This window comes from Prionailurus bengalensis, chromosome A3, assembly GCF_016509475.1.
Source record: "Prionailurus bengalensis isolate Pbe53 chromosome A3, Fcat_Pben_1.1_paternal_pri, whole genome shotgun sequence".
NCBI lineage: Eukaryota > Metazoa > Chordata > Mammalia > Carnivora > Felidae > Prionailurus > Prionailurus bengalensis.
In genome coordinates, this window is record NC_057354.1 from 110,910,260 (window position 1) to 111,198,617 (window position 288,358).

The window sequence follows — 288,358 nt, forward strand, 5'->3', positions numbered from 1 at the left end:
AGTTTATCTCATCCAAATGTGACCCAAGCTTCCTGGGAGTTCTCTCTCTCTCTCTCTCTCTCTCTCTCTCTCTCTTTTCAAACTCTCCTGAATTGTTTATGTCTATTTCTTTCTACAAACTGGTGGAGTCTCTTGAGGCCACCTGGTCTCCTGAATGCACCCTGTCAGTCTTCCATAGAGTCACCTTCTGATCATGTGTCATTGTGCTCAACAGAACTTTCTTAGTGTTATTATTATTATTATTATTATTTACTAATTTTTCTCCCAACTCATTAGGAAGTGGACTTTGTGTTGTGGAAGGTTGGCATCTTTTTCTCTTTTCTTCATCTTTTTTCCTGCATAGGCCAGAGAGATTTTCTGCCTCCACTGAATTTCTTCTCCTCCGAATGAGGCCCTCAGATTTACATCTTCAAATACCAGTCTATTTTATTAATCTTGCATTACTTGCTAGTGAATTTATATAATTATAGTATAAAATATAGCTTCCATCAAACAGTAAAGTAAAAGAGATAATCAACAAGTTAGCAATTTATCAATAATTACTATATACAGTAAATGAACTAATTTTAAATGTCTGATTTGGATCCACTTTTAAGCAGATCAGATGTTAAGTAAACAAGGCACATCTGTATAGGGCAGTTCTAACAAGGAATTTAATAGAGCCACACCTTTTTAGAAAAAAAATCGTGGTTAAATATATATAACATGAACATTACCATTTTAAGAAATTTTAAATGTGCTGTGGCATTAAGTACATTCATGTGTGACTATCACTACCATCCATCTCCAGAATTTTTTATCATCCCCAAAGGAAACTCTGTACCCATGAAACACTAACTCCCCATTTCTCTCCCTACCCCCAGCCCCTGGCAACTCCATGCTACTTTCTTGTCTCTATGATTTTGACCACTTAGGTACCTCATACAAGAGGAATCATACAGCATTTGTCTTTTTGTGTGTGACTTCACTTAGCATAATGTCTATAAGGTTCGCAACCCTTGGTTTGCAACCCTCTTTGGAGCTTCCCAGGTGTAATCTGAAATCAGCCTCCTAGGTAGAGGGCAGGGAAAGACCAAAGAAAGCAGCAGGCCACTCCAGGATGGTAGGTTTCAGTTTTAATAAGCAAAAGGAACTTACACAGGAGGCTTGCCTTTGGTGACAGCAAGACAAATAATCCCCACACCCACCTGCCAAATCTTCAAAAGTTTATTAAGAGGCCTAACTGGGTTCAGTCATGGTATACCCCGCAGGTGTTCTCAACACCACATACTATCTGAAGGCTCTGTCCTTGGAGCACTTCTGGGAGCAGGAAAGGCAAGTGGAACCCACATTCCAAGGACAGGGGAGGGTGTGAGACTTCCAGTGCCTGGGTCCAACTCACGGGTCAAGTGGCGGTCATGTCTTTTCAGTTACCTTCCCCAACACTGTTCCAAGTGCTTTGCAAATATTAATTCACATAATTATTCATCTTTGTATGTTCCCCAGGGTCTAGAAAGTGCTTTGCGTGTGTTAGACATGAAATATTTGTGGAATGAATTTTGGTAGGGCTTAAGCATTTCCAAGTGACTCTGCCTGCTCTTCTGGTTGGAAAGTTAACAAAAGGAGCCGGTTTCTTCTGGGTCATAATCTGACACTAGGTCGCGAGTTTAAAGAAGCCCTTTATTTTAGCCACCACATTTAGGCTAGTTTCCCACTAGGGAAAGGTTAAGAGGGTAGTCATTCCTGAGTGATAGAAACTGTAGGAAGAGACTCAACGTTAACTAAAGGTTTCCTTTCTACGGGGACAGCGATCCCCTCGGGGAAGCCTCAGGAAAAGGGAAGACCCCGAGGCCAGTTGGCTCTGACAGGTACCCCGGTGGCCGGACGGAGGAGGCGGGGCCCGAGGGGGGGCGGGACCTGCTGGGTGGGGCGGGGCCTCGGGCGGGGCCTGTGGGGCGAGGCCTGTGGGGCGGGGCGCGCGACTGCGCCGGGCGGCGATGGCGGCGGACGGGGACTGGCAGGATTTCTATGAGTTCCAGGAGCCGGCCCGGAGCCTCCAGGACCAAGAGAACTGTAACGCGAGCCCCGAGGCCGGGGCAGGGCCGGGCGGGGGAGGTGACGGCTTCCCGGCGCTGGCCTGCAGCTTGGAGGAGAAGCTGAGCCTGTGTTTCCGCCCCTCGGGTCCCGGCGCCGAGCCCCCGAGGGCGGCCGTGCGGCCCATCACCGAGCGCAGCCTCCTGCAGGGGGACGAGTGAGTGCGGGCCCGGCCGGGAGCGGGCGGGAGCCCCCCCCTGCCCCTCGAGCTGCCCTCGTCCAGCTCTCGTCCAGCCCTCGTCCTGCCCTCCGGCCCTCGGTCCGCAGCCTCGGCGGGACTCCGGCCACAGGCTCCTCCCCGCGCCCTCCTTCCGCCTCCACAGACTGGCGAGTCCCCGCCCTCCCCGCGCCCCCGCTGGGCTCCCTGGGGCTTTTGGCCTCCGGGCGCTCAGCTATTTAAATCCCCGCTTCTCGGCCCTCCACGCTACTCTCTCTCCGCTACTGCCCTCCTGCTCCCTAGAAACCGACCCGGGTCTGTTTGGTTCGGAGAGGAACCTGCTTGCCCGGAGCCAGTAGTTAGAGACAGCACCTCTTCGGGCACGTGTGTAGCCACTCATTCATTCAACTAGCATTAATTTAAGCTCTCAGTGCCAGAGGCTGCTTCGCCCTGGGGATACCAAGGTGACTGAACATACCCCTGTCACATAGGGCACAATTTAGGCCGGGGGGTGGACTTGCAGACAAATATTTGTATGGGTGTGACATATTCTCCTGGACGTAAGTGCAAAGTATAGGAGATTTTTTATATAGGACATGTGGGAGAGGCAGGAAAGGCTTCACGGGGAAAGAAATGTGAAAACTGGATCCTGATTGGGTGAGTGGGAGTTTGCCTGGCAGATGAAGAAAGGTCTAGCCATACAGCTCGCCGATATGGCACGTGCAAAAGTACCAGCGTTAAAGCAGCATTTGTGCCACAGAATTTATTGGCTCCATCTGAGAGCCCAGGTGGAGTGCACATCACCACAGAGGCAAAAACGAAAGGAACGCACTGGTTACTAACGACAGGGATCTCTTAGTCTGGTGGGTAAACACGTACATTAACAGGTCATTAGGATGGAACCGTCTAAGAGCCATGATAGGAAATTCATAGGGATTTGTGAGAGCTGGTTAAGGGGGAGGCAGAGTTCCTGGGGGGCACTTCATTTAACTACGAGCCTAGCCTTAACTAGCCACTTAAAATTTGGCTAAGGGTTGTCGTTAGGTACCAGGGTTTCACCCCAAAAGACAGTAAAAGGGGTGGTGAGGGTGAGGGAGCTGAGCATATGGTATAGGTGGCTGGGGAGGAGCCCTGGAGAGGCTGAGGGTTCAAGTAGTGCAATAAACAGTGTGGACATGGGTGGGGTGGGTTTTTAGAGCCCTGATGGAGTGGAGAGATTAGAGGTTAGGGAAGGATTCTTGAGAGATGGAGAAGGATCCACAGGCACTGAAAGGGCCTTCCAGCCTGATTCCTCTGTGAATAAGGTAGGAAGCTTGAGAAGGATTTAGGAATGGGGGCCTTTAAACACTGCCTTGGCAGTGGTTCGGGCCCAGCTATGCTGGGGACCACATAATTTCATTGACCTGCCCGGTGTGGAGGGAAGAGTTGATGACGAATTTATACACGCATGTACATAGCTTGTAGCAAAAGATGACATTTTTGAAAGTCTGTTCCCAGAGAAGATAGTTTTATATATGTGTAGATTTATATATTCTGAATCACAAGGACTCAGGACATATTCTGGATTAAAAAAATGATATTTTGGGTTTTGGGTTTGTCAAGAGTGACTTCTCAAAACAGATGAGTGGTTTGTACACAAATAGTTAAGGCTTCCTATTCTTGCTTCACCTGTACTGTCTAGAAAGTAGTTTATTTTAGGGGCACCTGCGTGGCTCAGTCAGTTAAGCGTCCCACTCTTGATTTCGGCTCAGGTCATGATTTCATGAACTGAGTTTGAGCCCTGCATTGGGCTTTGCACTGACAGCCTGGAGCCTATTTGGGATTCTCTGTCTGCCTCTCTCTCTGCCCCTCCCTGGCTCATGCTCCATCTCTCTCTCTCTCAAAACAAACAAACTTAAAAAAAAAAAAACACTAGGGGCGCCTGGTAGCTCAGTTGATTAAGCCTCCGACTTTGGCTCAGGTCATGATCTCATGGTCCGTGAGTTCGAGCCCCGCGTCGGACTCTGGGCTGATGGCTCAGAGCCTGGAGCCTGCTTCCGATTCTGTGTCTCCCTCTCTCTCTGCCCCTCCCCTGTTCATGCTCTGTCTCTCTCTGTCTCAAAAATAAATAAACATTAAAAAAAATAATAAAAAAAAAACAACACGAAAGTAGTTTATTTTAGTCTTTGCTTAAATCTTAGGTTGATGTAAAACTTAAAAATTTTTGTTACTCTTGATGATGGTTTTTAGTAGATGATATGTTGGTAGTAATGCATGATGCTTGATTTGGGAATGCATAACAAACCTCTTTCTCTCTTTTCAGGGGCTGGGGCTGGTCATCACTCACTCACCCCTTTCTGTTGCATAAATTTCTCCATTTATGGAATCCAAAATGTCCATCCCTGCTCCTCAAACTAGAGAGAGTTGAGAATTCTTTCACTTAGATATTGCCTTGGCTTAGGGCACTTCGTTTAACTTCTCTGAGCCCCACCTTTATTTTTGGCTACATATGGATTGTACTTACCTGCTAAGATTTTCCTTTAGGAAGGGTATCATGTAGGATTCAGTGTCACAGGATTTTGACCTCCTTTGACTTTGTCCTACTGGTTGTTTATGACGGGTTGTAATACTTTATGATAAGGATGAAGGCAATTCATGTCTTGACTGGAGAATTCTAGAAATCTTCCACTTAAGTCAGCCCTGTGTCCTTCCAACTACAACTGTTGTGACCTTGGTGGAGAGAGAGTACTGTTAATTGTCCTTCACTTTCTTGGAAGATCAAATTCACCCACAGTCTCTCTTAGTGGGTGAAGTATTGCACTCCACTTGCCCTCTTACTCCAGCCTCATTTAAAAAGAAGCAAACAAGCAGTCCCCAAAACTCTGGACTGTCTTCACCTACGAGAATATCCTACTTGAGTTCCTAACCAGCGTTAGGTATATAGTCAGTTATTTGGTATCTGAAGTGCTTTTACCTAGGAAGGTGTGGGTCAAAAACTCAGCACGTTTAACAGTCCGCAACTGTTGCCTCTGATTTGAGCACTTTGGCATTGGAGAAGGTTATGATTCGAACAGAGAGGAGAATAGGAATGAACTATGCATTTGGGAGATGTGCAGGGTAAACAGGCCAGTTTCCTAGAGCTTTTGGGTTCATGTTTTCATTGAAGCTGATGTGCATTCCAAAGCCAGACATCATTTTGGGATTTTATGTTTTTTTGGCAGTTACCATCCCATTGCTTCTTCTGTTTAGCACCAAATCCCAAATTCATTAAATCAAGTATGTTCCTTCTTTATTTTTAAGCTTGCATTCTTATTTTTATGCCTCCAGTGGTCTTGTTTTTTGTCTCTTTAGTGGCTTACACATTTGGGAAAAAAAACCCACTCAATTGTTTAATGGCTTATTCATGATTAGATATCTGCCATATATTTTAGTTTTTTTTCCCTTATGACATCTGTGTATCTCTGCCCACTAAGTCACTTATATATGTAATGTTTAACTTACCCAATTAAATTTCATCTCATTTATATCTCTAAAGTCATTCATATTTTTCATACAATGTCATGTTTGATTATGCTGATATTAGTTTGGTACTGAAATCTGAATTTTGATCATGAAATTGGAGTTTGCTGTCCTTGTCTGGTGTGGCTTGGGACTTTCCTCAGCACGACTCATGTGAAATAATGCTTGGAGTAATAGAACTGGAAGGAATATCTGGTATTCTTGTCCAAGCTTCTCATTTTATAGAAGGGTTGCTCATACCTAGAGAGGTTAAGGGACATAGCCAAAGACTCATTGTTTGAGAAAGAATGGAAACAAGAGTCTATGTTTTCTGAATTTTAGTCAAGCACCCTTTCATTTTACTGTTGCTTCCCCCAAATGCTGTCTGACAATAAGGAAGGGTAATTGCATTGGATGTAACCTTTGTGCATTTTATTGTGAATTCCTGTTTCTTCCCCCTTCATTTATCTTAGTCCTTAGCCTGTTATATTACAAAATAGATATTAAACCCTACCCTCACACTGAGACTGAATCCTTTCTCTAAAAAGGATAAAAAATTTTGGTTAGAGAAAGATGACTCACCCTATGAAATGACCAGTATATTAGGAAGTTATTGAAGAAAAATAAATGTAAAACATAGTGTGTGTACTACTTGTGTGGCTCTGTAAACATTACATAAGCTGCCTGTGTTTTAGTTTCCTCATCTGCAAAATGGGGATAATTATGATTCTTCATAATATAGTTTGTGAGGATTAGATGAGTTCATATATGTAAATTGCTTAGGACTGTGCCTGGCACCTAGAACAGTGGGAATGTTAGCTGTCAACTTTGAAAGAGTTTTTAATCACTTGATCTTGTCAGCCTGATTAGCTGATTTTCATTTAGTGCTATTTAGGAGGCCCTTCTTTTTGGTGTTTTTCTGGAAAACAGGCCTTCTGTTGTTTTGCTTTGTTATTTTTTGTTGCATCTTTCACTATAGTATTGCATGTTTATTTAATAAAAGATAGGTAGGATGTTAACCTTCATTGATTGTGGTTTTCTTCTTTTTAAGGATTTGGAATGCCCTGACCGATAATTACGGGAACGTCATGCCTGTAGACTGGAAGTCATCCCATACTAGGACCTTGCATTTGCTTACACTGAACCTCTCAGAAAAAGGGGTAAGTTAAGAATTGAGCTGATAGTTTCTGACTAGCTGATCCTGAGGATGGAACTAAAAAGTAGCCTTTCTGTTTCACGCATGTTCATTGGGTTGCCTCTTATTTCCAAGTTTCTAGCAATTGGAGTGGCCCACTGTTGCCATCTTGGCTCCACTACTGTCAGCTTGCTAGCACTTTCCTCCAGTTCTTCCCCTGCACACACTCACTTTTGTATGTTTAGCCAAATCTTCATTACCTGTGTATGAACACCAGTGATGAGCATTTTTCTCCTGAGCTTAACTAGCATAACTTTAGTATGCTGAGAAAACTCAGTTATACATTGAGGGTACTGGAATATCAACATAGAGTTAACTTTCTGATGAATTTAAGGACTTGTTGGACATGACATGTTTTCGGAAGATTCTGTTTCTGTGAGTATTGGGGAACCTAAAAGACATTACAGTTCAGGGCACCTGAGTGGCTCAGTCAGTTAAGTGTCTGACTTTGGCTGTGGTCATAATCTCACAGTTCCTGGGTTTGAGCCCCATGTCGGGCTCTGTGCTGACAGCTCAGAGCCTGGAGCCTGCTTCAGATTCTGTGTGTGTGTGTGTGTGTGTGTGTCTCTCTCTGTTGCACCCTGCTCACACTTTGTCTCAAAAAATAAATATACATTAAAAAAAAAAGACATTACTGTTCTTGGCTAACTGAGGCTGCTTAGGATTCCTTGGTATTGTAATGTGAAGATGTCTTAAGTGTGATCACAATTGATAGGCCATCTGGGGTGGGAGTGTAGAAAAGGGAAGATAATTTAATGTTTATTTATTTATTTTTGAGAGAGAGAGAGAGAGAACACGCAAGTGTGGAGGGGCAGAGAGAGGGAGACATAGAATCCGAAGCAGGCTTCAGGCTCTGAGCTGTCAGCACAGAGCCCGATGAGGGGCTCGAATTCACCAACCACGAGATCATGACCTGAGCTGAAGTTGGAAGCTTAACTGATTGAGCCACCCATGTGCCCCTAATTTTTTTTTTAATGCAGAGATTTTATTTTCTCTTTTCCTCTCCTCCCCTCCCCTCCCCTCCCCTCTCCTCTCCTCTCCTCAAGTTTATTTATTTTGAGAGAGAGAGAGAGTGCAAACAGGAGAGAGTGGCAGAGGGAGACAGAGAATCTCAAGCAGGCTCCATGCTCGGCGTGGAGCCCGTTGCGGGGCTCTGTTTCACGAACTGTGAGATCATGACCTAAGTGGAAATCAAGAATCAGATACTCAACTGACTGAGCCACCGAGGTGCCCCAGGAAGATAGTTGTTTTAAGTGGAAAATCACATTGTTGGTTTATCTAAAGGTGATGAGACATGTAGCCAAATTATGTTAAGTTTCCGGGCCTGACTGTTTGAAGTTCCTTATCATGTAACAGTGTAAACTCATGCCAGATTTTTTGGCACGCTCTGTATTTCATGAAGTATAGTTGTGTAATTGAGAGTATAATGCAGTGGGGCTGTCATTATTTTAAATAGTATTGCTAATGTTTTATGAAAACAGTTTTCTTAAATATATGATTCAGGAAAGCCTGCTGCTATTATTTTCTCGTAAAATACAGAATTTTGCTTCTATTTCCTAGTATTCTAGTAGATACAGAAATCTTACTGTATGTTCCAGTTATTAACCCCACAAAGCTATTTTGTTGACCAACCTGGCATATGTTTAGTGAAAAGGAATAAAACAGCATACCTTATGCTCTATCTTCTGTTTATTTAGACCCTAGCTATCATTTTGGGCTTAGTTCAAGTTTCCCTTCCTCTCTGAAGCTTCCTATTACTGTTTTAGCCTTTGCTGATCTCATGGAATTATACAATTTTAGAGTTGGAAGCGACTTTAAAGGACACTTAATCCATCCTCTCACTTGGGGGGAATCCCCATCTACAGCATCTCTGACAGATGGTCATTTAGCCATGGCCTAAATCCCTGTGCGGGAGGAAAATGCACCTCTCTCTGTGGGAATCGGTTACACTGGTGGGGTTGTGAAAATCTTCAAGGACTTATCTGTCCCACAGAGGTTAGCCCCGTTGTCTCCTGGGTACTAATCCTGACAGCACATTGTTCATGTTTCTAACCATTACTTTGTTCTCTTATTAATCATATGTTTCAGGGTCTGTCATTAGATTGTGACTTGCTGGCAGGTGTCTTTGTAATTGTGTTTTTAGTAGCTATCACTGTGCCTGGCACATAGTGAGTACTAGGACAAGTTATGTTGAGTGAACGAATGTATGATCTCGTCAATGAGACCATAAGGTCAGAGACCATGATGGAAAGTTCTTTTTTAAAAAGTAGCTATTTTTATATTATTTAACATAGTGCTAAATCCATGATAGCCAATTAATGAGTAATTTTTTGTTTGGCATAATAAAATATAGCATAGAAGAGAGCCTTTCATAGTTTCAAATGGAAGTACATTGCAGGATGAATGGGACACTCTAATTTAGTTTCATTGAATAAAATGTATGTCTTGTATAGTTCTTAGATTGCACTTTAGGAAGTCACTCCCTTTTTCTGCCTTTTGGTTGTTGTTTTTAATTCCAGAATAATGGTATGGCTGAGGGTAGTTGATTAGTAACCACTTGGAGTTTAGTACTAGTAACTAATCTTAATTATAAAAACCTTATCTGGAAACCTCATCAGATTAAAGTGGACAAGCGATTATCCATCTGTCATCTATCTGTCTGATGAATAGAACTGACATTAGAAATTAGAACTCTGTTTCTCAGGAAGGAGTGGCACACGTTAAGTTCCTTAAGAACAAGTGGGCAACGCGGAACTGTATAAGAAGCAACCATCTCATTCCATTAGATAGCATATCATTACATCTTTTTTTTTTTTTTAATTTTTTTTCAACGTTTATTTATTTTTTGGGGGACAGAGAGAGACAGAGCATGAATGGGGGAGGGGCAGAGAGAGAGGGAGACACAGAATCGGAAACAGGCTCCAGGCTCTGAGCCATCAGCCCAGAGCCTGACGCGGGGCTCGAACTCCCGGACCGCGAGATCGTGACCTGGCTGAAGTCGGACGCTTAACCGACTGCGCCACCCAGGCGCCCCTCATTACATCTTTTTTAACCTGAGTTATCTTGTTTAGCATTGCCACCTGTGCTCGATCCTTCCCGTGACTGAATTGTGTTAAATTTGCCTTTTGGAAGCATTCTTTAGTTTATTCCAATTGTAAAACAAGATCTATAGGAATTTTTTTTTTCCTTGACGAAGGGAGAAGACATTTCTTTTGCATTAGGCTGAGGAAAACCTTTAGGAAAACCACCATTTGCCAGATTTCAGCTTTTGATTTTTCTTTCATTGAGGTTTAAGATGTTTAAGACGGCATACTTCTGAATTGGATGAGTCTTTTCTGGAGTAAGGCAACTAGTACGTTCCAAATTCTTACATGGGCACATTTTTTCCATCCGAAGCAGCTTCAGTTTCATACAGGGCAGTAGAACCACCGGCTGTGTGTCTAACCTGGCACAGGAAGGAGTGATGGGAACGCTTGGCAGAGAGAAGACACACTGATGCCGAATGGGAGAGTGAATAATGACACCCATGACAGCCAAGGTTAGCTTTCAAAGCCCGAAAGGGGTTCCAGCCCTTAACATATGCCATCTCTGTGGGGAATGGACTTGGCTCAGTCCCGGGAAAGATGATCTGGGATCATTATTTCTGTTGTTATGGAAATCTATTCTAATGGGTTACTGGTATCACTTGTGTATCTTGGCAATAGCTATGAAAACGATTTCTAAATCCAGTGCCGGTTTTGAACATGCTTAGATGATAGAAGGCTTCGGAATCACATTGCTTTAGGAACCTCTCCTGTGCCATCTTCCTCCTCCTGCCATGAGCATTTTTTCAGGGACAGGGAACGTTGTTGTATGCACCTTTTCATCTTCAAGAGTAGAAGCAGGAAGAAGATGATCCTATCTTCCTTAGGGGTCACTTCAAAATTAAAACTTTGTGAGGGGAAAAATAAATCTGTGGTCCTCAGATTATAATGAAGATTGATTTTGGGAAGTGTTAAAATTTAAGGACCTGTGGAGATAATTGTTAGGTCTCCTCTCCATCATCCCGTACATCCTTACGACTACCGAGGCACATGTCATCTCCACGTCTATAATTTTGAAGTCAAACATTCTCCCATTTTAGTTGCTTTTTTTGTTTCTTTCCAACTTTAGACTTTATCCATTTACTTTACATCCAGAGGATGAGGGTTTGGGTCTTTCTCAGTCCTCTCTCCAACCCCCATCACCAAAACTTTCCCTTCCCTTGTCTTTCCAATATAGTTATATTAAGATATTTGGTTAAGTTAATTTTAATCATTTACATTGACTGTTTAAATGTTCACAGTTGACCCATTTCCGTATATCATGAGAAATTTCCTCTTGTAATTTTTTTTCTTAGGGTAATAATAATTGCCTTGTGTTTTATTTAAGTTACCATTAGCTCACAGATTCAGCTTCAACAGAGCCCTGAAACTCACTTTAGTAAGTGACATACACCAGATAATCTGTTAGTGTCTGTCTTTCTTCCTCTTGTGCTTTTCTTAACGTCCTGTGCAATAACCATTCTCATCTGACCTGGTCACTCTCTCGTTGAGCATCACAGCCAACATTCTGGGATCTTTACTTCACTTTCATTACGAGAATGCCCTCACCTCTTTCTTGTATTAGATCCCGTGTCTGCTTCCTTTCTGGCTTTCCTCCTGGTTTTAATGCAGCATATTTTGCAGTAGCTGTCTGAGAAAGGGTGTATGAGGTCAAATACTTTGAGAACTTGAATACTTGAAAATGTCTTTATTCCAAGCTCCCATCTAATTGTTTAGCTGGAGATAGGATTCTAGGGTGGAATGTATTGAAACATGGAAATAATAGTAATCGTTTTCTGGCTTCTTTGGTTGCTGTTGAGAGTTCAAATGACATTTTTGATTCTTGATCCTTTTAATGTGGTTTTTTTTTACCTCTCTCTGGAAGCTTTTAGATTCTTTTTTTCATACACAGTCTGAAATTTCACAATGGTACGCTGAAGGCCACGTGCAGGCCTTTCCTAGGCCGATGGTCCGGGAAGAATAGAATGGGGAGCCATGTCATCACTGTGGTGCAGCATGGAATTGCAGTGTGTGGGGGGAGAGACCCTGGAGCACTGGCGTTGCTCCTCTCCCTGCCTGATGTTCTGAAAGGCAGCCCACCAGCGGTTCCTTGCACTTCTCACTGTGGGTTTCCTACTGGGTGGGTTGGATTCACCCTTACACTTCGGATGCTTCTGTATGAGGAACTAGGGAGGCAGTAGGGACTGCCCTGAAGTCAAGGGCGTGCTTTGATTTAGGCCATAAACTTCAGCCTCCTGAGGCCCAGAGCAGAGTGGAAAATGGCAGTGAAGCAAACAGAAACTTCCAGCACAGTTAGGTTGAAAGATCTTCTTGGAACCTAGAGAGATTTTATTTTTGGAAAGAGAGATGTTCCACTGTAACGCAAAGTATGACCCCCGTGGACAGTGCCAGGGAGTGATTCTTGATATTTTACCCCGAATATTAGAAGTTAGTTTGCAAGTAATTAACTTTATGTCATCTGTGTAATTTTAACATCTACTACTTTTACTATTAGATTGTTAACTAAATAACATTCGCTGCTAAACCCGCCTGTTGCCTCCTTTGGGTGTCTCTATCATTCCCTACAACTTCCTAACAAATACTGTGTAAAACATTCTTCTCCATGGAAAAAGCAGCTACGTGTGTGTCTGTATTGGGCAGTAGGGGTGCAGGCAGCATTCATGCAGGCAATTTCATGTTTCCATTCCCCTCATTTGTGTTTGAGGTGAATACATAAAGCACTTCGTACACTGTCTAGCGCACAGTGATTGGAGTCATTTCTCCCTTTCGAGGGAAGACTCTTTACCCAGACACTGTGACTTTGTTGTGATCAGAATTTCCTGCTTTTAACAGTGGGTTATTTTGCTTTTAGATAAGTGACAGTTTGCTCTTTGATACATCAGACGATGAGGAGCTGAGAGAACAGCTGGATATGCATTCAATCATTGTCTCCTGCGTTAATGAAGAGCCCCTCTTCACTGCAGACCAGGTATTGTGGAGAAATTCATCGAGGAAAGGAAAAGAGAACCTCGAGCTGAAGGACAATTTCTAACTGTGGCAATAAGTGACAGGTTGTTGGAATCTACTGATTTTTCCCGCATTTTCTGTTTATGTAGGCTTATCAGTTAACTCCTCCACTGAGAAAAGAAGAAAGTATATGTAATCCGAAGCAGATGGGATTATGCTAGTTGGGAAGATTCTTCAAGATAGGCAGTTTTCCAGTATAGACCTTGTTAAATCAGTGCAGCGAGTTATTACTAAGGGAGGGTTATTGCTTAACCTGAAATGACAAAAAATATTGTGAGTTTGGTACTTTTTTTAGGGTTGGCAAGACATGGCCAACTCTGATGTATCTGTGTAGAAATTGCCCAGTTCCTCTAAAAGCCTGTGTAAAAATCATTAGTACTTATTAGAAGTGCGTACTGTGAACCCGGAAAGAAGTGAGCTTTATTCCTGTGGCGTGCTCTCATAATGTCAACTCTGTGTTCATGTAAACCGCTTGAATCAGCTTTCTCATTGTCTGAATACTCTGCCCACTGCTGTTGTGTTGTCAAAATGTGGTGTAAGAACTCCTTCCTGAAATAACATGCTTGTGGCTGCTCTGACTGTGAATGCTACCACATTACATTTTTAGGCTGGAAAGATGAGGTCGGGAAAGAGATATGTTATGGCAAGGATGGGAGGAGTCCATTAAAATGTGCCATTTTGATGCTCCTTAGTCATATTTGTGGTTAGATTATTGTAGGCCTGGGAAGAGTGTGGTGCTTAAAATGCCAGATAATAGGTTAGAGGGCTGTGGGAGGTTGATCATGATATCTCAGGGAAATACGTGACCCTGTGAGTTCACAGTCTCCTCAGTAATCTATCTGCCTGAATGCCGTAAACTGTTCCTGCTTCTGAGACTTGGAGAAATAGATTCTGCAGCCTCCTCTGGCATTTCATTGTACTGTTTTATAATGCCTATTTGAGAAAATCTTCTTACTAATTACCATAATCCCCACCTCCTTCAGATTTACTTTTCTTTGCCCTTAAGCTTACTGATTCATCCTGAATGTTTTCTTAATAGTTTCTTTTTTCCTTTTTTTTTTTTTTTAACTCTTAGACCTATTTTTTCTAACTGTTGAGTAATTTTTGTGGTTTTACATTCTCACTGACTTCTGTATCCTTCTCAACTTTTAAAAAGTGGAGCAGGACAAGGTACTGTTGGAAGATTCGAGCAGCGTTGCACATGACAGTAGATCATTGTCTGAAAGATGGTTCTGAAATTTTCGTGTTTTTGTGCAGCTTCTTTTTTTCCCTTTAAGCTTCTACATGTCACGTCATTTTTGAATATCTCTTAATCTTTCACGGAATTAATATATGAAATTCCTTTTCTGCCATTAAAGGGAAATTTTACTGCTATAAAGGTAATTTCTTGCTTTATTTTTTATACTGTTGTATTTCAAAAATTTTATGTCAGTTTGATTAAATGGCTTTCGATTGATTACTTGCATGTGTCATATGGTGAATTTTCTGTCATTTGCTTTCTTTTGACTGTAACGATGATCTGGTTCTAGCATGTGTAAGGTAAATTGTACCTGTGTTTTGCACCATTTCTCAGACCTTCAAGATCTGATAGATCTACTGAATCATGATGGGCATATTAAATATTATTCTGTTTAATTTTGTGTTCAGCATATTGTAAATTTTATTCCCTTGATAAACCATGTTCACTCTTAACAGTCAAAATTGTGATTATTCAGAACACCAACTCCTGCACAGTGTTGGTTAGTGGATATTTCAGTGCCCTTCTTTTCCGGTTGCCTCATGAGCGCCATGTTGCAGAGAGATTGTTTTTCCCAAGTATATCTGATTAACAGTGGTGTGTGTATTTTGGAAGGTTATTGAAGAAATTGAAGAAATGATGCAGGAATCTCCAGACCCAGAAGATGACGAGACACCCACGCAGTCAGATCGGCTGTCGATGCTGTCCCAGGAAATCCAGACTCTTAAGAGGTCCAGTACTAGCAGTTATGAAGAGAGTAAGACACCCTCCTTCAATCCATGCTCTTTAGACTTCCTGTGCATCTCAAACCATCTCCAGAAAGCTTTCACTCCAAAGGCTAAGTTATGCACCCTTCTTCAGCCCTCTAGTAATACTCGGGCATATCTTTATCATTGCTTAGGGACTTTGTCACATTCACCTTTGAATCCTGTACTAGTCGGCTTGGGCTGTGTAACGAAGTACCACATGCCGGGGGCTTAAGCAACGGGAATTTATCCTCTCAGAGGTCTGGAGGCTAGAGGTTCAAGATGAAGGTGTTGGCAGGTTTGGTTTCTTCTGGGGTCTCTCTCCTTGGCTTGTAGATGTCTTCTCTCTGTCCTCCCGTGGTCTTCTCTTTGCATGTATCTCTGTCCTAATCTTGTCATTTTATAAGGACACCACTCACACTGGATTAGAGCCCACCCTAACAACCTCATTTTAACTTAATTATCTTTGTAAAGACCCCATCTCCAAATACAGTCACACTCTGAGGTCCTGGGTGTTGGGACTTTAGTGACATCATAGCCTCACATGAGGAGAAGTGCTGAGAAAAATCTGAAGTGGGCTTTAGGGAGTAGGCCTTCCTTCTTTCTTCCCAGTCTTCAAAAAAATTCACACATTGGGCCATATGTGATTAAATATGTATTTAGTTTAATTGTTTCAAATCGACTTCTGTCTTTTGAAGTGTGCTAGAACCCTGCTAAGTTGCTTGCAGTTTCTTGTCAGCAGGTAGTTTGGGTACTCTCCCTCAGCTTTTGTGTTTGTTCTGTTTCTTGTTCAAGCTTTTTTTAGTCTTGACTGGAGTGCTGTTGGTGGGATGATTGAGTTAGACAAGTAAAGAATGTTGTTACACTTCTCAGCCTCTTGAGAAGTAACTTTGCTGCCTACCCCTGCTCAGTCCTGCCCACCAGAAGTTTGAGGATTATGAGAAGATTGTGAACAGTTTCATTGCTTAGAGTATGGTGTCTGCTCTTTTGGCATGAAACCCCCTGTTGTGCTCGTCTCCCGAAACATTTTTGTCTTAGTATCTGCTGTGCTTTGCTTCTGGCCGCAGGAGTAAAAAGGCTCTCGGTATCTGAATTAAATGAGCTACTGGAAGAAATTGAGACTGCCATCAAGGAATACTCCGAGGAGCTGGTGCAGCAGCTGGCCCTGCGAGATGAACTGGAGTTCGAAAAGGAAGTGAAAAACAGCTTCATTTCTGTTCTCATTGAAGTGCAGAACAAACAGAAAGAGCACAAAGAAACAGCCAAAAAGAAAAAGAAACTCAAGAACGGCAGCTCTCAGAATGGGAAGAACGAGAGAAGTCATATGCCCGGCACAGTAAGTGGTGTTTTGCAGGAGTCCTTGAGCACTTGGAAGCTGCTTCCGTGGTGGTCCCAGCGCTCCAGGCCCCAGGCAGGCAGGCGGTGCCTACGCATGCGAGTGCTTCTCACCGCGGTACCCACAGGTTCTGGTGGAGAATGCCACTGTGCTCAGCAGTTTCAGAAAGGGGTTCTCTGGGTGAGGACACAGTGGTTTTCTGGGTATGGTCAGGGGAGAAGTAAGTGGAAGGAAGAGGAGGAAGAAAGAAGGAGGGTGTCTTAAAGGTATCAAAGCATTAACGGTGATTATTTATGTTTGGCTGGTGGGCGTATGAATGGTATTATTTTCTTATTTTTGCTCATCTTGCAGGAGTTGTATAATAAACAATTAAAAGGGGGTGCCTCTAAGGGTTGCTGAACTGTGCTGAGCCTGAAAGCACAGACTGATTCACAGTCAGATTCCTCCTGATTTATCAGCGAAGTTGGAACATGAAGGCATTGGAGGCAGTTATGTGACATCAGCCATTTGCTTGAGTGTTTGGCAGATTAGAATATTTCTGACCGGGGACAAAAAAGTTGAGAATATGTGCATCTTTGACTCTTCATGTAAAATTTCTTGTTTTCTGCTTTTTCAGTTTTCTTAAGTGGTCCTCTTAATTTCACGTGATTAAAATCCATCATAAACATTAATTTTATGAGATGTGTTTCTTTATTGGTCTTAGGGCCATTTCATTTTTTTTTGATCATTTGAGGCCTTATATGTTGCCACCTTCGTATTATTTGTGTGTGAAGAAATGTCAGTTTTGTTTTTTTGGACTATAATGGTTGTCCAGAGGGATCCAGTTTTCTAAGACGAATGTCCCTTTTTCATTCTTGATACTGATAACCTGGTAATACGAATTATCACAAACTAGCTATTATGGTTTGTAATAATGTAAGTTCTGCCTTTAAGTCTTGATTTGTTTTTTTCTAAAGAATACTTATATCAGAGAAGTAGTTCTCACTAACCAGCCTCTCATGGAATCCAGGAAAGAGAATGCAGTTCTGGGTTGCTGGGTCACCAATGAGCAGTTGATACAAACAAAGAGATCTCGCCGTTTAGCCCATTCATTGTCTGCTTGGGCCTGTGAGTAAATACATGGTCTTAGTGTGATGTCCACTTGTGTATAGAAAGGACATAGCTTCAAAACATTTGTTTGAATATACAGTTCTGGAAAGTGTGCTTTAAATTTCTGGAGCAAAATTTGGATGTCATATTTTTAAAAACATTGCACCTTTAACTTGCCCTATTATACAAGTGTGATTAAATGAAATGCTTAGTCAAAAAGTCATAGCGTGGTTGGTAATTTCTGTCTGTCTGCTTTTAGGAATTACATGTAAACCCTCCATTTATTGGTGTTAACACTTGGCTGAGGAAAACAAATTTGTCCCTAGAGGGGTTTAAAGGCTTCTTTTTGTAACTCCTGTATAAAAAGGGTTAGAGTGGATTCACTGTGTAATTGTACATGGCATTTATATTGAGAAATGGATTTGGCAAGGCAAGATTTAGCTCTTACTCGAACCTTTATGAGTCATGAAATAGATTCATAGTAAAAGTCCATTTTTTTCACAGTATTTGGACCTGGGAAGTTGCTTCTCGAGTCCTGATCTACTATTTGTAACAAAACCTTTAATCAGGTTACTGATGGCCTTGCTGAGCTCGTGGTACTGGTTCCCTCTAAGCTGGAGAAAGACCATCCCATCTGTGACTCAAGGAGCCTGAAACCTATGATTCTGAAAATAGTGGTGGGTGGCTCAAAAGAACCTTAAAGTGAAGTGGCCAATTGGATAAACAGATTGCAAAGGATAGTACCTTGTTAGACACTTTATAGAACACGTGGTTTGGGCAGAGCCTGACCTCTAAGAGTTATCAGTGACACAAATTTCTAAAAATTGGTGACCTTCTTACAGATACCATGTATTACCTGCTTTCTAACAACATTGGTCGCGTTTTTCTTTTTGCCATAGATATTTTTGTTTTATTAGCAGGACGTGGTTTTCTTTCCTTAAGCATGGAGTAGCCTTCCTTCCATTTTTCCTTAAACATGTTTCACTGAAACAAAACATCAGTTTGTAGTTGGTATAACCCTCTATCCATGTTTGCTAGCTGTTTGTTTTGGTCCAAAGATACTGTAATGAAATATCTGGGTGGGACTAGAGCAGAGTTAAACTATTTAGGTGTTAATTTTGGAGACATTTTGTTTCAAACATTTTCTGTAGGGAAAAAAAAATTGGGGGCTGAGGGATGCTATTTAGATTGAGCACTAGACAGTTTTGGGGAGACAATTGGGGAGGGGCGTAGAAATACTATTAAATATAAAGTATTGAGTATCTTATACAAGTGAAATCTTATCTGGCTTTGTTTTAATTTTTAAAATCTGCATGTTGGATAAGACAAAGAAATATCCGTTCAGCAAATGAATGACTAGGAGTGTAAGAAAGAAAGACTAGAGAGTGTAATTTCTGGTAGTAATAAATGCCACCAAGACAATAAAAGGCTGGGTAAGGCGGTCGGTAGCAAAGCTGCCGGAGAGCTGTTTTCTGTAGGGTGGTCACTATGTCACTGCTCCTCCTGATGGGCAAGGTCGGTTGTCCTGTCCTTTTCCAGGTCTCTGTTTGGAGAGGAGGTTAGAGGATGGTTCTTCTCTTTAGGAAATGAGACTTAAGAGAGCAGAAAACTGTATCTCCTATGTCCTGTTGTTCAGCATCAGGAGAAAGAGAGCGGTGGGAGTGGAGATTGGAATGGTTGATGGGTACTGTCTGTTAATCACTATGATGACCTGTGTGCATTTCTTTGAACTGACTGTGCTCTTTGGGCCTTGGTGCTTTTATACGTGCCCTTTCCTTTTCTGGAGAGCCCCGCTTTTCCTGTTTCCCCCAGTCCACTTGGAGGACTTTTTTTTTTTTTTAAGTCGACCTTCAAGCATTGTCTTCCTTTCTTAGAGCCTTCCTCGGTGACTCTTCCTCCAATGCAGAATTGACTAGTCTCTCCTTTTGGGGTTAGTATTATTCCTCGTGACTGTTTCTTTTGTCACGGTCACACAGGACTGCAGGTTTTTTTGTTTTCATGTCTGTCTCTGTCAGGTTCCCTAAGGATAGGAAATGTAACTTTATCTTCTTTTATATCCTTAAGTGTAACATTAAGTACTCATTTTTCTGCTGAATAAATGTGTGAAAGAAAGATAAACTTGCAAATCTGTATTTCTACCTTGGAATTTTCTGTCAGGTGTCAAACCCGTGGAGGCTGAGTAGCCTATTGATTAAGAACTTTGGGGGAAGAGCTGTGTTTGAATCCTGCTCCTGTCACTGAGTACATCTATCTCCCTTTGAGTTTTGGGAGGACTAAATGAAATAATGTGTGTTAAGACTAGCATATATCCTGAGTAAATGCTAGTTATTATATGTCCAACTGCCTACTAGCTAGTTGTCTCTGGAATTTATCAAACTAGAGTTACCATTTTCCTAAGGTTGAATGTAGTTCTTATATATTTTTCTTTTGGTTAGTGGAACAGTCTACTCATTCACTGATATCCATGGAATTTCTGAGTCAAAGGATATACAGTTTTGGAGCGTTTTCCACAACCAACTTTTCAAATTGTTCTACAGAAATGAACCTAGTAATAGTGTGAGTGAGCGACCATTTCCCCACACTTCCAGCCAACAATGGATATTATTAGCCTTTCGATCTTTTGTTGATCTGAAAGGCAAATAATGGTTTGATCCGTTGACTTCTGTATTCTCTTGTGAGTTGCCTATTAAGTCACGTAAGAGATGTTTTTCATATTTATGAGGTACACATACTTTTAATCTCATAGTGTCATAATTTATCATCATCAGCCTTCCCAAAGGCTCATTCACATTGTTTCATTGTTCAGCATCTCACCTAATTTTTGCTACTTTGCACATCACGTAATGCCTGTTTGTTGAATTGAAACTTCACTATAAAGGAGATACAATCCCAGAGGATTTGGAGTTGTCATATTTGAATTATTGTTCTATCAGGTGGTCTTTTAAATTTTATTTTTTTTGCCAATCTTCTGTTTGTATTGAATAGAGTCACAGATTATTGAATTTCAGTGGCAGTTCCCATGAGTACAAGAACAAGTCCAAGTATACCAGTTACATTTTGTTTTTTAAATTTTATTTTTAAAAAGTATTTATTTATTTTGAGAGAGAGAGTGGGTGGGGGAGAGAGACCGAGAGAGAGGGAGAGCGAGCGAACCCCAAGCAGGCTCCACACTGTCAGTGCAGAGCCTGATGTGGGGCTTGAACTCATGAACTGTGAGATCATGACCGAACTGAAATCAAGAGTCAGACACTCAACTGGCTGAGCCACCCAGGCGTCCCACTAGGTATGTTTTAATTTAGCAGTGGTTGTCACCTAGAGTTACCTGAAGTTGTAAAGATATTAATGGGTACTCGCTTGACATCATACCTCGGCATATGGATGAAATGGCCATATTTCCTCCTTTAGAATCCAGTAATGTTTTTAAATTAAAAGTCACATATAAGGTTATGTATTCTAAGTCTAGGGTTGCGAAGATAGGAATGAATAGTTTTCTGTTTGCCATAATCACATTGAACTTTCAAGAGCGAGTTCTCATGTGTTGGACTTAGCACCAGCAAAAATGTATAATTGCTTCAGTATAACCCGAAGAAGTTTATTTTGAAAACTCATGGGGTATTAGGAATCAGTAACTCTGTTGTGAAAAGAATCATATTGCCCTGGTCTATTGCTTTTGGGGGTCGGGGAGATAACTGCTTCAAGATGGGGGACAGCTAGGGCTTGGATGATAGATACTCTTTCTTATATCTTTCTTTCACAGATGCATTGCTCTGTATTTATGAGTCATTTAGCTCAGATTATGATGAATAGTCAAATCTATTTTGTTTCTCTTTTGCATGCAAAAATGCACCAGTAATAGTTTTCATTTAATCTTCACCAAAGCTGACTTTAAGGTAAGAGAAATTTATTTTCATTTAGATAGCTCCTATTAGATTGTTCTGAAGTTATTCCAAATTGTGCTAGCTCTTAGCTTAGAAGGATCTGTTCTGATACCCTACTTGAATTTGGGGCTTTTGTTTATAATAAGGTACAACTAGCATTTTTTCTTCCCTTTTTCCTTCTTTCTAATTTGGAATTTTTAAATTTCACATTTGCTAAGATGATACAGACTGAGGATTGACAAGGCAAACTACTGCCGGAAGGCCAAATTGGCCCTCTACCTGTTTTGTAAATAAAGTTTTATTGGAATACAGCCATGTCCATTCATTTCCATATGGTCTATGGCTGCTTTGGTGTTACAAGGACAGAACGGGATAGTTGTGACAGACACTGTGTGGGCTGTAAACTTAAAATATTAACTCTCTGGCCCTTTATAGGAAAAGTTGGCCAACTCCTGATTTAGACTAAAATTGAGTAAAATTAAAACTTTGAAGAAAAAAAGATGCAAACTCCATTTAAGTGAGTTTGTATAAAAAGATCACTATACTATGACTAAAATTTATTATAAAATGTAACCTTATTTTATCTGTGTGTGTTGAGTTCTCCTTTCCTCAGAGCCCCATCCAGCAGCCTGAGTTGTGCCTACATGTGGTGATGCCTTGACCAGTCCATCTCCAAGCCACATGCCTAAGGCAACCTGCCTAGCAATAGACCTTTGTGTCAGATTCCCAGTAGCTAAGTGAAGAGAGCCAGCGGGTAGACCAGTTGTCTTCTAGATTTGGGGCCAAATGAAAAACTTAAAAATGTTGGCAGTCCTTTGGGTACATTGTATTTATAGACAGCAATAAATAGTAGTTTAAAGAAGATAGAATAGAAATGGAAAAAAGGACTGATTCCCTTCCCCCACTTTTTCTAAGTAGTGGTACTTGAGAAGATAAAGTCTACCCTATATATGTGAATGTAAATATTAATATATTTTTGGCAGTAATTTGTTGGTTATATTTGATAGCATTTCTCTGCAAATTTCTTGTTTCTTTTTTAAAGTATAGTTGACACAAGGTTACATTAGTGGCAGGTGTATAGCATAGTGATTTGGCAACTCTATACATTATGCTATGCTCGTCACAAGTGTAGCTCCCATCTGTCACCATACAATGCTATTACAAGAACACTGATTATATTCCTTATGATGTACCTTTCATCCCCGTAGCTTACTCATTCCCTAACTGGAGACCTGTACCTCCCACTCACCTTCATCCATTTGCACCCCCATTCCCCTGGCAACTACCAATTTGTTCTCTGTATTTATGGGTCTGTTTCTGGTGTTTGTTTATTGTTCATTTTTTTTTTTTTAGATTCCATATAGAAGTGAAATAATATGGTATTCGTAGGACTTACTCATGTAGCATAATACACTCTAGGGCCATCCATGCTGTTGCAAAGGGTAAGAACTCTCTTTTTATGACTGAGTAATATTCCATCGCGTGTGTATTGATGGACATATCTTGACTATTGTAAATAATTCTGCAGTAAATATAGGTGGTGCATATATCTTTATGAATTGGTTTTTTTGTTTTCCTTGGGATCCAGTCAGTAGTGGATCATATGGTATTACTATTTTTAATTTTTTAAGGAGTCTCCATATTTTTTTTCATGGTGGTTGCACCAATTTACATTCCCATTAACAGTGCATGAGGGTTCTCTTTCCTCCACATTCTCGCCAACACTTGTTATTTCTTGACTTTTTTGATACCAGCCATTCTGACAGGCATGAGGTGATATCTCATTATGGTTTTGATTTGTATTTTCTTGATGGTTAGTGATGTTTGAGCATCTTTTCATGTTTCTGTTGGCCTTCTATATGTCTTCTTTGGAAAAGTGTCTACTTAGGTCCTCTGCCCATTAAAAATTTTTTTTTTGTGTATGTTTGAGACAGAGAGCATGAGTGGGGGAGGGGCAGAGAGAGAGGGAGACACAGAATCCAAAGCGGGCTTCAGGCTCTGAGCTGTCAGCACAGAGCCCGACACAGGGCTTGAACTCACAAACCCACAAGATCATGACCTGACCTGAAGTCAGATGCTTAACTGACTGAGCCACCCAGGTGCCCCTATTTATGGGCTTTCTAACTAGTTCTGTTGATCTGTATAACCATTTTTGTGCCAGTACCATACTATTTGATTATTAGTTTTGTAGTATATCTTGATATCTGGGATTGTGATACCTCCAGCTTTGTTCTTTTTCAAGATTGCTTTGACTATTCGGGTCTTTTGTGGTTCCGTACACATTTTAGGATTATTTGTTCTAGTTATGTAAAAAATATTACTGGTATTTGGATAGGGATTGTGCTGAATCTGTAGATTGTTTTGGGTATTGTGGACATTTTAACAGTATTGATTCATCCAATCCATGAGCATCTTTCTCATGGTATATCTTTCCATTTGTTTGTGTTGTCTTTAATTTCTTTCGTCAGTGTTTTATATAAGTTCTCAGTACAGGTCTTTCATCTTCTTGGTTAAATTTATTCCTAGGTAATATATTCTTTTTGATGCAGTTGAAAATTGGATTGTTTTCTTTATTTCTCTTCTGCTACTTTGTATTAGTGTATAAAAACACAACAGATTTCTGTGTATTAATTTTATATCCTGAAACTTTACCGAACCCATTTATTCTAGTATTCTGGTAGTCTTAAGAGTTTTGTAGATATACTAACATGCATTTGCAAATAGAGTTTAACTTCTTCCTTACCTATTTGGATGCCTTTTATGTCTTGTCTGATTGCTGTGGCTAGTGTTTCCAGTATTGTGTTGAATAAAAGTGGCAAGAGAGGACCTTGTCATGTTCCTAAAGCTTTTCCTTAAGAGTATTGTGTTAGCTGTGGGTTTGTCATCTATTGCCTTTATTAGGTTGAGGTACATTCCTTCTTAAACCCACTCTATTGAGAGTTTTTATCATAAACACCTGTTGAGTTTTGTCAGATGCTTTTTCCTGCATCTGTTGAGATGATCATATGGTTTTTATCTTTCATGTTGTTAATGTGATACATCACTTTGATTGATTTGTGAATATTGAACCATCCTTGCATCCCTGCAATGAATCCCACTTAATTAAGGTGAGTGATTCTTTTAATGTATTGTGGAATCTGGTTTGCTAATATTGTGTTGGGGATTTTTGCATAAATGCTCATTAGGAATATTGGCTTGTAGTTTTCTTTTTTTTGGAGTGTCTTTGGTTTTGGGGTAATGCTGGCCTCATAGAATGAATTTGGAAGCGTTCCCTCTTTTTTTTTTTTTTTTTTTTTTAATAGTTTGAGGAGGATAGGTATCAACTCTAAATGTTTGGTAAGATTCACCTGTGAATCCATCTGGTTCTGGACTTTTTGTTTGTTGAGAGTTTCTGATTACTGATTAAGTTTTGTTATTAGTAATCGGCCTGTTCACATTTTCTATTCCTTCCTGATTTAGTTTTGGAAGATTGTATGTTTTTAGGGATTTATCCATCTCTTCTAAGTTGTCCAGTTTGTTAGCATATAATTTTTGATAGTTTCTTATAGTCTTTTGTATTTTTCCTTATTATAATAAGTATTCCTAAAAAATTAGCATTAGGGCCATAAAATGGAAGGTCAGTGTAGGATGGAGAGAAACTTGGATGTGTATTATTTATTGTTTTAATACTGCACACCTATGAATTATTAGTTTAGATGTAGAACACATTTATTTTATGAGAAATAGTTCTGCCTAGACAAATGTATGTCACTACCAGTTTTTGTTAATCATTATCTACTATTGATTTTTTGCAACTGTCTTTTGGTGACTGGTAATAGTGAGCTTTCATGACACAGCAGTTAACTTAGTAAAAATCAGGAGTCTATTCTTGACTCCTTATGCCTTGGAGAGGTTTGCTAATTGTTAATATAACAGAAATTCACATAAAGCCTTGATATGGTAGGAAATTGTATTCTTTCTTTTTTCTTCCAAGATTTTGTTTAATTCCAGTTAGTTAACATATAGTGTAGTATTAGTTTCAGGAGAATTTAGTGATTCATCACTTACATATAACACCCAATGCTCATCACAAGTGCCTTCCTTAATGCCCATCACCCATTTAGTCCATTCCCCTACCAACCTCCCGTCCACCAACTGTCAGTTTGTTCTCTATAGTTAAGAGTCTCTTGGGGATCCTGGGTGACTCAGTCGGTTAAGCATCCAGCTCTCGATTTAGGCTCAGGTCATGATCTGACCGTTTGTGAGATTGAGCCCTGCATCGGTCTCTGTGCTGACAGTGCAGAGCTTGCTTGGGATTCTCTCTCTCTGTCTCTCTCTGACCCTCCTGCCTGTGGTCATGCCCTCTCTCTCTCTCTCTCTCTCTCTCTCTCTCTCAAAATAAATAAACTTAAAAAAAGTCTCTTATGGTTTGCCTTCCCTCTCTGTTTTTATCTTATTTTACTTTTCCTTCCCTTCTCCTATGTTTATCTGTTTTGTTTCTGAAATTCCACATGAGTAAATCATATGGTATTTGTCTTTCTCTGAGTTATCTTGCTTAGCATAATACACTAGTTCTGTCTATGTCATTGCAAATGGCAAGATTTCATTCTTTTTGATCTCTGAGTAATATTCCATTGTGTATGTATATATACACACCACATTTTCTTTATTCATTCATCAGTCAGTGGACATTTGGCCTCTTTCCATGATTTGGCTATTGTTGACAGTGCTGCTAGAAACATTGGGGTGCATGTGCCCCTTCGAATCAGTATTTTTATATCCTTTGGGTAAATACCTAGCAGTGCAGTTAATTCGACACCCAAAAAATTAATATTCCAGCTAAGAAATGGGCAGAATATATGAACAGATATTTCCCCCAAGAAGACATACAAATGGCTGACAGACACATGAAAAAATGCTCAGCATCACTCATCATCAGGGAGATACAAATCAAAACCACAATGAGATACCACCTCATACCTGTCAGAATGGCTAACATTAACAACGCAGGAAACCATAGATGTTGATGTGGATTCAGAGAAAGGGGAACCCTCCCACACTGTTGGTAGGAGTGCAAACTGATGCAGCCACTCTGAAAACAGTGTGGAGGTTTTTCAGAAAGTTAAAGATAGAGCTACCCTATGACCCTGCAGTTGCACTACTAGTTATTTACCTTATTATATACTTAGGGTATTCGTAAGTATCAGGAAATAATGTATAAAATTAGCAGGGTTAATTATTTTACCCTAGTTTCAGTAGCTTTGAAAATTTTTGCCAACACTTAATTACCATATTAATATTAAATTACTTAAAAATTTAAAAAGATCTTCAAACAGAAAAAATTAAATTGATACTGTTCCATTTAACTCCTAACTTAGAAAATCTTCATACCATACCTTTCTGTTCTGAGAGTGAAATTCCAAAATAATAGTGTAATATTCAAGACATTTTCAAGTATTTATCTACTTTGGTTTAGTTCATATTTTCTAATTTACTTGGATCTGCTTTTTCTCTACAGAAAGTTTTTCACTCTAATTTGCATTTATAACTGCTTTGTAATTCACATGAAAACTATTTGATTTGAGGGGCACCTGGGTGGCTCAGTCAGTTGAGTCTACACCTCTTGATTTCTGCTCAGGTCATTATCCTGGGGTTGTGGCATCGAGCCCTGTGTCAGGCTCTGCGCTGGGCATGGAGTCTGCGTGGGATTCTCTCTCTCCCTCTGCCCCTCTCCCCTGCTTGCACGCTTACTCTCTCTCAAAAAAAAGATTAAAATATTTGATTTGAAGAAGTGTGAACACAAGCAGACTAAATTTTTACACCTTAGGTAATACCTTAATTATTTGAATATCTGTGCTTTCTAATTTTTTTTTGCATGTAACTATTGCTTTCAATTCTGTTTTTCTTTCTTTTTTTTTTTTTTGAGACTTTATTTTTTTAAATTTACATCCAAATTAGTTAGCATCTAGTGCAACAATGATTTCAGGAGTAGATTCCTTAGTGCCCCTTACCCCTTTAGCCCAACAGAGTCTCTTCTGTTTTGTCCCCCTCCCTGTTTTTATATTATTTTTGTTTCCCTTCCCTTATGTTCATCTGTTTTATCTCTTAAAGTCATCATATGAATGAAGTCATATGATTTTTGTCTTTCTCTGACTAATTTCACTTAGCATAATACCCTCCAGTTCCAGCATGTAGTTGCAAATGGCAAGATTTCATTCTTTTTAATTGCCGAATAATACTCCATTGTGTGTGTGTGTGTGTGTGTGTGTGTGTGTGTGTGTGTGTATACACACACATATATATACCACATCTTCTTTGTCCATTCATCCATCGATGGACATTTGGGCTCTTTCCATACTTTGGCTATTGTTGATAGTTCTGCTATAAACATGGGGGTGCATGTGTCCCTTCGAAACAGCACACCTGTATCCTTTGGATGAATGCCTAATAGCGCAATTGCTGGGTCACAGGGTAGTTCTATTTTTAGTTTTTTGAGGAACCTCCATACTGATTTCCAGAGTGGCTGCACCAGCTTGCATTCCCATCAATTCTGTTTTTCTTATGTTTTGTGTTTTGATTATTTTAAGAATGTGAAATTAAAACTATTGTTCTAGAAGTTAATATTTGAAAATTTTGTCATTTAAACTATTGCAAATGATGTGATTTATAAGGAACAATAATTATGTTTGAATTTCACTTCCTTTTGAACCTCCTGAGTAAAAAGAATATTAATGAAGTCAGAGCATAAGTTAGGATATGAGTCCGAAATAGATGAAAAGCATTTCTTAATTGCTTTTTCTAACCTTTTTTTCTGACACTGAGCTTTGAATTTGGGATTTTTAAAGATTTCCTGCTAGTTAGAGATCTGTGCCAGTGGGTGTCAGATGAGGCTTAGAGAAAAGTCTGATAGCAGGAATTAGTTTGAATTTCCTGGCCTCCTGGTTAGTTTCGCTCTTCCCTGTCTTGGATCCTGCTTTCTGTGAAATTAGTTAAACTGGTGAATGTGTGAAGAGAATGATTTGATATATTTAGGACTCCAGAGAAGGATTAACAGACCACATCGCTGTATCCGATTCTTGTTGCTTGTTGGTTTCCATAGTGTTTTCTAGCTCTTTACTTTTTTATTGTTCAGAAAGATCTTGAGTTACCCGCAAGTGTAACTTGTTTTCTGTTTAAGCTTTTTGGATGATTTGTATATTTAGTCATAGACAGTAGTGTGTTTTCTTTGTGTTGTCTTAAGTCCTTTAAGCTAGAGACTATAATCAGGAGTGTTTTATTTCACAGTGGCCATTTTATTTACTTAAGGAGAACTTAGACTGCTCATTACTTGTTCTGGAGAAAAGTAGAAAGGTGTGGTTACTTCTTTTTGGGAGCTGTGTCCCAAATGTTATTCTAGCCTTTTTAGAGGAATGTTTTGAATATTTTTGGATATCTATATTTGCTGAACGCTTTGCTAAGTGATTCCCATGGACTCCTCACAACGACCCTATAGATTTTGTTCATATTTCTTTTGCTCACAGAACCCATGTGCCCTGGCGCGATGATGTGCAGTTATGCAGAGACGCGTGCAAGGGACCCTTGGCCCTGCGTTGCTGCTTCTGAGCTGTGCAGACATGCTGTCTGCGGGCTTGGGAATCTTGGCTCCTTTCTTCTTTCAGATTTTTATAATTTTTGTTTTTAATCTCCTCTATCTTGTTTATACTTTGTTGCTCCTGGTTTTGTATGGGAAAAGATTCCAGAGAATGACTGATTTTGAGACTTAATACATACTCATGCCAGGGAAGGAAATGGTCATGAGGCAGTTGTGAGTGTTCTCATTGTAAATCATGTGAGTGGAGCCCCGTATTGAGTAAACTTCTTCCCCCGTCCTTACCAGGTTGCTTTGGCACTTTGTCAGCAGTGAGGGAAACAATAAAGTAAATACTGTAATGCTTAATCATTTTCCTGCTTATAAATGGGCTCATATAAAAAATTCCATTCTGAGAAGCACATTTTACAGAGCTATTAACTCCTTTGTAAAAAATACGGTGGAAACAGATGGATAGATTGCAAAATAACTTGAGACTCCCAGTATCTTCCTTAGCTCTTCACTTTGAATTTGAACACTTGGATCCTTCAAATTTGGAAATGGTAGATTAAGTGGAAATAGGATTGAGCTTTCTGACATAACTTAATATTGCAGTTGTTTATTTCAATTAAACAAAAGTAAGAAGTCTTTAATGTCCTTTATGTCATTGAGCATTCCTAACCTTGAGGCTTCAGAAAGTGCTTTGACATGTCGGTAGTACTTTTGCCATGAGAAATGTTCAACAAAGCAATGCTTCTCTCCTCTTCTTCCTCCCCCCACCCCCAATAAAATTTCAGCGTCAACAAAATCTTCCCTCTGGCCCAGTTTAGTACCAGAAGCACCTAATCACACCATGTCTGCTCTCAAGGTCATGCATGTAGTGCTTCTAAATGAGGTGATGTTTACTAAAAAAGTAAATTTAATCTGTCTCTGAGGTTTTATCTTTTTAAAATTCATTTTGCCTTCCAGAAGAGTGTATTGTTTGGAATTTATAGGGCAATTGTAAAACCATCTATCGTGTGCTCTGTGGAGCTCGTTTCCTGTTTCTTCCTTGTCCCCTTGCCTGCTCTTTCTGTTCCTTGATCCTTCTAGTTCACTGATCTTCTCCTGGCTGCTCTTTTGTTATCCTAGGGGCTTTGTATTTCTTAGTCACCCCATTGTTTTACAAACCTTGTCAACAAGATTATTTATCTTACTTTATTAATCTCACGTTGACTTCCTAGACCAGGTTCTTCAGTGGACTTTTTCAGGGCTCCGTTGTTGACTTCTTTGGCAGAAAACTTTCTATCTTGTCACGTCATCTTTCTTCTGTTCACCTTCAGATTATTTTTGCCTCTTAGCTCTTCAAAAAAATTTTTTTTCTCCTGCAAAAAGTCAAGAGAACAAATTTGTCTCCTCATGCTGTGGTTGTCACAGGCTCTAAGCTTCTTGGGCTGTGGTCTTAGAAGTGTTAAACTCTGGCTTAGCACACATCTATAAATGCCACTGCAGTAGATAACTCTGAATGTATCATCTGGGTGTGCATTTCTGCCATTCTAGAGCACTTATAGCCTTATGTGACCTGTCAGTCCTGTGCTGTTGTGTGTTTATGTGTGTTTTTGATTTTTGTGTGCCCTCTTAAAGAAACCATGTGGCAACTTGGTTGAGATAATTCATAGATTCATACAATTTACGGGTAAGAGTGCTTTAAAATGATATCATTTCATCACCTATTTTACTGGTGAGGAAACAGACCTCAGTGAGTTCAGGGACCGCCCTCACGTCAGACGTTAGTGGGAAGCCTGGGAGAGAATACCCATCTCTGCTTTCTAGTCCAGCATTTTTCGATCCAAGTTGACTCTTGAAAAATTTTCTCATTTCAAATACTTTTGATTAAGGTGTGATTCCTAGTTTCATCCCCATGTCTGGAAGTACGTCACTGGCATAGGTAATCATTGCTAAAGAATTCTGTAATTTATGCCAGTGACTATCGATCAAGTGCCTCCTGCATGATGAGGATGCGTTTGTGCTTTGTTGGCATACAAAAGAAGTATCTGAGGTTATTTCTTCCCTCGACAATTTTGAGAACGTAGTTGAATTTACTAAAAATTAACCCAAACTTTCTTTTTTCTTTTTCTGCTGTTTCTTTATATCTTGTGCTTCACCCCCACCTTAAAACATATCTTGAATATCTACTCTTACTGCTGTGAGACAAACATACATTGATCTCTAATTGTGTGTCAGGCATGAGTGTTTAGGATGCAGAGTTAATCCCAGCGTCCAGGGACATGCTGCCTGTGGGCTGGGGATCCAGCTCACAAACCATGCAGTGCGCTTTATGCAGTGATTCTCAACCAGGCCAATTTTGCCTCCCTGTAAGGCATTAGGCAGTGTCCGAAAACGTTTGTCCTTGTCACACTGGATGGGGTGGGGGCAGTGCTACTAGCGTTCTGAGTAGAGGCCAGTGATGCTCTTCAACATCCCACAGTGCATCAGACTGCCCCCCCCCCCGCCTCCACCCAACCAACAACTACCTGACTCCAAATGTCAGTACTGTCAAGGTTGAGAAACCTAGGTATAGAGTGATCATTGCTATATCCAAAACAGCTACCATGTTCTTGATGTGTTTAGTGCCTGGCACTGTCTCATGATACAGGTGTGGATACGTTACTAGTGCCCCTGGGTTGGTTTGGGTGTCTGGGAAGGCTGAGTTGAATCTGGAGGACAAGAAGAAAGGACAGGAAAGGTAAGCAGAGGGAGTGGCGTGGGCAGCCATCTAGAGGTAACAGGGCCATCTGGGGCCCTGCAGGTTGTTCATTATGGCTAGACGTTGAGAGAGAATGCTGAAAGCTAGAGAGAGAGGGAAGAGAGAGGGAGAGAGAGAGAGGGGGAGAGAGAGGGAGAGAGAGAGGGAACGAACCTCAAGAAGAGGGTGAGGAGGTAGCAAAGGAGAGCCTGGAAGTGGTAGCCTTGTATGTCATGCTAAGGCATTTGGGTCTTTATGTAAAGGCTGTAGGAAACCAAAAAGAGGTTTTAAGTGGATCATCACATGTTCAGATTTGTCTTTTCGAAGGGCAGCTTCAGTGTTTCAAGGAGAACTAATTGGAAGGGAGCAACTAGAGATAAGAAATTGACTCAGAGACTGTTGCACTCATTCAGGTAGGAAATGAGCCTAGACGTTACAGTGGGGGTGGGAAAATGGTTGAATTTCAGAGATACAAGAGAGGTTGAATCTATTGATTGGGTACCAGGGAAGAGAGGATCAAGCGCCGGGTCACTGATCCCTGACTTGGGCAAGCGTAGCTAGAACACACGTACCCCTTCCTCAAAGGGAGATGTACAGGTCTGTCAACAGCAACCGCATCGGGCTTCAAGCCTGGCATCTTTGGGGAACGCCTGCCCTTCCTTTTGGCGCTGGATGTAACCCCTGTGATGCAGAGGTGAATCTGCCGTGTTAGCACATCCACCCACAACGATGGAGTGAGAACAGGGCCGCTGCGATAAAAACTTATGCGAAGGTGGGGAGAGAAATGCTCAGTAGCTACTATTTCACATTCTGTTGCAGAAGCATAACAGGACCCCTGCGCACTGGCTGCAGAGCCAACTCTTTGGTCGGCCAGTTGGGCTGCTTTTGGTTTTGTTCTCAGAGAGGAACTCTTTTGTCCATTGCCCTTTGTGGCTCATCTGGGAGGGTGTATAATTCATGTTTCAGCTCAGATGTCACCTCCTCAGCTTTTATTTGACCTCCCGATATAAAATAGGCAGCCAGTTTTTAATTGCCGCGTTGTAGCTATCAGCTGGACACACATTATCAGCAATGATCTAGTTCATTTACTTGTTTTACTTTTTGTACCCCTTTTCTACTGGAATATCAGGTCTTGAACGGAGGAGGGGATTTGGTGGATGTGTTCATTTTGAGTCATTAATACCTGCAGTGTCTGGCTCACCATGTTTTTTGAAAGGATGGACAAATGAATGAGAAAGATACAGAATGCCAAAAAAGGAACAGGACTTAAAGAGTGGTGTGTGTGTGTGTGTCTGTGTGTGTGTGTGTGTGTGTGTGTGTTTTACTTTTGGTGAGAGAGAGGAAGAGGAGTTCAGTTTGGATGTAATGGGTTTTAGCAGTATTCAGGTAGAGATGTCCAGGAGGCTGCTGAACACACAAGTGACGCTCAGGAAGGAAGTTGTAGTATAAAACTGGCTAATGTTTACTGAACCCCTTCCTCAGTGCCAGGCGCTGTTCTCAGCCCTTTCCTGATCTTAGGAAAGTGGAGCTGTGTGTACATTTGTGGAAGCAGAAGTCTAAAACGGTGGAATGGGAACATTCGGAGAGTGTGCATGAGAAAAACAATAGGGACAGAATCCCAGGGGACACGGGGCATATGAGAGCCGAGCAGAGAAAGAGGCACCTCTCCGAAGGAACCACCAGAGGGGCAGGGGGAGCTTAGGGAGAGGATGGCATGTAGGAATCCAGGGGAGGGGGTGCAGGGTGGAGAGCTCCCCGTCTGTCTCACAGGGATCTGAAAAGTGTCCGTAGACCTCAGGATCAGAGAAGTAACCTGGGGAGAGCTGTTTGAGGAAACCCTGGGGGAAGCAAATAGGTTGAGGGAGAATTTAGTACATGTGCTGCTGAAGTGAGCCCAAGGGTTGGAGAACTTAAAGTTGCCCTTGAGAATAAGCTGGTAGGAGGAAGAGTTTGAAAATGCAGCATGGGGAGGAGATGGCGACTGTGTGATTCTGAGGGTTCGTTGGCGGGGTGAGAATTGATGGCAGCCAGAGCAGTGGTGGAGGAATGTTCTCAGATATATCTTTTAGCTGCTTTCTTTGTATTTCCTGTGAACCTTTTGATTTTCCTGTTCTGTCATTTTCCCAGCAGAACGGGAGGCAGTAGAAGCTTACCAGCTGCCACACTGCTTCCCTGTTTAGGGTGCGGTGGCAACTGGCCACAGCTTCCATCAGCCCAGGAGCACGGGTTCTAGGGAGAGTCCCTGTATTTCTTTTGCTGGGATCAGCCGTTAGTTTTGTGGTTTTCCTGGTTACTGTGGCTTCACATGATTACGCTTCCACTTATTTCTACCAGGCCTGAATTCTGGTTGCATGAAAGCTATCTTTCAGAAGCCATCAGGCTACCAGTAGTTAAAATGGCTCAGCAAAGTCCACAGCGGCACACTTAGTAAGGAAACCTGAATTACATATGTAACTTGGGAATTTAAGAATGTACATCAATCTTTTTTTTTTTTTTAATTTTTGCAGTGACAGCCATTAGGTTTCCAACTGAGGAAGTAAAGCTAGTGTTTTTAGAATATGCTGTTCAAATATAAAATATACCTTAGTTTCTTGATGCATGGATGCTAAAACTGTTCACCTTGCTTGATAATTTCTGAATCTATATTGAGATATAGATAATGGAGTCAGGGTATATAGAAAATTATTTTCTAAAATAGTATTTTAGAATAAATACTATTTATTTAAATTTAAAAATTTAATTTAGAATAGAAAAGTATTTTCCTCTTTGTCGCCTTTGAGAGAAAATACATTTGACAGAATTAAAAAAAAAATGGCTCCAGACTCTGGAGCCTAAGAAGTTCGTCTCTTTTGAGAATCTGCTTAAAAATGTGAACAAATCACATGAGAGCATGTGAAAAATCTACAAATACAAAAATCTACAAAGTAGTTCCTTGTAGGTTTTCTTTTAAAACTAGCCTGCTCCATCAAGGGTAATAGTTATGCTGTCAGCAGAGTGAACTGTGTTCCATCAGGGTGTCTGGACCAGATGTTTGATTCTTGCCAGAACAAAATGGCCTCCGATCTGGGAAGGACCAGGTGGGGAAGGACCATTCAGGAGGAGAGGGTAGTTGTGCATGTTCTTCAGAGATGGTAAAATTTGGTACTCAGTTTTCAGTAGTACCATTGAGTACATGACGGATAAAGAGGCACTTCACTCCCTCAAAGAATAAACCTCTTGGTGTTACTCAGGTTTTTGTTGTTAGGGCTTCTTCATAATCTTAAAATTCTTTGAAGACCTCAAAGAGCTTTTTGTTTATATAGGCTATATTGATTGATATTTGCTAGATTAGATAGTAGATTGATGTAGATTTTGATATTACATTGATATTTACTACATTGGTAAATGCACAAAATTTACCAATTCGTCTAAAAATACCAATAAGAAATTCATTAATGCTTACACAACTAGCATGTTTTTATGAAAATAACTATAGTTTTAAAAATTTAGTGAGAAAAAATGGCATTGCTATGCATTTTTGTCAATCTTGTTATAATATCTCAACCGAAGAGAGATTCTTAAATCTGCTTCTGCATTCAGCCTATCATTTGGGATATTTCACTATAAGTCATGAAAGAATGAACGTGAAGAAGGCAAATCATGTCTTAGTATTTCTGAGAAAGTAATGTTCAGCTCATGGACCCTAGAAGTGTTTCATGGACCCCCTGGGGGATCCCTGGGCCACGCTTTGAGAACCACTCAGGTAAACAATATGTTCTTGAAAGCAAAGACCATTGCCTTGGTTTCCTCTTCTATTCCTCGGGGTCTGGTAAATATTTGTTGTATTGACTCCTCAAATGTGTTTACTGTTTCCACTCTCCTCTGTAAAAATCCAGAGGAAGGACCCAGCTGGTGAATCAGGATGCCTTCCTCCTTAATTACTCACAGCATAAGAATCCATCTCAGGCCTTTGACTCAGCAGCCAGAGAGGTGCCACTGGACTCTGTTCCCTGTGTCTGATGACATTGCAGGCTGGTTACAAATCAAGATAAGTAGTTTAGGGAAAAAATATTCCCTTTATAGTACAGTGGGTTCTAGGAAGTCTTGGAGGTTGCTGGGGGAAAGAAGCTAGAGTTGTTTCCTAGGAACAGTGGGAAAGTCTCTGCGGAAGTGTTAGGGGCCTGCTGGCGCATGGGATCCACTCTGCTCTCCAGAAAGCATATGTATGTACTCTTCCAGTTTGTAATTTCTGCACCAAGGCAATGGCAGGTGGCCTGAAGAGCGAGTGGGAAGCAGTAATCAGCTCTCCAAGTAACAGCATTCTCATTTGCCAAATGTTATGTTAATGTTTCTCCAAACTTGTGGTAGAAATATGCAAACTTAGACTGAAAATATGCATACTGTTAGTATTAAGTTTTCAGACTTTTGATAAAATGTAGGTAAACAATATCAAAAGGTATCTTAAAAATTATGTAGTAAATTTTGCATAAAACAAATATGTGTACCACTTAGGATATTTACATTGGAGCCAATTTATTTATCAGCTACGTGAGGGAAAATCTTTATGAATATGGTAGCATAAAAGCAGTAGTTTTTGCATTTGACTTGCAAGAAATGGAAGCAGAAACATTTTAAAAACAGCATGATTTTGTTTGCTTTATGTGAATGAGCAGTGGCATTTTCTAACTGCTTGCCTCTTGGGCACATAAATCATCATGGTGCGTTCTTACTAATAGTCTTTGAACTTCTTTCTCTGTCCTTTTCCTCTGGGCCGTATATTGCTGCCTTTAGCGCTTCAGCATGGAGGGGATCTCAAATGTCATTCAGAATGGCCTCCGCCACACCTTTGGAAATTCAGGTGGAGAGAAACAGGTGCTCGGTTATCCTTATTTTCCTCATTCTCTGCTTTTTCATTCCCTGTGTAAGTGAAGATCCTGAAAGCTGGCACTTGTACTAATTTACTAAGACTGTTGCTTAAAAGGGAGAAGTGAAAGTTCATCATATCTCTAGTCCTGATAATACATAGGATTTCCCTTTAGGAAACAGCACTTTTCAAATTGGGCAACAGACTAAATGCATTCTTAGTACATGTTTTAGAGCTCCATTTTCCACTGCTGTTAAAGAAATTGCATTGACCTCATGAGCTGCATGTCTAGAATATATAACTAAACCAGAATATGCTACTGTAATTCTAAAAGGCTGAGAAACAAGATGTCATTTTAGGGGGAAGAAAGCTGATCTCGGTATCTTTCTGATTAGAGTTCTAGGTCAAACAGGTTGATAAGAGTATATCCTACCTCCTTTTCAATGAAATTCAGGTGCTTCTAAGGTGTATTGTGTAGCAGCCAACTCAGTTGTCTGCCGAGTGAGGCACGAGACGTGATTTATACAGAATTCTACATGGCTGTAAATACACCCTCAGTCAGATGTGTGGCTGTTTTGTATAATGACTTAGGGAGGATCATGAACACAGGAAACACATCTACATTAATGAGTGTGCTTAAAATTACTTTTCACAATTTGAAATTTTCACTTCAAAAAGGAAACCTCTCACATTAGCTCAAGCTAATTTGAGCCTAGGATTTTTACTAAAAGATAATTTCTGTATTGCTCAAGAAGGGAAACAGTCGATATCAAATAATCCTTCACACTGACATTTACAGCTCTAGTGAGGGATGGTCGAAATTCCATTTTTCTTCTGGCCCCTCTCACCTGTCTCAGATGCCCAGGACGGCAAAGTAACTTCCAAAGTGACCCACACGTGGGAAGCCCGAGAGCGTGGTCAGAGAGCGTGCTCGAGGGGGCGCAGCTCCCTGATGCTGTCAGAGTCCCGCTTCCCTGACGCGCGCTGTTCGTGGAGCCCAATGGGGGCTGGCTTCCTGCTTTCTGTGTATTCACGAGGAAACATTCAGTTCCACAACGGGGTATCAGCTTGGAGAAGTCTACAACGAAAAGTTGGTGGGAATTGTTTCCTAAACATGGAATAATTCACTTTCCTACTTCCCTGTACGTAGGGAGCCAGTTCTTACTAAACCATTTTACCTTGTTTTTTGATTATAAGATCACTCAGGGGTGAAATCACTCAAGGAGGGTTAGGACTAGAGCTGAGATTTAGGACAAGAACTAAATAATGGGTGGGTCTGAAAAGATTCTAAGTGAGAACAGTGGCTCTCCAGATGAACACAGGCAGACCACACTGAGGTAGATAGTTTTGGTAGAGTGGCCAGAATAGGGACATCTGGACAGTAAATTTTAGATTGTGCTTCCATGGGATGTAGCTACAGGCCATAACTGGTACTTGTGAGCCTTCACGGGAGTGAATGAGGCACTTTGTCTATGTATCAGACGTGAATTTTCATTATTCACCAGGCCATTCTCTCCTTTCACTTTTCTCTTTTCCTTTAATGCCTTTAAACTTTGAAACTACTTACAAGTAATTTGAAATAATAATAATAATACACCTCTAAAATCATTTGGGTACGTGTGTCTATGTCAGCTTCTGGAAGAAGCTGGTGTGTGTTTTTAAGTTGTCAAGTTATCCACGTGACCATTTTGTTCAACCAGAAAAAAATGGTCTGAAACAGAATTATTTGGCTGTTGGGAATTATTTGGTCATGCAGAACTGTTGCAACTATGTCTTCAGTTTTAAATTACTCTTTTCCAAGTATGTTGGAAATAATGCAAGGAGATTGTTAGATAAGGCTTCACTTTAAAGATGAACAAATTGTAAAGATCACCCTCAGGCCTACTTTTGTGAAATTTTCAATACTTGAAAGGTAAAAATATGTTTATGTTAATGTTGGGTTTGTGTGAAGCAGATGGAGGTAGGCAAAAAATACAGAGACAGCCGAGATAGTAAGATACCTGTGTTCCATACTAAAGAAGCTCATGTTTCATGTTACAAAATAGACCTGTAGTAACTGTATCGAAGTTTTACAGATAAGGTCATTCTGATTTAAGTGACATTTTTTTTTTTTTAACTTGGCAGTACTTGACGACAGTCATTCCTTACGAGAAAAAAAATGGACCACCATCTGTTGAAGATCTTCAGATATTAACAAAAAGTGAGCAGAGCCAAAATGAAACTGTTACTTTATTTACTTTTGCTGATTCCGAATACTGATTTTGGTTGGTTGATTGTTGCTATGTTTTGTTTTGTCAATTGGGGATAGTAAATGACAGATGTCGTCATTTATTGAGAATGAGACCATAAATGCCTGTACCATCAAATGTGACATTGAATTCCGAGTTGATTTGTACTTTTTGTACTTTTTCTTACCTTTTGAAATACTTACAAGCTGAACTTTTGAGGAAAAAAGTGTAACTTGATTCTCCATCATCCCTTGTATGTTTAAGAACATATCATTTATCAATAGATAAGGTGCTTCATGGATCTTATGTAAATACGACTGTCAGTAAGTCAATAGGAAAGATTTAGAAAGTGGCCGAAAATATTCTCCTTTCTTAGGAACGTAGAACCCAAAGTAATAGTCATAAGCAGAATATAAATCGATAGTAATATTTTAAGAATATTCATTCAGCAAATATTAAAAAAGGCCTATTCTGTGCCAGGCTGTGTTCTGGGCATTGAGATACTTTAGTGAACAAAGCAGACAAAAATACTCCACCTTCAAGAGGCTCGCATTTTAAAACAATTTGTGAGACCTAAATATACATTCTACTGATTCTTTCTTACGATAGCCATAAATGAGCAATGAATTCTGGTTCTATCCTTGTCATTTACAGTAACGTCCTTGGATGTTACTTATCCCTCTCTTGGTCACAATGAAAAACAAAGGTAAACATATTTGCTGTGTTTCCCTCATAGTAAATAAATTAACATATGTGTGATTTGGGATAAGTCAATTACTGAGCTTTGTTTTCCTTGAAGGGACTGGATTTGCTGCTCTGTTAACTGTTGATTAAAGAAGGAACCAAAAAGAGGGAATCACAGGAATGCCTCTTGTGACCATACCTATTTTGGAATTTAGGGATATGGAGGCGTGGTTGTCATGAGCACAAGCTGCCTGCCTGTCTCCTTCTACCTGAAGTTGTTACTCTTTCCTTTGGTGAACGATACTTTCAAAACATTTTATACTAAGATACAGGTAAATCAAGTGATGCCAGCCAGTCTGAAATAGAAAATGAAGAAATTAACTGGGTGGCCTGCCCTCTGATTTTCCAGACCAACCCATGAAGTTATGAGTGTCCAAGATCACACAGGGGAATGCTTAATTACAGGGCTGGGTATTTTAATTCCCAGTCCACTGTACTTTTTAAGAATGTTAGCCTATGGCACGTGATTTTATATAGAACTGAAAACCAATCTAAAACACGATGGGAAGCAGGAATACTGAACACAGTTGCCCTCTGAGAAGGGAACATAAATATTGCCTGGACGCCAGGAATTACTGAAAGACCTTGGATTCTCAGAGCATGGACAGACTTGGCCAAACGAAAGACATCATAATTCCCACATCAGAATGTCTTCAGGCTGATCCTTAGATGATACCTTTGTAGATGGCACAATTTGGAATCTCTGAGTAGACATGTAGGGGGTGTGAAGGAATGCCCAAGTTAGTGTGAGTTTCCCTTTGAAGTAAAAGCAGTTAGCTCCTCAAAACTTGGGGGAGAACCGGAGCCTCTACCACTGCCGCCCGTCGATGTTCACGGCGGAAGCCCGGGGAGACGGTTGCAGCGTTTATGGTTGTTCAGCCTTCCTCATGAAAGCTCCTGGAAGTACAGTAGCAACAGTAATAAGAATCAGAATACCGTTAGTTGTGTTAATAATAATGGCTAATGCTTACACAGCATATATTCTGTGTTGGGCACTATTCTCAGTCCTTCACGTCTGCATTAGTAACTTGATAATCACAACCAGCCTTGGGGACTGGTCTGATGACTATGCTCATGTTACAGATGAGGAACTTGGTGCACCGACTGGTTAGGTAACTTGCTCAGAGCGCCCACAGCGGGGAAGTGGTAGAGCCAGGGTGTAAGCCCAAGCAGACGCCATGTTGTTCCGTCGTATGTCTGGGGAAGCAGGGCAGCCTTCTCCCCCGGGTGCTCCGGGGACAGTTTGAGGTGGCAGCCTGTGAAAGTGTAGCATTTGTTCATGTGTTTCTGTACCTGCGTGGTCGAGATTTTTAAGCCCCCCAGCAGCTGATCTTGCTATTTGGCTTTGCTTGGAGATAAAATTGTCCAAGATGCCCCTTGAGGATGAGGTCGATCCACCGGGCTTCCTCTGTAGTACAGGGGCAGGCAGCGTGGCTGGGTGCTGCTTCAGTGAAGTGTGCTCTTTATTTTGGCCTTTGAAAGTTTCCAAGAAGGCTGACAGACATACTCCTTGGAGAAGGTGGCTCACTAGTCATTTGAGAGTTTCTCCCGCTTGTGAGATGTGCAGACTGAGGGTCTCCTGCTCCCCAGAGCTCACGGAAGTGCTCATGGTGGTACCTCGCTTTCCAGTATTTATTACGACAGACTTGAGGCTCTGGGTAAATAGCCCAATTCTTCTTTGCTGGTTCCACTGTCTGGATGTTTTATACCCGGGAGAAGTCTCCGGTAACAGCAATGTTCTCACTTGGATAAGGGCTTACTCAACGACAGTACATTCTTGAGCATTTGCAGTTGTTGTTTAGCGTGCAGAAAGTAATCACTAATTTGTATGAATTGATTATGCCTGATAATTAATGAAGGCTACAGTGTAAATGAGATTTGCTCTCTGAGTTTGAAATTGTTGCCTTGTCTTTCTCTCCTTCATTTTCCAGTTCTTCGTGCCATGAAAGAGGACAGTGACAAGGTTCCGAGCTTGTTAACTGATTATATACTGAAAGGTGAGTTTTATAATGGTGTATGTGCGATGGTTGGGAAGTTCTGATTAGTCGATAAATGCATCATCGTCTTGTTAATAGATAAGAAAGTAACTTCCAAATGCACTTTTATCATTCTCATTTGTGCCGAGTGAGGATAGATGCCTGGCTTACTTATGCTACTCACATTATGAATTATGGTTATATAGAATGCAACTTTTATTTGGGATCTTGAGCTGGAAGTAATTTCCACAGCTCAGCTTTAGTAAGCACGGAGACAGGCAATGGAGGAAATATGGAGACGTTCCCACAATTATGTGTCTCAGGTATTGACTGACACAGGGTGGGGTTCAGTAGGGTGGTGTCTGCCATCGTGGGGACAGTAGAGAAGGACAGATCATGAGGATGGATGAAAGAGGGGACAGTGAAGTCAGAGAACAGTCCCTCAGGGATTTGTTGTAAGGGAAAGGAATGGGAGGGAGAGAAAGAATGGATTTTCATCAACTAGGACAGTGAAAAATGAACCATAAATTTTAGTGAGATCAAGATCACAGGTTGGGAACAGTGATGAGGCAAAGGAAGGTCATTCGAGAAGTTAATGAGGTTACTAACTTTGCTGAGGAAGGAGCAAAATTTGGATAATAAAGAGGGAACTGAGGAGCTTATTTAATTACAGGCAAAATTAACACTTTTCAGTGAAATTATTTTTTATAAAGCAGTAGTTATTCAGGTGACATTTTCTAAGCATCATGAAATGCATCCTATAGTATATGATCCAATATTGAGAGCAGTCCTCTTCTGGGAACATTTTTCTTTGGGTTCTCTCCGTCAGTGTTTCTGGCTGAACATAGGAAGGTTGGGATTTCTGAGATGTTAGGTAACTCAGATGGCACATTTCTTCAACCACAGCTTCATAAAGAGGGAACCTCAGTAGAATATACTGGGAGCTCAGAGTGAGTGACACATTAAGTGTCACCTGTGATTGAAGTGGAGCCAGTTATTAGTAGGTTAGGGGTGTGGGGGAGGGGTTGAAAGAAGAGATTGAAATGTTTTAATAAGCCATGTTCTTCTGATGGAGGGCTTTTACTTCCTATTACATTACAGTTTCTTTCTTTTTCTTTTTCTTTTTAATACCTGACATCTTTGTTTGCTTTTATGTTGTGCTAGCACTGGTATGAAAGCTGGATTGTTCTGAGGTTTGTTCTTGTAGATGTGACACAGGAATGAGATGAACATAAAGAACATGTCTCAGGTTTTAATTATAGCGGGTCCCTGGGGCACTGCCGTGGGTGCCAAAGATAGAACGAGCTTCGGAAGCATTCTCTAGCTATTTTATCATTTGACCGGCATGGAAGAATTTTATGACCCAGAGAACAGAGTCGTCTGGGGGCAAATGATGTTTAAGTGCTTCCTCTGAAAACCCAGGCCTGTAACTGTGAACCTATACCGCGTGTCTTAGGGAAGCAGCACTTACCTAATTCTGTTCCTCAGGCTCAGGCCACAGGCTCCAGCCTGTGAGCCCAGCCCGTCTAGACTGTACCTGTTCTCCGGAGCTGCTTGTGTGCATGTGTTGTGGCTTTGCCTCGGCTCTACGAGGACTGGGTGGAAAAGAAGCGAGGGTGCAGGCCACAGTGGTGACTCCGCACCCCGGACAAGTGAATGGGTGTGTGTAAGCTCAGAGGTGTTCAGTCGCGTGGGAAGGTGTGGATGGGGGGTGATGGAAAATGCTCTCTTCCACCCATCCTGGAAGTCCACAGCCGGTTAGCAATTGCTCTACCCCGAGCGCCACTAGAACACTGGCCTGGCAGTGGTTTCTGCTCAAGGGAGAACTTTCCTTCTGCTTCCTTGGTGGGACTTCCTCATAGTTGTTTTTACACTGAAGACTGTGGCTTGGCTGCTGAATATACCAGCTTAATTTAAACGCAAAGGTCTGAAACGAAAGAAGGTGCAAAAGTGGCCTCATTTGGCCTAAGAAGGATGGGAGGGATGCTGTGTGGGCTCCCGAGGCTTTTCCTCACACGTGCTTCTTTACCCTGCCCTCCAGGCTCTGCCTGAGGCTGCATTGTGGGCGTGGTTGCGCATGCGGAGGCTTGAGCCCTTCTTTCACTTACGGGGGAGCCTCTGCTATGGTACAAGCCGGACGGTATAGGGCGAATGTTATGGGCTCTTCGCTCTACGTGATATCCTGAGAGACATGGCCTTTTGGTATCTCATTTCTGGGCAGTTTTAATACATGTGTCATGAGAGAACTCTTCTCTGTTGGGTGTAGCCTTCTAAAAAAAAAAGTTGCTACTGTAGATCCTTGCATTAATATTGACTTCTCATTATTTGTGTATTTTTATATACATATAAGATGTATATAAAACATGTATGCATCTTGTGTAAATGTATGCAAAACCTACATTTCTGTTTACAAGTTCTTCTTCTTCCTCTAGTTCTGTGTCCTACATAAGGCGTCAGGCCAGGAGCGGCTTTCCCTTTCGTGGACCACAGGCTAGATTTCCTATGGCATTGTTCCGAAAGCTGGCTACCATCCCCTTCCTGCTGTTGGAGACTCCACACACGCGAACTTGGGTTTGTGACTCAGTGTTACTTACTAGATCACGCTTTCACTAATTCTTTATATCACGAACCAAGAGAAGTATGGCACGGTTTTGAATTCTAAGGGTGTTTTTTTTTTGTTAAATGCTAACGGTTAGGAGCTCTTCTCTCCTCCGACTTTGTAGAGGAAGGGGGAGCAGTATCTGCGCAGGTGCAGTCATATTTTTCCTGAACTGACTGTAGGCCCAGCTGAGTTTTGCGGCTTTCTAGATCTGAACTGCACCGAAGAACTTGTTGAAAGCATGGAGAGAGTCCTACTGTGGCCGTTCTTCAGTGATGGCAAGAATCCACACTGATCTTTCTGAGGGAACTGTGAGGATCAATCTTACCTACTAGTATTGTCCAGGGAGACGGACGCTGAAGCGTGGGCTGTTCTGGGAAGATGCTGTGGCGAGCGTCGCTGGGCCCTGCTGGGGAGGACGGAGGCAGCCGCGCTTCACCACTGTCCCAGCTGTAACCATTAAGTGGCCATTCGCTTTCAGAATTTTGTGTTAAAGATACAAGATGCGTAAATGTTTTGCTTCATGTGTCTGTGAAGAAGTGTCCTTTCAAAGGAGGTTGTGTCCTTTAAGGTGCTTACCTGTGTGCTGCAGCCTCGCCCCGCTCCCACTCCGGTTGTGTTTCACTCACGCCTGCTTGTCTTCCTGAAGTCCCAGTTCTGGAAGCAGCGCCTCACCCGTACATCACTGGTCACGAAACACTTTGGCCAGTTCCCACCAAGTCATTGCCATTTAATAAATGTTGGGAAAAAGGGTGATACGTGCTTGAGAGACAGTTTTTATTGTATTTCTTACAAGTCTTCTTCCCTTGCAGGGCTAGATTCTTCCCTTTACCGTTCTACATATTGTCACTACAGTGTGTGAGCTGGCGAGACCCTGATTAGCTTCATGATGGTGAGGAGGGTTGAGGGCGACTTTTCCAGATTGTCCCAGGCTGCTGTGGAAGGACAGAAGTTCTGCTCATTTCCTGGGTCTGTGAGGCATTCCCAGCAGCTAAGGTAGCTTCCTTCCTTAGGCAACACGAGTGTAGGAAGAGTTAGAGAGGCCCTGTCAGGGGTCTTTAGAATTCCACTTACACGTCTGTGAGCATATGGGCCCATCCATATTCCTCAGTCCATCCGGTAACTGAGACACCAGAGCTGCAAAGGCGGTAGCTCAGTTAGGACTTGGATGCCAGCTCGGCATCTCAGCTGTTACCTAGGAATGTGCAGAACTCAACCTGGTTCCTTTTTTTTTTTAAGGTTTTAAGTAATCTCTACGACCAATGTGGGGCTCGAACCTGGAAATTGAATCACATGCTCTACTGACTGAGCCAGCCAGGTGCCCCGAAATGGTCCCTTGTTTTATTAATGCTTTGATAGTGAATATGTGAGACTTACTAGCTCCTTGCCCTTGAATTGATGAATTGCATACTTATATACAGTAATAACCTAAATTGATCCAAATTTGTAAAAACTTTACCTGTACTTAGGAAATACCACTTTAGAGGGCATACTACAGAGTCAGAAGTCCTTGAGGATGTGTTTTTTGGGAAGAGATTCAACAATTGTCTTTTTATAGTTCATTCTTAAGCTGATCCTTCTGAAGTGTATGAAAAGATATTTTTTCAGCTCACAGTCCCCTTGTAAGAAGATTTCTCTGATTTTGCTTGATAAACTCTTTCTTCTTCAGTGGTAGACTCCCAATGTTTCCCACCTCGACCCTTCTCACACCCATGATGAGATGATACCAGTGAGGAGATGAACACATTTCTGATTTGTGACTGGCGACAGGTAGGTTTCTAAGTCTCCCTCAGAGCAAGTGTCGTGGGCCATAAACCCCAAGGTGGGATTTCTTACAAAGATTCCCAGGGCAAGGCCGCCCTCTGAGGGCAGGCCGGCAGCTGCTTGGGATGCTGGAGAGTCAGCCGACTGACTGACTACCTTACCACAAAAGGACGATTTGTCCTTTGGGTGATTTAGATTCAGAGTGTTTACTGTTGCCAAGAACCAAGTCGCAAATAATTCCCTCACAGCTTTGGTTTTTGAAGAAAAAAGAAACTGTAGAACCACAGTGCACTCCAAGTGCCATAGATCTATTTTATTTTTCAGGAAATTAGATTTGTTTTTCTTTTACAAGAGCACAACAGGAACCAAAGTAAAAGAGTAATAGATACAGCACTCAGGATAAATCATATCTTTAAAATAATAATAAAAAAATTTACACCTTGTCCTATATCCTGTTAGTATTTTCATAATATGGCCATGATTGAAAAAACAAAAAGCAAGCATTTACAATTTTTTTTGATAGAGATTTTTATGCCAGGAATGGATTAAAACTTTATACTAATCAGGCTGATGTAAATCTATTTTGGTAACATCGTATCATTAACAAATTTATTTTGGAAATAGATAAAAATATTGCCCCTTGATAATAAATCTTTTTTTTTCCTTTGATGCAAACAGCTAGAACACCTTTTTCTTTTCCTTTTGATATTCTAAGACAAAAAAAAATGGTTAATCTTCAGATTAATAAATTAGGTCATTATAATAATAAATTAATTTTTTTTTAAAGTTCAGCAACCTCTGTCCAAGTATTTACAACAATACTTGAAAGTTCCTTTACAAAACAGAACACATTTTCTTTTCACATTAAGCATACTGGGTATCTGTGTCTTTCTCAACAAGCATTTTAAAAAGAAAAATCAATGCACAAATGGGTAATTAGTATAAAAGTGCTGAGAGCTGTTTGAAAAGTTAACACTATAGGATACAGTCAGTTATATTTGAGGCAAACTACAACAGACTTCCAGCTTATTATGGACAATATTCCAGTAGTTGTTTCAAACAGTTGTTTGAAGAAAAAAAAAAAAATCCAGGAGCTGATTAGTGATGCAGATAACCTGCCGTCGATGTTTCTGGCCAGTGAGCAAATTGAAAACCAACGGAAAGCAGATCCAAATGAGGAAGAAGATTTTAATAAAGGAATACCTTCTCCATTGCAGGTGTGATGCTGACTGCACAAGGCATGTGCACACTCACTCACACACACTCAACACACACATCTTTCTTCCCAGTTAAACTGCAGGTAGAATAAAATTTTGTGTTATTAAAAATTTGTAAGTGATCAAAAGCATTGATATGGAATGCCTGTTTGTCTTTGTTCTGGTTAAAATCTCATAAAAATACATTCAACAGGAAAACATAAATTGTATGTGTATAAATATATATGCATATATATATTATATACACACGCACACAAATACTTTTGTTTTTTTTTGAAGCATAAGATAGTTACATAAATATTCCTATAATTGCTAAAGTTTAAGGAGGCATATTTTTTTTCTGAGCTTCAACAAAGGTGCTTGAATAATATACAATTAAAATGAAGTAGTTTCTATTTTGTAGAATCAGTATAATAATAAGGAAAAAAAAATCCCCAAACAGTCCTTTTTAAAAGTTTCTTCTTAAGCTAGAGCTTCAACAAAAACTATGAACAACCAACAACAGAACAAAGCAACAACAGACAGTGAAGTACAGCCCCTGCTGGAAAGACCTGGCGCCTTCGCCCTCACCCTCCTTCCCGCCACGCCGTGGTGAGGGGCTCCAGTGCTCGCGTCAAGAAACCGCTTCCGTTGTGTTCACTCGCTGACTCTGCTAGGAACTGGCTGATTGGCTTGGAAGAAAACAAAAGCAGCAAAAAGTCTAACTGTATCTATCCTTAATAACCCGCGTCAGAGAAATGCCACGACACATTTCTCTCGCCTCCTCCCCGCCTACCGTGGCTGTGACTGTATAGAAAAGAAACTCGTGGCTTTAGACCAGGGATGGCTATCAAAAGGTTCTGGTGTGCTGTCTGGCAGTCCTAAGGTGGCTACGGCAGCTGGATCACAAGGCCTTTGTCTCCCGCTCATTCGGGCCTGGGCTTTGCCGCAACCCGTGGCAGTCTTCGGAGCGAGACTTCGGAGCAAGCATCCTCTGGGCCGCTCAGCTGCTTTTATTACACTGGGTTTCTCCCCGAGCCAAGCTGACCAATTTGCCTTCCCAACACCACCCTCCCATCTCCCCAACCAAACTCGCTGTCCCCCGCCCCCAAACACCTCTACAGCTAGATTACAAGCAAATACATCTTAGCAACTTGAAAAACTTTGGTTCTAAGAAAACACTTGGTCAGTGATCTTGAGGAGAGTGGGAATGTTTGTTCTGCACACTGCTGAAGACAGAGCCCGTCCCGGTAAGTTCTTAGCGCTGTATGTCAAGTCACAATCCAAAATGATCCACTAAGCAAGTGCACAAATTCTAGTTTACTTTTCAAAGCAGATTTAGTCGTCGTCTGTCTTTCAAAACCTCATCCGCATTGCCTTTCTTCACACTGTCTGGTAGAAATTATCTGCCTGGAGGTGGTTCTGTTTCTGCATGCTGTAGAAGCCGCTGAATCTTGCATCTGGTTCGGCAATCCTTAGCATTCTCTGGGAACTGTCCGCTGGGACTCTGCTTCCTTTCTTGCAGTCCACAGACACCAGCTGATTATTTAAGGAGGAAGGCTAGTTGATGAGAGGAGAGGAAAAAAAAACCCACAAAGAATTAGCTATTTCACAGATCTTCCATTAATAAATTTCGTACCCGATTCAAGGGAGGTAACAGCTTCGCGGGACGCTGACGGGCCCGCTGGCTGTGGGGTTTATGCCCTGTTCTAGTACCAATGGTAGTTTCGTGACGGATACTGACAGACTGTGTTTAAAAGTGAAATAGTCAATAAATTACGTCAGGCTTGCGTCACAGGAACTGAGAAGAGAGTCTGGTGAAGCGACGTAACTATTTTCAAATCTGTAAAGCGCAGACTCATGCTTAAAAGGGTTGAAGAAGTCGTCACTGGCCAGGCAGATTTTAAGATAAACACATGATTTTAAATCACTTGCTGGGTAAAAGCATCATCACAGGCTGGGCCAGCCCCATTCTGCATCCAGCGGCTCTACGCACATTATGAGCTAGTCTCTCTTCCCAGCTTTGTACATTGGGGACAGTATCCTGACCCCGCGTGTGCCCAGCAAAGGCTGTGCCCAACATGTACATGTTGAAAGAAAGGGGCAGAAGCATCTGATGGGAATTTCACATGGACGAGTTCTCTAGATGATTAACTGGATTAAAATAATTATTCAAGGGGCGCCTGGGTGGCGCAGTCGGTTAAGCGTCCGGCTTCAGCCAGGTCACGATCTCGCGGTCCGGGAATTCGAGCCCCGCGTCGGGCTCTGGGCTGATGGCTCAGAGCCTGGAGCCTGTTTCCGATTCTGTGTCTCCCTCTCTCTCTGCCCCTCCCCCGTTCATGCTCTGTCTCTCTTCTGTCCCCAAAATAAATAAACGTTGAAAAAAAAAAATTTTTTTTAAATAATTATTCAAGCTGTTTTTTCAATTCGTAAGGGTGTAGGAATTTTTTTTTCTTCTCTTTGGAAAAAAACAATGCAAAAAGTAGACTTAGGGTTGGAAAGAGTCCTTATTCTTCCTTTAATGAAAATGAATTTTCTCAGTCTTTGAGATAGGCTAATTTGACAATAAATATTCTTTCTCCCTCAATATGAAATGTGTCTCTCTCTGCCTGGTCTGGTTAGTAGTAGTTACAGTCTCTTCAGGATCTTCTGCTACCTTTCCCCTCTGCGCTTGCCCTGGACATGTCTCCCTGTCCTTTGGAGTTCTGTGTGCCCTCATGACACTCTAGTTTCCCTGTCGCCCATGCCTGAGAGCTGTCACCCTCTCACCAGGACTTCTTTCCCAATTCTAAGTGGATAGACCACTGAGAAGAAACTCAAATTTTAATTTCTAATACAACAATGACTTAGGAATCAACCTAGAAGTGTTTCTTTTTTAAAACACTTTAAATCCAGGAAACTGGATGTGTGGAAGGTCAGGATCCATTAACCAGTGGTTGATGGGTAATTCATCCAGTGACTGCTCCAGCCCGAGGCAAGTACTATGGCCACGGCTTACTGTGTGTTTGAGGCTACGAAGACCAGACCAAAACTTTCGCTGGCTAATACAAAAGACATCAAGCAATTTAAGCAAATGTGAGCATGCAAGCTTTCCCAGTTCGGTCACTTAAGACAGACTTTTTCAGGACAGTACCTTAGTTGGTGTTCGATACCAGCAAAGCAGTGGTATCCACTGTTTCTTCTGGTTGAAGAAAAGGAATGCTATTATAATAGAGAGGCCAATTACTATGGGAACCACAACTGAGGCGATGGAGTCCAGTGAAGAATCTTCGCCTGGATGCGGCCTGTTGTTATCTCTGTAATCTACCTGAAGGTGACCCATGTCTAGAAGGGGAAAAAAAAATTACAAGCATTTATTACCTAAACCAGAATTTTTAAGTATTCTAATAGTTCCACTGCAAACAGATCAACAACTTGGTTTCATTGCTTCCCAGTACTTTCAGGCTAAAACATGACTCAAGTCTAATGATCTGAAGAGCTCTGATGAGACAGCAGAGCTCTCAGGGATGATGTGAGACAGGAAATATTAGGGTGAAGAGGTTAATAACTGGGCAGGAGGAAGCTGGTTCTAGCTAGCCAAGAAAACAAAATTGTTATGTAGACGTTACAAAAGTGATTAAAACTAGATTACTAAAAATATTTTGATTAACCTGTATGGTCTAAGATTTTGAAGCAGAAACATTAGTTTAGCTCCCTCTTTACCAGCAAATAGGAGACTAGGACAAAGTATTTTTGACTTACTAGAGTAACAGTTAAGACTAATTGCTAGTGGAATAGTAAAAACTAAAGCCAGAATCAAAGAGTTTGGTCTTTTGGTTTACTGAGCTCTAAGCAAAAATGCCTCCCTTGTCATAAACTTGTTGAAAACTCACTAGGCCTACTAGATCATTTTCCTGCCTTCGTTTTAATATACTGTATAGGAGACATTTAACTTTGTTCGTTTGAATGAAGGTCTTTCTATTACTTTAAATCATCATGCTTGCCATGAATATTGCAGAGATAACAAGGTTAGTAACTATATACCAATCAGGAGAACTCCTTGGAAGTTTCTTTACTTTTATTTTCTTTCAAATAAACCACTGTGGGGGCGCCTGGGTGGTTCAGTCGGTTAAGCGTCCGACTTCAGCTCAGGTCACGATCTCGCGGTTCGTGAGTTCGAGCCCCGTGTCGGGTTCTGTGTTGACAGCTTAGAGCCTGGAGCCTGTTTCGGATTCTGTGTCTCCCTCTCTCTCTGACCCTCCCCTGTTCATGCTCTGTCTCTCTCTTGTCTCAAAAATAAATAAACGTTAAAAAAACCAAACCACTGTGGTCGGCCTGTCCAAATGCATCAAAGACCAGGCTAGTGAAAGATGCAGGGGTTACACATTCAAAAGGAGTTGCTCTTAAATGATTCTGGAAACCCGTCTCATAGCAGTACAGTTCTGTGATATTAAGACAGTTTATGGTTTAAAAGATCAGATTTTTGTTAATATGCTGCTGCTTTTGTGTGTGGGAAGAAGAGAACCTTCCTAGTCATTCTATCCAGTATACATACAACTTTATAGGAAGGTGGAAAAAATCCTACATTTATCAGCATCAACAAAAATGCCAAAGGTAAAAATAACATCTTACTGATGAATTCAGGTTTTAATGAATGAAGGAATGGATTTTTGCCTTATCATATTCCAAATGATATGGCAGATGGTTTTAGGAATATATGTCATACAAGGAAATTGAAAAGTTAATTAAGGAAAATCTTAATGAAAGGAAAATAAAGCTTCAGTTGAGATCTGTTTATAAAATTCAGTCCTTAAGTTCCATTTTGATGCAAAAATCAGGCCACAAAGTTTAGCTTTGGGCTTCTTAGCAGCCAAAGCAAAAATGGAAACAGGTATCATCAATAAGATTCACAATGTCTTCAAGATTAAAAATAATCAATTGCTTAGGAGAAGTGTAAATTTTCCTGCTATTGACACAGGAAATTTCTTCTCAGGTACTTTGTTTTTTTTTTTTTTAATTTTTTTTAAATTTTTTTTAACGTTTTTTATTTATTTTTGAGACAGGGAGAGACAGAGCATGAACAGGGGAGGGTCAGAGAGAGGGAGACACAGAATCTGAAACAGGCTCCAGGCTCTGAGCTGTCAGCACAAAGCCCGACACGGGGCTCGAACTCACGGACCGCGAGATCATGACCTGAGCCGAAGTCGGCCGCTTAACCGACTGAGCCACCCAGGCGCCCCTCAGGTACTTTGTAACAGAGATACTGTGTAATGCATAGGTCTTCAATATACTACAGCAAGTAAGGCTGTCGATATGGCCAAAGTCCACCATCTAGAACAGTGCGTGGCACAGAGTAGGCACCAGTATTTATTGATCGAATGCAAACGTAATGATAAAGCACAATTCAGTCACAGCAATTACACAAGGAGCCAAAACACTGGAGCCAGGAATTTGGCTCTCTGGTCAACCGGCTTGATCTAAATAAGCATAATACTCAGAACATCTAGGGTAACAACAGACCATTAATCTCTCAAGCAATGAATATTGCTTCCCCCAAAAGAAATAATATAAAAATTGTATAGCAGTGATTTTGAGAATGTCCTTGGAGTAGACGGGAGACAGTCCTGAGTCATGGCTAAGCACAGGTTTATACTCTTAATCGAGACATCTACTTTTATAGAGAAGGCAATACTGACAGGAACTCTGCCTGGCTTTATCTCTTAACTACTGAGAGAGGGAATAATAGGTCTATTATACACAACTGGAAGGACAGAGCTAGGGGAAAAACAAAACGAAACAAAAAACATGGAATATACCCGATGAGTGGAAAAGTCAGCACATGTAATAAATTGAACGCTCATGGAGTGAAAACAGCCTGGAAGCAGAGGGTAACCTAATGCATAAATGCTTAGTCCAGAATCCACAGGGACTGAATAATTTATTATTATTCCACTTACATATGTACAAATATGAGTCCTGGCTTAGAAATTGCAGATACCGAGCTATTAGGACAAGGAACATATTTCTTTCCATCATCATGAAGTCTCTGAGCACATGAGGCCAGAAGGAGGCATGTTATCCAGTTACCTGCAGACTTATTTTTATCATTCTGGTTTAAATATGTTATAGTCAACAGGTCTCCCCTGGAGTAGTTATTTGAACTTACTTACCTGCCATTTAAAAAGGTACTCGAAGTTAAAATTAAAAAAAAAAAATTAAAAATTAAAAAAAAAATTAAAAATTAAAAAAAAATTTTAAAAAGGCAGACCATATATGTGAAGTCTACAGAAATCTCAGTCAACTTTGCACTTACCTCTGGGGAGATGGATAATGTCATTTTCACTGGGTGTGGGCCACAAGGGAACCTCCAGATCAATCTCTCCACGATGGTTTGTTTTCTCAATGGGTATATTGGTTGGTTCTGGCACATACATTTCTAAAAGAAAGGGATATTTCTCATAAGAGATGATGGAGGGGCTGCTTACTGCTGACTTTGGTCTCTTCAATCCCAATGGATGGTGCATTCAATTCGGTACAATACTGTCCTGGGGCACGAAAGGTCCAGTTTCTGCAATTGCATCATTACTACTAGACAGTCACTGGCTTTGCAAGGGTGGGAGGCGTGTCATATAACCATATTCCCCCTCAACCCCCCCCCATGTAAAAGTAGTGGGGGAGAGTTTTCTCCACCAGGGTCAGAGGCTCTGCTTTTTCATGTCAGATGGTGTTGGCCCTGTAGTTCTGTGCAAACTGACAGGGACTGGCTGAAATGGAAGGATTTCTTTTATTTTCCATCAGCTAAATACTATATACCTTAATAAGCTGCTTCTCTTTAACCCATGAATGTTGAATCACTTCTATAAAATAGGTCCTAGGAAGTGAAAAAGCTAAAGCATCTTTCACTCTTATTTCTTTGTCAATTCCCCTAAATGGGAATAGACTGTAAGCAGACCTCCTGAGGTCCGGCCTGGCTTAAGCATCACATGTCTGTTTTATCACCAGTGGAACCATGTGGATTGGTAGATGATTTTCAGTAAATATGTTTCCATGATCTAACTTGATCATTTGGGCACTTGGATCAGTAAGATACTATAAATGAAACAAAACTAAGAAGAATAATATTCTTTATCCCAAATTTCTTTTTCTTTTTTAATATTTCTTTTTTGTTTATTTTTAGAGAGAATGAGAGAGAGAGAGAGAGGGAGAGAGAGAGAGAGAGAGAGAGGAAACACAAGTGGGGGAGGGGCAGAGAGAGGGAGACAGAATCCGAAGCAGGCTCCAGGCTCTGAGCTGTCAGCACAGAGCCCAACATGGGGCCTGAACTCACGAACCATGAGATCAGGACCTGAGCCAAAGTCGGACGCTTAATCGACTGAGCCACCCAGGTGCCCCTTTTTTTCCCCCGCGTTTTAAAGCTAAATTCTACAAGGGACCCGTGAAAACAGTTGAAAGTTTTTCTTGGCTACTACAAATATATTTATATATCCTTTCTTCATCTGGCTAACCAGCCCAACATTTTTTTTTTTAAGTTACTATTCTTTATTTCAATAAAATTCCGTATAAAAGGTACAATCAAACGTTTTCTATGTCACTTTATAACTGTTGGAAATGCTATACTTTTGAACTTTCCTGGGTTGTATATATAGACAGCTGAAAGCTCTAAGTCAGTATGTTTCAGACAAACACACTGGACTATATACCCAGACACCTTTTAAATAGATGAGGCAACAGTAAGGATGTCTCAACATGCTCTAAAGAAGTAATTCTTGAGAACCCGTATTCTCAAAAGGCAACACAAAAATCTGCATCAACTATATGTCTCCTTTTGGCCAGATCCTGCCGTATTATTAACCAATTTTTATAAGGTTACTCAACATTGGTCATACTAAATATTCACTAATAGCCTAATTTAGTCCAAAATAAGATACATAAAATGCAAGGTATAGAAGTTAAAATAGAACTAATATCCTCCCTGCTTACAGTGATTGGTGTCTACCCCATAGTCTCCTGGCTTTCAAGATGAATTATAGAGAGAAGAAAAGTGACAGGGAAGAGAGTATTTGCTCTGCTCATAACACCGTGTATTAACGGAGTACCCTGCAGGGAGGTAAAGTCAGGTTAAGTCAGTTACCCAAGATGACGCATCCAGGAACTGGCAGAGCTGGGATTCAAATCTGTTCTGTGATGCCATGGCCCAGGTCTTCCTGGTTGGTGCCCCCCAAGAATAAAGTTATTTTGGCTTTTTGTCCCTCAGTCTTGTGCTTTCTTACTTAAATACAGGTGACCCTTGAACAACAGGGGTTTGAACTGTGCAGGTCTACTTATACATGGATTTTTATCAGTACAGTGCTGTAACTGTATTTTCCTTATGGTTTTCTTAATATTCTCTTTTTTCTAGCTTCCTCTGTTGTAAGAATATAGCATGTAATATGTATAAAATACAAATACATGTTAATTGACTGTTTATGTTATCTGTAAGGCTTCTGGTTGACAGCAGGGTATTAGTATTTAGGTTTTTGGGGAGTCCAAAGTTGTAGGGGGATCTTCGAGTGCATGGGGACTGGTACCTCAGACATGACCAGAGCTAGACACGTGAATACCTGAAGACTCGAATTAAAAAGAGAATTTACTGAAAATACTATTGAATTAAAAGGAGAATTTACTGAAAATACTATTTACAGAAGCAGGGGCCTGAGTACAACCAATGACTCAAACTTTTCTGTCCTATCTGAATCACCTGAAGAGCTTATAAAATGTGCTGCATCTCAGGGGTCTGATTCGGCAAGTCCGCAGTGGGTGATTCTGGGATGGGTGTGTCAGACATGGGGTCTCATTTGCCCACTGACAAACCCTGATTGTGTGATATCAATTTCCTGGAGGAGTTTGAAAAGAAAAGTGACCTTGACATTTATGTGACATCTTTCTATGCCACAGCATGTCTGAGGGCCTCCCCTGTGGGTCTAGCACACAGCACTGAACCTTCCCATCATGCAGGGGCCACTCTACCGCTGGCACCTGAGACCTCAGTAGAGAAGGCCACTGTGGGCTCTATTCCCCCAAACCTGGGAATGTCAACGGCTAAGTAGCCAAACCGCCCCTCCCCCCCCCCCCCACCAGAGGTCCCCAGAGAGGGGATTGGTTCAGTTTCACGTCAGGGTTTTCTGGGGGAGAGCACCAGGAAACAGTTTTGAAATCCTTGTGCCTTCTAGCTGCATATGCGTAGATTTCAAGTGAACCCCCCCCCCCCCACCAGACAGTTCAAACCCTCCTCCCACAGATGCTTCGGAAGGCTCTACTTGGCATCAGCGGGAAAGGGAGAAGGGTGTGCCCTGGATGAGGGAGAATGTCTTACAGAGTGATTAATTCTATTACCACTGTCCACAAATACTTCCTGAGCACTTCAGTGGTCAAAGTTCTGGGAGACAGCCACGAGCAAGACCAGTCCTGCCCTCATGGGCGTCTCATGACAATGGGTGTTTCTCACTGTTGGGCAGCTCACAGCCCGCCTTCCGTATGGGTTTGCTCCCTGAAACTCAGTACGGCTAGGATGAAAATCTACCTACACCTCCTTCCATCGTCACCAAATACTCAGCGCTCTAGTTCAGAGCCCTCATGTCCATGGGGAGAGGGTCATTTCCCTTTAACGTGAACTTACAAGGGAAGCAGTCTCTGAGCAGTTTTGCCAAAAAGGATAAATCTTTCAGCAAAAACCTACTTGGACAAACAGAAGTGTGGGAATTACTGCATTTCCATGCCTAGAGCCAGGCCTTCCACGGCCAAGACCTGTGACTGACCCCAATTCTCACATACAGCCCTTCTGGCATTTACTAGAAGAGCCCTTGACAGCTGCTTGCACTGCAGACACAGAACTACAAAAGGCTAGGCCACGTGGATCATGGGCACGTGGTCACAGTTAAGAATTACTCCCGTGGTCATATCTGATCTGAACTTCAGAGGAACTCAAGACCACTTACTGTGGATATATTTTACTTTCAGAGGCACCTGGCCAGTTGTAAGACCCACGGTTCCATAAAATGTCCTTTTCTGGAGTATGGGGACAGGATGCCAGAAGCTCACAAGCTGATGCACCATTTTTTTTTTTTTGGGGGGAGATGGAACCTACAAGTCAATTGGGATCAGAACTCCCAGGTCAGCCAACTAGCTGCAGGACTGTGGATAATTCACTTAAGTTTCCTGAGGCTCAGTTTCTTCTGTAAAATGGGACAAGTCCTAAGCAGCTACCCAGCCCATGGGTTTTGTACTCATAAGATGGCAGAGGGGGACCATGCTTTGTAAAGGGTGAGGCTATCCAGAATGGGAGTCGGTATGGGCAGAGGGCAAAGCATGGTATCAGGAGTTATCTAGATGATAAATGGAAGCCTGGAACTTTAGTGAGGATTCCTGACCAAGATCACACAGTGAGCCAATGAGCGAACAGGACAGGAATCCAGCCTTAATCAAATGTAAAGTGGCAAAGCTCGGCTGATTGCCATTTGCTTAGAAGATGGAGAAATGATCCATCAATAATACATCAGACGCAGAAAGAAGAGTTACAGAAATTTCCATCCAACAGTAAATCCTGAGAAGTCACTGGAGAAATCTTTCATAATGAACAAGGATGTTATTGGCAATATATGCACTCTCTCCTTAAACTCACAAGCCAAGGAGAGTACCTCTTTTACTCTGTTCCTACCACCATCACCTGGATTTGGGGCCTTGCTGTCACCACCCGGGACGTCTGCAATGTGAGTTACAGCTGTCCTGGCCTCTGGTCTCCCCTCGTTTTAGTCCCTCCTGCACCCCACCCTGTTAATCCTCCCAAAGCACCTATGTGACCATGTCATTCACCTGCTCAAAAATGAGGCTCCCATTCCCTACAGAGGATGGTATCTACATTCTAAATTTGACAAGTGAGGCCCTGAACATCCGGGCCAAAGCTATCTTTTTTGTCCTTACCTCCTGCTACTAGAACACTCTATTCTGGGGACACTGGGCCTTGACCTTTCCATCTCAGGGTCTTTGGTCAGATTACCCTCTTCCCTCCAACAGAGAGGGCCCACCTGTCCTGCAAGGCCACTCTACCTCACAGCAGAGTCTCACTTGTGGACCCTACAGCAGGGCTGATAACCAGTATCGCCAGTCACCCTCCCCTTCTCTTTTGAGCCCCCCTCTAATTAGACTTAGCCTCCACCGCTGTACCAAAATGGCTGTGGTCAAGATGATTAGTTAGGATCGTGCTAAACGCACAAGGATTAGTTTCCCCGTCTCTTCTGACTTGACCTAACGGCACACCTGCCCCTTCTCCATTTGTCTTCTGGGTCATGGCTCTTGGTTTCCTCCCGTGTGGCTGTGGCTCCTCCTCTGTTTCCTTTGCCAGTCCCCCTTGCCCTGCCCGGTCTCCCAAAGTTGGAGGGTCTCTGGGCTCCGTCCTGGCGCCTCTTCTCTATCACGCCCACTCCCTGGGGGATCTCCTCCAGTCCCAAGGCTTAAAAAGAGACTCTTAAAAACTGAGAATAAACTGAGGGTTGATTGGAGCGGGGGGGGTGGGAGGGCAGGGAGAGTGGGTGATGGGCATTGAGGAGGGCACCTGTTGGGATGAGCACTGGGTGTTGTATGGAAACCAATTTGACAGTAAGTTTCATATTAAAACAAATAAAGTGAAAACAAAACAAAACAAAAAACCACCTTGGTTTTTAAGCCGACAACTTTCAAATGTACAGACCCATTTCCGGTGTCTCCTGAACTGCAGATTACATGCTCACTGTTCACTCGCTCCACTTGGACGAACAGTGAAGATTTCAAAGAAAAACTGCCGCCAACCAAACTGCCTTTACCCCGTGGCTGCAAATTCGTGTTGTCATCTAAACACATGAGAGTCACTCACGGCTTCTCTTCCTCTCTTCTCACAAGCGCTGTCTTCAAATCCTACCGATTCTCCCTCACAAAGAATCCGAGCCCGACCCCCTCTCCTGCCTCCAGAGCCACTGCCCCGGGTCAGGCCACCCCTGGGCTCTGGCCTGCATTGTTGGGAAAGCCTCCAGACTGTCTCTGCTTCCACTCGTCCTCTCCACATCCCCCAGTCTACGCCTCAACTCGGCACCAGGGACGTGTTGTGAAAGGGAAGGTCACCCAGCTTCCCTCCTTTGCTTAAGACCCTCTGAAGCCTCTTCCCCGCCCAACGAAGACCCGCAATGATGCGGAGATTGCAGCTTCCGGCTCACGACAGCCTCTGTGCTCGCCTCAGCCTCCTGCTCACCGGGCCTATCCACCAAGGCCTCCTGGCTGTCCTTGAACATGCACAGCGTGTTTCCACCGCAGGGCTGTGCCCTGCCTGTACCCAGAGCGTTCTGCCTCCCCCCCCCCCCCCCAAGTCCTCAATTCTTCTGGATCTCATTATAAATGTCACCTTATCAAAGTGACAGATCATCCTGCGTGAAACAACCCAGCCTGTCCCTTCTTCCCCTTTGCCCCCTGTCTGGCTTTGCTCTTCTCCACAGTCCTTAGCTTCACCCTGGGTGCGGTCTCTTTATCGCTTACTTGTTTCCTGCCTGTCCCTCCCACCGAAAATGTAAGCTCCCCGAGGACTGGGGGTGGGGGTGGGGCTTTGTTTGATTCACTGCTGTCCCCCAAGGGCCTAGAAACAGCGCAGGTGCATGGCAGGCACTGAGTGAGTCTCTGTTGAAGGAAGAAGGTCAAGTCTCACCATTTTGATCTCAGGAGCGTGTTACTGGGGAGATGGATGTGGAGCTCGTGAGGCACAGGTGGTGTGGAGCAGACAGACTGCCTCCCGGGGGAAACCCGCGGCTCCCCTTGTTCTCTGCATGGCCCGCAAGGACTTCATGTCCCCCGTGTGCAGATGGTGATAAGACGGCAGAGGGGACCTCTCACTCCCCATGTGCACCTCACACAAGGCCCGTGCGGCTAAGCTGGGAAGGGTACCCAACGGTAGGCTCTGAATAGGGTTCAGCCTCCTGACCTGGCGGGACGTCCCATCCATCACGTGGGATGAATGGACAGTTGTAGAAGTGCTCAATCAGGGCTCCGCTGCTGAACAGCTAAACAGACAACGAAACTGGGTGCTGACCATCCCATCTCACGACCACACAGTACAGATGCACGGCCGGCAGGACTCCCAGCTCACCGTACTGCACGGCCAAGGTTCTCTGACATAACGCAGCAAGGAGACACGAGAGTCAAGGTGAAGGTGGAAAGGATCCTGACTCCTCCCCGGAGTGCGTGTTCTCTGCGGTATAGACCGTCTGAGGGGTCTGTTTAGGGCTGGAGGTCCGGAATGCTCCCCGGAGGCTGTCCTGCTGGGGGCTCAGGCCCTGCGTTTCTGGGACGAGGGACAGAGGACGAGGGCACAAGACACAGACGTGGAAAGTAGGAGGTGGCCTGGGGGAGGATCTGGGCAGCTGTGGGGGACGGAGGCTTGCGACTCGGAGGTGGGTTTCCGAGCTGACACAGAGGGTGGGTGTGGGGAGAGGCGTGGGCGGGGGGCGCCACAGCAGCCAGCTGGGGCCTCCGCGGGAAGACACCAAGTTGGGCACACGGCTTGGGAGCAGGCCGCAGGGACAACACGGGTGCTGCTGGGACTCGGGAACTGAACACAGACTGAAATGCATTCTTTAACCATAACTCCTCCATTCCGGTTCTGATATATATTCACGTTGCAATGGCTGTGAAGCGATCCCCTAGCGGGTCCCCTGGGCCCTCTTCACCAGGCCGGTCCAACGCCACACCAACACTGCGCGACCGGCCAGGGCACGCGGCACTAAGAGCCTGTTCCACCCGTCAGGCCGTGCCGCCACGAACACTTAGAGCACGCAGATGAGAAGAACCAGAGCGAGTCTAGCATGGGACCCAAATCAGGCCCTCACCCTGATGGCAGTCTCTCCAGCCTCCCCCCACCCCCAGCCCCATCTTTGCGGCGGAAGACCTGGGCTGGGCCCACGGCCCGCCCGGGCCCCGTGTACCAGCGGCCCGTTTCCCCCGCAATCACTGTGACGGCTCGGGAACCCTGGCTCAGATACCTGGACACATCGGGCAGCAACTTCCTTCCACGTTGATGGGCTCCACGCAGGGCAGTGGGGGGCAGCTGACGGTGGAGCAGAGGGTCTGGCCCTGCAGGCAGTAGCAGTGCGTGCAGCTGTCGATGTCCCAGCGCTCCTCGTCGGCGTAGGCCTTCCCGCTGAAGTGGCACACCGCCTTCTTCGGAATTGCGTCCTCTAGCGAAAAGAACAGCACAGGGTGGAGTCGCTGGATGTGACAAAGCACCGCATCTTAAGACACCGGACATGTAAAAGGGCAACAGCCCTGTACGGTCACCACGTCCTTCCCACGGTGACTTTCCAGCATGTGGCGAAGCTTCCGCCTCCCTAGTTCCCTGCTGCCATTTTCCTTGGCACAGGAGAAGCTTCAGAGCACTTGTCTTGGGGCCTGAACCTGACCAAGGGCCACGGAGGCCAACACAGGCTACTAACTGCTACGGCCAGGTAGGAATGACACCCGCTGGGTAAGTGTCCCTGGATCGTCACTGAAGAAAATACAGATTTAAGCACATTGGGTGGCTACTGAACGTACTACATGAAGAAAAAAAAACCAAATTCAGACACAAATAGGTAGGATGCATTCAGAGGTTTTATGTGGGAAGAGATAAAGTCCAGCCGAATACATTTATAGAGCCATTCACGAAACTCCTAATTTCAGTTAATCCTGCTGTAAGTGACACAGGGGAGGGGTCAGGAAGGATGGCGGTGCGTCCCGGGGAACCCACGGCTCTCCTGTGCAGGCATCCGTGCTGACAGAACCACTTCCCTCATTCTTCGGCGATGCTGGGGGGGGGGGGGGGCTTCCCTGTCATCAACAAAGGCATTCCTGCTTTCAAACCCACCTCATTTCATTTCAATCCATTTTTTTCCAGCAAACTATGGTTTTTGATAATCATGTATTTTTAAGAGTTATTTTACGTGTAAGAATTTACAGCTGTTCTCTTTCCTCCAGTCTCCCCTGCCATCCTCATTTCCTTCCTCCCCCGACTTTTTCCTAAAAAGTCCCTTTCTCTTGGGACTCATCGCCTCCTCCTGGTTCACCTGAACTCATTTACAAGTGGGCACATTTCAAAGCCAGTCTGTCTCCCGAGAGCTCAAGAACGGTGGCTCAGAGTGAGGTCCCAGTGACCAGCAGAGACAGGGCAGGTCAATGGGGACACGGGGGGGGGGGGCAGCACTTCCTTGTCACTGGACAGGCCAATAACTGGGTGACTCCTACTAAGCTGGGGAGATTTTATGGTCAGATTCTAAAGGTGCCTCCACTTACCACTGGTCACTGATAACTGAAAAACTAAAGGAATCTGGTAGGAAAGCAGTGACGTCAGGGGCTCAGGGTTCTTCCTGGAAGACATCTGGGAAGCTCCAACAGAGGCCCCGACACAGAGGATGGAACCAAGAATGCCCGAGGGAGCGATGAGAAATGTGTAGGCAACAGCAGCCATATTCCTTGAGCAACTCCCAAGGCAGCTTCTAGCTGCTCTCTGTGTAGACCCAGCACAAGGCTTCCTGTCGGGCTTCTCTGGAGGAGGCTCACACAATCGGTGTCCACATTCTCTTCTTGCCTAGACTAGGATGTGTTGTATGTCCATAGCTAGATCTCAGGCCATGGCAGAGGTGTATGAGAGAGCACAGGAAGGAGTCTGTGTCAAGTGCAAGAATGCACAATCTCCGTTTCTCAACATGTGTTCACAGCTTCTCTCACTATTTCTGCCTAAGGCTCAACAAGGGATGCGGAGGAATCACGGAAAGCTTAGTTGTAAACAGAAAGGTTTTCTCACTCTCTAATAAAATGTATTTCATTGTATTTGTGAACGTTCCATAGAAAGTTTTCTGGTGTGCTGACTGTTAAGCTTAAAACCTTGTCTGGAGGCTTTCAAACCAAACCCACGACAGAAGTTTTTGCTAGTCTAGAATCCTTAGGGGAGGCGACTTTATTAAGACATCTCAAATGCACATGTCAAATGGCTGAGTGGAATCATTTAATGAACCTGATTCGAGTTATATTCTGACCTCCAGCCAACTTTTCATTGAGGACATTAGATTTGCCATCAAATCTAGAGTCTATTATGCAGAGAACTCTTTATGAAAGGAAGCACCTCTTCACGAAGCAATACTGCTGATTCTATTTTACACAGACCTTATAACAGCTCATCGGATGGACCAGTATCACTGCATAAAATGTGAATAATGAATTATTGTGCTAGGAGCTTCGGAAAGAGAAGGTCAAGCTCCTTGCCCACCTCATCTAGCACATTCTCTGTGCTTTACCTCCTAAAGGCATCTTTGCCAGTTCCTCTCAGAGAAAAGGAGGGAATGAACTCAGGAAGGACTTTGTAAAAAAGAGATTCGAATCAAAGCCAAGCACAGGTTTGTTATTTTCTCAAGATCTAAGCAAAGGCACTTTTTAAGATATTTAATTAATGCTACAAAGCTAAAATGGTCTGTTAAAAAATTACATTGAGGACGCCTGGGTGGCTTAGTTGGTTAAGCATCTGACTTTGGCTAAGGTCATGATCTTGTGGTTCGTGAGTTCGATCCCTGCATTGGGCTCTGTGCTGACAGCTCGGAGGGCACTTTCTGTCCCCCTTTCTTTCTGCCCTCCCTGGCTCATGCTATCTCTCTCTCTCTCTCTCTCTCTCTCTCTCTCTCTCAAAAAATAAACATTTAAAAAATAATAAAATAAAAATGACACTGACATTAAAAAACATTACATAGTAAACATTATAAAGACATTCACTCACTGATTCTACACACTTTTCTCATCTGTGGGAAAGAAGGCATGACCACGATGACCCTGACCCGGAGGACGGGAGAGAAGTAGTCGGACAGGCCTGGGGATGGGACTCCTCCCCACAGCACAGCAGCTGCTGCCTCCGTGAATTTAACACGGAGCTGCACACCATGGAGGGCGAAGCGACTACCTGCCGGGGAACCGGGGAAGGCATCGCTCGGGACTTGCGGTTCGTGTTTTACTTGGAGGGAACAGCAGAAGGTGAAGAAGGTGAAGGAAGGGCACTGCGAGTGGCGGATGGCGTGTCCAACAGTGAGGGTGTCAGGCTGTACAGAGTGCGCGTGTGTATTGGGGGGGGGGGTGGAGAGTGTGCATGGGTGCCCGCACCGTGGCTGGAGATGAAGGTGTAACAAGAGACCCACTGAGATTCCTTCCCGGAGAGGAGGGGAGGGGCCGTACCAGCTGTGCTGGGAGGACGACTCTGCAAAAGGGCCGTATGGAGGGCTGGATGGGGAACTGGATGGGGCAGGAGGACACTGCTCACAGAGATGTGACGTGGGCCAGGTTAAGGCGGCACGGATGGACGCGGACAGACAGGCGAGGCTACACTGGAGGTTTCTGAGAAACTGTCAGGATTTGGATGCTGGGGAGGAGGAGGGATGAAGGGCTGCCCGGACTGCATGGGGGGCCAGGCAGAGGTAACTGCAGTACGGGAATCATTTCCCTGCTGTAACAAACAAACAGCTGGGGAGTTGGTCAGGGACCCAGTCAGGCCTTATCAGATCGCCCAGATACTCCAGGGGGCCAGTCAGGGCTGCAGGGATCGCTCCTCAAACGCTTAAGCCTCTCTGCGTGATCATGACCATGAAGCTGCCGCCAGGACAGAGCCAATCTGGGGTGCAACAAGGTAAAAGAGGACAAATTTCGGTCACTGGGAGCTTCAGGTAGGAAAGCACCCTCGCAGTGTGTGGGGTAACAGGCAAAACAGGCAGTACCCTTCATGGGACTTTACAGAGTTTATACCCCTTTGAGCCATTAATTCTTCCAAGTAATCCATCCCAAGGAAATAAGCAGAAAACGCCTAAAGTAAGTGTTTTCTGGTGGATGTTCATCACAGTATTATTTATAACAGCAAGAAGTCAGGGGAAAAACCTGTGTCTGATGATAAGAGAATGTTTAAATGACTCATGATGCAATCGTGAGAGACAGTACCGTGCAGCTATCAAAAAGCACCATTTGGGTTTAAGCTCAATCTGTAAGGAGGAAAATTAAAAACTGTCTAGAAAGAAATGAAAATGTTAATAGTAATTGGTACAATCGGGTGAATTTTTCTCTTCACTTTTTTTTTTTTTTTTACAATGAACATCAGTTACTTTTGATAAAGAGACAGCAATATATGAAATGGAAACCTCAAACACACAGACACATAAGCATGCGTTATGCACGTGACCCCCCCCCCCCCCCCCCCCCAAGACACACCCGAGAATACTGAGGGGGAAGAGCTGAATCTGAGCCTGGTTCTAAAGAACCTGGCCACGCGGTATGGTGCTTCCTGGATGCTACTGGCCCACACTCTGGAGAATTTCAGCAGACTGTAGGAAAACCAAGCCATGGAGGAAATGCCAAAGATCAAATCCTGAGCTACAACATCAGGCAGGACAATGAAGGCGATCGTTGTCCAAAAGAAAATTTATAAAACGGTATGAGAGCAGCTACTCTGAACGCCTTGGAGGTGATGGGTTGAACCAAGAACTCTGACTACATAGTGGGTGAAACTGAAGTTCTTTGATTTTGTAACAACAATGTATCTTTTCCTAAATTCAATGAAGATTTAGAACTCAAAGTAGCAGTGTGATGACAGGGCAGGCAGTGAAATGCATCACACCTTCTGGCTCAGAGAAGGGTTCAGATGGGTCCAGCGTCTCCGGGCTTCAGCGGTCACAGCAAAGCGGTTCCCTTCAGGGAGGGGGCTGACTGCCATGGACTGAATTTTCAGGTACTTTCACCATTTTCCCTCTATTCCACTTAAGCTCTGCTCATCACAGATTACCTCAGAAGTATCTCGCTTTCGAGGTCATTTTCACCTAAATTAATTCCAATTTGAGATTACGAAGCTATTTTGCTAAGTCTACAGGGCACCTGGGTGGTTCAGTCGGTTAAGCGTCAGATTTTGGCTCAGGTCATGATCTCCTGGTTCCTGAGTTTGAGCCCCACGTTCGGCTCTGTGCTGACAGCTTGGAGCCTGGAGCCTGCTTCGGATTCTGTGTCTCCTTCTCTCTCTGCCCCTCCCCCACTCGTGCTCTGTCTGTCTCTCTCTCTCAAAAATAAACGTTAAAATAATTTTTTTAAAAGTAAGCTATCTGGGGCGCCTGGGTGGCGCAGTCGGTTAAGCGTCCGACTTCAGCCAGGTCACGATCTCGCGGTCCGTGAGTTCGAGCCCCGCGTCAGGCTCTGGGCTGATGGCTCAGAGCCTGGAGCCTGTTTCCGATTCTGTGTCTCCCTCTCTCTCTGCCCCTCCCCCGTTCATGCTCTGTCTCTCTCTGTCCCAAAAATAAATAAACGTAAAAAAAAAAATTAAAAAAAAAAAAAAAAAAGTAAGCTATCTTCGTAGGTCTAAAAAACTGGGGGTGCCATGTTCATGGCAGCATTATTTACAATAGCTAAGACCTGGAAACAACCCATTCATCGATGGATGAATGGACAAAGAAGTTGTGTTTTATACACACACACACACACACACACACACACACACACACACACACACAGGAATATTATGCAGCCATAAAAAGTGAAAAAAATCCTGCCACTTGTGACAACATGGATGGACCCTGAAGGTCTTATGCTAAGTGAAATAGACAAACACTACATGAACTCACTGAACTGTGGAATCTAAACTAACAAATGAAACACAAATTCACAGAAGAGATCAGACTTGTGGTTACCAGAGGTGGGGGGTGGGGGCAGGGGGAAGTGGAGAAAGTGGTCAAAAGATACAAACTTCTGTTATAAGATGAATATGTGCCAGGGTTGTGACGTACGACACGACGACTACAGCTAACTAGACTGCTGTGTGGGAGACGGCAAAGTTGTTAAGAAATAAATTCTAAGAGTCCTCATCATGAGGAGAAAAAAATTTTTTTAACTGCATCCATGAGATGTTAACTAAATCTGTAGTGGTAATCATTTCGCAATATACGTAACTCAAGCCATCATGCTGTATGCCTTAAACTTACACAGTGATCTACGTCAATTCTTTCTCAATAAAACTGGGAAAAAACCTGGGGGGGGGGTGGTGGGTAGGATGGAGAGATAGATGCCAGTAGACTGGTAGCTGGTAGCCCCGCCTCAAAGAAGGAGTCTCTCCTTGGGGGTGGCAGAGAGTTAAAAGGGGCCCAGTGCCTCAAAAAAGACCCTGGAAGGGACTTGGCCGCAGGACTGAGGGACCTCAAAGTCTGCTCAGAAGTCCAAGAGATCTAAGAACCGAGCGACCAGCACTCTCAGAGCTGACCTTCTTAAAGACTGAAGGTCAGAAGAGGCAGATGGCAGAGATAAAGAGAAACACCGGATGGTTCTGAAAGAAGGATCTAGAAGCCAAATACTGAAGGACCCAAGAGCACCTGCCGAGCATCCATGGTGCTGAAGGGCTTCACGCCATCTGGGCTCGCGGAAACCCCGAGAGGTAGGGCAGTCTAGTCTACTCTTGGGGAAACACAGATTTAGAGGGCGGAAGGGACCTGATGTAACCAAACCAGTAAGTGGTGGAGCCCACATACACCCTGACTCCATCTGACTGCAAGGCTCGAGTTCTTTACGAGGTCTACTTAATGGTTGGATCCTTTCCTTCTATTCCAGAAACACACAGAACCTTCTTCATGTGGTCTCCAATGTGCCCGGTCCTCTCTGGAAAGAAGACAATGCCTTCAGGGAAAGGCCATGCTGGTTCCAACGTGCTGCCTCGGGGTAAGCCACGGTTAGCTGTGCGTGCATCTTGCCAGGAGTGGCAAGCTTGAGGACAGGCACTTCAAGCCACGATTAGAGACCCATTTCAGAGACAGGAACGGGGAGACACTTCCCCTCCACTGCTTGCAAGGAGTGGTTTTCTACGGTATCTCCACAACTGACCAGTTTGAACACAAAATCGATACATTTCGTCTGTTTCTTCAAACACATTTTAAAGCGAAGTCACCTTTAAGACTCTACTGAATTTTCGGGTGAAATAAATGAAGGATTCTTGGTTTAGGAGGGCCCTGATTAATCGTTTCCAGGGTGGCTGCTACGTGGCCCAGATTAATCAACTAGAGTTTGGTTAATGAGGCTTTATACAAATATTTCTGCTTTTGACTACATGTCACCTGAAAGACAAAGATCTAAACAGAGGCCTGAGAGCATGGAGTCATTTGTGCTGGCTGACGGATTCTGGAGCCTCCTGTTTCTTACAGGCCCTTTCTTTTCCGGGTTACTGGTTGTAACACCTCCTTCCACGGCACATTTGGGTGAATCTGAGAATGGCCAGAGAGTTTTAGAAATGAGTCGGTTTACAGGAAGACGTGGTGGCCGTTCTATGTAATTTGAGGTTCTAACTCATAAAGTCGCCATAGTCTTTTAGGGGAAAGAGCACAGTCTAGTTGGAAGTACATACAAAAGCATTTTAAGCACTTTGGCTGAAGAAGGATGTAGAAACGGAGACATGGGAACCTTCAACTAAAAGTGGTCTACACAGTTTATATTTGGCTATTGAGTGGGCCATGCCATTTGACTGTTCTATTTATCACTCCCACTGGTTTGTTTACACTGACAATGACATGATTTTTATTCTTTGATATCCAATAATAGTAATCCATTTGCTGAATGCCTACTATGTATGGGCCACTGTGCTGATTTATATGAGCCAGTTCCGTTTTGATCTCCACAGCCCAAGGGGACAGGATATTACCCCCATTTCTCAGAGAAGTGAGGCAAGGGGAAGTTACATGACTTGCCCAAGACACATGGCAAGGAGGTGGCAAGGCCAGGACGGGAACATTGTAGGTGCGGCTGCATAGTCCCCACACCTTCTGCCCACCATGTACCCAGTAGGATAACCTCAGGGAGGATACCTCCTTGTGTCAGACACATGAACGTGGTTATGACTTACTACCTAGCAAATGGGCACTTTTCCTACCCCTTACATTTGTTGGGGCTTAAGGTTTTTGTCTTCAAAGGTAATCTACCTTTTAACTGACTGCCTCACGTATCTGGCACAGTCCTACAGAGGAACAGAGATAACGAAGTGGTTACTGAGGACCCATGGCCTTTCTCAGGCACATCTCTATTTAACATCTCTCTCGGAAGAAGAGGATTAGAGGAGAACGTTCCAAGAAAAACATGAGATATGACACTAATATAATCAGGTTATTTTTAGGACAAACACATCAGGAGTTATATATCCAAACAAATGTGCTCCTCTTCTAAGCAGTCACTGCAGAGGGCTATAAACGTATCCCAGCAATACTGCCCTTGCCTCACACAGCTCTGGAATTTTCCTTTGGCAGAGACGTCCACGGCCAGGTTTTGACCCATGCAATGAAGACAGTTACTATTTTATGGCCACTCCTTGGTTTAGAGCAGCTCTGGTATTTTGTTTCCTCGGCTCTGGCCTCTCTCATCCGTGAGACCAGGCTTGGAAGGACTTTGGGCCTCCTTCAGAAACAAAGTCTCTACTGTAGGAAGGAGACCTGGTGCTGGAGTCCTCACCAACGCCGCATCAGGCACCCGGAGAACTCGTGCACAGCAGCTCCTTCTGTGGGGTCGTGTGACTCAGCGCACAGACACGGGTCTTGTCTCTTTTGGACTCAAATATAAGCAACATTATATTGCATCACGGATGACTACGATAAAAGTATGCCATGTCTTTCCGTGGGGGCAGTTTGGAGAACTCTGCATTTTTGTTTTTCTTTCCAGTTTCCCTGATTCTGGTTCCTACAAAAGGGGAGGAAGAAGCAGCAAAGGCCTTGAAATGTTAACTCCTTTCAAGCTGACTTCTCCCACTGTTTAAACTTCACCATCTCACTTCTTTTAAAGATAAGAAGTCTTAACAGGCTGTTAAAGTTGGGACTTTGCTTTTGCTCTCAAGCTATCTTCCCATTACACCATAAAGCTAATTAACAGGTGGGGGAAACCCCAGAATGCACAGCTGTGTTGTTTGCTTCCTCTATAAAGGTCCATTCAGTGTTTCAGAAGCCCCCGATATGGGAGCTCAGGCCTTGCTCTGCCTCTGACCCTGACCATGATGAGGGATATACATTGGCCTCTGAAAAGGAAGCATCTCCTGGTTGTTTCCCCCACTTGCCTCTGTGGACGGATCTGAAAAGTAAGATGCCCTTGAAACTACACTCTACTCGACTCTTCAACTGCTGTCAGGAGACAACTTTCCTGTGTAGACACTGGAGGTTCTAAATGCGGGTGTGGCAGTCCTGAAGGCAGAGTGTCAGTGTGGGAGTCACTTCCTGGGAGGAAAGCAGGTGGGTTTACCAAAGGCATCAGCTCTCTCCAATCTCCAGGGTACTGTTTAGAGTCCTGAAAAGTAATTTGCTCTGGGATCCCAGGCCAAGAAACTAAATGCAGTTCTGACTCTCGGATTAAATACTACTGCAAAGTAATCCCTGGCAGTAGTGGAGAGGGGTGCTTTGTCCTTTTGCCACACTGCTGTGCACAGCACGGCCCTGAACGCTGGCACGCTGGAGACGCAGCGGTGCACAAGGCAGATGAGGTCTCCACCCTTGACGAGAGGCTCCTGGATCTGGTGGATCTCATCAGCTTCCCAGGTTCCCAGGTCCAGACCCACAGGCCAACTGCAGGCCATGCTAACAATGTTATACTGCTATCTGGTATCCTAAGTTTGCCACCCAGGGACTTATAGAGAGCGTTAGTGTGATCATTTCGGCAGGTGTGAGAAGCCACAGGGCACCCTACGGGGAACAGGGGATTCAGACAAGGGAGTGGAAGAGGCAGTCAAGAACCACCAGGGACGCAGCTGACCTGAGGAAGTGCCCGGGAGGTACTTTCAAACATTTTAGCTTATAAATTTAACGTGGCACTGCAGCGACCTTTCTCTAACTGCCGCAGAGGAAGAGAACGCTACTATTATATTTTATCTTCTTTTAGCCAGTAAAATACCCAAATCCCCTGCTTGTGATATCCCCTTCATTTCCATATCCCAAAGGTGGGCACATGCTGGGCATGAACTCTCCCTTTGGAGAAGAGATCGATTGTGTGTGCCTCCTGTTTGAGAAACCAGCTTTACTTTTGTTTACGTAAAGAGGAAACAAACCACAACGCTGAAGGAATCCGAGCAAATAATTCACAGGTCACTAAGCGACTCACGGAGGCTGGTGGGCACAGATGAGGGTGGAGTTTGAACGTGCTGGCCCGCTGGGCCTTACTTGACTGGAAAAAGAATGGAAAAGCAGAATGCAACTGATGTCTTGCTAAAATCAGATGCAGGTGGTCTAGATAATTTCAGAGAGGCAGAGATCTAATACATTGTAATCCTATCAGCACATGATTAAATGTTTTTGGCTAAAAAATGCAAAAAATATTTATTGATTTGACTCAAAACCTGAGTACCTTATAACATTTGGCTTCTAGTAAATAAAACATCTGCTCTTAACTCATTTTTGTAAAAAAAAAACAAAGACCAAAAAACCAAAACAAACAGAAACCAAAACCTGAGACAAATATTGCCATGTAGGCAAACACTTACCTCTCTGTATGTCTTAAAATACTTTGAAAGCAGACCTGACAACCATTTTAAGACCCTTCTTGGAAGTCCATTTGTGTTTTATTTTATTCTGTTTCTTGGGGTGGGAGTCTAGGTGCATTTATAAAAGCCAAAGAGGCCTTTCAGGTTTATTCAACATACTAGAGAAAATAGGAAATAAAGTTACTGGAAAAATTATAAATTTTCCTGAGTTCTACGAACAGAAACCTCCTCAAACTGGTAAACACGAGGACGTGTGGCTGATTCCCACAGCATGCAGAGGACAGAATTTTTCAGTAATGGGACTTAATCCATGCATTAAGTGTCTGCTGTGGGTCGATTAAGCACTTCATGGATGGAAGCTCAAGGAAATATTCCATTTTCAACTTGAACTGAGGTCCCATCTCTTACAAGGCCTACAATCCTTCATGGAGATTATATACAGAAACCATTTTGAAAACACATAATGTAGTGTAAAAGGCAGAAACAATGAAAAATGAAGATAAGGAAAACATAATACTTGCTTTATGACCTAAGGGAAGCTTTCCATGTAAAAGAGTACAGAATTCTGTTACGCAAACCTTGAGGAGGAAGCCACTGGACTACCCAGAGCGGGTCCTGCCGTCACAGCCCAACGTCTGAACACCCCGCCAGCAGCCTCCAGAGGGTCTGCTGAGTGACTTCAGGTCTGAATACATTTCCTTATCAGAAATAACCTTCCATATTGGGGGAAGGGGGGGGGGGTCTTTCCCCCAACCACTCGAGAGTCCAAAATCAGGGTTGGTCTCCTGGACAGAAACAAGAGGCGAAGACACCAGTGCCAGGCTCCCTTCTGTGCAACAGACCTCTTGAAAATAAGACTGTGCTGGTGCCCAGATAAGGACAATGCCACTTGGAGGTTTACCCAGCTGGAACCACTGGAATTTCTGTTTACACAGCTAAGGCCTAGGACACTGAGGTGCAAAGAGAAAGCTGCATATGGCATGAGTAGGATGAGGTGCTTCCCAGGGTGCAGGGTAGACCAGCTGAAACCAATCACTCTTTACTTCTGCTGCGGCAACTTGAGACCCATTCCAAAGTCAGTACAGCACGTGACAACCAGAACGTCTGCAGCCGTTCACCCTCTAAACAGCACGCAGAAAAGCATCCGGCTCCCCTTCCCTTCTGTTTAATCACATCGGCACCTTCTGGGACCACCTGGGTTGCCGTGTTGGGACCTCAGGAGCCCAGAGCTCTGAAGGGTGTGCGGGAAGCAGACGGGGCTCTTCCTGACGGTGATGTGCCCTGATGACAGATGCCATGGGCTCTGTTTCTGGACTCGCGGTGGATTGTGCACCGCAAGTTCACGGACTCCTCAAATGGGCCTGGCCTCTCAAAGTAAACAAAAACCAAAAGAGCTGCATTTTCTCTCCCCTGGCGACACCCGGAAGCATGAAAGGGACTGGGAAGCTCTGAGGTGTGTGGGTGCCACACTGCCCCAAGCAGCTGTGCTACGGGGCCTTAGAAAGTACGCTGTCTCCACACGGACCACAAATGGTGATGAAGCAGTGGTGGGCGATTAAGGTAAGAGTGCAGGACAAGGTACACCACCTCTTGCAGAAAGGCAGGTGCCATCTTTCAAGGGAGCGATCAAATCGATTTGGCATGTGGCCCAGATCAGCTGCACTCTGTTAGAAGAGCTATAACTGTACTGACCCAAGTGAGCGCTCACGCCGTGTCGACTTAAGTACCCTCACCAGTGTGTGTGTGTGTGTGTGTGACTTAACTTATGTCTTAGAGATGAGGAATTAAGTATTTGCTATGTTTGATTCCTGGGCGGAGTTAAATACACAACGATCAACAGATGTTCCAAAGAGATACTATTGATATTTGTAATCTCTAAGGAGAGATAGCTAAACAAGTTAACATTATCATAAACAGAAAACTAAACAAAATGAATGCTGTATAATAGACTGACTTGATAAAAACTATAGATAGCGCCTCTATTAAGGAGAAACATTATTCATCATCTTCTAATTGAAGATCACAATAGAGAGGAAATAGAATGATAACCATCGCAACCAGTGAGTGTGCCAAGCCACCTTGATTCCACATAAAAGCTCTACCTCAAATATTTATATATAATAAATATAAAAATAGCTAATCTCTAATCAGTCTGCAGGAAAATCATTTTCACAGACTCTTAAAGATACAGGATACTTAGCAACACTTAGAAGATACTAGACTTAAAGATATATAATCGGGGTATCTTAACTTTGTTCACATCACACGTACACATTTTATAACTTGTATGTACACTTTCATAACATACAAATACACAATTTCATACCTCTCGTATACAAATACACGCAATACACAAACACACAAATACACAAATACACTCAAGCGACTAACCTTTGACAAAAACTTCTCAAGTGAAAAAGATGCACAGACTCACAGATTTCCAGCCAGCAAACAGGACTTTAAATATCTGACCTCAAATATTTTCTAAAGTAACACATGGTTACAAAGAAATAAATACATAGCTGCCAAATCCTGAGTTTCGAGACGATATTGTACGCACTAAGTAATAACAGGACTGGGCCAACACAGGGGCTGCCTACCCGAGAATGGTCCCGTTCAGACTGGCTCGATCGAGGGGCACACCTGTGCATCTTAATGTCCAAAGTCAAGAGCAGGCATGATGCTGCAACAATATAGGCTTGGAGACCCCATGAGCTGAATTCAGAAAAATCTTCATGATGAATGTAGCGCTCTTTATAGTATTTGCCCGGGAATGACTAAACCCCTGCACGTGGTTGAGGGTCCACTGGAATGCTGATGGTGCCCCGCACAGAAGCTGTCTGGCTCTCGGCAAAAGCATCACCAACACGAACATCAGAGCAGAGCGAGGGGGATGCATGGGGTCAGGGCATCACCCTCAGGGCAGGCATCCCCACAGGCACTGACTGTGTGAGGGCTGGATTGTTAACTGTCATGGAGAAGAGATGGAATAAAAACCTCACTGGAATTCTTTTTGCTCTAGGAAGGGTCCGGAATGGCATGTGGGATACAGTCAGTGATAAGGCCACGTGTGCGTGGTGAAGTGTGTCACGGTGAGGGCATCTGCTGTTTATGAGAAACCACGTATCAAATCTGCCATCACACATTACAATTCCCACCACACCTTTTATCTTCACCTGATTTATGCGCTCAGCTCATCTTTTGATTCTTGCTCCCCCCATCCTGTAAGCCATCGTAACAGTCAAAAAGCCTCTGAAAATAAAATCTAAATTCGTGTGTATTTGCGTAGGAAACTGGAATATAAAAAAATTAGGGAATCAGAAAATGTTTCACTAAAATGATTGGGTAATTACTACTTAGTTTCTTTCTAGTACGAGGATGAATTCCCAAATGATGGGTATTATCGTAATGAGACAAAGCTGTTCACTTCTCAAAATTAATCATCAATCCTATTAATTATGTCTGTATTACACATTCTATTAAATTAGCACACATAATATGAGGCCTTCACACATCAAAAGAGAAGCATTATCATTGCGCATTAGTGACTTGATAATTTAGCTGAAAAGAACACAAATATTCGTAATTATAGTACTTTTCGTAGGATCACCACTTTTCAATTCTCTTACGGTAAGAGAAAAGGATACTTTGCAAGGTGAAGGAAGCATGCTTTTGGTTAGGGGTTTTATCACTACAAAAAAAGGTCAGATTAAAAGCAGGTTTGAGGTTTTTGGAAATCTGTATTTGAGAGATCTAATTAGTACACTCAGGGACCCATGGCCATGGTGAGGTCAGCACTGCAGGCTGGGTGGGGTGAGGCACACGTGGCCCCGGGAACAGATTATCTACGTTAAGAAGAGCTGGTTTCAAACAGAGAGAGCCCAAAGCAGGAGACTGTGCAAGCACTGGTCCTCTGCACCTCCTGGACAAATAACGTGGTGCTTTAGGACATGCAAAATGATGGCCTGTCTTTTTCTTTGGTAGTGATCTCTGGATGGTGATGCAAGCTTTGCCACTGAGGCACAGCCGGTAACTGCCTGCGGGGTGCTAGTGCTGCCGGGCTTGGAGCCCTTACAAGGGACCAGGCTGACGGGAAGCTGATAAGAGAACAAGCCTGAAGAGGCCAAGGGAGCTAACTGGAGAGTCAGATAGGGAATCTCCATATCACAGTCAGGGACTGAACTTGACTTTGTAGGCTTGGACGTAAGGGGGAGAAAGGATGAAGACTAATCCAATAAGGCTACTTGCAAAATATGTATGATGTATACAGAAGGGGCTCAGTGACTATTTTAATAATAGAACAACATGTATGAAGCATTAAGATGAATGAATAAAAGTATACAGTATTACTCATCAAATCTTCAGTCTCCCCAATTTGTTCTCCTGAAGATAAGCCTTAGATTTATATATAATACAATTACACCTGCCACTGAAACACAATTTCACTTTATTATTATGAGCTTGTATGAACAAAAATGTAGTGAAAGTGCTTGCAAACTAACTTAAAATCAAAGTAAAAAATGTGGACCAAAGTGGCATTTAACTGTCCACACTAAAGAAGAATGTACAGTTTAAATCATGCAAGAATTGGAAGAGGAAATATGAAGGCCAAAGAAACAACCAAACAAACCAATCAAAAACAAAAGCAAACCCCAAAGCCCCACAAATAACAAAAAACCAAAAACCAAAAAACAAAACCGAGAAAGACATAGACTACTCTTGCTTCTAGGTTTCTTTTCATGAGTTTAAATTTGTCACATTGGCTTTGAAAAAGAAGTGATTTCCTATTTATTATATGCAAACAAATGTACTAGTTCAGTAATTTACTAATTACAAATTTACCGGTTAAGCAGCAAAACACAAGAACTTTTTTTATCTAAACAAAATAATCTGAGAAGTTTCAACACACAAGAGACTCACTGTCAGATCTTTCCTCTGAAGGTAACATGGAATTCTCAGCCTCCTGGGCCCTGGTTTCTTTTCTAAGTATGATCCAAGTGCCCCTGGTGGATTCATAAAACCCCTGTACTGGAGTTTTGATATTTAAATATGGTAGTGGCAGTTGTAGTGGTTGTACATTTCTCCTTTCTGCTAATCCCCTAGCCTGAAATGGTGGCCTAGTTACGCCTTTTATTTATATCTCACCAAAGGCAGTGCCATTTTTTTTTTTGTCTAAATTCCGGTCAGCTCTTTGAAAAAATAAGCAGCACTAAGTTGGATGTATGACTTGACACATTGTTTTTGGCTCCACTTGGGGGCTAGGAAGCTTATGGGTATTACAGAAGAACCCAATGTGTTGGTCACTAAAAGGTAGGGCAACCGTAGGTCCTGATCTGCTTCAGATACTCCTGGTCTAGAGCTGTTGTCCCATCATAATTAACAGCCCCTGTTTCTCTCTCAAAAGCATCATGGTTTGAAGAATAAATTACATAAGTGGTCACTCTATTAAAAAAAAGGAGGGGCGCCTGGGTGGCGCAGTCGGTTAAGCGTCCGACTTCAGCCAGGTCACGATCTCGCGGTCCGTGAGTTCGAGCCCCGCATCGGGCTCTGGGTTGATGGCTCAGAGCCTGGAGCCCGTTTCCAATTCTGTGTCTCCCTCTCTCTCTGCCCCTCCCCCGTTCATGCTCTGTCTCTCTCTGTCCCAAAAATAAACGTTGAAAAAAAAAATTAAAAAAAAAAAAAAAAAAAGGGAGTCCAGCTTTCAAACATACATTTTAATACTCTATGGCCATTATACTGAGAAAAATCTAGCTGTAAAATTCCTGAGGGAAGAAATTGTGTTTTTAGAATCTCTGCATCTCTTATATACCAACACACAAAATAAGACTCGGAGGAAGTGGCCTCCTGTTGTGGCCAGAGGTCACACAGTCAAGGAGAGGGAGCTGTCCTGATAAGCTTGAGTTGTGGCCAACAGGTACCTGAGTGCCATTCATCGGTTCTCCTTTGGAAACTGGTACAAAGCACTGTGGCTAGATCATCTCCTATTCCTCAAGTATCATCCCAAATATACAGAATTACTTGTATCTGGAAAGCATGCAAGACTCTCCAACAGTAAATGCACAGTACATGCAATTAATACGGCTTGCCTAATTTTTCACCTGCTACTCTGATTACACGTTCATTACTGGCTTGAGAAGCATACATTGTCTTTCACTTGACTTCATGAGCTCTACTCAATACAAAAGCAATGAAAGAGAGTGAGAGCCTTGGGAGTGGGGACTGTGCTTTTATTAGAGTTGCCAGCTGTCTGAGCCTTGCCTTCTGGACTCCAGAACAGCATCTGGCTTATATCCATAGGACTGATTTCAGTATAGACGTCAGGGGCAAACATACATATGTCTCCTGCTGAAAAGCTGTATCCCCATGGGTCATAAGGAGAGGATTCTGTCAGTTTCTCAGGCCTCACTTTGTGTCCCGAAAGCCCTCAACATGGACAACTGCTTGGTTTAAATGGAATCAACTAAGTGTCAGCAGACAGAGGAATACCAGGGACACTAAATCAGTATTTGGTATTCAGTTGATGTCAAGGCAGCAGCGAGCTCTATGTGCTAAGTGTACCTTAATATGGGACATGGTGTTTCTCTGTGAACAGAAAGACCGCTGTAAATAACAGGGTGGAGAAAGGGAGCTGAATATTGAAAATCCTGGAACAGCAAAGGAGCCCAATAGAACATGACAGTGCTATCACATCATGGCATTCTGAGAGAGCATTTCTTTATTCTTAATATGTTTTACCTTGCGAACACGTCTTCCCCATCACCCTTCTGAAACTAGCGCTTTGGCTCTGTGTGACATGTCAGAAACATTAACTGATCTAGGCAAATGGCTGTCAATGTAGATTTAGTGGCCAATGGTAGAAACCCAAGATTTTTTTTCGTGGTCTTACCTATGCAGTAGGGACAACACTGGCCTTTCCTCAAAACAGGTCTTTCACAGGATACTGAAGGGCAAGACTCAGAGTAACAGCTAATTACGCTATCCATGCATACACAGCTGGTACAAACGTCAGGCTTCCAGGACTCAGCTGCCAGGAATATATCCCCTTCATCATTTTTGCAGTAACTAGGCACGCTCTCATTATGGGATGAGGAAGGCTGAAGAGGTTCATCTGGAAAAACGAACATAAGGTCAGCAGAGAAAAGGAGATGCTATAGGCCACCTGTGCAACATAGCGAATTTCACCGTGTCTCATAAAAAGCACACTCAGTCACTGTGGTTTGGTGTGCCTCCTATAAAAGTGACTCAGGAATGAAATGGCAAGTCTGACTTGGGCAGGGTCTTGAATTTGGAACGCAAGACAATAAGGACCACAAAAGACCTGTTACCAAGATTCTGTTAGTTGTCTGTACAACATCCTCTCTACTCTTCCTCTGTAGTTTACCCAAATCCTGGTTTTGGGGGGTGGGGTGGGTGGTGGAGGGTTTGGATCACAACAGGTGTAAGTCAAACAAGACGATCCTGCTCCCTGCTTTTCCAGTCTCCCCTGCAACTAAGGGTGGCCCTGTCACCTGGTTGTGGCTAATGGGACTTAATGGCTAATGGAGGGATTTCTGGGAAAGCTTCCGCTTTCCTAATAAAGCGCAGATGTGGTGCAACTCTCACATTCCTCCCGCCTGGAATATGAGTGTGTTGTCTGTAGCTGTAATATCCTTATCGTACCTGTAGAAGATGGACCTCTACGTATCTAAGACAATGATCAATGCCGATAAACACCTGCCTCCTCACTTCTTGTAATGTATGTAAAAGAAACTTCTATCTGTCTAAAAAATGTACCTGGGTTTCTCCTCTTACATGCAGCTATGTGCAGTCTTAACCAATCGATATCCAAACAGACCTTCACTGCACCTTCAAAACACCCATTTGTAACATCCCAATGTTCAGGCATTCACGTTAATGGCTAAGAGATAATGGGAAATCTAAATTACTCAATAAGGAGGCACCCACATCATCTGCAAGTCGTCTGTGCCTTTGTTAAAGACTTTGACCAGAGGGTTCTCAGGTCAAACTTGAAACAGAAAAGAATGTTACCAGAAAACCCAGTTATCTCTTTGGGTCTTGGCATCCATTGAAATCACAAGAAAAGCTGTAACCTCAAGCAGAAACCTGACTGGGGTAGAACAAAGAAAAACAGGATAGTGAGGTTCCTAGTTCAGAAATGTGACAATGCTGCTAAGAGAAAGCACTTGCAACCACCTTCACCAGTTAAGAGCTTGGAAAAAGCCATGATGTCCTACCTGGCAAACCTCTACATTTTCTCAGTGGCCACATGGTCAAAAGAATGATCATATCCTCCTCTTGGAATCAGTCTCACGAAGTCTGCTATTTTCAGTCACAAAACAGAACTAAGATAGGCAGTTATCACAGTGGTGTAGAAGCTCTAAATGTCACATTCTCCTTCCATCCATCTCAAGAATACGTCCTACAGCCAACACATTCTCCTTCCATCCACCTCACGAATACGTCCTACAGTCAACAAGTTTGATTTGACAAGAGCCTCTCTGAGGAGCAAGGCAGTTGCTTTGTTTTGGGCAACAAAACAAAACCAAACAAAACAAAACAAAAAATGGAATGGGTGCCATGCCCTCTCCTGGAAGTGATGGAACCATATCTCCTACTGCCAGTCCCAAAGGTATTCCCAAGTGAAAAAGAGACATTGGTTCCACTGCTCCAAATGTGCTCTCGGTCCAACTTTAGGGCTGGTTCCATAGATGAATTCCATATGGGTTAAAAATGGGGGGTTTGGGATTCCCTTCTCAGTGACCTTTTCAGGGTCATCCATTTCCAGGGATAATTTTGCCCTGAGGGTCCTCTGGGTTATGACAGCTTAGCTCTTGCAAGCAGTATCCACCCTCATGTCTAAAAATTTAGAAGAGGACAGGGACAGCAGTGATGGAGCTAAGAAGTACCGAGTGAAATGAATACTCTAGAGTCTGGAGGCCTCTTGTTGAGGCCTAGAGAAGACCCTGGGGGACACTGGTAGCTGCTGTCAGTGCTGGAACAGGAGCCAGGGCGGAGATGCAGATTCTGGGGGCTCCTTCCCCCGGGCAGGAGACCCCTAACCAAACCCTAGCTGACCAGGTCATCTGGGAATCTTGCCCATGGTATCTTCCTTCTTTGGGCCTCTCTTCCTATTTTCCTCCCGCTCCAGAGACCCCATCTTTATACTTTTGATTACAAATACTGACTCCTAAACTTCGTTTTTACCAATTCCTTGGTTGGCGCTCATCCATTCCTTTTATTTCTATTCTACCTCCCTCTCTCTTCTGTGCTATGCTTCTTTCAAACTCTAAACAGTAAAGGATGAAAGAGAATTTAATAAACCTTTAAAAAGAAAGAAGTGTTATTCCATTCTCTTTCTTACTTTGGCGAAGAATTGCCACCTGCAAGGATGCTCGATCTTGGTGAACCCATTTGTTTCCAGACCTTGCTCTAAACCCAGGCTAGAGGAGGGGGAAAGTGGAAGGACAGAAGGCATAACAGGGCACCCTGGGGGAAACAATCATCAGGAGGGACACAACTCTTCTAATTGTACATATGTCTCCTTTCTGGACTACGTTAGGAGGCAAACATCCTAAGATTAGGGATGGTCTTTTTCCAGATGTGAAATACACCCTTTATCAACACTACTGTTAAAATTCACTGTGAAGAAAATGATGTTTTGCATTTTAAGAGTCTTTAAAATTGCTGCAACATAACAATGAATGGAAAGTTCAGGAAGATCAATTATGGGTCAGGTGACTTATTTTAAAATAATAGTATTCCAGAAATGCTCTTATTCAAATATAAGAGGAATGTTTGGAATACTGATATATAAAGCAATAAATCCTAATGTTTAAGAGGAAAGCTATCACTGAACTCTCTCTCAGGTTGTATGTTAAGAAAAGACAAGCCACCCAGGTGTAAGTTAATAAACGCAAAGCCAGTGCGCAGGGGTGTCTATTCCCCTTAGGAACTGAACCGAAAAACATTATAAGGGTTTGAACGTGAATAAAATAGTGATTAAAAAACAAAAAAGTAATGAGGGGTGCCTGAGTGGCTCAGTCGGGTAAGTGTCCGACTTTGGCTCAAGTCATGGTCTCATGGTTTGTGAGTTCGAGTCCCACATCAGCCTCTGTGCTGGCAGCTCGGAGCCTGGAGCCTGCTTCGGATTCTGTGTCTCCCTCTCTCTCTGCCCCTCCCCCGCTTGTGCATGCGTGCTCTCTTTCCAAAATGAATAGACATTAAAAAAAAAATGAAAAAAGAAAGTAATGAAACACATGGGTTTATGTTTTACTGAGTAAAACTACTCTTAAGAATGTACATTTAGAAGGCAAATGGTTATTGATTTAAATGGAAGAGACCAAAAGCTAAGCAACAACAAAATGAAAGTAGCTGTGCTGTCCACTTTGCGATGTTATATATACAAATTACCTTCTGGGAAAAAGGAATATACTCTGGTGTTAACTACGAGTGCTACTTTAGTCATAAAACCAGTAACTTACGTTTAAAATCTTGACAAAATTTCATCACGTTTGTATCTTTGAATCATGACCATGAATTTACAAGCAAAGGCAGGTTACCTGAGCAGTAAAAACACTACTCTCTGTGCACGTGCAGTGCTAGTCAAGTTAATACTTTTGGATCGTAATTTATTTGTCACTGCAGATTTGAGGGGGTGAACATGATGCATATTTTATCAATTCTCTGTTTAACATTCCACAAGTATCTCCACCACCCTTCCGTACAAAGAATTTTATTTACATTATTTACCAATAACTGCTCTTCACATTTGTTAAGGACAAAGATGACTTTCCACATTAGCAAAATCAGCTGGAATAATTTGTTGCAGCAGGGCTGTCTCCCGAGTCTGAGATGTAGGGTTAAGAGACAAGAATGGCAGAAAGAAACAGTCTCTTTTCCCCCCTCAAAGTCACCTCAAATGCAAGGCATATTAATTACATAAATATACGTGGCTGATAGAGGGGAATGAATTTAGGAAGCAGGCTGCCAGCTGCTCCGGCCTGGGTGACTGGCTCCCGGGCTTGGCATGCTGCCACGTGGGGCTCAGCCCGGCCTGCTGGCTCTGCGGAGTGACAGAGCCCAAGCTGCAGGCTTCCCCAGCGAGCACGTCCCAAGGCACGGCGCAGTTACCTGTGCACTGCGGGCAGCAGGAGTCCTGGGTGCGCGAGGGGTTCTGGCAGAGCAGCGGTGGGCACACCTCTGTCTCACACAGCACCCGCCCGCTGTGGCAGGTGCACTGCGTACAGGAGTCGATGTTCCAGGTTTCTCCTTCCACAAAGTACTCTCCTCCGGGGGCGTGGCAAATGGAGGGGGTGCTGAGCTCTGGCTTTTGCACCACAAAGTCATCTGGGAAATGACAAAAAAAAATCAAGACACAAGAATTTACTCAACTGCGGTCTTGCCAACCCTTGGAGAAGCTGGTGTTATCTGCTCGAAGGGACAGAGAAATGGTGGTAGAGTATCTCACTCTGTTCTCAGCGAGACGACGGTGAAGAAATATTCCATGCACAGGAATAGAAGGGGACGGTGAAAGAGCTGGTTTCCAGAAGAGAGGTTCAAGTGGTTCCAGTGTGTCAACAGTAATGACAGAATTCAGTAAGGGAATTAAATTACCTCAAGAGGGACTCTTCCTGTCAAGAAGAGAACAGGGCCTCTTAAGGGATCTCTGAATGTATAGGAAGTGTCTAGAATAACAATCTCTCATTTACTGAAAGCTTACTGTGGCCCAATTTCCATGCTGTTTTATGTGTGTTGGTTCATTTATTCCTCCCACCAACCTTGTGAAGTAGGTACTGGGATCCTATGTTACATATGAGGAGCAGAGGACTCAAGGTATTCAGGGCAGACAGGGAATTTGCACCCCAACTATGTTTGTTTGGATCATGGATATGCCTCCAGATTAAACACAACTTCCAACCCGGTCTGTGCCCCATCCACTTCATTATCTCTATGATCCGATCCTGCTGTCGAGCAGGCCACACCCCTAGACTAGCTGGCAGCAAACGGAGCAGGAATGCTCTTTCAGAATCAACAGTCTGGAAACCCTCACCTGAGACTAAACATTTGCTTGGCAATGTCATCATCAAGAGAGGTAAATGCCCAGAAACTGATGATAACTATGATTTCTTGCCCCAGAAGAGAGGCGATTTTGGTGTCTTGGTGAGATGATAATGACAGAGAGGGAACTCAATGTTGAAAAGGTCTGCAGCGGTACTGGGAGTTGCCCTGAAGTTGTGCTGAGGGAGACGAGAAGTATGAAGACATTAACCAAACTTGTGTCATCCAAATGCAACAAGGGTTTCAAGAAGGTGTTGACAGTGGTGAACCCTGCCGAGAAGCAGTCTGGAGACACCACGGCTAGCTCATGCTTGGAGCTCAGTGGAAACTGGGCCCCAGGACAGCTCCCCTGTCTGTGCAGAGATGCTCAGAGCTGGAATCTCTGAAGAGCTCCCATGCTGTTACTTTCAAAGTGATGGTCAGCGTGAGAGTCCACAACTCTGATGAGATACAGTGCTGTGGGTGGATTCCCAGCTAAGATCGTAACTACGAACACAGCTTTGTCTCAGGGGCACTAGGAAAGACTGGAGCTTTGCCCGAGTGGACCGATTAGGGAGAAATGACACACTAGCCAATGCTTACATTCATAAGCCACCAGACCAAACTCTCCAGTGATGAGACAAGTGGAGAGGATAGTAACTAGAACGCAAGTGAGGGGGGACGAGATGGTTTCCAGAGGAGACAAAAACTTTTCCAAAGAGTGGCAATAAGCTAATGCTGGAAAAGCATGACTGCCTTTCCCTTACTGCCTTTTCCTTTCCAAAATGACATAGAGAGGCTTGCCAATCACTGCCCTTCTCAACGCTGATGCAGAAGGAAGTGGTTGGAAGAAAGCAAGGCACGTTTGCAGATGTCTTGCCAGCTTCTCTGCCGTACTCCGTGCCTCAAGGAGAACATTGTGAGTGGCAGCAGAGATGGGGACAAGAGACAAATGGAGAGGCAGAGGGAGAGGAGGAGAAAAAAACCTGAGAAACAGTATCGTCTGGTGAATCTTCTAGCAGGACAGTTTAGGAGCTACCCCCGAAAGGAAAACAGCTGATCCTTGAATGGGAGAAAATATTTAAAATAGGGGTTCCCGAATGCAATACTCCTGGGGTCTCTCATCAGGAGAGTCCAGAAGTGGTAGCCCACTTAAGATATTTGGAGAAAAATATACCTACATACCCACATACACGCATGTTTTTATGCATGTATATCTAGACATTTGCAACCCACAATGATACGTCAATTACTCTGTGTGTGTTTATAGAAGAGTTTTCGCTATCTCTGTAACAGAGAAAATTCATTTTAGTCCCACTGACTTTCAGTTCTTAAATCAATGGTCTATTCTTACTAATGTCTTCGCATTTGAAGCCCTCTGGCTCACTTCTTCACGGAGTACAAGTGGGGCAAAGACGCAGGTGTGTGGTCCATATTCCATACACTGATGCCTAAAATTAAGGCACGGCGGGGGTGGGGGGGATGTGGGGAGCCTGGGTGGCTCAGTCTGTTAAGCGTCCGACTTTGGCTCCGGTCTGATCTCACTGTTAGTGAGTTCGAGCCCCGTATCGGGCTCTGTGCTGACAGCTCAGAGCCTGGAGCCCGCTTCAGATTCTGTGTGTCTCTCTCTCTCTCTGACCCTCTCCCACTCACACTCTGTGTGTGTCTCTCTCAAAAATAAATAAACATTAAAAAAATAAATAAATAAAATTAAGGCACTGGGTCTTCATTGGAACAAATGATTTTTTTCTTCCCCAAAGGGTCAACAGAGTTGTCTCATTACACTGCACATTGACCTTCTGTTTGAGTGGACACTGGTGGTTTTTCATATTTAACTAGCAAAACACATGAAAAAGGAAACTTTCGATATAGAACACCTAAGACTCATATGAGGACAAGACAATCTGGTTCTCTACAAGGGTGTGGAGCTGTCTGTCACTCTGATACCTTAGTTACCGAGGGGCCTAGAAGCTCAGAGCTAATAGGGACTCCCCTGCCATGGAAGGCGAAGCTGCCACCCCTCCCCCTGCCCCCGCCCCCCACCTCAGGCTGTGCCTGTCCTGCTGGAGAAAGACAGGTCTCCGGTTCCTGACTCCTGACTGCATCCACGGCATAGGTGGGTCCATCCACAGGGAGGGATGGGATGGACCGGACGAGAAGGTATCCCGACTCTGAAATCTGACAGGACACACATTCCAACATTAAATGAAATCAGATGCAAGAATCGGGAGACTTCATTTCTCCGTGGCCTTCTGACACTCTATTTTACTTCGGGTAAGAGAGTTAGTATTTCTGCGTCTGTTTTTCAAATGAAAAACTGCTTGAGTGCATTTTCCCCTAACTCAAAGTGGCCTGTACTGAGAAAGAAATAATAAATATAAAACTACGTTGAACTCTTTGGATGAAAGGCACTAGATGCGCTATTATGGTAATAATTACCGTTATTGACAGCCATAATTCAGACGCCCATGAGTTATATAATCTGGTCTGTTCTTCTAGCAACTTCTCTTGATTACCAGCATTATGATTTTAAATGTTTTGGATGTGTGGTCACTCTAAATATCTCCATTTGGCAAGAATACCACATAGCCATTAATTTAGAAAAGGGCAATAGCCACAGACTTCGCTAATCCTCTCCCTCTCAAATAGTCCTTTATAAATAATATGCTTTAATGGAATGAAGTTAACATCAATCCCCTCCAATTAACTAAAGCACTCAGCCTCAATACACTATCCATAAAATGGAGAGCTGGACTTTAAAGGACATCAGGTCTGCAAACCTTTTAAAAAAAAATACAGTTCAAAGACCAATGTAATTGAGTAAACCATTAAAAAAGGAGGACAGTAGTTTTAGGGCTTTTGCTTTTTCTCTGGTCTCTGGCTAATCATTGCTAACACCTGGCTGATTTTGTGGCTGTTGTTGACAAAAGCCACAGAGAGCTGAAAAGTGCTCTGGGGGGTCATCCCCGGCAAGACCCCCCACACTCAAAGATGCAATGAGGCCCTGCAAGGCAGAAGTCATTTTGCTGAGGGAGCGCACAAGATGGCAGCCAGCGTTTACCTGAACATGACGGGCAGCACTGTCCCGGATGAATGGTGGGGTTGCCACAGGCAGGCACCGGGCAGGTGATCAGAGCACACATTTCCCGTCCATTGTGACAGTAGCATTCCCGGCACCCGTCATGCCAGCTTTCCTCATTTTTATGATGATGGCCATCCATGGACAGACATGTGCCTGACAGGACAGGTGGCCCGGCTGAAGCAGGGACCTCTGGACAGACAGAAGGCAGCCTGGTCAAGCAGCAGCTACGGCACAGGAGAAACAGCCTGCAGTGTCCTCCCAGGTAATGCTACCCAGCCACCAAAAGTCACGTGTACAAAGGACAGCTCACGACACGGGAAAGGCTCACGAAAAGAATGTAAGTCAATATGCTCTCAATTTGGAAAAAAAAGAAAAACAGGAAAAAAAACCTGGCAAATATGTTTCTCTATTGGCGGGATTACAGTTATTTTTACTCCTTTCATTCCTACTTCCTCATGTTTTATGCAGTAAACGAGCACTGATTTCACAGAAAATGGTATATTATATTCCATACATGCCGAATAGCCTCTCTAGAAGTCACCCAATGGGGAAATCCTGGGCCTCTTGAAACTAACAGATTTTTGTTCAATGGAACAATCGAAGCAGTGACTAGATTTCTGTTTACTCTGATCCCTTAAGAACACTGTTAAGGTGGTAACTGTCTAACTTTGAAAAAAAAACACACAACAAACTTAGGGATCTTTTACTGCTGAGTATGTGGATCACGCAGACAACTAAAACATACCGGAGTGGGTGCTGGGCTATGGGCAAAAGCGGCGGTCAGCGTGCATGTTCACGTGGCTTCAGGGACATCCCGGGAATGGGAAGTCTCAGGCAAAAGGTATGCCCAGGCTTCATGCCTATCTAGAGGTGTAGGCTGGCATGTGCTTATTCAGCACGAGTTTAAACTGTCATCGCAAACCGTGTTACCAGAAAACACACAAGCAGGCTGCTTAGCCACACCCACCCGCATGGGCTCTGAAAAGGGCTCTTTGCTGCATCAATTCTATCAAGCCACTGCTGGACAGAGGCAGCCTCTATGGAGGTCAAGACAAAGGTGCTTTAGGCTAACGTTCCTAAGATGAGTGAAACTGAAGAGCTGAGAAGTCACTAATTTGGTGCAATATGCTTGGCTATTAGATGTTTATTTTAAATTCTATTCTGAGCTCTTATTCCAATGAGACATGAGGAAAAGGGATAGTCCCATGGACAAGTGACATTTGTATCTGAGTAGACCATCATCACTGAAACTGTTCCATTTACATCATGTCCTCCTGTTCTTTGTTTCTGAGTCCTGTCTGCTCGGGGGGGGGGGTGGGGGTGGGGGTGGGGATGGGGGGGTGGGGAGGGAAGGAGGGTCATGCGATCGCACTTACCTCTGCACTTGCAGATAAGACAGCCATGACTATCCTGCTGGAAACCCAAGGGGCAGATTTTACTGCATGGGAGCTCGGGGCATTTCTTACAGCGACAGATATCACAGCCGTGCTTATTCTTCCTGGGTAATTAAAATTTTGTCAGAGGTCAGAAAATCCAAAAGTCTCAAATGATGCCCAAATGCTCCGATCAAGGGTCACTGAAATGATACTGCTATGAAGCAGAATGACTTGACTTACGCTCTCCAAAACTCATGGAGTGATGTGTAATTGGCTCTCTGTGGCTGTGACCGCCACCCACCCACGGCCAAGGTTTAGAATTGCCCAAGTACTAATGTGCTTCTGGGATGTGACCATCAGAACCCCAATGACATGACTGTTGTCTTAATTAGGAAAAGGAGTACCATGATATGAAAAAGACGGATGCATAATGCCATGAACAGGATGGTGAAGGATATATTGTTGGGCACTGCTAGAGGCCAGCACTGGGGCAAGAGTCCTTGGTTTGTCAGAGTAGGCCTTTCTCACGGACCACAATCTCTGAGAGATCTCAGACACCAGTAAAAATAGTAATGAGCGCTTCACTGAACTTAGGGAAGTCAGAAGGAGAACGTTATGGCTCCACAGACCTGCGGATACTATAGCCAAGCGTGAGAAAGAATCAAAGCTTTGAGAAACCCTGCCATCAGTGTCCGCTCATTGTTTCACTCATTAGAAAATAATACCGACTCAGCAGTGCTCCGTACATGGGGTGGGACGGAAGCATGCAGGGTAAAGGAAAAAGACTGCATCAGTGATCTTTTTCCTTTAATAGAGTGCCTGAATTCTGTGATCAGAAAGATGATGTGAAATAAATAAATATGTGTTTATGAAATACATCACAGCAGTTTAAGGGGAGGTTTTTTGAAAAGAAAAATTCTTAACAACCATTCCTTATTTTCTCTGAAAGGAGAATGTCACTGTCTATTACAGAGGAGCTCACTTTGTGTCCAACCAGCCACAGAAGTGAGTCTTCTCCTAGGCTCCACATCTCCTCTGCAGGCTCTGCCCTACTTGACTTAATGCGCCTCAGACAAGGAGGAGTTACTCTGTTTACCCTCAGGTTTCATCCCCATTAGCCCTAAGTGGCAACAGTGGTGTCCAACTAAAAACAGAAGAAAGAGAAAAAAAATTCCTGTCTTCATCTTGGATAAATCAAGGAACTCCAAAAGAAGACAGCTCCATGGGAAACCCTCAGTATACCACTGCCCATATGACAATTAAATTACAATCTGCTAAGTGAAATGAGAACCGAACACTAGGATCTTATTTATGCCACCATAATGAGACCAATGAATTAAATGAATTATTCATACTCATGTCAGACAGCATGCCACTTTTTAAGTTCTATTGAGGCTTTATCTGATTTGTTTGTTCACTCCTTTATGTATTATTATCTGTCCATCTACCCACCCAATCCTTCCGTAAGCCCTGGCTGCACACAGAGAGTAACAATCAACTCAGCAGGTATGTATAAGGGGCACTGATGGCCGCCTTCTTCCTAACGCTCCCACATGGTGTCTGGCCAACGTTCCTCCTTCAGAGGGTGTCCTTGAAACACATGTTCTAGCTGAGGCAGTACTCATTTGTCTCTGCTGGTCCACCTGGTCTGCACTGAATGCTCTCACTGATAGGAACATGAAGTGGACCCCACAATCCTCTAAGAGATTTCTCTTCAAGGGGAAGGCTGGACTTGAATGCAGCCTTGGTTCTGAGCTGTCATAATACTGCAGCAGGTTGGCTGTAGTTACTATTACGATAATAACACTTTATTCTACATTAGCAGTGAAGCTAAGAAATAATTATACTTGTGCTGGTATCACAGTCACATTTTAGGATTAAGAACAATGACGGTTTATTTATTTGGGGACTTCCTAAGAATAGTGAGCACTCCTAATTTAACTATCTGATTAAAATTAGATTTAAAATTCTCCTAACCCTGCTAAACTAGAATTTCCAAGAGAAAGAATAAAAATGGTAACTAAAATGCCAGGCAAGAGATGATGGGTCTAAGTCCCTTATAATTACTAGCAATACACAAATATACCAAATTGGAAAGGCAGAAAGACAGGGAAGGGAACCAAGGGAAAAAAATGATAAAGCAAGATTATGACAGGTAAGTTTTTAGGGAACCAACAAAGCTATAAGGGCAGAAAGAGACACTAATACAGACACTAAACAAATGTGAAGTGTCTTTATCTCCTGGGATAATCTAAATTTCCACGGGGTTTGACTCAACAAAGAATACTTGAAGATACAAATCATGGTTCTTATCTCTAAAGAAATTCATAAAATGTACTGGTCCTTAAAGAAAAAGCAGGAACTACAGACCAGAACCAAGATAAAATACTGAGGCGTGGCAAATAAGCATGCTCCATATTGCCAACGAGCGGCTGTCCACTGAACTTAAAATACACATTAAATACATTATCACAAAATAGTCACTGGGGCAGTTATGAAAAGTTGTGGCACGTGTAATACTAGGACCTCATGACAATTCCCCACCAGCAGCGTCCAAAGGCCCTTGCTATGAGGCAGTCTCAGAGAAGAGGCCCAAAGGATAGTGGCCAGAAAGGCTCTGGTCCCTCTGCATAAAAAAGCAAAACTTGAGTGTTTTTACCCCCTTTTTACTGTTCTCCGATTCACATAACAAAGCAAGCACAGATATTCTGGACTCGCAGCATCACTGATCCACACACACACACACACACACACACACACACACACACGAAACAGCTAACAAAATAAGTGTGCACGTTTCATTAAGTTACAGATAGTTAAGACTAGATCCTCTGAATTAAATACTTACAGGTATCCAAATGGACAATACTTGTCACAGATGATGGGTCTGCACTTCTTGGGGCGTGGGCGGCACTGACAGATCTCACAGCTGTGGGCATCAGTCAGGAAGCCGAAGGGGCAGTCCAGAGTACACCCTCGCTTGAGCCCCGAGCACCGCTCTTCCCCTGTGAAGAAGCACAGAGGCCGTGAGGTGTTGCAGGACACACGGACACTTCTATACCTTCCCTAATCTTCCAGTCTCGCTCCACAGGTGTAAATGTCTCACGTCTCCCGCAGCATGAGGAAGTGGTTAAAGGTTACAGACCTGCTATTTCATGGTTCTCCCAACAGAACTCCGTGCAATACACAAAATGAAGCCCAACTTTGAACAATAGATTTCTGAAGCGCATTCTGATCTGGTGCTGAAGGGCAGGCTGGTAACCACAGCCTGAGGTGCAGGTGAAATGGAGTGTGATTTTTTTCACGAAATTTGTTCTTATATTATGAATTACCTCAAACTACTTACTGTTTACCGTGTATTGTTAAAAGGTGAGAAGTAGAAACTTACACCCCAAATTTCATTATAATTTTTCTCCTAGTAAATGCTCACAATAACACATGTTCTTCAATGTTCATAGAGTGTTTTCTTGACGCATAGAGCATTAAGAAATGTTTTCTCTTATGAGTTTTAGATATTATCCCATGATACTGCATATTACATGTAGCCTAAAGGATTTCGTACCCTTTCTTTAAAAAAAAAGCCAGTCTTACCACATGATATAAAGTGAAACAGTCAGTGTTTCATTTAGGTATTTTTTCCCTACCATTGACAAATATCCAGGTATTAGGATAAGCTTAATTGGACACTAAAAAGTGTATGTGGCAAAAATGTCTACATTAATGTTTATTCACTATTTGAAATGTTCAAACTCTCCTCTGTTAGCAGAATTTGGAGTGATGTTTAACTGTCCCCAGTTAATTATAAGATTATTTTGGAGGGTAAGACACTATGGAGATTGGCCAAAGAAGTTAGTGGAGATATTAGCTTTGTAGAAGTCTTTTTTTTTTAATTTTTTTTTTTTCAACATTTATTTATTTTTGGGACAGAGAGAGACAGAGCATGAACGGGGGAGGGGCAGAGAGAGAGGGAGACACAGAATCGGAAACAGGCTCCAGGCTCTGAGCCATCAGCCCAGAGCCTGACGCGGGGCTCGAACTCACGGACCGTGAGATCGTGACCTGGCTGAAGTCGGACGCTTAACCGACTGCGCCACCCAGGCGCCCCTAGCTTTGTAGAAGTCTTCTAAAAAGATTTCAAAAGGTGTGAGATAGGACTTCATATAGGGAATGAAAATGTTCCAGTAAGAAAAGCATGCCTGGGGGAGCACTAAGACAACCTGACGCCTCTTTGTATTGAATGTAGTCTGAAAGTCAACCGAATTTAAAGAGGCTGAGACAGTGATGGCAAAAGTACAGCAACTTTGGGGGCGCCTGGGTGGTGCAGTCAGTTGAGCGTCCAACTCTTGACTTCAGCTCAGGTCACGATCTTACGGTATGTGAGTTTGAGCCCAGTGTGGGGCTCTGCACTGACAGTGTGGAGCCTGCCTGGGATTCTCTATCTTTCTCTCTCTCTGTCCCTCCCCCCCTCCCCCCCAGATAAATAAATAAACATTTAAAAAAAAAAAGTACAGCAATGTTTGATTCCTGCTCTGCATGGACTGGCAAGATGGGAAGCAGAAACTATTTTTGTCGGAATAATAAATGAATCTGTATTTTATATGGACACCTTTTAAGCATAAATATTGTAAATAATGCATAGGTTACTAAGAAAAACAGATCATGTGACCCTCTGCAAACAAATCTTGTAATCTAAAATTAAACCTTGAACTACAATTAATAGGTGAGATGGGTTCATGTTTTACATAAATATTTTAAGATAGAATCTTTTGTGAATCTTAGCTGGCAAAACGCGAATATTTAATTTGCTATCTTTTATGGAGAAAAATGTGATTTATGGTATAATTTTCTACTTTGTCCTGATCATAAACCTTTCATTACACATATTTAATATAACCCCGTGGGTCTGTATCATACTGCGAAGCAACTGATTACTAATTTGCATCCTTAAAAGTGAAATTCTAAATGGCTCATTTAAAAATTTGTAATTATAGGATTTGAAAGGTCATCAGTTTTCATCTGTTTCGATCGTTAAGGGATGATGAAAGAGAGAGAAGACTTCAGAGCCACATTTCTTTCTCTGACAATGAAGTAGAAGTTGTGAGCCCATTTTTCTATCACATGAAATTTTAAGTCATGACACCAAGCAAATTATGTTGGTATGAAATAGAGGAACTAAAAACGCTCTGAGAACGTCCCAGAGTCAGAATCCCTGGGGATTCAATTCCTTTGAACTTTGGATTCAGTGCATCTTTGTGCCTTAATATTTTTCTGCTCCTATAAAAAAGATGTTTTTCCATAGATTTCAATCTAGACTGGTTTTCACTCTTTTTTTTTTTTATTTTTAAAAAATGTTTGTATTTACTTTTGAGAGACAGAGTGCAAGCAGGGGAGGGGCAGTGAGACAGGAGAGTGAAACACAGAATCTGAAGCAGGTTCCAGGCTCTGAGCTGTCAGCACAGAGCCCAATGCGGGGCTCAAACCCACGAACTATGAGCTCATGACCTGAGCTAAAGTTGGATGCTTAACCAACTGAGGCATCCGGGCGCCCTAGACTGGCTTTCACTCTGAAAGAAAGTTGTTCACCAAGCTGAAACTAACCGATAAAAGCTACATCAGTCTGGAACTACCTCTGCTCTGCAATGGAAGAGCATTGCAAACAAAGGCTGCTATGTTTACACAAACACACAGAGAACTCACAGACAGGAGATGGGCTACGCCACCTAGGGCAGGATGCTCTAATGTCGCCCTGGCTTGGGACTGCTCACTGGCCTGTTCTAGACTGGGTCTGTCTCGCTTCTGTTCCCCTAACAGAAGGAGGCTCTAGGGTGGGGCCCTATTTTCTTACTTCTACAGCCTGGGTGCTACGATGGTGTTTAGAATGGAGTGAATGAACATGAATCGATCGATGTTCTTGCTATTTATCCCTCCACTCTCATCAAGGCTGCCATATTAAGAGAAAAATAAACAGGTCGAAAAAACTTACTCTGCTAGTATTTAAAGTCACCTAAAATACCGGCACTTGGTAACCATCTCAAAATACCATCTTCTATTATTTCTTCTTCTCAGAAAGAAAGAATATTAAAGACGGTAAGGTAGCCCTAGATCCATGTATCAATTATGGACTTTTCTTATTAGAAAGGTACCATCAAAGCAAACTTTTACATAAAGAGCAGAACAAAGTACAAATATCTCATTTATGAATGGGTGGGGGGGGAGGGTTCAGTTTGCTTGAAAAGCTTTAGTACATCACTTGAGGCAACATGAAAGAAAGAATGGCGGCTTTATGTTCATAATTTTTCAGCATTATGACTTTACTATGATCTAAAAATGCTTTCTAATCCATAGGGGAAGATTCCTGAAGAGAAAGTGATAAATGATGGTCAAGTACAGAGCCTGTGCATTACGGCTGGTCGATAACAGCCACGTAGGAAACTCTGTTTACTCTGGAGAAAAAGCGCTGTTTGTTCCCGGGGCCGAAACGTGACACCACTGAATCGGTTCTTTATCACAACTGAAAACCACGTAACTGCATGTAGCGCGCCACATGACCATGACCCTGGGGCTGTGCTGCACTTCTCTGTGGCAGCTCTTCACACTCCTGGATACCGCCAACTCCCACTAACCTACCAGTTAAGGGCACCGTGAAGCCCCTGAGACTATTAAATAAAGAAATGCAACATGACAAACAGTTGTGCCAATCTTGACTTTGGTCTTTAGTTATTACTTTGGTTCTGAGTTACAATGAAAACATGGAGACTGCTTCCCTGTATTTAATGCTACAACCTTTAGATATTTGATTCGGATATATATTTCGTGAAAAATACGAAGCCTTTTTCTTCTTGCTAATATTCTATGCCTGCATCAGTTTCTGAATAAAAGCATTATTAACTCCTAGAATTACAGAATGTTAAAACTGGAAGAGAAATTAAAAATAATCCAGTGAAAACCACTTGATGTAAAGACGTGGAAAATAAGATGCCAAAAGATGGATGGCATTTAATTCATTTGCTACATAAAGTTCATATAGTGAGCTGAAGTGTACTGTGTCTATGTGACAGCAACAGACATTTTTGGTTAAAAAATAATGTTATTAACAGCTTATACCAATAAGTGTTAGGTTACTAATAGCACATCTAAATGATTTCGGTTTTAACTTCTGTTGCAATAGTACTTAAACATTTTCTACCATATTTCTTGTCCTTATTCTGGATAGGAGAAGATGAGTCGGGGATCATTTAAATTCTCTGTGTGCCTTTGATGTATGACTTTGTTGAGCAGTGTTATAAGAATATTATCTGTTACAGGTTAACATAGCAAAGCTGTAGTGTGTTCAAACAACACAGTATTTGGTCCTATACCTTCCATGAACTTTTTGGAAGACTCGTTACCACCGGGTTTTGATTTCAATGGAAAAGTGGTTATGTATATAATATGCTTGGTTATGTTGCACTATCGTTACAGCATATTGGCATTATTACTAACATTAGTCGAGGCTAAGGCCCATTTTTATCTTTTCATATCCCTTGGCATAAGATGGGCCATCAACAAATGCTAGATGAAAAAAGAATGAACGAACAACAAAGCAATGAACAGGGGAAAATATTGATTTGGCACTGGTCTTATTTTAAGAAATCCTGATGCCAGGGGTCTATATAAACAAGGTCTAATCCCTAACAGAACACTTAGGTATGAATGGTTGGGGCTACTGCATGTGAAACAGGCTTTAGCGGGATGCAAAATAAATAAATAAATAAAAATAAATAAATAATAATAATGTAAGGGAGAAATGCAAACAAAATCAATACTTATCAAGTAGCTGTAATGGAAAAAAAAAACACACTTATGCCATCTTTTACTACAAGGAAGATTCCTTTTTCTAAAACCAGGTGAAAGAGAATGAAAATATTCAACTGCTAAAATTAAAAGGTAGAAGAAAAGCTGTTTGTGTGAGTGTCGTCAGAGGGCAGGAAGAACCAGAGCCAGGTCTGTGTTGGAACAAAGGAGGGGAAGCTGGGGGCTTTCCACTTCAGCTGGCTTGGGCTGACTCAGAAATGGATCTGTTATAAAACAGCTACCATTTTCTGTAAACAGAGTAACAATGCCCATATGCCAGCGAGTAAAGCTAGCTTTGCATTCACTGATTGATCCGGTCCTCAAAACAACCCATTAGTTAGGTATTATTATCTGCCTTCTACAGATGAGGACACAGAGCCTCAGAGAAGTAAAGCAACTTGACCTGACCAGCTAGATGCAGGTCAACCTGACGCAAGAGCCTGGGAGGACAGCTGGGCATGTACGGTCACAGGAGTCTGACAACTAAGGGTCTGACAGTTTGGTTTACTGTGACTCACATCTAAAAGGTGTGGCTCCCTAAGGTGTCAGGATTGCTAACGGGAGGGAAGTGAGAACAGAATGTTCACTCTAAGACTAGACTTCTGTATGATATAGACAAACTGACAAATTCTACTAGGTGTCTGATTATGGTCTTAGGTATATGGTGGCAGCAAGTGAGATAGCAGAAGAGTGACCTGGGTCAAGAATCTTGGTGTGACAAAAGGGATACGTGGTCAGAACAGCAAGATCTCAGAAAGGGATCTCAAACAAGAATGATGCCCAAAGGCATCCCCAATTCTGATGGCTCCTGGCTCGTTCACTCAAACACCCTCTGCTGAGTGTCCAGTGTGGTCCTGGGAGATGGGTCAGTTATTTCCCTCCTCTGGTGTGGGCATGTGCCTGGGCTCTTCTATAGGACCAAAGCTTCCTCTTCATCGGACCTACTTTTTTAAGTTAAAGAATTTGACTTGAAATGGTGATATTTCATTAGTGTATTGGTTGTAGGTGGTTTCTTCTTAGGGGTGATCTTGCATTTTACTCATGTTTGTGGCATTAACACCTAGAACTGTACCTAGAACTCAGCAGGTGCTCTATCATATGAGGCAAAGGAAGAAAGGAGGGAGAAGGGAAGGAAGAAAGACCAGAGATCCCTGCAAGCAAACAAAATTTGCAAATAATGAACAGCTGATCAAGATTTCTACGTAAAAAAATTGTTGACACAAAATGGAACACTCTCCTGTACATATTTCTTCCTCCACGTTAATGTGATGGAGGCTCCCAGCAAGTAGTATGCACGCATGTCCCTGTTACAAAGCCAGAAGATGACACTAACATGAAGACAGGCAGAAGAGAATTTTCCTAACAGTCTCACTTTGCAAAATGCCAGTGATCCATTTTTAACTTGCTTCAATGACAAATGAAGGAAAATGGTTTCCTTGGGCTTAACTACAAAGGGTTCCTTATGAAGGGCTGGGGGTCTTATATAAGCATAACCATGTTCCAAACAGCAAAGCCTAGATGAAGGCGGTAGGTGGGGAGATCAGGCACAATGAAATCTGTATTTTTAGACTTCAAAAAGTTCAGAAAAAAATTTAGGTATGCTCCCTTGATCACAAAGGTGTGCAGCTCAAGAGAGCTGAGAAGTATTAAAATATGAACTCTTCATAATACAATACCAATGATCTCGATGTTAGGAAATCTACATTGGCCAGTGAAGCAAACACATGTGAATGTCAAGGCAGCTCCCTAATGAACTCAACTTTCCAAAGGGAGGTGATGAAGGCAGGACAGCCCCAATGAGTGGAGGCTTCTAGGACATTTAAAGGTGGTAACAACCACAATCACAACAACGGTTCTGTAAACTGCATTTTAGCACCAATTCCATCAGGCAGGCACAGTGATGGTAACACTGACAACTGAAAAAAACTGAATTACTCAACTGTGATTTTCTGTCTTCCTCATCAGAAGTATTCTTATAGAAGAAGGCGTTGAACGATTAAGGTTAAGAAGACATAAAGCCCAAGATAACTGATAAATCAGAAAGTGAGCATCTATATACGTTAAATAATTCCAAGCCTCTGAGCTCAGGATAATTACACCCAAAGGCTCACGGAGAACCTGCTTATTATAGAAGTATGGTCTCTGTTTGAGAGATCAGAGAGCATGGAAAGAGATTTCAGAAAACTAAAGGAGGTCACCAAATGTTAATTCCAAAGGGACAGAGGAGGGGTGCCTGGATAGCTCAGTCGGTTGAGCATCCAACTCTTGATTTCGGCTCAGGTCATGATCTCAGTGTCGTGGGATCGAGCCCTAAGTGGGGCTTTGTGCTGAGGGTGGAGCCTGCTTGGGATTCTCTCTCTCTCTCCTTCTGCTCCTCTCCCCTATTCATGCTCGCTCTCTCTCAAATAAAAAAAAAAAATAAAAGGGACAAAGGATTCTAAAACTACAGAAACTAAGCTTGACATTCATGACTGAAAATTCTGTGGAAAGAACATATGATTTGTGATATTTAGAAAAGAAAGCAATGACCACCGGTAGCCAGCATAGGTTCATGAAGAACAAGCCAGGCCCCATGCACTTCATTTTGTGTTTCAAACAGAATTTCCAGCCAAAGGGTGCTGCAAATATAATGCGCTTTGATTTCAGGTAAGATACAGACAGACTGTTTCACGAGATGATCGGACATGTTGTTAGCTGAGTAACTTCACTGAAAGAGTGAGGATTAGGGTTCAATGCCATTCTGCAGGAAGGTCTTTAGTGCTGTGTGGCTCTGTCCTTGGTTCTGTACAGTTTATTCCAGTTTGACAGTTTGCGTGAGGACACGTAAGCTATGCTTATCACATTATCAAGATTCAAAAATATTCCCAACAGTTGGAAAATGGTTTAAAACTTTCAGGATAATTTCTTATTTAATTTGCCCCTATATTTGTATCCTTTAAAAAAAAATCAAATATTCAAATGTGGAACGCATGGAGAGCCAATGTAAAGGACACCGAGTGGTGCTCGCTAGCTATACTTGTAAACTCAGTATTACCCAACAGTGTGCAATTCAAAGAGCTAATGCAAACTCAGGCCACACAATAGCACTGCATGGATCAGACCACATTCTAAAGTGTTCTATCTGTTTCTGGGCCACACACATTTACATAAGGAAAATGACATATTATGTCAAAAGATGGAAAGGACTAAGAAAGTTCAAAAACCCGTGTCACGTGTGGAATGGCTGAGAAGACTGAAAAGGCTTATTCCACTAGAAGAATCAGGAAGATTAAAAATCATTTTAAACAAGAAGGGCAATTTTTTCCCCCCTCTGGAAGCAATGCAATATACTTACTCTCTAAAGTTTTGGAGGTCACGCATGACCTGGAGGCGTGACTGGAATCTACATATGAGCGAGCTGGGATCAACAGTGTGAAGCATATTCTAAGAATTATGGCTGCCACACACGGACAGTGTCACCCTTTGTGTGGGTGACCGCCTTGTCATCGCATGAGCCCAGCAAAGGTGTTACAGAGACAGCCGATAGGTGGTCGGAAAGAGGAAAGCCGTACCCCAAAGGCCTAAGGGCTGCACCCATGATGCAGCGGGACATGCAGAGTATCTGAACACAATGAAATGGGAGTGAAAACCAAGAGAAAGGAGAACCTCTTTTTCCCCAAATGACTGTGCATCTGTTTAAGTACAAATTTTTCTTTTCTTCTTTCAGGTTGCTAAGGGAATGCCTCAACAGGAATGAAAGAGATATTCAATCACCTAATATGCTTTGACAATATCACACGAGGCTCAGAAAAAGTAAAAAGTGCCGTCTTCGGCCGTCTACTTACTGTTTTTACACTGACAGGTTCGACAACCATTGTGATCAAGTTTGAAACCGTAAACACAGTCCTTCTCCGTCAGCGTGCAGTTTGGTAACTCCCCACATGCAGGTGGATCAATTGTGATGTAGGTTGGTTCTAATAATAATAATAATAATAATAATAATAATAATAATAGAAAAAATCAATGAAACATATGATTACCTCTTAGACGCTATTCAACCTTTGAAACCACACACTACTGCAGTTGCAAAAAGAAAAATCAATAATTTTCATCAAACCCTAAGCTTTCACACTTTCATAATGTTCGTAAGCCCTGAAACAGAAAGATTTTTATTTAGATTTTTGAAAATTCCCAAACTTTTTTACATTTGAACAATTTATGTATTTTTTGGTACCCTTACATAATACTTCCCAGTGGTCACCACTACAGAAAGCAGAGGGGAGATGTTAAATCAATTCCATGTAAATTGTCAACTTTTCTTTTATTTCTTCCTGATGTTTTCTGAACGATCTATAAAAAATCAGGACATAGCTTCCAACGGTCCATCAGCTCTTCATTTTGCAACACTTCTGAAATCTGGATTTCCTATCATTTATGTGACACTTCTTCAATTATTACAAATGATATGATGGATAACAGGGACTGAGAACTTATCCTCGGGGCCCAGGGCTTATGGGAGTGGCAGAGTTAGACACAAGCAGTCAGCAGGAAGAGCGAGCAGCCCTTCTGGGAAGAGGTGCACAGAAGGAACCAAGGCCAAGGGTGAAGCTTTACCTTCCCTGCCATGTTAATAATGAAGAACTGTCCTGGGTCATAAAAGTAATTATACACTTATGTAAAGTGCATAACGGGTCTGTACAATGTTTGCAATGAATGTTCTTCATAAACGCCTTCAAGCCTCATCCCACTCCAGGGAGAGGAGCGCTATCGTTTTCCCCACTTTATGGGTGTGGAAATCTAGGATGCTCACATGTCCCAGATCACAGAGTAAGTGATGGGCCCAAGACTCGAACCCAGGCATTCTGGCTCCAAGGTCACAATCTTGGCTTCTGTGTAATACAAGGCCCACTGTAACGGTTCTTGTTTTGCAGTGTGGATAAGGGGCAATTTATATAACGTAAGATTTTGGGAAGGGTACTGACAAAGGGAACAGGGCCACAGACATAGTTCTGTATCCTCTTTTTAATCAAAAGATACTATGAACTTCTTCAGAGTAAGCGGGTTCTCACAATCTTTGTGAAGAGCTAAGTACGGAATGTCTGTACCTATGTTTCCACAAATGGAAAATATGAGGTGCAGAGAGGGTGACTGGCTTATCTAAGTTTACATAGCAGCCCAGTAGCAGGCTGGGAATAGAACAGAGGTTCCTGACCTCCTGTCCAACACTCTATCCATTAGTTCGCACTGTCTTCTCAAGTTTCATCTCCAGTTACCATGGAAGAGAGACTAAAATAAGGGTTTTAGCTGCCACTGCTAAGATCAAGAGTTCTAAATTTTTATCCATCTGCTAAAAGAGGCCGATGATTCAGCGCTTCACAGGTAGCGGGCAACTCTGACTTACACAAGGGATGCTTTGATCGGCATTCTCCCAGTACAAATACGTATGAAGAGGGTATAGCACATTCTCTATTTTTACTGCAACATGGTTTGAAGCACATCTCCCTGAAATTTTTATATAAACTTTCCACTGCCGTAAAACTTCTGGTTTCCTTCCATCACTAAAGTATCCTTTCTCACAGGTAACTATAAACATCAAAAAGTAGTTCTAAGTTGAGGCAAGTTTTAAGATACAGTGAATTAATTACAGCTGTGCTGCCTTCTTACATTCTTTTAAAATTTACTGTAAACATCTCTGGTTTTCAAAACTATATAGTTTTTTTTTAATCACTACTGTTATTAGTCACCCCAAATAAGGATTCCATTTCAGCTTTCAGCCACAAGACATCCAATGTTTTGTCAATATCATCCTGACCACAAACCTAAGACAGAACAGAGGAACTGTATCACCTGTAAGTAATGATGCTGTCGATTATCCCACAGAAAAAGGGGTTAGGTCTATGTTCTAGGGTGATGAGAGCAAAAATCAGGGCTGGATCCTGAACTCTCTGTCCAATGCTTTAGGGAATGGCTGATGGGCACGAAACGTTTTGAGCGTGTCTACACGGGCCAAGCAAAAGCTTGTATTCTTTACTGACACTTAAGTTTGTGAAAAACTTTTGCTTTAGAGAACGTATTATGGAAAAGCATATATTTGGGCAGATTACACTGAGGCTGGAAATGCATCATGGAATTTTACTTTCAGTGAATTTTAGGGATTTATTAAGAGAATTAATAGTGAGGTACATGCTATTTTTGATACTTATCATGATTAATGGATGAGATCAGAATTGTGATCTGTGGCTAGAAAGGAAAAGGAAAAAGTAACAGAGTTGTTGGGGATCAGAACAGCAACACTGACCTGAACAGTCCCACACCTTATCTAAATAGCTGCATCAGCTAGGGTGTGTGTGTGTAGTCATGGATGTACATCAAGCACAAATTTCTCCAGGAGAGGAAATACAACATTTCCCCTACATGTTTCCCTACAACATTCAGGATAATAGCTTTTGCTCAGTTTAATAAGTTAAAAGAAAATGCATAGAAGGGCTGTTTAGTAGGTGCTGGTCCTGAAATGCTGCATTGTAAATATTTCAGATAAAACAAGTCCTACTGGATGTCTTCCAGGACTCAGATAATATGGTAGAATGCAAGAAGCAAAAAATTTTCTGCCTTTAACATTGTATTTCCCCTTCATTTATGATGCATTAGGTGGAAGAAATTGGGAAGTATATACATTTCAAATTATGTCTCCCTCAATATTTAATATTAAAACACAGAAAAACTCAACAAAACCATTTACTCATGAAAATTGTCAATTTACTTGAGAGCTATTCAATTTCCACTCAATAGGCTAGGCTGAATACAACAACACTCACTGTGATATATTCAATACAGACAGAAGTCTAACTGTTTTTAGAAAGCATTTTAACATTTGTCATCTCGTTTCAGGACATTTAACAAGTAAGTAGTGTTTTCCTGTTCAAGTACAAACTGGAACAAATTTTAAAAGCCTTTTGAGGGTGGCGATGCACGATTCTGGGGGGTACTTACTGCTGGTGTCCTAGGTCACTGGAGGAAATGGTGATCTGTAAGAGACACATGCGTAGACAACTAGCTGTCTAACATTGCGTCTGAAGTCATGCATTACCGTTCTATTAACTTCCATCATTCTCTCAACATTTTAGTGCCTAGTGTCCTACCCTGTGGGCCCTCTCTATACTAGAGTTCTGTAAGAACAATGTCACAACAGGAATATGCAACTACAAGTTAACTAGCAAAAAGTCTGCTATCACCATAAACGGATCTGAGAGTTTTCTCTCAGTCAGTCCAATACACTCACATGTAATCTCTGAAGTGGTCCTATTACTAACACCAGAGCAGTGTTTTGAGAAAGAAAGACTACTGCAATTCAATTTCTTATTCCAAATAATGAACCCAAAGGGAGACCCATGGGATACCATCCTGAATTAGAGCGTTTAAAATCAACGTTACATTTACAGTCCTTACAGGGCAAGATTGTTTGCAAAGTTCCTATCCAAGGAAGTTCTTGGTGTGGGAAGAGGGAGTTTTAAAGAATCTAGAATTGTGGTATCATAGCATGATTGTTTCTAATCCATATACATCAAGAAGCTCGAGGAGGTGTTAGTGAGGTTTGGGAAACGTGCATGCGGCTTGTTAGAGCATTTTTAACTATGTGTATCAGGAACTGCTATTATCTCCCAGTTTCTCTGAGCAACAGTGTTCTCAATATGGAGGATATCCTGATGAGTCTTGGCCCCAAGACCAGAAGATTCTCATGTAAATCCTGAGTGTCTATGCTCTTATATGACATGGGATACGGTATTGAAGTGATAGTCCAGAACGTACGTGCCTTTCTAGAAGGATGATGGCGATGCTGTACCCTCGGCAGGTTTGGGGGTTATCTGTTGAACAGAGTCTTGCTAAGACTTTTGGAGACACTGATGCATCATGGCAAATGATGCCTGTCACGTGGAGCAAAGAAAACTGTCCCCCTTCAAACCCGTTGGGCGGAGATGTGTTAGTGGGCCCCTTTCACAGGAGAGCAATGGTCTTGGGTCTCCTCACTGAGGAGAATGAGAAAACACTTGCACAAACGTGGGTATCTGGCAAGGGGAAGTTCAGTGAAGTACTGCTTACAGGATCAGCCTGAAATTCCATCTCATCTTGTATTGAATCAGCTGAGGAATTAAAGAAATACCTTAATGTCCTCCAAAGGAAGAAGGCTTGAAACAGCAGGAATTCATTGTCTTTGGCTACAACTATTTCTAAAGGGAACCCTGGAACAGCTTCTTTGTGGAGAAGAATTCTAGAAATATTTTCTGAGCCTAGAAGCAATAAAGAACAAAAATGGGTGTTTGTTACATCTACATCCAGTTTGCTTGCTGTTTCCGACCCCGCATCTGAGTGGGGGTCGCTGCTCTCCTCAGCCTGTTTTCCTCAATGATTTTCAGAGTACCTCACACTGTCCAGAAGAGCTATTTTTACAAGAACCCTTGGGGTTGTGTCAGGAGTCCAGATGTTCAGTCACCAATTCTTATCCTAAGTCTTAGAGAACAAAATTCTGGAAGGAAACTTATAATATGCAGTAACATAAACACATACTGCTTTTTAATTTTACATTTACTTAAAATTTAGGAATAGCTATTTTTCATATCTCAGGAAGCCCAACAAAAAAGTCCTTTACTAGTAAAAATATTTCCAGGAAAACATTCATATTTTTTGAGATTCCGAGAGCCTCACCAACTAGGTTTCTGAAGAACACCACCAATATTTTACATTGATGTTCAAGTATTTCTTAGGAGCAATTTTATCTACTCAGTGGACATGGTAAGGCACTGTGGTCATAGTTAATCCGATCAAGAGTACAAAGTTAAAATAAAATCATTATTTTAACTCCTAGGCCATAGTACTAGACTGTAAAATAATTATATTTGATTATTCAGGAGATACAAATGTGTTAAGCAAATCTAAACTCTCCACTTTTTTGCTTTTTGTTATTTTATTTTACAGAAAATTCTCCACAAAGAAAAGGAAGAAGATGAAACCAATTTAACCTTGTAAGATGTTGATATAAAGTTTTAATATCAGTCCTTTCGTCCTGTCAGATACTTTAACATACTCAGGACAGCAACAACAAAAGAATATATTTTGGCCTTCCGTTATTTTAAAACGTGTAATAATCATGTGAATTTGCTCCTGAAATAATTTATATAATCGCTAGTTTGTTCTGTTTCGAGCAGCTATAGGTTAAATGAAAATGTTAACAGATGCTTTTAACTTGGTGTCTAATCTGTATTACTCCACTGAACGTCTGGTTTTGAAATAATGCATACAAGGCTCTTCTCATTACCTTGATTACTACGAGCTGTTTATCTCCCGCAAATAATACTAATTATCTCCATTGAGAAAGGTGTGAAGCACTCTTTCTGATTAGCAACCCTGGGAAGGTGACAGCCAATTAGTAGCTCTTGAGTCTGGGCAGGTGGGTGACCGGAGAAGGACACTTGTGGAAGACAAGCAGAGCCATCCCTTCTGGGTCTGTCGGAAGCACCGCCTTGGACACGGGGTCATTAGCTCTAGCTGCAGATTTCAATCTTCTCTAGGAGTCCTGCCCCACCCTGCTGCGGTCCGGGTGCGAGGCAGGTCTGGGGGCGCCTGGCTGCAGGCAGCAGCTGTCTGCCAGCACCCTGGATTGCTGCGAACACATGAATGCATACATGTGGGTGTGCGCACATGCTAAGAGAAGTCTTTCTGGAAAAACGTCAATACGGGCAAATTTCTAGAGAAAGTAGGTTTTTTTTTTTTTTTTTTTTAAGGTAGATTCATTCTAACATTTCTTTTGTAAGCTAAAATTTTCAAGTAGAAGTAACAAAACAAATGAGGTTTATTCCTGTCTCTTATTTACCTTTCCTTTCGGACTTTAATGGCTTGCATAATGTTACATGGCTCTTGTCTGTAAATTCACAAGCCTGCTTATTCAGTTGTGTGGCAAAGATGAACAATGAAGTTATCTCTGCAGACCTACTTCAGGTATTCTCTTCCTTAAGATTTTTTCAAATTAATTTAATTATTTACTTATTTGGGGCTGGACTTGGTTAAGCCATGTGAATATCTAATGAATGTGGGAAAATTCCAAAGCTTCGCTCACTTTCTAAGGCTAAATATGTCAGGTCTCCTATAGCTACCAGTTGCTGTTGGCCTGGCCAGGGCCATAAAACTGGAGATAAAGTTGGACAAGACAGAACCAAAGAAGATAGCTTATCTGTTTTGCTGTGTCTTCATATGTCATTCTGTTAACCACAGTCGCTTTTCAAAGGTGACCACAGTCAGAATACCAGTCCAATAAATCACCAAATTGTCAACATAATTACTGCCTGGGAAGAGAAGTACAGTAAAGATGAAATTTTCCCAAATGAAGCTGCAGGGGAAACTATTAATGTAGACAAGAAGAAGAAAAAGATTGAGGATACAAAAATTCCCTCATCTGGAAGGTGGGGATTTCCATGGGGTATGAATGTGTATTTAGGAAAATCTCATTAAGTCATGGAAAAAAATCTACAACTGGAGTTTTCAAATTCTTTCAGCCACTACATACTTAGTGATCCTTTTTTCTTTTGTATATATTTCTCATAACAACACCTACATCCTTGTAATTTCTAAAGTACTTATCACAAAGCAGTTTCTTTATTTTAAAATGAATGGTGTGAAAATGTTCCCAAGATTCATATTATTTTAAGGTCAGATAGAGAAGGGACCATATATTTACTTTAGACCTATTTATTAACTTTGTATGCTTTTTCTCAGTGTCTCAGCACTGAGAACAGAGCCAGGAGCTGTTGGAGATATTTTTCTTCCTTTATCAATCTCATGTTTAATAGGAAAAGACAGTAGTATGATTCTGAGGTTATTATTAAAAGACCACAAAAGACAAATCAAAAAAAAAATTTAAACAGAGCGGGCTATCTTTTTCCAGGAATTCAACTTGAGAGAGCTCGTAAAATGACTGGATTCCAAGAATAATTTGGATCTTTTATACTAGTCTTATATTTTATTATTATATTACTTTTATTGTTCAGTTTCCTAGAGAACGTATCTTGGTAATCTTTAACCAGAAATAACATGTGACATTTGTAAATACACTTGTATATGTGTGTGTATACACACATTTTAAGAGCTATATTGAACTTGGGTGTGTCAGGCGGTCAGAATTTTGGTATCTTAACCCAACCCTCTGGGAAATGGCCAAGGACCAGAGAGGAAAGGTCCCTGCATTAGGAGCAACGGTTTATTCATGGCTTATAACCTTAGCACCAAGCACAGAACTTGGCCTACAGTCGTGCTAAATGAATGAATAAAAAGAAAAAAAGACATCTGGGCACTGAAAGTCAGAGCACATTTTTTGAGGAAGAAGGGCTCCCACTCAAGATTGTCCTTAACAAGCTGAATCTCTAATTTCCTCCTACCTTTTGGAGGACTGGACAGGAAGTTCCTTAGGATCCTCATGGCTGTGCTGGTCCCTTACATAGGTACTCAATAAATGAGCTTCTCTCAAGCAGCAAGCTAGACCAGAATGCTGCTGTGAACCAGACACTCTAATAATAGTGAAACCAGAGTGAAAATCCCCAAACCCAAGCAGTCTGAGAAACCCAGTGATGATACTCCATTGCCTAAAATAGGTTAACTTATGACCTGTACCTTTGGCTTGAGAAGGCACACAGGTATACAAAGCATTGTAGGTCTCCCTTCAAAATTCTTAACATAAAATCTGACACCCCAAATTTCGCTTTGCTGGAGAATTCACGTCTGTGACTACCTCAATTCACTGATGGTGCCAAATGAATGAAGTGCTACTAAAATAGTCCTGAAAAGAGCTGGGCACGCACTCAATTCAGCAACACAACTAGCAGGGGACGAAGGGCTCAGCAAGAGTCAGAGGGAGAAAAGAGACAAGTCCAAAGCTGAACGCACAAGGGCACTGATGATGTCATCCCAGTGCCTGGCACCTGGAGGGGGCTGAGGAGCCTATTTATTTTACTCCGTGGGGATGTCAGTGCCACTGGTCAGGGCCCAGTGCCTGGACAGGAACGAGGCTGGGCAGGCCTGGGTACAGAGACAGCTGGGGAGTGGCTCGCATGCCCTCTGGGGTGGGGGGGAGGGTGCATATCCCTCGGCAGCGGCAACAGGCTTTCCTGGAGGTCATAGAGCAATGTCAAAATTCCTGAACCAGACAGAGGCTCAGGAAAACAAACAGGGTCAAAGGCCAGGCCACAACAGGTCAGAATCATAGTCATTGGGTCTCAGCACTGAGAACACAGCCAGGAGCAAGAATGGCTTCTGAGTCTGAGCCATCATGGTCGAGTCCTTTCATATTCACCATCTTACTTTCCTCACCCTCTCCCTTCTCACGATGGGGTCTAAGGAGAAGCAATGCCAAGGACGTGGACTTGGAGTCAGGAGATTCAGCATGAGTCCCTATGCTCTTATTACCTTACATGCAATGCTGAACCTCTCTGGGCTTGTATAAAATGGGAATATCCATTAATTATTCCGACCTCACGACATCACTGCGAGGCTCAAGTAAGATCACAAGGAGGGGACAACAAACTCTAAGGGATACACGGTTATTACATGTTGCTATAATTACTGTTGTTAATGACTATCCTGCCTGCTTAGAGCTAGAACTGGTCTCAGATGATGGCTGAGTAAATGCATTATGTGCCTCTTGCAGGCCTTAAATGTTTGGCTGATAAATGGTGCGACAACTGGTTTGGCATTCTGAACCCTGACCATTGTAACTTAAGCATCATTTTCTATCTCCAGCGATAACATGAAAAGCATCTGGGATGTGGGTCGGTCCATGACATCCTTTCATATGGTCTGGTAAGCTTTGGAGCGTGTTAGTGACCGGCCACTGGCGCCTTTCACGTTTGCTGAGTAGCAGTCTGATATCATTGTTCCCCATTTTCACTGTGTCCATGGTGTCTCGAAGAGAACAGAAATCTCTTCATAATCAGCTTATCCAGTGTGAGTTGAGACAATGGTTCTGTGCGCCTGGCTGACCCCGTTCTTCCTCTCTCATGATGGGGGCCTTGCTGGATCCTTGGGGAGGAGGGAAAATTCATTACACTACAATATGGAGTATCTGCATAGCTTTGCCAGTGGTTTTGCCATTTTTAAGTTGCAAGAGGATACAGAAGACCCATCTCTAAAAGCTGCCTTTGATGAGCAAATCTTCGTTTGATCAATCTCAGTGTGATCTAAGATATGTCAACAGTAAGAAACAGTTCAACCAGTACTTTCTTAACAATGACACTGGGGGCGTTTCACTCAAATAGCAACACGCTCACTGTCTCTCTTACAGGACTGTAGAGCAGCCCTACTGAATTAATCTGGCCTAAAATCTCCATGGAATCTTTCTAAAACTTGGTTCCCAGAAAGCATGAAAGAGTCATGATCTTAAAAAGATATGAACTTGCTGATCCTTCTCAATCTGCAAGGCTTAGAGCCACCCCAAACTGTTTATTATTATCTCTAAGCATTTTTTTCGGTAAAATTTTTAATGGAAGAGAGACTCCTTAAATTGGTTTAGAAAGGGAACGGACATGCAGGGCAAGAGCTTTCCAATTGAGATGAAAAAGAACACCATCTCGTCTTCCCACTGACGTCCAAACCAATGGTTCCAGGGCCACAGGGCAAGACAGAGGCGCAGGCAAATGGCAGGCACCGCATACCTAAACGCGCATTCAATACACCTAGCCGATCCCAAAGCAGATCCAAAGCGGTCTCAAGTTATATCAAGCATGTATGTTTTTAAAGTGAGGAATGGAGGGCCAAGGTAAATTTTACGTAGAAAAGAATTTCCTGCAGCCAGGGATGAGGTCAGCACCCAGAGAGCATGCTGCGAGGTCCTGCCTGGTTGAAGAGTCACGTGGCTCACAGACTCGGCTCTCCGTGTGCCCTAGCAGCCAAGGCGAAAAGTCAAACCCAGGGACCAAGTACTTGTTGGTGTCAGAAGTTTCGTGGGGATTCTTGGTTGTGTTTCACAGCGGTGATGCAAAATAAGAGCTGGAGCTTTGTACTGACTCTTATTTTCGACTGGTGGCCAGCTAAGTGCTGGGGTCTCCGGTGGTCTGCGCGTGCGTGAACTGGCTTCTGTTTCAAAAAGACATGATGAATCCAGCTAGGCTCTCAGGCGTGAAGGTAAAATTGTATTGTGTAAATTTTATGTGTAAATAGGTATTCATTCTGCAGCCAGAAACGGTAGGTAAAAATTTGGTCTAACTGCTAATAATTCAATTCAAATTAAAACAAACTGTGTGACATGACAAGGCATCACCATCCCCCGTTTCTGCCAAATTTCAAAAAAGTACTCCACGTTCACTATGGCTTATCGCCAATGGAATTTAGATCCAACTGATGGTAGGACCCCTGGACCGAAATGTGGCAGTGCTGGGTCCCCTGGTAACAGATTTCCCAGTCTGCACGCTGACGGATATGGGGAGTACCTGGGGGGTGAAATGAGAACATGTGGGTGTGGTCTGGACCCCTGCCTTCTCAGCAGCCACCTCTCCTGGAAGATCCACAAATGGCCAGAGGACATTCTTTAATTTTTTAGTAGACATTTTCACTCCTGCAGGGTTTTTTTTTTTTTTTTTTTTTTACAATAATATTGCAGCATTTTATACACTTGAGTGACATTTTATCTTCAAAAATCAGACACAGCACAGCGAATACTTCTAAATAGGGCCTCTAGAACAATTAATTCACCGGGTAACTCACGATCTCTACAGCTAACCCTCATGTATTAAACAATGTGAAATTGTTTTGTTCTTGTTAAGATAAACTTGAGACCATACAGTGACACAGTTTAAAATGGTCCAATCAGAAGTGGAGTTAGAGAGTTAGCATAGGGATCACTACCTCTTTTAAAAGAGTTATTTCTATAGGGAAACTATTTTAGTCTAATTTATTTGAAAATATGTTTGAATGGAGCACCTGTAACTTCAGAAAAATGTAATATATGACCATTTAAATAAATGCTTCTAGCCCCTAGAAGTCATAAAATACTATGTAGTAAGTGAATTGATTTTTTTTTTTAATAAACACACCAGGAGTTATACTTACAAATAAGTGTTATTGCTAAAAGCCCTCACTTTCAGAGGCTATATGCTTGTGCTGAAATGCTATTCATGTTAAAATTCTATTTGAAACTTCTCTTCGGAGTTGCTTTCAGAGCAAATTACTATGTCATAGAAGACAAAGTGCCTTTATTTTACTGTCACTTTTTGCTTCCTCTGAATGATTTTACCCAGGTAGATCATCCACTTTTTCTCACCAGACTTAGACGTGAATGACTCTGACTATTTCCTAGAGTCTGATAAACCTTTGAAGTCAGGGGTCTGTGAAGCTAAAGACGTTCAAAAGCCTGTGCTGCAAGCCCCAATGCCAGTTTCAACAGAAGAGTACCAAAAATATTCTGAGCGACTATATTTCTGCAGGAACTGTACAGTTTTCCCACAGAACTATTCTGAAAGGAAAAACACTTCACTTGGATGTGTACATTTTGCTACACTGAAAAAGAAGCTCACTACTCTATCCTTGGACCTTGTATTGGTCTTAACAAGCAAGCTTTCACATGAAAAGTGCTGTCAGGTGCTTTAAAACAGGTGTGTCGAGGGGGCGCCTGGGTGGCACAGTTAAGCGTCCAACTTCAGCTCAGGTCATGATCTCACTGTTTGTAGGTTCAAGCCCCATACTGGGCTCTGTGTTGACAACACTCGGAGCCCGGAGCCTGGTTCGGATTCTGTGTTCCCCCTCCCTTTGCCTCTCCCCCACTCACGCTCTGTCTCTGTCTCTCAAAAATGAATAAACGTTAAAAAACAAACAAACAAACAAACCAGGCGTGTTGAGACCAATCCATTCCCTAGAAAGGAGGTAAACAGTTAAGTGCAGCAGAAAATCTTCAAAAAGCTAGACAATGTGATTATTACTTAACATGGTGAATTCTATCAACTGATAAAAAGCTAAAAGAAAACCAATTCTGCTACATCAGGGTCAATGGCCGTGTACCATAAAGAAAATGGGATCTTTCTTTTTAAAGTCCATGAGCCTTTTCTGAAGGGCATGTTTCTTAATAACCTTCATTAACTTCTGTTTGGTTGCCTAAGAGTTGTCTCTTATCCAAAAAAAGTTTAACACAGTCTCAGTAGAGATTGTGTTTATTTAAGCTTGTTGGAAAAACATTCCTATCATTTCAAGAATGACTAAATATTTTTCATTCACATAGTTAGCATTCCAGACTATGTTTTCCTGCCTCTGTTGATTAGATGAAAATTAGCAGGCCCAAGTCTGAACTATTAGATTCAATTATTATCTACGCAGGAAAAGGATGAGACACCCAGCAATAATGCCCTTTTAGGTATGGGAAGCGGAGAGCAGAAGACGCGAAGAACAGCCCCTGGCAGGGAGCTTCAACAGGAAAACGCTTCATAGCTACGACTGCTGAAAAAGCTGTAAAATCAGAGGCAGAGGTTTTTCTAATCACGCATTTCACAATCAGCTCCGAACAATAACATTCTAATGTTATTTGAAATACCTAAAGCTATTTTAAATTACCAGAGAAAAAATCACAACACTATGAAATTCATCCAGGAAAAATTTCTGATGCTTTAGGTTAAATACCTACCTAGGTCAACACACAGTCATGTTCCCTGCATCTGTTACCCAACATACGACCTTATTTGGTCAATAAAAAAAACAAAAAACCCCCCCCACACAAAAAAACCCCAACAACCCAGACTGTGCTATGTTTTAATTTCCATTTATGGAACTAGTTTCCAGGACACTTAAGAGTTAAAGGATGGAAGAGCATGCCTAACAGTCTTTGAGATATTATGAGTATCTTATTATTCTTGGCCTACTAATAATAGCATCGTATATGGCACTGAAGCAATACCACCCATAAACTGAGTTTTGATCCTTGTTTGATGTATCAGAATGTTGATATCATGTGACCCTGTGGCATCTTTGACTTCGCTGCCTCTTGGGTCAGCCAAACTATGTTTGATTCCGTGCCACAGAAGCAGTAGCTTAATCATCTGAGATACTATTCAGCGAGGAAGTATTATGGGCAGGGCTGGAAACATTTTTTCTCGTTTTAAGGAATTCCCACCCAGATACGTGCCTGGTACAGACTTTTCTGGCAGCCCAGTAGAAATTTCACTTGAAGGGTGGCTTGATTCAAAAGACACCATCAGCATTTATGGGAAAGAATATAGTGCTCCTATACAATTAGGATTGACGAGGAGGCTGTTATGTCTGCTAGCTCACTGACCTCCAGCCCTTTAGAGAGGAACACAGCAGGCATTCTGGTGGGTGAGCTGACGTTGCAGTGGCTTACTCCATCCACACAGGTCAAGAGAAGCCTAATGCTCTTCAACACTGTCTCAAGTAGGATCAGGATTACCCAAGTAAGAGATCTAAGAAAGCCAGGTACCAGGGAGAAAGATAGTTGACTGTTTGGCTCAATCACATGTTATCCCAAGTTCAGAGAATTAGGAAGAATCAATGCAAAGTAATCTCTTATTCTTCCACTAGAAGAGCTGGCTTACTCCAGGTAAGCAGAATTATTAGGTCTGGCTGAAACTCAGCTCAGTTTCACATAATAACTCTGCAAACAGCACTCATTTTAAGTTTTTATTATGGAAAAGATTTTTTTCTGTTAGTCCTGAGGTAGACAGAGTAACAGGACAGACCCTTATGTACCCATTATCTAGCTTTGATAAGCTACAAATAACTCTTTGATATCCTGAGAGAGGAAACAGATTTGCTCTTGTTTCAGAGAAACAGAAACAGTAGAAAGAAACTAGCCATTTGCCCAACCACAAGGACAAAATGTATTTACTGGCAACCTAAGCCATAATGTTGAATATTACCTTATAAAATATTACCTATGCTGTTCCTGATTTTTGATAAGTGATACTCTGGGTGTTGGCTCTGAAATCCCCCAGGTCATCAAAGCCAACAAATCCTCCCAGCAGGAGACTGTGTACGTGGGGCCTGACGGACACTCAGGTCACAGAGGCCACCTGGGTGGGGTCCAGCCATAGCCCAAGATGAGACAGCAGACTGGGCCCCACATCAAGACTTCGAAGTAACAATGAAATTCTTATCTCTTGCATCAGGTGGGGCAGTCAGGCTGGCCTCATTCATACCTGTTCACATGTCTTGCATTTTTCTTATTGGGTCATCAAGTGCATGTCATATATACCTTGTAGCCAAAATTTCCCTCCTCAACACCTATCTTACCTTTAAATATAAAACAGATTTTTTTTTTTTAAACGGAAAATGGTACTGTGTCCTTAGGGTCCCTCTGACATTAAGAATCAGCATAGGCACCACTTATATCTGATATTACTGGGAAAAAGTTGAAGTATTTTCAATATTGAATTGCGACGTTAAAAAAAACCGTAGTGAAATAACAAGGCAGGTCTTAAAAGCAGTACATTCAACTTGCCAGTGAGCATTAGCCTTGTGGGACTCTGGACACAGGGGCTAAACTGAAGAGGGAATAAACCACAGTTTACAAACCAGTGATGAAAGAGCCCTGTGGCTGCCCTGGGAGGGAGTCGAGAGCTCCGTGCTCATCAGGAGGACGCGTGGTCAACTTGAAGCTAATGGGTCCAGCTCGCCTGTAGACATCTGGGCCCATCGTGTGCCAAACACACTCCATCTAACACTCTTGCTTCCTACTCTCAAAGTGTATTTTCAAACATAGGCATTCTTTTTTTTTAAGTTTATTTATTTTGAGAGACAGGTAGAGAGCACGTGGGGGAGGGGCAGAGAGGGAGAGGGAGAGGGAGACAAAATCCCAAGCGGGCTCTGTGCTATCAGTGCAGAGCCGGATTCAGGGCTTGATCTCATCAACCGTGAGATCACCACCTGCGCCGGAGCCAAGAGTCAGATGCTTAACTGAGCCCCCCCAGGTGCCCCTCAAATATAAGCATTCTAACGTTGCTCTTTCTTCATCTGCTCAGGGTCAGCATGTGAGGCTCTGGTTACAGAAACCTCTACCAGGGTCTGCCCAGAGTCTTCCTCCTTCCTCAGCTCAGGAGGAGGTCTGTAAGAGGAGTTTGCTTGATTTCCTACTCCAGGCTCTTGCTCCCTCCCTGCCTCACTCGCTCATCATTTATTCATTAACAATTTCTGAGCACCTACTTACATGTCAGGTGCTGTCTTTTGGATTTACAAAATATGATAAATTCCCGGGTCGTCGGGGAGTAGCCTCTTTCAGGCTACTCATGGACCTGGAGCGCCGTGTGCTGTCTCAGAGGCAGCACTCCTGAGCGGTCCAGAGCCAGGGCTCTGGGAACACACTGGCCAGTCAGTTTCAAGCTCTACGACCTTGGGCGAGTCACGTGACCTCTAACTTTGGATTCTGTGATGATACATTAGGATGGTGCTAGCAGAGGGAAGTTGTGAGAATCAAAGGAGCTGATGCCCTTAAAACAGGCTGTCTTTGTCGGTGTGCAAGAAATGTTAGCCACTGTCATTAAGGGCTATAAATGAGAGGACACAAACGGTGCCAGATGCCGAGGAAGCCCTCACTCTGCCACCTTTTCTGTTTTCAGTTTTTAAGGAGATAAGGACACATCTTCTATCTGTACGCTTAAATTGCATTGCAAACTTCATACGCTATTCCATTCTCTTCTATCCTAGCTCTTTAACAAGGGCGAGAAAACTAAAATCGTGTGATTGAAGAATAAGAGGAAAGGAGGAGAAAAGCCAGCAGAGCAAAACCTGAGAATACAGTCAGTTACAGACTCACACAATGGGATGGCTTATCTGTATACCTGAATTGGGTGTTGACAATAACTTGGTAAGACTCAATCATGAGAGTACTTAAGTGCCAATTTAAAAAGCACTTAGGGACTTGTGAATTGAGTTAGCTATCAAGTAACAGCCTAGTCTTGAAGGGCCCTAGTTCCCCTGTCCTCCAGGAGTAACCAAGCACATGGCATTGTCACTTGGAACGTACGGATCTCCAGTAACAACAATGGTCACAACAATGTTTGTCCCAGCTGTAGGTCCTAATACACCATATGTGGAAGTCCAGTAATCTATTTAGAAAGAATCTCAAACCACAATCCCTGTGTGGGCTCTTTCATCTAATTTCAGGCTCTGAGTACCCTGGGACTGTAGCTAATAGGGTGAGGGCCAACATTTGTTATGCAATTGTGCACAGAGGAATTTACTGTGTACAAACTGCATAAATACCAGTGTTCCTGGTTTCTCCAAGTAATCGTGGCTGATTATTACACATTAACACCTTCCCTTTTTCTTACTTCATCTAATCTTTTTGCTATTCTGAGATCACTTGAAATTCTGTTTAAATATGCTGCTGAAAAAAATTGTTTTCAAATAGTTCCGGAGACTTTCTCAGGTCCTATAAACTAAGCAATAAGTTTCATTTGCCTTGTATTATTTTATAAGTTTATTATTATTAATATGTAACCTTCTGGTACTCGGTCTTAAAGTTGCATGCTCTTTTTTTTTTTTTTTTTTTTAATTTTTTTTTTTTTTTCAACGTTTATTTATTTTTGGGACAGAGAGAGACAGAGCATGAACGGGGCAGGGGCAGAGAGAGAGGGAGACACAGAATCGGAAACAGGCTCCAGGCTCTGAGCCATCAGCCCAGAGCCTGATGCGGGGCTCGAACTCACGAACCGCGAGATCGTGACCTGGCTGAAGTGGGACGCTTAACCGACTGCGCCACCCAGGCGCCCCGCATGCTCTTTTTTGATCCCATAACGAAAAGAATCTGTCTTCCTACTACACCTTAAAAGGAAAGTTATTGGACAGCAAGCATAATCTTATATGAAACTCACTACTGAAGTTAAAAACAAGAAACTCAACATAATCAATCGAGTTCTCTGAGGACTAGAAAATGGAGCATGGTGAAGGCTGGATGAAGAGAGAAAAGTGCTGTAAGGAAAACCAAGGAATTGAGGGCAGCAGAGCTGAGAGCTTGAAATCAAGGTGCTGAGTTCCGGGAAGGAGACTATCTGGACACGAGACTTGGGAAGGAAATCTGTTGTAACTGTCAAAGGCATCCTTCTCCTGCCCCCCACCCCTGCCCGAGCTCTTCAAACCAGGGCAGGGGAGGGGGGCAGGTGGGAAAGGGTGGGGTAGGAGGGGGGTAGATGGGTAGGTCCAGAAACACCCGGAGTAGATTTCAAACCACAAATGACCTCCTCCTCTGTCACCCCACTCCCCCTGACATCGGGCCAAGAGCCAGAGATGAAGAGAGACGAATAAGAAAAGTGGCAATAGGGGCGTGAATAAACAGATGACATCTGGGGGCGTGGGAAAAATGATGGAACGCAGCCGAATCTGACAGGACTTCTGTGTATCCCATCACTGTTACATAACGGCAACTGACCTTGGAGGGAATTACCGAAATCTCACTCAACCTTTATTTCTTCATCTTTAAAACACAATGATGTGGCCTTCAGCACAGTGTTGCGTGTGCATTAGACGACATCAGGTACTTACCGCACAGTACCTAAATACGGGCATGCCTTTTCTCTTGGTTTTGTATAAAACAGCCTAAAATATTTTCTTTGACCTTAACGAGGAGTTGTCTCTCATTTATCTTTGTGTCCAGTGCCGCATTTGGACAATCAGAAGTTCTTAGTAAATTTTTTGGAATTAACGGCTGACCAAAACTATCACTCTTTTCTCAAACAGTGGAAGGTTAGATCACACCTCCACAGAGATGTGAGATCAAACTCTAACATTCATTCCCTCTCCAAACATCTACATGCTGTACAAATAAATCAGTCCTTTTCACACACACAGATATTCCCAGTCACTAACAGTTTCCCTTCTCTGTCACTATGGTAGGTATGCTAATGAATGCAAAAGGGTCTGTCTTCCCTTCATTTCCTTTTAGACGAAAGACCCTATTTTTTTGTTGTTGTTGTTGTTTGTTTAAGAAGCTTTTTAGTCTTATTTTCAATTTATAATTCAGGACTCATGAAGTTAACCGATTAGTGTTTGTTAATATATTTAGGCTTTAAATTTCTCTCAATGCTACAATGCACATATATGTACTTAAGGATTTCAAGTCAACAGCGGACTGTCCCAAATTCTCAGGGAAAGGTCTTCCCACCTCTGTTTCAGCCAGGTGCCTTTTCTCACAAAGCCAAACCATATACCATCACACGTATTTCCGTCCACTCCTTTTTCCGGTGCTGAAACACCGCCTTCAGGGGATGGGAGGAGTGTATGTGTGAGGGGTGGGTGATTTCCACAAAACTGGTCATCTGGAAGCTATAAACTTTTGGAGTGTGGCAGCTGCATTCTGAGCAGAATAATGGTGAGGGAACTGTGATGTCAATAGACCCAGAGTCCTCCCCTTAAATGTTTGTATGATTTTTAAGTTCTTTATAATTCTAAGCCCTCAGAGGTTAATAAAGCTGGTCAGGCAAACTCTGAAGTCTGAGTTTCTTACAATCTGGGTAGAAGCAAAAGACTTCTTGATACAGGACTTAGTCAACTTAACTGAATTTCTGAAAAGACCTGTCAGTTCCTTAATAGCTGTTTTAAAAAATTCCAGAAGGATCCATCTTCAACATGATCCACTTTAGTTCATTTTTCTATGCAAATGTGCTTCTTAATGATGGATTCTCTCTATTGGATCTGTCAGTATAAATATTCGCTCTCTTGTCTGTACTAACAGATACAGACAGAGGATTAAAGCTACCTTAAGGGTGCAGAGAACCTTCCCAGGATGGGGGAAATGGACTGGAACAGGGTTTGGGGAAAGACCGTCCCAGAATGCCTCGGGCTCCTCTCCATTAAACAGGATGAGTGAATACAGGCAGCCAAGACCGAAGTCAAAGCCTCAGGATACTAGAAGCAGAATGGATGCTCAGAAGAAAGGCAGTGAGGAATGCAAGTTACCTTTGATGGTTGCAGGCTTTCCTTCTAGCCATCAGGACTCTTGGGCTCATGGAAGCATCATAACTCAAACACACTATGCTTGAGTCACGGGTCTTATCTCCCATTCTGTTTTATTGCATTGACCTTTGGATGGCTAATTAGGCTTGAAGTGAACTGAACTGAACTGAAATGTATATATTCTTATATTGTAAAGAATCGAGATAAGCATATTTGCAGCAGTAAAAAAAGAGAGACCAGGCCATCCTCATTGCAAGTTTGCAACACTTGCCCCCAAATGATTAGTTTGGGCCCGTAGGGGGAAAGAAAAAAAAATTTATCTGCAACTGGTAACAGCATGAAGTAGACATTACGCCCGAGGAAATAAAAAACAAACAAGAACATACTGGCAGAAGCTGACCCAACTGGAGGCAACCGCCAGGGACTCAGCAGAGTCAACAAGGCTTACCTTCGCACACAGGGCAACACTCGCCGGGCACTTTGACGGGGTTCATGCAGCTCTGCCCGCAGGCTGTCGCCACGCAGTGGGGCTCCCCATTGATGCACTGGCAGAACGTGCAGTCGTCTTCCCGCCACCGGTCTCCGTGAGCGCGGATCTGACCGCTGGCGTAGCAGCCGGCAGGATTATTAAAAGGATACACTGGATCTAAATCAAAATGTGAGCTCAGAGTGAGATGGAGGGCATTCTAAATCTTATCCCTGCCTGCACCTGGAGACATTTTTCCCAGGTGCTAGTCATCAGCAGTTCTTTTCCAGCTGTGATCAGCAGAAGCTCGGGCTGCATAAGGGGTCTCCAGGGGGGACATGCAAAAGAAGCTGTCATACCGAGTTCATGTCCACCCATCGTGACACTGCAGACAGGGCAGGGGATCTGTGGTGTAAAAACCAACGTGCAGGTGTTACCACTACATAAAGTTCCAAAACTCGGTGGGCAGAGCTGGGGGTTGGTGACTGCAAAACATAGGTCCATTTTAGGCTCTGACAAGGTCTTCTGAGTTGTCAGCTTTAATGTTTAATCATACTTCAATTTCACCACCTGTAGAGTGGGGGAAATAATGCCCCCATCCAACTCAGAGCGATGCCATGACTTCTAGGATGGACTGAAGTCTATCTCGGGGTGCCTGGAGGTCCACGTGGACAACAGTGAGGAGGACAGCAGGAATTTGCTGTGGCCTTGTTTGAGACGAGGCTGGTTTAGACATACGGTGGGTGGCTGTTTGTGCCCTGGAGGAAAGGCTATGAACTTAGGCTATTTTTCTCCCTGTGAGCTGGGTGGCCAAGCAGCAGCCAAGGATGGGGAACAAAAGTAGCCAAGGCTACTGTTAAAAACTAAAAAATGTTTTCTGACGTTACTGACCAGGACATAAACACTGCACACAAAATCCCCAACTACTATCATAACGAGAGCAACCAGATAAACCACTCAATTTTCTTTTTCAGAAACATGTAAAACCTGGCTTCAAAGAGTAAGGGCTGCTGAGTGGGGAGGAAAGACTAGGCACTCATGAGTTTGGTCCTCTTTAGTCTAAAGAGGTAACAGGGCGTTATAAGAAAGTCAGAACGCCGAAAGTTAAAATCATGCAGTCACAGCTTTAGAAAGTCAGCCTGCCAGAAAGGGAAGCAGCCAAGAGACCTGAGCTAGATAAGACTTTATAAATTTCTTCATAAAAAATATTACACTGCATACTTCATTTCTACTCTGAGCCTGGATCTGAATTCCAGGAAGTGAGACATAACCGGATCTGTGCCCAGACCTCTCATTATGATTATTACACAGAGGTTCCTATCTGTGTTTTTACACCACCAACTGCTACGTAGTTTGAGAAACTATTACAAACTGGGGCCAGCTAGGGAACAAATCATTTGGGAAGGTTAAAAGTTTGATGTGACTTTTTAAAAAAATTAATCCACAACGACACTTCTAAAAAGTGAACCACCTTTCTCCTATGTCGGCTAAAATAATTGCTAAGACGGGAAAGAATTTCCCTGGTATAAACAATTGTTCAATGTTAGGAATGTAGTTTGTATACTTTAAACATTTTCAGATCTCCAATATTATGTGGTAAATATAGCTCAGACAGTGAACAGGACCGTAGGAAGACAGAAAAAGGTACAGAATGTGGCGTGGCATTCTGTCCTCTGTTTCCTGTGCACAGATAAAGGCAGGGTGGACTTTAAGTTTTTTTTTTTTAACGTTTATTTTCTTTTTTTGAGAGAGAGAGAGATAGGGTGCACAGCGGGGGAGGGGCAGGAGAGAGGGAGACACAGAATCTGAAGCAGGCTCCAGGCTCTGAGCTGCCAGCACAGAGCTCGACGTGGGGCTCGAACTCACGAACCATGAGATCATGGCCCGAACTGAAGTCGGACACTCAGCCGACTGAGCCACCCAGGCACCCCAAAGGGAGGGTGGACTTCAGACGCAAGACGGAAACGTCTGATTCCAGACTGAGGATCTGTGACCCCGTCAGTCCAGACAAGAAGGCCCACGTCACCTTGGGCCTGAGTGATGTGTTCACACCAGAGACACAATCAGGGGTGGGGGTATCATAAACTTAGACAAATGACTCTATCTTTTGAACTTCAGTTTCCTAAACCTTAAAATGTGCGGGCCATAGTGAATGGATATTCAGAATCATTATTCTGAAATGTTCACTATTTACAAATAGCAGAGGTGGGAGAGTAAAGCCTGTTGGAGAAACATGAAACTATTACTTCTTAGAGGGATGAAGGGATACAGAGAAAGCAGACCCTGAGAGCCTTCTGCCCAGGGCCATACCTGACACTTGGCTGGGCTTCAGCTGGTGTCACCACCATGCCACACAACCCCTCTCTCACCAAATACATATTTTCAAGGAGTAGAGTCCTGACCCGACCTGCAGGGGTGTGGGTGTGGAAAGGAGACAGGGCAAGCTCCCCTCTGAGCTGACTGGCTGAGATGGTCAATGATCAGGGTTGGCTTGTTCCAGCTGAACAATCTGAGGAAAACAGGGGGTGAACTCTGACGTCCCCAGATCTTGCTGAGGAACTTCTGGAATCAAGGTGGGGGGGGGAATGGATAGCACTTCTGGGAAATCTCATGTCGACCTGTGTAGAGAGGTGGCCCACTTTCTACACCCAGGGTATAACTTCCCTTGGGGAGGCATCTCACACACTCCTCCTGACATGATCAAAGTCCTGAAAGATGGGCCACGATGTCACAAAAAGGGAACTTCTTCAATTTTCTTCTATTTTTGGGTGAGACTGAATTGTGTTGATTTTGGTATTAAAAGTCTGAGCCATGTATATGCTTATTAACCTTAATGAGCACCTTCTCTTACCCTCACACACTGGGCAGCACTCTCCTTCGGGCACATAGTACCTCTCGCAGTTCAGCTCACCACACTGGGCAGTGAAGCAGATGGAAACACCCCCTTGGCATCGACAGAACCGACAGTTGTCCATTCGAAACATATCTCCGTCATTATATTCCACGTTATTGAAGACACAGGCTGGCTTTGTTTCTGAAAGGAGTTAAAGCAAACAAGGCATATTCAAAGTCATTTCTGGGTGGTGCCTTTTGTTCTTCAATCAGCCTCTAGAAAATTCTGACAGAACGTTAGAATTTGATAGAAATTTACCAAATTGATATGATTTGTACAATGAAAACAGTAAGGCAATGCAAAATACAATTAAACAAAGTCAGTTATCTTCTTGCCCCAAGGAACTGAAATTCTCCTGAACAAAAATCTACACCGACTTACCCCTACTCCAAACAAACAAAGGTAACCATTTGAGCATGAAACTCACATATCTGATATGTACTTTAAAGACATTATGTGTGTTTTGCTAAAGAATTCTCTACGTCAAATAAACGATCTTGCCTCCACATTAGGCTCTGCTCTGCCTCAAAAACAATTTACTTAAGGTCTTTTGGAGGTGATGTTCTTGTGTTCTTTCAGTGTTCGCTCCTAAATTATTTCTTCTATCTGGGTTAATAATCCATAGTTTTAATAGTACCTGGACTTTAACAAAACACCATTCCCTTTCTTGGAAACAACCTAAATGTCTATGAACTGATGTTATGAGAAAACAAAATGTGGTATATCCATACAATGAAATACTTCTTGGCCATAAAATGTATGAAGTTTTGATACATGCTATAATATTAATGAACCTTGAAAAAATTACACTAATTAAAGGAAGCCATTAAAAAAAACCCCACATATTATATGATTCTATTTATATGAAATGCCCATAATAGGGACATCTATGGAGACAAAAATTAGATTAGTTGTTGCCTAGGTGTGGGGGTGTTGGGGGCAAATGGGGAGTGACTGCTAATGAGCTGGGAAGTTTGGCAGGGTCGGTGGGGAGACTAATGAGTATAGTAAAATTGATCGTGATGATTCCACAACTCTGTGAATATTCTAAAAACCACTGAACTGTGTAACTTGGTAAACTGCATGATATGTGTCTCAATGAAGCTGGCAACATAAAAACATTCCCAAATTGAACAAAGTTCTCCTAGGCTGAAGTACCCTGTTTAATAAAGTGGGGAAAGCTAGATTATGATACAAGCATCGTTCACGGGCTCCTCTGAGCTAACATCATTTGATATGTCACCTTGCATGTTTGAAACTTTTAAAGAGACTTTCACCGCATTTTAATTTGAATGTATTTGCACCTGGTTTATACCTAAGGACAATGACTTTCTCATTCGAGTTTATATTAGTGCAGTGGAGAAGACAGAGCAAGTGTTAATATCCATTTCTTTGATTAGGAAAATGAAACTTAAAGAGATTAGATGACCTGCCTAAAGTCACTTGACTGGTGTGAGGCCGGCTGTGCATCTGTGTTTACACAGGCAGCAAAAGTGCAGGTCTGAACCGAGTCCCCACTGCTGGCTGTATATATGATTTCTTTTTCCAGAAAACTAATATTGTGTTACAAAGTATCATCTCATTATAGCTCAGAATTCTTCTATATGCTTTCAGCCAACATACTAATCTGAGCAGGGAATAGAAGGAACTGGGCAGTGAGACCACAAGTTCCAAAGTGTAGAAAATGGGAGCACTCTTGCAAATCAAACTTGCATGCTGTGCAGTGAGGTAAAATACTGTAACAAAATGCTGAGCACCCATTCAAAATGAAGGGAAAAAAGTATAAACCCATCAATATGAATTATTTGGTTACATTAATCAGCCAAATCCACCATCTGCGTGAAGCTACAAATCTTGGTGCAAGATTTGAAGAAAGTGAGGAGGGAAGAGTCTGGTTATGAATAATGCCGCTCCAGATGAACCAGTATTTTTGGTAGGGTGTGCAGAAGCTTAAGCGGGCGGGGACGGGGTTGATGAAGGATTTGGCAGTTAGGGTTCACTAGCTAATGCACAGAGAACAAGGGGGGGTGGGATCTAGAGAGACGGGGAGTCCCCCAAAACACAGCCTAGAAAACATAACGAGTTCTCTAGGATAAACACCCCACCTCCAGCCCCCACCCCTGGCCGCGCGCGCGCGCGCACACACACACACACACACACACGTGTCTCATAATGAAATCCCTATTTGATGCTGAGAGAAATTTATAGACGCTCTTCAGAAAAAATACAAGTAAGAAGGATGGCAGTGATCTTTGAAGAGCAGTGACCAATTACTTCCTCACCTGTAGGGGATATAAATGTGACTCTCGGAAGCGTGTGGAGATTACCACTACCTCTCTAAGGAACAATTTAAGTGGTTGTGGAAATGAAAAATAGTACAAAGAAATAATTTACTATGGAATTTATACTTCTCAATGCAGAGATGCATAAAAGTGTCTTGTCAGTGATTTTTTTTGTGTGTGTTGTTTCATGTCTGCCCAATTAAATTTTATATTTCTTAGTTCTGGAATCTTCCCTTTTCTCTTTAATATAGTCCAGAACTCCTGGAAAAAAAAAAAAACCAACAAAACCTTATAGTTGGTTAATAACCTTTACTGCCTGCCAAATTACAGTGATTGGCAGATGGTGATAGGAATATAATTTTAGTGAAAGAGAAGACTAAAATGTAGAACTTTTATATCAAATGTGAAAGTGGAAGAAAAGTCCAAATAGATACACTTTTGTTGCTTTTTCCCTTCAATCTCTCAGTAGGAAAAGGCTAATATCTGGCCTCTGGTCTCATTTCCCTGGCGGTGAGTTGCGTAGGAAGGCCAGTGGGCGGACCACAGAAGCCAAAAGAGAGACAACCACACGTCAGGAAACATCTGAAAATCTCCTCATATGTCAACAGCAAACTGATGGCCCACAAAGACAGGGTACATGGGGTTCTACAATACTGAAGGGAGAAAACCCTTTTCCATTGGGAGAAGACGTGTGTGTGCCAGAGCAGGATGAGGAAAAGGGAACCACCCTCATAAGGGAGTGCAAAAGGTGGGATCATCACTCTTAAGGAAGAGCAGCTTGAGAAGGCCCCAGGAACACAATGGGTGCTCAATAAGTGCCTAGTAAGTGAAATACTTATTCTCTGAATTACGGTAGAAGTAGATATTATACCTCTAGAAACATTACTGAGCATTACTGCTATACAGACAGTGGGTTCTCAATAGATGTTGTGTATTCATTTTCAACTAAAAGACTGCAGGTCTGAGATTTTTAGACCCAAATTTTACACAAAAAGCAAGCCAACTCTGGGTATGGCTCTCCCACGACTGGCCAATTTTATGGTTTACTGTCTGATGCTGGCAGAGGCAGTTACCGGCTATGATACTCAAACCAAGATACTCTATTTTATTCAGATATGCACATACGACTGATCATATATCTGAGCAACCTTCCACATTCTATGCTTGAGATTTCAAACCCAAACTCCTCTAAGCATGAGGTGGGGAGGGGGAGGGTGCTCGTGTGAGACGATAGAGTGCATTACAGCAAAATGGAGAACACGCACTCATCAAAAAGCAGCAGAGGCCACCGCTCAGTTCCAGCTGACTGAAGATAAAACTTCTGTCTGTGGGCCCGAGCAGGCCCAGAGCTGCTTCTTGAAGGAGACTTGAGATTACTCCAGGCCTGGCTGTGGGTCATAGTTCCAGGTGATGAACTTGATGACTTCTAAGTTCCCATCAAAGGAGCTCAATCATACCACCTGTTCCTTTGGTTTCTAAACAGGGCTCTTGTTCACCTAACACCTCATAAGTCTTACTTTTGGCTCTCATCAGAGAAGGCATCACAAACTGTCTCAATCTGGTTTGCAACTCTCTAGTCCCACCACCGAAACCAAACCAAATCAAAGAGAATGTTTGTGAAGAATGTTCTCTCCATCTATTCATCCAGGCTGATGTTTTCAAAACTTAGGAGTTTGCAAATTCTCTGTGAATATTTTCCATCTTGTGTTTTCACTTTAATACTTAATCTTAAAACACACACACACACACACACACACACACACACACACACACACACACACACGGATTACCTAGATGGCAGCTTAGGAACTGAGTGGTGACATGCTGTCTCCATTTCCATACGTGGGGTTAGGTAACATTCAACCCACTGTCCCCTCAACTGGGGTTTCTAGAACTATTCCTACATTGTGTGGGGGGGGTTCTCAAAATCTGGGAGGCAGTGCTCCAGACATCTAGATTCCAGCTGTGTGCCGAACTCATCTCTGAGAACTGCTTTCGCTGAGTTGCATTTGAATACGTGGCTTTTGCTCTGTGTTGAGAAGAGCTGTCGCAGGAAACCCGTGTCTGTATTGGTGGTATGAACGGGACTGAGGACGTGACCTACTGCATCAGCCAGTGCCTTTCAAATTTCCAGGTGAGAATAGAGTTGCCCCCTCCAGTAGGTTCTTTCCTCTAAAAATAAGACCTGCGTATCTAACTCTATCTCCTTTTTTCCACTTTGACGGCCAGAAGTTGGGAGACTTGCTAATGTTTAACCCTGGCAATTATGCAGACACTTAACAGCCTGCACACCTGCGGGCGCTTTCTTCTTTTCGGTTTTCACTTTCAGCATTTGCATACAACTCTATGGTTCTCTCTTTTCTCATTAGTATTTTTGCGTTATGGCTTTTGTTCTTGCTATGAAGGTGCCTGAAATCCTTTGTGGATAAGCAAAGCTTTATATAAATATAAATAGACCTCTGCTGTTCTAAGTGGTGACAAGGAGTGTTTGATATGTGATATCCTCTAATGATGGCCTTATGACAACAGTAAGATTTTCTCAGGGCGCTGGGGGTGGGGCCAAACACACACACACATGCACGTATCTGCGTGTGTGCATGTATGTACGTACACCTTAAAAGAGGTAAAATACAGACTTTTAAATGTTGTTGTGTAAGCTTATGAATCTTCCCAGCATTAAGGTTTCTAGCCTCATCTACAACTGAATGACTAAGACAGTAATAGAGACGCCAAAACAGGACAATGAACAAAAAAGCAGAGATCACCCAGGTTTGTGGTGGCAGGCAAGCGTCACCCCCGGAAACACTGAGCATGTTTTGTCATCTCTGCATGGTCTTGTGGCAGATGGCAAGTCCTATTCCTGGAATGACAGCTCTACAAACAGCGAGGCTATAAACGAGAGCGGGCCCCAAAGATCCATCCGCGGCCGCTGAGGTGGGGGGCAGCCATTAGCCGTCTGGTCACAGCACACTGGGTAAGATGGAAGCTTAATGTCCTGGTAAGAAAGACACGACGCTGGATTTCTACAACTGAGATGCAAGGAAAGAAGAAAGGCACTCCTCTTCCTCGCCCAGAGGACACGACAGCAAATGGTATTTCCAGGGGACAAGTGACTTAAAATTAACGTCCAGGGAGGGCAGTGAAAGATGGAGGGTCCCCACAAAGGAGCCCCTCTCTGGGCTGGTATTTAACAGCCACCTCTGGAGGGAACTGATATGACCCGAATCTGCTCGCTCACTCCCCCAAGACAACCCGAACGTTAACACCCACAGACACAAGGACAGACTCTCTGCAGGTTCAGGCTGGAGAATGAGAGATGGACATGAGAGGACTGGCCGAGTGAGGAGTCCTAGAAGGAAGCACATCTGAGATGCTAGGAGCCCAGGTGAGGAGTATTTGTGCCAAATGGCAGAAGAGTTAAATACTTGCAAAATGTCCCCTACGATACGTAGCGGTACCAGAGAAGAGGCTTTGCGGTTTGCTGGTGTTTAACACACACGACTAGAAGTGAGGAGAAGCACTGAGAAGAGGCTGCTTTCTCCACATGGAGCTTTTTCTACACCTGTGCTTGGATTCGTGAGGTCTGTGAGCCAGGAAGCTCATCTTGCCTTCTCTATCCCCTTGGAACGTCCAGACCCGGGTCTGTGGGTGTGAACGGGAGGTAACACGCAAAATAAAGACTATTTATTGCAAGTGCTTCACAAGGGGAACCTCATTTAAGTGACTGTTATTCACTCCACTTGACAGATGTGGAAACTGAGGCCCAGGGAGACCAAGCGATGCCCAAAGTTACACAGCCGGTAACTGGGGGAACCAATTCTCAAACCAAGGTCGTATGGCTCCAGTCCACGTTCTGTCAACCACGAAGCCTGATGCCAAGTGTCTACTCAAAGCAAAACAAACAAAACAACAGGCGGCCACTGGACTGAAAACCAAAGGACGCAAGGACTCAATTTTAATACAGCCTTTTCATATGGGGAAGGGCCGGCTTGAGGGAGGGCAGACATTCTTCTGAACTCTGATTTCTTAGAGGCAGCAGTTAATAGGGGGGTTTCTGCAAGTGCGATTTTGTTGTTTTTGTCCACATGCGCTTTCATTTTCCTCGTGTCTAGGCACTGACTGAATAGTGCTAGAACGACTGACATTTCACTTGCTTGACTTTTATTCTGTTTTCCTTCTAAACATTCCGAGGGAAGGGCGTGTCTTAGGTTCTCCTCCCTTTCTAGCATCTAAATTCAATAAACACCATGTCACCAAACACCAAGCCCTGTCATGAAAGGTGAAAAGGAGAAGTGGATTCTATTCGAAGGAATCTTGTGACTGCAGAATCCTTTTTCAGGGCCATAAGGCTCGAATCAAAAGCGGCCAATAAGAACGACCTAGCACCAGTCAAAGACGTGCTCTCTACGTAGGAAAATACTCGACTAGAGGAACGATGCCTTTTCTGTGTCAAGTTGTGGTGGCTTCAATGTGGCATCGGCTACACAGACTAGCTCCTGACAGCAGTGGTAGTGTGGTCACAGCTTCTGCGATCCTTTTCCTGAACTCCTCATGTTTCTGCACTACCGAAATACAGCCGAATGTGACAGCTACAGACAATCTGTGCTTCCACTTTCAAAATTCTCTTTCTGATGGACGGAATGAGGATCCCCTTCTCCTGACTCCCTGTGCGGCTCTGAGAGATCTCAAGCTGACCCTCCTCCTGAGTGAGTGGCATTGAGTCCCTGAATGTATGCCCCGCCTTCCACAGGGCGGAAGCGGCCAATGGAACCCTCCCTCCTCCTGCACCCCCACGTACCATTAACACATTCAAAGACATCACAGCACTTTCCGGGTGTCCCATCTCCACGAGAGACTATGCGAGGGGTGGATCCCACCTCACACACGGGGAAACCACATAAGCCAGAGAGACACTCGCATCTGAAACCAAAGAAAAAGGGAAGGAAAACCCCATGAATAAACAACAACATAGAAGTCGGGAGACCACAAACAAAGTGGCAGTGGCTGTGGCAAACGACACTGTCTTGCTTAACTGGGGTCACTGGGGGATGGGGACCGGGTGCTAACATAATTTGCATTCCAAATAACTGAGGCTCATCTCCTTAAAATACACCCGTGTTTTTAACTGTAACCATTTTGACAGAAATATTCCTAAAATGCATTACGTCATTTCTTCCTTAACCAGACCAGCATAACAAGCATTTCCTTGATGACGCAGGGCCGTGTTTATGTGTGTACATTATGGTGTTATTCCATAAACCAGCGATGCTCGCATGGGCCAACACAGAAGGGTGCTCCCGTGTTAAATGGCCCTGTGTTCCTGCTTTGTTGCTGTTGACCTTTGGGTGTTTTTCTTTTTTTTTTTTTTTTTCAACGTTTATTTATTTTTGGGACAGAGAGAGACAGAGCATGAACGGGGGAGGAGCAGAGAGAGAGGGAGACACAGAATCGGAAACAGGCTCCAGGCTCTGAGCCATCAGCCCAGAGCCCGACGCGGGGCTCGAACTCACAGACCGCGAGATCGTGACCTGGCTGAAGTCGGACGCTTAACCGACTGCGCCACCCAGGCGCCCCCCTTTGGGTGTTTTTCAGAGATCTTTCTGACCCTTCTTTCTGCCATTAAGTTAGTAGCTCTTGAGTCTCTTTTTGTCAGTGTGACTGGGTCTCGGGGTACCCTCATCTTTAGCCACATTCATTTATAATTATGCATAACACGAGAAACGGATGCTGAGGGAAGACTGAGGAGCTCTTTACAACGGGCATGAGCTTTAGTAGGGGGACCTGTGACAGTTACTTGAAAGCTGAAAGCCTCATTTTGGGGGATCTTCTAAGCCACTACATGCCCATTTATCTCAACATGCATGAATGAGGTGTTCAATGAACTGCAAGCCCACTCTGCTGGCTCTCACCTTACTTAAGTTCAACTCTGCTGTGAAACCAGTCTAAACGTAGTAGAAAAGTAAGAGGTGGGTATATGTATGAGGTGAGCATAAGAGGAGAAAAAAAAGTCTACTGCTTGCTGAAGCCTGTTACAAAGAACTAGGCAGGGAATGAGCAGCCTAGGGCCTTAGAATACAAATGGAATAAAAGGAAGGAACAGCTAGCCTCCGGCTCTCCCCCACCAACCCCCCCCCCCCCCAGGGCTCCCCTGGGGATGAAAGGAGGGGTCAGAGGGCAGAGAGGATGACCAAGGAAGTTCCCAGGTTGATAGGAATAAAAGGAAGGCATCCTAAAAAGAGACATCCTCACAGGAAGTATGTGGGTACTTATGTACAGTGTGGGGTCAGGATGGGGGGGGGGGACGCTCCCAGCAGGGAAGAGCGATTAACACACTTGTTAATTTCAGTTTTTGTTTCCCCCCCCACCTTCTTGCTTAAGCGATTGTTTTGTTCTCCTATTGTTCTTTGGACCCGTAACGAATTCCAGTATGCTCATAGTCCACAAGTACTTCAATAATCAGGCCCAGAGGTTTAGTTACATTTATAATCAACTGCAGAACTAAAAGGGAAACAAATATAAATTAAAACTTGCACCAAAGACCATTAAAGCCACTGGAAAGGTGTGAACAACCCCTCTGGAGGTGGGCCCTTTCAGGCTTCTTCCATATGGGGTGACGGTTATATCAGGGGACCTGGGAGAAGAGGGGGTTAGGTAATTAAGGTTTTGCTGCAATGGAATCTCTCTTTTATGGTTTCAGATAAACATTTGCCTCTTCGGTGTGGGCGGATCTGTATTCCTATAGGGCAATCAACTTCCAGGGCTGAACTGCAAAGGTTATTCCACAGTCTTTCATTTCTGTGTGCCTTGTTACTACAGTTGTAAGCAGATAATCATATCCCTGTGATACTACAGTGATGACGTATTATTTCCATTTATTCTGGATCCTCTGTACAACTTCAACCCTTCAGCCTCTATGGATTAATGGGGCCAGGGCCTCATGAGGCCACACCCTGGTTCTGGTATCTGCATGTGATTACGATGGAAACATATCCTACACGAATAACTGACTAACCTTTTCTTCCACATCTTCTGGGATCCACATTCTTGCCTACTGATGTGTTCCGGGGAATCATTCTAATTCAAACACCAGAGAGCATACGATGAACTGGAAAATACCTCTTCGGATATCCTTCAGGGACCTTTACTGAACACGTATGTGCACTTAGGTGCCAAGCTCTCTGCGAGGCTGTCAGAAATCCCACCAAGCTGAAAACCGTAGTGGAGTCTGCCCTACGGCTTCTTGAGTCCCCTTTTACATCTGACCTGTTTCTCAACATTTAGATCTCTCTCGCGCTTTTGTAGTGATTCACAGAGGTTGTCTGTAGTAGGTTACAGAAGGTCTAAAACTGCACACAACTGCCTAGTAACCCACTTACCAAAGAAAACCCCTGATGCTGAATTTTTGCTCCTATACCCAGAATGACTATATGTTCAAGTTCCAAGGATTCAGGTGCCCTGGTTTGGGCTGGCTGGTCTGCTCCCAGCTCCTTTCCCCTTCTGGACCAGCCTCTTGGCAAGCCCTCCCCACCTCTTGCTGTCTTTTGATTTCACATGGCTTCCTTTGAACCTAAAATTAGCAGGTGTTAAAGACCATTAGCTCCTTAATAAAGAAGGAACTTCCTGAGAAACCAGAAAAGGTGAAAACCTGGGCCCACATCAGATATCTATCCAGCAACTATTAGGTTGAAACTTTAGGACAACTGTCATTTTTTTGTAAGTCAAAAATAGTCAAATGGCAATCTCATACAGTTCAACACGATACAACTCACATGGGTTATCTTTTGACGGATGTGTTTACGCTCCCTCTCTCATGTAATAAATGGGGGACTCGTCAGGACCCTTGTCTGCCAAGGAAATTTATTAGGTCTACAAATTACGTAAGTCTTACATAATTTTAAGTCTAAGTTTTTAACTTTAAGTCTAAGTTTTTAAAAAGTTCTTTAATATGATAGAGATAAAATACCTGGTTTACCTACAGTAGAGGCAGGTATTCTTCCCTTTTACAGATGGGAATAGTGAGGCGCACAGCCTAAACCAATGACCTGAGATTACATAAGGCTTCCTGCCCTGCACTTGCCACGAGAGGCTAGGTTTCCTTCCGGTGAAAAGGAAACGCTGAATTACAAAACAACTAAAGGATGCAAATTGTTATTTTTGTCCTTACCCCCTTTTCTCTCCATTTTTGTTCTTTTTCTGTCCCTTCTCCCATGTCTTTCTTCTACCCTTTACCCCACTGCCTGGATAAAGAGCAAGCAAGAAAATGGAGAAAACGTGTGGAATAGCGGTAGAGGAAATAGACACGGAAGAGATGCTCATGGCACCAAGGTCAGCACTTACCCTCACTTCTAAAACCCCCTCCCTCCCAATTTCCAGGTTCTCACCTGGCCTCCTTCAACTGACTCTCTCCTCCCAACCCACACCACAGCCCAGTTACTGCACTTCCAGCGTCCGAAGTCGTCAGCTGCCCCTCACTTAACCGATCGGCTTCTCAGCCTAGCATACGACACTGTAAGTCCACGGGCCTTTCCCCCAAGTCTCCCCTGTGGTCTTTCTCTTCATTTTCCTTTGCTCTGGTCACTCCTCTGTTCTCCACACCAGCTCTCATGCTGCTGCCTCTGCACTGTTCACCCCTGCTCTCTCCGGAATATTCCTCATCCAGCTGTCTGTGCACATACTATCTGTCCTCTTGGGCTGACCTCAAATGACAGCTTCTCTCGGAGCCGCCAGATACCATACGTCGCTTAAGGCTTCTCTCATTCTATTTTGTGGTGACTTGAGTGCAAATCTTACCACCAGCTCTCCTTGCATCCACTGTGTGTAGTCACTAACAAATACTTCTTAAGTGCAACAGAACTGGAAATACACGAAAGAGGAATAATAGTAACTAAAAACAAAAGTACAAAAGAGAAAGTGAGAAGCACAACACGGAGATTTCTACACCATGAATTCAAAATGGCTGCTTCAGGTAGAGCTGTTGGCAGGACACCTATAGCAGAAATGCTAAGGGCTTTTTTTTTTTTTTTCATAAGTAAATAACAGCTTTATTGAGATATGATTAGCATACCATAAATTTCACCCCCTTTAAAATGCAATTCAGTGGTTTTATATTCACAGGGTTGTGCAACCACTACCACTACCTAATTTTAGAACATTTTCATCACCTCAAAAAGAAACCCTGTACTTGCATTTCCTCCCCCAGCCCCCTGCAACCACTCATCTGTGCTCTGTCTCTATGGATCTGCCTGTTGTGGACAGTTCACATAAATAGAATCATACAGTATATGGGCTAAGGGCCTTTTAACTTCAAACAAGAAGCAACCTGTATGTGCAATTTGCCGCAAAAAATCAAGCCTCTACTGTTATCCTCAGTATTAAGATAATGATCAATCAAGACACCACATTAATAAATTTCTGCATAATGTAATCACAGCTGCAGCCAGGTGGGTTGCTTAGGCTGTCTTTTTTCTCCTGAGTAGGTAATGGATTCGGCTTAGTGGGCATCTGAGCGCCTGAGCACAGTGATGAACAGCACTCAGAAATCATCTAAACCCCTAGAGGGCACTCCCCTCCTTAGGAGGACCAGGCGGGCCTGTTGTGTTGGCTGAAGGGCAATGTGTACTGATGCTTTCTTTCCCTTCTTGTCCTTTGCTTCCTGGACCACACAGTCCCAGGCAGGCCAGAGGCCAGGGTCCTGGCACAGCTCACAAAGTACCTGCCAGTCTAGCCTCTACTTCTCTTTTTTCTAGCTTCCACGTTCTACTGGTTCCTCCACATGCCGCACCTGGGCAACAAGGGCGACTCCCCATTCACCAATCCACCCACCCAACCCTTCTCACTCAGGGCCACAGCTCAGGTGTGCACTCTGCCTCAGCTCTTTGGCTGCTGGTAAATTCCACACAACCTTAAGACCACCCACCCTACAAGGACTTCCCTGATCAAACAGCAACCAGGATTACAATATGTGTTTAACTATTAGAATTTAAAGAAAAACCTGAAACTTTTTTTTTTTTTTAAGGAACCAAGATTAATTTTCTTTCCTCTGACCTTCCATAGTACACACGGGTGCTGAATTCTTGGGACTGTACATGCTCATCCTATGAAATCAAAATCTTACTGCCTCTCCTGTGAATTCCCGTGGTGCAGGGGGCATGTCTTATTTGTCTTGTAAATGAAAAAAATGAAGGACAAAGCCATCAAAGCAATAATCTGGAATAAACATTTTATCCATGGTTAATAAATCAGAGGTTAAACTATGCATTGTTTCTATAGTTTTTATGTGTATAAATGTTGGACTGAGAGCTAATAGGTACAGCACTTTTCAAAATCAACGTGTGAAAGGAAACACTATGGAGTTTGTCTAGAAAACAGATTCTACGGTGCCATCCTCCAGGATTATTGTTTCTGCAAGTCTGGGGCAGGCCTCAGAATCTGCCCGCATCAAAAGCTCTCCAAGAGACTGCACTGGATGCAACCTGGGACCTACTTTCTGAGAAACTCGCTCCGACAGGTGCAGGCTCTCAGCTGCTATGGCTTAGTTTGCACTTTTAATTTGGAAAAAGCCAAGTACAACTAGTCCTATCATTTCAGTGAGAATGACAATTTGCAGCACTTGCTGTCAATCATTTACAAAACCTCTTTCCTGCCTGAATATGGTGGCTTAGGAAAGACACACAGGGTGAAGACAGGATCAGTACGGACAACGCAGCACCACCGCCACCAGAAATCATGTGACCACAGCAAGCCACTCTGGGATGTGGCGTTCTCATCCACCGAAGGAGACGGCTGGTTCGTAATGAGCTTTCTTCTAACTATAAAATGCTTCTATTATTGCCATTCCCATCACTGCAACAGTATGACCCGGGTTCATCCTTCCTACTGCTTCTCCTGGCCTCCACCCTGTCCTTGGAGCACATCACAGCCTTGCACGCCCACACTCCCTGCTTCTCTCCCTCCTCCTCCCCACCCCCTCTCCTTGCCAGCACTCAACCATCAGGCCCAGCTCAAGATGCGCCTTCTCTCCAAAGCTTTCTTGGGTGATCTTTTTTTTTTCTTTTTGGACAAGGAGTATACTTTTACGACTCTCTCTTTTTTCCCCACTAAGATGACTAAGCATCACGGGAGAAGACACGATATGCCTGATGCTGGTCCTCACAACTTACGGCTTCATAACTTAGTTGAACAATCAACAGTTTGCTTCACCAGAATGACTGGAGACACTGTAAAGGACACCAAACTACAGGAGGTCAGAAGAGGCCTCAGGAGGAGTCCTCCTGTCTCTCCCACAGCCGCGCAGCAAAGCACAGGCGTGCCCTGCGGTGGGCGCCACGCAGAGGGGAGGCCAAATGTTATTCTAACATTCCCCTACAATAAACTCCCGCAGAGGAGGAAATGTGGAAGCAGCAGACCATCCAACTGCTCATGTTCCCCAAGCAGAGGAAAACAACTCCGTGAGGCCCTCTGAAAACAGCACCTCCCCAAACTGGATTTACTCCACACCTCACTGGGCGCTGGGGCCCTTCAAAGGGGGGAGAATCATGGTCTATAAATAAAAAACAACTAGTATTTATAGGTGGGAGGGAGCTCTCCCTTTAGTTAGGAAACGAGAAGAAATGTAGAACTAAAAGGGCAAAAACCTTGCTTGTACTACTAGGATTCCACTCAGTGCATCAATGAAAGAAGTGTCAGGTAATGGAAATTCTAATGACACATAAAACACAGCTCTATTCTACAAAATGTAGCTGCAGGTTTAATTAAATCTGATGCACTATCTTTGTAGTGATTATATTTCTTACCTCTTTCCAGAAATGCAGAAGTTTAATAAAAAAAAAAGAGAGATACTACAAATAAAATATCCAAAATAAACGAGTTTCCCTCCCGAGGGCCCAACTACCCTTATGGAGAACTGTACTTGTTCCTAGGGAAATTTCCTAGGGTCACAATTCTTCTCGTGTCTCACCAGAAGAGATTTACTCTTCACTCGGTGACGAATCCTTAGTCACCCTCTCTGACGCTAATTCCTACATGATCTCCTTGCAGTGCCAACCCCGGGCAGTTAGACACACACGTTAGCAGCAGCGAGCCCCGGGCCCAGCTCTGAGGATGCTTCCTTCCAGCAGTGGGTCCAGGGGCCACTCCTTTCCACAACCAGAAACTCTACATCGTTCCCCACTTTCCCTTCAGAGACGACAGTAAAATCACTCTGCATTGTTTCTGTTTGTTTTGCTTTTTTTTCTGTGGGGAGCAAAGGATGTGCTCCAATACAGAGAAGACGTAAATTGAGAGCAATGAGGTAAAATATTCCTTTGCATTTCTAATATTGGTAATAATAACAAAGTCCACCATAAAACCTTAATAAGTAGTCACTGTAGCCCTTCTCTTCTTGGCGTTCTCAAGGGGCAAATGATTAGGGCTCCCTCCTCCAAGGCTGGCATGTGGCTCAGGAAACTTATCTTATGGCACTAAGTTGAAAGAAAAGTGGTATAAATTATAGGAAGATGGTATTTACAAGCCCGCATGGCTCCTGTATGATTGATAAAGTTATGTTCTAGAACCATGCTCCACAGTAAGCAGGTGGGGTGAGGAGGCAATGGCACTTCATACACATCACCACCTCAACGTGACGGCTGAAGAAGAGAGTCGGGGAAGTTCCAGAGGGACTCAGTCCTGGCAGGAGAGGAACCAGAGCACAGACACAACTGGAAAGAATCCCCGGGGCATGGGCCCCTAGTGAAACATGAGAGCTGCGATCTGGCAGGCATCCTGAACCACACTCAGGTTAGCTCAACAGTCTGGAAACGACCAAGTCCCAGGAACGGAAGGCTCTTTGCCTTCACCTCCTTTGGTCTGGGGGAAAGACGATGGCATTTGATTTCACGGAGGGCAGGATGGCCTCAGAGAGCCGAAGGGCAGGAGTGAGATATGCACGGAGAAGCAGTGAGCAAGAGTGAGAGGGGAAGCTGGCATAGTGCACTCTGGGAAGGAGGAGGACTGGCTTTGGATGTGGAGAGTAACATAAGGTATTCCCATTTCAGAGCTGGAATCACCGACTGCATTAGAAATGGATGCTGTGGAACATGGAATCAGCCTACATGTGAACATACAATTACTTCGTAACTATTTGTTGAGTGAGTGCAAGCAGGAGGGTACTCAGCTGGGTGGGGATGGGGATACACAGGATTCTGGCTCTTAGCTTAGGGGTTTAGTTTAGGAAGGATTGGGATATATAATCACAAATTCTCACACAGTGGGATGTGAACCATTCTATTTCCTCTGTGGAGCACATGAAGAACATCAAAGACGTCAGGACTGACCTATTTGAAAACCTGAGTGGCCTGGGCTCCGATCGTTCCTTCAGGCCCCCAGAGCCACCTGGGGCTGGAGCGGGTGCTGACACAGCATGCGTCTTTAAGCACGTGTCTGCCTGGACCCCTGTGGGCTGTCAATTCCCAGACCTCTCATCCTTGTCATCAGTGCAAAGTGCACGATCCTCTGGTCGCCTGTCCTCTGGGGGAAGTGCATCCTCACAGATAGTGTTCTGCTTCCCCAGGGACTCCTTCTTCCATACCCATCTCTCTGCCTTCCCCAACCTCCCCCTTGCAGACAAACTCTCTCGGCATCTGCATGTGACTACAAACCGTACTACTCAAATCTGTTCCGGCACTTACCCGGCTGGCCCCCAAATGCTATTTCCTTACAACTGCCTTTAGTGAGATGGCGAATTCCCCACACTCACCTATTCACCTGGGTTGGAAGGGAGGTCAGCATCCTCCACATTGTCACTTTCCTCCCTCATGCAAGCCCTCCCTCTCTGTGGCCCTGTCTCCTATCCATTTCCTAAGAGGGGTCAGAGAATGCACTTGGACATTAGGACAGTCTTAGGTTTGAGTTCAGGCCACTTAGGAGCTATATGACCTTGGGCAAGTGACATCGTTTCTCTTAGCCTCACCTGAGCCATATGTAAGAAGGGGAGGATTCAAGTTCCTTGTATCTCCTAGGATTGCTCTGTGAATTAAAGGAACAGCTGTATGAAAAGCAACCTAGGATAGTATCTGGAGTACAGAAGTACCCACCCACTGTATGCTAGGTAATAATTTGGAAGGCCTCCCTGCTAGGTAATAATTTGGAAGGCCTCCATGTCTATGTGGATGAAAACATCACCCTGAGCTCACCTGATTGGAATCTGAGGATCCTTGCTGCCCCTTTGCATTTCAGGCACTTGCTCCGGAGGCCACGGCTTCCTAAAATCTCTGAAGCCAAACACCTTACTCACTGATCCCAATGGTTCACCCGCCCAGTTCTCCCACCACCTGACTCCTGCAGCCTCCCTGAGATAGCTGTGCCCCAGAGAGCTTTTGCTCTCTTCTCTAGCCTGGGCCTTGTCCTGACTGTGCCTCCCTAACAATACAGCCCCAGACCCATGTTCTTTCACTCAAACCCTCATCTTCATGATGCCTTTAAACTTCTTGCCCTTTTAACCTCCATCCACATCTGGTCCCCTGACACCAACCCCAAGTTAGCTAAACCCAGAAAGGCCAAAGCCAAATGTCTTCAGGAGTCAGGCAAGAATCCTGAAAGAGCAGAGGGCTATTGTAGATGACTCAAGACGGTCTGCTCACTATTCACTCCATGACAGAACGTACAGTCAATGTCACTACGCCTTCCAATTGCTCAAAAGAAGCTGCATTTTTACATGAAGCATCCCAGCTTTAAAATGTTAATGGTTAATTTAAAGAGGAGGAAAAAAAAGTGAAGCAAAGAAAATACGTCTTGGGGTCAAATTCAGCCCCAATGCTGCCAAATGCAAACTGTAATATCAACCAACTATCTCCCTGCTCTGTGCCGATACCCCACCCATTGATGGCTGCTGGAGAAAAGCACACTCCTGGCAGTAGCTGTTCGACATTTTCAACACTGACGTCCCTCCCGTGCCTGACAGTCAGTCCTCCATTCACTCCAAGAATCCCTTCGTCCACGATGCCTTCTCTGATGGGCGGCGCAAAGAAAAACAGCTGATGCTGTGCGTATGCATCTGTGAAGGCAGGCTGTGAGTGGGCACAGATTGTTAAGTGTCTATCGGGCGTGGGGGCATGGGGGTGGAGGTAAGGACATTCCGGGAAGAGGGAAGAACTTACTCAAACTTGCAGAGGCAAGAAAGAATATGGTATATTTAAGGCTAGAGCAAATGGTTCAGCCCATCAGAAGCACATTATGCACTGGGATGGGGTGTGGGGGATATACTGTAGGGGTACCTGCAGGGGATAGGACTAGTGAGGAAGCCCAGGGCTGGGTAAGAAGGGGCCCTGCGTGCCACACTAAGAAGCACCTTTAACTGAAAGCAATAGGAAAGTAATAAAATATCTGAAACAAGTGATGTAGTCTTGAAAAGGGGTGGTTATATGAGGGAGGGAAAAATCAATATTGTCATGAATTCCATTTTTCTCTAATCATAAAGATAGATGGGATGAGTGATAATGTTTCAAGTTGTAAGACACATTAAAAGTTTAAAAATCAATGACCACAACAGCCTAGAATGCCCTTTCCTCTTTCTCCAGCTGCTGAACTCTGACTCATTCTTAAAGACTCAGCTCAAAAGTCAAATCCAACATTTTTCCAAATCAGAACTGGTAGCCCTTTGCTCTGCGAGTGGCTTTTTTGCACGCTCCAACTTCTAAAGCACACAGCACTTTAAACTGTAATGATTTATAGGTGTTTGCCTTTAGACTGTAAGCTCCTGAACATCATAGTCTACGTTTTATTCCCACCAGGTAGCACGGCTTCCAGCACTTGGTAAACATTCAAATGTTCGTTCCCTAAACAGATCAAAAGAACATAAGGGGTTTTAATGCTAGGACTTGCCACAGATCGACTATCTCTAAACTTAATTAAAAGCAATTATTGAGTATTTATTTACCTGTACTTGGCACTAATGACAGAGAAGGACATGTTAAGGTGTATCCTTGCCCACAAAAGTACACCATCTAATGTCTCAAGAAGTGTCATTAAGAGTCTTCAGGAATCCATGACCGAGCCATGGTAATCAAAGCACTTGATCATATGCCCACAAGAGCCACAACATAACAACTTCTCTCCCTTTCAAAAAAAAGGCACAGTCAGGAAACGGCAACTTAAGATGCACCTGTCTGTGTGACACATTCACAGATTAACTGAGCGTCAAGTTCAAGAGACACAAGTTGTCCTCACCTTCATCTTAACTGCAGTTAAGCAGCTAAACTGTCTACTGGACAAATATAACCCTGAACTCTCTGCAAACTGTCGTCTACACAACAATGAGGAGCCCTATCACTTACACCCAACTTACAGGTGCAAATGAACAATAAGAAATAGTCCCTGAGATTTGTGGTTGCTGTAGGCGTTTCCAGAAGAAGAAGGATTTTTACATTTTAGATTTGCTTATTAGTTATGTGAATAGCTTCAGGAAACATTTTTCCAAAACTGGAGCTATTCTCTTTGTCTGTGTCATGAGGAGGATACTATGAAATGCGGCTGGGTGGGGACAGTCCTCTGAGGTTCAATATCATCCATGCAGTGGAGCCTGCTTTCCAACTGTACTGAAAGTCTTAGGGAATTCAGTTGAGTTCCTTTCTTTCGGTGAGAGTCAGAGGGCCAAGGATTCAGGGTCTGGTGATGGCCACTCTGACCAAACTCTAAGCCACTCAACAAGAGCCTTGAACTTGGTTTCAGGACTTAAACAAATGTGAAATAAGACTAGATACACTTTCATGGAGACACTCAAAAGGCGTAAAGCACTAGTATAGGAAGAGCAGGGCTTACACATCTGAAGCGAATTATTGACAAATTAAACTCTCTACTAGGGAGATAGTTCATCTCCATGGACAAGGGCTTTACTTCTAGGAAAGCATATTTGCTTCAATCTGGGGATAAGTCCAAAAATAACATGGAATTCCTAAAATTATTTTGTTTTAAAAACATCAGAGTTTAATATAGACTCTGGCTTTTTTAGTTATGAGTTGACTCGCTCTTTTGGGCCAAAAATTACTGTGGCAGAGGGCAACAGAAGAGCTGTTCTTTTCTTAGTTGAGAAAGAAGGACTTCAAATATATTTCCAAATTTTTTTCGGGATGTGTTTAAAAACACAGAGAATGCTACCATGATAGCATGTCAGGAGTCAGGAATGTTTTAAATCTGCACTATGCTAATGCATATTTTACATACTGTATAATTTAATTTTATTTACTCTCAAAAAGCAGCTGGATAAATTATCCAAATTAAAGAGAACATCCAAAAAGTGAACCGAATTAGAGAAATCTGTCCTAACAGATGACTCCTACCCCCAAAAAATGTTATTAAGTATCATCTTCTTTGAGACAATGTCTTGGGAACAGATGGATATGATAATTAATTACAACGCTCTTAATTTGATGAAGTCCTTTTGAAAATGCCTATGTGGGGGCAATTTCCACTGGCTAGCTTGAGTAGGTGTGATACAAGCAATTTAATTACCTAACACCATGTTAAAAGCACATGCAGCTGCAATAAATACTATTTGATCATCTAAAGAACTTAACGTGGCCTCAGAGAAGAAATAAGGAGGGCTCCCTGAGCCCTGAGAAGGAATCTGTCAGTTCCAGGCCACCCTCAGGAAGTTTCTGGCCTTGACATAGGAGTCTGGCTGGGCTAACATGTCCTGTGTTGAGAGTCTTGCCCTCTGTGCTCCTGGCCTTGTCTAATCCTCCCACCCCTCATCCCCCACCTCGCCCCTCAAGACTTCGACCAGCAGAACGAGAGACTGAGGCTCTGGAATTGGCTGAAGAGCTCTAGAGAGTTCAACAGCCCAAGTGTAAGTATTGGAGCAGAAGACTCCTGATACTCCAAACCTATTACTAAAAAGTGGACAGAGGAATAAGAAAATCCACTGAGTTCCCAGGGAGAGGGGAGCTGTATGATCGCAAGACTTAAAACTGCAGGCAAATGTGGAGAGCTATGAAAAATCACAATCAGTTTTTCTGTATGTGTGTGCTTTTTGAAGTCCCTGACTTCTGAGTTCAGATTTAAAGCTGGCAAATTATGTTACAGCTTTTTCTTAAATTCAGTTTCTATTATTTGGTAGAAAGTCTATTAGTCGATTCATATATATATATATATATATATATATATATATTTTTTTTTTTTTAATGTTTATTTGAGAGGGAGAGAGAGTGCAAGTGGAGCAAAGGCAGAGAGAGGGAGAGAGAGAATCCCAAGCAGGCTCTGTGCTCAGCAACAAGCCCAACATGGGGCTTGAACTCACAAACTGTGAGATCATGACCTGAGCCGAAAGCAAGAGTCAGACACTTAAACAACTGAGCCACCCAGCCGCCCTTGATTCTTTTCTTGAAGGCAGATCACTCTCTATGTGTTCCCTTCTGACTACCTTCCCAAAGTCTGGAACATTCTCGAAACTGCCAGAGCTGATATTTGTAAGGTGTTGAGTTGCTTCACCTGGGCCATATCTTATTCATCACCGTGCCCCACACCAAACCAAGCCCAGTGTCCTCTACCTTCCATGAGGCCCTCAATGGGTCTTTGACATCTCACTGACATTTTCAAAGCGGGACCTTTTTACTCACTGCGTCTTTGCGGTTAATTTTTATTTAACTCAAGTGCTTCTGAAGGGAAGGGACAACCTGCCAAAATTCCATTCTGATGGACTCATCTGGTGGAGTCAGTATCAGAAAAAGAAAGCTCCTTCTCTCAAGATCTACGTCTCTTCAGAAGAAACAGCGAAAGAGCAGTCGGCTATGATTCTCCTACCATAATACAAGGTAGCACTGGCAAGACGGACTTTCTTGAGAACACAAACCAGGATTGTGGAAGGGGGACTAAGCAGCCTAGATTCTCCACATGAAGCAGCTGAATACAAACACCCAGATGCTGCGGTGAAAAGTAAAGAAAAAATTCATGAATTTTGTTCTGGTCACGGGCTGTATATCTGACATATCCTTCAGATGCAGTGGGGTTGGCATCCTTCCTTTTATCTTACTTCCCCTCCCGGAACTGCAGTGTTTCAAGCTGTTATGATATGACAGAGCATGTGTGGGAAATTGTCTTCTGAGGTCAAGGTCTCATAAGAGAGAAATAAAACTGAGGATCAAACAAAGAAAAGGGAACTTAATTCAGTAGATTGTTTCCTATTTAAAGAGTCGTGAAGAGAAATGGTCCGCTCATAAAGTCGGGGATACAGAAGACCATGCTTCCACAAATACAATGCTGGGTGTGTATGTGTCTGCATGCATATCCAAGTTAGAGTAAAACAGAGAAGCCCAGGAGCTGAATAAAGAGTGGCAAGGAGGACAAAGACAACACCTCAGGGAAAGTGAGGCAGCAATAGCTGGGGAGAAACAAGTGAAATCGTGGGTCCAGGAGCCAGGGAGCAGCCGGAGACAGGGTGTGGTTCACACCGCTGGGTGTGCGACACAAACCACACATCCTACCCCCCAACCCCAAACCCAACAAGGCAGGCTGACAGGCAGAGATGTCCACATGCTGCTAGAAAGTGACTTAAGAGACTAAACTCTTTCCTTAAGATTCAGCTTTGGCCAGATATTCTCCAATCTGCTACATGAGGGACTATTTACGGTTGTTAAAAAACAAAAAAATACAACTAGCAATATTCCATTAGCCATGGACCAATAGGTAATCTACTTTACTGGAATATCACCCAGCTTTCACAATTCAACAAGTCTGATACCCAGATTTAAATCATTAGTCTTATAAGTTTCTTTTTTTTATGTTGCCTTTCCTAAGTTTTTAAAAACATTTAATATTTATTATTTTTGAGAGAGAGAGAGAGTGTGCACGCACGAGAGCGCACACGAGTGGAGGAGGGGCAGAGAGAGAGAGGGAGACACAGAATCCGAAGCAGGCTCCAGGCTCCGAGCTGTCAGCACAGAGCCCGACGTGGGGCTCAAACCCACGAGCTGTGAGATCATGACCTGAGCTGAAGTAGGACGCTGAAACGACTGAGCCACCCAAGCACTCCAGTTTTTTGTTTTGTTTTGTTTTAAAGAAAATGAAAAAAATAAACAATTCATTTATAACTTTGTTTGGACTCCCCCCACCCCCGCCATCACCACATATCTCTATCCTATTATCTTCTAAGTGCTGGAATTTTCTAAAATGTTCCTTCTTTCTCTCCTAGGAGTCTATCACCAACAGCTTGGGTTCTTCCCCCCTCTAAAAGGTTTGGGAAAATCAAAAACTTTAAAGGTAGAAGTTACTGCTGAGATCATCAAATCCCTCTTCCCCTTCTTCTCTCTCAGAAAAGAAAACAGACTCAGAGGATGTGACAGCCTTGTCTGAATTCCTGCTGAAGTGGGCCAGCATTCTAGCACTCGATATTTGGCTGTGTGCTGTCACTGCATGACACCAGGTCACGCGTGGAGGAGTATTCCTCAGCTGCTGGACAGAGTTTACTCATGTGCACACATTTGCTCACCGACTATTAACAAGTTATTATCATTATTATTATTAAAAAATTGACTATAACAAAGGGAAGTGTAGGACATGGCGTGTTAGGTCTCCTGAGTGGTGGAACCAGGGAGGGCTGGGTGGGGAGTGAGCTCAGGACCACAGGGGACAGTAAGCCTAGTGGTCTGTGCTCACACAATCTGGCTCTGACACCCACCAGGCAAGACCCTCCCCGGCTCCCCACGTCCCTCCATCCCCAAACCAGGGGGGCCGTACAACCTGCTGCCTGAACAGGAGCACCAGGATTCCTGTTTGTCTACGTTTCCAGTGGAACTGTACTTAGAAGGTAATGTGCTCCGGAGAGTCTATGAAACTTCTTGGTGAAAAACAAAGTCACATATTAGTCAACACTGGAGCTAACAGACCATCTAAAAATTTTAAATTATTTTGGATTAAGGAAAAAAAAAGTGAAAAGTGCTTCTAAATCTGGATTTAAAAATAAAACAGGTTTTTCAGGGTCTCGGAAAGAGATATAAATGTTCTGGATATAGGTTCTGGCAGAGAATCAGACCCGTTAGTCAGAGAGAGGCTGGAGCCAGGAGGGAGCTTGGGAACCTGGCTGGCTATACTGTGTACAACCTAGGAAAAACCCTATTTTAAGCCTGAACATCATAAACAATGACTTCATTGATTTTCACCTCAAAATACCCAGATTGGATTCTTCTCAATAACTTTTAAGGAATGCATATTTATAGACAGTATGGCTTCAGAACAAAAAGTTTGGGACAAATCTCATTAAACTAAATTTTGAATGGGTGACTGTCAATAACATATTACATTCATTCATCTTCTTAATAAAACTATGGAAGCAGTTAAGCAACAAGTCAAAAGGCATAAGGGCAATGAAAAACTCATTTGACTTACAATGAAAGAAAATAAGGTGGAGGATATTGTGGTCTAGATTTTTAACTAGTTAATGACTGTCCTAAAGCCTGCATCTAAAAAGATATGAAAAAATATAGAGGCAAAGGGAAGTCTCTGTAAAATTAGGCACATTCGCTGGATATAGCAGAGTGGAGTGTAGAGAAAAAAAAAAACTTGTGATCCAGGAGCCATCTTCGTGAGAAATAGCACAACCACGTGGAGGTGTGGACTGGCGGACACAGGACAACACGGGACGCACGGACCTACATCCCAGGCTGGATCGACCCTTTAGCTACAGCTGGTGGGTCCATGTCTCTCAGCCAACCATTCTATAATCAACCGTTACAGAGAAGAATTTCTGTGCAACATCTCTGAAAGGTTTTCTTTGTGTTTGTTTTTAAAATTGACCTGGTTTTCACCAGGCAGATCTCGTGGCATCCAAAAATGGCATTCTCTGCTAAACCAAGTTTTAACCAGGTAGTCACAACTTTAAGGAGGGAAGTTCAAAATAATGGTCAGCTAAATGATAACCCACGCTAAGGTGGTGCCCAGCGGCTCCTACATCATGGGTCTCCTCCTGGGTCAACTGCCCACTGACAGGAGGAGGAGGAGAGAGCAGCAGAAAGGTAGCAGACTGTGGGAGAACCACCTTGTTAACACACGCAGGCATGAGGAATAACAGATCTCTGTTGTTTTAAGCTACTACTATTGGGGGTGGCTTGTTGTGCGACAACGAGTAATGAAACATATGCACATTGTGTGAATATGTACAATGCTGAAATACGTACATACGTTGGTGAAATATAAATTCATAATCACTGATATTATTTCCTGGACTTTAAAACAACAGCAAAACACAGTTATCAAAAAACTGCGGTGGAGAGGACAAGGCTTTGGGATCAGAGAAGCTGGGTTGAAGACTCAGACCTGCTCTCATCCTTGTACCAAAGAACACATGACTCTGCACAGCTCACTTGTTCTCTCTGCCTCTGTTTTCTTATCTATAAATTCCTCATGGAATCAGAATGATAAAATGAGAACAACAGAAACGCTTTGTAAACAGTAAGGCACATTACACAGTTAAGCTGTCCTTGGAATCGCCACCTTCATGCTACTTCAATACTTAGTCCTTCCCCATAAAGGTATCATCCGGATCAATATATCAGACGTAACCTCCTCTGCTACAAGACTCCTTTTGCGGGCAGGCATTTGCACGCACACATGCACACGCAGGGCCTTCCAAGAACCACAGGTGTCATAAGCCCTGTGGACAGGGCTGTTTTTCCTTTCTGCCATCATCCAGTGTTTAGGCCCGTGGCCACTAACCCTCCTTCCTTTCACCGTCTCCTGAAAGGTGTGATGAGCTCACATCACATTCCAGGGCCAAGAGAAGAGAAAAGGTGAGAAAAAAAATTGGCAGGGTGCTTGGAAACCTAAAACCTAGCCGAGGAAAGAAGAATTAAAAATGGTTAAGAGTTCACTGTATTGCAAGCAAGAATGACGTCAGAATGGGATGAAGTTCAGGAAAAGACAGCCAAAGAGGGTGGAAACAAAGGATGGGCCATTAAGAAAAAGCAAAGATGCAGCAAGTAAAGAAGGAAGGACCTGTCTGTAGAAAGGGCAGGGGTAAGGTGGGAAAACCAGCACTCATTGGGAACAGAAGAGAAAAGAGATATCCACGCATGAAGAGACTATCTAGAGGGTAGAGTCTGTCACTTGTAAGAGCTCAAGTTATGCTTGACAAACAGATGAATAGCTGAAAAAAATAAAACAAAAAGTCACAAATTGCACAAGGACTCACACCGAAATAGGGCGGTGAGGGGCTGGAATGGGTGAGAGTCTCACTGGGAATGGGAGTTCCATTTGGATGAGAACAACGGAGAGAGGAATTTGTTCTTTAAGGCAAGGGGGACAAAGTCCACGAGCTCCTCTCCTCCTTGCTGAAAGTCCAAGACATCTTTACAAAAGAGGGGTCATTAAGGTAAATCTCTACTGCCAACATTTCTGATACCTTCACCCTAACTGTAAAGGGCTTTCCCCCTGAAATCTCCACATCGCTGGTTTTGGTCCAAAATGGCTCTAAGTTCTTAATAATGCTCTTTATAAATAAGCGGTAAAGACCAAATAGTTACAACCTAATTTTATGTATTCTAAAATGGTCTTCTGTGTATCTCAACATCATACTCTTAAAAACATAAATCACACAAAAGAATACAGTCATGTAGTTTTTTTTCTCTTGAAATACTCCTGCTATGACTCATGGTAGGCTCTCTTCTTTTTATTTCCATTTTCACATGATTGTTTGGCTTTTTATTCTCTTGCCAAAGTAGGACCTATCATCCTCCTTAGTAAGCGGGAACCCACTTAATATGCTAAACTAGGTTTTAACCACGGTCTGAGTACATTCTGCATTTACCGATTCATTCAGTATGAATGCATACAGAGGAAAAGAAAGAAGACACAATTCCTGACCTCTAAAAACGTCCTTTAGTTGGTGAGACAAGACTATGCGTGTAGCAGTGAAATAACAATGCAGGGAAATATGCGATTAGTTGGCAACACAGAAAAGAACACGTTAGGAGCTCCCAGGGCGTAGGATGGGTGTTGGTTGAAGCATGAAGACCTTTTGGATAAAGTGCAATTTAATTGGAGTCCTGCAGTGTGAACAATATTAGAAAAGGTGGAAGGGAGAGATAAAGGCTTTGAGAGGTGACCTTGGTGCTTGGAATGCAGAATTTCTGCAGTATGGAGAAGTGGGCCATAAAGAAGGGGCTTGGGGAAAAGTGCAAGGTTTTTAAAGTGAGCCGGGGAGTAGTATTTACTGCCCAACAGTGGGAGGGTAACAAGAAACTAAAAATACTCAGGCTTTCTTCTTCAAGAAAGAAATCAACATGGCTTAGCGTGGGCCTGCTCATTCATTCGTTCATTCATTCACCCATCAACAAACGTAGGTAGACACATTACAATTCCTATTCTAGTACTAGAGGCTATAAAATATTCCCTTGAGAATCACACAGAGAAGGGAATACTGACCAAAAGAAAAAAAAAATCAATGATATCAATGTATCATAAAAAGTGCTTCAAGAGACACATGGGAATTAAATTACAAGTGAGCAGAGGAGGGCACCTAAGTCATCCTCAGGGCTGAAGACTTCAAACACTTCAAAGAGAAGGAAATGCAGTCCCGAAAGGGGAGCAGAAACTGTAGGAGGGGAAGGTGCCCAGGGAAGCCAGCTGTCGGCACTGGCATGAGCATCAGCTGGGCATGGGCAAGTGAGGAGAGGGGTCTTATCCAGGCGGGAACACAGGATGTACGCGGACAGGGGCGGGGAGTACCATGGGTCAACGACCATCTCAAATACAGAAACTAAAGGGCTGTGAGAACTTATCCCTCCCCTGCAAATAATTTACAGTGGGATTTTGAATGACTTCCATCTCTGTTTTCAATTTCTTCGTTAGAGGCACCTTTAACTGACTGACCATTCTTGAGCCCTGGATGCCAAAGTCAAATTTACATCAACACAATAATAAGCATCCTAAGGTTTATGTTTGTAAGACTCACAGAAGCTTGGATATAAAACAGAAGACATCTAGCTGAACCTCCTTTCCAGTGTAACATTTCTTCTAAGCATTCCTGGCAGGTGGCCATCCAGACGGAAAGAAATCTACAGCTCTGGGGAGCTGAGGAAGCAGCCCAATTCATCACTGTACGTCATTAGTTGTGAGAAAATTTTTTCCTTAAACTGAGATTAAGTATGTCTTTTACCCACTTCGACCCCCTGGAGGGGCTGAAAATTCGCCTACTGTGCCTCCTACGTGCATATGGTGCCATGTTACGTTTATAACAGTGACTTGAGAATTGTCCCTCTTCTTCACTGAAGGACTTGTTAATTAACAACTGGCTTAGTTTTGATTAATTAGGTTCTCTAATATAATGTGCTACCTTCCTTTTCGTGAAGACCTTGAAGGGACATCTGTTACCGTTAATGACACTCCCTGTTCCTCCATTACGGATTGGTAATACCTCACGTTTGCACAATGTTTTACCCCTTTCCAAGTATCTTCACATAATCACACTGTAATGTCCTAAGAGGGGGCTACACACTGTGAGTACGTGAATCGTTGTTATCTGCTTTATGATACCATACAATGGATACAATAAGGGGTGTAACATGTGTCTGAGAGGTTCCTAGAGCTTCTGACAGGGCAAAGGTTAGGGAAAAACTAATGTCATTTTAAGAGAAGAAAAGAAATTATCAGAACACACTCTGGATGTCTACTCCAATTATGGACTACAAATCACTGGCACTTACCTACAGACCATATATATTATGTTGACAGGGCCATTTGGAAAATCAAAACGACTCCTCAACAGACACACATGGGAAGTGCTGGCACTGGACAGGGCAGACGGACAGTTTAGAAAGGGAGCTAAGGAAGGCCCGTTTCAACTGTGGATATTAAATGCAGAGCACAGGAGAAAGAAACGAGTTGACTTGGTCAAAATGATGCCTTAGTGGCCTGGGAAAGATGGAGGAGAGGTCATGGCAGGGAAGAGGGGAGGGCGTCTCAGCAGGGGAAACGGAACAGAAACCCCATGTTTCCAAGCACGGTCTCCCCCAAAGTCAGGTACGAAAGGCCGGCTCCACGGTGGTTCTCTGAAGACTGTCTAGGACCCGACCTGGAGACCCTCAAGTTCTGGAGTGAGCCTGGTCCTGGAGGGCTGAGTGGATGTCCTGCTACTATGACTAAAATGACAGGAATTTTTTCCCCCAACAAGGCAAAGAGGGCTGGCTTGTTCCTCCAGAAAAGCATCAGCAGAATTTAGACTCCTCTCTGCCTCAGCAATTAGCAGGTCCGGGTCGATGCGTGATGGCAAACGTAAAGGATTCCGTGGGAGCAGCTCCACGAGGCCTGCTGTGTTTCATCCCATTGGACACAACGGTTAAGAACCGGGAAGACTCACTGCGGAGGGTCAAGTGATGTGCCCGCTCTGATCAACACCCCGCTGCCTCCCTGGCTGCGTGCTGAGGGACCCATATGCCCATGCAGTTCCCAACCTGCCAAAGTGCACAGACACCCGGAAGGGAAGAACCTGTAAGGGTTCGTGACTTGATCTGATGACATCTGGCTTTGACCCAAGGAATGAGACGTGTAAATACCAAGTCACAGGAATAGTCAGGATTTCTCCTCAGAAACAGGAGCGTGTTAGGTTTCCCTGATAACCTGGGGAGAGCAGAGTGCGTGCCTGAAACTGTGCCTTCAGTGATGCTAACACACGAGACAGCGGAGAAGAGCTGACAAACTGATGACGGACCAACCTTGTCGGCAGGGTGCAGCAACCGTCCGCCGTGAGTCTGACTTGAGTTTCGTAGCTGTCCAGAGGGCACACGGCCTGCTGCACGGAGGGGCACTCCACGGTGCTGCAGTCCACGCTGAAAACTGGAAGGGGCAAACAGAGGCACCATTTACTGTTACATTTACTTGCACTGGGAGTCCCCGAAACGAAACACTGGCTCTTCACAAACGTGTGCAGTTTCCTTGTTCCCCAGAACCCTCTCGTCGCACTGACGTTTTCATTTCGGTCCACGTTAGAGAGTGGCAGTAGGGCCCGTATCTGCGCCAGGAAAGCAGGGGATAAGACCTCTAAGAGTTAGGATGAAGACACAGAGAGAGAGGGAAGCCAGCGCTGGTTATGTGGATGGTGAGGGTAAGCCAGACGCGTTCCTGGCACAACACTGCAAGAGATGGACAAGGGATTGTTTTGCTTGAGGCTTTTATCCAGCAGTTAAGACCAAAAAAAAAAAAAAAAAAAAGTCTGACCAATGGTTAGAGACTTGCAAAGAAGAAATCACTATAGTTTAGACCTGTTCACAGAGTGTATTAGAAATGCACAAGAACAAGGATGTTAGAAATACTGCGAAGCAATAAGTAGCTGGGACAGGACAACAAATCAAATGCAGCAAAGAAGGTGAGCAAACAGTCTGAGACCTAGCACATGCTCTAAAGCCTGCAGACGGATGGCAGGGAACTGGCAAGGAGAAAGACTAGGGCTGAGATTTTCGTTCTAACGCATCTGGTGGTTGGATGCATATTTACATATGCATCTTTCTGTTTACATATGATGGCTGTTTTTAAAGGTGATAAACTGATAGGTCTACCAAGGAAGGCTCTGACCTTCTTCTCTGGGGGAACGGAGCACAGAGCTACAGCATCATAAATTCTCACCCCACTTCCCGCGTCAAGCAGACTTTGAAGGAAAAGGGAGAGAAGAAAAAAGATGGTCCCTATCGGCAGGTGCGTGTGCACCAGCGAGTTGTCACCCTGCCCCTCTGACTAGGAGGTCAGCAGTGAGAGTGGCAGGCGTGCAGGGTGCCGGCAACAAAGCCCATCTTCCCCGGGAGGCTGGCAGCGGTGGCAGCAGAGGGGCCTGCGACCCTGGGCTGCAGAGAAGCGAGGCCGCCGATGCGACGCCCGCGCGTACCTGGTTTGCACTCATACAGGTCACAACACTCTCCCGGCTTCCCTGAGGCCTTGGACACTAGTATGTTCAGGTATCCCGGCTGGCAGACTTTGCGCAGACAGCCCGCAGGGTCGCACACGCAGCGGCTGGGTAAGGGGCAGCACTCCCCGGGGGGAGCATAGCCCTCGATCAGAACGGAATCTTCAGGACAACGTGGAGAGAACTGGACTTCACAGCGGGCCTTGGAGCAATCTGGCTTCTCTTCTAAATGGGAGAGAAAGAATTTAGCACGTGCCCAGGGGGCAGTGTGGGGCGCTGTTGTCAGACTCAGGGGCAGTCCTGAGGATCTATTCATGGACCGAAGAGGAGGGGAGAGAAAGAAACCAGTGAAACTGTCACACTCGGCTCAGCCGGCCATGAAAATCTCCCCTGAGATCTGCTCATGACATGGCGGGGGGAGCACAGTGGCCTTCTCCACCTCCCTGCTCACTTGTGCTGAAAAATCCACATTCCATGTGTCAACCAAAATCAAGAGTGGCACGGGAAGGTGCTTACGTGGGGTGCACGATCTGGGAAGAGGACTTCATCACTTACTGACCGAAAGCCTTTGAACTTAAAAGGAGTTTTAAGGCCTGCTCTTCGAAAACAGCATATGTTTAAAACCCCAAAATAGACCCACAAACAAATCCTGGCTACTTCAGGGACTGGACACAAAGGTATGTGATTATCAACACGAAAGAACTCTCTCTCTGAGCCCTGAATTTTGAAGAGATGAACTTATTTAAGACCATAGGATTCTATGACATGGAAGCTTCACAAGATGGAGAAGGAGCTAAATTGCCATGTAATTTCCCTAAACACCATCCGGCGTGTCTATCTCTAGCAGAGATCAAATGCCCCTCTCTCCTTCCTCAGGCATTATGTACTGACCACTGCTGTGCCTCCATTTTAAAAGAAAAGAAAACTAAATCGAACAAAGCCCTAGCTTCTGGAGCCCCAGTCCACAGCTGAGTCTCTGGGTTTAAACTTTTAAGAAACCTACACCAACATTATGTCCTTCAGGAAAAGGCTGAAACAAACCCAAGGCATGTCATCATGGCCCTGTGATCTCTTGGGCGAGGGGGGGAAAGGGGGGGAATGGAGGGGGGATGGAATTGAGAAAATGTTGGGTGAAAATGACGCCATGTGGTATTGGGGTACATTATCATTAGCTCCATGTTTTCTACAGTAAAACCCATCCAGAATCACAAAGCACGGTCAGATCCAGGTCACCTAGTTTAGTCTTCTCAACTAAAAATTAAGTTCAACTGATGCACGTGTGGTCAGCGGTAAAAGTAAAACAAGAATCCAGGTGTCCTCACTTCCAGGTTGTTCATCTCTTCCTGTTACACAAGTAGCTCTATTTCCAAAACCAAGTGCTCCTCAGGTCACTCCTACCTTGATGGCTGTATCTTTCATTTCACTGACCATCTTCCTTGTCTACTTCCTGTTTAATCAAAACGCCCGATGAAAGAGCCTTCCTACTCACAGGTGTAGTAAATTCATTAAAAAATATTTACAGAGAACCTGCTGTTCTAGCAGCTTGAGCTGTGCTGTAGGGAGAACAGGCATAGATTCCTGCCCTCATAGAGTTTACAGCACAGCGGAGGGTGACAAAAAATAAACACTAAACATCATAAATAAGCAAAGTGTGTCATAGTGGAGGGTGTTAAGTGCTATGGAGAAAAAAATGGAACAGAGCAAGGGGGAATCAGAGTGACTGGGGGGGCGGCGGTTATAATCTGGTCAGAACAGGCATCACTGAGAAACCAATGTTTGAACTAAGACTTAAAGGAGGGAGAGAGCGGGCCATGGAGATATCTAGGAGAAGAGCATTCCAGTGGCAGGAACAGCTAATATCATCCTGCATGTCCCAGGAGGGGTGGGGAGGCCAGCATGGCTGCAGTAGGCTGATGGAGAATGCATATATCCTATTTTCCTATGGTAACCCCAAGCAACTGCCCGGAGAAGAGAACACAAGAGGAACTCCAGTCTTGGATATCCATCAGTGTGGACAAAACAAATCATTAAGCTGGGGAGGAGAAAGTGAATCTTGACAGCATGGGGATTGATGGAGATGGAGTTGGTTAAGTACGTCCCGTGGATGACTTCTCAGGCAAACACAAACACACTGTGTCCAATCATACCACAAGCTCTGTGACTTTAACTGCAATAACACTTCATTCCTCCTCTTGTTAATGTGCTGTGATGAACTTATTCTGTGTCACATTCTATTCCATTCTTCTCCTGAGAAATACTTGTTATGTACAATCAGACTTTCCAAATATATGCTTCAATAAAACACGCTTTCATTATAACCCAACATATTAGATCTTCCTGGTTATTCTGCTCTTTATGCTTCACAGTCTCAATGTTGTCACCTACTTATGTGCTTTGCAGTTCAAGCCTTGAGAGATTTATTTACTTCTTAGAAACTGCCTTTGTGGGGCGCCTGGGTGGCTCAGTCGTCCAACTCTTGACTTTGGTTCAGATCATGATCTCAGTTTGTGGGTTTGAGCTCAACGTCAGGTTCTGCATTGACAGTGCAGAGCCTGCTTGGGATTCTCTCTCTCTCTCCTTTCTCTCTGCCCCTCCCCTGCTCTCTCTCAAAATAAATAAACTTAAAAAAAAAAAAAAACTGCCCTTGTAATACAAATGCCTTTGTAATACAAAATGTAGGTTATCACAGACACTGTTTGAACCACTATCCAAAGGGATTTAGGAATGTTAAAAATGAGGGTTTTTAAATCTTATTAAGTACTTTTTCAACTTTTCTCAAGATGACCATAGTGGCTTTCCCTGTAATTTATTATATAATCAATTAGCAGATTTAAAATCATCATTGTTTTCTTAGATTAACTGTATTGTTTCATTCTCTTGCCAGAGAATGTAGGCTGTACTACTTCGGTACTATTTTCTACTTCTGTTCATTTCTTGAGAGAGAGAGAGAGAGAGAGAGAGAGAGAGAGAGAGAGAGAGAGAGTGAGTTGGTAAATATGTGTGTAAATATGGCCTAAGGTCATCTTTAAAATACATGGCTATTTGAAAAAAACATGTATTTTCCCTTTACTAGATGTAAACTTGCAAATCTATCCAATCAGGCTTAATTATGACATTCAGACCACTTCTAGCTCACATTTTTAAACTAATTTCCAAGAAGGATCTATTAAAATCATCCACTATGAACCAGCAACTTCTTGTATTGCTATCAGTTTTTTACTTTAATTTTTTAAGCCTGTGTTCTTAACTCCATGACTAGTAGGCATAAGATTCAAGCCTATGATACTGACTTGGCAAGTTGTAAAATGATGCTTTTAAAGAATCTAGATTTCTAAGATTTGTATCTTTCTTTTCATCTTGTAATTGCTAACATTCTTAGCTTTTCTCTTCTTTTAACCCTCTATTCAGGTCTTGATGGATTATCCAGTACCCTTACTCACTAGCACCTTCCTCCAATCAGTCATGACCTGGGTACCCAACCATGGTTACCATGGCATCAGGAAGTGTCTTTCTGATACTTTCTTTTCCGACCCATTTCTAAATTAATTCTTTTAAGAGATTTCATTTATTCATCTACGTCTCCATTCCATCTCTCTTCCGTGAAAAAATAAGGAGAAAACTATAGCCACACCTGTATTTCCCATTCATTTAGAAGGTTTTTCTGATATTACCTCTGAATTTTAAATTTCATCCATTTGAAAAGAAGCCTCTTCTGACTCTTTCCTTACAGTGTCTAACAAATCTATATATAATAGTTAAGTTAATTAACAAGGTTTCAGTCTGGTTGCCTTGGCAACACTTTGCAACTAGCATCTTAAAAAAAAAAAAAAAAAGAACAAAAACTGCCCCAGATACAGAAAGATTAAAGTGACAGAATCAGTTGTAACAGAGGTGGTTATGGAGAGAAAATAAGCTTCTTTCATCATATTAATTATCTTCTTGTAAGAGGTTAGCCCTTAAAATATTGACAGGGTCACCCAGTATTAGAACGATTTTACAATAATAATGAAAAGTGCGTCTCAATCTAAGTCACTTTAACCTGTGTGACCACATGCTGGCCAGTTGTAGATCTTCTCCAGGTTCCTATATCAACAGGGAAAGTGCAATCATGATCTACAAGTAGCAATCGCACTCGAGAGTTTTAAATAAAACCAAAGCCGAAACGAAAACTACTAGATGGGAAGGGAAAAAAAGAGAAGAGAAAATGATATTGCCAGATTCTCACTATATCTGATTTTCTGCAGAGTCCCACACATCTGACACGAAAACTTTCTTCCTCTTTCAAAATCTCTGGAGATGGTCACTTAAAATGCTGCATACTTGTTAATGGAAAACAGGCAGCATGAAATGGACTACTGAAATTTAGACCAGTAACTAACTACAAAATCAACGCTGCTGGGTGCTCGGTCATTTTCCTGAAATCTATCCTGATTCTCACACACAACACAAATGCACACAGGCAGCACACGGTCATGAGACACAATCCTTGGGAGTTCCAACCACAGAGATGTTTCAAGAGACCCCCACGTGTGGACTGGACTTGATATCACAGAATTTAGCAGGTAGAGCAGGGAGCAAAGAGGGGAAGATTCTGGGACTTCCACCTCACTCTGGTAGTCCCTCCTCCCTTATAATCTCAAGTCCTAGAGTAGCTGTGGCATCACTGAAGCCATCACAGGGGCCACCTGGCCGTCCTGGCAGGCAAATCTCCTCATGAGAGGAGATTTGGTTTTGGAGGCTATGCCACTTGAGGTGGTATAGGTGAGGTGAAGTCGGAGAAATCTTCTCTAATCCTTCTCTGATTCATCCGACAAACATTTACTGAATGACTTCCATGTGCCGGGGGTTCTGGGCACAGAATTTAGAGCATAAAAGGAATAAAACAAAGTCCTTGCCCTCCTGGATTCAGAATTCTGGAGTGAGACAATAAACAAAGAGCTACACACCATGGTGCCTGGGGGGCGATAAATGCCCTGAAGTAGAATCAGCAACGTGGGTGTACCCTCTGGGTGAGGGCACCTGCACAGAGACCTGAATGAACGATAGAGGGCACGCAAACAGCAGGGCAGGATGTCTCAGATGGAGGGACCAGCAAGGATGAAGGTGCTCAGGCAAGAGCAAGCCTACCCTCCAAAAAGAAAAGTATACCTCACAGTTATGAAGAAGAAATCTAAACTAGTGTAACTCCCAGCTAGAAAATACCAATAAAGACTTACAAGAAAAAATATTTTGACATATAATGTTTCTCATTAAGGATTCAGTTCTCACGACTGTGCTAGGGAAATGAAGGCAATCTTTATCAGTGGGGTACCTTCTATGCATAACGCACCATGCCTCTCCTTTTCTCCTCCATTGGGAAAAGAGGACATTTTCCTTTCCACTTGGTAGAGGAGGAACTAGACACAGAGAGGTTAAGAAACTTGGCTAAGGTCACAAAGCAAGTGGCACAGCTTCCAAAGCCGACGATCTTCTCACTGGTTCACAATACCAAAAGCAAAAGGAACTTGAACTTTCCTCATTGGCTTTTCTGGTATTTGTATATTTCGTCAATGGCTACGGTTTCACTCACACACAGAATGCAAAATTAATTGGCAAAGATAAAGAAAGAGGTGCAGGGTCGTTGGTACTGTCCTCAACACTTTCTGGCTGGCCAGCCTCCCAAACTCATTTGCTCCTACAGACATCACATGATAAAAGGTAGAGGTTTTGGTTTGGTTTGTTTTTTTTTATCCAGTATTATTTTGTTCTGAAAACTTCTATTACAAACGTAAGCCACGTCATCCCTATATTTTTAAATTTAGAGACTGACTCCTTTAAAGTTACACTGTGAATTCTCTTCATTCACATTCCACGATTTTATCATAACCTTTTTTGGCAAGCTTCGCGGTGAAGACTCGTTCCACACAATCATAACCCTGAGGGGAAAAAATCAGGCTTGTTGATACAGTCCCAGAAATACTTCATATTTCGGCTTGTTCGGAAACACCAGCTGCACTTTCCCAGCACTTTCTTTTACTCTGAATTTAGGATTTAACAGTGAGGGAATCTACATATGCCCTTCTCTTGGCAGTGTGTTGAAAGTGCCATACTACATTGTTTTCATTACCTAATAAAGTTAGTTTGCATCCCAGAATATAAATTAGCCAGATATAAAGAAAAAAAATGAAATGATCTGTAAAGTTGCAACATAAGATACTTTAGTGCTTCTCATGCTGGCTGTCCATTACAATCACTTATCAAGCTTTTAAGACTACCACTGTCTAGAGAGGGAGGGAGGCAAACCATAAGAGACTCTTAAACACAGAAAACAATCTGAGGGTTGATGATGGGGGTGAGGGAGAAGGGAAAATGGGTGATGGGCATTGAGAAGGGCACTTGTTGGAATGAGGGCTGGGTGTTGTATGTAAGCAATGAACCACGGAAATCTACCCCAAAACCAAGAGCACGCTTTACACACTGTATATTAGCCGACTTGACAATAAATTCTATTAAAAAAAAATATACATATATCTCAAAGAAAAATCCTATAAAAAATAAGCAAATAAAAATCACCTAGGTGATAAGGCCTCTGGAGTTCCTGCATACTTTATCACATCATACATATGCATGGAAACATTCAGTGCTTTAATTTCTAAGGAAATAAAATGAACTTCAATCTCCTAAGAAAAAAAATAAAGAATAATGAAAAAATTTTTTCTGCACCAAAATACCCTTCCAACTGATGCCTGAAATTCCCTAAATAAAGATTAATTTATTGGCATTTAGTGAAAATTTTCCAGAAATGCAAATGTCTCTTTGTAGATAATAAAATCTGTACTTCGGATGAAAAAGAAAAAAAAAAAAAAAAAAGAATACCACTGTCTAGATGCCACCTTAAATCAATTAAATCAGAATTTCTGGGGGAGAAGCCTGGGAATTAATATTTATTTTAATAGCTCCCTGAGTGATTCTATTGTGTGATTAGAGCTGAGAATTACCGTGTTACTCCTCCAAGCAAACCAGGAATCTTTACAATGAAGTTCCTTACTGACAACAGAGCTTTGCAAAGGGTGTATTCAAACATCCTGTCAAACGGCAGCTGGCCAGATGCCAAAGAAGCACTGAGCCCTCCAGATCTCTGCCTGCCCCAAATGGTCCAAACCAGATGCTGAGCCCCATGGTACCTCTAGGACTCTCCCGGCCCACACATCTTTTCAATGTAGGATATTACTGAATTGGGTTGAAAATAACGCTTTACATTAGAGCTCTGCTACTCAAAGGGTGGCCTCCCTGGACCACCAGCATCGGCATCGGCATCACTTGGGAGTTTGTTAGGGCTGTACAGTCTCAGACACCTGGGCCAGACCTACTGAATCTGCACTTCAGCAAGATCTCCAGGTGATTCTGTGGTCTTGAGTATGGTTCTCAAACAGTGGGCCATGGACAAGCACTTCATCATCTCCTGGGAATATGCTAGAAATGCAAATTCTAAGGCCCCATATGAGGTCTACAGAATTAGAAACTGGGAGTGCGGCCCAGCAATCTCGCTGAACAAACCCTCCATGGAATTCTCATGCACGCGGTGGTATGAGAACCACAGGGCTGGAATAATGATTCTCAACCCTGGCTGCACACGAGAACCGCTGGGGAGCTTGGACAATCTAGAAGCTCAAGAATACACCCGCTTTAATTCTCAGGAACTCTGAATCAACGAGTTCTCTAGAGTCTTCTTGGAAGAGGTCAGAGCTCCCTGGGAGGCATGAAAATAGCTGAGAGAGGGGTAGAGGGTAGGGAGTGGGAGAGTCAGATCCCAAACGTGGCCTACGTACATCCTACTGAATGTTAAATCACAGTTTACCAAAGTTTATTAGAATTTTGAGTCCAGGGACGTTTTATTTCATCATCCATTAGTTCACACCACGAACACATATTCAATTTACTCCCAGAGGGATTTGCCATTCATATAATTAAATTTAGATATTTGTACACAGTAACAAACTTGCAAAATGTAACAAGGATTTTATTTTTAAAAACCGGCAATAAAATAAAGCCTCAGAGGATGGTTTGGATAAATGTACAAAGAAAATGGAAGATTTCTTTCAAAAAGACTAATTTTGCCTAACAAACTTCTCTGAGTACCTGGTTCCCTTTTTTGCCGTAAACACAAGCCCCCAGAAAAGGAAGAAAAATTACTAGAGAATGGGAAAATGACTAATGAGGAGAACTTAAATTAACTAGATTTGTGCAGTCAGTTCAGCAACATCTTAAGAGGAATCTTCATAACAGTTTGAAAATGTCAGAGGCATAAACCTTAGAAATGAAGAACTCCCCAGGGTGGTGTTGAAGCGGAAGGCAACGTCCATTACAGAAAACAAAGCCTCTATTTTGCTGAGTGATCCACATTGGATGGGTTGCTTTCTGCACTTCAAGTTTTCCTCCACTGAGGAAGGGGATGCTGTAAAACCAGGCTCTCTTTTTGTGAAATCAGGATCCGGACTTGAAAGGTGCGGTGCATCTGGAAATGGGGGGCTGGCCGTGTGGGTGTCTCTGTGGACATCCTTCAGCCAGGCCTTCTGTGAGCCCGTCCTCTGCAAGCAGGGCCTCCGGGAGGACCAGCAGTAACTGCTGAATTAGAGGAGGAGCCAGTCTTCCTTTTAAAACCCCAGTATTTGTTAACCACGTAGAGTTTTAGAAGTACAGTGGAAGAAATGAGATCTTACGAGACTTGAAGAAGGAAGGAACAGAAAACCAAGGGCATTGTCAGCAATTCTGTCAATAAAATCCCGAGTCCAGAGGTGGTATATGGATTTCAAAAGTCTTGAGGACTCCAAAGAATACTATGTGCTGATCGGAGGTCTTCAGAAGTTCCTGAAAGCGACTGTACTTATGTGATTAAAATGATAGATCAAGAATAAGGAGGGCGCAGACCAGCATGGAAAAAGGACGGGCGGAAGGCACCGCAGGACGCTGCTGTTGTTCAGTCTTTGCTGACAACAGCAGCCGCAAAGGAACAACAGCGGGCTATTTAGCTGTTCAACTGGTAGTTCTCATGAGGGTTTGCACATTCTGGCGGGGGCGGGGGGTTGGGGGACACAAAAACCGTGTGGCTAAAAATATGGAAGTAGATTTTTGAAAAAATTATCTTGGCCATTTATTTCTTCTTTCTCTTCCTCCTTTCTTTTTTTAATTTCTGTTTTACTTAAGACAAAATACTTGTTTGTACCAGTGGCTCGTCATTTAACAGAGGCTTCTTTTTAGCTACTTTTCTCTCTCTCTTGCATACATGGGAGTCAGTATACCTACTGGCTTACTACCAAGATTTGAGAGCCAGAAAAAAGTACGTTCAAATCTTGGCTCCTCTGAAACTATCTGTGTGATCTTGGACACGTTTCCTGACACTTCTCTGTGTCCAAGTTTCCTCGGGGTTGTTGTAAGAGTTAAGCGAGGTAATATATATTGCAAGCAGCCCTTTGCCTGGCGCATCCAAGTGTCCAGAAGAGAAGAGCTCTTATCACCATCATCAATTATTACAAAAAGTCTAGGCTTTGAGTCAGACTAACTTAACAATACTCAGTACAGTATACTCATGTGTTAAATGGGGCATCAAAATGCTTACCCTACAAGACTGTTTCAGAGATGAAAACAAAATGTATGCATTCGCTCCTATTGTATAAATATATAATATTTATAAAAGCTATATAAATATAAAAGAATATTTCATATTAAACATATACATGCACACGTACATCAACACATACATATACACACGCAAAGCATTATCCTAGGTGCTAATATTAGCTCACTCCTCCTCTCTGTTTTAAACCTAATGCCCAACACAGTGCCTAGGACACAGATGTGATCATTATATGTCTGCTATTACTGACAAAGGTGAAGCTGATTATGAAACACATACACACACCATATATCCCCACATACACACATCTCTTAGCGTGCTCCCTACAGAGTCATCTTAGCATGCTAGAAGTTTAACTCAAGTGCTGCTTCTCTGTCAACTTCCACTACTTTCTTTATTGATTTCTTAAAAAAAAAAAAAAAAAAGGCCACTTTTTTGAGAGAACAGTCTCTGCTCTGTCTGGAGAGCAGGAAGGAAGCTGCCTTATAGAGGTAGTTTTCCCTGGAGATTCTTCCCTAGCTATTTCTGCATTCAAGATGTGCTGATGGGACTGGCTCACAAAGTTAGCAAATTGACAAGATGGAATATAATGTTAAAGATTGCCTCCCCAAAACAGACACACAGAGGCCTCCTGACATTTATACCTACACCATTAAAGGCCCTCCCCAGTAAGAAAGTGCTTCCTCCTTGCAGACCACCTCTGGCGGTCAGCGTCTCTCAGAACAGCCTCATTCCCTTCCTACAACTCTTCCTCTGAAGGCCTCTCCACCCTCCTGACCATTCCTTCCTAATCAGCCTTGTGCTGGGCCAAGCCCCTGAAAGGGCCCCACGTTTCTATGCCGTCTTTGTATTCTTTGTGTACCCGCGGCGTAAACCCTCATCTACCACGACCGCCAAGAGGGCACCCAGAGACTACAAATATGTGAGCTGCAGCTGAGCAAAGGGACGTGTTTACTTTCCATCCGGAACGACAACTTGACCTGCAGCAAAAACAAAAATACTGCGATGTGTATTTTTTCCCAGAAATGATAATTATAGTACTCCAAACATTTTTCAAACTTCAACTACCAAAATGGAAAAGGCATTCAAAAATAATTTATTAAATAGCTTATATTCTTGGTAGCCCTTACATGGAAATTCTACTTCCCCCCTCCCCCCTTCATAGCAATTAAAGCGTTTGGCTCCTGGCTCAAAACCCTTCTCCAGAGCAAGGTGAGGTTCAACCTGCCGACCTGCCAGGTAGGTGGCTGAAGCGCTATCCTTATTCATCATAGTGTGGGTTTATAGCACCTTTTCCACCCCAAAATACCAGCGATTTAAGAATTGCAGTGACACAAAGGCAATTCTGCACATCTGGCTGATGAAACGCCTGAACCAAGAAGCAGAGGCCAGAGGGGCTCCAGGTACCAAACACAGAAGTATAGTATTTAGACCCTTCTCAGGAGCATGATGCGAACCCCGGCTTACTCTCACTCCTCTCTCTGAAGAATGTGCTTCTTCAATTCATTCCCCACCTGGTCGTTTTCCTCTAGCCAAAGTTCTTCTAGACTCCTTACTCCCATCGGGAAATGGCCCTTGTAACTACCGCTCTCAGGCTTTCCAACATTCTTTTGAAGTGGTTCTCACTTGAGTGTGTTAGACGGCTTTTTAAAGCATGGACTGTGAACCTCGCTTCCAGAGTCGCTGATTTAGTTGGTCTGGGTTGAAGCCTCAGAACATGCATTGCTAACAGATTCACAGGTTACTGATGCTGCTGTCCAGGCACCATGATTTGAGAACTGCTGCTTTAAACCATGTCTATTTGAAAATTTTTAACTCTCGTAAGCTCTATCATCATCTCTCCTCCTCCCAGGCAAAGCTGCTTCTCTCTCTCTGTAGATATGTACTAGAACTGGTGTTCGATGTAAAAGGACAGTACTGTGCTTGATGACCTGACAGGCCTAAACTCATCCTCTTCTACACTAAATAGCAGCCCACAGGGAGCTACCATCTCAGACCTGAGATAAAATTCAGAGAGGAGCTCATGGGGAGAACAGGCGCACATTCAGACCACTATATTAGATTTGCATGGAGAGGTCAGGGCTGTTGCCAGTGAACAGCTGGGGCTGCTCCCACATTTCAGGGGTATAGCATACTTCCAAATATTTTCAAATGCAGCAAAGGACATAATGACACCATAAATCAGTCTAACCAGAATGAATTAAAGGGGGCAAAGTAGTTAGTATATGATGAACCAACTCTCACAAATTCACCCTCTAATAATTGGGAATTTGTGATAATTTGGAATCAGAGTGTTATGAAATTTAACTTTAACTTAATGTGTGATGGGGACTAGACTCTACACAAAGTCACTAGGGACCTAAATTCCTTTCATTTATTTGCTCCTCAATACATACTGCGCAGCCCTCGTCCATCTAGTCTTTCAACCAATGGGAAGAGAAGAAAGTGGAAGGGGGAGGGCACAGCTCTAAGTGGCATACTGTGAGAAGCTGCATTATCCCTTCAGCTCCCTTCACCTGGCGCGGACTTAGTCACACAGCCACACCTACCTGCAAGGAAGTCTGGGAAATGTAGTCTTTATTCTGGGTGGCCATATCGGTAGCCAAAACTTTATGGCAGAGGAGAATGAACACGTGGATGCAGGGACTAGGAACCTCTACGATAATTTTTCTAAGGAAATAAACTCTGTTAATATGGAAGTATACTGCCCATTTTTTTTTATTTGTTAAAGTTTATTTATTTAAGAGAGAGAGTGCACGTGCCTGTGCATACATGAGCAGAGAAGGGGCAGAACGAGAGGGAGACTGAGAATCCCAAGCAGACTCCACGCTCACTGTGGAGCCCAACATGGGGGCTTGATCCAATGACCATGAGATCATGCCCTGAACCGAAATCAAGAGCTGGATGCTTAACAGACTGAGTCACTCAAATGTTTCATGTACTGCCCTTTAAAGAATAAAAGTTAAGTAAAACATTCTGAAGAATCACTTGACAAACACTCAAAGAAAGCAATACAGGTACGTGTTTCTTACCAAAGATCTATGTCTAGGTGTTAAACAGGCCTGGAAGATTATTATTTATTTATCAACTCCAAAAATATGTAATCATCAACTGCCATGTAAGAGACATGGTAACAAGTTGTATGTTTTTAAAAAAGCAAGCATATATATACCCTAGTCATCAGTGAGCCTAGATTTTCCATGCATACGAACTTTAAGCAGAAAGCTAGGTTTCTTTTGGAATGTTCTAATTTCAACAAATCAATCTAATCCTTCCTGTAATTAAGGTATGAAAAAAAGGTGGACTGAAGATTTGAATGTTTAATTATAAGAAAGTAGAGGAAATAAAATGCTTGACCTTGCATAGAAATGTGGGAATGGTTCTATCTACATACAGGACATCTCTGTCAAAGGAGAAGAAAATTTCTCTTAGCCAGAAATTCTTACATGTAAGTGGATAAAATGGTGGCCTAGCAAAACCAAATGACTTGCCCAAGGGTCATCTGGCTAGTGAATGGTGAGGCAGGGCCAGAAGCCAGGTCTCCTGGGGAATTCTACATTGCTTCCACCGAGAAACACAGTCAGTTATCATACTAACATTCTCACCCTTTGGTCCATAGTGTGCATCTTTCCCTGACAGTTACTCATCTTTTCTGCAATACTTAAAATTGCTTAGAATCTAGCTTAAAATTTTGATTACAAAGCTCCTTTATTATGAAATCAGTTAAGTATACAAACCAAGCCAAAAGTAACCCTTTATAAGTGGAGTGGCTAAAAAGGGTCAGAAGAGCAACCTCTGGTCATAAGGTGGCTGTGGTGCTGTCCACCACTTAGGTGCTGATAAGCTACTCATCCACACAGGCAGAGTCTTGTTCTCTGAGACATGCATAACAAATATGCTGGGGGCGGGAGGGTGGCATGACTGCCAAGATGGGATCTACGTGAACACCAAGGGACTTGGGACTGGGGACCTGGAAGGAGACAGCTCCCATGTGGCACACCACAGGGCTCCTCTGGAACAACCCAATCTCCAGGAAGTTTAGACCTCTTGGCAATTTCCCCCAGTCCATTCAGAAAACGAAGCCCAGCCACAGAAACGTAGAAACTCTAAGACAAGAGGAACTGGCAATAAATACCACACACATCTCTCAGCATTAAAGACAGGAAAAAGCCTGATGTGGAAGCTGAGAATCTGCTTTCATGATCTCGGCTTGGCATAGTGTCTGTAACACAGAAGTTAAGTTCTGAAAAGCCCTTCTGTCTGCAAAATCCCTCCGTGCTGCCACAGTTTCCTCACATTTTAAGCATGTGTTTCTTTGCTCTTCTCCCTGGTTTTGTGGTAGACTTGACTTATCTGGATACCTGCAGCTGGTGATGGCTGAAATCCTACGGATATGTGTGACCTCTGATATTCAGACTCTGTCCCGAGACGAGTGTAGGCTTCTGCTGGCCTTGTCTTTTCAAGGCATTGTGGATCCCTTGCCCAGCAAATGAGAAAGCCAGCCTTCCCTATTCCTTGTCCCATCTTCTCTCCCTCTTCTTACTATTTTCCTGCTGTGAAATCATAGCTATCCTTATGCTCAGAAAAGCCACTTTTTACAATTTAGGGTTTATGTTAATACTATCCTTTGTACATGTTATAACTGAGAATATAAAAACTTGCCTCAGAAGGGAGAAAGGGAACTTCCTAGGAGATCAGGTATAAACTAGAGGAAGCAGTAATCCCCAGGTTTTCTCTAGTGCTTCAGGAGCTTATCAGTTGGCTGTATGTGAATTTCTATTCTTAGGCATTTTGGGTTGTTGTTGTTAAGAAACAAAATGAACAAAAAAACAGACTCTTAAATAGAGAACTGTTGGTTGCCAGACGGGCAGTGGATGGAAGGGGGATGGGTGAAACAGATAAAGAAGATTAAGAGTACACTTATTCTAAGTATTTTTTAATAGAGTGTTTCTTTGAACCTGACAATGATTTTTTAAAATATTTATCTATTTTGAGAGAGAGAGAGAGAGAATGAATTCCAAGCAGGCTCTGCATTGTCAGCACAGAGTCTGACATGGGGCTCAATCTCACAAACTGTAAGATTATGACCTGAGCCGAAATCAAGAGTCATGCACTTAACTGACTGAACCACCCAGACACCCCTCTAAATATTTTTTAACAACAGATTAAGAAGCCACCCTAACTCCCTGACATATTGCCCAGTCTCAGAACTCTCGGATCTAGGGTGACTATTGTCCCAATTTCTAGTTATCCTTGGAGATACCACTTTTTCATTATCTTCCCTATTCAAGAGGATTTCCTCCTAGGAGGCTAACAGATTCTGATCAGCCAAATACTTTTTTAAAAAACAGTGTTTGATACAAGTGGCTACTGATATATGCTAGTTTTACCCGATCTAAAAGGCTTAAACAACAGGAGATCGGAAACATCTCAACACCTGCAAGATTAATGGTGTAATCTAAGAAGGCTATTCAGTCAACATATCATTACCGGGCCTCCCATTAAAAAAAGATGGGGATTGAGGAATGGAAATATAGTAGACTCAGGCTTTCCACAAGAGGTAATTCCTGAGGTCTTTGTACACACTAATTGGTGCATGATGCCACAGATTACAGTTGCCCCGGAAAGTGCAAAATTACACTGATCAGTACACTTGCTGAGGCATTTCTAGGAACTGCTCTTCCTTGTTTTTGTACCAAGCATTTCAGGGATTCACTCTACTGCCAAATATAGCACACCAGCTTTCTAATTTGTCCCAGATTTCTGTTTTCTGGTAAGGAACCATTACTTTCTAGGACTTCACTTTACTATTCTTCCTCCTGGCTTTCTTTTAGAAACAAAAAAAGTTCTGCCCAGTGCATGACTTCTTACATATGTGATAATGAGCTAAAAACAACTGGGCAGTTGGCTTATTACCAGCTAAACAACTTGCTCCTGCACAGGTACTTCAGAACACACCTGATCAAATGACAAATTACTACACATCACGGATCTTCTGGGTCACTGTTTCATGAATAACTGAATATGTGAAGGTTAAATCAATGAATCACAAGGGTCTACTGTGTTGGTTTCTGTGTAATGAATCTTGCCTAAGTCATGGCTGTTCCTGTTTAGCAATAACCTCATACCTAACTCTTCTACCCACTCCCCACTTAAGAATGCATGCAGAAGGCTCCACCTCCTCTGAATCCCCAATGAGGATGTTGGGGACAACGGGCTTTGTGGCCGGTAAGCCTCCTTTTGAGTCAGAGGAGGATTTCTCATGTAGCAATGACAAGGGCACTGTGGGATCTAATCTTCGTCCTTAATTATGTCACTGTGAAGCAAAAATTATTAAATTAAGAAAATGATTTTTTTATATTGGAAAACAGACTAATTTCTAATCAGAACTTAGAAATAAACAATCTAAACTGTCAGAAATATATCAAGCTGACTGAGTTGTTCAAGTGAGCTTTAAGAAAGGAATCTAACAGCCATCTTTAACAACATTCCTGGTGAAATTAACATGAAAACTGTCCCCTAGTTGTTCTTCTGGTACTCTTTCTGAACAAACGCATCTAATGGTTGAGGCCTTACTCTGTTTAATCGTCTACATACTATTTTATAAGTTGGGAACCACATTATCTTTACTGAATGTGGTATTCTATCCATTCTTTCATCTACAAATGTTTCATACTAAGTGTAACACATGGTTCCTCACCTCCACAAACTTACTACTGAATTTAGGAGAAAGCGGAGCACCAATCAACATGGATCAGGCTCTGGGGTAGACTCAGTCTAACTGCTTGTGTGAACCATACAATTCTTTAACCCTTTGAGCTTCCAATTCCTCTTTATCAAAGGGAAGGTTAGCAGAGGATTTCTGAGGGTCTTTCCAAAATAAGAAATCGGAGACCAATACAGAGAAAGGAGAGGGTACCTGCAAGGCAGTTGCTGGGAAAGCTTCATGGAGAAGTGTTGTCCTTATCAAGGTCTTGAAATGTGGGTAGGATTTAAAGCAGGTGTAGTGAGGAGATGGGGAGCAGGGACTACTCCTGGCAGGAGATATGGGTCCAAGTGAAAGGAGAGTGATGTGTGATGCAGCATGGCAGTCATACTCCCAACAAGCCACTTTTCAATGACACACCCACAGTGCTACCTCTGAAGAGCACACTGCGCCCCTACTTGTCTCCACGCTTTCAATGGGGAGGGGTAGAGGTGGGGAGGGAGAAGCATTTCCTCCAATACTCTTTTGCCACATATGCCTAGCTGGCCACACTGCCACCATCTATCTGTCCAACATTTCCTGAGCACTCATTACCTCCTGACACTTTCCTAGGAATCCGGGGACGCAAAGTTCGAAACGTATGGTCTTTGTCCTCTAAGAGCGTTCTGGCTGTGTTCAACGTCACCTCCCTCGGCTAAATACCCTTTCCCCTCGGTCTCCACCACAAGTCTGACTCCTTCCTTTAGTCTACTGTTACAGACTTCATGCATACATCTTTTTTTTTTTTATCTAAAAAAATATATTTTTAAGTTTATTTATTTATTTTGAGAGAGACAAAGACAGCGTGAGCGGAGGAGGGGCAGAGACAGAGGGAGAGAATCCCAAGCAGGCTCTGTGCTGCCAGTGCAGAGCCTGACACGGGGCTTGAACTCATGAGACTGTGAGATCGTGACCTGAGTGGAAACCAAGAATCGCAAGTTTAACCGACTGAGCCACCCAGGTGCCCCAATGTATCAATTTTATAAAAATGTTCACACTGCATCACTAATTACTTACATTTTGGCATTCCATGACCAAGTGTGCCTTCCATGAAGGTTGGGCTAGAGTCTGGTGCTTCTTTGTTTCTCTAATACCTAGCATAATGCCTACAACACAGTTGGCAGCCAGTGAACTATTACATCTCTCAGTAATAATATTCCCTTACTACTCTTAATGTTTCTACCTTTTCCTGTCTGCCTATCTATCCACTTACCTACCCACTTACCTATCTAAGTTCTACCACTCACTCTAGTGTATGTCCCTGGTAACCGCTCCTAGATTAGTTTCCTCATCTGTAAAATGAGGATAATAAAAGTCTCCACCTCACTAGCTTGTTGAGAGGTTGAGGTAATATATGTCACACTAATACCTGGCACATAAGTAAGCCGGTCTTGTTAGCTCTCAGTTCCCATTCGCTGCTAACTTCAGAAGAGTTACAAGAGGTTCTGAGATCTTTTCACAAGTCACAGAAACCAAATTTACAATGTCAAGTCAAAGAATCCAATGATATAAAGGCAACAGACTAAATAATGAAGAGCAACTGTCAGGTAGCCCCAACCCAAAGTATGCAAAAATGTACCAAATTCCCAAAGCCTATCTTAACTACACAACAGCAAAAGGTCCTTAACTTTTTTTTTAATATTTATTTACTTTTGAGAGAAAGAGTGCGTCCACATGCACGCAAACGGGGGAGGGGCAGAGAGCAAGGGAGACACAGAATCCAAAGCAGACTCACTGCTCTGAGCTGTCTGCATGGAGCCCAATGTGGGACTCGAACCCAGGAACCAACAAGATCATGACCTGGGCAAAAGTTGGACGCTCAACTGACTAAGCCACCTAGGCGCCCCAAAAGGTCCTGAACTTTTTAATAACCACGTAATTATCACTATTATCTTACTTTAGAAATGCCTACACACAATGAACTGTGTATTACTATAATACTGTATTGCAATCACACTGATACATCCTGTAAAGCTGATACAGTGCTTAAGCAGTTGGGCAGAGGGTGTATCTCATGGTGTAATTAACTTTATGGACTTTTCAAAGGTCTCCAGAACAGCAAGGTAATTATTTTAAAGAATTAAAAATATGCTCTACCAAAAGCCTTAAGTGGGCATGTGGTTCAAGAAGTCTAGGGGCGCCTGGGTGGCGCAGTCGGTTAAGCGTCCGACTTCAGCCAGGTCACGATCTTGCAGTCTGTGAGTTCGAGCCCCGCGTCGGGCTCTGGGCTGATGGCTCAGAGCCTGGAGCCTGTTTCCGATTCTGTGTCTCCCTCTCTCTCTGCCCCTCCCCCGTTCATGCTCTGTCTCTCTCTGTCCCAAAAATAAATAAACGTTGAAAAAAAAAATTAAAAAAAAAAAAAAAGAAGAAGTCTTGACTGACTGGCTCAGGACTCCAGTATGATACCAGACCTTATACAGTACAATGAAACTCTCAAAATCAGTTCTGAAAAAAAAATACCTAAATTTATTTGTAATTTTTAAAGGGCTATAGTGTATTGAGATGAATTCTAAAGTGTGCAAGAATCTCTGATTAGACAATTAAGAAATCCCATCATCAAAGTTGTAAAATACTCTAGCATGGAATTAATTCCTTTCTTACCCAGTGCTCTAAATATTGTTTCCATAATATATGTTATTTATAGGCTCAAATGCTCTTTTGCAAGAAAATTTTTAAAAAAGGCTTATACTGGATAATGTATTACAGGATTTTTCTTGTTTTTTATTTTAGAGAGAGTGAGAGAGAGAGTCTGTGTGTGCAAGTGGGGAGAGGGGCAGACAAAGAGCAAAGCCCAATGCAGGGCTTGACCCCATGATCATGAGATCATGACCTGAGCTGAAATCAAGAGCTGGGCACTCAATGGACTGAGCCACCCAGGCGCCCTGCATTGCAGTATTTCTGCAGCCAGTCCTTGGGGAGGACATATTGAAGGCAGCTGAGAAAATATGACAAAGAAAGACATAATGGACAAGCATCAAGGGACCAAATTTTTGTGTGAGCCCCATCACTGACTCACAGCAGTAACAGGCAGATCCTGGCAAGAACAACCATTTCCAAAGTATCAAAAAGAACATCTCGGGAGATGCAGGGAGAAAATCACAGGAATAAAAATGGCATCCTTAATTTTGGGGGGAGGAACCAAGAGAGAAGCAGTAGATAATTTAATTCATGAAGCTGACTTATACTAACTCATTTAAAATATTTTGTCTTGGGTATCATATCGTAGGTAATGTCACTAACAAACCAAACCTTTGGTATTATATAGCCTCAGGAACTGAGCTTACCCCTTTCCACATGAGTAAACTGCTACTTAAGGGTGAATCAGAAGAGAGGTAAGTAGCGAACAGAATAAACTCTGGCAGTTCCTGAGAGCAAAGCTTCTCAGACCGTACAGTTACCAGAATCCAACAGCCTTTTAGATATTCAGAATTTCAAAGAGCACTTAAAACCATTCATTTATGCATGGAAAAAAGTTTACCCTGCCACCTTCTATTTACTGGAAACTTTGTTAATTCCTATACCTCCACATATACAGTAACATATGAACTAATGTTTGAATTGAAAACTGAGAGCTATTCATGTATCCTACAGTTCTTCATGAATTAAAAAATATGAACTATATTTAGTGTATAAAACACGACAGCGAAATAAAGGGACAAAGCCCCCAAGAAACAAAATAACAGAACTTATTACATTCAAATCATGTTGTTTTGTGAAGTCACCTTAGGAAGTTATATAGTTATTCCAATTCTGCCATTTCTCAGCATGTTTCTATAACGTGCCTTTTGACGTTTTCTTTTAAAGCAGTTCATGAGATACACATTAAAATCAGCCTCACTGCCTAAGAGTTCTAGCTTATACTTTAGCAAAAACAGAATCCCCCAAAGTGCTCACCTATTTTATTAATCAGCTAGGACTCCATATGCCTTTTGGCTATTTTCCAAAAGAAAACCCTGCTTCAAAAAATGAGAGTTTGCCATTACCATTGGCATTCAAAAAAAAAAAAAAGTGCTACACACACTGAAAGCAATTAAAAACAAACGAACAAACAAAACCCCAAAAAAGGACAGAGGAGGGAGGAAGGGAAGGAGGAAGGGAAGGGAAGGAGGAAGGGAAGGGAGGGAGGGAGGGAGGGAGGGAGGAAAGGAAAGGAAAGGAAAGGAAAGGAAAGGAAAGGAAAGGAAAGGAAAGGAGGGAGGCAGGGATGGAAGAAGAAAGGAACGTGAAAAACATCCATCCTTCGTATTCAGGCAGCCTCACTGGGACAAGACAGACTGCCAGAGTGATGGTGGAAAGGAGAACATCTAGATTTTAACACTCATTTGATTTTGTTTTAAATAGTCCCCACCTAAGAATCTCAATCTCAGGTCTACTCTATTTCATTCTACGATTTTTGCCAGTTTGGTAATTCCCTTTCTGTGAATAGGCTAGGGCAATAGATTATGCAACCTGACTGAAATACTCCTAAGTTGCTAATTATTTTTCTGACTGAAAGTAGGAAAGAATGGGCTTAACATCAAAAAAATAATTGGGTCCGTATCTAGTCATCTTGTTAACACTAGAAAAATGACTCATAAAAATTTTTTGCAAAAAAAATGCCATCGAGAAAGATGCTGCTTGCTTTTGAAGGTTAATTTTAAACAGTAATTAACAGAAGTAAATAAACATTTTAAACAACACTGATCACAGCTCTTCAACAATATCCAAATGCTTCTTCAGAGCATCACTTAAATGTGCAATTTCTCAAAAAAAAAAAAAAAGTAAGTTTAATTAGGAGAAACAAACCAGAATTGCATAAAAGCCATACATTTAATCTTACATAAAAACTTCTTTGGAAACATCTCTGTATTAATCTTACAAGTTAAGAATGTAAGTACTGACATTAAGTTTCTGTTTATAGCTTTAGCTTTAATTTCATAGTAGTTATGCAGGACCAAGGATCAAAAGACTGTTAGGAAAACACTAGCCTTTACAACGCCACAGCAATAAACTGCCCTCTAAGCTGATCTGAGATACTGATGCTAAGCACCATGGAGCTCCCAGCATCTCCAGTGGCTTCCACGTAATGAGGCAACACCACAGGAGAGATTCAAGAAGGAAAACATGGTACGGTTACACCAGCTTCCTAATGACTGAAGACGAGAATCCAAACTCTTTACCATGGCACTCGAACCCCCTGGCATCTGGGTATCACCAATGCCATGCCTCATCGCCACCCCGTGACCCCCGTTCTCCACCATTCTAGGACCCATGCTTGCTCCAGTCACAGTGAGATTCACTGCTCCCTCATCCGTCCCATGCTCTCTTCTCTCATGTTTTGATGCTTTCTCTTTTCTCCTTTTAACTCACTCAAACCTCAGCTTCACAAAGGTGAAGACTTCCTTGAGTTTGGGAAAGATGCGCTGTCATATGTAGGTATAATGGAAGTACCCACACAGGCCTCCCAAATTACACTTGGGGTCCAGTACTGCAAGAGGAAGGGGTCTTTGCTACAGTTTTAGTGTCCGTGTGTCTAGCAAGATGTTGTGACCTCACTGGTGATCATTAAACCTTGATGGGCTCAACAGCTGAGGAAATAAAGTAACAAGAGTTGGCTGAGAATATGGGATGCAGAATGAGACCGTGTGGGTTCCAATCTTGGCTCTACCTGGCTGTGTGACCCTCGGCAAGTTACTTCACCCCCTTAATTTACTTCATGAGCTTCTTAGGAGTATTAAATAAAATAATCCATATAAAGTGCCTGGGGTGACATCTGGCACATGGTAAGCATGCTCTAAATGTTAGTTACTATTACATCATATTTTCCCATAGAATCCCAGTTTTCAGGAATAAGAGATCTGTTTTTAAGCAAATGAATCAAACTACTATAGTTTGCAGATGGGCAAGAGAACATTTTAACCAGGGAGGATCTGAAAGACAAGAGAGGAGAAGAAGAAAGAGGGCAGGAAGTTGGAGAGAGTAAGACTGCATGTGAATTAAGGCTCAAGCAAACGCAAAGGTAGGAAATAATAAGACTAAGAGGAAATAAGAGCTGGAAGTTGAGTGAAGCTTTGAAAATAAGCAGAGAACCAAACAGGATTTTAAAGCGGTAGGTCAGGAGAACAAAGAAATCCATCACCTCACTGGGCTCTAAGGCCATTACACCGGTACCAGTTACAATTACGTAGGAGCCACCATGGTTCCTCCAACTCACCACTGACCAGGACCGCTGTACGTGACTGCAGGCACCTTAGATGTGCCGCACAGAGAACTACCACAGAGTATCTCCTAAATAGAAGTCCTTCTTCTATTTATTTACTCGTGCGTTTCCCATCTTTCAAAAATTGGCTCCAAAGAAAAGAAAAATGGAACTGGATGCTCAGATTCTAACTTAAACTTCAGGGATATGGAAAGCATTGTTAAAAAAGCTGATTCCTCTGGCATAAGACCTCCTCAAAGTCAGTGCATTCTGTCTCTTCAACGTGATAAATAAGGTATGTGCACCAAGCACTTGGCACATTACAAGGAATGTGGAATGTGAATGGCCTGGTACAGCCTTAACCAGTATCAAAACTACCTATTCTGGGATGCCAGTGAATCCATTTCAAGTGGCAATAAAACATACGCTTATTAATAATGCAAATAGGAAACTACAATATTAACATACATACTTCAAGGAGCTTGTTATTTTTACTGAACCATGTGCTCGTCCCGACGGCAATCTTAACTTTTCCAAGAGGGACCAAAGTGAACCAAAAGGACACTATTTGATGAACCCGACAAAAGTATGTATACCTCTTAATGTTGCAGCATTAAGTCCTCCCTCAACAAAATTACCATGTCATCCAAATGGTTAACAACTGTATGGATGACCAGAACCTTCGTTTTCAACTTCGGGATACCTTCATTTTTGACATGAAGCCTTAGCTTTTTGCTGAACCATAAGAAAATTTCTTTAAACATGTTAGTGTTGAATTAGCAACATCCACTTATGTTTATGACAGGGACAGTCTCAGGATGAATCAAGTTAAGAATTACAGCAGGAGAGAGGAAGGGAAGTGTGGGGAGCAGAGGTGACAGAAGGGAAGGAGACTGGATGTGAATCCAACTTCAAATGGTACAGCACAGCGGCCAAGGACACAGTCCAGGGTCACCACCTTGTTTCAACAGATGAGGCAAAGAAGGCTCCAAGAGGTTACATGACTGACTCAAGGTCACAAGAGAATTGGAAACCCCACACCCAAGGTCACAACGGACATGGAAACCCAACAGAAAACAAACCTTTCCATCAAGACAGACCTCGGTTCTCTTAATTCTACCAACACAGTTGCAGTGTCCGAGATGTGATTTCCTATTGAGTGAAGGCAATTCTACCTCATTTCTGGGGCTGATTCCTTGCCTCAGCGGCTCTCCCACTCTGCACTGCGCAGTAAAGGGAGGCCGGACATGGCAGAACCAGAGCCGCCACACACTCGTGTGCAACATGCACGCTGCTCCAAGCTGTGCTGGAATCGGTGCACCCCTCCCCCTGCACATGAGGCTTCTCCACCCCCACCACCACCTCCTTTGTCCTTCTTCTCCACCTGCTGAAATCCTGTCCATCCTTCAAGGTTAAAATAAACCTGTTACCTTCTCTGGGAAGGAAAATTATCCCTGATTTTTCCGGTCAGAATATCACTTCTTTCTCAGTGCTCTCAGAGACTTCTTGTACCTCTGAATTATTGAAAGTACTTATTTCATTCTAGTTCCTATTCCTATTCTAGTAAACTGTGTTCATGTCTGTCTCCCCCAGAAAACTGGAAATATCTTGAGCTAGGACTAGACATTATTCATTATAATATATGAGAATGTTTACCACATTAAAATCTTAACTAAGAGTTGAACTGTTACAAATTTTTTTCTGCATTTTCCTATTATTGTTTTTAAGGTACTGTAGATACAGTGGAGATAGCTCTTTACCTCTGAAGACCCTACAAGGATCCTAAGCTCTTACTCACATAATAGGCCCCTGAAATGAAACAGAGTCTAGAATAAGGAAAATAAGAAAGAAAAGTAAGTTAAATATGTGGTCTGCTACAACAGGATTTTGTTATTTCAGGCTACGACGCTGTCATAAAGTGCACCTGAGTTTGTTCAGTGGGTAAATATATTAGGTTGGTTTAAAAAAGTGAGGTGTGGGGCGCCTGGGTGGCTCAGTAGGTTGAGCGTCCGACTGTGGCTCAGGTCATGATCTCGCGGTCCGTGAGTTCGAGCCCCACATCGGGCTCTGTGCTGACAGCTCAGAGCCTGGAGCCTGTTTCAGATTCTGTGTCTCCTTCTCTCTCTGATCCTCCCCCATTCATGCTCTGTCTCTGTCTCAAAAATAAATAAACGTTAAAAACAAATTTTTTTAAAAAGTGAGGTGCATTTATATTGCTGGACACAGGCCAACACACAAGGCTATTCCAGTGGAAAGGGGGGAAATGAGGTGTTGGGACGACAGAAGGCAAACAGAAATCAGAAGAGGTGTACAGGAAGAGATGATAGGAGAGAGAGAGGAGGGGTGAAGAAAAGAATGTCAGGAAAAGTTCCAGAGCAAATTAATCACTACAGACACAGGAGCTAAGGGGCCTGGACAGAAATCAAGAACGAAAGAATGAAGGAAAAACTGCAACATCTACCCAGGCGAACAGCTGAAGGGGACATGGTGTCCAACGTGAGTGAGTGAAGGGCTTCTGACTGGAGGGTGTGCTGTCTCTGCTCTCAATCGAAACATCTGAATGGATCTGGACGCTCTCCCCACCTCTTTGCTTTCTGACCACCGCATCTGACTTGCTGAGGGTGGAATCAGAAACAGAGCCCTGGCAGTGGCTTCAGCTGTGCAGCTGGCCATGTTCTGAAGCCAGGACAGACTGGGCTCAGGAAAGAGGCTTTGCAACTACAGAACAGATTCTCCCATTAATCAGCAATGGTCATGGGAGGAAGAATCTGAGCCAGTCAGCTACTGGTCTGGATATTGCTAATAATGTCTCTCTTTGGTTTCTGGAGGACCTGCGCCAGCGTTTCTTCCAACTGCATACAGCAAGTATGATTTTTGCCTTTGTTTTTGAAAAACGGGCGGCAATAACACCGAAATGAAATATGACCACAGCCAAAAGGGTGCACCTGGACAAAATTAGGCACAAGTAAAATCAAAGACAGGTCAAGAAATCCTAAACCCAGTGAGCCTCTGCCTTGCAGAGGATGAATAGCTCTCTATTCAGTATGAGTTACTGTCCTGTTTTGTATCATCTAGAAATCTCCAATAATTACATACTTCTCTCCTTACCAGGTCAATGAAAATTGATATTCATAATCACAACCCTCAAGTATTTCCAAATTCTGAACGTGTTTCATACTCACGGATGCTTTCCGAGGAGGAATCTGTGTAGAGTATCCCCTTATTACATCCTATTCTGAACCCTGCTGCTTACAAGCCTGTAGGGGATTCACAAGGACTACAAATTAAAGTCCAATTTTTCTTAGTGTATCATGAGTGACTTCATTGAATTTACTCTCAACAATCATGAGACATTAACTACCCGTAAGGTGCCAGGCCCTGTCCCTGCCTTCGGGGGATACAGGCAGGCACACAGCAGAGTAAAATACAGTGTTAAGTACACAGCCACGGAGGTCTCACTGACAGTCAAACAGAAGTCTGTGGTTAGGAGGTGGGAGAATGACTCAACAGAATAGGGCTTCCTTGTAAGCTCAGGAGTGTGCAGAAGTGACCCAGGACTTGCCACTCCCTCAGGTGGCTTGGGATTGTAGGGTATGAGTAATCATGCCTGAGAAAGACATGTTGTCATAAACTTGTAAAAAGAAATCCGTGAACAATTTTAAAAGGAAACTAAGCAAATCAGGGTATGGCTTTTGTTGAAATCCCTGGGGAAGAAGAAACAGAAGCATTCACCAAAAGTCAGAGAGAGAAACACAGTCTCAAACAGAAGAAGTGAAGGATTAAACCAGTCAGAAGACCAAGCTGAATAACCACAACCAAGAGCCACCAAGTTGGAATCTCTGGAATTTTACTCATGTGTTCCAGACAGTGTAATACTTTGGACTAATATATTAATGACTTAATTTCGAAACATCAACACCATATAAAGAGAAGGACTCAAAATCCTCTCTACCCTCGTACACTTGGATGCATTTCGAAGGCTAATTTGGATTCCGGCCAGTTTTTGCTCAGGCTTCCCCATCTCAGGAAATGGAGGCCCAGGGTCAATGTGAAGTTCACCTCCTAATTTGAGCCCCAAATTCAAGCAACTTGAGACTTGATAACTATACCTCTAGATGGCACACAGAACCCCTCCTTTCTCTCCAACTCCTCTGTCAACCTCTGGTCCAGCCGCACATCACTCCCCTGGCTCTCCTTCAGGGCCCAAGCCAGCCCCCTGGCTTTCTTCCAGCCTCCTCCTAGAAGACTTTTTACACAGAGCAGCCCAAGCTGATCTTAAAAAGGGCATCCTATCATCTCCATCGGAAGCCTAAAACCATCTAATGGCTTCTGATTGCACTTAGAATAAAATCCAAACTCGGGCCTTAGAGTCTATTTGATTTAGTCCTTCCTTACTTCTCGAGCTTCCCCTCGGGTTCCTCCCCAACCCTCACTCACTACATACAGCGCCGCCCCCGCCCCTACTCACAGAGCTCCACACCAGGTTGTCTAATCTGTGGTTTACTCTGCCCAGAATGTTCTTCCCCAGGCTCTTACACAGCCTGCTCCTTCCTAGCTCTCAGTCCAACCTAAACATCATCTCTTCGGAGACTTTCTCAAGCCATCCTCTCTTGGTCTTGGCATTCTGTTACCACTTACACACTCTCATTTATGACTTTTATTTATTTTTTCCCATCAGACTAGAAGCTTTGGGGGACTGGGACCCTATCTGTCCCATGCACTCTGTATTTAGCACAGCGTCTGACACAGAGCAGGTGCTCAATAAATACTTGCTAAATGAAAGAATGCATGAATTAGGGGAGATTACATAGGCATTTGCTAGGGGCAGATGACCATTCCCTTCAACAGGAGTTTATAGGATAAATACATTCACTCTATAAACCTCAGACAAAACCAGCTTTTGTGACTCAGATGGTTTTTGAGAGCGACTCTGAAGGCTAATTCTAAATCTGTTAACATCTGTGCATATTAGTATTACTTCCTAACTTTTTCGCTTCAGAACCCCTCAAAAAGCACACAAACAAACAACAGCAATGCCGAAGCCTGAGGGTCTGCAGCGCCGAGTGGCTAAGGTCAACCCCTGTCAGGAGGGGCATCTGCTACCAAACTCAACTCCTATGGGAAAGAACACCTAGGGGATGTTGCTTCCTGTTATTCAAAATCTCAAGAAAAGCTGACACACACACACACACACACACACACACACACACACACACACACAATTATTGGATGTAAAGCTGAGGGAATGTGTAAATGGGAAAATGTCTCCAGCTTACTGTTTTGATAGGAGTATTTAGTGGGATGTCAGAGGCCATTACTCCACTCCCTAAAGTTTTCAGTGACCTCTCACTAGTGAGAGTGATCAATGACAAATATGGCTGAAATACTTACAGAGCCAAAATACATACGCTTTACAGGGACTTCAATTAGACTAGTTTCCTGTCTCAGCTACAGAAGAAACTCTCGAAGAAATATCTTCAAGCAGCTGAAAAACCAAATGAAGATCCCCAAACCACACCCTCATGAAGTAACAGGAATACAGTAATGAAGACACGAGAAGTTCAAAATACTAGGGCATTGAGGTGCATTGAATTCTGAGTATACAGAAGTATGTTTCTGTGCGCATGTGCAGGTATCTAACTTCACAGAACATCTGTACTTGTGTGGGGCTCTGTCGGCTCTTTGGTTCTAGGCTCCCTGTGAAACAACAAGCCATTCAATTAGGCCCTGCCTCAGAGCTCAGGGCAGAAACCTATTGCTCTTGGCCTCATGACTGTCCTTCCCAGCTTGTGTGAAAAGACCATGTTGACTGTACTGGGGGAAAAAAAATTAAAGGAAAGAAAGCCCTACTGTTGTAACTGTGCCAAAGAAGTATAAAGAAACAAACCCAGATGCTAGAATTTAAGGCATTTCCTCTGTTTTGTGACTATGTCCTTTAACTGAAGGTCAAAAGAACATTAAAGGGTTTAAATATTTTAAAGCCCAGGATGGATATTTTTGTGGCCCTCTCAGTTTATGTGCACCAGGGACATAGATCTAGCTGACATTTAACAAGCAGGGTCTATCCAGCAGCATTCAAAGAAAACCCTGGTATCACTTGCAAACAGGATTGATTTGAATTTCTGGTACTTTACATTAATACCGATCGGTTCATTTCCCTGACAGCCTGAGCCCTTCCGCAATGCCAGTAAGAAAATCAAGTCATTCGTAAGCTCACTGTGCCTTAATCCCTCCGCATGTCTGTGTTCTCATTTTATAACTCTTTTTTCCCCCTGGGGACATTCATTTATTTTTGATGCTACACATAACAGTAAATAATGTGAGATATAATCATCTTATTTCTCTTCTCTTTAAGGAGGCACTTAAGATTTATAAAGACCTCAAATGTGTTTTCTGGTCATAGAAAACAGTATCTCAGCCCATGAGACATACAGCAAGATCAATCATGCTACATTATGTTCAGAAAACGTCCATCAAATGGGCTACCCCATGTGGTGATAGGACTCCTATCCCAAAGGAATTCTTTTAAGAGAGGACAAAAATCTCGATGGAAAGGTTAACAGGACTCAAGAATGGATGACACGAAACCATGGAGCATCAAGTTAGCATGTGACTTAATTAAAAATCCCTCTGAGTTGGGGCGCCTGGGTGGCTCAGTCGGTTGAGCGTCCGACTTCGGCTCAGGTCATGATCTCACGGTTCATGGGTTCGAACCCCCCCATCGGGTTCTGTGCTGACAGCTCAGAGCCTGGAGCCTGTTTCGGATTCTGTGTCTCCCTCTCTCTCTGCTCCTCCCTCGCTCGCACGCTGTCTCTGTCTCAAAAATAAACAAACGTTAAAAAAAAAATTGCTCTGAGTTGATGAGTGATACAACTAAAAGATACTAGAAAGATCTCATATCAACCAAGAGAGCAATAAAATAGAGCAAGGAACTCCCACGGCAGAGCTCTGAAGGGCTATATATGGAGACTCCTAAAAAAAACACCATTTCACTGAGGCTGGTCCAAAATAGCTTCATCTCAGAAATCTGGGCACCTTTATCCTATGTTGACTCTAACGTTCTTCCCCAGTATTCTCCTTGCCATATATAGAAAATTGAAACACACTTTGTAAGTTAACCACCACTCCTTTTTTGTTTACCAGAATTCTGGGTTATTTACTGGAATGTTTTAAATAATTCTGCTGGGAGTCATCATGGTTACTAAAGGACATACCATCTAATCATGACCCGTAGCAGCTCTTGTCTACCCAAAGGAACAAAAGCCTTCTGACTTGTTGCTCTAGAAATGTCAACAAAAGGAAAGCAGTTTTCAACTTTATCTCTCATACTTCCCTTGCTACTCAATAGGGTCAGCTTCACTAGCATGTAGGAAGCAGATAGACAACACGGTTTAATAGCAAAGTTGGGTGTGGTTGCTATGGCGATAAGGGAAATGAAAGTGGAAGAAGTTGGAATAATATTTATTTGAAGAGTCTTGCCTTCTCTTCCGTAAGCTAGTCGCAAAGTGCATAATGTTACGCCAATTCTTATAAAGAAACGCTGGAATGTATAGCTGCGGGTTAGATTCTAGGACTAATTTCTACCATCAAAGAAGAGCAAAATTTTCAGGAAACTCTTAAGCAAAAAATGTAAACACTATTATCAGCACTGTCACATTTAATAACATATAGGGAAATACAGACATACACGCGTCAAGATAAAAATTATACGGTTGTAACTGTTAGGTCACCTGGCATGTACGTGTGCTTGTATGTATCTAGCTATAGAGTCACACATGTACGTGGAACGTGTGTGATACAATGTGCTTTTGGTACAGAAAATACACACATGCACATGTGACACGATTTTTTTTTCCCAGAAAAAACATGTTTCCTAACACACATGGGCACAAACTATTAGAGAGAGACGACATGAGGTGTACTCTCCAGATTAAAAATGTTTGCTTACTTATTGAAATATCTGAAGGACCCCCAAGGACTCCCTTATTATAAGCCTTGAATTTAAGCAGACACGAAGCCAGGCCAGGAGGCATGAGAAAACACACAGGTAACATTTTTGGGAGTTCTGTGTTGCACTGAGGTGTGACTCCACGGCCTAATTTCTTTTGAAAAATTCCTGACAGAACAGAAACAAATTGGCTCTCAATCAGAAAGCATTCAGAAGGTTCCACCGTGATTAGCCATCGGAATGCCAAAAGGCACTGAGAACACATAAATGCAGTAATATCGTATCTTCTTTTTACCACCACAGAGATAAATATCACTTTCAATGTTACAGGCAAAGTAGTTAGAAAGTATGAAAACCTCACTAATTGCCCAGATCTGGGTCAGGCACAACTGAGACTATTAGATTTTGTCTCATGCCTTAGAGAGTAAGCAAGCACAGTCCCCCGAGGCCACAGGACCACCATGGAACAGGTCACCAGTGCCCCTGCTCAACCTAGTTTCAAGGATATTTGCAGAAGCCTCTTTATATGCACGTCTGTCATGAACTCAAACTACACCAAAACACTGAAACAAGCATCCTTTCATGTTGCAAAAACACACCCCTGATATTTATAAAAGTTTGTGAGGCAGATTTTTTTTTTTTTTGCCAAAGCAGCAGGAATGGTAAATAATAATCTTTTCTATAATACAAATACATAAACGAGATCAGAAGGTATGCCACACGCCTTTAACATGTCCTTCTGTTAAGGAGACCACCAGTGGTCTTACCCATCCTTCTTATTTCCAGGACTTTTACTCTCAATGACAGAACATGGGAACAGATTTTGAAGAGGAAAAAAAATGATTTCATTTTTCAAACTGAGTAAAAGCGGGGGGGGGGGGGGAATCCTAAGAAGAACATGATAAAATATGAGCTCATTTTACTGACACATAGCTTTTCTTTATGTCTATAAAACTTGGATTTTATCTACAGACAAATATATGGATATATTAAGAAGTATCAATTTTTTAACAGTATTAAATTCTTGTATTGTTCTTTTGTTACTGGAACAGGAAAAGAAACGTTACTGATAAGGAGAAAGCACTTTACTTGCTTTTCGGGAAATTAAAAAAAAAAATTCCAGCGACCAAGAGAAGAATAATGAAGTGTAGGAAAACTAGGAAGTTGTCAGCCAGAAACAAAAAACACATCCACGATTTAAAGGAACATTCCAGTCTCTTACAAATTCACACAAATATTAATTCATCACATGTTAATTCCTTCCCTCTTCCAACTTTACAGGCACTACTTGTAGCTGTTACTTCCTCCCAATGCAAAAAACACTTAGCAACAGAGACTGTAAATCAAAAGCAGGAAGGTCATAGAAAGAATATATCCCCAGCTTTAGATCTACCAACAACCTATGTGAATAGAGAGCCTGAACCATTAAAAGAATGGTCTCATAGGTTTCAAAACTATTCAAATGCTCAGTACAGCACACTTTGTGGTCAGTATGAACTAGGGAATGAGTCACATTTTATGTTCATTAGAATATTTCTTTTCAAAGCCCCAAACGTTGAATTTTAGTGGTCTTAAACACCTTTCTTGAGAGAGTTATATATTCCACAAAGAAGATACAGGCATCAGTTCTAGGAATAAACACAATATGTCTATGAATCATAAAATAGGTTTTAAACTGGTTAAAATGAGCTTTGATTTATTTTTTGTTTCTTAGTATCTTCTAGAAGGCCTACCATACACAACCCTTTTCAGAGTGGGAAAGGCCACTGAGTCCTTACTACAGCCACATTCTTGGGGCAGGATTCTTCCTGTATCACCACAAAAACAGCAGTGCAGCTGGGCCGGCCCTGGGCCCACGCTCCCCAGGTGCGGGGACACACTCAGGATGGGGCAGGACAAACTTCCAGGATCCCTGCTTCATCCTAAAGAGCTTTCCTCCTTCTGGGCTGAGTTCCTTTCAGAGGAATTTCACAATTAGAAAGGATCAAAATGGAAATACTGGCTGAGGTAACACTCAAGTGTAATCAATCAATAAGGGTACATTCTGCCTAGATTATAGGAGCTGGTAGTAAAGAGAGAGAGAGGAGGTTGGGCTTCTCAGGTGGGAAGAAAACTGAAAGAACAGAACGGGGCCACTGAAGAAAAGAGACAAATTGGCAATCTTCGCTATTTTCACCTAAGCTTGGCTCCACTAACTTCCACTAAGAAGTGGGAGAAACCGTAGCTTTGACTCAGAGTTTACCTTTATGTGTGATGGCATGCATTCGGCCCTGTCTCCTTCCATTAATAGATTTCCTTGCTGGCTTAAAAATTAAAACCCTCTTTTTTCCAAAAAGTTTTTTTTTTCCTGGAAGACCTCTTAATCAAGGTAGTATTAACTACGTAATACTGGCAAGCCTGGAAAAAGGTTAAAAACACATCATCTCCCAGAGAATCCTTACCTATATTGATATTTGACATGATCACTTTTTGATGGACTGCAAATTAAAACCATCAAGCTTGCCTGCCTCGTCCAGGATCCCAGATTATGGTTTTGGAGCGCTAATGACACTAAGTAATGAGGTTTTTCATAGCCTGAGTTTGGGAGTGACCACTCCTGGTGGCCCACACCCTCCAGGTGGTTGATGGAGACAGCCAGCCAGGGACAGGAGGACACAGAAGGTGCAGCTCCCACCCTTCTCAGAGGAAGGGGGCCGTGCTGCGGGGAGCGGTCAGGCTCCCTTTGCAGCAGCTCAGAAGGCCAGGATTCCAGATCCTTTGCTCGTGTCAGGGAAAACCCTTGTGGGGGCCAGGTTAGCAGGACACAGCTGGGCAGAGCAGCGACTCAGCAGCTCTTCATGACAGAGCAGCCGCCAAGCCCTGGGAATAACTGGAAGGTCACCTACAGCCAAGTCAGAAACCACAAATATGCAAGGGCCTGCTCAGGGTTACCCAGAAGTGGAGACGTTCACCTGCTAAAGGCCAAGATGGAAATGGAAACGTTCTAAGCTTGGCCCCCAAAGAACACCATTCATCTGACTGAAAGCACCAGGCTTTTTTTTGTCCTTTAATAGTAAGTGGGTTTTCAAAAATATATACTAACGACACAGTATTTAAACTTGAAACAAGCATCTGTTTGTAGCAAAAACTGTTCGCCTACAACTCCTGGTACTCCCATCCTAACCCAGGAGCAGGAACGAGGAGAGGACAGATGGACGTCTGGGCTGTACACAGCTTGGAATCACACAGAATGAGTTAAAGCAAAGGAGGGGTGGGGGAAACATGTTAAGTGGTACAGAACATTATTGCCTATTTACTTGTAACTGCACAGAAAGCATCATTCCAAGGGTCAGATTGAAGATTTGGTTTTTTATACCACTTAAAAAAATTTTTTTGTTAATGTTTATTTATTTTTGAAGGAGAGGGAGACAGAGCATGAGCAGGGGAGGGGCAGAGAGGGAGACACAGAATCTGAAGCAGGCTCCAGGCTCTGAGCTGTCAGCACAGAGCCCGACACAGGGCTCGAACTCACAAACAGTGAGATCATGACCTGAGCCGAAGTCAGATGCTTACTCAACTGAGCCACCCAGGGGCCCCTATACCATTTATTGTAACACCACTGGGGCTGAATAAAATGCTCCTCTACACAGACACAGACACGCACACTCCTCTCTTAAGCACTAGGATATAAAATATTTAATCAGGACTTTTTTTCTTTTTCTTTGCTGGGCACAAGAAATCACAACAACCAGAAGGTCACTGTATGACTTCCAACAGTTAAAATGCAGGTATAATTATTCAAACAACTGCTCCTCTCCAACTGGTCTCATGCCAAGTTCCTTGAGTTTCCTGTTTTGATTTCGCAGACATTTGAAACTGGTTTCCGCCTTTTGGTAGTCCTTTTTCTCCCCCTTGTACCAGTTATCAAGACATCAAAACAACAATTTGTACCTATAACATAAAATTCTAAAATACTGATTTAGTTGTCAACCTAAATAGTCTACTACTTATGAAAATAAATAACGGTGTCTATGCTTTCTTTCTGTGTGGCATTGATGGAATTCAAAATGAAACACATATATTTAGATTTCAAAGTGATTTTATATACGTGCTCCAAAGAAGAAAAGATGTATCACATTATCAATTTTTGATTGTTTTTACAAAGAGAGGGGGACAGCAATACAGATTTAAAGCTGCATAAAAGCCTTACTGTCTAAATGAAAGACGCATCTTTAACGGCACTTGGACAGCTAAGGGAAAAATCAAAATCGTGGTAATGAGGACCCTTGTCCACCTGGAGGGGAAGGTTAAATGGCTTTTTCTACGTGGACAAGGGGAATGGTTAGTGTTTCCATATGTGATAAGCACTGGTAACTGAATTCCTCGAAAATAATTTTTTAAACTATTTATAGGAGCTAAAGCAATCCATTCACAAGCATAACACTGGTTTCAGATAGAACTACCCTAAGAAAAACAATCTGCAATGAGTAACTTTAATGAAGTGCATGACTAACTTGAAAATTATGAATTGGTGGAAGTTGTGAAGTAGGGGAGACACCGTTCCTGCCATGCAGCGGGCTCGGCTTCCACAGAAGGACGAACCAGAGTCAGAGAATCCCTTTTTTTCTTTTTTAAAGTAGTTAAGCTCATATATTCTATTAGTGAGGATTCTATAACAGATTTGAAAGGCCAAGTACTTCCCAAAGGTTTTTTCCCTAAAATGTTCTATAACTAACCCCATGTCTATCCTTCTTTCAACCAAATACTTACAGTACTGACAAATTACAAGGACTTCATAAATTTAACTCTGCTAGATCACAATCTCACAGTGTACAGCAGTGATATTTGGGGGGAACATAAAATTTGACTTCCAGTACTGCTGAGCCTGTGAATTAATGATTTTACTGGATCATTTTTACTATAGTCAATACTATAGTAGAAAAGATTTGGGGATAATGACATTTAATACCATGTAGATTAATATAATTTATTTATATTTTTATTTATTTTTCAGAGAGAGAGAGAGAGAGAGAGAGATAAGAGTGTGAGCAGGGGAGGGGCAGAGAGAGAGGGAGGCACAGAATCCGAAGCAGGCTCCAGGCTCCAGCTGCCAGCACAGAGCCCGACATGGGGCTTGAACTCACAAACCGCGAGATCATGACCTGAGCCAAAGTCGGACGCTTAACCGACTGAGCCACCCAGATGCCCAGACTGATATCATTTTTTAAAGAAATACATACACCTAAGGTCTAAAATATATTTCTAATATACAGGTAAAGTTAGAGAAACAATAATTTTTATTAAAAACAACTTCCCCAGTGGTGCCTAGGTGGCTCAGTCGGGTAAGTGCCTGGCTCGTGGTTTTTGGCTCAGGTCATGATCTCATGGGTCATGGGACTGAGCCCCACATCAGGCTCTGTGCTGACAGTGCAGAGCCTGCTTGAGGTTCTCTCTTCCTCTCTCTCTGCCCCCCCCCAACCCCCCTGCTGGAGCTCACGCATGTGCTTTCTCTCTCATTCTCTCTTTCTCAAAATAAATAAAGTTAAAAAATTTTTAAAAACAAAATGCAATTTCCTCAGCATCCAAGTCTTGGGATTCGTTTAGTTCCTCGTCACGTGATCCTATGTGCACACTAGGAAATGCCTCAGTTGGGTTTTAATTTCTTTTAATATTTACTTTGGAGAAAAGTTTTAATTTTCGTAATTATATAATAAGGCCATTACTGTGTATCCGTATTTGAAGTCAGGCTTTATAACATATGCTTTGTATTTAAACACATGCTCTGTGTTTAAAAGCAATGAAAGTAGTAGAAATCGGCAGTAAGCACAATGATGTTCTCTCAGATATGCCTCCCTCACAGGGAGGCAGATTCACACAAACCCTCTGGGACTCTGCTACTCAGAGGGTGGCAGCACGGCTCCTCCTGGGGGCTCACTGGGAAGTTCTTCCCAGCCCTAGTCCAGCCCCTGCAAGTCAAAATCACAGTGTGTCCATTAAGCTCTCTCAGGTCTAAGGCTCAGGAGATTCCTGTGCACGGGATGCCCATGCCTTGCCGTGGACCTCCAGCCCTTGTGGGAACATGGGTCAGGGCAGAGCTGGGTGCCTCTGTCGTCCTTCCATTTTTATTATGGGATGGCAGCACATGCCCTGCTGCAGCTAACGTGTCTCCATCCAGCATGGCTCCGGCGGCCAGGGGGTCAAGAGGGAATTTGGTTGCACTACCTCAAAGATGGAACAAGTGTTAAACGACGCGCCCATCTCCGTTTGATCACGTTTCCTTGAGTGTTTTGGGGGGAGCATCATCCCCACTCCAGACACAAAAAGTCTGAGAATAAAGTTTTATGAATAAAAGTAGACAGTATCTAATTTCCTTCTAAATACTAATTAACAAATATTACAGATGGCATCACAAGGTAGACTATCTGATGAGGCCTCACATAGCACCGGCTGTACTAGAGGCTACAGACTGAGAAAAAGATAAGCACTTATTTCTTAAAATAAGTGTAAATGTAGCACTTACACTTGTGTGAAAAAAAAAATAAGTGCAATGTAAAACACTAAAAATGGAATAATAAGCTCACATAATATTAACATTTCCTTAGGGAGGATTGAAACAGTAAATCTGGAGCACAGAATAATTTATAAAAATTAAGGCGCTGAAGCAACTGTTATCTAGGTTTTTAAAACCTGAAAGGAAAAAGTCCGTAAAACAGAAGTCATTTGTCTCTATGTCAAAATTAGTTTAGCTTCAGGGGCGCCTGGGTGGTTCACAGGGGGTTAAGCATCTGACTCTTGATTGTGGCTCAGGTCATGATCTCACTATCCGTGAGATCAAGCCCTATGTTGGGCTCTGTGTGGACAGGTGGAGCCTGCTTGGGATTCTCTCTCTCCCTCTCTCTCTCTGCCTCTCTCCAGCTTGCACATGTACTTGTGCACACATGCACTCTCTGTTTCAAAATAAATAAACTTAAAAAATAAATACATAAGAAGGAAAAAAAAACTACAGGTATGTAACTATATATACAAATCCTCTCATCTTCTTACTTATCTTTAATTTCTGCCCAAGCATATATATTTCATGCAATGTAAGTTTACAAAACAGGTAAATGCTTAAAAATATCATTGAAGACATTTTTAAAAGAAAAAAAAAAATCAAAAGCAAGCTCCTATAGGGTATCTAAAACGTGATTTAATTTATGCATCTGCACCTTCAGGGTCATTTAGAAAATGGCCCATCAGATGCAAAACAAAGTCAAGCTGGGAATCTGAGGTGTAGTGATACAGCATGTGCTTAAGATACTTTGAGTTAATACATGAATGAAGAAAGAGAGCAGCTCTAAAATGAAAACAGCAGACGCAGAAGGTACTTGTAGACAATGAGGAGAGTGTTCTTCCAGACTGAAAGAGCCCATGACTATCCACAGTGCTGCTTCTTTATTTTCCCATCCAATTGTCTACTCATCCTAGGGTCCTACCCTGGATGGCTCTAATCTCAAGGATGCATCTGACCAGCTTCTGCACTCCCAAACACTTTTAAAGCCTTTTTTGAACAAGGGAGTACAAATCCGTCAATCCATCAATTGTTAATAGTTAAAATGATATATTCCCTTTTAACCTCCCACTATCATGGACACCAACAGTTGTGTTTGAGGTTAGCCGCCAGCAACGGTCCACGGGCTCCCTCTCCCTGTGCTGGTGTTACACTTCCCGCACCACTATCGCTACAGAGGCCCTTTCATCTCCCTCTTGGTGTGCGAACATGGCCAGCCACTTTCGTCCTCCATCACACACATTATTGTCACATCAACCTCCGATACTCACATCACTTCCATACTCAAGTCATTAACAGCACCGCACTCTACAGGGGACGATGACACAATCCTTATCTCCAGGCTTCTGAGTTCTAGGCTCCTAAGTCCTATCTTCCCCTTGATCTCCAAAGACACCTCAAACACAATAAAACAAACTCAATATCCACTGCATCCAACCTCCCCTACAGCTGCTCTGCCTGTAATCCATTCTAGTGGATATCACCACTCAACAGACCAACCCGCATGCCCCGTAAGCATCATATTCTGGCCATGACACCCCTGAAACATCTATCCTGACAATCACTCCTGCCTCCCCATCGGGCAGTCTTCCATTTCCTCATGCTCCAAAGTCAACCAGCCACTAAAGCCCACTGCCCTGACCACTCTAATTCCTCCCATCTGGACCCTTCTGCCCATCCTCCCCTTTCCATCTCCAAGGCTGCTCTTATATTCTCCCTTCCCTTCTGCTGAGCCACCCAACACATTTCTCCGAGTTGGACTCAGTCACCAATTACTCCACACAGCCCTCCTTGATTCATCCATTTTATGACTATCGAACAGTTCTTATTTGCTTACTCAATACAACGATGTCAAGTATCACATGCCAATTTTTTACTCTTTTCTCTAAAATAACTTGTAGAAGAAAATAGTAAATACACCCCCAAATTATAAACCGTTTAACATTGCCTCCAAGTGCTTTTAGCTAAACTACAGGAGGAATTTCTTAAAACCCAAGTGTCTTCTCCCTTTTGTAAAATGTTCATTATGTGGCTCCAAATAGGAATAAATTTCACATAATCTATACTATTCCAGTAATCCACATGATGTGTGATACAACGATACCCAAAAAGTATATTTAAGAACACACTTTATGCATCCCACACAGATATCACTTCAACTAGTCTCTGGCTGATGATAAATCCACATGGACTGGGTTGATTTTAGTTTTCTCTAGAATCTCCCAACAAGGTTATATCTTTGTGTGAAAAGGACTGACTTCTCAGGGATGTAGATCTTTGCAGTCCTCCGTATACTTAGCATGGAGCTACTTAATGAGTTAATTACATAAAAAATTTCTTAAGTGACAAATAGCTCTACTTGGGTAGAGCTTTGGGTTTTGTCCAAAACAAAACTCTGGAGTCTTCCTTAAATCTCCTGCTCCTAGTAAAGAGCACCGCACCCTGCTTAAAACCCCAAATCTGGGGCGCCTGGGTGGCGCAGTCGGTTAAGCGTCCGACTTCAGCCAGGTCACGATCTCGCGGTCCGTGAGTTCGAGCCCCGCGTCAGGCTCTGGGCTGATGGCTCGGAGCCTGGAGCCTGTTTCCGATTCTGTGTCTCCCTCTCTCTCTGCCCCTCCCCCGTTCATGCTCTGTCTCTCTCTGTCCCAAAAATAAATAAACGTTGAAAAAAAAAAATTTAAAAAAAAAAAAACAAAAACCCCAAATCTAAGAGTACTTTCTTGATTCCTCTTTCCCTCATGCCCTAGGCGTAACCCATCAACAAATCTAGTTCGAAATTATATCTCAAATCCACCCATCCCTTTATCTCCAGCTCTGAAGTCTGAGCCACCATTACTTCTTCCCTGAATTACTAAAAGAACGCCCCCTACCTGTGAGACTGTTTCCACTCTTGTATCTTGCCACCTCCTACACGTCTCCACCAGATTCATTTTTTAAGCCACACAAATCAAGTTAAGTTACATCCAGTTCACGACCCTCTAACATAGCTTCCCTATGTCCTCATCACAAAAGCCACTCACCTGACCATCACTTACATCCTGTGATGTGGCCTCCACCCTCTGCCCCTCCCCCATGACATTCCAGTCTCACTGACCTTGCTGTTTCTTGTTATTCTTTCAACACGCCCAGCTGGCTCGGAACTTTCACACTCGCAGTTCCTTCTGAACGGAAGGCTCTCCTGTCAGACCATCCTAAATTTGACGCTCTCTTACATTCAGATTTCACTGCGAATGCTCTCCCTTCATGGGAACCTTCCCTGACCCCCATATCTGAAAGCAATTTTCTCAGTAACCCTAGTGATTCTCGTATCATCCTAATTATTGCTTTTCATAGCTCCTCTCACATTGTACGACATTCTCCGTTCATTTTTGCGTTTTCACGTCACCTCTCCCCTTCTGAACGTAAGCTCCATGACAGCTGTACCCCTGGCCACTAGAACTGTGCCCAGTACATAGTCGGCACTCAAATATTTGCTGGATGAATGAATATTCGAATGTTTTCCAGGGTGGTTTACATCCTTCTCTGAACTTGTTTTCATACTTCTGATTACTTTTCGATTTCATGACCACCCTAAATTATATTAATTTTTTAGAAAATAAAAGCCACTGACCCCAACGTGGAGACATATACAAACTTAAAGGCCCACCTTCTTCACTGTATCATGGAAATCTTTGGTATCCACTCTGACTGTAATTATTAAGCTCAGAGCGGCCCCTCCAGAAAACCCTTGCAGCAACTGCAGAGACGGGTACCGCTCTCACTAGTTTTGTCCCCTCCTCTGATGGTACAATTGAACTTTTGCGAAGCTCAGTACAGCGCAGACCAAACCAAGGATGAACAGACAGTGAAGCATAGAATTATTATGCTTTATTATCAAGGTGATATGACCTGCCGGTCATTCCATTTATTAGACTTCCTTCTCCTTGAAGAAATACACAGGATTCTGGCAAACCATTCTGCACGGAGCCATGGATGGTTGTATCCTGTTGCCTCTAAATTCGTGACAAATCAATTTTATGGTGACTTGTTCATATATTTTAGGAAAGGAAACATTTGGTAAAATCCAGGACCAACTCCTTCCCTTTAAATTTTTTTTTTAATTAAAAAAAATGTTTTATATTGTTTACTAATTTTTGAGAGAGAGAGAGAGAGAGCGCGCGTGAGCGAGCATGAGACGGGGACGGGCAGAGGGGGGGACAGAGGATCTGGAGCGGCTCTGTGCTGACAGCCCCATGTGGGGCTTGAACTCACTAACTGTAAGAGCATGACCTGAGGGGAAGCCGGATGCTTAACCAACTGAGCCACCCAGGCGCCCCTCTTTCCCCTTTAAATGAATTAAGCAAAACATAATAACTTTTTAATATCCAGAAATTGCCAGTATTCTTCATAAACCTATAAATATGATATTGAAATGCCCTGCAAGGACATCCATGCATTTTTTAAAGTGTTGATGTCATTATGTTTGGAACTCATGCTCAGAATTTACTCCCAAAGCATGGAAATGGGAGACCCGTGTTTTCTCATTACGTTCTGGCCAGAATACTATTCTTTCTTCCCCACCCCCAACACTGCACATGTAAGCTCTACAAAGTGCCCAGAAGAATGGGCCTAAAAAGAAGGCTTTAACCAGAACTAACTATTCATCTTCCCACAAGAGAACACCAAGAACCAAGTCTAAACTTCCAGGTCACCCACTGTTACTGGATTCTTATCTTCACTGGGCTCTGCAAAATTCATCCACGCCCTGCACAGCCCTCCCTCCCAAATCCTTCTACCATGCCTTCTAGAACTCATGGGTCTCTCATCACCGGAGTCCCCTCTGTCATCATTGTCCCCTCACCTTTGTGTCTTAACTGAAACCTGGTACTCCCTGGCTACTCTGTCCCTTGACGTCCTCTCAAGTAGAGATGGCTTCATCTCCTACACTCCACAAACCTGAGGGTAGGGCCGGTGTCCCCTGTGTTCTCGCTGCCACTTTCAATAACTCTTCCTTTTCCCCTTTAAAAAATAAAACCTCGTGGGCGTGAAGCACACGCGATGAGACTGCGCGCCTGCTGCACAGAGTTGTGTCTTCCCCATTTGCCGCGCTGTCCTTCCCAACACAGGGGGCCCGTCTATCACAGCAACACTCTCCTGCGTGACCCTCCGGCTCTGGGCCCCTCTCTTCCTATCAAATGTACCGGGAAACTCCCACCCCTGGTCAAACCCAGCTCCCTCCACTCCCACTGCACCTGCACCGAGGCTGGAGGGGGCACACGACTGTTGGCGGGCTGCCCTGCAAATTTATAACCGATAGCCTCAAGTAAGCTGTGGGCACTAGTGGGGACCCTAATCCGCTTCCCTGGTTAATGCACCTGCCCCTCTCTGAGATGAATTTACATTCTCCCTCTCCCCCTCCTCAGTATTTCACACCCCTTTTTCCCCTCAGAGTCAGAGGACGACCTTGCTGTCTGTACCGTCTCTGAGAAAAGGAAACAATCGTGCTCCTCTCTCCTCACTTTGTTCCTGCAAATCACGCGTTTTCTTACATTAACTGCTTTCTCACTTCTTACTAGATCATTGTCATTAAACGTGCTGTCGTATCTGTCATAGATTTAAAGCCCCTCTGGACTCTATGTCTCCCTAAAACAAACGCCCCATTCTCCAGTTCCACGTCGTCGCAAACATCTCAGAAGTCTCCCCGCCTCCATAACCTGTACTATCATTCTTGTGGCATTGCAGGTTGGGAAGCCTAGAATCATCTTCGTGCATTTTCATCCTTCCCCTGTCAGCAGATACTGTAGGTTCTTTCAGCAAAATGGTGCGTACCCACCTCTTCCTTGCTGTTTCCCACTAGCCCCCAGTCCAGTCTCTCTTGGCCCTGCGTCTCAGTAACTGAACCAGTTCTCCGGCGAGCCTCCAGACTGCAGTATCTCCCCTGCTAACCCCACCACCCCAGTCTGCCCATCACTGACTTCGCCAGGCTCTGCTCATAAAACTGCAGTGGTTTCTGATAGTTCCTATTACCAGGCTTAAGCTCCTTGTTTGAAGCTGCCGGTCCCAGGCCGCCTCCCCATCTTTATTTCCTATAACCTGTCAATATAAAACCTCGTTCTCTTAGACCAGCGTCCCACATGCCTTACATGAGGCATGCGGCCTCATTTCTAGGTTGCATTCTTTTGTCCACATTGTTCTCCTTCCTAGAATCCATCACCATGCATGTTCTAAATCGTTCCGCCTCTACCTCCTCCACACCCTTCCCTGCAACTCCGGGCCACACTTCTCTGGCCCTAAACTGCTAGAAGTATTCCAAGTCTCCATTGCTATTAACGACTTAATTGGATACAGCAGTATTCCATCACTAATTCTTTCATATGCAATATAAACTTGAATATAGGTTGAGCTTTTTCCTTCAAACTTGTTTCTCAGAAAAGGGAAATCCCCTAATACTGACTTCTTATAAGATCTTGAATATTGCAGGTGCTTTATTTTGAAAAACACAAAAGTAGAAGATACATTAACCTTAAATGACCTCAACCAATTCTACTTTTGGATTACACAGAGGCCATCTGACAGAATCTGTTAACAACAACAACAACAACAACAAAAGGTAAAGAAATTTAATCAGCTACAGTAATTATTCCTGAGGGAATGCTCTCAAAATTGGAAAGTGCTAGATCTTGTAAACAGCCTATTTAGAATCACTTTAAAAATCAATGCCATTAATCTCCACACCGTAAAGATCGTAAATATACACCTAATTAAAAATGCAACTGTCCCCGTGTTATGTCAAAAGACACAGAGTTTTGAACAAAACTTCTTGTGCTAACTTAAATTCAAAATCTGCTACATCTCAAACAATTTAGACAGTAGGGAAGAGAGTGTGCTGAAGAATACGGTGTTATAGGACTTGGAAGGTAGCCCAAAAGAGGACAATGACAGCGACAGTGATGCATTTAAAACATTCGAGGAAAAGAAACAAAACAAACAAAAAACAAAAAACCCAGCTTTGTGAAATGAAGAGTGGCAAAAATAATCTAAATTGCTGTATTACTTAATATAATGTGATTTTAAGTATGTCTAACTAGATATTTGACCACTAACTACATCTATCTCCCTGAAAGTTTACGTACACTAAGATAGGCTAAATACTTTTTTTCCTGGAAGGCAGTGAGGTAGGGACAGGGGTGAGGGCAGAGCCACAAGACAATGAAAACGAGTTAGGGAACATGCTGTCTAACGTGATGACGTAGATGAGAACACGTGACATGGTTACTCCTAGGCTTCTTACTGACCAACTGCGTGGAGCTCAGTTCTCCAATTCTCAAATTTAAGGGCCAGACTAAATGGTATCTACCTAAGACTCTCTGCAGTTCTAAAATTTTATTTCTATTGTTTCCTACTATAATCTCTTCTAATGATTCAGCAGTATTGGTAATTACAAAGAGAAATTTGTACTTCTGCTATTTTAGAGGCTATTGTAAATTTCTTATCCCCTACTATCATTTAATAGGAGTTGGAAACTTAATACAATTCAAAAACGTCAGTCCTGCTGTACTGCCCTCATGAGACCTCACAAATCCTTGGTATTCCAAACCACATTACCAATCTCTCCATCTTAGAATGACATCATGTTCATTCAGCTCTTTTCTTTCTTTTTCTCATTCAGCTCTTTTCTCCCCCCTCTAGAGGAACCTGGAGCTAGAAGAAAGTTCCATGCTGGTCTGGGGCAGGGCTGAGACCCAAGCCCAGGCTTTACCCTTTGTTAATCCTGGTTGCAAGCCACGGCACCAAACTCTCTGGGCATGCCACCCATGATTAATGTAGTTAGGAATCCTACTTCCAACTTTCCAACCCTTCGTCTAGGTTTTATGCAGCAATGTGCAAAAGTTATGGACTGTATTAGTATAGTTTTCTTGTTTATTTGTTTTTTAATTTTTTTAATGTTTATTTATTTTTGAGAAAGAGAGAGAGCGAGCGAGAGAGAACACGCGCACAAGTGGAGGAGGGGCAGAAAGAGAGGGGGAGACACAGATTCCGATGCAGGTTCCAGGCTCTGAGCTGTTAGCACAAAGCCGGACACGGGGCTCCAACTCAGGAGCCTTGAGACCACGACCTGAGCCGCAGTTAGACGCTCAACCAACTGAGCCATCCAGGCGCCCCTAATTTTCTTGTTATTTTAGTGTAATTTCTGACTTCATTTCACAGGTGAAGCACCCAATGACCCATCCACACCGATGTTCAACGTAAGCGTTCAACCATCACCGTGCAATCCTCCCATCTCTGCTAAAGAGATACACATTCTTGCCAGATGAGCTGCGTTTCTAAGTAGCACCCTCCCCATGGAACACCATGCTATGGTAAATCAAGTGGAATGGACCTGGTGACGACAGATGCCGATCTCAAGCACACCACTCGTGAAATCATCCATTGCGCAGAGGTGACCCAGGCAAGCTGGCACGGACCGCCCTGCTCATGTGACGACAGCACTACCCCGTTCCACGGCATCCAGGAACACAAATGCACGTGTGCACACAACACACACATCATCACATCAGCACCCAGTCAACTTTCTGCATTCTGTTTGCGGTTCTAAAAGCTACCAACCTCTGCAAGTGTGTCTCTGCCTCTTCAAGCTCAAACACCACCACCACTCGGAGTCACACGGTGCTAGGCCTCACAGTTGTAAAAATCAGTACTTACCTTCAATCCTCTTCAAAGCTGAAAGGCACATATCCTTCCTCGGAAACTCAAAGGGATTGTTGCAGGTTCGAATGGTGTCACATTCGCATTTCCCATTGATTATATTGCAGCCAGACACGAGGTTTTCGTTGCAGGGTTCAAAACCAAGCAGTTGGTCATCGTCCCAGTTCTCATCTGTAAAACAACGAACAGCCACATAATATTTGCTTGCAGCTTCATTCAAAGGCCTGTTTGAGAGCAAAAATGTGCAAAGATGTCAAGATTAACACCTGATATTGACACCTCAATTTATGAAAAGCGATTTGGCTGCAATTTGACAAATGAATGAAACCCAATATCCTAGTAAGCGAGAAAAAGGAAGTACAGCCACACGTGTAGACATTAAATAGCCAGTGTTTTGGGATCAAAAACTGCCACCTCTGTGTTATTTTAAACAAAGATTCCTGGATTTTCCTACTTTCAACAAAATCACAGGAGTCACATTTGTCAACCTACAAAATGAATAAATCTACACACATTTTTTTTTTTTACTCTATCTGGTAGAGACTAGCCTATAGCTAGTTTAAAACAGCTCTGCAACTTAACACATCAAGACAACTAATAAACATAAAAATGAAGACCATCAAAAGAATTGAGAACGGATACCACGGTGGATATTTCTCCAACGCATTTCAGTTCGGATGCTCATGTCCACCAATGCCCAAAACCAAAACCAGGGCCACAGTTTAGTGAAAGGCTAGGCTGCGATCAAATCAGTATCCTGGTCATGGAATGGAGTCAAGTATAAGAAACAAAGGAGATCTCGGACCTACTTTCATGGGATTCAGCTCAGACAAATAAAACAAGCATGACAAAATCACAGGCTGACTCAATCTTTAATGCTACTCTTCATAGTTCAAACACCTCTTCTAGGAAACCAGACTCTATGAATCTCTGGGACATTTTATCAGTCCCCCCCCCCCCCCGCCCTTAACACTATCTTTAATAGATGCTTTATCGTGCCTTGACCAGGTACTAACTGTTAAAGAGTAAACATGTTTCTGATAACCATATCTGGAGTGAATTTTTAAAAGTGTTTGAATTTAAGATATCTTAAATATGTTGCAAACTACGGCAGGTATAAAGCCATCTTCAGAAAGTGTTTTCCTAGAAGACAGTGTAAACAAATGGCTATAATTTTTTTACAGCTAAATTTTACTTCTGGTGACATCATTAACTCACTGCATAAGTTAGGCAAAAGGCAGTTCTCCCTCACTGAAATAATCTTCCTGTCAATGAGTCTTTAGAAAGGCATCATTTACAACATAAAGAGCTTCATGGCAATTCTTTGAAAACGGAAAATAGAAAACCTCCTCTCTTCTGATTTCAGATCAGGCTCACTTATTTGATCCACGTCTCAACTCTTAGTAAAAACGATTTTAGAAGTTTCAACAAAAACACCACTTATCTGTTTTAAAATCTGTTTTCCTGTTTAGCCTGTATTTGCGTTTAGAAATAACGTGTAAACACACAAAGGTGCATTCCTATCTTCGAGACAACAGTAAAATTACTAAATTTCCCTGAAAGGAAAATCAGAAAAGAACACAATGAGACAATACGGAAACGTAGGTGATAATTTAGTCTTCGGCTACAGTCTAGAATACGTGGCAGTTGAACATGCTATTAGTACCACTCCCCTAATCTAGTTCAGTGACATTTGTCATGAAGACATTTTGGGGACTTTATATTCACATTTGTAACTCCAAGTTAGTTCAACCCTAGGAACTTAAAAACTTGTAAGAAATCAAGTAACATCTGACCCACTAGAAAACTACCTCTTCTCTTCTATCTCTCCTTTATTTCTATTTCTCTTTTCCCCCATCATATTCTAAAAAGAAATTTTTATTCCTTTTTTTATAAATATGTACACAGTTAATCTATCACCAAATTGAGTGGATTCCAATTTTCCCCCACAGTAAACCCCCCTTTCCTCCATTAGAACTAGAATTCCCTGAAGACATCATTGTCCTAAAAGGACTACAACATCCTCTCTCACCTGTCTCCCAGCCACCATCCTCTTGTCCCTCCATGGCCCCATTCCCCACACCATCATCCCAGTCATCGCCCTCAATATACAAACCTGCCCCGTGGTTCTCTCTTGCCAACAAGGAAAAGCCCAAACTTCTTATTGCAGAATAAAAGGTTCTTCATCGTATGGCTTCTACTTCTACAGACTTCTCTTTCACCAAGCCCTCACATATCCCAATGCCCTAGGCACACTGCAATTCTCACTACAAACCCTTCATCACTGCTTCCACACCTTTGCTCATGGAGTATCATCTGCCTAGAACCCTTCCTTTCCCTTCCGCCCATAACTCCTATTCATCCTTGAACACCCAGTTCAAACATCACCTTTTTGGAGAAGTCTTCTCCATGCTTCCTCAGGCATGTGCGCCGACCTCTGGTCCCCTATGATGATGGCGTTATGTAAGTCAAACTTCCCCACTAGGTACAAGTCCTTGTGTGTAGAAGTCAGATCTCATCCAACTTTGAATCCCCTTGACCCCAGAACTTAATACAGTGTTCAATAACTGTATATATAGTACTGTAACATATATATGTGTGCATGTATGTATGCGCGCGCACACACACACAATACTATAAATCCAGTCACGTATTTCATGTCATTGGTCTGGTCAATGTTATGGTCCATGTGTTTTCGAGGAAGACCATTTTCCCTGAATGTGGAATCACAATTAAAAAATGGCCGTTGACACTCTTCCTGGCTCCTTACTGATTCCTGCTTTGTTCCCAGGAGAAGCCTGTCGGCAGCAACAAGAGCCTGCTTGTGAGTGTGCAGAGGGAAGCCTGACCATCTCCTCAAAAATGTGAGGCCACCATGTCCAGTTAGGAAGCACTGGACTCTGAACCCCAAGATGTCTTATATACCTTTATTTTCTTTTCTGAGGGAAGTTTTTCAATTCTATGCCCCCACTCTAATCAATACTTTGTTTTTCTTCTTGGCAAATAGTTCCCTTAGCAACCACTGCTTTATAGGATCAAGTACAACATGCTTTGGAGACAAAGACTTTTATGTTTTTCTATTACAGGACATCATACTTTAAAATAATTTAACGGCCAATCAACAGGGATTCAAAGCAAAGATTTAGTGAGGTTTGATTATAGAAATCAAATCTGGGCCCAAGAGTTCTTCTGACAGTGCCTGGAAAATTTGTTGTTTTTAAATCTCTCTTATGTACATCCACATATATGACCCAAGGATCAAGGCTCTAATTCTCTGATTCCTGATTTCTCCTTGGACCGGTCAGCAGGTGAAAAAAAGAAGTTAAAAACAGGAGTACTGCCCTTTAAATATTTATTTCAAGTAGTTTTTTTTTTTTTTTTCTTTTTTCTGGATACTCTCCAGGTGACAAGATAGTCTCCTAGCCTGAAAAGATCACTGAGATACCTCTGCAAATGTATCTTTTAGTTTGTAACTCCTGCAAATTACCAAATCAGGATGTTGAATTATTTCTCTAAATAGGAGAGAAATCTAATGATTTCATGTATGAATTAAAATTCATGCATGTTCAAATACGTCCAAATACGTTAAGTACTGCAGCGAAGAGACAGGTGTATATATAACTGCTAGTGGGACATCTCCACTTGGATGCTTAGAAGACATCTCAAAATATGATGCTTTACTTCGAGACAACCACTGTATTTCAGGTATTTCTGAAACAGAATTACTTCACACACTTGTCCCATTTCACCCCCCAGAACAGTAACGTGATACGTAAGAAGATGTGTAATGAGTGGCAGGGACATACGTACATGGTGTCTCACTACGATATCAGCAGCCTGATCACCAGTGCCTTTGCAAATGCTGTCACACAGAATAAAGGTAATATTTTTATACTGCTATGAAAACAGTTTGGACCTCATGTATTACCAGAAAAGGTCTTGGGATCGCCCAGGGGTTGCTGTCTAAAGAGCAGGTCTTGCTGATAACACCTGGGCCAAGACAGCATAGGCTCCAAGTCTGAGAGATAACAAAGGACGTTGGGTACCTCTTCTCCTGACGGTTACGCTAAACCATAAACAGACATACCCCTTTAGTGGGATTTAGCCAATATGTAATTGGGAAAAAGGAAAACGAAGTCAATAAAATGCAAAAGTTGCATGGACTCATACCTGATTTTTTTCAGCACATTAATGCTATGAAAAGATCAAGAGCAAGTTTTCTCACAATGAAAGGAAAAGTCTTAGCAATAATGAACACCTTAAGAAAAGGCTGATGATCTTGTTTAAATTTCTTTTTTTGGTACAAGAAATGACTGCTCTAGTGGCTGAACTTTCCATGACATTAAACTATGCAGGCAGGTTACAAATGCAAATGAAAAAACTAGAGACGTTTCCCCTGTATTTAAATATCATGATGAAGAAACTACCCTTGGATCTTAGGTTTAATTCTGATCAACCTGGTCTCTATTGGAAGTGACTGTCTGCAAGGTCCCAGGCCCTGAAGGAAGCAGTAGGAGCCTGGGAGTATGTAGGGCTGGAAGCAAAAGGTGGGCTGTCCGGGCTCCAGGTGCAAATGCTATGGGGGGGGGGGGCTTACCTGTGTCAGTATTTTTACTTGGACTCTCATTGTCTGTATTTATCTTCTCTATATACAGTTCCATAGGTTTTGACTGACCTGCCCTTAACCCGATCTTTCCCAACATCCCTCTCGTTTTTAGTGCAGTAAATGATTTTGCAGAATGTGTTTTTTAAGCGTGCACACATGGTGCCAAAGCAAAACACCTGTCCTTCCAACAGCCACATTCAGTCTTGTCTTGGATTGGTTCTTTCTAGTCCACAAATCATCTTCTAGGATTCTTGATGATGCTTGAAATTCCCTCCTTCCACATTTGACGTAAAACATTTTGGGGCGCCTGAGTGGCTCAGTTGGTTAAGCATCCGACTTCGGCTCTGGCCATGATCTCATAGTTCGTGGGTTTGAGCTCCGCATCAGGCTCTGTGCTCACAGCTCAGAGCCTAGAGCCTGGAGCCTGCTTTGGATTCTGTGATTCTGTGTCTCCCTCTCTCTCTGCCCCTCTCCCACTCACGCTTGCACTCTCTCTCTCTCTCTCTCTCGAAAATAAACATTAAAAAATAAATTAAAAAAAAGAAGATTTTAAATGCAAGGGCTAGTTAGGAGTTTCAATCCTGAGGGCAGGAAAGAGGGCATTGGGGAAGAGGATGTGGAAAACATCCAGAGTATGGAGACATCCAACTTCACATCTGTGAAACAGCAGGTCCAGGAGCTCTAGGAACCAGCCATGGCAACCCTGGCCTGACTAATCCTGGATCCCACCTCTCTGCCCTTCAAAATATCTTTCCATCTGCGTGCTGGTGTCTGAAATTCCACTAATACGGAATAAAATGCTTCAGGTGTGACTGCATTTACTGGACACAGTACTGTGTGTTCACCTAAAATCTCTGACTTCCTGAAGGCAGAGGCATTTGTATATTCAAAGCCTTACCTTTTCTACCTTGTATCAGCTTAGGTTAATGGAGTTTACTCCAAACCAAGATATAGCTGCACCCCATTATGTGGCAATCCACTTACCAGAAATACGCTATACCAGATATTAAAAGGCAAGAAACAAACTCACAGTACACACTCAGAAGCTCACAGTAATGGAATTCTGTTGGCAGAGGAGAAGCTTCTGGGAATATATATCAAATTAATTCTCCAGCTGTTCACATATCCCTGTGGCTACAGTAAGATGCAAATAGCTAATACTGGCATCTCTTTCCATGCCAGCCTAGAAACTCCAGTGTAATGTAAAATTGCTGCTCTTAACTCCCCCAGCTCTGGGCTGGCTGTTATCAGGCATTCAGTTCTGCTCAAGGAGGAATCTAATGCAGTGAGTTTTCATTCTCTCTGCTTCAAGCTTAAGGCGGATGTCCCAAAAGTCAGTGCTTCCCTCTCCCTCTCTTCCTGGTGCTGTAATCAGCACAAAGCAGGAAGGGCAAAATTATGGTTATCGGTAGAAATGATTCATGTCGCAAAAATCTGTTTTACAGGCATTTCCACAAAGTGAAACCATGTTAGGCGCATGTAACTGTATACCAGAGTGGACAAACCCGAGATCTAAAACAATGGAAATACTAAATTACACTCACAAACATTTTTGGAAGCCTAGCTTCTTAAACTGATGCAAATCTCTAAATATAGAGCAAACAAACATGACCACTGATTCATATTATGTCCAAGTGAGGAATTCTCTGAAAAACGAACAGGATCCAATTTACAAAGTTAATTTATGATAAGTGTATGTTCCACTGCTGTAATTTTTGTCAGACACCTTCCAATAACAAAAGAGGACCAGAGATGAACTACACAATGCAAATTCATCCATCCATCCATCCATCCATCCATCCACCCACCCACCCACCAATTATTCGTTCCTCAGATAATGGCATCTATTATACACCAAGAACTAGGCAAGGGGCTACGGATCCAAGATGCTAGGAAGCAGGAGTTTACAGTACAATTTTCTACCAAAATCATATGAAGCGTATGAATAAAATAATAATTTCCTTTTTGATAGCAGGAAGCTACTAGGAAGAGAGAGAAGCTTAAGAGAAGATAAGAAGTGTCTCTAGAAGTGAGGAATTCGTGCAACAAGAAGGCAGCAGAGCCTAGGACTACAGAATGCAGTTCCCCTATTTCACAATTCTGCCTAAATTAGGAACTGTCTGAAATTGCGTATAGAAAAACAGACAGCCCAGACATCTGTTCTCCTCATGGAGACTGCCTGACCCAGGAGACCACAGCCCTAGCTCTGTTGTTAGTTTGCAAAGAAACCCTGAACAAGGCATTTAGCCCTCAAGGCTTCAATGTTTTTCATTACAAAAAAGGGGGTGGAATGGACTATTCATGAAGTCCCTTTAGAGTTCATGCTCATGTTTCCTCGATTCTGCCATCTTGGATGAAATCGTACAATGCTAACAATTTATTGGGAATGCTGTCAGAATCACATGCTTTGAGTAGTCACAATTCAAATTTAAAATAGTTTCTCACTGGGGCGCCTGGGTGGCCAAGTGTCCGACTTGGGCTCAGGTCATGATCTCACGGTTCTTGGGTTCGAGCCCCGCGTCGGGTTCTGCGCTGACAGCTCAGAGCCCGGAGCCTGCTTCAGATTCTGTGTCTCCCTCTCTGTCTGCCCCTCCCCTGCTCGCAATCTGTCTCTTTCAAAAATAAATAAATGTTAAAAAAAAAATTTTTTTTTAATGAAATAAAAAAATAAATAAAATAGTTTCTCACTTTATCAGACCAGTCTGAGGTTTGGAGAACAGTCACTATGCACAGGAAGGCAAGCCAGGGGCACTTCTTCTACAACAAAGATCACTTTGCAGGACCTTTCAAACACCTCAATCCTAGAGGATGTACTAGCTGGGGTGTCAACACACTAAAACAGGATTGGCCGTGAATTTATAACTGTGGAAGTTCTGTGTGTTCATACAATTGTTTCTACTTCTGAATAGATTTGGAAATTTCTATAATAAAAAGTTGGGTGTTTTTTTTTTTTAATGGAAGGAGATTACAGGTAAATTAAATAAATACTTCAAATGAAGAACAATAGAAATACTCTGTCAACATTGCTGGGAAATAGCTAAGGCAGTGTTTAAAGGGAAATTTCACAGGAAATAAAGTTAAAAAAAAAAACATGAGCAGAGCATTCAACTGAAGATATTACAAAAAGAGCAACAGGGCAAGTCCAAAGAAACAAGAAAGATGGGCCTAATAAATATATGAGGGAAATCAATGTAACAGAGATAAAAGCAAGTTAAAAACTGGCTCTTCCAAAAAGATTAAGACATCTCAGAAATGGGTTATGATTAACAGTCCCATATAGCATGTCAACTCATTCAAATACTGTGACATATGAATGTTTTTGTTTTTGTTTTTGTTTTTGTTTTTTAATGTTTATTTATTTTTGGGACAGAGAGAGACAGAGCATGAACGGGGGAGGGGCAGAGAGAGGGAGACACAGAATCGGAATCAGGCTCCAGGCTCTGAGCCATCAGCCCAGAGCCTGACGCGGGGCTCGAACTCACAGACCGCGAGATCGTGACCTGGCTGAAGTCGGACGCTTAACCGACTGCGCCACCCAGGCGCCCCATGAATGTATTTTTTAAGTCAGTTTCTCTTTGATGGTTTTACCAGGAAGTTACTCAAAGTCAGACATTAAATGGTTACATTTTGGAAATTTTTTAAATAATGAAGGTATTTGATTGCTCACGGAAACATTTCCTGAGCTACAATTACTTTGTACCCTATGGTGGAAAACTCCACCCCCTTATATTTCCCCTGTTTTGAGCCTAGATCCCAATATTTTTTAAGGAAAGTCTCAGGCCTTATCACCGAGCCTATGTTTGTGTACAGCTGAACTGACCTTCTATTCAGTCAGATGTTATTATTAAGCAACACAGTCTTCTCTGGGCTTGAATATCTATTAAAACATGTAACTCCATGTTTCACCAGCTTCAAAGAATATTGGTTTTCAGTTACCAAATGTGCTCCTGCTTAAAAATGAATACATCTTGGTGGAGGGAAAAAATATCTTGCAGAGGTGCTCAACAGTGTCACCTTTCCTTTCTTCATCTAGATACTCTAAAAGCCATCGATGGATTAAGCCAGGTAATCAGCCATCTCTTATGCAGAACATAAGAACAGAACTTCACAGAGTTCCATTCACCTACAGAGGTGTGTTCATATAGGGATGTTACAGGAATAGCCCCATCAAACTTAAGGATATGGAGTTGGGAAGCAAGGTCTCCAAAATAAAGTCCACCAACTTGCCAGCCAACTCTTGGGCATGGAAGACAAAGTCTGTTTAGATTTGGTCCTAACCCACTTCAACCTCAGCTGTTCCACTCCTCCCCACTTCCTCCAACAATGCCTACTGATTACGTGCTCCCTGAACGACCCAGGTTGTTCCCTGACACCATGGCTGTCTACAAACTATTCTCTCTGCCTAGAAAGCTGCTTCTCTTTACTTGCTTTGGAAGTTTCTATTCAGTAATTAATCCTTTCTCCAAGGCATCATCCACTCCATAGGGACCGAACTGTTTGTTCCCCTGAAATACTTTCTATTATACACCTATTAAAATTACTTCACTTACGGCAGTATAATGAAATTGCTCACCTAAGCTCCTCCACTAGAAAGTGGGTTCTTTGAAGCTAAAGAAAGACCTAGTTTTACTCTTCTTTTCTTTTTATCATTGGGTGACTATAGGACTTAGCATAGAGTAGCTTAACAAAATAAGTATCTGCAGAGGGAATGAACAGGAGTAGGTTAGAAGGCAAGAGCAATCGCAATCTTTCAGTGCCATAGTTTTTTTGGAAAATGAGTTCGGTGGTAGGGGAAGAAAGTCAATTACTCAGAAACATCTTTGGATGCCAATCTTCCTACTTGTAAAATAATAATACTAACTCAAATTTTCTTTTAACCTCAACATTCTGTTAACCAGAACTTCCACAGATCGATAAAGATTTATGACATGTTGAGTGAATGAATATACCTCAACTATGGTTAGGTAAATACATAATAACTTAAATAATAAACTGTATTATCCCCCTCTACTTTCATCTATCATGACCATAATGAGATAATGTGACACAATTAATGCTCCTTGCCAGAAAGGTACTTGTGGATATGAATAATGCACAGTCCCGTTTTATAAATATTGATATATGCTCTAACCTAAAATCTGTTAGTCAAATGACCGACAGCAAAACAGAAGACTAGATACAGGAATGCCTTTTTTCTTGATTGCACTCATCCAAAAGTGTGAACCACCAGAGTGAAAAGAAGAAATGTGACCAGAATCTCAAACAAGAACAACAAAATGAACATAGCGCTTTGAAAATAAGCACTTTGAAGAATATAAATTTTTCATTATATTAGCTGAACAGTTAGCAAAGATAATGAAGCATATTTCATACCCCTCAAGATGAATCTTCTGATAGCTAATATTTATGGAGCCACATTTTTATGTGTCAGAGACTAGGCTGGGTGCTTACCACAAGACGAACACATTAAGCTGAGGACAGAGGCTGAGCAACCTAGGCCTGAACTCTAAGTAGGCTACCATCAAGCAGGTGAGAGGAGGAATGGAAGGAGTAAGGAAGTGAGCTGGTCAAAGGGTTGGGCAAAATTTCAAGTTTGGGTGAGTTCAGAGGACCTGAACATCAGGGAAAAGGAAGGAGGGAACACTTCTATTTTTCCCATCTCATTCTGGGTGAAGCCCAACTCTAGTGAATATGGCCCAGAGGCCCACTGCGGACATCACTACTCCAGGGGCAGGAAGAGATGACATCATTGTTTTTTTTTTTTTTAACGTTTATTTATTTTGAGAGAGACTGAGGAAGACAGAGTGCACAAGCAGGGCAGAGGCAGACAGGGAGAGAGGGAGAGAGGGAGAGAGAGAGAGAATCCCAAGCAGGCTCTGCACTGTCAGCACAGAGCCCGATGCAGGGCTTGAACTCATGAACCATGAGATCATGACCTGAGCTGATGCTTTACCAACTGAGCCGCCCAGGTGCCCCTCACAATGACACCTTCTAAACCAACAGAAATGGAGTTGCAAGAGCACTTCTGGAAACATCACAAGGATAGAAAATCTAACAACATAAACACTGTCATCCGGAAACAAGGGTTTCTTTGCTAAGGCAACAATGCCTTCACATACAGCAATATTCCTGAGGTGCAAATGATGATCTTTAAAAGGTGTAATGATCTGTAAGTAGCATTAAGGAATCTTTTCAGGATAATAATTTTGTGAAATCAGTTAGCAATCACTTTGTAAAGGAATGTTTTTACAAATCAACTCGAGCACTGCTGTGAACTTTACCTTAATAATTTACCCGAATTCTTAAAAGTAAACCAAGTGAAAGATGATCAGAAGCAGGAGAATGGTCAAGATTAATTCCAACAATTGTATTTCTGACCCTTACCACTAACTCTAGTACCGTTAGAAGGAATATCATCCCTAAATAATGTGGCTAAACCCCCAAACCTTTAAGCTCTTTCTTTAGGCAAGTTTATCTCTGTATTTGATCTCATTTATCCTTAACACATGCCGTGAATCTCCTGCTACTTGGTCCTAGCAACAAAGCACAATTTGCCAGCAACAGTCAGTGAACACCATTTTGTGTGCATGGTTTACAATTTCCTACTGTGAGCTAGTCTCATCATAAGTGAATGTTTGATGTATATGTGTCTAAATCTTTTTTTTTTTTAATTTTTTTTTTAAGTTTATTTTGAGAGAGACAGAGACAGCACGAGTGCGGGAGAGGCAGTGAAAGAGAGAGACAGAGAATCCCAAGCGGGCTCCGTGTTGCCAGCACAGAGCCTGATTCGGGGGATGAACTCACGAAACCAGGAGATCCTGACCTGAGCCGAAGAGTCAGACACTTAATCAACTGAGCCACCCAGACGCCCCTGAATCTTTTTTTTCTTAAAACATCATAAGAATCCACATTGCTACAAGATGTGTACATGGGAAGTAATGCTATAAACGAGAAATGAAAAATAAGAGAGACAACTGTGGACTCTAAGAAACCTCATGCAACATGGGGCTTGTCTGATACACTGATTTCTGAAGGCACCAAGTCCTTAAAATTCATCCTAGAACTCTCTACCTAAAAGCAAACGTAGATGAGGAGACAATGAGAAGCAGGACTTTTGCCTTAGGGTAGGTCAGGAACTGAACATCGATATTTTACAGAGCAATCATTTAATCCCTAAGATTTGTGTGAAATAGACCATATGAAGTCAATATAACAAGACCACAGAAAGATGAAGAAACTTTAAAAATATGTTTGAAAACATACTTCACTTCTCATAAAACTGGAGTTTGCTTGGTGTAGTAAATTGAACCTCTATGCCTAACCGAGTCACTGGGTACTTGGGTTTGGGAATCGCGGTGACAACAGTACTGATTATCAACACTACCCCAAAATTTTCACGCGTTCCCACCTGCCCATAGCCTCAAGTTCAAACACTCAACACTGATAAACCAGGCCTGCGCCCAGCCTCTGCTAACCTCCAGGTTACTTCTCTCTGTGCAGACAGCACCCCTTCCTTCCCAGGCCAAGGAAGCTTTGGGGCCTAGGCACTAGTACCTGGGACACCCTCTCCCTGCTATGTGCATGGCTCACTCCCCTGTCCCTCGGTCTGTGATCACACCCAATTGCTTGGCAAGACTTTCCACGAGCACTCTGTTTAAAAGTGCAAACCAAACACTGTCACGCAGTCTCCGTTCACAGCACAGCACTTACCTTCTCGTGGCATGGTGTATATTTTATTACTAATTTTACTCATGTTGTCTCCCTATATCAGAAAGCTCCAGGCTGGTGAGTATTTATCTATCTTGTTCACATTTGTATCTTCTGCACCCGGAACTGGGCTTAGCACACGGTAGGCCCTCCACAAGTATTTCCTGAATCAGTCAATTCTCTCTGTACACTTTGGACGTTCACTTCAGTAGGACTCTGAGGACTGTATGTCCTCTGAGGTGGCGCCACCTTTCCTTTTCCCCCATCACCTGGAAATCTGCTATTCTTACTATGCCCAACTAATGTCTTCTCCTCAAAGAAGTTTACTTAATTTTCTCCCACCTACAACCCTTCACTCATCCCAAGACATTGTAGCTGTTTGCTTACAGCTAGATTCTGAGCTTCTTGGGGGCAGGAACTGTGCCTCCCACATTTCTACAGCCACTCCCTGTTGAGATGAGTGGACAGCACCCAGCAGAACCCAATCTCCACTTGCTGAATGGAGAAATGAATGGGAAATGGGAGTAGGTGACCACTATGAGGAGACATTCTCTATTCACGGTATCACGTGAAAAAAGAGCAGCTTTGAAGACACTCTGTGGGCATCTAAGACTTAGGCTTAAGTGTGTCAATACTCATGCATGTAGGTTAACGTTTATATTTCATATCTTTCTGGAATACCTGAGGTACTAAAAAAAAAAATAAGCCGTACAATAATAATTCATGCCTATCGGGGACTTAGGAAAGCCAGGTACCTTTTGGGTATTTTAAAACATTTCAGTGTCAAAGAAAAAGGTTGATATATTTCTAAATTTTAAAGCAAAACATATGTGTACATAAACACACACGGAGGATTATTTACTTCCAAAAGGAAACACAAACCCACGTGAATCACCCCGTGCTTTTTCTACATGCTACAGCAGTATGTATTCCCATATGCAGTAAGGGAGGTGGATCATGATTCTGCAATGTTATTCTACTTAAAGTCTTTACAGTGTTGGGGCGCCTGGGTGGCTGAGTCGGTTAAGCGGCCGACTTCGGCTCAGGTCATGATCTCGCGGTCGGTGAGTTTGAGCCCCGCGTCGGGCTCTGGGCTGACAGCTCAGGGCCTGGAGCCTGTTTCAGATTCTGTGTCTCCCTCTCTCTGACCCTCCCCCGTTCATGCTTTGTCTCCCTCTGTCTCAAAAATAAACGTTAAAAAATAAATAAATAAATAAATAAATAAATAAATAAATAAATAAAAATAAAGTCTTTACAGTGTTAAGTCATGAAGAGCTGCTCAAATGAGCAGTCTGTGGAAATACGTCTACCTTAACTCCTCCCTGAAAGGTTAAAAATTATTGCCTATCAACTTCAATAGAGGTTTCAAACACTAACGGTTTGGGGGATATAAAAGGAAAAATGCCAAGGGCAGGCAATTCCCAAAGGATGCTCTGATGAAATCCATATCCTACTTAACAATAAGAATCGCCGATTTTCAAAGGATTAGAATATACAGAGGTATATTAAAGCAGTGCTTTAAACGTCCCAGCTTATAGGAGAGCAGCAGAGGCTCAGTGCCGACCACAAGACGAGGCCTCCAGTAGTGAAATGCTGACCCACCTCCCTGCTGTATTGCCTACAGCATCCCACTGGACCTCACCTGGTGGCTTTTGGTATTCTCTGGGTGGAGGAAGGGGTGTCACATACCCTGGTGCGCAGGCCCGATGAATGAGCCCAATAGCCAAGACATTACTACGTAGCACAGGGCCACTACTCCTAGGGCTCCGTACCATGTCATGTGAGAAAGAAGGAAAGGAGATTAGTACCCTCACTTCAGACAGGATGTGGCATGACTAACGAACGCTGGTTAATGTTCAAGACAACCCTGAGCACAGAAAGAGTCAACCGACTCAGCAAAGAGAGATTCCAGAAGCAAAGGAAACCCGATCCCTTCACGTATGGCAGCAGTTGTGATTTCTCTCCTCTTACAAAGGTGTTTCAGAAACACTCTGCCACCTATAGTTCCTATTCTTTCCCCACAAGCACAGAAGTTAATTTTAAACACCCTCAACCAAAAGCTGGCCCGTCATTCTGACAAAACTCACGTGCAGTGTGGCAATGGTGTAGTCTGCTAATGGCTCCACAAGGGCTTCGTGAGGTGGCCCAATCCCTTGCTCTGCACCCTACATATGCAGCAGGCTTTAAATGGGAAGAAGTTGAGGAAGCAAGGTTCCCTTATTCCGGAAAGGGGCAAAGAGCTGGTGGAGACATCACCTGAGGCTGAACCTCAGGGTTTCTAAAAGTCTCTTCAAGGGAGGTAACTGGCCTGAATGTGGAAAAGGGCACACTGACAGAAAACAGAAAGGGACAGTGAGTGTCATCTGGCCTGCACACCTGAATGTGCAGCTACCCTCTCTACTAAACCTGCCTTGCCAAAGGGTAAGCATGTTAAAGAGCCTGAAGTCTCCAAGTGGGGCGGAATTTTCTATAGGAGAGTCTTCCCCATCTCCTAACATTTGGTTTCAAAAGTGAGAAATGCATCCAATCTGGACAGTGCCTGGGCATTCCTTCTTTCCATCCTTCACCTTTATCACCTCTCGTGACAAGGGTTTCCTCTGTATTCTGGTCCGTTCCTCCCTACTTCCCCTCCACTCCTTTCCTCTGCACCCGGGTTCCCCTGGCAGCTCACCTCTTGGGGCCCAGCACCCCTGCCTGCGGGGTCTCCCATGCTGTGAGAGTCAGGCAGGACCTACCTGGGGAGGTCATGCTTCCCTGCACCTCCTTGCCCTCTGTCCCACCCCAAGGCCCTGAGGCACCCCTCCCCCTTGCCTGAGTCTCTCCTGTTTCCCAAGCCAGGTCCATCCAGGACATTCAATGCCAGGGGTCAGAGTGCTACATTCCAGTGGCTTCACAGGCAAGGAGGGTTCTGGATTCCTTCATGGGGGGGGGGGGGGGTGGAGGTGAGGAAAGGAGGCAGGGAGGAAGAGAGGGAAAAGTTCAGGGACGATTCGGCCTGCTGTGCCCACTACTCAGAGACCGAGGTCATGGGGCAGTGAGGGCAACAGAGGCCCCAAGAGGCCCATCCAGAGTGGGCAAAGAAGCAGCCATTCAGCCTCCTTGGGTTCTGAAGTAGATGCTGTCACCGCAGGTGCTACAGAAACTGTAAAAAGCATAAGAGAACACAACGGACTTTCATGAGCTTCAGTTCCTTAGTCTGTGAGATGAGGGTGCTGGCCTAGAGAGGCTTTTCTGAGGACCCTTCCAACTCCATAATGCTCTGATTCCTGGTGTAGCAATACCTCCCTGACCCCAGTCATTCTCAAGGTCTGAGGTAACTTTGACTAGCAAATAGAATGCCACTTTCACTCAGAAGGCAACTAAGCTTCTTTAACCTCCCAAAGCAAAATTCTCCTCTTGCAAAATCAGATTCCTTTGCCTCTGACTCAGGATCCCCAAGACTCTCTTGGTGCTTTTCTTGTGATTTCCCTGTCCTTCGGGTTTTACCTTTGTAGAGGGCTGGGCTCAAACCCTCAGGCTCTGGCCTTTCATGTGCCTCTGGACTTGCCCTGCTTACAGGGCCCCAGGCTCACGAAATCAGGCTCCAGGATATGTTTCCCTTCACGGTCACCCTCTGGAGATAACAAGTGCAGCACGACAGGACCTAACACCTGGACCTACGGTGGGCGGCTGGGAGCACCACGACGCAGTACCCAGTGTGGAACTCCTCAAACACAGAAATTCCAGTTCACTGGAACCCAAGAGGGGAGGCTGGGCAGGAATGAGGAGTTGGGAGCTCAACTGGTCACTGGGTAATACAGGTAAATATGCCAACTTCAACCTGGGCTCAGAGCCGCCTACCCCCTCAGAGACAGTCAAGAGGACTCCTCTCCTGGAGGATGGGGACTGAGGGATCATGGCTGGACTGACATCCTGCCATACTCAGGACAGGGGGTTGGCCTGTTCATCAGCCACCTGACGACAGGAGTAGAATTTGGGAGGAGAGAAGGAAAAGAGAAATGGTGCTGGGGAGAGGGGATGAATGAAGAGGAACCCACTTAGGGCTACCATTTACGTGTTAGACGAAGTCATAAAAAACATCTGTTAGCCAGGTAAGACACTCCACGGAGAAAACAACACCCCCTGAGAGGTCAAAATCCACCCACTATACTCCAACTAAATGTCTAGCTTTCCTTTTTATTTTAAAGCCAACAATTGTTTGTAATAAGTCCTTGTGAGTCAAGTCTGACAATAGCAAAGATTAATTCTGCATAAAAGATGAAAATGATCCTACAAGAAGGTATCCTGGTGTAGAGCCATCTCATCCTAAGTGATCCCCTCTATTGAAAAAAGAAAATTCCTGATCAATGATTACCTCCTCCCTGTCAAACCAGGATTCAACACAGAATACTCCTTTTATTTACTAAGACCCAAACACTAGTGAGAAGACATACCTTCTGTGTGGTGAATCATCTGGAACTAACTGCAATTTGGACTTCACCCCCCAAGGTAGATACTACCCTTCATAAGAAAACGTTCCATGTTCTGTTCAGCAAAAGGTGCATGTTCCCGTCATGTGCTGCTCCCCAGGACTGTCAACAGACCCACTCCTTGTCGGGGCTGACTCGTGCCAGTGAGCGTGGAGTGGAAACTACGGCAGAAGCAGGCAGATGTGCGTCAAGAGCGCCCTACGACACGTGAAGATCAGGTTTTCAATGGGCCGCCTCACAATATGGGCGAGAGAGCTGTGAGGAGAAGGAAAGGCAGTCCTACCCTCTTCTGTTGTTTTTTATAAAACGATGAATCCTTCAAACCACCTGTGAAATATACAGCACTCTGGGCGCCTGGGTGGCTCAGTCCGTTGAACTTCCGACTTCGGCTCAGGTCATGATCTCACGGTTTGTGAGTTTGAGCCCCGCGTCGGGCTCTGTGCTGACAGCTCAGAGCCTGGAGCCTGTTTCGGATTCTGTGTCTCCCTCTCTCAAAAATAAACAAACATTAAAAAAAAAAAATTTTTTTTTTTAAAAGAAACACACAGCACTCATTTGGGTTGAAATAAATTTACTTTTTAAAAATTGAGTAATGAGGGAGAACCTTAATAGTTAAAAGAAAAGAATTCTGGAATACACTAAGACCTAAAAAAAAAAAAAAAAACTATTAAAATGACAATAGCCCACAAAAATGGCACTTAAGAAGGTAGGGCCAAGCTGTTTCCTTTGAATGAGCATGTATGTGTGTTAAGTTTAAAGTTCTCGCAATTTCTCCATAAAGAAAAATGATTCTAACTATTGCTACAATCCTACGTATCATTTTTTTAAATAAATAACTATTTTTTAGAGGTGTTTTGTTTGTGTTCTAAGTGGGCTCCACACTGGGCATGGAGGCTTGAACTCACAACTCTGAAATCAATACCTGAGCCAAGATCAAGAGTCAGACGCTTAAGCAACTGAGACACCCAAGTGCCCTGGGTATAATCACTTTTTTAAAACCATCTTTTCCCGGGGCACGTGGGTGGCTCAGTCGGTTAAGCATCCAACCCTAGATTTCGGCTCAGGTCGTGATCTCACAGTTGTGGGACTGAGCCCTGCTTCGGCTCCATGCTGACAGAACGGAGCAGCTCTCGCTCTCAAAATAAATACAATATTAAAGAAACAAAAAACAAACAAACAAAAAACCCCACATCTTTTCCAAATTGTAATCTCCAGGTCCTGGGTCAAAAATTCTTACCCTTATGATCACAGTCCCTACCAAGAGAATACCGGGATATATATTCTTCAGTCCATGCCACATGGAATATTATCCGCACAAACTTTTAAACTTTCATAACTTAAGAAACAATGACTTACCTCTTCCCGCTAGAGCTGTGATCTTCATCCTGAGTATGGCTCAGATACCACAAAGATGTGTGGTGGTGGCCCTGCCTGCACTATCTCACCTGGACCCCTCGGGACCATCTGTTCCTCTTACAGATGAGGAGCAACTCTACGAGCAGCCCTCAAATTCAATACTCTATCACCCAGCAGCAAGAGACAGTCATATCAGGGCACCGCCTAAGGGAAAATCATAAACAAGACCTCCTCACAGGTACCTTCGAGCCATCACTGTGATGCAATGTGAAGAAAAATGTACTATCAATTTACTCATTAACTTATTATTTACTGAGCAGCTACTTCTTTCGTGGCACCATGATAGGCACTGGGTGGGCTACAAAGAAACAAGAACCTACTCAATTAAAGAGCGTCTTTCTACCCATCTTCCACCTTACAAGCAAACATAAATTAGAACAGAGTGAACCTATAAAGGGCAAAGCCTGCTTTAATACAGACATCAAATATGCTAGAATCTGAAATGTTCCAATAGCAATGCTTACTGGAAACAAATCACTATTAAGCTGTTCTGTCCCTTCAAAATGATCTTGGGAACCAATAAACATTAGTCAAACTTGTGACAGACCGAGTCTGTCAGACCGAGTATGTTAGGTCTGATTCACAAATCACAGCACACTGCTATTGATGTTTAAATCGGAACATCCTACCACCCAGCTCCCAACCGGGGGTAGGTGTCTTCATGCCTACATTTTTTATTGCAACCAAATGTTACTTTTATTCTGTGGTAGGGGACAGGGAAATCATTTTCTTTCTACCTTCAGAATATTACATTTAATCAACATTCAATGAACACCTATTATGTACAGGCCATAGTGTTCAATGCCGAGGCACAAAAAGATACTATTCCAATGCCATATACAAGTGAGTTAACTTAGTTATGCCTCATAACAACCTAAATGAAGTAGATGCTATTATTATCCCCATTTTACAGATGGAAACTATGCACAGAAGTCAAGCAGCCTGGCCAGGGTAAGGCACCAGGCAAGTCACTAGGATGAATTATGGACTGACCACAGAGCCTGAACTCCCGCTAGCATGCAATGTTGCCTCTCACTGATAGATGTGCTTTCTCCTTAAGAAACAACATCTCCATTTCTCCTGAGGAAGGCATTTCCTCCGGCCAGGTTTTCCTGAGACCCTTCCCTGGCAACTGGAGGGAACACGAGCTAGCCATACAGGCAGGTAAAATGCCCCAACATGATGGTGACTCCTGGTCTGGGGAGCAAGCAACAGGGCAGAGGAGGCAGGGCCAGTGCTTGGAGTGAGGCCAGAGGCACGGGCGAAGGCACCAAGTGCCCTGGGTGAGGGGAGCTGTGGTCGGGCTGGCTGGACAGTGTCCCCAAGTTGCTAACTGCAGAGAGCACCTACGTGCAGAGCTGGGGGTTGAGTGAGGACAGTGGCTGGAAGTGGGACTTCCTCAGCCAGGGTGGGTATAAGAGAAAAGAATTCAAAACCTGCACAGGGGAAATCAGTGACCAACCTGTAAAGAGACAAAAGACTTAGGGGGCTTGGGGGCCCTAGTATGGGGTATCTCTTCCTCTTTTCCTCTCAATGCACTCGAGATGGTGATGCACACACAGAGTCACAAACCCGTCTCCCGAAACTCCCACCTCAAATGCTATATGTATTTAGTATTTACATAACTGCCTTTCTTCAAGACGCATGGTGTTTTGTTTTTAAAAATCAAGTCTTGCGGCAGGTCAGGAAGTTAGCTACTTGACTACAAGTTCAGAAAGAAAAAGAACAGAGTGGCTGTGGTTGGACTAGGGCTTGAAGAGGTTTCCGAGATACCCAGCGAAATAGATCTAGACACTGAGAGTCGCCCTTTGGAAGCACCAACTCCAAGAGGTAAGAGTGTGAAACAGCTATAAACAAATCCATCCAGCATTTACCCCTGGTGTTGAACCTCTCAGTCTGCGACCTCCCTCAAACTGTATTTATGCCTTCTGCCACTGTCTCCCCTCTGAACAGCCAGAAATAAACCCAGGGCTCTCAAACTCGAAAACTTCCTCCTCCCCCTCATCCAAGCTGGCCGAGTTCCAGGGATCTGTAAGCAAAAAACACGCAGCTCAGCGACACTGTACAAGCCCTCACCAACTGTTCAAATGAGGAGCTCCAAAAGCCAGAGGCTTCACTCTCCACCATAGGACAAGGAACATACAGATCGATTTCATTATTCGTTGATTTAGACAATTATAATCACATTGTTGAGAAACGTGTGAAATGAAAACACAAGTGGTTTTGGTTGATAATAAAGATCAGCTGATTAATGATTAACTGTTCAGCATTGGAGGTAATCTATGATGAAAAGATTTCAATTTTTATAAATTTGCTACAACGGGAGCTACAGGCCTTATGTTGGACCAAACCTTAGGAGAGTCCCACCACCCGTCCACCTTGACAAACCTTTTCCCTAAAAGAAGTCAGCTTCCCCACACCTTTTTATGTGCCCTGAGACACAATGTCAGCACACATATTTTGGTGATGGTGGTGGGTGTCAAGTTTTTGCTTATTACTGTTGAATGTAAATATTAAGCTTTGTGCTTGGATTTTTAAAAAAATTTTACATACTTGACTTTAATGATGGCTACTGTCCCATAACAGAACTAAAATTCCACAAATATCCAGGGTTAAACTATTAGGTTTAATGTGATTTCACCTTCAAATTACTTTTTCAGTACAAAGTGTGCTTATTTTAAATAAATATGTTGATCCAAAAAGTGTCTGTTAAAATCCAGCTGTGCACACGCACTTTTTAAACATTATACGCTGTGGTTTAGTGCAGTCTACACGGGTCCTCTCTCCAGCCAAGAAGCAGCCAGGTCCATCCATGCCCAGTGTTTTCTGGATTGGGCATGTTGATTGGTATCAATCAGGCACGAATTATGAATTTTGAAAGATTTAGAATTCAGAAACCATATTCAAAAAGCACTTCTGGGGCGCCTGGGTGGCTCAGTCGGTGGCTCAGTCGGTTGAGCAGCTGACTTCGGCTCGGGTCATGATCTCGTGGTTCACGAGCTCGAGCTCCATGTCAGGCTCCGTGCTAACAGCTCAGAGCCTGGAGCCTGCTTCAGATTCTGTGTCTCCCTCTCTCTCTGCCCCTCCTCAACCCGTGCTCTGCCTGTCTCTCAAAAATAAATAAGTGTAAAAAAAAATTACTTTTTAAAAAGCACTTCAAATTTATATAAAATATATATGAAGCCTCGGGATTTGATTTTGCATACTATTTGCCAATTGATTTTGTGAAATTTTTAAACAAAGAATACAGAAATGAATCTGAAATGAAATGCAATCTATTATAACAAATGCTATCTATACCTTTTGAATGTGAAACTAGTTATGAGTTGTAAAGGCTATTTATTAATGTATCAGGCAATAATACAAGGGGAAAAAAAAGTCTGCTGCCCTGATAGAGTTTCAACAGACTTAATTCCAAAAATGACCCAAGTTTTTCCCAGTTTTATACATGTGCCTTATGGGATAACTTCTGGGCCTCCAGTTTTCATTTATAAATTGGTGGAAGTGGAAAACGGAAAACGGTTTTAAATTCCCAGAGAAAATCACTGGCAACAAGAGCCTATGTCTAATGCGTGAAAAGCACAAAGATTGCAAATTCATCTTGAAGTCAGTATCTAGTCCCTACTTAGGATGTAGTTAGTTAATTATATCCGTCTTTCATCCTAAATAAATATTTGCAATCCAATAATGCACTACAAAAAAAGCAACAGAATAAAAATGTCCCTACCCAGTGGGCTGGCTATTTGCACAAAGCCAACAAATCATTACTTAACAGAGGAAAAGGTTAAAAAAAAGCTTCAGTGTCCTCAGAGTCAACATAATCCTGGTGGTAGCAAGGATATAAGACAAGCAGCTAAAGGCCACCGTCCTCAGGCCACAACCCCAGACACAAAGGACCACAGGCATAGGTAGCAAGTGGTCAAATCCTTTGGGAGGGGACAGGAGACAACTATCATATGCTTGGGGAGCTTAGGCACTCATGGGTACAAGTTAAGACTACATAACATTTTCCCTTCAATTCACCTGAAATTCAGACTGGTTTTTGTTTTTGTTTTCCTTTTGCCTTTTATAGATAGTCGTAAATGAAAGAGGGTAAAGAAGATGAAGTAGAAAGGTACAGTCAGCACATCTTGATTAATCAGCTTATAGTAATGGAGACTACAGAGCAACACAGGAAAATTTATTTGATCTAATTTTAACGGAAAGAATATACAAGACGTAGGATTTAAAAAAGGTATGTACACAGAGGAAGACTAGATGGGATATATACACATACAAAAACACAAAACTAGTTAAGTTCAGAATAAAAGTGTTTTGGATCAGTTTCTCTTCTCTATTTCCCAAACTGTCTAGTAAAGTTATGTTGCCTTTATAATTGTTTTCTTAAGCAGGCAGTGGACCCAACATTTGGCCCCAGCACACATGGCTAGTTGTGGGAAATAAGATGTTCAGGAAATAAACTACAAAAAAAGAAGTTTAGGTAACCCCTTCCTAAATAACCATTCAAGAGACCCAGGCTCTTTTTTTTTTTTTTTTTTTTTTTTTAACAAGGCAAGGCCCTTTACCACATGCAACTAATCTCCAAGAATCTTTGAGCATAAAAAGTTCTAAGGAATTTCGGTATGAATCTTTTTTGATGGTCTACCTTTCTGGTCATAAACCTGATGAAGTATCTTACTAACTGCAGAAGAAACAACACAGGAATGAGATGCCCACAGCTTTAAGTAAGCCTCTTAGGAGACAATCTACACATATTTATTTATATAAACTAATTAAAGATGGCCAGAAACAGAAAATTTTTTAATTCTGTTGGAATTAACAGAGTCCAACAACTCCAATTAGAAGAAAATGCTACCATGGCAGAAATGGACACAGAGAGACTATCAGGACCAGAACGTGACCCTGTGAGGAATTCTTCTCACATGTGTGCCTGCTGCATATATGGATGTGTAGAAGTATATGCACACATCATATAATTTGCAATGTGTGCGCAGCTGTCCACCATCATGACACAGTTTTCCACTGTAACAAAGACAGAAAGAAAATGTCTATGTTTCCATTAACTCCAAAATCAGGCACAGACTCAGGGATGCCTTCCCACCGCATCCCGCCAGTCCACCGGCTGCCCTGCCAGGCCTTCCGTAGGTTCCCTAGGTCAGCCGCATCTGTTTACTTTCTCCAGCAGAGCCATGGCCTTTCCTCCCCACGCACTGTCCCTGGGTCCAGCTGTCGGTATAACGGACCAACAGAAGACCAGCAGTTGAGGAAACTGATTTCCCCTGAATACTTCTGAGAGGCTCTTTCTTGGGAGTCAGGGCAACTTGGCTATCTCTATAGCTGAAAATGGTACTTGCTGGCTGTACTTGACGCCTACTTCTCCGGTTCTCACCTTCCTGGAAGTCTACTTTTCGGTTACAAAACTGTTTACCTTGGCTTAGGACAAGAGGGGCCCTCCCTCCTTCAAGTGTGTTTCCCAGTCCTCTGCCTCCATTCATTTATTTTATTAAAGACCGAGAGTAAATACGCTATCCCAGCCGCAAGAACAGCTCAGGCTCCTTCACCGTCTACCTCAAATTAACAAAAAAGGGCCGAGGGTTTTGCGATACACCCATTTCTGATTTGGGCAGGATCCACCATCGAGTTAAATCCTCTTACTGCTGATAAAGTCTCAGAGTAGGCAACACTTCCAGAACAAACCTGCCCCAAAGTCTGGAAGCTGACTTTTAAACTTTTAACAGTAATGAAGCCACACAAAAATTAAAAAAAAAAACTTTTAAAGAGTTACAGGAAAATCATCAGTGGACACTCAGACAAATGGCCCTGCTTAAAATCTTCCACCTTTCGCTGCCAACGAAGCATCATGGAAAACTAGAACTCCACTACCATAAGCTTACCTTGGTATTGGTTCCAGCTTGCCCTCCTCCCCCTTCCCAAAGCTTTGATAACAACTGGTGCTCTAAAGTGGCTTCTTGCAAAGCCCCCAGCCATGACACTAACGTTATAAACAATCACAATCACGTGTGACAGGGGCATCTTAAACATGGGAAAGTCGAAGGCACGTGCTGCACCACTGACATCAAAATTAAAGCCGCACTCAGGAAACGGGGCTCTCCAGATCCACTCACTAAAGTGATAGAAGGTACTAGGTGCCTGACATTTATCAGGATAATTCTGTATATGTGTCTATGACCCTGTATACTTTATCTTGGCCAAATCTCTCTTTTTTAGCAGATGAAAAGTTTAACACCAGATAGATCACCCAAGGGTTGTAATTCACTATTGTATTAAGGGTCTACTGTCTTAGTGTCTTAATTTGTAAACCACTTTCAGACTTTCAGAAAGTAAACAAACAAACAAAGACTTCATTACTAGTGCTAAAGGAAAAACAACTCCACAGGGCTTAATAACAAGTTGGGACTCCAGCCAGGAGTCATCAAGAATTCCTCAGTCCCTGAAGTCATAGGGTTTGGAGTAAATCCAAATGGGATTTTACTTTTTTGAATTCCTTATATTGCATTCCTATGGACTTCCTGTTCAAACCATTGTGAGGCATTTTTATTATTCACAGTCACACACTTCTACCATCATGCTGTTGGCTAGGATCTCCTTCTCCAAAGAAGGTGTACGGTTAAATTCCTGAGGAAGTTTGGAGATCACCTGCAGCAGTAAAGAGGTTATGTCATTTGCTGGCGTTAACACTCACAGACTCCAAGTTCTAGACGTGTTTGTTAAATTAAATTCCCTCCTGATTAGTCAACACACATGTTTGAGACACTACCCTGGATTTGCCGAAAACAGAGGTTTACTATCACCAATTACTCATATGGTCGCTTATCTGAAGTATCTATACAGTAACTCATGATTTTATGTGTATCAGTTATTATTTACAAACAACTGATCACTGTAGCGTTTCAAGGGCTCCGTGCACCAGATCGCTGGTGGTAAAGAGGTTATAAGCTGCCGCCCACAAGGAAAATTCTTACAAGCTGACGAAAGGTTGGTGAATGAAAGGTGACACTTTTATGGCAAACTGGCAAAAAGGAAAAGTCCTCGCAAATGAAAACTACCTTTAAATATCTGCCAAAATAAATACAGCTGAAACTAACCTATCACAGCAAAATTTAAAAACTCAGTTCTAAGAGTGACGGGCTGGGGGGAGGTGTACGACAGGTGAGAGGCCATGGTTAACCAGTTCTAAGCTTCCTTCTGCAAGGATGAGACTCCTCACTGGAATTCTCTCAACAGGCTTCGTTTGTTTCCGTTTGCACAATGCAAACCACACAGCTCAGATGGAAAAAGTTTTTGTATAATATCTTGGATGACCTTGAGTCTAGATTTAGTCAACAAATGCTCATTGAGTTCTTCCTGAGTGCCAAGCGCTAGGATAACACACAATCCTGGCGCTCGAATGGATCACAATGAGGCAGGGAGGCAGAAATGTGAACTCTAACACAGTGTGAAAAGTGCTCTAACAAGGGAAGGAGAAAGTGCTATTTATGGGCACTGGGGGTGGGGGGATAGCAATGCTTTTTCCTGGGCAGGGCAGGAAGTCCTCACAAAGGAAGCAGCACAAAATGGTAGGGTTTGAGGGATGAGAACACATTCTGAAGGATGTAAAGATAATTGGGGGGAGTCTGAAAGCGGACACCACACCCATTTTCCGGTTGCTGGCTTTGCCCCCAAACTTCTGGTTGCGACAGATATTAGGAAGCATGTGTCGAACAGATCTCATCTTCTGCATTCTCAAAGGGTCTCTGTCCAACATAAACTTGAAACAAAGTCGGAAAACCTACACCTTGAGGAGAATAGTCAGGTACTGAATGTAGTAGTCTAATTTTCCCTTACCTGTGGGCTTTTAGTAATAACATGCAAATTACCAAGGTTCTTTGGGAAGCTAAATGCTTATACTAAGATTAAAAAAAAAAAGTAAAGTAGGAATTATGTACATGAGATATATCCCCTCTAAAGAAAAAACAATTCACTGTTCCTTCTTTACTACTAATAATCCTTATGTTTTCTCGCTGCTTGTAGCTCCTTAATACCGTCTACTTTTCCAGTCTCTCCAGAAATGGTATCAGCCAAGCATTTCTGACTCCAGGGCACATGCTTACATATTCACACACAGTTTAAAAAATATAATACATGACTATTTTCAGTGCCAAATGCAGCTGTAACTATATATTTCTTTTGGACATGTTTTATGTTATAAAGCATGTAAATACTTTATCTCCCTCAAGTTTTCCAGAACTCTATTGGCAGAGTCTTTTTCCTTTCTCTTTCCAAAGCACTGAATACAATTTCCTGAAGAGATAGTCAATAAACTTGGTGGCTGAGAGCTCACTCACCTTTTCCCAACATAGTCTTTGGAAATAATTTCATCTCCTTCCAACCAAAAACACCTCTGGCTTCTTTCATTTGCTTATTTCCCTGTAGAGGTATTCCGTTTCTCACCCTAAATTTCTGCTTTTCCTTTCTGCTATCACATCTAAAATTCTTGTGTAAGGCCAAAAACTATGTTTACTGATAGCCTACCATAAATCATCCCACACTGCCCTACGGATAATAAATCTTCTGTCCCAATCAGCAAGAAATGAAAGAAGTCTAATTTTCCTGAGCTCCACTTGCCCACGTATAGATATCCCAATTAACTAGGTAGTTTAAAAGCCAAAGCCCTTTAATTAGAACTGTGTTTTCCAAGTGTAATAAAACAATGCACAATCTTTGTTAAGAAGTCATTTTCAGCTTGCTGATCTACAGAGTAGATAGTATACTTAATTTGCTCCAACTATGCAAGTTGTTTTCAGCACATACATAACACAATGCAAAGTATTCTTTGTACTGTGCCCTCAGCAACTGTGCACGCGCACGCGCTCTCGCGCTCTCTCTCTCTCTCTCTCTCTCTCTCTCTCTCTCTCTCCCCCCAAAGGTATGAAGTTAACTATATCTTGAAAGGAGAAATTATTAACAGCTTCCTCTCAATGTCACATCTGGAACTGTATGCCCAGCTGCTGATGCTACAGATACATTTTACCATCCTGGATGCATCTTTTTAGGCCAGCAAGTCCACCACAACCTTGTAAAGAATCTTGTTTTATGAACTTTTATCACCTGCTGATCCATATTACATATTCCACAGAGTCAAATGAATTTTATGTACTGGCAAACACTTCCCCTCCAAACACTTCTACAGAACTCATCTCTGCCATCCTGTTAGTGCAGACACCATTACTGGAAGGGGTCCTCACAGAAGATTTGATGCTTGGCACCAACTTCTCTTACTAGGTGGGTTACCAGTAGCTGGAGAGCTGCATACAACCATGCTGGGAAGAATGTGGAGGCAAATTCTGGAAAGCATGCCTTTCAGGGCACCTGAGATACGGCTCACACTGGGTCATGGCAGGGATGCCACGAGGAAGGAGGGCCAAAGGACAGCACAAAGACATGGGCAGGAGAGGTATCAAATGGACCTTCTAGCACAGACTCTGATGGCAGCAAACACACACTGAACACTCTGGCCACTTCTGAGAGACAAGGTTCTCGAGAGAAGGCCCTAGGCATTCAGACTCTCATTACTGACCCCAAAGTTTAAAAGTTCTTAAGTTCTTAATCTAACAGGCACCAACCAAGCAGGAAGAAAACCAAATAAAGACCTATTCATATAAAGAAGAGCAAAGTAGAACCTAGCTTTTCGGCAAAAGCTCAGGTTGGTAAATGAATACCACCCACCCCTCAATGGCTACTTCAGACACCACCATTATTAGCTATCCAGAAATCTACCCTGGGAAGGGAGAGGATTAGATCCAGAACAGGATTTGACTTCCGATATCATGAAAGAAAGAAAAGAAAAGAAAAGAAAAGAAAAGAAAAGAAAAGAAAAGAAAAGAAAAGAAAGAAATGAAAGACGACAAGGCAAGCCACAGTACTCCACGACCCAGAAACATTTTCTGTTAAACAATATAAAATGTCTATCTAGTATTAGCAGTCTCAGAGCAGTTTTACAAATGGCAGCCAAAAAAAAAAAAAAATTGGGGGGAACAAAAAAGCAAACTATCACAGAAAACTAAAAATTAAGTAAGTTCACACTGCTAGGGATTGGTGGCTTAGGTAATTGAACTGAAAGTGAGAATCACAGAAGAGATCTACATAATAATTAGCTGCTGAGTTTTCTTGTGTTGCATACTCCCAAATGGAGTATTTAGCATTCAGCAGACTTATTAACGAATAAATGCCCGACTGGAATTAACTAGCACCTCATTCTGGAAGGCTGCTCTTGGCAAAAATGTAATATCCACAGGGCGAAGCCTGTTGATGGCTGGTATACACTGCAGGCTGGGCTGAGTGTCGCATTCTTTAGAATAATTCATGTTACGTCAAGTTTCAGAGCCACAGGTCCACACCACCTGGACAATATGCAAAGGAAGGATGATGTTTCTAGACCCCAAGAGACAACTTCCCAAACTTCCCGGCTGGTCCCGTGCCTAAAATACAGCCAGTGGAGACTTGCTGTCCCACAGACAGAGCTTCCCTGGTCCGGGGGCTCCCGACACACAGAGGTAAGGAAGCTGGCGTGGCCTGCAACACTGTCCCTCTGCAGAGACTAGGTGTTTCATCCTCCCCGTAGGAGGCAGCCAGCGGCCTCCCTGGGCCAGTACCCCTTCCTCACGTGCAACAACTGCTCTGTTCCTTTAAATCCAGCCTGCTCCTTAAGGAAACTCCCTGGCAAGTGAAAACAGCAGCAAAGGTAAAAGAATGCCGGGAATTTGGCTGCCGCCTGCAGTATTAGGGAGAACAGCAATTACTCAACTCTCTCCTAGTGTCAGAGGCAGAAATGAGCATGTGAATTTGGGCAAGTTTTGGCCTGTCTTTGCTCAAGCTTCTCCCCTTGTGGTATCTGTCACCTACCTACTCACAGTCACCATAATTAATGAAGTAAAGGAGAAAATGGAGAGAGAGTGAAGGCAGCAGGCCAGCGCGTCCACAGAAGAGAGGCGTAAATTCTACCCGCACTCCAGGCCGGGCCACAGTTACCATGGCTTCAAGACTGCCAGCATTTCAAGACGTCAATAACTTCCCAATAACTGTGTTTTTGCCCTCTCCACCGCCTCTCAATAAACAGAACTATGTAAAAACCCTTGATCTTTTCCTCCAGGCCCTTCCCGTCGACAGCACTTGGCAAAGAGTCATGTAGACATGACCACTCTTCCCTTGCTTGGCTCTGCAGACACAAGGTAATATTTGACTCCTGTGTACACGTCTCACACATAAACACATAGACCTTACGACCAGAAGGGCCTGGAGATATCATCACTTCAGTTCCTCTGCCTTCAAGTAGGCAACTATTTAACTCCCTTTCCACAAATTAAGGTAAAGTCAAGGGGAGCTGAGAAGGTTTTATTTAAGTTATGGAGCTACTAAGGAATGACAGGAGATCCAGAGGCATGGCTTGTCTCCCATGTCATGGTATATTCTCACACACAAGAATGTTGTGCTGTTTGTCTTTCTGAACAGCCTCAAATCCTTCCTGCAACAAACTGGAATATATATGAACCCATTCATTCTTTTGATTAAAACATGGAAATTTATTTGGCCTTTCACTTTTATGTCATAGACAGTGGTAATAAATTTTCCTAATCTCTGAAATAGAAGAACTCCGTGGTTCTGAAAAACACACAGCGTACTCAATCTTTCTCAAACCATTTAAGAATCTTTCTACTTTGTTTTTCAGACCCAGAACAATCTACAATTTATCCCCTTTTCCTCTTGCCAGATGTAAATACCCATACCTTCAAAAAAAAAAAAAAAAAAAAAAAAAAAAAAAAAAAAAAAAAGCAATGCTCCCAACTATGGAAGGTGAGGAAAAGAGGAAACCATGTGAAGGTTTTCCAGGTCTGCATTTGACAAGATGATGGAACATTCGGTCTCTGCAGTATTATAAACACACACTGAGGGGACTGAGCACATACGTCCTGTATGTAAGGTTCTTCCCACATCATGGGTCTGAAGTGGCCCAATGGATTCCTAACATGAAAAGTCTAGTTCAGGTCAAACATCCTTAAGGTAGCTTTACCCTATTCTGGCAGGTCTTTTGGAATCTTAAAAAAGAAGGATCCCAACTCTCCAATGTTGGGATGCCTTTTGTTTCATCACAGCCATGAACCGGTTTGCTTGTGGCCTTTGGATTCGAAGCTAAATAAGTTACCTCTCGTAGACCCAGGACTTTGCAGGCTCAGGTTTCATTCTGCCCTGCCAGAAATTCCTTTCTGTTTTGAATCTGAGATGTTTGTTTATGGTTTTTGTTTTGAAATGCTAAATAAGACAGGCACAGTGTCTAGTTACAGCCTATATCTTTTTTTTTTTTCCCACCTTGCTATAGCCAGAGCAGCTGGTTGTTAAGGACTAAGGACTTTGCTAAAAATTCCAAAGAGCAGACTCTTCAAATTATCTTCCCAGGAACCTGAAATGTAAAATAACACCTTAAAATATAATTAACACTTAATTTGCTTTCTTAAATGTTCATAAGACAAATGTTCCCAGGCTATTTCAAATTAGGGTGTTATTTTTGGATTTGATAAACACATACTTAGACGAAACCCTGAAATTTGAAAGTTGATCTTGCCTTGCTTGTAGGTTACATGTTTGAATACCAGCACTCCTGATGAAAGACAGAAGTACTACAATGCTAGGTGCTAAAAGAGTTTCTGAAAGAAAATTCAACTTCTACGACGTGATAATAAGGTTTGGTTGCCAAAAGAAAATAGAAAAGAGTTGTAAACTATTGATTCCAAAGACTGTACCTTCATCAAGTTCTTTCTCCTTGTTCCGTAAGAGCCAGTAAAAAGCATTTACCTTGTGAGTCCTCAGACCATATTTACTGGATAAAAATGATACTCATTTGCAGGCATGAAAGAAGGGTGGCAGTTCTAAAGGGACAGGAACTCAGCTATTTTAACTCTAGGGTGTTCTTTCCTAGCCTCCCACTGTAGCACAAAGATGCTGAAGAGAGACCACAAGCCAAGACCACAGGAAAGCGGAAGTATTAGTCCAGAGGACGGACGGATGGAACAGACGGGATCAAGAAAAGCAATGCAGATGTCCTCCGGCCGGACACTACCCCCGGCTCATTCCTAACCTGCCCTTGTCTTTGAGCTGGCTGTGAGTACCACTGCTTCCTTCCTTCCTGCTTCCTTCCTTCCCTAACTGCAGTGACCCCAGCCAGCCTTGCTTGCTGACGCTCCTGAGGTCTCCAATGGCTCCAGCGATGGCCAGAAACCCACAGAAAACTTCTAACAATAAAAGGAAATTTAATTTCCTTCCATTATACCATATGCCATCAATATTAAGAGATGTCACCTTTTTAAAAATATTAGTTTGAAGCAGTTCTCTGGCACTATGGATTCCAACCACAAAATCACGCAAATGCCCACATTCTGCTGAAACAGGGGCTAGGAATTACAGCAGTCCTGGATGTCAATGTGAAGGAGGTGTGTGTCACAAAGTGGATTTTTTTTTTTTAACTTATAGATTAAAAGCTAACAAAGAAGAAAAGGAAAACAGAATGAAAATTAGAATTAACATCTTTGAAAAATCTATTTGGTACCAGGAATTATACTAGCCATTATACACACACACCAACACACGTTATCTGTGCAATTTTATATATACATACATACACTCTCCAATCCTCTTTATAATATCTACTTCAAAGAAAGCTAGGAGTATTCCACTTTTACAGATGAGGAAACTAAAGGCCAAAACAACCAAGCAAGCTGGTTGTTCAGTTAAAAAATAAGAGCTGAGATCTGAACACAGGTTTGTCCAGCATCAAGACCTAATTTCTTTTTCCTAAGACATCATGCACAGAGGAGTGGGAAGCAGGAAGGAGTGGAGCACACCCTCAGATCCCACTTGGTGCTGCACCCCCCACTAAATCCTTCCTGGTAGTCAGAGTTAGTGCCCCTCTTACTTGCTCCTGAGATGCTCAGCACTTCCTTATCTTGGAACTGCACAGCTGTAAGTAACTGTCTTGGACAGAATCGTCTCAGCTACCTGCCATTGGACCATGGCCCCTGAAAGCAGGGTCCCTATCATATTTACTGTGGCTGAAAAATAACTACAATAGCAGGGAACATTATCAGGTCTCATACACCGCACTCTGTTCTACATGCTTCATAAGGACTAGCCTTTTGCTACTTAAAAGTGTGGTCCCAGGATCAGCAGCATCTGAGTCACCAGGGGGTTTATCAGAAATGCAGAATTTCAGGCCCCACCCAGACCTCCTGAATTAGAACCACCATGCTGAATGAGATCCCCAGGTGATTCGTGTGCACATTAGAATTTCAGAAGCACAGTTTTATCTCGTTTAATCTGCACAGCCAACACACATGTTACCTATTACTGTTTTAGACAGGGAAACTGAGGCTTAGGGAAGCGGCATTCCTGCAGTGTAGCACAAAGACCAGACCCATAGCAGCAAGTACTTGTGGGCGGAAGGATGGCTGGGAAACCGGTAGGCAGGAAAGGTCTGATTACACGTCTGACCTCCAGTTGTGCCTAGTCTGTACCAACTGCAGCGGCAGGTGGGACCAGGGCCCCGACACAGGTGGGCTACAGCAACACAGGCTGCTTCCTCAGCTCCGGTCAGGCCAAATCCTGCGGTGAGACCAGCAGTGTGGACACTCCAGGGGCCAGAGGCGAACTCTTTCCCCAGAATGTTAGGGAAATGCACAGTCCTGATGACAGTGAGGACAGATGCCCTCCTCTTCCCCAAATGAAGTATCAGCCCACAGGTAAATGGCTACCTTCATAACTCCCACAACTTAATGCAAGAAATTTCAGATTCCTCCCTATTTTTACCCCAAATACACAAACTGTTAAGACAAAGTTAACAAATGGGCATTAGAAAGAAAGGCAGCTGATAGCTGAAAGGCAGCTGATAGAGGCCCTTAGTTTTTTATTTTTTAACTCAATGCACTTACAGGGTTGGGGAGGAGGGGACCTGAACTCAATAATTTGCTCCCTTTCGAAGAGCCCAAACTCCGTAACTACCGATGATCCATTACTCAGGTAGATGAGGACTAAGCAGAACAGAAGATGCCCATATCAGGTTGTTTCACTTATACAGGTTAGTAGCTTTGTTCTTCTTAAGTATTTACCACCTGCCAGTAATTTTTCCAAGTCCTTCACAGGAATCCATTTGATGAGTCCCTATAGCAACCCTATTATTAACCCCACTGCACAGACAGAAAACAAAGAAGCACAGAAGTACAGATTTGACTTTGGACACCAAGTTTCTAACTATGATATGTTTTCATCAAAGTATAAATATTTTGCATGAGGAATTAATTGAGGCTGGGGAAGGGAGGTAAAGAATTGAAATCTGTTCAGGAAAAAAGGACCTTTTTAACATTTTTTTTCATGTGGGCCCAAAATGAACACTCACTAGTGTTTACCTTGAGGCATTCTTAAATCTAAGTATATTCAACTACTCCTCTGACCACAAGACCGAGGAGGTGTCGTTGAAGCACAGAGGTTTCTCATTATTTGACCAGGCTACTGGCCAGGACAAGCAGCAGAGAGTGGGTGAGATTGGAAGGTGCTAGATAAAGGGATGCCTCTCAGCTCACTGCCCACGCTCATCTGCCTAGTGGAACAAGCTAGAACAAGGAGAAAATCACTCTGAAAAGGAAACTTGCCGTTTTGAACCACAGCTAGTAAAGCATTAAGAATGTAGCCTCATTCTTAGATGTTGGGAAACACTCTGATAGGTGTTGCACAGGCCCTAAGAAGAATGGGTAGAATCCCGTTCCCCACCCCCACCCCCCCCCAAAAGAGCTCCTATTCTTACTTTTAAACCTAGTTCGAATTCAAATTCTCCTTTTCAGCTTTGCCACCAGAGCCTGAAAAGATCGTCTCAGATCCTGTGATTCCCAGAACAAATTAGCTACCTATTTCACTCACCACGTAATCATGGATACAGACTTGGGAAATCACTACCACTTGGCTTGAACTTATGTCATCGTGTAGACTTTCTAACGTCTGGCTCCCTATTCTTTATTGAGATTAGAAGGGTAAAAAGGGTAGGGAACACGTTTGAGGGCCTCAAGCTCCCCAGCTGCCCCCTGCCTCAGCAGAAGGCATTGTACAGACCACAAGGTGGATGAATGAGTGACTGATTTCTATGCCAAGACAAATCAGATCTTTGAAAACTCAGCTTCGGAGAATTCAGCCTCTGAGAAGCCAGGCTTTCAGTTTGTCACTCATGCATGCTTGGCCAGCCCAGTTTCCTCCACAAATAACTGAGCTTTACTGGGGCGTCTCCGAAATCCTGATGCTGCATGGGCCACATATGGAACCCAGCGGTACAGGAACCTGCTTCACCGAACATATTTTACCTTCCAGTCCTCTCATCATTGTCCATAGGATGGCGTTTACGTGCTAAATAAAGTGGCACTGCCATCTGCATGTTAGTACTGTCAACTGAAAGCTGTTAAACACGCCCACATTTTCTCAGGAATTCCACAATTAATGTCTGGAATGCGTTTTGGATTATTCTTCAAAGGATGGCACAGTTGCCCTAAGATGAATTCAATATTTTTCCCTTCTTCCATTAGTCATTCTTCGGTCTTCCCGCTCTATTATCCTTGTAGGGTCATCTACTTGTTCCCCCCAACTTATAACGCCTGTCCCCAGCATCCCCAAGCTGGCCCCCTTTTTTGTCCAAGTAACTACATCTAATCAAGCCCCCAGAACACAGAAACCTGCCCCATCTCACCACATACGGCCTATCGTCGGGTGCAATGCCCACAGCTGCAGGATTCTTCGGGCAGTTTTCTTCTTAAATTGACCTGTTCCTAACTGCATTGCCATCATAACTGTTTGTGGATTCTCCTGGTCACTGTTAAGCACGAATTAATGGCAGCAAATATCTCTAGATTTGAGGCTTGCTATTTTTGCCTTTCTGGTACTATGCAATTCGTTTGCCCTTTGCCAAGTGTTTTATGTGACTGGACTCCTGAATAACAGTGAGGATTCCGTAAGCTTGAGAGTCAAAGACAAGGTCACCAAGTCCTGTCATTTGTATATGTGAAGTGAATAGTCTCTCCATATTTCGTCAATATTTACTCTGGGGAGGAACTAATTATTTCCTTGTTTACTTGCGCTGGTTTCTCTTCCCATACCCCAGTAAGGTAATTTTATAGGCCCTCTGCTGGCTTCTTTCTCTCTCTGGCATCTAAGAGCTCACTCCACCTGAATGAAGACTTTCGAAATGGAAAGCAAAACACACTCTTCAAAAACAAGGAGTGCCGGGTGTTTCAAGTTTTCTAACGCCAATACAGGAGTATTAACTCTGCCCCTCCTGTCTTCTTTTTAATTAGTAAAATTAAAACCCATGGATTCTGGCTTTTTATTTTTTTAATGTTTATTTTTGAGAGAGAGAGAGAGAGAGAGAGAGAGAATGAGCGGGGGAGGGGCTGAGAGAGACAGAGACACAGAACCTGAAGCAGGCTCCAGGCTCTGAGCTGTCAGCACAGAATCTGACGTGGGGCTTGAACCCACAAACTGCGAGATCATGACCTGAGCCAAAGTCCGACGCTTGACTGACTGAGCCACCCAAGGTGCCCCATGGACTCTTGACTTCAAGTCCTACATAACACAGCAAGGAGAGGAGACCCTTGTGGCTTGTGCATAAACAAATGGTTTGGTACATTTTCTGGCCTCCTGTGGCCTGACCTCAGATGCTCCACACACTCTCTTCCAAGGAGCCATCATCTCCATCCCTGCCTTCCAGGGTTTAGAAAAAAAAAAAAAAAAACTTTCTAAAGGCCAACTGTTTCAGAAAACAACATTGTTCTTTGCTATAAGCAGCCACGACATAAGCACAGGCTGGTTCTCCTCCTCACTGCCCCCATGAAAACCGGGTGGAAGGAAAAGTTAAAAAACCTGTGAGAAATACAAGAACCGTGTTTTGAAGAGACAGTTTGGTAGACGCCGTGGTAAAAACACAGAAAGTTAAGTTCCACAACGATGAAGCTACTGAGTAAGTATGCGCTGGGGGAAAAAGTTGGTGCTTCCTTACGATAGCGATCGCCTGGCTCTTCTACAACAAAGTTCTCAGGGCAAAGCCACTCAGTAATGTCCACCAGGTTCCAAATCACTCTGTCCTCACAAACTGTCAAACTCAAGCCATCACCTGCCCTTTCATTACACAGAGAAGGCTGCTCACACTGCCCCCACCTCGCCCTCACCCCTTACAACAGAAGCATAACGTACTATTCTATGTAAGAGGGAAAATGGTCCTTAGACCCCATCTCAAAATAGAATCCCCACCGTACAATCAAAACATTCTTCCTAGAAAATCCCATTTCGGTAATTTTTCAAAACTCTGTCTTTGATCTCCCATACAGTCTTCCTCAGAAGTTCAGAATCCAAACTTGTTTCTCTGGCTTCTAGATGATTTACCGAGAGGCAGGCAGCCCAGCCAAGGAACAAGCCACTTAGGATGTGAGAAAGTGCAACAGGAGACTCACCTAATGAATGGAAACAGTAAAGAGACTTGTGCCCTCCTGGGGGCCAGAAAGCACTTTTTAGACTGAGAGAGAGCAGAGAACACTTGAGGTACTTGGCTCTATGATCAAGTTTTAAAATGCACTTATGCCAAATAAAAAAATGTTTTAAAGGAATGATTTATTTTTTTCAAAAATTGTTAACGTATATTTTTGAGAGAGAAAGAGAGAGAGGGCACACAAGCGGGGGAGGGACAGAGAGAGAGGGAGACACTGAATCCTAAGCAGGTTCCAGGCTCTGAGCTGTCAGCACAGAACCCGAGGTGGGGCTCGAACTCACAAACCATGAGATCATGACCTGAGCCGAAGTCGGACGTTTAACCAACTGAGCCACCCAGGTGCCCCTAAAGTAATGACTTAGTTGATAACAACCTAAACAACGCTGAAAAGACCAAGTGTACAGGTCACATGTTTCACAGGACATAACTCTTCACAGTATTTACTCTTCCAGAATTTTTTTTTCCTTCACTACTCTCTCTATGGAGAAGATGGTTCATCCATTTGCTCCATGCGCATTTAGTGAGAGCCTACTATGGGCTGGTGTGCCTTAAAAACTTATGACAGTGAGCCACAGGTTGTCAGGGGTCCATTGTTACCCCTAGCTTCTCTAATTCACTATGTGAACCACAATTAAAGACATGGTATTCTTCCCCCGACAAAGCCAGAATGGAGAATCACACAAATAAAAAACTACTACAAGTTGGCAAACGGAACAATGTAACTGGTATTTAATTTATGTCCTCGAAAGCAGGTAGATTAGTCATGATAATGTTTCCATAACATGCAATATGACTTCTCAGTGTAGCCAATTAAATAAGTTTTCAAAACAGTTTTCATTAACAGATACAACCAGTAGGGGTCATTTTAGTGCAAAAATTGCAGCAAAAGAGACTTCGACAAGAATAAAATATATCAATTCCTATTCATGTCAGTTATAATAAACATGCTTCAATGTGTGAATTTCTAAATAAAAATGGAAACTGAGGGAAAGACTAGCCATTGAGAAATTTCTCACAAACAACAACAAAAAGGCAGAAGGTCAGTACCAAGATAATTAGTGACACGTAGAGACTCCTCTAATTCATTAAAAAAAAAAAAAAAAAAAGATTAATCCTGTTTCCTGTAAATCTTGTAGTAAAATGAAAATCCTTGAAATTTTAGACACACGACTGACAATATCTGTGTATGTGTCCACTATATTATGCCAGGTAATACTGTTCTTCTCACTTGAGTTTCATGGATTTAGAATACAACTTGACCACTGCTTTTAGAAATCTAAAAATAAAATAATAAATGCCAGACACCCAGTTTGGGCAGCTGAAAACAGTCTTGCTAAATAAGAAGTGTTGCTGGAGAAATGCTAACTGAGATACAATCATGGGAACAAATACTTCCAAGGATCTTCAAGGCTAATACCAAGTGCACAGGGTGTCACCAAAAAAAAAAAAAAAAAAGAAGCTAAGAGAGCCCATCATTTCAGAGGAAGGAAAAGCTCACCGACAAACTGCCAAAATAATTCTATACTGTGATACTGGAAGATTGGTACCAAAACATTTGATTGCCGTGAATGTTCCTGGAGCTTCACATTTCCTTCACCAGAAATACATCACGAAGAAACAAAACAAGGGTTAGAATCGTTAAAACCTCCAAAAGTCCTTCGCAGGGCATAGCAGTTTCCACTGCATTTAACCTTGTTTCATGTTGCTTGTTCTTTTTAGATTTATGGGAGGCTGGCGTAAGTAAATTATACACTCCAAGTGGCAGGGTTCAAGGATGAATCGTTTAGTCCAACTCATTCAGAATTCTCAAAATCAAACACATAAAATTGTATCAGAAGCTAATCTCCTGGCCATTTTTTCCTGATGTGAGAAATAAAAACACATGTTGTAACGTGGGGCTTAACCCCGGTTGGGAGGCTTTTGTATTTCAGGCAAAGAAACTCTTCTAACCCAGTCCTAAGGGAGCAGCGCTCCATGGCCCTTCCATGTAAGAGTTCCCTTCACTCATTACTGCCCACTAGCTTCCAAACCAGGAAAGCTTTTTTGATTTTCCAGAACTGTCCAAACTCTCAAAACCACAGGTATAAATACATGTGTATGTATTTAAAGAAAATCACAGAATTCAAGTCTTTGAATAGACCCATTTTATCCTTAGGATTGCCACCTTCTTTTTCAACACCTCAGCACGATAAACACATGCACCCAGAAAGACGCCTCAGAAGAAACCCTTCCCTGCCTGGTCTCCTGGGTGCTGGCGGTTAGTAAGGCAGGGACCAGGTCAGAGGGCGCCTGTCCCTCCTCCTCGCCGCACCTCCAGAAGTGAGCCAGCTGTGCTCTGCACCAGGATGCCCCGGAACAGGATCATCACCCCAACGTCAGCCCCAGCAGGGATCCCGCTTTTCACTGGTGCTCACCCAGTCCTGCCCGTTAGCCAAAAAAAAAAAAAACCAAAAAACCTCACTGCCTCTCTCCAGTCCCCAAACCGGACCAAGCACCTGGAGGCCGAGGCAGGCACGCAGGGCTCAGGGCCCACGCCCACCCACAGGGGTCCACCCAACGAGGGGGTGGCTCACTACTCTAACCGCTTTCTCCCTCCGTCAGTCTCCACACCGAGGTGCACAATGCTTCGGGGAGAAAACAGCAGAACGACGCTCGCTGTCAAACAAACAAAAAGAAGGAACCGGCAAAACGACACGCAACACGCGGATATCTGGTCTTAAAAGGCAGCCACGAAGAGTCAGCAACAACTTTTCACTCCTAGGTGCGACACCCCCCCCCGCACCCCCCCCCCTCCGCCCCCATTCAGAAGAGAAAGGCTTTGACTGTTTTCAATAGGCAAATAAATGAGTAACCACCGTATGTAACTAACTTCCCCTGGGCTGACATATTCCGGAGCTGAAACTGATTTACATGCGAAAGAGGAGGAAGGGTGTGAAGGAAGAGCGCAAGAAAAAATAATAAAAGAGTCACACAGGGAGTGTGAGCTGAAGACACGTCTCCTGGCCAACAGAAAAGGGACTTTCGAGAACGGTGCGCAGCACTCCGTAGCACACTGCGCTAGTGCGGGGAGGGCGGCAAGGGCTGGACTCCCCGAGGGGCTCGCGACAGCCTCCGCAGTGCCCCCTGCCCGCGGCGCCTCCACCTCGGGGCGCGGGGCCCGCCCCCCGCCCTTCCCGCAGCCCTAGCCCGAACAGCCACACGTGTGCGGGTCTCTGCGCAGCCACCCCCACTCGCCCGCTCCCACCCACGAGATCCACCCTCGCCCGCGGCCGGCCCAGCGTCCGGGGGAGCGGCGAGCTGGAACCGGGGGACGCGGGGGCCCTCTCCCGGGGGAGGCGGCCCCCTCCTCCCGCGGAGCCCTCTCTCCCCGGGAAAGTCTCGGCCAAACTTTGTTCGGCGCGGCCAGGTGGGAGGGGGCCCGCGGCAGGCGGCCGTACCTTCGCAGACGCCCACTTCGTACTCGGTGATGGAGTCGCCATTGAGCGGGGGGCGGATGACACAGCGCAGCCCCCGGTCGCAGGCTCCGTGGAGCCCGTAGGCGCCGCCGCAGCTCTCGTTCCTCTGGCGGGCGCACATGTAGCAGCAGCCGCAGACGCCCTGCACGATGCTCCCCGGGCAGCTCCTGGGCTCTTCGCACTTGGACTCGTCGCAGGGCAGGCAGACCAGCGCCCGGGTGCCGGAGCGCGCCAGCAGCAGCAGCAGCCCCAGCAGCGAGACCAGGAGGTGCCCGCAGCCGGCCAGCCCCCTGCCCCCCGCCACCAAGTACATCCTCCTGCGCCGCCGCCGCCTCCTCCTCGCAGCCGGGCCGGGAGCGGGGCGGGCGCCCTCCCCTGCGCGGGGCACACGCGCCGCCGCCGCCGCACCCGCAGCCCGCGGTCCTCGCCGCCCCCCTCGGGGCCCCCGGGGCGCGCCTCCCCTCGCGGGGCGAGGCCCCCGCCCCCCCCTGCGGGCCGCGCCGACCCCGAGCCCACTAGCGTTGGCGCCAGCGGTGGCTTCCCCTCCTCCTCCTCCTCCCGGGAGGGAGGGGGAAAAAAGAAAAAAAGTTTCCTCCCGGCAGCTCCGGTTCAACCCAAACTTCTGGCGGCGGCGGCGGCTGCGCTGGGCTCCAGCCCCGGCTGGCGGCGCCTCCTCCCTCTCCTCCTGCGCGTCGGCCGGCCCCGCGGCGGTAGTGGCGGCGGCGCAGCCTCCGGGCCGGTCCCCGCCTCCCGAGCCGCCGAGTGGGCGCGGTGGCGCAGCAGAAGGTCCGCGGCGTCCGCTCCGCGCGCCCCGCTCGCCTCACTCCTGCGCGGCTCCTCCGGGCGCTTGTTTATGGCTCGAGCCTCCGCCGCTCGGGCTGCGCCCTCCCCCATCCTACCTCATCCCCCAGACCTCGCCCCCCCCGCGCCGCGCGCCGCTCATTGGCTGCCCCCCCACCCCTCCCGGCCCGGCCGGCCCCCTCCCCCTCCCCCGCCCTCCCTCGCGGGCGGCCGGGCCCTTCCTCCCTCACACGCCGCCTCCTCCTCCTCCTCCTCCTCCTCCTCCTCCTCCTCCTCCTCCTCCTCCTCCTCCTTCTTCTCCTTCTCCTTCTCCTTCTCCTTCTCTACCTCCTCCTCCTCCCCCTCCGGCTCCTCCGGCTGGAGCCCGGCGCGCCAAGCCGGCCCTGCGGCCGAGCCTTCGCGCTCCTTCCTGGCGCGGGCTTCGCCGGCGCGCTGCGGCTCCGGCTCCGGCTCCGGCTCGGGGCGCACACGGCGGGCAGGGAGAGGCGCGGCGTCCCAAGTGCCTGTTGGCACCGCGGCCACCGTGGCTGGCCTGGGCGCCCCGAGGGCGAGCTGGCTGCCCCTCCAGAGCCAGTTGTGAGTTCGGAGAGTGGCGGGGACCGCCGAAGCTCGGGGCCGAGGGGGTTGCAGCAGCCTTGCTGGGGCACCCGCCGGATCGGAAAGGGAAGCAAATGCACGGAAACCCCCGCAAACTAGATGAGAATCCATCTTCCACTCGAGCTGGGGTTAGACTTTGTAAAAGATATTATGTAATGGAGTCTCGGGAAGCTCGAGACGCCTCCAGCGAAGCTGCTGGTGAATTAATTAAAGTGCTTTAAATGGTCTAGGTAAATATTTCGCGGGGGGGGGGGGGGGGGGGGGGGGGGGGGGGGGGGGGGGGGGGGGGGGGGGCGGGGGAGGCACGCCTGAGGGCTGCTGTAGCTCGGGTTGAATTTTAACTGTCCACATCCTGTGCGTTTGGTGGCTGTGCTGTCGGTGCCGAGGTGCTGTGTGATGGGAGGGGGTGAATGGAAAGTAGCAGAGCTGAATTTCTCTCCCTTGAGTAAGGCCAAATACTGGATTACTACGAGTCTTGACATGATTGGACCCGTGTATCTCGTGCATCATTAATGTCATCTGACATTGCCCTTTTCTCTCCCAAGCTCATGGACAGAAGTGGTGGGTTTTCATGTATTTATCGCAAATGTATTAATAAAGAAGACGTGTGGTAAATATTCTTTGTGATAAACCAGGTAAAGCAGCAACTGAAGCGATGCAAAATGCATTGTGTAAGGGCCTGTTTCTCTTCTGGGGCTGTCAGAGAGCGTTCTCGAAACGACAGACTCTGTCATGACCCACCATTTACAGGATATGTACCAAGGTCAATAAAATTAGTGAATTAACAAAAGTGACTTGGATCGGTGTGGGGGAAAAAAAAATCCGGTCGTGTGGCAGGTGTGAGGTGGGAATGGCCAGCAGACCTTCTGATCCAAAATAGTCTGGCTGCAGAAAGGTGGCAGCCAAGTGGGTCCTGAAAATCGTGACTAATGAACCAAAAGTTAATAACACAGCAGCTTAAGGAGAAAGGAAACAAAGATGCCTTTGAAATCCTCTGTTTGCGGGACGAATTTATACTTATTACAAATATTTTGGATTTAATCACTTGAATTCTGAACCAAAAAGCCAGGGTTACCAGTGGAATATTCTCCAGTCGCTGGCATCCGGAAGCTAAATGTTTCTCCAATCATATTTCTTTGTCCTGAGAAGGGGAAGAGACTCAGTAACTATTAGTGATTATCAGTGGGTGATAGAGAAGATGTTCGACAGGAAAGACTGGGGATGAACATCCCATTTTCTCAAAGGGTTTAAAGAGTTGTCTGGGATGACACCAGAGATGGTGTAGAGACAATTCCTGCAGTTTTGTAGGAGGTCAGGTTAGATGCTCTCTGGAAGACTTCATACACTGAGGTTCTATAGTTATAAGTATTAAGTGGTAAAGTGATTTAAAATATGCTCAATTTTTCTATTAGCAGAATTCAAGAAAGATAAAGCACACAGCACTGTTAAACATGATTGTTTCTTGTACCCCAACAAGGCACCAGCACTACACCGTGGGATTTGCCAACAAACTGTCATCATTGCACTGTGTTAAAAGGCCTTTGCCACTCTTGCAGAGAGGTTATCTATATTTCTGTTCAAATGCAAGTATAAAGACATTATTAAAATGTAGCAGATAACATTGTAGAGCTCAACAGGAAAAACCAAGGTCAGATGATGGGAAAAAAATGCAGGAGTGAGAAAGCCACTGTCATTTGAAAGAAGAATAATCATTATCAAGGGCTTGCTTTCGTATGTGTGTTTTTAAAATTTTTTTAAGGCAATATATTAGGGGTTAGGGAAAGCTAGAGATTGAACACAGGCAAAGGACAATGTGGAGGTCACCGTCCATCGTTCCTGGGATTTCAGAGTGAGGTAGATAAACACAAGGCTATAAAGGGAATTCAAGTTAGGCTTCGAAAGGACTGGAGAGATTCTTAAAACTAAGAGGGATGTATCAGCTTAGAAAATTGAAGTCACAAGTGGTTCTTGTGCCATAGACTTCATGGAGAAGCAAAGGAGAAAACAGGAAGAATTACATGAAGGCTGTAACTAGTAGTAAATAAGAAACCAGCAAGGGCCTGGCGGCTTATCAGAAACCAGTATGTGAACTAGGAGCTCAGTTATGAAATAGCTGTTTCTTCCCTGGGATCCAGGAGGGACTCTTAGGTGGCCAGAAGCCAAGGCTGAGATTGAGGCTCAAACACAAAAGGATTCCCTCATCTTTAGAGACCAGACTAAAGATACAGAAGAAAGGATAGGTGGGCCCAACATGGTGACAATTGGGGGTCAAGGGAGAGAGTAGACAGAGAGGGATTACAAAGACCCTGAAAGGCATGAAAGTTAGAGTCACACATGGCATATGGTTTAATGCCTCCTCCTCTGGGAAGTGCCCTGGGCTTATTCTCTGATCTACAGCATTTTGTAAATACCTTTGCTTGTAGCATTTATCATGTTATATTATAAAACTTTCTCTAAATAGGTCTGCACCCCATTAAATTGTCAGCTCATTGGAGGGGGCATGACATACTAGAATGTATGCATGCGTTAGTGAGTTGAGAAAAAGGCAGAGGGAAGAATTATAGGCAAAAAGATATTTGAACATTCTTGTCTGCAGCCTTTCTCTCTTGGTTTTAGTAAATGCCTCTAAAATAAGCCCTTGGAAGGGTGGTTGGGCAGGTGGGAATCTTCCAAATTGAAAGGAGGCTGGGGAAGGTGGGGGGAGGGCTTCAAACAAAATCCCACAGATCTAAAAGGAAAGGGAATTAGAATAGTCTGATGGAGGTCTGGAAGCAGAGGCAGTCCGCCCTCTATTGGCCGTTGGGGGTGTTGAATGGGAGGGGTTTGCTAAATTGTTGAAGATGAGTAAAAATCAAATGCCCATTTGAGGACCAAGCAGAAAGTGGAAATGAGAGGGCGATAGACAGACTACTAGTATTAGAGGCCCCCTCCATGGTTCAGTGTCTAGTTCAGCCTCTCTAGCCACACCCCGGGATGTTTGCGTTTCCTGAAATGAAAAGAAAAATATAGGAGTTGCCTTTGGAGTCTGAAAAACACTTAGAACTGAATTGCATTAGAGAAAGTCTCACTGTTTTCTAAAGATGTTGCATACATAGTAGAAAGATCTATGAAGAAACCGGGACAAGAAGCCTGCTCCTTTCACCTCTTTACCCCCATCGTGCTGGTCCCCCTGAACTGGGATTGCCTTAGTCTTGGGCCATCAGCTTGGGCAGGGAGACCCCTAGTTTGGGGGCTCAGCCATCTGATCTTGGGCTCTGAATCTGGTACTTGGGCTATGTTATCATCACCTAGTAAGTAATTTTACTAAGGGAGTTCCTGTCTTATCCCCCCTGCCTGTGTATGGCACTGCTCTGGAGCTATTAGAAGAATAGTAAGGCATATGCACAACACGAGTTCTTCTTAAGGTTTGCCCTAATATCTTGACATTCTCTCTCCCTCTTTCCTCGCCCCGCTCTTTCTTTCATGCTATTTACATAGGTTTGAACAAGGTAGTTATCCTTTCTGAATCTGTTTCTCCTTTGTAAAATGGAGACAAATTTGCATACCAAACCACACAGGGTATCATGAGGATGAAAATCGATGTTCTCCTTTTATATTGTTACTTTTAGAGTCCTTCTAATGGAGTGTCTCCTCAAGTTTTGTGCTGGAGCTGGAACCCCTGCTCTAGGATATCTCAGCACCTATAGCCTTGCAACATCTGCCGGACCAGATATTTGCCTTTGCTCCCTCTTCTTATGATCCTTCTGTTGGTCCCACTTTGGCAGTCTGTCTAGCCTTGGGGTGGTAGCCTTTGTGATATTTTCTTGGACCTATTCCAGTCTAAGACTTATTTTAAAGGCTAGTTCATTAATAATATTTCAAAGGGTATATCATTAATAATGATGATGATAATAATAGTAATAGCTAACCTTTATAGAGTGACTGCTAATAAGCTCTTCACAAGGGTTGTTTTAATTAATGTACAGAATAGTCCTATAAGGCCAATGCCTGATATTATCTCCAAGGCCTTATGTTGTCTCCACTTTATAGTTGAGGAATCTGAGGCATAGGAGGCCATGTGACTTGCAAGGTCTCAGAGCTCTGTGGATGGATACTGAATTTGGAACCCAGTCATATTCTACCTTAAGGGCCTGTGTATTTAACTGCCTCAGGCAGTGATTTGAGAATGGTGACTTTTCTTTTCTTTTTTTTTTTTTTTTTTGTGTGGACCCAACTAAAAATTAGCATCTATGACAAGATCTTGCCTTCTTTGATAACTTGCATATGAAAACTTAAAATAGTGACTAGTGCTTTTCTCAGAATGGAAATAGCTTCATTGTTTTCCTAATTACTGAATAAGAAATATTTATGAAGTGTTTACCATGTGTATATTTACTGAATTACCTGACTATATTACCATGACTAATCTTCACTATAACCTGATGAAATGGAAACATAATTACCTGCATTTTACAGGTGGGAAACGAGAGGCACCAAAAGGTTAAATAATATGCCCAATGTTACACCTATTTAAAAAGAAAGATTGGGGGGGCGCCTGGGTGGCTCAGTCAGTTAGGCGCCCGACTTGGGCCCAGGTCATGATCTCATGCTTCGTGGGTTCGAGCCCCGCATCGGGCTCTGTGCTGACAGTGCAGAGCCTGGAGCCTGCTTCACATTCTGTGTCTCCCTCTCTCTCTGCCCCTCCCTGGCTCACACTCTGTCTCTCTCTCTCAAAAATAAAATAAAAATTAAAATAAAATTTAAAAAAGGAAAAATCGGGATTCACACATAGCAGTATGGCTCCAGAATCCACGTTATACACTACTGTTCCTAATATATATTCTTTACAAATACATGCTCATGGGGGTGGTGGGGGAATGACAAATAGAAGTAAGTTCAAAAAAAAGAAATGAAACATCACCCATAATTCCATCATTAAAATATTAACCATTAATAACATTTCTTGTACATCCTCGAAGGCTTATGTTCCCCTTTAAAGCATAAAGATAAAATGGGATATGCTTCCTAGGTTACAAATGTTTTTTCACTTATACACATATATTGATCTTTGGGATAAACACTGCATCCTTTTTATTACTACTGAATATTATTACATTGCGTGGGTATACCATATTACATTTAGTAACGCCATATAAATATGCCTTTAGGGGTTTTTTCTTTGTTTTACATTTTTACCGTTGTAAAAAAAGCTACAGCATATTCTCATTTAGCCAAATCTTCAAACACTTGTCCATGCCGTCCTGTAGTAAATTCCTAAAGTGGAATTGTTCATCGTGGGTCAAAAGGTATGTCTTTTTATATTTCAGATTGCCTTCCAGGAACTTTTATCTGCCCACTCCCTCAAATACTTAGTGAAAGTGCTCAACTCATTCTTATAATGTTTATTTTGGAATTGCTTTGTGTAGTCCGATGGGAAAATAAGCTTCATTGTTTAACAGTCGTATATGACTCAACATATTATAACTCAAGTAGATTACCTTCCTCATTCACCAGAGTTGGCCCTAACTTGATTTTTATAATCTCTATCAAATTCATCCTTAAAAGATGGATATTTGTTGGGAATATTTAGAAGAACTGACACATGTTCCAGCGAAAATATGTTTTAAAAAGTTTAAATAATGGTGATCATTTCACATTGTATACAAATATATACATTTTGTATATACAAATATACATTTGTATATACAAATATATACAAATATAGAATCATTATGTAACACCTCTGAAACTAATAAATGTTATATGTCAATTATATCTCAATAAAAACAAATGGTAGGAATTGGTGGTTTCCATGGAACCAGCATTCAGCTTTTCCAAGTAACTGCCGACAAGGAGACCTCATTTATTTCAATTGTAAATTCTGCTATGATAATGCTCATCAGAATACTGGTATTTTTATATGCACATCCTATATATCATACAGATGTTTTGTCATGGAAATGAGAGTTTATTACTTATGTTCTGGGGTAAATGGTAGTGCTCACCAATTTCTACGTTCCTTCTTTTCATTCTGGACATACAACTAGACCATACTTACCATCTTCCTTGAAGTTAGATGGGGCCATTGAATGTGGATGGAAATGTGAATGGATGGAATAGGCTGGCCTCTAAAACCTCTCCACAATCCTGCATCGTTTTTTATTCTGCTAGCTGGCTGCAAAGCATACCACAGAGGACCCGAGGCTCTAGAGGATTTGGAACCACTACAGGGAGAGATCCTGGATCCTTCAATGACTGACAAAAGCTGACCTCCTATGTATGGACATATTCACATACATATATACCTCACTGAAATCTCAGTGGATGGTTGCCGTTAGTGAGAAATGAATCTTTACTATGATAACTCACTGAGACTTGTGGCTTGTTAGTTATAGCAGTTAGTTTATCCTAACATCTTATTTTAGCCTAAACAGAAATAATATTAATTGTTTATTCAGGCCCTAGCTATTATTATATGTTCTCAGACAAAATGCCATTTTGACATGCACTTATAATCAATGTGCATTTGTTTGTTTGACTACAAAATGATGTAAAATGATCATGTTACCAATTCTGGCATTTACATGTCTTTTATTATTATAATGTTCTAAGAAGATCTTAGCATTTTGTTGGCAGTGATTAGTGGCAATTAAAATAAGTAGCATTTAAACTTTCCACTTATTCAAATGAGAGGGTGGCCATCTCCATTCTGCAACCCAGTGAGTTTTACTTCCTGATCTTCCCCCACTCTCATACTGCCCCTGTCCTCAACTTTATTGTGGCTTACCAAGGTCCTATGCGCTCAAAAGACAATAAAGCTCTTAACCCTCATTTTTCTCCCTTTTTCCACATCTGTCAGAATATATTACTTCTTCTTCAAGCCTTTGCAACATTGCCCACGTTTGCTGCTCTTTGAAGCCTTCCCCCACGAATGTCACCCTCGTGGCATCAACATCAATACGTTTATTATTGCCAGCACTTCCTTCCATTTATCATTTTAACTCAAAGAAATTCTAATATTTTGATACTGGCTTCTAGGGTTATCCTATTCATCTCCTTTCCATTTAATTAGCTGATTGCTTGATGTGTCTGAATCATCTTATTGGCTACATTGATCGTTTTTCACAAACTTTTTCAAGCTCAAACGAAAGTTCATGCGGTGAATCAAGTTCGTTGACCAGATGCAGTTGCCATCAAGCTGTGACCATGTGAATGACTACCTGCCTAAGATTAGCAAGAAAACTGGAAGATTGAGCTCCTGGGGCATGACTAGGAAAGATTCCAAGTGTGTCTCCATCATCAGCTGATTATTGCCAAAGACCATGTCATGTTTTTTTGTTTGGATTTGCCGAGGAGAAGAGCTAACCAGCAATGCCAATCACAGGTGTTTAAAGAAGGGGACCGTCCAGTTTTTTCCTTGACAATTTATTGACGAAATGGGGAATGTCCTCAATGATGATGAGGTGTGGTGCCGTAAAGTGTTCTAATGGAAAGAACACGATCTTGGGAACCAAATTGACCTGGGATGAAATTCTGACTGTGTTTATTACTGTCTGTGTGACTGAAAAGTTATTTAATGAGTTTCATTTTTCTCATCAGTCACTTGGGAAATGAGCACCTATAGGGTTCTGTGCATATAATAAATACTTAATAAGTCTCCTAGCATTTTTAATGATGGGTTTTTTAAACCTATAACAGATTCAGATATTCACAAATTCTTTGCTACTTTCAGAGCTTTTGAAACGCAGTCTAGTCTGTGGTTCTAGAATATAGTAGTACTTCTGGCCTGTGTGAAGATCAAACCCAAGAGCTTTACCTCACAGCAATTATACTCCTTACAGTCTGTACTTCTCCCCAAAGTCTGTACTTTTCACATCTGTCTCATGACTTAGGGTGTATGCTTCCCTGTAATGCAGGATAGGGCTTTTGAAGCCAGGAAGCTGGAATCACTACTCTGATTACAAAAATAAATGTCTTTCCTTGTGCTTGAGGGGCCCTGGTATGGGCAACTGGTATGCCAATGGTTTCAACATAGTGTAACTTTACAAAATTAAGCCTATGTGAGAAAATGGGATAAAGTCTTACAAAACATTTTCATGAATGAGAAGAGTTGAGTTGAATCTTAAAAGACAAACAGGCACCAGGTTTCAGAGTCAAGGGAGGGAGGGGAAGAGATTCCAAGCAAAGAAAACAGTGGCATGCCTACAATAGAGCTTGGTACGGGGGCCCCTGGGTGGCTCAGTCAGTTAAGCATCCAACTTTGGCTCAGGTCATGATCTAACAGTTTGTGAGCTCGAGCCCCGCTTTGGGTGAGATCGAGCCCTGCTTCCAGTGAGCTTGTGCCCCACATTGGGCTCCACGTCTATGGTGTGGAGCCTGCATGGGATTCTCTCTCTCCCCCTCTCTCTGCCCCTCCTCACTCACGCCCTCTCTCTCTCTCTCAAAAAAAAAAATATATATATGTATATATATATATAAAGCTTGGTACATAGTAGGTGTTTAATAAATGTTGTTGAAAGAAGGAAGAGAACGTGTGCTTTTGCAGTGAGAAAAACAGATGAAGTTTAAGTGACTGGATGCCTGGCGGCAAATGTTAGGACACAAAGCTAGTTAAGGTTGGGCTGGATGATAAAGACCCAAAATCTGTAGCCAAGAGTTTAGACTTCATCCTGTAAGGGAATGTTTGGAGCTTTCAGAGGAAAATAACCTCATCAGATTCATATAAAGATAACATATTGGGGCGCCTGGGTGGCGCAGTCGGTTAAGCGTCCGACTTCAGCCAGGTCACGATCTCGCAGTCCGTGAGTTCGAGCCCCGCGTCAGGCTCTGAGCTGATGGCTCGGAGCCTGGAGCCTGTTTCCGATTCTGTGTCTCCCTCTCTCTCTGCCCCTCCCCCGTTCATGCTCTGTCTCTCTCTGTCCCAAAAATAAATAAATGTTGAAAAAAAAAAAAATTAAAAATAAAAAAAAAAAAAAAGATAACATATTGTATTGACTCTGAAACACATTTTTGAAATATTTTAACAACTCTGAATGTGGGATGCATCCTACAATTGATGGCGTGGCATAGCTTAATCGGGACTTGTTTTATCTTCTTTCTCGGTGGTATATAAAATGATGTTGCTTACGAGTTATGGCATGTGATATTTAATAAAAAGTTGAAATTACGGCAGCAGAGTAACAGAGGGACGAAGAGTGGAAGCCAGAAAGCTAGTTGGGAGACTGAGCAAATGACACAGCTAGGAGACGAGAAGCTGCCATATAAAGCCAAAGATGCCACAGTACATTTTGCAAATCCAAAATAGATGAAGAGTTCCTGAGTTTAACGGGTTAAACTTACCTTTCGTATTTCCATTTTGTTCTTTGCCACATGGTTAGAACCTGAAAAAAGCTTTTAGCTTTTCATTAAAGCTGTGTTTTCTCAGATGACCAGCTTAAGGATAAAGAGCATTATTTACTATCTATTAGGCATCAGGATTTGGTGAGGAAAGTACAATCCACCCAAACTGGAGGCCCCTACCCAGGGGTGTCTACTTTGTGCCCAGAGATTTCTTATAGACAAAGAAATATTTTTTAAGTGTTGGAAGAGGCTTCAGATACCTTCAGGTTCAACTCCTGCATATTATAGATGAGGAAAGTGAGGTCCTGTGGTGCCAATTACCTTACGTTTGCTGGCTCTTAGCAGTTTCCTTCATGGTGGGTATAGTATGGACCCCTCCTCCACCTTCCTCAGTATGAGCAAGTTAGTTGTTTATCTACGTCTGGATTAGTTCTGACCCCAGGTCCGCTACTGAGCGGGTGGTACAAAAGGATCTTTTGCCTTCAATTGCCAGAATTCAGCATCAACGCATTTGTTATTAGTTTCTCTTGCTTCTTTCTGACTCAGTCTACAGCTGGGATCTCATTCCTTTTGCCTGGACACCTGGCTGTCTGCATCCTAACCTCGACTGGTGAGGAGTGATGATGTCTGGGATTGCGCTCTGTTGTCTGGACAATTGCTGCTTGGGTTCTGATGGGCACCACCTGTCTTTCTGCGCACCAGCCACTACTGTGGCACCCTGAGGCACTTCACCTGGCCCCAGAGTAGAGTCTCTAGAAAACAGACTGCCCCACATTACTGTGTTTTCTCTCCATCTGACTCTAGACTGTTTATATGTCATGCTAGGTGGAGTTCTGTTGAATATTCACTCCTTTCTCCCAGCCCCAAACTCTGAAACATTTATTGACTGTGAAAATCCCTTTCTTATCTCTCAAAAACAGTGCACACCAGTAGGATGTGTGGGGCTGCATACCTTCTTATCGGTTGAGCCAACTTTTGTATTCATTGGGATTCCTTCTAATTGGCTGCACCGGTTAGGCATTTGTTCTAATTAACCAGTGACCGTGCAGTTTAGTTCTTAAATATTTTTAATGTCTCCTCTGCTTCCTAGTAACCATTGGCTGAGCACATGGAGCCACGCATATGCTGAATGCTTTGCATATATTAACTCTTTTAATCTTCATAGCACTCTCATCATATGGTATGATCAGACATATTTTTTACAGAAGAGGAAGTGAGGCTCAGAGGAATTATATAAATATCTCAAGGGCATAGGCCATGTGCGTGAGTCAGGATTCAGATCCAGGTCTTGATAACTTCATGCCTCAATATGACATTAGAGTATCCTCTATCTGGTAGAGTCTGGTCTGCTTATCTTACTCCAGGATTAGAATATCTTTCTAGGCTGTCTAGTGCTTCTGTGTCCTTCCGCATAGATTAGGGCAGTAACCATTTACCTATTGAGAACGAGTTTACCCACACCTTTCTTTTTTTTTTGTTAAATTTTTTTGGATGTTTTTATTTATTTTTGAGACAGAGAGAGACAGAGCATGAGCAGGGGAGGGGAGAGAGAGGGGGAGACACAGAATCCGAAGCAGGCTCCAGGCTCTGAGCTGTCAGCACAGAGCCCGACGCGGTGCTCGAACTCACGGACTGTGAGATCATAACCTGAGCTGAGGTGGAATGCTCAACCAACTGAGCCACCCAGGCGCCCCTACCCAAACCTTTCTGACCAGCTCAGCTTCCAGGTCTTTCCCACCCTCTCAGCATCCAACTCTCTTGCTCCTCAAATATCTAAATCCTACTTGGGTGACACATAAATTGTACATCATCGTCAGACCTGTGCAAGGATTCCAACATCTTTCTTTATCCTCCTGTTGTTATATTCTAAAAGCCACCAAAGGACTAAGGAGAGAGTTCCCTTTGTTTCCTGATTTGTTTCTCACTCTAGAGCTCTCTAATTTTATTTTTTAGTTCTTCAAATGAAATGGGAGGAGTCTAAGCATATCATCAGGCCAGCTTACCTACGGAAAGAGTAACTAAACATACATTTAAAAATTGCCTCTCAGAAAGTCTGGCGGTTTAGGTTTGAGCAGGTCATGAAACTCTAAAATATTGTACTTAGAATAGCTAACTTTCATCGAGCACTTAAAACGTTCTCACTTCTGTTCTAAATATGTTATAGGCACCCTCTCATTGAGTTCCCCACAACTCTATGCAGTGCGGACTATTATTTTATTAGTGATTTTTTAAATAAAATGTTTATTTTTGAGAGAGAGAGAGACAGAGAGCAAGCAGGGGAGGGACAGAGAGAAAGGGAGACAGAATCCCTAGCAGGCTCCGTGCTGTCAGCGCAGAGCCCGATGCGGGGCTCAAAATCACAAACTGTGAGATCATGATCTGAGCTGAAACCGAGAGTTGGATGCTTGGCTGAACCCCGCAGGCGCCCCAGTGAGGCCTATTATTATCTTCACTTTAGAGATGAGGAAGCTAAGGCACAGCACAGTGGAGCGACATGTCCAGGTCACCCAAGTCCTAAGAAAGAATCAGTATTCCAAGACAGGCACGCTGATGGCAGAGTCCAGGCTCTTAATCAAGCCTAAGGACTACAACACTTTATTTAAACAAATATATGAAAATCAGATACACAGATGAGTATTGCTTTTCAAAGCACTAACATTATCACCTTGGGAAAATGACCCCATTTTCTTTTTTTTTTTTTTTTTTAATTTTTTTTTTTCAACGTTTATTATTTTTGGGACAGAGAGAGACAGAGCATGAACGGGGGAGGGGCAGAGAGAGAGGGAGACACAGAATCGGAAACAGGCTCCAGGCTCTGAGCCATCAGCCCAGAGCCCGACACGGGGCTCGAACTCACGGACCGCGAGATCGTGACCTGGCTGAAGTCGGACGCCTAACCGACTGCGCCACCCAGGCGCCCCATGACCCCATTTTCTACGTGCTGCCATTTTTCAAAATATTTTTGGAATCGACCTCTGATCCAATTACAAATTTATAAGGTAGTTAGACTTGTTAGGCTCACACCTTGGTTTTGATTAAAAACGGCATTACCGGGGCGCCTGGGTGGCTCAGTCGGTTAAGGTCCGACTTTGGCTCAGGTCATGATCTCGTGGTCTGTGAGTTCGAGCCCTGCGTCAGGCTCTGTGCTGACAGCTCACAGCTTGGAGCCTGTTTCAGAGTCTGTGTCTCCCTCTCTCTCTGCCCCTCCCCCGTTCATGCTCTGTCTCTCTCTGTCTCAAAAATAAATAAGCGTTAAAAAAACAAACAAAAAAACGGCATTACCATGGTATAAATATAGTTCTATAAATCAATAAAATTGATGAGGCTTGCTTCCTTCAAATGAAAATACATAGGAAAGGTAACTCCCAAAAGAAGAAATATAAATGACCAGTAAACATATGAAAAGATGCTCAACCAAATCTAGTCAAAGACATACATATTAAAATAATGAGAGAACATTTTTACCCACCAGGTTGACAAACATTTTTAATGATTGGCAATATCCAGGCTTACCAAGGATGGGGGGCATGAATACACTCATGAATTACTGGTGATAGTATAACTTGGTATAATTTTTCTGAAAGGCAGCTAACAATGCACATTAAGATATTAGCTGGGTATAGCCCCAATCCAGATATCACAATTTTAGGCATTTACTCTAAGAAAATAATTCTTATCTTAGGAACATTTCTTACTCTAAGAACTATTTTCCTAAGAAGAGAGTAAGGTCAAGTGTACAAATACCTAGCAATCAGGATGTCCATTATAGTCCTGTTCATAGTTAAGAAAATTGAAAATAAGCTAAATGTACATTAATAGAGTGCTGATTAAATAAATCTATGTAATGCAAAGTTATAGTTACTGAAATGATGATGTGTGTTAGGTCTCAACAATATGGTGTTGATTTTTTATTCTTTATTTTTTGTTTTTTTATAGTGTTGATTTTTTAAAGGGAGGTAATATAATAATATTACAACTATAATTAGTATAATAATACAATAGTATACAATTATGGTAGAATCTCATCTTATCCTATTTTTCTTATATCTATATCTCTCCACCTACAAATATACAAATACAGAAAAAATATTCTGGAAAAGCTATTCACTAATATATTAAGAGTGACTATTTTTGTGTGTTAGGACTTCATGTAAATCTTTTTAATTTTATTTTTATACCATTATCATTTCATGCAATGTATTCGCATATTGTTAAGTTTTAAGTTTACAATGTTCTCTTTATAATTAGGCAAAATTAAATCTATTTATGTTAAAAAAGATCACTAATAGCTAGCTGGATCACTCGCTATCTTTACCAGACATGGTTTGCAACAATTTTGGACAGTATTTAAAATAAGAACTACACTCCCAAATGAAGTGAGCTTGCCATTATTAAAGACATTCTTTTTTTAGGTAAAACACACATCACTCTCAAAAGTGAACTTACAAAATTGTTTCATTGAAAGAAGTGTCTCCAAATGGTGACAACATATAAGTGCCAAACATTTATTTGAAGATATAATTCTGGACTGTTTGTTGGCAAAATCATCTCGCCACTTTGTGTTGTGCCTCATCTACTCTGTTTGTCTACGTGAGTTTTCATAAAAAATCCGAGATAGCTGAGCCCTAAAGAAATCCCTCAGTCGGTGGAGGAACAAGCCATAATTTCTCGAGCTTTCGCATGCATCGGTAAAAGAATGCATATTTTTACTTGCTTGACCAAGCTCAGGAATCTGCAAGTCTGCTAACATTGCATTATGTGGATGGTGCCCTGAATAATACCATGTGCCCTGTCGCACAAGCTGGAGATGCGCCTGTGGAATTTATTTTATTCCTATTTATGAGGACTGCTGCACACAAATAGATTATTGTAGTGTCTGTGATTAATGGGACACCGCACGGCTGCGTGGACTTCATAAATCATTCGATGCAACGTCTGAGTGAATTTTACTTGCAAAATCAGTTTCCATCAGCTTGGTTCAAAAACTGGGTAAAAGCAGAAGGATGTGTCCGGTAGTGGGAGATTTGGGGGATCGTGTAGCAGCCAGTACTGGTCCAGTGTTATGTCCCTGTTACCAGTGATGTGGAAGAACGAGTACGCAGCACGTTAATTAAATCTGCAGATGGAATTGGAAATGTCACAAAGGCTGAGAAGACCAGGGAAATGATACAAATTGGCCTAAATTTAGTGATAAGTGGGGGTTGGAATAAAGGACCAAAATACCACAGACCTGAGCATGTGTGCACAGGTACACACAAATCGATAAGCGATGAAAGAAATCAGTTGATTGTGTAACTCTCTTAAGATCCCAAGTATCGTATGAAAACAGTTTGGGAGTAATGAGTATGAAAAAAGAACGCCTGCCTGGTTTTATTCGAAGATCAGTATTTAGCATTTGTTTTGTTTTTTTAATTTTTTTTTAATGTTTATTTATTTTTGAGACAGAGAGAGACAGAGCATGAACGTGGGAGGGTCAGAGAGAGGGAGACACAGAATCTGAAACAGGCTCCAGGCTCTGAGCTGTCAGCACAGAGCCCGACGCGGGGCTCGAACTCACGGGCCGCGAGATCATGACTTGAGCTGAAGTCTGCTGCTCAACTGACTGAGCCACCCAGGCACCCCGCATTTGTTTTGTTTTTAAAGTAATGGGTTTATTGCTTTTTCGATACATGAGTAGTACGTATTCATCATGAAAGAATCAGGAGCTACAGATCAGGAACAATAAAAAATATTTCTTTAATCCCATCATTCAGTGGGATATATAATCTAATCTGATTCTCATATATATATATATATGAGAAAATGAGATCATATTGTATATTCAATTTGGTATTCAATTTTATTTGTGTAAGAATACCTCTTTTTTCCAAAGGTTGGTTTTTTTTTTTTTTTTTTTGGTAAATGTTTATTTATTTATTTTGAGAGGGAGAGAGAGGGAGTCCATGCCAGTGGGGGAGGGGCAGAGTCAGAGGGAGAGAGAGAGAATCCCAAGCAGGCTTCGGCAGTGTCAGCGCAGAGCCCAACGTGGGGCTCAATCCACGCCCCTGAGATCATGACCTGAGCCCAAATCAAGAGTCAGAGGCTCAACCAACTGAGCCACCCAGACACCCTTAAAAGGGTAGGTTCTTGAGAACTCTGGTCTATATCTACATTTCTCAGGCTCATTGAATTTATTCCCTTCAGTCTCAGTAATTAGAAGCTCTGAGAAAAATGACACAAGGCTTATGTTTGTAAAGGCTAAAGCTGGAGAGAAAAAAAAGAAAGGAAAGAAAGAAAGAATTTTTTCTTTGAATACTCTGCCTGCTCCTCGGAAATCCCTTACACCAACAGCTCTCCATCAGTTTCTCTTCTCTCTCAGGGGTTAGCCTTTCACTAAGAGCACAGTCATGGAATCCCCACCCCACCCCCACATTTCCTGGCTTTATGGCCACGCTGGCCCACTGATCCTGGGAATTACCGGCACTTCAGCAGAATCACTATCATGAACTGAGGAACACTCCTATTTCCAGAAACAATTAAGAAGGAGGAGGTGATTCCCACGCGGAAGATTATTCACAAGGGTGGAGGAAAGGAGTAATCTGAGACCAATGTCCTTGGTGGTGGAGGGGGGGATGGCAGGAGGGAAGGAGGAAAAGACGAGACAGGGAGAGGGGGCCGAAAGAAGAAAGGAAAAATAATGAAGAAAAGTTCTGCTTTTTTGGCCGTGAAATATAGCTCTGAGCTTAAGACAATGGAATAAATGAAATAAAAGCCTAATTCAAGCATACACAGGCAGAATCTGAATCTTATTTCAGGTAAATGAAACATGAAAGTGTAGGGAGATTGTCAAATCATGGGAGAACAAAGTCATTCCTGGAGTTAACTTAGGAGCCTTGACTTTGGCATCAGGTTGACTTAGGAGGCCAGCGTCCCCTTTCCCACCTCCGGGTTCTTGGTGAGGAGGGTCACACGGGCTGGCGTGGGCTCTCCAGTCCTCGCAGTGACCACACAAGAGGGAAAGGGCCATGGTGGGAGTTCCTGAGACACCAGTTTCCATTTTTCCCACCAACCACCTGGCTGTCATTAAGCACTTGCTGTCACCTCTTTGGGTGTCCGCGTTCTTAGCTAAGAAATGAAAAGCTAGCTTTGGATCACCTCTAACATCCTCTTTAATAGACGTGTGCTCCACAGCACATTAAAACTACCTTAGAGCTTTCAACCCCTCCCCTGCCCCCCATGCCTCCTTCCAGACCATTTATATCAGAATCTCTGGAGTGGGACAGGTATCAGTATTTTTATGCTCCTCAGGTAATTCCAATGTGCCTCCAAGGCTGGAAATCTCTGAACTGTACTAAATGAGTTTTGATACCTAAAACATTAAGAAAAATAATAGCTAACATTTATTGGGTGCTCACTATATGCCAGAAGCACTTTACATATTATGCTTCATTTAACCCTCACAAGGACCTCAGGAATTAAAACTTGCCATTTCTCCAATCCTACAGATGCAGAAATTGAGACTTAGGGTGGTTAGGTAATTTGTCTGAGGTTACCCAGCCAGTGAGTAGTGAACCAGAATTCTAACGTAGGCAATTCGATCCTGGCACTCAGGATCCTGCCCACTAATCCATACTGAAACATGGAAATCTGAACAGCCTCTTGTAAGTGAAGTTAGGCTTTGGAAATTTTGCAGAATTACCATTTTTTTCCCCATATATTGGAACTGGGCAAGAACATTTCATTCTGGTTCTATTTCCTGTCTATACTTCGAATTTTGTAATTTAACTGTAATTTTCACTCAAAGTAGGGACAATGGGGCTGCGTTATGAGGCGTCTGTACAAGTATTGCTGTGTAATTGCCTTGTAATTGCCATTACAGACTGCTACCTATAGGCTAGCCACTATCCTAAGTGTTTTTGTGTTTTCATATACACCTGACCCTTGAACAACATGGGTTTTGATTGTGCGGGTCCCCTTATACATGGATTTTTTAATATATATATATAAATACAGTACTTATATATAATATATATATATAAGTACAGTACAGTATAAATAGATACATTTTCTCTTTTTTGTGGTTTTCTTAATAGCATTTTCTTTTCTGCAGCTTGCTTTATTGTAAGAATACAGTATAAAATTTATATAATATATATGATATATATAATATATATTTTAGTTGACTATGTTATTGGTAAGCCTTTTGGTCAGCAGCATGCTACCAGCAGTTAAGTTTTGGGGGCATCAAAGTTCTATGCAGATTTTAGACTGGGGTCAGGATGGATGCCCCAACCCCCACATTGTTCAAGGGCCAACTGTAATTTTCAAAGATGACCACGATATTTTGAAGTTCCTCTCCTAAAGAAGTAAAGTCCATTTCCTTACCTCTTGATTCTGCACTTGGCCATCTAACTTACTTTGGTCAATGAGACATCCGCAAAGGTGACACAAGAAAAGGCTTAAAAAATGCTTGGGTACTTGTGTGTGACCCCACATTTCTAGCCCTGAGAGCCCAGCCACCACACGGAGAAGTCCAGGCGACACTGCTAAATGTGGGGGATACATGGCTCTGTCGCCCAAGCCAAGTATAAGACATGTGAGTGAGGCCACCTGGGACCAACCAGCCCCAGCTGACTGCCACCTGACTTCCAGAACATGAATGTTCCTGGTGAGGCCAGCATGAGAATTACTTAGCTGAGCCCATCGCAAATTGTCAACCCAAATTAAGCTAACTATTGTTCTTTTAAACTATTAAGTTTTGGAGTTTTTTACACGTCGAAAGCTGACTGATATACATATATTCATTCCTTTATTTCTCATAAGACACTCTGAGGTAGATTTTGTTATTATCTCTGTGTTACAGATGAAGAAACTGAGGTACACGAAGGCCAGGTATTTTGTCCAAAGTCACAGAGCCAGGAAGCGGTTGTATCAGTGGGTGAAACCAGATAAGCTGGAATCTGTGGCTCTAGAATCCGTGCTCCTAACTTCTGTGCTATACTATACATATCTTTTAATTTTTTTAATGTTTATTTTTGAGGAGGGTGGAGGGGCAGAGAGAGAGAGGGAGACACAGAATCCGAAGCAGGCTCCAGTCTCTGAGCTGTTGGCACAGAGCCCGAGGTGGGGCTCGAACTCATGAACCGTGAGATCATGACCTGAGCCGAAGTCAGGCACTTAACTGACTGAGCCACCCAGGTGCCCCTATGCTATACTATCTTCAGAACTCTCAGTAAAGTTCTGAATTTAAGAAAGAACAATCTTCTGGGGGTGCCTAGGTGGCTCAGTCAGTTAACGGTCTGACTCTTGATTTTGGCTCAGGTCATGATCTCACACTGGGTTGTGTGCTGATTCTGCTTGGGATTCTCTCTCTCCCCTTCTCTCCCTGCCCCTTCCCCACTTGCATTCTGTTTACCTCTTTCAAAATAAATAAATAAATACACTTAAAAAAAATAAAAAAAAAAAGAAAGAACAATCTTCTGTTAGTTGCATTCCTGAAAAACTCAGGATTTATTACAACGGCAAAAATACTTTTATATTTTTACATATATTTACATATGTTTATATGTAAAGCAGAATTAGGTTTCAGGATGAGATAATTATAAACAATTCTTTTTAGCAACATGAAAAAAACCAAGAAGATATTTAAAATTTTTGCATGATACAAGACAATTCTTTAAGGAATTGGCCCATAAAGTGTGGGAAGCATATCGTGCTTGGGCCCTGTCTACCAAATGCCAGGAGCACCACACTTCTACGATCATTATAACCACAAAAAATTCCCCCATAAATTTTGAAAAATGCATACTTGATCCCACTCTTAGAGAGTATGTTTAATTGGTCTAATGTGCAGCCAGTGTTAAATCTCTGGTATAGGGGAAGCCCAATTAAAAAAAGCTAATAGAGATCTGTCTATGATGAAGGACAGACCCTCTCTTTCACAACCAGACCATCAAGAACGGTCGTGCAGGTTGTGCACTATACAGTCCTAACAGGCACGTAGTCACAAAGACAGTGAACCACTCCTCATCTGTCAGACAGGAACCACACACTTGCTGGCTGGCCCTAGTGAAATCGCGTGTGAAAATATTATATACATATTTTAGGTGACATGGAATTTTTCCTTGAACAGATTTCCTTAGTTGAGTAGTATTTTAAATTATTTAGACTGTATCTCTCTTCATAAAAGCCTACAATATTTGATTGCATATATTAAAAATTAAGCTTTATAAAGAATTTTTTAATTAAAAATCACACATACCCACAAGTCACAACCTGCACACCATCTCTTCTCTTTTTCTAAGGCCTCCTATTCTATCAGAGATAGTAATAAAACAAATCCCAAGGTACTCAAATTTTGGCAAGGAACTTCCTGAATTCGAAAGACAGTAGAATTGCAAATATTCTTGGAAAAATAATAGGCATATTACTATATTAGGGTAAATGTATATATGAAAATACTACACGGAGAAATTGGGAGTTGATTATTTTACATTACAAAGTGTTGTAGATGAACGGTTCTGTGTCTCCCCACTATCCCATTCATATGTTGAAGCCCTACCCCCCAAAACCATAACATTTAGAGATGCGGCCTTTGGGAGGTAATTAGGTGAGGTCATGAGGGTGGTGCGCTTCCTTAGAAGAGGAAGGGAGACTAGAAGTTTCTTTCTGCCATGTGAGGACACACTGAGAAGGCAGCTGTCTGCAAGCCAGGAGGAGAACCCTCACCAAAAACAAAATCTGCTGGCAACTTGATCTTGGATTCCTAGCCTCCAGAAACTGTGACATAAAAAAGTCTGTTGTTTAAGTCACTCAATCTATGTTATTTTGTTATAGTAGTCCAAATTGAGACACAAAGCAATTCTTTAGAAAGTGTATCTCTGACTTATAAAGGATTTACTTCATGAAACTTTGTAAAGCAAGCTTCCTTATTACAGTGATAAAGTGACTTGATCTCCAGCAATATTCTTTGGGGGCACATGTCTTAAGAATCTGAATATTCATCTGACAGTATTTTGACGGTATTTATTGAGTTACTACAATGTGCCCATTACTATACTAAGCTCTGGGTATTTCGCTTAAGATGAGAGACATTATTTCTGCCCACAAACAGCTTCCAGTTTGCGAAGAAGATGTATAAACTGGCAAGTCAGACACAACATCATGAACAAAGTGTCCTGTGGAGAGTGCAGGTAAGTCAGCCTGACAGAGGGGGACAGGCCCTTATTAAAAGAGGTGGCAATTGAATTATAAAAGACTAGTTAACATTTGCCTGCTGGAGAAGCAGGGAGAGAAGCGATACAAACAAAGAAAGTAGCAGGTGCAAAGGCACTGAGGCGGACAAGTGAATTGTCAGAGACATAGGCCGGGGCTGAGAGGAGCCAACGGTGATGAACTTGAGGATAAACATTAGTTACAGCCTGTGGAGGGCTTTGGATGTCATGTTGAGGAGTCTGGATTCCATCCTGCCCAAAACTGGGTCTGCAGGAATTTTAAGGCAGAAAATACTACCAATGTTGCCCTTTAGGAAAACAACGGCAGCTTTGTGAAAGAAAGGCTATGACGGGGAAAGACACATGGCACAGAGAACAGTGTGGAGACCTGTGCTAATGGGCACCACGCCTGGAGGCTTTCTTGTATGGATTCCGTCCTCTTCAGTCAGGTCAGGAGTCGCTGTAGGTGTAAAGGCAGGTTGGAAAGGAAGCGTGAAGGAAACTATCATAAGTAAACAGGTTAGAGATCGAGCCCACCAATCTTTCCTAGAGAGAAAGTGAATGAACACAGGGAAGCAGTATGCAGGTATGAAGTCTGGTCCAGAGAGGGCAATGGAGGCTGGAATCAGGAACCTAACCTCAGGGAAAAAAGTGTTAGAGACAAGAAACAATGGAGCAGGAATCCAGGCGGGAGGGTCTATGAAAGTAGTGACCAAGTTTTAGGCAAGAGTATTAAGAATGGCACAGGACAGTGGCACCTGGGTGGCTCAGTGGGTTAAGCTTTCCACTCTTGGTTTCGGCTCAGGTCATGATCTCCAGGTTGGTGAGTTCAAGCCCCACCTTGGGCTCTGCATTGAGAGGGAGGAGCCTGCTTGGGATTCTTTCTCTCCCTCTCTCTTTGACCCACTCCTGCTCACTCTCTATCTCTCTCTCAAAATAAATAGACTTAAAAAAAAAAAAAGAATCGCACAGGATAACCTGCCAGAGCCTCTGAATATTCAGTGTGCATCAGAATTAGGGCTTGTTGGGGCGCCTGGGTGGCGCAGTCGGTTAAGCATCCGACTTCAGCCAGGTCACGATCTCGCGGTCCGTGAGTTCGAGCCCCGCGTCAGGCTCTGGGCTGATGGCTCGGAGCCTGGAGCCTGTTTCCGATTCTGTGTCTCCCTCTCTCTCTGCCCCTCCCCTGTTCATGCTCTGTCTCTCTCTGTCCCAAAAATAAATAAAAACGTTGAAAAAAAAAAAAGAATTAGGGCTTGTTACAAGGCCGACTTCTAGGTCCCTCCCCCAGAGATTCTGACTCCATATAGGTCTGGAGCAGGGTCTAATAATCCGCAAGGAGCCACCTGCTGTGGACACTACTGGCCCACGGACTACATTTGGAGTAACAAGGCTCCCAGCTGTAGGACTTCCAGCTGTAAAATGACCTGAAATGATTTCAGGATTTGAAACCAGTTGGACCTTCAGGTGTAGACATTTCGTGACCAGACTGGAGAGGGATCTGAGTGGTGGAAGAAGGCCCGTTGTGACACCAAACACATAATCTGAGGGGCACCGGAGCGGAGTAGGCAGCTGTACGTGAACACCAAACGAGACTTGATTAAAGAAGAAGAAGAAGAAAAAAAGTTGGTTTCTCTTCTCTGCAGGCAGCTGCTACAAAATGGGACTAATGGTTGTTTAAGGAAAAGTGAGAGAAAGAGGCAGGTCTGAGCAAGCGCTACCCAGACACCGTCTCATTGAAAACTGGATCGGTCAGCTGGGAGCTGGGGTTCTGCTAAGCCCTCTCTGCACCAGCAACCCCACACTGGGAGCTTCTGGGCAGCTCCAGGCTGATTGAACAGAACTCCATCGTGACACCTTCCAGTTTTTCAGGGCCCCTCTTCAGGTGGCAATGCAGGATTTTGTTGCACTATTAAAAAGAAAAAAAAAAATAGGCGAAGATCATCAAACCCTTGAATTGATTAAATTATAGTGCATCTTTTAATAGGAGAGACTGAAGAGGCTTCTAGAAACTAGGCCAAATTTTCTGGAGCGCTGCCAGCAATCATACGGTGTGAATACGGATATAAACAAGATGTTAATGCTCAACAATTTTTTTTTTCTTTTCTGACTTACGCTGTGAAGGTAACAGTTAACATTGAAGCCATAGCCGGCACAACCCAAGCAACAGATGGCAATTTGCTTAAATTGCAAGATGGATTTGAAATTGGAATTGATTAAAATACTAGTGCCTATAGTAGATGAAAAGGAGTTGATTCATTTTCCAAGATCCTTCAAATATGGAAATTATTAATCAGTGAGTCGGCTAGTTTATCGCTAGGTATCAGCACATACAAACACAAATTCTAACGTTCTTACCCATGCGACATAAATTCCTTCAGCTGCGTGGGCCAACACACACTCCATTCCCACATCATTGAATAAACATAAAATGTAATCAGAGCAACGGCAACTAGAACAGTGGAGGGTATGTATTTATGGAACAAATGAGCGAATGAATGAATGAGTGTCAAAGCAGAGGGGTGGAGATAACCGGCCGCCTGGCATCAGCCTGGAACCAGAAGATGGAGAAAGTGTTCACCGTTTGGCTACAGAAGCTCCACGTGTAGAAGGCAGGAGATGCAGATGGACAGGAGAAGGGGAAGAGGAACAGGAAAGCCTGGATTATCAGTAGTAGGGTCCTGGGAGACCTGGAAGATGAGCACAACAGAGACATCAGTGACTAAACTCCGGCTGAAAAACATTCTAGCAAAGTAGCTCTTCAAAGAATGGAATAAAATCAACATTGACACAAACAAGGTCTTGATCCTAATTATTTGCCAAGCAACTGCTACAAATCTCGAAGGGGAGCCGAAGAGGCTGGATCGATAGTTTTGGAGTCCACTTCAGCTATCTTGAAGGCTCTTCGGGATATGTAAGTGTTGGGATGCTTGAAGTGTTGGGGTCACCAATTTATTTAACAGAGTTTATTGATCTCCTACTGTCTACAAGTATTTTGCTTGGTGCAAAAGTGAATAATACGGAATTCCTGTCCTCAAGCATCCTACAGTCTATATGGGGTGAACATATGCATTTAGACATAATTATATAATAGGACAAACTTCAATAATTGCCCAGAAGTAGAATAATTTGGAATATTCATTTATTTATTCACTCATTTATTGCTTAGGAAGTGTGCGATTCAGCAGATTTTAGGATATTCATAAAATGGTGCAACTATCACGGCTATATAATTACAGAGTACTTTCATTACGTAAAAAGAAACTCAGTAACCATTAGCAGCCACTCTTCATTTCCTGCTCTCTCTAGCCTTTGACAACTGCTAATCTAGTTTCTGTCTATGGTTGTCCCTATTCTCAACTGATTCCCCCAAATTAACCTAAGTTACACATAAGGTTTATTTCTGGAATCTGAAATCTATTCCAATGATGTTTATGACTACACTGTCTTGCTGACTGTAGCTTTGTAGTAAGTTTTGAAACTGGGAAATTTGATTCAAATTCTTTAATTTTATTCTTTTCAAATCATTTTGGCTATTTTGGATCTCTTGCATTTCCGTATACATTTTGAAATCAGCTTGTCAATTTTTGCAAAAAGTCTGCTGGGATTTTGGTAGGGATTTCATTTAACCTGTAGATCGATTTGGGCAGTATTGGCATCTTAACAATATTAAGCTTTCCGTTCATGATCATGGGGTTTCTTTCCATTTATTCAGATGTTCTTTAATTTCTTTCAATAATATTTTGTAGTTTTTAGAGTATACATTTTGCACTTATTTTACTGAATTCAGTCCTAGGAATTTTATTTGTTTTGATACTATCATAAGTGGAATTGTTTTTGTTTTTAATTTAATTTATTTTTAATTTTAATTCCGGTGTAGTAAGCTAGAACTTCCAGTAGAATGTTGAGTAGAAAGTGTAGAAAACTGAAATCTTCGTCTTAGTCTTGACAAAAGAGGGAAAACTTTCAGTCTTTTTCAAAAAATTAAATATACTATTAACTGGGGGTTTGTCATAGATGCTCTTTATTGAGGTAAGGAAGATCCCTCCTATTCCTAACTTGTTGAGGATTTTTATTCATGAAATGGTGATACATTTTGTTCAAATGCTTTTTCTATGTCTGTTGAGATGAGTTTTAGCCTATTTTCTATTAATATGGTAGATTACATGGTTGATTGTTACATATCGAACCAACCTCACTTTTCTGGGGTAAATCTCACCTGGTCATGGTGTACTTTTTATATGTTGCTAGATTCAATTTGCTAGCATTTTGTTGAGGACTATTGCATTTACATTTATAAGAGATATTGGTCTGTGGCTTTCCTGTCATTTGATGTCTACCTGTTTTGGAGTCAGTAATATTGACTTCATAGAATAAGTTAGAAAATAGTCCCTCCTCTTCCACTTTGCAGACGAATTTGTGAAGGATCGGTATTCATTCTTCTTTAAACATTTAGTAGAGTTCACCAGTGAAGCCATATCATCCTGAGATTTCTTCCTGGGAAGGTCTTTTTTATAATTTCTTTAAAAAAAGGTATTACTTATTCAATACTTACAGTTCTTTTCAGATATTCTAGTTCCTGAGTCAGTTTTGGTGATTCGTGTCTTTCTAGGAATTTATCCATTTCATCTAGGTTATCGAATGTACTAGGTTTCCTGTACTACCTTATAATCCTTTTTATTTCTGTAAGATTGATAGTAATGTTTCCTTTTTTATTTTTTATTTTAGTAATTTGAGTCTTCTTTCTTTTTTCTTGGGCCAGGTTAGCTAAACATTTGTCAACTGTGTTGATCTCTTCAAGGAACCAAATTGAATGTTATTGATTTTTTTCTTTGTTTTTCTGTTAATTCTTTTATTTATTTCCACTTCAGTCTTTATTCTTTCCTTCCTTCTGCTTGCTTTAGTTTGCTCTTATTTCCTAATTTCTTAAGATGGAAGGTTGAGTTACTGTTTGAGATTTTTCTTCTCTTTAAATATAGACATTTACAGATGGAAATATCCTTCTCAGCACTACTCCCACAGCTTCTCATAATTTTAGTATGTTGTATTTTCATTTTCATTCATCTCAGTATATTTTCTAATTTTTCTTGTGGTTTCCTCTTTGGCCCATTGGTTATTTAGTAGTGTGTTGTTTCACTTCCACATACTTGTTAATTTCCTAAATTTCCTTCTATTATGGATTTCTAATGTCATTCCATTGTGGTTGAAGACTGTATTTTGTAGCATTTCTCTCCTTTTGAATTTATTGAGGTTTATATTATAGCCTAACTTGTGGTCTATCTTGGAGAATTTTCCATGTGAACTTGAGAAGAAAGTATTCTGCTGTTGTTGGGTGCAGTGTTATAAAGATGTCTACTGGGTCTAGTAGACCTTCTTTATTCAAGAAGTGGCCCATAAGTTTACTGGAGATTTTCTGGTAATATTGCTGTCCTCAACTCAACTATTGGTAAGTATTGAGTGACTTTGGGTTTAAATCATTCATCTTTAATCTGAAAAGCACCATGCAGGAGTTTAGGTACATAATAAAAGGAAGTTGGGTATTCTTCCACTCAGCAGAGCTGGGCATAGGGTTTCTACTCTCTGAAGAAAGTTGGAGAATCTGAGAAAGAGATATATGCCTGGAATAAAAGAGCATTCCTTCACTGGTATTGTCCCTGGGACCCTGCACATAAAAGTAAGGAGAGACAAAACCCTTGGGCTGGTAACTCTCCTTAAGAAGTAGGTTTGGGTTTATTCCATTTCACTGAAAAAGGCTATTGAAGACCCTAAAACTTCAGTCCCTAATTATGGCCCCAGTACTATCAGTCTAGAAATATTTTATAACCAAATGCCCACATGGCACATAAAGTAATTCAGTAGAACACCAACAGTTTGCATTACCTCAGGCAATCTAAGAATTACCTACAAAACATACATCTAAGATGTCCAATGTATTACATTGTTCTACGGGTTTTTAACCTGAAGTCAATGAGTGTTGGTGCTATGGACTTCTCTGAAAAAATGATTGCCAGGGCTTCTGTTCGACTCTATGGGTTTGAAGTAGAAAGTAGGGCCAACTGTCTATTAAGACCACTAAATGCCTGACAATAAAATGAAGCCATCTATATATATGCAAATGCTTATCTTTATTATTTTATTTTATTTACACATATTGTTTTGAGAATCAGAGTGAAGGGGTGCAAGTACCTTATGAAAACAGTGATTAAAAATAAGGAATATTAGGCATGTCCTTTTTTTTATCTCATTTGTGACTATTAGGATTTTGCTAACAACCATATCCCTAACCACATGGTAAGATGTAGATTCTGTATTCATTTAAAAATGGGGAATCTTTATTGAGCTCATGCAGTATAGCCCATAACTGGTCTTACAGTCAAAAGTACTCTTTGTTGTTTTTATGACGAATAAAACTGTAGTTAGTAGAGAAAGAAGTGTGCCTACAGCTTGCTTGCCCTTTTGGATGGGACAGTTTTGAAGCTCATCATATAGGAAATTAATGTATCTTGGGTTGAATAAATTATAAATAGTAGGCCGGGAGAGATGATATTTTAAATCCAGTTAGGTGGATTCATGCCTGCAGACGTGACAAAGAGAAACACATTTGCAAATCACCCGGATCTACCATTCAATTCTGTGACAGGAAATATTCTCTGCATCCACTTTGGCATAAGCTCTTAAAAATCAACTATAAAGTATAATGAAATATGACTTGGCCCCAAGTAAAAATGACTTGGGATCTTCAAAGTTTAGGGCCGGTTTATTAACCTTTAGTTGATAAAGTTGGGAAAACCAATGATCTCTGGTCTTACTAGCATCCGAGCTACTTAAAATTCTCCCCCCAAATTCTTTCCTTCGGTTATTATTTTTCAGGATCTTCTCTCATTGTCTGTTTGGTGGCCAAATTCAGTCCTGTTTATTATATCGGACAATTTTTTAATCCTTAAAATCAAATTGATAAGATTTAAATGTGACAAATTCTAGACGGCTTCCTCCAATTTCATTTTGCGTGTTACCTAAGAAGAAGTCCTTGTCAGCTCCAGCCATAGGAGGCCAAATCCAAAATTTTCTGGAGCCCACTTCAGCAATAATCTATTGATAAGAGGGAGAAGTAGAAACCCATTTCTTGGCACGGTGGAGGAGGTGTAAATGGTTCTTGGATTGCAACAGATCACAAAGATACGGTGAAATTTCCTCATTCTGTTACAAACTTTTCAGCCCCCAATTTCTCCAGCGTACTCAGGAAGATACGTGGTCAGCTGGACAGGCCAACTCAGGTGAGGTTTTAAAGGCAGAGTGGGAAGCATGAACCCAGGGACAAAAGACTTTGGTCTTTTGAGATCTATTGGGTTGGTTACTGTGCTTCTCTGCTGCCTTCCAGATTCTAGATTTGGACAAATCATTTTTCTCACGCATCAGAATCACTTGGTGACTTTTATCCACTGCCGGAATATTAAGTATTAATTTTCTCTGTGATTTAACAAGAAGTGGATATGTGGCCAGAAATTTGTAGTACTGGACTAAAAATTAATTACCAAGTCAGTTTGTTCCCAGCTTATGAATATGTAGGAAGAAAAAGGGTCCTTTACAAGTGCTCAAACACACACACATGCACACACGCACGCGTGCACACATATGCTTCATTACTCTTTCTACTACGGGCGTTTTGGAGACCACTAGGTGTCACTGTGCACAGATACCTACATGTGTAGATGCAAAGGCAAGAAAACTTGATTCCCTGGTAAAGCTGTTCTCCTTTTCTTTAGGAGGTAGAGATGAGATTCAATACACAATGAGTTTAATTCCTCCTTCCCTCCTCCTTAAAGACTGAAGGATAGTCTTTAACTTATCTTTTATTTAGATCAGGAAGAAAATGTTCTTGAGTTCCTCCTTTCCTGTTAATCTCCCTTTCTCTTGAGTTTAAAGTAAAAGAAACGCTGGGTTTTTTTGATGAAGAAACACATGTTGGAGGCTAAAGCATCACATGATTTATCAGCATTGTGGAGGTCTTCCTTTGGGGGTCACAGAGTCAGATCTAGCATCTCCTCAGATGCTTGAACCCTTCTGGGTAGAGTAAGCTTTAAGAGAGTGGGCCACCTTCATGGTCTGATCTGAAGCTATGACTGCAAGCATTTCCCCTGCCTCCACTGTCCACTTCACTTCGCCTGGAGTGTATGTCGTGCCAGTGAAATCTTGCCCCTGGGTGTGGCATACCGTGTAAGCAAAAACACAGTGTGTGTTTTTTTGATGTATAAGTTATATGGTGCCCTTCATGAGCACATTAACAGTAAATTATGTAAGTATATTAAATTAGAGTTATTTTAGCTATATGTCCTTTTGAAAGATACAGAATATAAATTTGAGGGTGTATGTTTCAAATAATAAAGAAAAAGGAAAGAGGGACAGGTCTGGATCAAGATAAGCAAATTGGGCAGGATTAGGGCTAGGAAATGTAGAGAGGACAGGGAGCAAAGAGGACATTCTTACTCCTTCTTTCAAAGTTCCCTGTCTCTCTGGCACCTTCCTGTGAACACCTGTTTTCTCTCATCTAATTTGGAAGATATGGAAAGGTCTGGAGGGATATATTTAATGGAACAGTTGATGGAGTACACAAGAAAGGAAGGGTAATATGTGAAGTGTCTCTCATGCTCTAGGCAGTATATTCTGTGCAGTGTGAATGTGAATTCACCTAAATTATCCTTCTGTTATAAAGTAGGAAAATGAAATGCACACAGTCTTAACTAAACTTTCCATGGTCTCACAGCTAGAAAGAAGCAGAGCCAAGGCTAGAACAGATTAGAACTTTTATTTGACCTTAAGAAGATAAACTGTTTGAACCAGCCTGCATGTGAACTCAGTGATACATGTATGAGAGCATTTATTGCAGCATTGCTAAATGGGGAAAACTAGAAACAACTTCCATGTCCATGAGTAGGATAATGGTTGAATACATTGTGTACTTGTTATAAAGCACCAAATTCTGTAAGTACTTGAAAGGAAAAATTTCCAAGCTAGGTTATAAGATGAGATGGCAAGATGTAATAGGTTTTGTATCAGCCTATTTGTTTTAAAAAGAGGAAAGATATGTTTATATGTGTTTTAATAATATGTAATTTATATCAATAATCTACAGATAGTTAATAATTTATATATAAAACACACTAGATTGTACTTCCTGTGAAGGCAGACTTCTGTTTTCTTTTTTGCTCAAGGATGCATTCTCATTGTCTAGCACATTTGCTCATGAGGTAACAGACCCTCAGGTGACCCCCCTAGTTATTTACAACTGCTGGTGCTCACATCTTTGTGTAATCTCTTCCCCTTGAGTGTGGATGGTACCTGTGACTTGCTTCTAATCAATGGAATATGGCAAAAGTGATGGGATGTCATCCTCACACTTAGATTTGATTAGGTTACATTCTACAAGGCTCTCTTAGCAGACTGGAGCTGGAGATTCTTTGTGCAGTCTTGATGAAGTAGGCGGCCATGTTAGGGAGGCCAACATGGTGAGGTTGGTCATATAAATTCACGTTGCTGTGTATGAGTTCAGGTCCTTTCTGATGATTAGTATTCTGTGACATGAAACTGCTATACTTTACACAAACTTTCACCAGTGTTGAACACCCACAGTGCCTCTGATGCCCTGCTATCACAATGTCTTGGTGAATATCTTTGCAACCATCATGCTATGGAATCTAAGCATCTACCCCACACATGGGGAGTGGCATTGCTGGGCCATGTATAATAGGGTCCTTAATTTTACTTGGTACTTCCAGGTTCTTTCTGGAATGGCTGCACCATGAGCACACCCATGGCAGTGCAGGATGTTTCTTGTTTTCTCGTATCTTCCCCAAGTGTATCTGTCTCCAAAGTTCATGTTCTTATTATACTTAAGTGATATCCTAGTCATCCAAGTTTTGAAAGCATTCAAAGACAGCCTTTCAAAAATGAAAAATGCTTGAACGTTCCAGACATCATTGTATTCTAAGTTAAAAGACAGGTCATTATCTGAACACGTTTTGGTTCCTTAGTGTTTGTCGTTCTCCACTGACTTCCTCTTTTTTTTTGATGATGATGAGAGAAAAAATATGGGTGTGAGAAGAGAGAAGTATGGAATATTGCGCTGAGGTGCTGGGGAAACAGGCACATGCACGTCCAAATGGGCATGTGCTCACGCACACACACACATACACACACACACAGGGTATGGGAAGGAAGGAAGAGAGGCTAAGCGATGAAGATAAAGGAAACGAGTGATATGTAATAAGAAAGGAAGATGTTTTCTCTTTAAAGCATTGATTGGAAGTGAAGGTGATGAGGGTGGAAGATGATGGGGGACTGAGCATGAGCTTGTGTGTACGTGCGGAGTAAAGCGGGAGGCGTCGGGACCATGGACCACCTTCTGCTTCCCCCTGTCGCTTAAGCCATCTCCACAGGTAGAACTGAGCATTGGAGATTTAACACATCTAAACAGCAATAATTAGTGCTGTTGTTGTTTTGTGTGTGTGTGTGTGTGTGTGTGCGTGTGTGTGTGTTTGGGGAGATGAAGAAAAGGTAGAATACAATGACTGAATTAAGCGCTAAGATCATGTCAGCATGACCAATTTCTTCTTTGCTTTTCTCCTTTAAAACTAAATTGCCCAGGTGTTGGAAAGAAACTTGAAACCAGAATCTCCTCATCACCAAATATTATGTTTTAATTGCTAGGCATGCCAGGTTTCAATAGATAGCACCAAATCTGCATATCTGAAGAACATAAAATGTAGGCTTTTAAAAGAAATTAAGATCTACATAGGTTTTTCCTGACACATTTTGTTTGAAAAAAATGTATTGAAAAATAGCAATTTCTTTTACCAATTCGATGACTGATCTAAGTGTAACTATTATACAAATCAGCAGCAGAGAGTATGCATTATAGCTAAATGCTAATCCATGCTAATGGAAGGGACTGAGACTTACGGAGCTGAGAAACCAATGTTTAAAAAAAAGTGGATGTGTTTGTGAGAAGCAGCACCTAAATACATACTCATGCCTTGCAAACACCAGCCTGACTCGTTCAGGATTGTGATCTCCTCTCTGTCATGTGGGACCTGAAAATAAGACCCAGCTCCACCCTCCACTGTGTTGGTGTTGCTGATGGGGCAATAGGTATACTGGGGAGAAGGTTCTAGAAGGACTTTGAAGATCATCCAGTTTCCAGCCTCTGTCTGATGCTTGATTCTCCTCAACTTTGTATGATGTGGCTGTCCAGATTGTTTCAATATTTCCGGGGATTAAAAGTTTACTTCATCCTAAAATACCTTATTCTATGTGTAGGCAGTAAACAGAAAGATCTAACTTTTGCTCTATTTAAGTAGATATCTAAATCTGGAATTCTCCTGTTAGTCCTGTTTCTGACCTTTTGGATGACACAGGAAAAAATTATTGTCTGGGTGCCATGGCAGTGTGGGCCCCTGCCTGGCAGCTGATTCTGGACTGGTTGCCTTATCCATGGCAAATAAAAGGAGGGCAATTAATTAAACGGCCCCTCCACAGTTCCCTTTGTTGGCGGGAGCTCCTGCCAATTCAGCGTCCTCTGCATTTGGAATGACAGAAGACCTTAAGATAGACATCGACAAAATCCACAATTCAACTTAAAACTTTATGCTTCTGGAAATAGCTTTGCTATTTTAATGCCCATAGCATTAAACCTCCCTCCGAAGCCTGAAGCCGGTTTAATACCGAAGGGCACAGCTCAGGAGTGGCCCAATGGAAGAGACGCATAGGGCAAGGTCTAGGGGTGGGGCAGGGCTTACCACCCTCCCTACAACCTTCACATGTTTACCAACCTGAAGTTCTGAGATTTTGTTTTAAAGGAAAAGTAATATAGGGCAATATTAGAAGCATAAGTTCCTAAAAAAACTAATAAACAATGCATATTGAAACTATCTATAGGAAATGGGAATGCAGTCATTCACAAGGTCAAGAACTTTTTGAAATCTATGGTTGTTCAGAGGATCAGAAGCAAGCTGAGAAGAACTCAAGAAACCCACAAATCTGTGCCCGTTATCTCCTGAGCGGATCCCTGCGAGTGCTTCCTTGCTTTCATCCTGGTGCCTCTTCCTCCACTTTGCACATGACAACCAGAGTGACCTTTTCATTCCTTCACTTAAATTCCTTCAGTGGCTTCCCATTTTTCTTGGGCCAATGACCAATGTTCTTACTAGCTCCTACATGGTCGGGCTCATCTTTCCAGCTTCACACTGCATCACTTTCCTGTGCCCTCTGCAGCCACAATGACCCTCATTCAGTTATTAGAACACACCAAGGTACCCTTGACCCCCATGCTCTTTCTTCTGCTCCCTTTCCATCTAATTAACTGCCGCTTGTCATAGAAAATTAAGCTTAGATGTTCCTTCCTCAGGGGAACCTTTCCTGATCCCCCATTTTAGGTCAGGTCTGTTTCTTAAGTGCTCTCAAAGTTTCTTTCCTTCAGGGTACCTGTCTCAGTTTGCAATTGTATATTAGCATGATTGTTAAGTTTATGTCCGTGTGACTTTGTAACTGTGTAAGTTTATGTCATTTTTCCAGCTTGAGGAAAAAAGTCTCGCTAAGACTGGCCATGAATCTGCTTCCCTTCCACACCTCAATTTCTCTCTGTATTTCCAGGATTTCACTTTGTATCTGATGTGTGTGGACAAGAAAAGGGTTGTCCTCACAAGGTGGTTGGAAGGGGACTGATCAAAGTTTTTAGATGATCACGGGTACTGTGCTGCCAGTGCAACGGGAGGACTCCTGTCTCATTTGGCTCACTAGTGCTGTCACCAGATGGTGCTTTGCTTGCAAGGGAGATGGGTGGCATTTGGATGGTGGCCCCTCCCTCTTGGTCTGACCCCTTGGCCCTATGCCCTTGACTTTCTCTCATCATGATCCCTCCCCCTCTTTCTTCTCTTACTCCACACTCCTTCCTGGTCCTATAACTGTCTCTCATTTGATGGAATTGGTAGGGGAGAGAATGCTAGAATACTGTACTTCTTCCCATACATCAATTGGGTAATTAAAAAAATCTGGGGCGCCTGGGTGGCTCAGTCGGTTAAGCATATGACTTTGGCTCAGTTCATGATCTTGCGGTTTGTGAGTTCAAGCCCCACGTCGGTCTCTGTGCTGACGCCTCAGAGCCTGAAGCCCGCCTCAGATTCTATCTCTCCCTCTCTCTCTGTCCCTCCCCCACTCATGCTCTGTTTCTCTGTCTCAAAAATCAATTAATATTGAAAAATAAAAAAAAATCTTGTACCTCCATTTTAGCTTTTAAAACTGAAGTAAAAATTTGGCTATTTTAAGCTCCAATTCCTCTGTGATAATATTTCCCTGAGGCAGTAGATGTCTTGTGTCTAACTGCCCAAATGAAGAAGAGTCATAGAGAAAAAGAAGAGAGTAGGCAATAAACACATTGGCTATTACACAAAATGGTCACCCAATCACGTGTCTCCTCCTATCAAACTGTGGAAATAGAGATCATGTCTGTTCTCACCCAACGTTGTATCATCAGTATCTAGTGTGGTATCTGGCATTGGGCACCCGGTACTTATTTGTTGAATGAATGAACAAATGAATACTTGAACAAGGAGGTAAATGAAGAACAAGGAGGCAAAAGCCCACATGACTGATTTTGAAATGAAGAGCTTGGAAAGGTGGAGCTGGTAGCCAAAGACAGAGCCCCGTAGTCCAGAGGAGACAAGACAGATAAAATCAGAAAGACCAACTATCTGGTGGATTAAGAAAGAGGAATTAACTCAAAAAACAAATGGTCTGTGAAGATAGGAAAATAGGTTACTGTAGAGTCAGAGCAAAGGCCATGGGAATTTTCTAGTCAAAGAGGTTGCTGAAAACTTAAGTTAGCTTTGAATAGAAGGCAAAAGTTCAGTCTGCAGCCTCCAAATTAATATTAAGAGGTATTAAGAGTGTTTTATAATAATGAAGGATTTCTGAACGCCAGACATGACTGTACAAAACACTTCAATCTCGTCATCACATTTCGTACTCATAATAAACCTGCAAGGCAGTGTTTTTTCACCAGTTTTACAGACAAAGAAACTGAGGCTCAAAGAGCATGATAACTTGCCCAACGTGACTCAGTAATAAGTGGAAGAACTGAGAATTAAATTCAGGTCAGAGAGAACCCAGAGTCAGAGTTTTAACCCAGTGCTTATTGATATTCATAAAATGCTTTGTAATTTTCAAAATGCTTTTGACATATATTTGTAGACACTATCCTAACAATACCAAGAGTAGGCAGGGCAGACAGCTTCATCCCCACCTTACAAGTGTGCCCCTGGAAGCCTGAAGAGGCAGTGAGGCTTATCCAAGGTCACAACTCACACGCAGGTCTGGTCTTACCACTGTATAGGTTTTCCTTCCAGAGAAGTAGGCCTAACAAGGTGACTTAGCAACATAAGTTGTTCTGGAAAGAATAAAGACAAATGGTGCCTGTCTTACAACTTATTGAGGGTTTACAACCTGAGCTGCCATTGGTCAGGGAGATGGGGTGATAGTTAAAGATAATAAAATCTACATAACTTGACTTGAGTGATTCTGATATTACTTAATTGCTTATACTCTGGACCCTCAGTATATGACCTGTATAAATTACTTTCTGCACAGGTATGCCTGCTTACTTCTGTAATCATGATGACCCATGAGAGCTGCCCATCCATCTACAGGGGCCAGTCTGGCTTCCATGTTTACAGCTTGTGAAGTTTGCCCATCCCCTTCTCACCAGGGTTGATGAGAACAGGGTGCAGACCTGACCAGGAGAAGCCAGTTAATTTCTACGTGTGGCCGGAATTGGGGGGGGTCCATGAAAAGTGAGCACTGGTTGGTGATGGAGAGGTGGAAGAGGTGGGAGGGGGTTGCTGACTGTGAATTGAGAAACAGAGAAAGCAGATAATGGAGAATAAGGACTGAATGAGTCAGGCGAGAAGAGAGAAGCAGAGACGAGAAACAAAAACGATGCTTCTTCTGGATTCCTAAAGTACTTCCAGCTTCCGGTTCCATTTCTGTGAGGAGACCTGACCAGTTTCCTGACAAACTAACTGGAGTTAGGTTTGGTTATCCCAAAGTATCCTGAGGGAGGTTCCCCTTGCTGACTGGTGTCGGAGGACTGAAGAGTGGAAAGAAAGACCTATGCCGAGGCTGTTACAGGCCCAGAAAAGATGTGCAGAGGCCACAACAGAAGTCACTGCCTTGGAGTGATGGCCACTGGATATGTCATATGAGGCAATGACCTGGGACCACTAGGGATATAAAGACTTGGTAAAGCACCACAGGACTCATGTAGGTGGCAAAGGACAGGAGGCTTGCCCTCAGGTATGTGTTGTGTTCCTTTCCTGTTTTTCCTCCTTTGGCTGCTATGGCTGTGGGACCAGGCTTTATGTAGCTTCTCCGTGGACACTTTTCTGTACATTACATGTTTTTTAATGTTTATTTATTTTTGAGAGAGAGAGAGAGCCAGTGGGGGAGGGGTAGAGATAGAGGGGGACAGGGAATCAGAACACAGAGCCCAAGGGGGGGCTTGAACTCATGAACCATGAGATCATGACCTGAGATGACATTGGGTGTTTAATCGACTGAGCCACCCAGGTGCCCCTGTATATTACAGTTTTGATGAATCCAGATAAGAACGAGGTAGCAAGATGGGGGCTGATGTTGTGACTAACATCTGTCTAGTGCCTATAGCTTACAAAGGGCTTTGGCATCCATTTTAGTGCTGTAATTGCTGGGGCACCCCTTTACCAGCTGTCCCAACACGGCTTAGTGTATCATAGACCTGAATCCCACAACCTCACCCAGAGGGAGACATTCTCATCCTCAATTTACAGATCAAAAACCAGGACTCACGGAGCTGAAGTGACCTGCTTGTGAATCAGGTGCCAGGGTTTGAACCATGCTTTTGGGCTGCTTTGGGGGTTGCACTCTTTTTTGCCATATGATACTTGCCCCTTTTCTTCATCTCACTCCATTCATCCATGCAGATGAGAGGGAATTCATAAAAAAATACACATGGTTAGGTCAAAGTAATGGCGAGGGAAATATTTAAAAATCAGTGAGAATTATAAAATAGAAGTACAGCACAACTCAGTGAAGTCAGGAGCGAAAGGATCTGATCAATTCCATTCAATTCTCTCTGGCAGAGGTGAGAAATGAGGCTCTCATCAATTTTAATTTAATTTAGTTATTTAACAAATTCCACAAATACTTATTGAATTCTTGTCTACTCCATGCCAAGTATTGTATTAGACACTGCAGATAGAAGTTAAAAATACATGGATACAATTTATAGTCCTAATGGGCTCTTGAGCCAGTGGGGAGACAGATTTATAACACAGTCTCTATAGGGGCACTGAGGGAAGTGGGATATTTACAGGGTGCAACAGGAACTCAAGTAAAGTGCGAATACATGTTTGTGTTTGCTGGGGGGAGTGATCTGGGGATGCTGGAGTCATCACAGAAGACGGGATTGGGCTGGGATGTTAAGGATGAGAGGGAATTTGTTAGGTGGGCATGGAGGTATTATTAGCAGGAAAAAGATCACTACCTATGCTGTTCGTTTCAAGCATCCAGGTGCAGAGGAAGTACGGAAGTTTAGAAGTTGGTTCTGCTACTTCTACTGTGAATCCATCTTTTTTTCCTGGGATGAATCCTAGAAGCAGGGGCTGAGTAGCAACAGAAAGTGCTTGTTCTAACTCCCCTGCTATAGAATGTCCTGCCTTGAACTTACCATCGGTAGCTGTTCTCCATGCAGGGGTGAGTGTGCATGGACTCTTCTTCTTTGGCTTTTCTTCCATCTGCTAGTGGAAGAGTGAACATAGCAGCCATTGTGACAATATACAATCTGATAAGGCACCAGTTATATTCCTTATTTTCTTGCCACTATTAATTTCATTAGTAATTATCACACTCTGTGCATTACTTAGGTCGATCTTTGTGTACATGTTTAACTTTCATGCCAGCTGTGTGTTCCATGAAAATGCATTCTTTATTTTTTCGTGCAACTGTTGTTAAACAGTTGTGGTTTCCAGATGGAAACATATACCATCAACATCAACACGCTTTATTAGAAATTTGAATTTGATTGTGGAGTTTGCTAATCAGTAAACAAATGGTCAATTAATATTTAACAATTGAAAAATAATTGCATAATTGCATTGAAATGCTCAGTGATGCCTTTTTGCATAATCTGCACATTGCTTGAAAGAACACTTATTTAAACAAGACATTTTGGGGTGATATAAAATACCTAGGACAGAAGCACAAATTTTGTGAATTCTTAAAACACTTGGGTTTTCCAGATTAGTGAGAGCATCCAAAGCAATACCGATTTAACGTAATATATTTTCATAAATGCATTAACAATTGGTGGCCAAAGAGCATGTGACTTGATTTGTCCATTTGCCCAGCACATTCCAAGGCAGGCTACGACTGCATACAGATCATGCATTGAGAAAGACAGGGTGCTTTCTAAATGTGGCCAATACAGTCCCAGTGGGAGCCATTCTCTGAAATGTTTATGGAAGTCGTTGGGATACGTTATTAGTTTTTAAAGTAATTGATTTGCATAAATTCTCAAGAAAATATTGAATGCCTTGTGCAAAAGCCACAGCGATGTTCAAGGGGAACGGGTGTCCCCTACATTTTGAAAGCTCACCTATGCCACTTTGCTTTTACGGAAGGCCCTACATTAGTACCTGTTTTTGTTAACTGAAAAAAAAAACCCCGAGAACGATTTGTGCTTTTACTGAAAAGGCTAAGAGCGAAAATAGCTTGCAGTGCTTGTTTTGCATGGAGCCCTTACAGAGGCAGTGCGAGCCCCCAGCAGAGAGACTGAAGCCACCCAGCTCCTTCCCTGAGAACGGCACTTGGGCATCTCAGCCTCAAGCTGCCACAGCTGTGTCTGTGAGCACCTGTGCTTTATCTTGATTTATTTTGTGCCTCTCTTAGCATGATGTCTCCTTAGTTATCAGAAAGACCTAAGAAAGCTGCTCTTGGGATCCTCAAAAATGTTTTCCCTATAAATTAATTGCTATTTGGGAATTGCGAATTGCTTCTTTGCTTTCTGCCATTTCTGCTTACGAAAGGTTTCATGTGAACGCTCTACTTTCAGATGGTGGTGGTGCAGGGGTCTAAACAGTCCCTGGTAACTCAATTCACGCTGAGTTTGACACAAAAAAGGCACCAGTAAAACGACATGCCCATAAGGTGGGATCCTAAATGAGTCAAACACTTCAATTGGCCAATATAGTTAAGACCCAAGGATACTTCACCGTCATCCCGGTCATTCTGTGAAGAGCTGATCATGTTAGAAGGCTTCAGCCTCCTTTGAGGAGTGTGTCCAGGGAGAAAGCAATGCAGACAGCATATTTGGGTCTCGATGGGTTCTATTTCATCCCTCATGGCATTAACATCAACTAGAAGTGGTTGTTATAGCAATACTGACTGAATATCTATCCACCTGCATTGACACTCTAAGTGGGTGACACTCATTTCCTTCATAACACTTTGTCTTAATTAGTAATTATAAATTTGTTGGTTCAATTATTTTATAAGCACTGGAACTATGTCTTTTTTTTTTAATCTAAAGTATCAGTTTAGGGGCGCCTGGGAGGCTCAGTCTGTTGAGCGTTCGATTCAGCTCAGGTCATGATCTCACAGCTTGTGAGCCCCATGTCGGGCTCTGTGCTGACAGCTCAGAGCCTGGAGCCTGAATTGGATTCTGTGTCTCCCTCTCTCTCTCTGCCCCTCCCCTGCTCACGCTCTGTCTCTGTCTCTCTCTCTCAAAGGAGGATAAACATTTAAAAAAAATTTTTTAAATATTATCAGTTTGTTCCTAGTATCTAACACTTAGTATGTGTTCTGTCTTCTTTGAGGAATAATTGAACCAAATTTATATTTACTGCTTGTTCCACGGAAGTCCAGAATTCATTTGCATCAAGGGCTCCAGTTTGAACCTGAGCTATGACAGCCACTGGGTTCAGATGCAACTGAGTTCATCCCTTTGGATATTGGGAGGCATGCAGAAATCTGCATCTATTTCATTAAATTAATGTATATGGGAGGAAGAGGAGTGAAAACATGGCCCCAAAGCTTCTTGTGTGGAGTACCATGACAAAAGGGGGGCCGGAGCTGAAGGATTTGTTTCCATGAGGGCTCTGTGAGATATGATTGTTTATATAAGTGGGTAAGAGACAGTCACCCATTGGTCCCAGGTCCATTCTGGTACCTTAGGGGTTGGTATCTTTGGGAGGGTACAGGTGTCACAGAGACAAATACTCTTAAGAGAGGAACAGTACCAGTGATAGAGGAGACACATTCAATGAAGTGGACATCTGGAAGGTGGAGGAAAAGGAGAATGTGGCAGAATGGATATTTCACAGACTGGTTTCTGATCCCAAGAGACACCTTTGGTCATTTCCATATACAAATAGGGGAGGATTGGACCCTTTTTAAGTATATGGGGGTGAGGGCTGATGAGATTGTGCATTATTTCTGATTCTATGATGCCATCTTTACCCATAATTCAAGAAGCCTGAGGCAGCTTAGAGTCAGTTCTGCCAGGACATTTTTTTTTTTAATTTTTTTTCAACATTTTTTATTTATTTTTGGGACAGAGAGAGACAGAGCATGAACGGGGGAGGGGCAGAGAGAGAGGGAGACACAGAGTCGGAAGCAGACTCCAGGCTCTGAGCCATCAGCCCAGAGCCTGACGCGGGGCTCGAACTCACCGACCATGAGATCGTGACCTGGCTGAAGTCGGACGCTTAACCGACTGCGCCACCCAGGCGCCCCTGCCAGGACATTTTTTAATACTTTGCTAGTTTATTGGTTGACAACCTCTAGTTAATATGGCCAACCAACATATTTAACTGTATCTAATTGTCTTTCAAGCTTCTGGTCCAACAGAAATTCTGGGTTGGAGATTCCATGAATCACAGCAAACCCATTACCTATTCATTATGTGGATGTTCTGATAGGACAGTCAAATTCAAGGAGACTGTATATTCTGGGTGTGGACTCCTAGCCTCACTGCGAAGCTCCAGGAGGGCAAGTTTCCTATCTTAAACACTTCTGTGTCCTCATGACCTAGCCCCATGTCTGGCCCAGAGGAGATGCTCAGAAAATATTTGTTGAACAATGTTTTATTTAACTTTGTAACCCTGACAAGGCAGAGTACACGGAGTTGACTCTTCAAAGAAAATCATTATTTTCATGGAAAAAGGGAAAGGCAAGGCAAGGCAAGGGAGGGTCTCAACAGTTTCTACAAAACAAGGGTCTGAATCCTTTTTTATTTTCTCTTTAAATCATTTTCCTGCCTTTCTGCTCTCTCTACTCTAACAGCTGCTGCTCTGACCTGCTCCCAAATGTGGCCTTGAAGAAACTATGCTACCTGTCAGCTGGGTTCGTGGGGGCAGATACTATAGCCAGGGCAGGGAATACTCTGAAATGTGCCCTGTGTCTTTTTCCTCTAAGTGCCATTCCTTGTACTAAGAAGTTGAATTGTGTGGGATAAGTTCACTGAGATTTGTAGGCTGAAATCTCTGGCTAGGAGACAGGGATGACGTCTAATCACTGCGCCCTGCCTATCCTCACACAACATCACCTCCCTCCCTTAACATCAGCCTAGCCTACGCTTCTTCTAAGTCGATTCTTCTTTGAGAAACACCAAGTATTTGGAATATCACAGATGGCCTGATTCTAATGGATGCTGTCATGGCCTTCTGTAGTCAAGACAGTAATTGCTGGACAGAGTAAGGACTGAAATAATGATGCAAAACTCTTTAGGTTTCATTGGCCTAGTTAAGCTTCTAGTACCAGAACAAGAAGTGTGACTATCTCCTGCCAAGATTGTAATGGCATCATGCTACCAACATGGTGGGTTAATGGGAAGGACTACATGGGCTGTATGCTCCATAGAAGTGGAGTACACATGGGCAATCCTTCCAGAAGGAACACACCATCAAGGGTTGACTGGGACTCAGTGAGTCAATTTTATTCCCTTCTCAGTGACGTTAGTACGCAGGTAGTGGCGCCATCCCAAGGTACGGGTGTGACACTCCACTCTGAGCAGAGGCTTGGACAAAGATTGGCTTTTTCCTTCTCAGTGTCACGATGTTTTGGTTTAATTAAATGGAGCGTTCCCTGCTCCACTTTAAGTTCTATTTATATAAAACATTTCAAGTAAGAATACCATCATGTGATACTTTTCTTGATCAAAATATGTCAATTAATCCAAGTAATTCACTTCTCCAGTCAGTGTATATTTACTGAGGGCCTACTATGTGCCAGATCCTCTTCTAGGCCCTGGGAATATGCCAGTGAACAAATCTTCAAGTAGTCCAGTCCTATTCTAATGAAATTGAGTCTCTACTGCTTTAGAGGCCTGTAGGCTCTCAGATAGCTAGTGATGTTTTAATTGGGCTTTGTTTTCTTATTGTTGACTGTTCCTGTAGAAACAATGACTCAGCTTCACCTTTGATTTTTCCCTTCCTTTCCTTGCCTTGACGTTCTTTCATTTCTTCCCTCCCTCCCCCTGCCCCTCTTCCTCCTTTCTTTTTTTCCTTTTCTTCCCGGCCATGTTAGTCTGTCACAAGCATATAAAAGACAGTGACTGACAATTTAATAACAGCGAATGCAGGCCTTGAGATGTCAGTAGGAAGTAGAAAAATAGGAAGCGAAAGGCACAAATGCACCGCCATCTAAAACACAGAGCTCTGCCCACACTTTTTATTTGTTTGTTGTTTGATTATTTATTTATTTATTTGGCAGTCTGGTGACCTGTACATTCGGAAGGAATTAGGGATACACTTACCGTACCAGCCAAGTGATAAATGGTGTTAGTGAGGCGGTGGCTGGTAAGTGAAGGACCACCTGATTCGTCCTTTCAGACATTCTCCTGCCTAGAGGCGGTCGGTCAATTAGCATCTACGGACCCATGCGCTGTCCTTGACGGACAGTGTGTTCTATGGGGAGACGACTGACAGCAATCAGGCCTGACTTATTTGTAGGGGGTGTTGCTTTGGCGCATGCCTCTCCTGAGGTCGGTGGGAGGGGAGGGGCACTGTCACAGTTGGCAGCAAAGATGGCTTCTGAGAAACCCGCAAGCCATCTACCACAGGTGGTTTACAAAAGAAGCTCTGTCTTGGGGGGAGGGGTGGTGGGAAATGAGGCCAGAGGAAAGCATCTGAGGGTAAGGGATTTGGCTGCTCTGGAGGCCCGGACGGTGCAGTGGGTCTGCCTCCTTCTCTACCTGCAAGGCCAGTGACAGAGTCCACGTTTCTGTGCTGGTTCTGCTGCTGGCCTGAGTCTCTCAACCTCTGGAGTGGCCGCTGGCATGGCTGAAATGACCTAGGTTTTGCATGCATAGTGATTCTTGGTTAAGTTTATATTTCTTTATTTTTTATTTTTATTGTGTTAAATATTCATTTTTGAGAGAGAGAGAGAGAGAGAGAGAGCAGGGGAGGGGCAGAGAGAGAGGGAGACATAGAATCTGAAGCAGGCTCTGGGCTCTGAGCTGTCAGCACAGCCCCTGATGCGGGGCTTGAACCCAGGAACCATGAAATCATGACCTGTGGCAAAGTTGGACACTTAATCGAATGAGCCACCCAGGTGCCCCAAGTTTATATTCCCTTATGATCATGTTCCTTTTGCTACTGTCTTTCTGTCCCCATTTAGTTTGAATGCTTCTTGGGGTTGGGACTGTCTTAGTGTTTTCACATTTCAACAAATATGGACTAAGCAGTTTCCAGTGTGCGTCACAAGAAAGAGAATAAATCAGTTCCTGCCTTTTTTTTTTCTCATTTATTTACTTGCTCATTTGTCTTTCATTCAGTCAACAGATGAGTATTGAACATCTAGTTTATGCCATCCATTGTTGTAGGCTTGGGGATATATAGACAGTGTTTCCTGTTGTAATATTCTAGAAGGGGCAGATAAGCAATAAACAAATAAGCATGTATGTATGGTGTGGTATGTCATATGGTGATAAGTGCTATGCAGAAAAATCCTGCAGGAAGGGAAGGTGATTTTTAAGCTCAAAAACTGAATACCTATTTTCCATTCTGCCCAGAAAGTGTTGCACCCGATCTCCATGGCAATTCATACTCTACCTGCCCTATAAAGTCCAGCCCTGGGGCGCCTGGGTGATTCAACTGGTTGAATGTCTGACTCTTGATTTTGGCCCAGGTCATGATCCCAGGGTTGTGGGATCGAGCCCTGCATTGGGCTCCACAGTGATCGTGGAACCTGCTTGGGATTTTCTCTCTCTGTTTCTCTCTCTCTCTCTCTCTTTCTCTCTCTCTCTCTCTCTCTCTCTATATATATATATACATAAAACCCCTAACAGTTGTCATATTTATACTTATGCTAAAGAAAGCATGTATTCGTTTTCTGAAATTCAAATTTAACTGAGTGTCCTGTGTTTTATCTGACTACCTTAGCACCCCATGCTTCCCTCAGGTGGGAAATAATCCATCTCTCTTATTTATTTATTTTTTTTGCTAACGTTTATTTATTTCTGAGAGACAGAGAGACAGAGCACAAGGTGGGGAGGGGCAGAGAGAAAGGGAGACACAGAATCTGAAGCAGGCTCTGGGCTTTGAGCTATCACCACAGAGCCTGATGCGAGGCTGGAACCCACGAACCATGAGATCATGACCTGAGCTGAAGTCGGTTGCTTAACCAACTGAGTCACCCAGTGGCCCCTTCCATCTCTCCTATGAACTGCCATGCCACTCTCTTCTCCTCTTAAAGCACTTCTGGGCCCTTCAGCGTCACGCTTCTGTAGAGACAATTTTATCACCTCTCCTCTCCTGCAAGCACATTGACAGTCAAACCTTCCCTGATTTGTCTCTGTATCTCTGCAACATGGAGCCAGGAACTGGCTTTTGTAGGTGTATGCATGCTTCTTGAATGGATGCACTGGGTGTTGGTAGGGACTCTGAGATGAGAACATTTCCTAAATAGGCAAGTTCCTTAGGGCCACAGCCTTTTACTGAAGTCGGAATTCCCCACCACCTATAGCTATGTTTCCTAGAACACTCAGTGGGTCCCTAAGTGTCTCAGTCTCCTGCTCCAACTTGCTCTTCTGTTGAGTATGGGCTACGCTTGCTTGGTACAAAGAGTTAAGCTTGCTCTTGCCCAAAGTGCACACTGACGTAGGTGCTCGCTGACAGATACATATCCATTTGGGAAGACTCCCAAGGCTGTATATAAGTAGATACCCTGAGGCTCTGGTGATTAATCTGACTCCCCAGGGTAGGATCTCTGAGGACTTTGATTTGGTTGGAATTAGAGAGTTCTTTAAGGGTCACTTAGTCCAAACGTTTCCTGATTCCCTCCCTGCCATCTTCACTCAGTTGTTTGTCAGCCAGCAGGCACCACGTATTTCTACTATGCACCACTTTTTTTTTAATTACATTTTAAAAAAATGTTTTATTTATTTTGGAGAGAGAGAGAGATAGAGTACAAAAGGGGGAGGGGCAGAGAGAGAGGGAGACACAGAATCCGAAGCAGGCTCCAGGCTCTGGGCTGTCAGCACAGAGCCTGACATGGGGCTCGAACTCACAAACCTCGAGATCATGACCTGAGCCGAAGTTGGACGCTTAACTGACTGACCCACCCAGGCGCCCCTACCAGGAATCACTTTTGACTTTTCCGCTACTCCTTTTAACGTTCAGCCCCTTCCCTCACACCCTCCCATGCTTGTCTTCCCAGAGCACTGAGCCATTTGAAGGCTGTCCTGGGTGGGTCGGGTCAGGCTTCCATTCTTGCCTCTTTTGCAACTGTTCCTGAGGCAGCTTCCTCCACTCTGTGCTGTCAGTCAGTACTACATTCCTTTTCTGTCTCACAGAAATTTCAAGGCTCGCATCCTCTGATGGCTTTTATCCCCTTGTTTCTGGCTGTATGCTTATACTTGAAAAAATCTTTTAGGGGAGTCTGAGTGGCTCAGTCGGTTAAGCGTCTGACTACAGCTCGGGTCATGATTTTGCTGTTTGTGAGTTCAAGCCCCACGTGGGGCTCTGTGCTGACAGCTCAGAGCCCGGAGCCTGTTTCAGATTCTGTGTCTCCCTCTCTCTCTGACCTTCCCCTGCTTACGCTCTGTCTCTCTCTCTCTCTCTCAAAAATAAATAAAAAACATTAAAAATGATTTTTTTTCAAGGATCCCCTGGTGAGTAAGGAATTAAGCATGCAAGTTTATTTTCCAACTTGCAGAACTCCTCAATGCAATTGGAAGGATTTCGTGAGACACACCTTTGCCCTAAAATATATACATTTTTTAAATGTTTATTTATTTTTTTGAGAGACAGAGGGGTGGAGGTGCAGAAAGACAGGGGGGAAAAGAATCCCAAGCAGGCTCTGTGCTATCAGGGTGGAGCCTGATGCGGGGCTTCATCTCACAATGGTGAGACCACGACCTGAGTTAATATCAAGAGGCAGACACCTAACGACTAAGCCACCCAGACACCCCTGCCCTAACAAGTTTCTTAAATCAACCCAACCCAGTTGTGCTATCCTCATTCCCTGGGAGTAATGACATTTTTAGAAACTGTTGTGAATCATGTAACATACACGGGTCTGCTGGAGCTCACTCAGCTGATTCTGCGATTCTGTGCGTCTTCACAACTCTGCCATACCAGTGGCTTGAAACTGGCCAGGATGGGAGTATTTGCACCATACGAAATGACAAATGCTGCAAACCTGGGCTCTCTCTCCGCATCCCCTAACTGGGGAGCTAGTCTCCCAGCAGGCATCTGAATATGTTCTATGGGAAGAGGGTTCGTGTGGCACGAAACCCTTTTCCAGCAGCACTCGGGCACCCGTTGTTTATTTATTTTTAACATTTATTTATTACTGGGAGACAGAGGCAGACAGAGCATGAGCAGGGGAGGGGCAGAGAGAGGGGGAGACACAGAATCCGAAGCAGGCTCCAGGCTCTGAGCTGTCAGCACAGAGCCCCGCGCGGGGCTCGAACTCACAGAGTGAGATCATTACCTGAGCGGAAGTCCGATGCTTTACTGAATGAGCCACCCGGGCGCCCCACTGGGGCACTCATCATACCTCAGCAGAATTACTTCATCAACCTAGCTGAGCATCCCCTGGTAAGTCAGGGAGTCTGAGCTAACAGGAACACGGTAGGATTCAAGAGTCAAGAGGTTTCGACTGCGAAGAGTCAGGTCTTAAAGGCGCGGAGCGCAGCGAATTCCAAGGGCGGTATTTGGAGAGTGCGCACACGAGGAGGGATGGCGAAACGAGAGCTACAGAAACCGCCGAGGCCAACTTCAAAATTTGCTGTGGGTCTTCGAGGAAGAAAGACGATAGTAGATGCAGATGCAGAAAGTTTGCTTTTTTCTTTCTTTAAGGAGCTGACCTTGCTAGAGCTAGGGTGAATCATTTATTTCACCCCCTTTCTTCCCCCCAACGGAGACCTGATACATATGCTACACTACCAGGAACGCGGCAAGTGCAAACACCTGCTGTCACTGCTAATTACCAGATGCCCCCCAGGACGAGGGTATTGCTTTAACACCTGGGCAGAGGGAGCTGACTCGGTTAGAACCAGAGAGTGTTGGCATCGCACTTACCGCAGATACCTGGATCATTAATCAGAGAAATAGCGCTTTGTACCTGGGAGGCAGGGCCGGAGAGAGTCTTTTACTTCCGCTTAGCGGGTGTTTGTTACAAAAAGAGCATAAACAGATTCCCTTGACTTTCCTGCAGTTGACGTCTTGGAGGAGCCTGATGTGAACTCACAATTTGTTGTACAGTTTGTTGCCTGAGACATTAAGGAAAGGTGTCCTCACCAGGCTGCCTCCTCTGTAAATGACCTTAGTATTTCTGTGCGATCAGATTGTGCATCTATTTATTTTAAGCCCAGGCACTTTAACAGTGCGGGCATCAGGGTAGTGACAGCTAAAAGGCTCTGGAGAACACCGTTTAACAATTTCCCTTTCCTTTTTATCGCGCCCTGCAGCCTTTCCAGTGTTGGTAATTTTTTGTTAGAGGAATGATAATGGCAAAATTTCTTAGTGTTTTCTAGGTGCCATTGTGCCAGGCACTGCGTGATGGTCTGCATAACAATAATCTCATCTAATTCTTATGACAACTTCACGAGCAAAGAAAGTCCTCTGACCTCCCCAAACCCAGTTTGCAGATGAGGAAAGCTGAGACTCAGAAAGCTTAAGAGATTTGACTAAATGCTTGCCTCTTCCCGTCTGTCTGTCCTGCCTGCCTGTTGTGGTGCTTTTGAAGTCATGCAGGGGCGTCACACAGGCGGGAGCTATCTCTTGGAGCTTACCTCAGGGTGGGGATGTTTTGACATTCTTCCAGTTTTGACTGTTATACGTCAGGTTCGTTAGTTTTTCAGCTGATTTGTGACCAGGACCTCCTCTGTCTTCCTGGGGTTGTGGGTCAGACATGTGGCCTGTACTTTCAAGGAAGCGAACTCACGTTCAATGCTCTGCAGCATGTACACAAAATTATATCAAGATCAGATTTGAATTTTGATGTTAAATGAAGTCACTGTTTTCCTGGTTCCATGCATACATTTCTTTATGATATTACTGTATACTTGTTATGTTCTATACTTGATATTATTGTATACATGTTAGGGATTTTCTATCTGTGTGCACTCCACATACTTAAAGGATTTTTGTAACTATTTTAGAATAGAGGGAACTGAGAAAGTCTGTGTCTCCCATTCATGAACCTGAATATAATTTCCACCTTTAAGATAATGTGAAAGGAAGTATATTTCATCCGGGCAGCCTGGCTCGGAAACAAAAAGCAACACGACAGTCCTTTTGAAACAATAAATCTTCTTCAGAGTAGTGTCTCTGGTGAAGACATAATCTAAAAGGAACCTTGGTTATTTATCTGCTGCCATTTGGGGTGATAACTAGAGCTAAGATTTCCTTGGAGCAAATGCTAACCACACGACTTTCACTGCAACATTTAAAAATCAACAGAAAACTATCATTTTAGGAAAAATTTGGGACTTCTTTAAGCCTCTTTATATGCACCGGGGTGAAGAGATTAAAAATCAAGATGACGAAGCACAGGGGATTTTTTTTGGGCAGTGAAAATATTGTGTGATGCTATGATGCTGGGTACATGTCCTTATACATTTGTCCAGACCCACAGAATGTACAACACCAAGGGGGAACCCGAGCGTAAACCACAGCCTCTGGGTGATTACGGTGTGTCTGTGAAAGTTTACCAATTGTGACAAATGTGCCGCTCTGGTGGGGGATGTTGATAATGGGGGTGGGGGCGGGGCTGTGCACGTGCAGGGATGGGGCTATGTGGAAGCTCTCTGTACCTTCCTCTCAATTTTGCTGTGAACTTAATTAAAACCACTCTAAAAAAATAAAGTCTTAAAAAAAATCGAGGG

At 42.9% G+C, this 288,358-nt stretch overlaps 2 protein-coding genes across 10 annotated transcripts; one reads left to right on the top strand and one right to left on the bottom strand.

Annotated features, from left to right (window-relative positions):
- Positions 1 to 1,928: 1,928 nt before the first annotated feature.
- Positions 1,929 to 44,694, top strand: FEZ2 (fasciculation and elongation protein zeta 2). Of its 3 annotated transcripts, XM_043604186.1 has the most exons (10): positions 1,951 to 2,230; positions 6,759 to 6,867; positions 12,837 to 12,953; positions 14,844 to 14,985; positions 16,042 to 16,310; positions 36,319 to 36,399; positions 38,516 to 38,591; positions 41,295 to 41,360; positions 42,504 to 42,532; positions 43,772 to 44,694. In XM_043604186.1, the coding sequence occupies exons 1-9, from the start codon at positions 1,977 to 1,979 to the stop codon at positions 42,512 to 42,514; spliced, it is 1,125 nt and encodes a 374-aa protein (XP_043460121.1). In that variant the 5' UTR covers positions 1,951 to 1,976; the 3' UTR covers positions 42,515 to 42,532; positions 43,772 to 44,694. The 3 variants fall into 3 exon arrangements, with proteins under 3 accessions (XP_043460120.1, XP_043460122.1, XP_043460121.1); XM_043604185.1 differs by lacking the exon at positions 42,504 to 42,532 and having other exon boundaries at positions 1,929 to 2,230; XM_043604187.1 differs by lacking the exons at positions 36,319 to 36,399; positions 42,504 to 42,532 and having other exon boundaries at positions 1,929 to 2,230.
- Positions 44,695 to 45,989: 1,295 nt separating this feature from the next.
- CRIM1 (cysteine rich transmembrane BMP regulator 1) lies at positions 45,990 to 238,880 on the bottom strand. Of its 7 annotated transcripts, XM_043604177.1 has the most exons (17): positions 238,019 to 238,880; positions 197,819 to 197,992; positions 152,106 to 152,348; positions 150,943 to 151,063; positions 129,069 to 129,190; positions 121,947 to 122,129; positions 119,078 to 119,275; positions 99,552 to 99,680; positions 90,743 to 90,899; positions 87,895 to 88,016; positions 86,498 to 86,707; positions 82,531 to 82,746; positions 78,287 to 78,508; positions 60,911 to 61,105; positions 53,191 to 53,313; positions 50,032 to 50,222; positions 45,990 to 48,458 (listed from the first exon to the last, which is right to left on the bottom strand). In XM_043604177.1, the coding sequence occupies exons 1-17, from the start codon at positions 238,347 to 238,349 to the stop codon at positions 48,282 to 48,284; spliced, it is 3,114 nt and encodes a 1,037-aa protein (XP_043460112.1). In that variant the 5' UTR covers positions 238,350 to 238,880; the 3' UTR covers positions 45,990 to 48,281. The 7 variants fall into 7 exon arrangements, with proteins under 7 accessions (XP_043460112.1, XP_043460116.1, XP_043460113.1 ...); XM_043604181.1 differs by lacking the exon at positions 152,106 to 152,348; XM_043604178.1 differs by lacking the exon at positions 99,552 to 99,680.
- Between the last annotated feature and the right edge of the window lie 49,478 nt (positions 238,881 to 288,358).

Coding starts and splice junctions, on each gene's coding strand:
- FEZ2 (XM_043604185.1), top strand. CDS start 1,977: ATGGCGGCGGACGGGGACTGGCAGGATTTCTATGAGTTCCAGGAGCCG. Junction 14,986..16,041: donor TACTAGCAGTTATGAAGAGA/GTAAGACACCCT, acceptor TTCTGGCCGCAG/GAGTAAAAAGGCTCTCGGTA. Junction 38,592..41,294: donor TCTTCAGATATTAACAAAAA/GTGAGCAGAGCC, acceptor TTCATTTTCCAG/TTCTTCGTGCCATGAAAGAG.
- CRIM1 (XM_043604177.1), bottom strand. CDS start 238,349: ATGTACTTGGTGGCGGGGGGCAGGGGGCTGGCCGGCTGCGGGCACCTC. Junction 99,681..119,077: donor GTGTTGCCCTGTGTGCGAAG/GTAAGCCTTGTT, acceptor TATTATTATTAG/AACCAACCTACATCACAATT. Junction 50,223..53,190: donor CATTATCCATCTCCCCAGAG/GTAAGTGCAAAG, acceptor TTCCCCTTCTAG/ACATGGGTCACCTTCAGGTA.